General features: G+C 38.8%; 1 protein-coding gene and 1 long non-coding RNA gene across 7 annotated transcripts; one reads left to right on the forward strand and one right to left on the reverse strand.

Moving 5' to 3' along the window:
* Positions 1-46,170: 46,170 nt before the first annotated feature.
* Positions 46,171-191,489, reverse strand: PDGFD (platelet derived growth factor D). Of its 6 annotated transcripts, none has more exons than XM_068670257.1 (8): positions 190,846-191,489; positions 106,245-106,431; positions 101,979-102,159; positions 101,274-101,315; positions 77,615-77,674; positions 72,644-72,845; positions 60,815-61,029; positions 46,171-49,843 (listed from the first exon to the last, which is right to left on the reverse strand). In XM_068670257.1, exons 1-8 carry the CDS (start codon positions 190,973-190,975, stop codon positions 49,709-49,711), a joined length of 1,152 nt encoding a protein of 383 aa, XP_068526358.1. In that variant the 5' UTR covers positions 190,976-191,489; the 3' UTR covers positions 46,171-49,708. The 6 variants fall into 6 exon arrangements, with proteins under 6 accessions (XP_068526358.1, XP_068526348.1, XP_068526362.1 ...); XM_068670247.1 differs by having other exon boundaries at positions 106,245-106,449; positions 190,846-191,476; XM_068670261.1 differs by lacking the exon at positions 101,274-101,315 and having other exon boundaries at positions 190,846-191,485.
* Positions 191,490-204,031: 12,542 nt separating this feature from the next.
* On the forward strand, positions 204,032-205,395 carry LOC137850072 (uncharacterized). Its single transcript, XR_011092238.1, has 2 exons — positions 204,032-204,318; positions 204,774-205,395. It is a non-coding gene; the product is annotated as an uncharacterized lncRNA (long non-coding RNA).
* The last annotated feature ends 42,578 nt before the right edge of the window (positions 205,396-247,973 follow it).

Genomic DNA, 247,973 nt, shown 5'->3' on the forward strand with positions numbered 1-247,973 from the left:
TGCCCTTCCCTGCCCTTCCCTGCCCTTCCCTTCCCTGCCCTGCCCTGCCCTGCCCTGCCCTGCCCTGCCCTGCCCTGCCCTGCCCTGCCCTGCCCTGCCCTGCCCTTCCCTGCCCTGCCCTTCCCTGCCCTGCCCTGCCCTGCCCTGCCCTGCCCTGCCCTGCCCCTTTCCCCCTTCCCTCTTCTCCCTTCCCCCTTTTCCCTTCCCACTCCCCCTTCTGCATTCCCACTTCCACCTCTCCTCTTCCCCCTTCTCCTTTGATCTTACTGTAATGAAAATCAACATGACTACTACCATATTGTGCTTTCTCTGCAAAACCTTAATGTTATATTCTCTTGAGATCACCTCATAACATGTACTGCACTGCTCCTTTTTAAAAGTCATTAAACCATAGCATTGCAAGCTATGTTCTGAGTCTTTACTGCATGGGTGAGAAAGCAGGCATTATTATAAGCTTTTTATTAAATCTTCATGTATAAATTAATGTATAAGGGTTTAATGTATGATTAATAGATATTTCAATAAATAATGAATTCTTATAGACTTCATCAGGTCAATAAGTTGCCAATTATCATAGTTTATTACCTGCTCCTGATGTATTTATAACCATCTAGTACATGTACAGCTTAGATCTGTAGCAGCTAACATCTATTAATCATTTTAAATAATTTATTATTGTAATATTTAAATGACATGTCGTTTTAAGCATATGAAAAATAGAGATTTCAGGTTTCTTAAAAAGGAAGGTCCCTTTAGTTCTTGGTTTTGTGTTCAATATGCTCAGCATCTAATTTGATTTTTAGCTTCTCCTGGTTTATGATTTGATCTTTCTCTAGCAGCTTTCCTTTAACAGTGCCAATACTTGCAGCAGTTGCTTGTCCATGTGTGAATGTTATTTGATAAATCTCTATATTCAGATGTTGTCATCCTGCAGTGGTAAAATAAACCACCATCTTTTTCAGGCATGGATAGAATAAGATCAGATTTTTTTTCTTTTCACAGGGGAAAAATATAAAATATTGAAGTATACTATTGGTGTGGTTTATGAGCATAAACCACCATTGCTGGGGAAGTAATTAAAGACAGGAAAAAACAATCCCACTGAATCCCACTAAAATTACAGGCATAAGAAAAGCTTCCATATGTAGGAGCCTGATTTAAAATCCCTAAAAGGAGATAAGAAGAGAAGGGTAAAAAGATTTATTTTTTATTTTTGTGAGCAACACACAAAATCAATGAATTAGTCTGCACAGACATTAGCTCCTGAAGCCTGGAAACTGTGAATCACCTCTATTGTGTAGCAAATGTTTTGGGGGCTTAGATCTTAAAGTTCTACCAAATTCGTTCACAGAAGCTGAACAATAAAGGGGAACTCTATTGTGATTTCAAAATGCTAAATATTTCCTACGTACGTTTCCTTCAGGGAGTACAGGCCAATACTACACCCTTCCAGTCTGAAACAGAAGGCAACAAGGTGGGACTGTCACTGGTTTATAAAGAAAACCTTGTTCCCTACCCACCGGAATTAGAAAGATAGGGATTGCTACTTAATAAAGACTATATATAACTCTTCCATTCGACACTTTAGAGGACTTTTAGGCACATATACATGTTTTCTTATGAGCCAAAGGTAGGCAGCTGCCTCAAAAAGTCAGTTTTACCTGACCTGTTGCTAGGTTCAGATTTGCATCACCAGAGCTTACTGTAACTGAGAATGTCCCATGTCTTCTGCATGGGTTTGCACAGTCCTCCACAAATTCAGGGGTAATACAACACTGACTAACACATGGGGTGTGATTTAACTCAGAACACTGTGAGAGGAGGCAGGTAGCAATTAAAATGGTCTTTGGCATTTTTCAGTGTAGGTAAGCTACATGTAGGAGTCCACAAATGGAGTGTGTGGAGCCATGGCTCTGATCCCTTCTTCCTAACAGCTACCACAGGGAAATGCCTATTGCAAAGACACCATGAGGCTTGCTACTTCCAGTAGCTTTAGTACAACAGGAAAGGCAAAAAAAAATATTGGAGACTCCTCTCCCCTTCCCCTTTTCCATTCTAGCTGACTGTGAATTAAACAGTGATGAAAAAATATTTGTGTGCACAAGAGCTTAAATGACCCTGCAAAAAGCTTGTGCCAGTTTACTGTCTCCCACAATATTCCTGGATGTGTTCTAGTGGCTATTTCCAAGAGGCTGCCTGGACATAGGCACATGATTTTGGAAGATCTGAGAGGTTGCTCTGGGAACACATCCAGGTCTGTTGGTCTCAGGGTCATGAAAAGACCTTGGGCATGTTTAATTCATGTGTATACATGTGCACCTTCTGTTCTCACTTGGTACGTTAATAGGTCAGGTCCCTCCATAATATGACTTATTAACTTAATACAATATCACAAATAAATGCCTGCTTATAATCCCTGTCCAGCAAGTCATTTTTCTATATGTGTTTTAAAGTTTCAGTTCTGTCTATGTAATGTTTGGCAAATAAACCTCTAAGGATAATGCTGTGAAACTGAGTCTATTGAACACAGAATATTCTATGCACACTAAATAATGCTAATTAAAAACTGTGTTTTACAAGAATATCCAAACATGGTGTTCCACTGCATTTCAACAGCAGGCACCCTAGAATACTACTACAGCATAGCAATAAGGGATCTGTACATTAATAAACATAGACTTGTAATTCTTCAAATGTTATAAATCTCAAACGAATTTTTGGATTATTTACAAGGTAAGAGACCTTAAAGACCACCATGACTATAACCAGTTACTCATTTCTTCTTCCTCTTTTTTTTTTTTCTCTTTTTTTCTCTTTTCTTACTTTTCTTTTTTCTTTGTTCTCTTTTCCTTTTCCTCTTTAATCTAAGGCTTTAACTTGTCTAAGGCTTAACTTGTCTAAGTTAACCTAAACTTAACTTGTCTAAGTTAAACCTTTAGGCTCCTTCTGTAGGCAGCACAGAAAGAAAAAAATTACACTCGTCATGTTCTTAGATAGTTGTCTAATGCAATTTTTATATCGCTTAACCTGGAGACATTTTCCTGATGATGAGCCCAGGTGAGCACTGCAGCCAGCTTTCAGCTCCATGATAAATGAAGATCAGGCATGCACCAGTCCTCTTCATCTCTAATTACCTGGTTTCCAGGAAAGGAGTCTGTGCATTCAGACTCCCATAGTTCTGGGGATGTTCTGGAGACCCTGGAGTCATGGCATAACTCATTAATTGAATCAAGATCAAGCCTGATGATAGTTCATTTTGAGGATTAAGTTCTTGCTATCTCTTACAGGGGTTCTATGTGATTATATTATATTAGATTATAAATTTAGACGTGTACAAATAAGTGATATGACTCCACACATACAAAAAACAGAGGACCTCTTTCTAATGACAGGCACATAAAGTTATAAAATTTCTTGCTGGTTTTGTTGTAGGTAGGAGGAAAAACAGACAACAGTTGTTCCCTTCTATCCTGCAACACAGACAGGAGAAAGGGTGTTGTAAAAAAGTTAGTTTGTATAGTCTATGCAGAAATGACTGATTGTAGTCTGCCACCACTGCCAGAGGTGGTCACAAGAAGCCCATAAAGCCTATTCTAAAGTCTATTTTATTTTAATTGCTGTTACTGCCATAACTTCAAAGAATATGTGCCACACATTAACACCCAATAGTGCCAGGCTCTGTACTAACACAGGCCAAAGGGTCATCCCCTTTAATAGTAATAGTACTATTAATAGTACTATTCAAAAGCAGTACAAAGTATTCCTTGTGCTAAAATTTGCTGATCCATTCTGATCTGAAATGTAAAATGTGAGTGTACTCAAGACAGGCCAATCTCTTCAGCAATATGAGTATTAGCTGAATCTGAATTTTATCATTTATATTTTTCGACTGCTCTTCCAGCTTACATGGCTGTCAATTAACTGTAAAGGCTATTTCTGCATGCTGTGGCTGGATCTAGCCTTTTCTGACATCTAGACTTTCTTACATTTTGTTTGCTTGTGATTTTAATGTGCCCTTCTCCTCCCAGATAAGTTTAATTCTCTCTATTGAAACAGTTTCTCCAGCATCTGAAAATCATAGAATCAAAGAATGGTTTGGGTTGGAAGGGATCTTAAAGATAACCTGGTTCCAGCCCCTCTGCTATGGGCAGGGTCACCTTCCAATCAGGGTGCCCAAAGGCCTGTTGGCAAAAAGAGATCTTTTTAAAATATCATGTAGTTGCCTCTTACATTATAAAACATTGACATTTATCAAGACCTTTTTTCAAGATAATCAGTGCTGAGAAAATTTATGATACATGCAGTTACCTAGGTATGTTTTATGGAGCTAAGGCTGGGTGGCCAAAACAATTGCATTAGGAATAATTCTGCTTGCACTGCAAAATGGGCACATCTAGTGCTCAGAATTCTATATATTTAGGAAAAGAACAAATGTGTAGAATGGCTAGAAACATGAGTGTTGTAAAACATGAAGAAAGACATTTTGTGTTTGGTTAAGGGTTATCATGACAGTAAACAAAAACAAGTAAACAGAATAGTTTTGAGCACACAAATTACATTGCTTCAAATTAATAACATAGCACAGATCCAGCCGACGACAAGCACAGTGATATATTTGTCTTTGACATAACTGTGCAAATTAACTCAAAATCAAAGCAAATTGGGGACCTAGAAAGCTTGTGTCTAAGACATTGGCACAAGAGTGCCTGTGTAGAGCCAGAGTAACACAGTCAGAACCAGGAGCTGTGATTAAACTGTTTGTCCTGAGCTGCAGTTCTCAGATAAAAGAATTTATCATTTCTGTGTGTCTTTAGGTAAAGACAAAGAAATTCAGTGGAGCAGTGAGCAAAGAAGCTTTGATGGAGCAAAATTTTGGCTTGAAGCTACAGCATTAATTAGAAAAAGAGGTGGTAGATTCTCCTAAATATTGAAGGATAACAAAAGGAACACCATCTGTTTTCCATGATCATGCAATTGCTGGTAATATTCATACTTATTCAGCTTAGAAACTGTAGTTTATAAAGTGTCCAGACAGTAACATTTTCATGTTTGCAAGCCGCTCACTGCTCAAAGCCTTCATGCATCACTCCTCTTACAACACAATTTGCCAGGACTTCTGGGCTGGAGACATGCTGCAGAGTCCTTAGCACTGCACTCAGCGTGCCCTTCAGTGAACTGACCTGCTTTGATTCATAAAAGCTTTTAGAAGAGCTAAGCAAGAGTGTTCTCTAACTACTAAAAAGACACAGCCAAATGATTTTTTCACCACTGTTACCATCACAACCAACATCCAGGTATTGGCCTCAAGAAAAACTATGTATCAGTAGCAGAAGTTAAATTCAAGATGTATAATGCAGAGAAGGGAATACTGAAAGAGTTGCAGTCAATGTCCAAGTGGAGACCGATAACAAGTGGTGTTGCTCAAGGGTCAGTATTGGGACCAGCACTATTTACATCTTTTGGTGACATTGAGAGAGAGATTGATTGCACCCTCATCAAATTTGCCGATGACACTGAGCTATGTGGTACAAATGATACATAGGAGGGAAGGGATGACATCCAGAAGGACCTCAACAGGTTTGAGAAGTGGGCCCATGTGAACCTCATGAGGTTCAACAAGGCCAAGTGCAAGGCCCTGTACCTGGGCCAGGGCAATCTCAAACATGAATACAGATTAGGTGATGAGTGAACTGAGAGCCACCTTGCACAGAAGAAGCTGGGGATATTGGTGGACAAAAAACTGGCTATGAGCCAGTGACATGCTCTTGTAGCCCAGAAAGCCAATTGTATTCTCGTAATACATAAACCTTGGTTCAGAAGCTTCTTTTACTGTATAGACTTCCCTAGTACATCATTTCTTAGCATATACAGCTGGGGAGGGACTCTTTGTCAGGGAGTATAGTGACAGGACAAGGAGTAATGGTTTTAAACTACAAGAGGGGAGATTTAGATTAGATATAAGGCAGAAATTTACTCTGAGAGTAGTGAGGCACTGGTACAGGCTGCTCAGAGAAGCTTAAACATCCCCATCCCTGGGAATGTTTAAGTCCGTGGAGATTTGAGCAACCTGGTCTAGTGGAAGGTGTCCCTTTCCCTGGCAGAGGGATTGGAATGGGATGGTCTTTAAGGTCCCTTCCAACCCAAACTATTGTATGATTCCATGATTCTGTGTCATCTTTATGTATGAGCTGCCTGACTGATGCTATTACAGTTGTGCATTCCCCTGTGCTCACCAGAGGGTGAGCAGAACAGTGGTACCACACCAGTCTTAGAACTATGAGTAGTGCCCCCAAATTTTCTGTGTGAGCGTGGTGGTGGGACAAGCTAGTTCTCTATGATAACACGCAGTGAGACAGGCCTATTCATTCAGAAGCAGCTTTCTACAGACACCTGGAAGCTAATCAGCCTAGACTCTTACAGACTGATGATTATGTTGCTGAATAGATCCTGAATATAAATTCTGGTTCTGCATCAGCATCACTTTCCACAAGATCCCACAGAACAGCCATATGAACACCCCCCTTCCCCAGTTTCTCCATTTTAAATGTGAGCTTCTGATACCTAGCTTGTAAAATACTTTAAGCTCTATCGATGAAATACAATACATAAGATCCGAGTATGATCAACCTTACTGTTCTTATTGAATCCCACAAGGGATTTGCTGAAATGACTCTGTAGATTACTTCTGAATGTTTTTGAATTCATTTTTCTGTGTGCACATGTAAGTAGTCAGGTGCCAAATGTTGACAGCAATACTAGTATGATCAAAATGAGTAACCACTGAGCATTATTTGTTCAGTACCCCCTTGAACATATAAATCAAAAGTTGAGTATTGAGCACTGCCTGCCATGATCCCCGGTGTGGGAAGTGCAAGTATAGCAAAGACTTATTTAGGACTCCAACACCTAATTAAATGAGGGTCCAGAGGGAGGAATGACAAAACAGAAAAGGGAGTGAAAATAAAGTGTTTTACAAGTTTGCCCATACTCCAGGGAATTGCTCTAGTTCAAAGCATAAAAGGGATGCTTTGACTTACAAGCATATGGCATGCTTGTTTAACTTTGAGGTATTAAATCTGCGAAAAAGTAAGTAAATATTCTGGTAGCTTTATTAAGCATTCTGTTTTCACTAGAAAAGCATATCCTGGCATGGTCTCTGTTCAGAGACAAGTTCTCAGGCTTTACCAAAGGCATAAAATGCAGCAATTATATTACCCAACTGATGGAGCTGCCGTCGTTTCCCTTGGGAACCTTTTTTACAGTCTAGTAGACTTTGCTACAGGGAAAATCAGCCTAAAATGTCTGTATGAGGTTGTCTACTTTTTTTTTTTTTTTTTTTTTTTTTTTTCCTTCTCTCCTGCACCCCTGCCCCTCCCAAAATAATGTAAAATATTCTGAGTACACAGAAGCATAGGTTCCTGCACTTCTGACACATAGTTGCCCTTTTCCTGATTTTGAAACTTTTGGTTTAAATCATAATCATTTTTAGTGCATTTTCTTTGAATGAATCAGTCAGGACCTTTGCTGCTACAGTGACCAGCTATAAATGCCTCTGCCTTCAGTACAGCATGTGGAATGCAAGGAAACATAGAAATGTGAGGGTAGAATTTTTAGAGAAAATACGAAGTTAACTGTGATATGGCTAATAGAAGAGGATCCCTCACCAACCTCTGCCACCTAAAGGTAGTGCATAGGTAGCTGCAGTTGGCATTCCCAGTCAATACAACCTCTTCAGCTGCTGGAGTCAGCCCTTTACCATGAAGAATCTCAAAGGCTGTTGTCAGCATGGCACATATATGTGGTCTTTGCCCTCCCTCCATTCTCATCATCCCTGCTGGGGCATATTTGAATAATCCATGGCTTTTCCTCTGCTCATGCACTCATGTTTCCTTCCAGAGACAAGGAAAGCAGGATGTACAGCCCCACTAACCATTATCCCAAGCCACTGAGTTCTTAGGTTGAAAAAGATGTGCTTAGCCTGCTCCAAGACCTTTGTCTTGGCTGTGTTTTTCTAGGACAAGAAATGCATTGACAATGTTCAGTTCCAAATGGAGATGTGAGGGGAAGCACTGGGTGTGTGATTTGAACAGCTCAGCAGAACCACACTTCTGGAAGGTTTGAACAACTTCACAGGCATGAACCTGATGGATGTCCCTAATGGATGTTGCTGTCAGTTTAGAACCCTTAATCCTGTAAAGTTAGGCTGGGCAGATTGCTCAAGGACTGCACTGGTGCTTAGACAACCTAACTTCACTCCAAAGAGGCCTGAAATCTATATTTGGCCTTGGACAGGTGTCTGGTTTCCTAGGACTGATACAGGGAGAAAAATATGTCATTTGAGGGGGAAGGGGAATTTACAATGATTCAAGAAGCAGAGAAAATAATTTATTTTTTTAAAAACAAACAAACAAACAAACAAACAAACAAAAAACACTGAGACACAATAGGCAGGTAGATCTTGAAAAAACATATTTGGTGGTGTGCATGACTCCACATGTTACAGGTCCATTTTTGGACCTGAGGTAGATTTCACAGCAAAGCAGATCTGTCTGGGTTCTGCAGTGATATCTGGCTGCCATGAAACAAGAGAGAAAAAGCCAGATGACCCCAGAGGTTGAACAATCTTGACTGTGGGAGTTGGTGAGTGAGATCAGGTCTGCTGGCTGTTCTGTCTGTTTCTGAATATCTGCTGGTGCTAAGATACAGGTACTTTGGAAGAATGTGTTAAGCATAAAATAATCAATTCCTAAGGTAATATCTTGTAGCCAAGATATTAAGTAATTGCCTTTCGTCTTTAACCAGGGTTTTAGATTCTTTATATATGTTTATCTCATCTGAGATATTACATGGATTCTTCAGACATAGAATACCTACATCTGCAACTGTGATTTCACATTTCAGACTCCTTTTCTCTGGAATTCAAGTCACACTTCATGCCCTCTCTAAAGATGAATATAATTTTTCATGGTCCAGACTAGATTATTTTCATTTACCTTCTCAGTTAAACATCTTTTTCCTTCCAAAACCCAGTGACTCATCACTGAATTCCACAAGATGTCCGGAGTATTATGAAGTTTGCTTCTTTCTGCGTAGCATTTAGAAATGTGAATTGGAATGGGAAATACAATGGCTGTGGAGCCCCAAGTCAGCACCAATGCATGTCAACCTATGCCAAGTTTTGCACAGGTCCTACCGCCTCAATCTTTGCTACTGCCTGCCTCCAAGCGGAACTTGGTGCATGCCTGTGAAACACCACTGAGGGGCTGTCTCTGGCTGTGAGGGTGGGAGGATACAATGATGGACGCAGATGTTTTCCTCATTTCATGTGCATTTTTTTTTTTCCTTTCTTGTTTATGGTGCAGTGAATTGTTTCATAGCTGGTCTTTTGTTCTGGGCACAGCTTTGTTTGCTTGTTTGTTTCCGTTCCTGTTCCGTTTGCTTTTCCCACTGTGATTCCCCCATCCGCCTCCCAGGGTGACAAAACCCGTCTGCACCATTTCCCTCGTCTCCACAGCTTCCCCTCCTGGCCCCGCCAGAGACGTAGTGACTCCACACTACAACACTGTGTGCTGTGTCTTACATAGCAGGGTGGCAGGCAGTGTGTTAACAGCTGAAAGGTGACCTCCTCCTGGCATGCAAGCAACAGACTTTGATTTTTAATTGAGTAAATTAAAGATTTCTTAAATCTCACTTTTTTTTTTTTTTTCCTCTCACACTTCCATGAGCAAAGCAAGACGCCTGTGTGAGGAAGAGATCTTGTTAATTACGTTACCTGAAGTTGTTTCTGATGGATGAGTACCAGCCTGAGTGACACAAAGCGGCAGTTGTCATTTGATTGTTCATAGTCCTTTGAACCAGATAAGCACTTTCTGTCTTCCACTTTGTCTTATATTTTGTTAGTCTGGGCCTGACACATCTTATTAAACAATAACTCATTTCATCATCTCAGTCCTGTTAAGCCTCCTCACAGTCAAACTCAGGGCACAGATCTGTGCTAGAGAGCTCTGCGGCCTACAGTGCATCCACTGCCCCTACAGCTGGCCGAATCCCACAAGATACCCAGAAAGCCATAAATTTGCCTCTAGGCTTTGTTTCTCACCCATCAGTTTGTTCCATGTCTCAGAAATCACAGGCCTCCCATCAGTGCAGAAGTGGCATCATGTACTAATGGGTGCATACAAGAGGCCTCTGAGCTGACCAGCTTGAGCAAAAAAAGGGTTATTTCCCTTCTTTATAACTGCTTATATTTCATGTCTTTTGCAGGCTAAAGTGAAACTGAACTTGAACCAAATCCCACTGCATTCAGTGAACAGAGTCCTGCTGATTTCAGAAGATGCTGAGCTGTGGCTCTGAAGTCTCGTGGTCACCATACACAGCTTTGCACCTCAAGCTACAACACTGACTTCAGGTTGCTGAATCCAGACTGGATGCACAGAGAATATGCTTCAAAGCCACTGTGGCAACAGAGCAATGGAACAATGACACCTCAAAACACAGGCATACAACAGACAAAACAAGATCTTTGTCCTTTAACAAGAACAAATCAACAGAGATTTCTCAAAATAAATTTGTGACTGTATGTAAAGCTTCAAAAACTTTTACCACATACAGATTTTGCCAAAAGAGCACTGTTCAAGAATTTCCCTCACTTTTGCTCATTGCTTTAATATAAATTAAAATGTTGACAGCAGTGTTTTACACTCTGCACTGTTACTTGTACCGTCAAATGGGTGGACGCAGCAATGATGGAGTGAGCGTTCCCAGGGCCAGGGACATGGACTGGCACTCTGAGGACCTGGGTCACTTTGCATCTTCCTAGTGGTCATCCCAAGTAGCCTGTGTCAGTCCCTACACCTCATTTCCTCATTTATCAAATATGGATAGCCGTGCCTCTCAGTTTCAGACAATTCCTTTTAATGATTATGAGACACCACAAGTGTGATTTTGATTGAATTCACATACATGGATAAATGTAGCCTGGTGAGAGACTCAGGATTGGAAATGGTCCTGATAAAAATGAAAGGGCAATATCTGAGTACAGAGAGTGGTTTACTATTGAAGTACCCTGTAACAAATCTGGTATTGCACACATCACCCCAACACACAGATGCATGTGTTGTGTACATCCTTTATGGGAATCACTGAATATAGTCATTTTTAACATAAACAAGGGAAAGTAATTCAGGATATTCTGCCTGTGTGATCTCAGTCATTAGTCATTGGCAAAAAGTGACCAAGTGCAGTAATTCCCCAGCTTGTCAGCTTTCTGGGAAGGTGAAGCCAGGCCATGCTGCTGGCCAGTGCAGCTGTCTCAGCACTGGTGGCGGGCTGCTCCTGTCACTCTCCCGCTCTGGCTGCCCATGACCAGTCATGTTGTGCATGAAGGACGGTGTAGGAAAATAGAGGTAACATTACCATACTGGACATATGTGAGAGACAGAAAATGTACAGAGGAGCATGAAAAAGCAGGTGCATGCCTGAGTCTGACCTGACTGTATCTACGAGGAGCTCATTTATACTTTTGGGCATCACAGTCACAAAACAAGCTCTTCAACTATGTCAAGTGATGAGGAGCAGCTATTTAGTTAAATAAGATGGCGCAAACTCTTTGGCTGCATCTATGCTATTGAATGAAGTGGGTCAGTGACAGTTCTTTGTCCAGAGGGTGGGGCACATGGTGTGATTCACCTCCACATGGCTAAGTTCCAGAACAGGGTGGCATCATCCAGTCACCTTTCCACCCACCCATCCACCCACCCATCTATCCATTTATCCACCCATCTATCCATACATCCATCAGGAAGCTCTTCATGGTACTTGCTGTCCCAAACTGTGCCTGAACATGGTCAGGGAGAGGACTAGTGGGTCTAAACCAACACTGTTCCAGGGAACATGGCTGTGACCAAGCCCTGGCTGGTAATAAAACCAAGTTTAGGTCTGCACCTGTTTATTTTACTAGAATAGATACATCAGGTAGGTAATCAGTAGAGATGGCTGCTCTAATCTGGGTCTGCGGCTTCCCTTATATAAAAATGTTGTTGTCCATAACCAGGGTGACAAATCTTCAACTCAGAGAAAAATAACAATTAATACAAAAGATGGCAGGAGTTTGCCTCTTCCATGGTGTTGTTATCTCCTCAATCATATTCCTGCCTGAGATGCAAGATGGATGAAATTCAGTCCTAGAGTAACAATCTTTTACCAGTATATAAAAAGTTGTAATGTAAAGGTCCTATAGTTCCCATTTTTACTGAGTTCAAACCAGAAGCTTCATGAAATTGTAGGAATGATTCCCACTTTTCTATGAAATATACATGTTCTTCATTTCTAGACTAAGTATAAGGGCACAGAGAGATGACTTGCTGGAGAAATGAACGGTATTTCATATCATTTACGAAAAGTTTTATGGCTTCCTCTGAGTTCTGCTTCATTGAACTTGTGATGAGGACACATGACTTTAATACCAAAAGGACATGAAGGCAAGTCCCAGTCATTTTTAAATGACTTTAAACTTTTATAGGATAAATTTCTGCCACTTCCTTGGCATGTTGAGAATTCATGGTATGTACATCACAGCCATTTAACCTAACTTAGCCAGGAATAAATTTTCCACTGTACAGATGCTATACAGAACAATCCTTGCCCCAGACACTTTCCAGTTTAGGCAATTCTGTACAGCTTGGTGGCCATATATAATGGATTTTTGAGTTACTAATTTTATTCTCACGTAGGTCTGTTTAAATGGTCTAGTGTGGAGGGAGAGAAGTATAAATTCATTTTAAAATTCAAATGAAAAATCTGTGTGAAAACTTCTACTTCTGTTGCAAACAATGAAAGCACTGTGCTGTAGGACTTTATTATGATAGCCTGCAACTACAGAGACAAGGAAAAATAGTTCTTTTTGGCTTAAGATCAACTACAATTTTAAATTTAAATATAATTTTTAAAATATTAAAATTTAAGTAGACATAAAACCAATGTCTACTATCCTCCCTGCCCAAGCCCAGTATCTTGCTTGCATGAAGTATGGTTGCCAATTACAGATTGTACAATGCAGTGCAAGCTCCTAGCACTGGAACATTGCCTTGCCCAAGTGTTTTATTCAGAGTGTCAAGCAACATGTTAATAATTTACTTTGATGCTAATTCATCCAGTAGTTTTATGACATTATGATTAAGTTTATTCCTTAATTAAATTAAAAAAAAAAATGAGGTGGGAGAAGAAAAGGGAAAAGGGCAGAGAAGGTGAGATATGAATGTAAATGTAACTCCAGTGATGATTTGGGGCAGGACAGGAAGTGTACAGACAACATTCAAGCTTTTTTATTTAATTATTCATTTATTTTCAACTGCAGAAAGGTATTCTAAAAAGCATAACTTAAAAGAAAAGGCTATTCTAAGAAAGTTTTTCTGTATAAAAATAGTAATTTTATTGACATTTATCTGTATTACTTTAAATTGTTAGCATCAGTTGCTAATATTTGATAAGCAAATAAATGGGTCTACTAGCCTGTTAAAACATAAGCATTTCTAAAAACGAAATTCTTGACTTCACTTGTAAAGTGTTCTCTTTTTGCCCACAGCAACAGTTTGAATATAACAGAAGGTAAAATGCTGATCTTTCCATAAGCTGCATGAACTAATTTTATAAATGGTAAGCAAGCTGAAAGGAAAATATAATACTGTCAAGAAACAGTTCAGGAGGAGAAGGTGTGTTTAAAAACAGAGAGTCTTCTTCAAGCCTGTAGCAGTTCTCCACCTAAATATTATGATGATGCAAATTTGCTTAATTATATAAACTGCCAGAATCAAAAGATAAAAGTGCTTCTGGGGGGGGAGTGGAGAGAGAGGAAGTATGGGAAAGTAATATTATTTTTTTAGACCTGAACTATCAACTTTCCATTACCTAAACAGACTTCTAATACCAACCGTTTTTTAGTTCTATTGCTTATCAAGTTGTGATTTCTCATCTGTGACTTAGACATATCTTGGATCAGTAACTTTTCAGAATTATTTGCTACATTATGAATAATGTATTACAGTTCCTAAAAGTAGCCTAGCCATTTATCAAAGCAATTTAAGACCCTCAAACCTTAAGGAGCCTATCACTTTTTATATGACCGATTCACACACTGTAGCCATTCTTCTTTGCAAAGCTAAGATACATTTTATTTCTCTCTTGAGGGGCAGGATGCAGCCGTCAGTACTGTTTCTGTTCACTGAGTGCTGTGTGTCCTGTCTATGTAGATCTGTGTGCTGGCCATATCTATGCCTGTATATGTGGTGTACACATCTGCTCTGTGTGATTGTGCCTGCTGGGGACACATATTCAGCCTCGCTGCTGGCTGAACCTAGGAGTATGAAGATGTGGCCCACCTCCACTGGGCTTCAGTATTTGCCAAACCATACCATCAGGTCCTTCATCTTCCCATGAATGCCAGTAATAAAGCAGGATGCAGATTCATTCATAAAAGAAGACATAGATTAAAGAAGTTTTTAAACTATTTTTTACTGAGTGCAGAAACCTGATATTCAGAGGACTCTGATGTGTGATCTCAGGCAGGGAGTTCAGATGAATAAGGAGATTGCTTGGATTTCAGGAGCAGGAACACAGAGCTGTTATCAGTGAAATCTCTGGGATTTGAGGAGCTGCATCTGCAGGGGGCTGGGCTAGCACTGAATCATGAGAAAGCTATTGCTATTTAACTCCAGTCTTTTGTATACAAATTAAAACCCTAGATCATGGCAATTTCCTTATCTGTGTTCTGCTTTTGTTACATGAGTCAGTGCAAATAATTGTCAGTAATTATGGGAAACAAAGCTGTAATCCTAGATGGTGATTCCTGGGTCATGCCCTTTATGCAGCTTTGACATTTCTCAAAGATTTTTTTCTGTCCTGTACCCTAGCTGTACAGACACGACAACTTCCTCTTCACTGAACAATTGGAAAAGATTCTTGGGACTGAAAACACTAGATATACACAATGACTAATTTTCAGTTTCTTTTTTCCTCGAGAGAAGAGGGTCATTTTATATTTCAGATTTCTGCTTGTGTCTTGCTGCCCGAATGGCAATGCCATTAATAACATGCAAGATGGATAGCTGTGATGGATTACTTCAGCAGCAGAGTCTGTGCAAGGAGAATATGAACAAGCTGCACAGAGAGAGGAAACAGAGTAGGAACCAGTGGGCAGCTGGGATGCGTATCTGCAACAAACCTTTGTCAAGCACCAAACAGAAACTCATGAGAGTCGTTTTGTACACATATTTTGTTTGTTGTTTGGGGCTTATTCAAAAATTCAGCACGTTTCCTTTTTAGTGAGGACAGTTACCTGTGGGATTTGGCCTGTAGATTCTGGTTTAACAGTTGTTGTCTAATGAGCAATGGGCATTCAGTCATGTGAAAATAAATGTTAAAAATAAAGGTCAGGTGGTTTCCTGTTTCTCTGGGTCTCACAATGGCACGGGTATGTTAGCTTAACTTTGCATTCCTCAGGTTTCCCACAGAAAGAATGCAAATAGTAATGCTAATTTTGGTCCCCAAAACAAGAAACTCCTAACCTTAAGGCACCGCTTTGACATCCCAAATTCACCATTATTGTTCCCTATCTTTACCAGGCACTGTTTTTCAAGCTTGAAACAATACCTTTAGATTTGTTCTTTGATTATTCTGTCATGGTTTGCCCTATTTAATTAGAACCTGTAGAAATCCAGACCCATGTCTTGAAACTTTAGTTCTTCAGTCTAAACCTTGAACTAAAGGAAGCTGAAGGTGCAGATTGATAGATCCTCCTGAAGACAAACGTAGTGAGAGGGCAGTAAGTAATACATTCAGCTTACTGGTGAGTAGAACACGGCTTCTGGAGAGGCGCTCCAGCTTTAAGTGCAGCACAGAAAAAAAAATGACACTGTCTTTCCAGACTCAGGAAGGTGCTACTTGTGACTTGGATATGCAAAGGAATATAAAATTGTGGGGAATGCATCTTTTATGCACTTTGTGACCTTACCATATGGTTTTATAATACTGCAGTGCTCTGACCATTGCATGGATATGGGAGTGCTTAGGTGTCCAGCATCCACTTACAGCCATGACTATATAAAATGGACTCTAAAGTTTACAAGTTAGGGTAATTTTTTACCAGCCTGCAGGTTTTTGACACTACATCCTTCGGAAGGAGCATTCTGCTGCAGAACAGTGCTCTGCTGGCAGTACTTTCCCTGTTTTTTCCAGCATCTCCCCGTCCCATGGCTGTGGGTCACTGATGTTTCCTCTGCTCTGGCAGGACAGTGCCTGTCTTCCCTCCTGGCATCTGCTACTTGAGCCCAAGAGCAATATACAGATTACAGAACCTAAAGTAGTGGCCTGTCTTACTGTGTTACAGTACAAGGATTTGAGTCCAAAATGTCACTCTCAAAAATATGGTAGAATACTTCAGCCTCAGAGTCCTTGTGTGGTTTTGGTTGTTCTTGTTTGTTTGTTTGTTTTTCTCTTTCAAAGGGGAACACGAGCTGAAATTCAGTAATTTCTTTCTGCACATTTTCTGCTTTTGTCTGCTGGACGTTTGGGATTTTAGAATTGTAAAATGAGGCAGAAAAAGTGACACAAGGTTAATCTCCCCATCCTCACCCTGCAGCAGAATAATGGGAACTAACTCTGCTAAGCACTGCTGACTGCTGCAGCTTGCGTGTCCATGTGCATGCTTGCATCTCTATATGCATGCACATGAAGCTTGGGAACAGCATGGATATTTGTTAATTTGTCAGCTTTGTTCAATTGTAGTGTTTCCATTATGATCTAAGTATGTCAGATTGCATCGCAGCAACTGAGCTTGCACCAAACTCATGGCTGGTGAAGAACAAGGCAAGCAGAGCAAATGTAAATTGTAGCATTCTTGGGTTTTACTCATCTTTTGCAGAGAGTCAGGGGCTGCTTTGCAGTGGCTGCTGGCAGGGCCAAAGCTTATGTAGTCACAAAATCCTGGCTCATACTACTGACACTACTGTGATGGGCAAGATCAGATGCAGCATTAGATTATGGTATATGACCCTTACAGACAGAGAGACTATATAGTGACAGTGATTTAGTGTCTTGGTGCCCAGATGCACTGTGCTCATTGAAATCAATACCTGTTAGCGATCAGAGCACCTCTGATGATCTGGGCCAATGTACTCTAATGCCTCATCAGCTCACCAAGTGGAGATTTTCCCCTGAAAAACAAGGATGGAGGCTCCTGCTGAGTGTCTAATAATGCCTCATTATCCCTGCTGATTTTACATAAAAGGTTCTCAGACCATCTGCAGGTAGACAGCAGCATAACTCAGGAGCTGGCTAGAAAATGCAGGGATGGGTTTCAGTCCACAGGATGTTGCTGTTTTACATGGATGCTACTTTTGTTCCTCCTTATTACGGCAGTGATAAACTGTCAGGCTTATCAGCAAGTTCTCCTGGAAGGTGTGACTTGCATGTGCATTTAAAACCACTGTTTTCAATCCTGCCCTAAAGTTATCTATCAGCATAAATTTTAATCTTTGCTATCTCAAGAGAAAATGTTATACTCCAATTAATGGCATGAATAAATGTGCTCCTTATGCAATTTGGCTGACAGTCACAGCTTTTGTTAACTATATGAGTGCTGTTGTGGCTTTTAGTGGCTTATCGTATTAACACCGTTTCAAGGTAATCAACATTTACCCTGCAAATTCAGAAGCTGAGCAAGGCAGAGTTGTGCACACCAGAGTAACTCTGTGTAACGTACTGCATTGCAGCAAGACAGCTAATAACAGTGCAGCAAAGCACATTAGTTGTCAGGCAATACACTGTGCTGTGGAGAATAGACTGATACCGTGTCATATTTTGTAATCACGCATACATTGGGGGATTTTTTAAGAGCTAAAGCATATTTCTAACAGGGATGCCAATATATTAAGCAACCAAATGGATTTCTTTCACTCTGTTTATTTGCAAAATATCACTCTACTATTTGTAGCTGTTGGTGAGAATATTCTCTGTCTGGTGCACTGTTTGTCTAATGGCACATCCCATGGGGACAGGAAATAATGTGACAAGCCTGTTGCAGCATTAAAACAAAAACCAGCGGCAATACTTATATAGCAACAATACTTCAGGATGATAATACCTTTTCTGTGAGGATATTTTCAGTCACACAAATAGCAAGTGGACTTTTTTTTTTTCCCCAGCAAGTTTCAGTAAAAGTTTGGCACTTAAATGTCAGGCCTGTGCCTTTGAAATAAATGGTAATTTCACTGAATAATTGTCATTGTAATGGTTGTCACTGTTTTGCTTCATAAACGAATGTTCAAGCACTGTAGAAAACACCAGAGCTAGACCTACTGCTCTAGTAAGAAAACAAGAGACCACACCACACTTCCCTGTCTGTCTGCAGGCGATTTAGGATCTCCCTGTCAATTTGCCTTCACTTCTTGAGCTATCCTGGACTTTCCTACTAGAAAATCCACTGGTCAGTGGATAAGAGGAGGAAGAAAAGTCAGTTAAGCCTGATCGATGCTCAAGTGCCCATGTAGATCCATGCACACTAATCATGGTTTGCAACCCTCTCCAGGTAATGAGCTGAGCTGCTCCTGCAGCTTTTGCCTTGCGCCGTTTTTGTACCCAGCAAAATGTGCCAGCCCAAGAAGTGGAGGCCTTTCCTCTCTAGGTCATGACACTGCTGCCTGTTAGCACCTAAGAGTACAAAATGATTAGCCAATAAATTACTCTCAACCAAAAATACCCTTAGACTAACCTTAAAAATCTGTTCTGAACAACTGCCCACCTTCTATAAAGAAGCACTTGTGGACCATCCACATCATTCAGAACTGTACTGCTCAGTAAGATTAAATAAAGTCTGAATGCTGCTTGTCTATCCATACAGTAACACATGCTTGGTATAACGTGGGGGAGAAATCTAACAGATTTAAGTGGAGAAAAATGCTCAAAATGCCTTCAGAAATATTATTAGAGATGCCATTTATAAATGGGAAGTGAATGAGGTTTTAGATTTTTGTAGATTTTCTTTTTGTTATGGTAAATAAATAAAACAGCTCTAAAATTCTGAAAACTGCTATTAAACAGCTTGCATAAACTACACTCTGATCAGAGAGAATCAGCAATGCAGCCAAGGTTCAGCAAATTCACAAGGACATAGATATTGAAAGCACCCTCATTTACTTACATAAGAATAATAAGCCAAGAATATAAAGAAAGAGAAGCATTCTTCTGCATTATATATACCAAGAGGCTAGAGAACCTCTCCTATGAAGACAGGCTGAGGGAGTTGAGGCTGTTCAGACTAGAAAAGAGAAGGCTCCAGGGCGATCTCACTGTGGCTTCTCAGTACCTAAAGGGGGCCTACAGGAAAATTGGAGGACTCTAAGAGGAACTGTAGTAATAGGACAAGTAATAGTTTCAAAATAAAAGAGGGGAGATTTGGAGTAGGTATCAGGAGAAAATCTTCACTCATAAGGTGGTGAGGCCCTGGCACAGGTTGCCCAGAGAAGCTGTGGATGCCCCATCCCTGGAGGTGCTCAAGGCCAGGCTGGATGGGGCTTTGGGCAACCTGGTGTGGTGGGAGGTGTCCCTGCCCATGGCAGGGGGGTGGAACTAAATCATCTGTAAGGTCACTTCCAACCCAAATCATTCAATGATTCTATGATTCTATGATACCTGATTTCAGTAGAAATGTAGAAGAGAGAGGTTGTCATCACAGGGAGGAATTTAACTTGTCTATGGCTTTTAAACTTCATCATGAAGCATCATGCATAGAAAATGCAGTCTCTCTAACAGTTGTCTGTGTGAAAGGAAAATGTTAATATTTAACAACAACATCAAAACAACAGCAAACCACAAAGGTTTTATTTACTCTTTAGCCACCTTGAAGGGATTTATCCCAAATTCTCTTCTTGTAGATGAATACAGGAAACTGTAGGTTCCAAGGTATCTTTCACAGGAAAATGAGGAGTACATGATAATCACTTAGCTGGGCTAATAACAAAGCTTACTTTTTTTGTTTGTTTGTTTTTCAAGTGATGTTTTGTTTGGTAATTCAGATTTGACTTTGCATTTATAACTTCTATGAACATAACGCTGTTTTTATTAAGGTGTTTTCTAAATTTTTTATTTTTTTTTTCCAAGCAAATTTTAGGTTACAGTTTGTGGCAAGCTGTTCTCTTCACTGTGTCTTCAACTGTATGATATTTATAAGCCAATATTGTGCTTGTTTCCCCAGTGAAGAAGACAGAAGGTGAAATTCATTCTATACAAAGGAACAGTGAAAGTTACTTTTACCTGCCATAAATAAATTGGGCACAATTTTCCCAGCAGTGTATCTCAAAGTATCATCAGGTAGAAGTTTCAAATTGCTTTTCATTTTACAGTTATTATTGGCATTTATTTAGTTATTTATTTTAAATAGGCTTCCATAGCATCCATGAATTCCTTGTCTCAAACTTCTTAATTTCATTAGCATGTCACCACAGTAATTAAATTTTTGGTCCATATTCAGGAGGTTAATCTTCTGGATCTCAGCTGCTTACCAGGTCAAAAATCCGCTGCAAAGTGTACATGTGATGAAGTACTAAGGTAACTCAAAAAATACAGAGGCAAACTACCCTGTATTTAACTCTATTGATTTCCTGCAGTGTTAAGCTGTACAGATCTGTACTACTTCTTATTTTGACTGGATAGTAAGTATTTTTTTATTTTAACTAATCTTTAGGATTTTGCTTTGGAGAGAAAACACTGCAGTTTAGCTGGGAAACACCACTTTCCCACCAGCAGCCTTGATTTTTTTTTTTTTTAATAAGTAGGTTATGAAAGAATGAAAAATACTGAGATAAAATGAAAAATACTGAAACAATGTTAGCTTTCTTCAAAACCATTTGGACAAAGGAATGACATCAAAGAAATATTTTCTGCTGAGGAAATGGGTTTTTGGGCTGTCTAGTTGCTAGCAGAGGATTTTGTGCTGTTGGATTAGTTTTTGTTCAGGTTTGACCATCTGTTTTACTAGAGGTAGATATATGCTGATCTGAGAAGAGTTCATGGGATCTTATGAGATGTATCTGAGGATCCTGAATGACCAGGTGGATGAAGCTGGTAAGCCACTATCTATCATATTTGAAAAGTCACAGCAGTTTGGTGAAGTTTTGCCTGAATGGAAGAGGGGAAATATCACTCCCATTTTTAAAAAGTGAAGAAAGGAAGACCTGAGGAACTATGGGCCAGCCGGTCTCACCTCTATTCCTAGCAGGATCATGAAAGAAATCCTCTGGAATCTATGCTAAATCCTCTGGAATCTATGTCATTGGTGACAACCAGCATAGCTTCACAAAGGGCAAATCATACCTAACTTAGTGACCTTCCACGAAAGGGTTATAGAGTTTGTAGATAAAGGAAGAACTGGTGTCATCCGCCTCGACTTGTGCAATATATTTGATAATGTCCTACACTGCGTCCTTGTTTCTAAAATGAGGAGACGTGGATTTGTTGGATGGACCAGTCGGTGGATGGTGAATTGGCTGGATGGTTTTACTCAAAGAGTTGTGGTCAATGGATCGATGTCCAGGTAGAAATCTGATGTTTCTTAGGGGCTGGTATCAAGATTGATATTATTTAGTATATCTTTGTTGGTGACATGGACAGTGGGATTTAGTGCACCCTCAGCAAATTTGAGGTTGACATGTTGGAAAGAAGGGATGCCATCCAGAGGGACCTTGACAGGCTGGAGAAGGGAGTCCATGTGAATGATGAGTTCAACAAGGCCAAGTGCAAGATGTTGCATCTGGGCTGGAGCGATCCAAAATGTGAATACAGGTGGGGTGATGAGTGGATTGAGAGCAGTCCTGTGGATAAGGACTTGGGAGTAGTGGTGGACAAGAAGTTCAACTTGAGCCAGCAACATGTACTTGCAGTCCAGAAATCCAACTGCATCCTGGGCTGCATCAAAAGAAATGTGGCTAGTAAGTCGGGGGAGCTGATTCTCCCCCTCTATTTTCTGTTAGGATTGCTCCCCATGGAGTACTATGTTCAGCTCTGTGACCTCAGTACATGAGAGATATGGACCTATTAGAATGATTCCAGAGGAGGGCCACGAAGATGACCAGAGGGCTGGAGCACCTCTCCAATGAAGAAATGCTGAGGCAGCTGGTATTGTTTAGCCTGGAGAAAAGAAGGCTGCCATGACAGGGGAGTTAGAACTACATGATCCTTGAGATCCCATCCAACTCAAACCATTCCTTGACTATGATACTATGAAGTAACTGTAGACAGTAACAAGCTCTTCTGGTTTGTTTTATCCAGGCGGAACAGTCCCAGATCCCTCAGTCTCTTGTATGATGGATTCTCCAAGCTGTTAATAAAATTTATGGCCCTTAGGTGGACTCACCACAATATGTCCTTCCCTTCCCTTCCCTTCCCTTCCCTTCCCTTCCCTTCCCTTCCCTTCCCTTCCCTTCCCTTCCCTTCCCTTCCCTTCCCTTCCCTTCCCTTCCCTTCCCTTCCCTTCCCTTCCCTTCCCTTCCCTTCCCTTCCCTTCCCTTCCCTTCCCTTCCCTTCCCTTCCCTTCCCTTCCCTTCCCTTCCCTTCCCTTCCCTTCCCTTCCCTTCCCTTCCCTTCCCTTCCCTTCCCTTCCCTTCCCTTCCCTTCCCTCTGCTAAGGCCACTTGTCATCTGTGGGAATCAAAATCAGCACAGAACATTATTTTTTTTTGCATTTCCCCTCACAGTCAAGAGCTGCGCTATGCAGAGCTTAGCCAAAATTATCACAACAGATCACATCTAAACATTGGATGAAGAATTGAAGGATTTGCATGTTCAGCATTGATTGCTGTCATTGGCCCAAATAGTAAGATTTTCAACAAATCTAAAATAATTACTGTTAATAAATAAATTAATCTCACTGAACTATTTTGGAAAGGATATTTTGGTCATAGAAAAAGTAAGTGTGGTTTTGAGTCACTTGGCCATTCTTTTGAGTTACTAATTTCTTGCATTCTCATTTATACAATCTTGACATGCTTCACTTTCAGCCTGCTCTAGTATGAAACAGACTCTGAGCAGTCATCGTACAATGGAAAGAATGCATGTCCTCTGTCTTCTGCAAGTTGTGTTCTGGGCACAGGTATAGCAAAGCATCCACAGATTAATTTGTTCAGTGTTCAGTGAAAGAGTGTTAATCATGATGAACTAATGTGATTTTAATGGGAATGTCATAAGTAGCCCTATGCAAATTCTATTTTAATGTAGCAATTAATTGTACTGTGATTTCACCAAATGAGATAGCTTGCAGTGCAGCATTACAGCTTCTGCTCTGAAATGCTGTAACCTTTGATGCAGACCTGTGCTATTGACAGGATCCTCCTACATAAACATTGGAATAAATGTGGGGGCCAGGAGACTGGGAAGGAGGTATGTGCAGATCAAATATGATCTTTAACTCATGTTGCCTACATGGTAATTAATGCAGCTGAAGGAATCAAAACCAAATAAATAGAGTGGTGCTGGTCAATACATATAGTGAAGAAACCTAGTTTATAAAATGTTTTACAACAGAATTCCTTTCCCACAAGGACTTCTACCTCTGCTGACCAGCATGATTTATTCCTTTGCACTCATTTATCTCTACTTGCATCTTTTTTCTCACCCCTTGTAGTATTTCCAAAAAGCAGAGGCAGAAGTATATATCCCCTCATTTCACAAACAAACAAAAACAAAGCAAAACAAAAAAAAAAAAAAGGAGAAAGAGAGAGAGAGAGAGAGAGAGAGAGAGAGAGAGAGGAGAGAGAGAGAAGTAGAAATTCCCTAGGTAGTACTGAGAAAATAACTGGCTGGGCTGGCATCCCAGAAAGCCAGAACATTAACGATGTTCTCATCAACTGCAGAGAACTGCAAAAGTATTTTGAGTCTCACATGGTCTTCTGCACACTGTTACTCCCAAACTTCTACTGAAATGGTCTCGTATCTCCCCAACACATGAGTTGTCAGTCACAGCACTGCACTGGACTTCACAGAGAAGGGAAAGAGGGCAGAGGAGAAATAATTTTTCACAGCTACTGTTAACCACAGGCAGTTGTCCTGACTGTGCAGAAGTCTCCTCTAGCAATGGGGAAGAGAAAAGCTGGTGTTCAAGTCATTGAATACAAGCAGAAGGAGCAGTCAGATTCACCCCAACCCTCAGACATTTTCTGCTCTTACTGTAGGAATCTGACTTTCCTTTCTGTGGGATACCCCAAGGTCTACTAGTTCTGTGGCTATGGCCCAGACAATTTTGTGACCCTAAGGGCATGCTCCTGGAAAAATAAATAAATAAATAATTAATAAAGAGCCAATGCTTCAAATTTTCAAGGCTGAGAAGTGAGAAGTAGGAAAAAAAAGTTCTCTCTCTCTCTCTCTCTTTTTTTTTTTTTTTTTCTTTTTCTGGGCAAAAACCTCTAGTTTATCACTAGTCTGACGAAATATCTCTTCTCAGGGGATTTTGAATGGTCAGTGGTGCTGATGTGCTACCCAGGATAATTTACCCACTTGGACACAAGTCTTCTGGACAGGCAACTCTACAGCCAGCAGGCAAGAGTTGCAATTTGTCCCCTAGAGTACCACATCACTCATCATCCAGATTATCCTCTGAACCTTTGATATTTCTGCAGTATCTGTTCTGGGGATACTCGTCACTTTCCGAGTCATTCTTAACACTTACTTTTTGTCCACATTTTTAGTATGCAGATTTGTTCTTATTTGTATATATGCCACAAAAGGAATTATGCATCTAGCTTGTAAGAGAGAAGCGTCAATATATTAATTGATGAAAATAGTGATTTAACAGGGCTTAATTGTGAATGAGACAGCAATTTAACAAAGCTCTAATGGTAACTGTGACATTAACCAGATTCATGATGGCAAAGTCACTTGATTATTTACTGCATAGAAGACAGGGTCAGACTGAAAGCATCAGGGAGACCCTCATACTGAGTCATGAGGTTCAGAATGGAGTCCCTTTTGCTGTCCAAACTCTGAGGAGTCTAGATACAGCTGGACTTTATGTCAATCCTGGATTTATTGGTTTATGCCTGAAGGATTATATGCACAACCAATCCTTTATATCACTTAGTTAAGATTACAAATTTCAACACCCTTAGCAAATTACTTGCAAAGATTCAACAAGCTAGCTATTAGTCATTTATCAAGTGTCTGTCACAGGTAAGCAATTGACCTTTAGGAGTAACCTTGAGAGGTGTCCCTGCTCAAGGGGACGATCCTGGCATGCAGCCCACTGCAGTACATCAGAGCTCATCAGGCTCTGGGCTCTCCCCTGTTTATGGGGTGAGATGACTGATTACTATACTATATGTGCATACCAGCCCAGTTTGATTGGTGCATGAACAGTTAGCCCTTGAATCATTTTCCCCCAAATCCACCTGGAGCCCATTTTGGCTGTCATGACCAAATACATCCATCACAGTCACCACTGACGGCTATTGGCAAAGCAGGGTTATGGGTGAAGGGTCAAGCTGGAAGGAGGAAGGGGGGTGAGGGAGGCAGGAGGAGTACACTGCCACACTATCTTAGGAGAAAGTTAAAAGAATTTTAAGTTTCGTGAAAGATTTCGAAACAGTTCAGGCTCAGGCATGTCTGAGCTTTAACCTGGTTATATAGTCTCATAGTATCAGAAAAACACAGTTATTACAAATGTTTTATTCTGATTTTTGTCACAAGTCTTATACTTTTTGTTGTTGTTGTTGTTGATTCTTTATTTGTTTTCTTTATTTCAGCCCATGAAATGCCTTTGAAATAAGCAGAGACCTTGAATGTGATTTGAAATATAGTAGGAAGCCAGAATGAAGACGTCAGCAACAGACTGGTGCAGATGTGGTTATCAAATGTAGCTGGACACAGTACCTGCATCTTTACTAGCTATAATTTTCTGTGTGTGGAAAGTTCATGCTGAAACTTTTGCTATTGTCTAGCAAGGAAATAAAATGAGAATAATTAATAAAAATAAAATCACAGCTCATCTGGGTGGGTCAAAACCTGCTAATGTACTGAAGATGGATAACACTGTAAATGCAATGATGCAGGAATTAATGAGTAATGAGAAGTCTAAGAGCAGTTCTCAGCTTGAGCAATTGGAAGTTTCATCTCTTCTCCACTGGCACTGTGGGCTTTTTGGTGCAGATGTCTTCATTTATGAGTTAGTCTTTTCCAAGCACAGGGTTGACTGTATGTGGTGAAGGATGGGCAGGGCTGTGAGTAATCTGCACATTTCCAGCATCTAAGATGTTTGATCAGGCTAACATACTATCTCATCACTAAATCACTGAATGTTTACTTGTAGTAACAGAAAAGGACAAGCTCAGATGACTTTGGATATCCATAAGAACCAGGCTTACCTTAAATGCAGAGCATTTTCTCTCACTGTATCCTATTTCAGCCATGCTGAGTACTGTGGAGGGGTAGATGAAGAGAATAATGAACATCTCTTCCACTGATGGTTGGTAGAGTGACAGAAGTTTTTTTCATATTCCTTTTCTTCCTGAATATAGATTGTCATACCTAAAGTATTAGACTCAGTAAGAGAAAAAGACAGTTGGCTTGCTTATAAATTAGTTTGATAGCAGCTGAAAGCAACAGGTCCAGAAGAGACTCCTCTGCTGGGACTTTGAGACAGGATATTCACTAGCGTGTACAATTCATAGAAAAGTTTGCAGTTTGTGGTAAACTTTAATGCGATTAAATAATGGTTTAAAGGTAGGTTGCAAGAAAACACGACTGATGTTGGCCCATTTTAGATTCATAGTGTGATATCTCTCCAAGATAAGTAAGAATCATTTGAACTCTAAGACTTTGTTGGCAGGAAAAGAAATTGGTATAAATTAGCTATAAATAAAAATAGTCCAGAATTAATATATATATATATGTACATATATATATATATATATATATATTTTAAAGACATTTAATGATTGAAGCTTTGGTAGAACTTTCCAAAGCTCTTCCAACTGGGGAGAGAAACCTATCTGTTTGTGAAGTAGAGTTTGTTATAGATATGAGAAGAATCTTAGAAGTTGGTTGAGTGTAATATCAAGGGACTGGGATGAATGATTCAGAAAGGTGTTTCTTGGTTTATATTCTTATAGTCATTATTTCTGGTAGTGCCTTTGGGGCAAGATTTGGCAGCCTACATGGAAAGATTACAAGGAAATTGCTATTTTTCATCCAGTCTATCTTACCTCTTTCTTCAGCCATTTCATTTCCACTTCTCATCCAAAGTGATACCTATGATCAGGTTTTGTTGTCTGTGTTTTCAATCAGGATGAACACAGGCAATAAACACCTGAGATAATCCCACAGCTGTTAGCAATTGGATTTCATTTTTCTTCAGGAAAGCTCTTACAGCTTTTGAATTGGAATCAGAAATACATTTGGAAGTCAAACTGGTGCACGTTCCTGTTTTCTAGATGATACTCCCTTCCCCCAGAGCAATGAGAACTGCATGCAACTCATACAAAACTTGAGCCTTCACTTGTGGCTGTTTCCTGAATAATGTTTTCAGAGCAAAAACTCTGTAGCATTGATCTCAATTACACATTTATTCCAATTGTTAGATGCATTGTCAGGAGGATAATAAGGATAGTGGGGATGGGGAAGATTTATCTGGCTAGGAAAATCACATTGTGTTCAGACTCCCTGTAGAGCTTTTATTGACTCTGCTACCAGCAGAGATTAGTGCAATGCAAAACTGTTAAATACACAGCCCAGCACTTCCCACTATTTAAGTGGTTCGAATAATTAGCAGTTCTCAGCCTCTCCATTTACATCTTTTTCCAGCTGGCAGACTCATTTTTAAAATATATCTACATGGATTTGTGCGCCACTTTAACACTTCTGAATTCAAAGGCTTCTACTGGGCATTTGATCACTCTGGACAAATGTCCCACACTGTGCAATGTCTTCAGGAGATTATTATAGGTATTATAGTTAGAGTTATATAGTTATAGTTAGAGTGTATTCACAAAATTACAGAAGCCATGTTTCATATGTAAATTCATTTATTCATTTATATTCAGTCACATAATCACTGCATCTACAGTGGTTTTCATTCTATGGTGACACACATACAATACGTTACTTTTCAATTTTCTTTCAAAAGAATGTCTTTACACTGATGATAGAAAGAGCCTGAACGTATTTACTCCTATATTGACTTCAGCACCTAGAATTATTTATAAAGGTCTTGACATTTGTTATCAGCTGTGAGGCAATGCTCCTCTTCAGAGAGCTTGGTATGAAGCAAAGCGTGGAAAGCAGGTGGAAGAAAGATGGGGCTAAATTTCCAAGGTGTATTACAGTAATCATGTTCTCTGCTCTATATCAAATCCAAAGGGTTATGGTTCAAGACAGGAGTGTTTCTGGAGTAAACTGCTTCTGTGAGTTCTTGGGTGTTTCATTATATTGTGTATAACCAGCATTTCCTCTGCATTGGTTTGTACAGTGCAATGTAAGACTTCTCTTATCTTCTTCCTGTCTGTCTGAAATGACAGCTTAGTTTCACAGCAGAACAGGCTTAGAATTTGAAAATATGAGGGTAAAATGTTGGCAGAGAGGAGATACATAGTAAGTTTAAAGCTGTCTACCTATGAGCAATAATTGCTTCAGACAGTGTGGGACCTTTAGAAAGAAAGAGAGAGAGAGAGAAATGGTATCCTAAATTATTCTTAAGCAAGAAAATGCATCTGGGCTTCCTCCAGAAAGCCCATCCATCAGCAAATTCAGCTCTATCCCTCTTTTGCAAAAGTCCTCTTTCCTCAAAGAAGCATCAGTATTCAGAACAAAGAGAACAGCATATCCTTTGGCTGTACCCTGCAAAGACTTCAGATCCAACAGTAAATGCACTGGTAATTCATTACTAGCTTTGATTTATGTATTGCCTTCTGCCAGACTCCTTAGAGTCTGAGACTTCACTTTAGAGAATTGCCCCCATGAGCTTGAGGGGACCACTTTGCTTAATCTGTTTTTAAACTCCAGGTGACTTCAGGGCGTAAAATGGTTGCCATTAATTGGTAGCTGTAAACACTGCACAGTAGAAGTCTAACCCTGTAAAAGTTGTTGCCTTCAAATCCTCTGACCTTGGTATCATTGTATGCTCTCGGGCTAAAGGTCCTCACACTGCTAGCTGTGGAAAATCAATCTCAATTCCCAAAAGATAGGAGTGCTGTCGCTATTTGGGCACTGAAGTCACTGAAAGTTAGCAGCTGCTTTTCACTTCTGGGATTTTGAAGAAAAAGTTTTAAAAAGCAAACAGTGTTTTGATGATGGTACGCAGGTTCAAGTGCTTGTGTTGCTGTTTCAAGTGTAATGTTTTATTTCTGGTATCCCCATCTGAGGAGCTCTCTTCTCTCTGTACACTGTCTTGTTTATATCTCCCAAACTTTGTAAGGTCTTCGGGAGTCATCCACAGGGTTGTGCAATATGTGGATTCTCATTCCAAAGTCCAGGCAATGAAGCTGACTGAAGGACTGAAGCTTACATTACTTTGATCCAAAAAATGGTTCTCTGAAGACCTGGTTGAAACAAAGCCCTGAAGTCAGTGAGAATATCTTCTTTTGTTTAAATGAACCAAATCTGATCAGAGCAGCCTGGGAAATAAGCAAGGATAAATAAGCACAAATGATATCTAAGTAATGCATATGTGTATCTGTATCTGCATTTGTGCTTCCTTCTGGATATAATAAACAGAGATCAAATTAAATCTTTATGTCTTTGAGGGTCTCTGGATGTTTCAAATTTTAGAAAAACAAACAAACAAAACCAGAATGAGAATAAACAGTACAGGTGTTTAAACACAGAATTAATAATGAAAAAATTTCAGCAGTCCTCATGTCTTAGTTAAATTGCTACATTTCCTCAGTGCCTTGGGCAAATCTCAAATCCCCTTTCCCTCTGGAGTGTGGGCATAATAACAGCTATTTATCTAATTCATAGAGAATTTGAGTCTTTCTTAATAAATATTTTCCTTATGTCTTAACTGTTGCAACTCCAGGCTTTTCAGAACTGAAAACTGCTGAAATATACGGTCAACACAACATCTGGAAAACAAAATATATATTTATATTCTGTTTTTCTTCTGTGGCTGTTTTATTTCCCCCTCAAATTCAGTGGGTTGCACACCAGAAAATTCTAACCCTGCCCAGATAATATAACATATTTTGCTTCTCCCCAAATTTGTGGCACTGCCCAAATATTTATTTGAATGACTGTTATTTAAAATCACTGCTGTTAGTCTTGAATACTTAAATTACAGGGTTAAAGAAAAATTTTGGCTAAAATGTAGTAGTTCATGCCAGGACATTCAAAAATCCTTTCCAAACTGTTTTTTAAGATAACTACTTGAAGGAAGTGTCCTAAGACCCTGCAAATGGTTTTACCTGAGATATTATAGTTTTAAGTTTCAATTGGCAAAAGCAAATTATTGCTGGCATTATGTTTGTCACAGCTGAATATTTGAAGAAAAAAGCTTGTACAAAATGTTATTTTAGTGATGCTGGCACTGTGCTTTCTCACACTCGCAATAAATTATTTGACTAACAGTGTGATATACATTCTCATAAATATAGGCTTCAAGCTGACTCTGGAGAGGGACAGTTCTCCCCATTAGGGTGAAAGTTCCTTTAGGCATTATTTCACATCTATGAGGCTCAACTAAGTATCCAGCATACTGCCGAACATCTTAGAAATGTGGTTCAAAGACAAGTCTTCAGCCAAACAGTCTCTACCTGGTGATGTCTCATCAAAGATGATAGTTGATGTGTCATCTATTAATTGAGCTGTCCTAGGGAGAATAAAGGAAGAAAAAGGGGAAGAAGATACAAAACAGTTGCCATTTTTATAACTAAAATTTTGTAATTTAAATTTTTTATTAAAAGGTTTTGAAATGACTTAACTAAGAACTCCTCAGTCATTGCTGCATTTCCTATGCATCAGTACTAAGTGGAGGTCTTCGGGAGTCACTTAAATGGTGTGGAAGAGGTTCTGGAGGTTTCTTGTGTAATCTCTTGCTCAAATAAGGCTGTTGCTCACACTAGATCATGGCTGCATGGCTTTATTGAGTCAACTCTTGAAAGCTGCCAAGGATGGAAATTTCACAGCTTCTCTGTGAGGCCCATGCAAGTGCCTCATTGCTGTAGTAGTGGAACAGATTTTCCTCACGTCTTAAGAATGTCTTAAGATACAAACTGTAACCATTGTCTCTTCTGATTCTGTCAGACCCCTTCAAGTAGTTGCTGACAGCTATCAGATTATACATCAGTGTCTTCTTCACCAAACGAAATAAGCCTATCTTCCTCAGCCTTATATAGAATCATAGAATATCCTGAGTTGGAAGGGACCCACAAGTATCATTGAGTCCAACACCCAGCTCCATACAGGACCACCCAAAATCAGACCATATGTCTGACAGCATTGTCCAAATGCTTGGTGCTGTGACCACTTCCCTGGGGAGCCTGTCCCAGTGCCTGACCACCCTGTCAGTGCAGAATCTTCCCCTAACACCCAGCCTGACTCTCCCCTGTCCCAGCTCCATGTCATTTCCTCAGGTCCTGTCGCTGTCCCCAGAGAGCAGAGCTCCCTCGTGAGGGAGCTGCAGGCCGCTATGAGGCCTCCCCTCAGCCTGCTCTGCTCTGGGCTGAAAAAAAACAAGGGACCTCAGCTGCTCCTCATACATCTTCCTCTCCAGACCCTTCACCATCTTTGTAGTCCTCCTTTGGACATTCTCTGATAGCTTTATGTCCTTATACTAGGGCACCCAAACTGCACACAGTACTCGAGGTGAGGCCACACCAGCACCGAGCAGAGCAGGACAATCCTTTCCCTCACCAACTAGCAATGCTGTGCCCTATGAATCCTAGGATATAGTTGGCCCTCCTGGCTGCTGGAGCACACTGCTGGCTCATGTTCAGCTTGCTGTCAACCAAAATCTCCAGAAAACTTTCTGTGAGGCTGCTTTCCAGCCTCTTGTCCCTCAGTTTGTATGTATAACTGGGTTTACCCCTTCTGAGGGGTCCCTTTCCCCATGGGCAATACTCTTTAGGTTCCTCACAATCTTAACAGTCCTCTGTTGGATCATTTCTGGCTTTTTTTTTTTTTAATTATTATTTTTTTTAATTTTCCTTGAACTAGGAGGGGACAAAACCAAACACATGATTCCTGGTGTTGCTTCATCAGTGGTAAATGTGGTGTAAAACATTTCTCTTTTGCTGATGATGCTCACCCTAGGTTATCCTAGGATGCAGTTTGCTGTATTTCCACTGAGAACACATTGCTGACTAATGTTCAGCCTGGTGTTAACTGTAACTTACTGTCTTTTTAGGCATGGCTTCTACTTAGAGTCACTTCCCAACTTTGATTGGGATTATTCCATTGGTGACAGAACTTTACACTTCTCATCATTGAACTCCGTGTGCTTTCTAGTGGTCCAAGCCTCAAACCTCTCAGGATCCTTCTGAATTGAAACACTACTATGCCTCATACAGTCCCTTCCTTCCTTCAACCTCCAATTTAGTGTCATTCACAGATTTGCTAAGGAATAACTTTTCCTTTGCCTGCAAGTCAATGAAGACATTAAATAAGAATGCCTTAGTACTTACCTCTGGGTGAGGTACCATGTTTGCATTTCTGCAGAGAATACACCACTGTATCTAGTTTACATTATTTTCTTTTCAATAGCTTGTTGCTTGTTCACCTGTGTCAGATTACATCGGGGCTGTGTATTGTTTGTCTTAATCATAGAATCATAGAATCATTTAGGTTGGAAAAGACCTCTAAAAACACCAAGTTCAACAATTAATCTAGCACTGCCAGGTCTTAATTTTGAATCCACGATAAAGACAGTTTGGGCATAAGTTTTGGGAACATATGCTTTCCACAGAAAACAGAAGCAGCTTGGTGAACTCTATAACTTTGAAAGAACAGATGAAATTATAATTTAAATATGGACTTAAGAACTAAATTGTTGTGATAAAATGTTGTCACTATTTATGAAAGAAATGGTTTGCACTGTCTAAAGATAGATTCTAGACTAGTTTCTAGTCACTTAACATAGATACCTAAGGCAGAAGCCATATCTTATCACTGAAATCCATAAAAGAAGATAGGAACAGAGAAACATATCTACAGCCACACACACCTTTCTCCAGAGGGTATTCTATCCCACCTCTCAAGCACCTTTGACACAATGTAATTAATTTCACTTTTTTTTTTTTAGAGGTCTACAATGCAAATAGTAAGTTTCCTGATTAAATCAATGCAGGAAAATAAGATTTTTTGAGGGCATAATTCATTTGACTAAATGTAGAAATCCACTTCAGGCCACATGTTTCTATCCCACAGTTATTTATGGGAGGTTTCTGTCATCTGTTTAATAATGGATGTTTATGTTTCAGACATCTACAACTGGTCAACTGAGTCTCACCCTTATTGACTATAAATGGATCCTGTGGTTTATACAACTTCCAAACTTTTATGTCTAAATACAATATGAAAATATCTGTTCTTTCTTTGTGCTCTGCATTGAATGAAAACTATCTTCTACCAATTTTCTTGGCCCCAGTTCAAGTAAACTTCATCTGTTGTTGAAGAACTTCTAATGTTAACACTCTGCTGATGTTTAGATGATCCACCTGTGCAACAATCATCCTTGTTCTTCATTTTGGTGAAGAAGAGGGGGGAAAAGGCAGTGTGTATAGACATCACAACTAACCCTGCTCCTGTAGAGACATGATGAGAGGAAACCTCAGGAGATTACCAAAATGCAGACTAGAAGGACGTACAGTGATGTTATCCAAATTATAAAAAAAGAGAGAGGCAAAAATAATTGAAACTCTGATGAAACTGCAAATAATGGGGGGTGAGGGGATATGAACAATAATAAAACAACAACAACAAAACCAAACAACAACAAAAACACTGCAAACAGCAACAACTTTGATCAACAGAATCAGAAGTCTAGAAGTACCTATATACAGATGAAAGACCTCAATAAAAATATAGCATGCATTAAAAAATTTAGATGAATTTAGCTTCTATTCAACTGGACAAGGCTGACTTCATCACAGTACCAGTATTGAAAGTTGTAGAATTTACATAGATGTCATTTTAGTCTTAGAACAACTGCATAATATTTTTATTTCTCATAATTCTACCAAACTGAATTTTACGTAGGATTTATGTCGATATAAAATGGCAATGCATCAATGTACCATTTGAGAAGAATAATGGAGTTGCCAGCATATAAAAATAATAAAGCACAATACCACTAGCAGCATTACATAACTAATATATATATGTATATATATATTATTGTATATTATTGTGTGTATATATATATATATATTATTATTTTTTTCCCCCCTCAGGGAATATAGGAAAATGCCCTTCTCTTCAGCATAGAGTTGCCTTTACAATCCTCAGCATCATTCTGGGATGGAAGAGCCTTCAGACAGTCATGAGAACATTCACAGACCATTTTGGGCTATGGAACCATGACTTCAGACTTCGTAAAGGAAAGAGGATCTTTCATGAGACGATGTCAGACACTAACTAGAAATCATAATCTGAAATACTACTCTTCTCTGCTGTTACATACTATGTTTATTATAGAGAATCCCTAGTCTGGGAATTGGACCCTTGCCCAATTGATCTCAGTGGGAATTTATGCATTTTAAATAGAATAGTTTATGTATGATAAAGCTCCTTAATGAAATCATGTTTTTATTGACAATAAAAAACACCCCTCCTGCATGTAGTAAAGTTGTGTAGGTTCTACAGAGAGCTCTGGTGTGGGTTGCTCAGGTTGTATTTCTTCTCTGGTACATTTTGCAGAGCCCTGACTCAGAATCCAAAATGGTAATGTATACTTTTGGCAATTAGGAAGGTGGTTGAGGTTTCTACCTCTTTTAAAGACAGTGTAAAAATCACAGCATATTTCTCCTGACTGGAAAGCTTTAAGACTATTTTGCTGACTGCAGCACAACATTGTTCAAAGAAAATTTGTTGAGAAATTGGCACTCTTTACAGTTCAGACAGCAGGGGTGGCAGGTAATACTTAATGACATATTTAAATGCCTGCATGGTTTGCTATGAACACTCAAACAAGAAATAAGATCACATTTTATTAATAACGCTAATGCTTTGTCTGGCTTTTGTTCCTGATTGAGGTAGTATTGCCAGGAATGCAAAGCTGTTATGAAAAGGGTATTAAGGCCAGACTGATAATTTTCTGAACACTTCTTTTTTTAGCACTTCCTGGATTATTACACTTGTTCAAAATTGTCACACTTTGTGCCATTGCAGTTCCATGTAATCTTACAGTTTCATGCAGACGCATCTCTTTTCTTAGGCTTTGGAATTTTTTTTTTTTTTTTGTGATGCGTATGTTCCTCTCCTTGTAAGCAACCAACCTTCTTTTCTTCCTTCCTTCCTTCCTTCCTTCCTTCCTTCCTTCCTTCCTTCCTTCCTTCCTTCCTTCCTTCCTTCCTTCCTTCCTTCCTTCCTTCCTTCCTTCCTTCCTTCCTTCCTTCCTTCCTTCCTTCCTTCTTTCCTTCCTTCCTTCCTTCCTTCCTTCTTTCCTTCCTTCCTTCCTTCCTTCCTTCCTTCCTTCCTTCCTTCCTTCCTTCCTTCCTTCCTTCCTTCCTTCCTTCCTTCCTTCCTTCCTTCCTTCCTTCCTTCCTTCCTTCCTTCCTTCCTTTCTTCCTTCCTCCAGGAAAAAATAACCTTGACTTGTTAGCTAAAATATCAAATTGTTAAAATTAACAAATTTGTGGTAAAGAAGTTACTTCTGAATGTAAGTGTCATGCCTACATGATTTTCTTCTCAGCTTCCACTTTTTGCAGCCTTCTACCTCTACAGCACTTTGTTTCTTTCAATCTATACCTTAACTTAGATCCTTGAGGCTTTTTATACTCTGTATATAAATAGTATAATACTACTTATTACTCATTGTGGAACAGTTCTTGCAAGTGGTTGTTCTGGCTTATGTTGGTTTCTGTCTTAAAAATAATGTATATATAACATTTTTAAGCTCACTTAAGATACTTAACGTATATAATTAAAAAAAAAAAAAAAAGCTTTGAGAAATAAACTGTAGCATAAACTGTTTTTAGGCTCTAGAAACTATCTTTGTTTACTAGACAAAAACAAAATTAATCCAGAGTTTCTTTACAGTTTGAAAGCAGCACTAAATTAAATGCTATCTTCTCTATCATGCTGCCAGTGCTACTAAGAAATACAGCACTGGAAATAAGATGCCACAGTAACACTCTTGCAATTTAATTCTAGCATTTGTTTCTCTGTAATCTACGATTTCTTTAGCACAGTAAGAAGCAGATAGATTTTGGAGAGGGCAAAGGATAATTTATAGCATGCTACTTGACCCATTCCTCAACTAATAAGATCAGTTCTACCCTCTGTGATACCTAAATGTCATGGGGAGTTAATCATCACAGCTTCTGGTCTTTACAGAGTTCCATCAAGCTTACTGCACAACAGGTTCCCTCAAACTAAAATCTTTTCTCAAATTTATATCACCCATCCTCTCCCTGTAGTACCGCTCAATTATTTCCTTAGGCATTGAAAAGCGGCATCACACACTGCAGTGGGCCCAACATTGAGTAAATTAACATGGTAGGAGTCAACAAAAATGCAGATTTTCAAAGGTGATTTTGAATATCCATTTTGTCCCTGGGCCTCATTTATGTGACTGACAATTTGGAATCATCTAGACTAGACAGTTTACAAATAAATAAATATTCCACCTCAGTTTGTTTATGTATATATATATATATATATATATATATATATATATATATATAATATACATATTTCAGAACCCAGAATCAGACCACCTATGTCACTTAAAAAATAAATAAATTTAAAACTCCAAATCTTGCAAGTGCCTATTGTCAGTCATTCCATCTGCAATATCTGCAGTTTTGCTAAGTGCTACTCAGTTCACTCTTTTCCAGTAGTTTTTATTGGCACTTGTTGCACAAATGAGCACTGGCCAATGCCAATGAGGTATGACCAAGCAAGGTCATTACAGGGACAGTCAGTGTAATCAGGGCTTGAAAATTAACTGCTATCCACAGGTTGGGAACGACCTTGACTGAAATTCAGCTGCTTTTCTCAGACAAATGGGTTTGGGGTGAGATTTTATCTCCATCCTTTCAGGAAAACCTCTACAGAATATGAATATTTGAGGAAAGGGTATCACAGAATTTTCCAAGTTTCACTATTTTTTCCAACTAATACAACATATCAAGAAAATGTGGGAAAATGAAACCCTGGTTTGTATTTTTTTTTTTTGGATGCAGGGTCTTAGAATGTTTTTCTAGTTTATGGTGATATCACATTAATGCCTGGAAATTAATACTCTGCACAATCTGAAAACTTTGGCTTAGCTGAAGCATGGTTGTTCTGAATTGCACAGAGAGGTTTGCCCTGTCGTTTGGCCAGCGTATAAAATGTAAAACCCTTTTAGGACTTACCATCCAAGCTTGGGAGCTGGGGTTTTGCAATAGGATAACATCTAGAAACAATGTAACGATCCATTCCACAAATAACATGATATATGACACTTCATACTTGAAGAAAATTAGTACTCTACAAGTATGATAAATCATTTTACCACCCATCCCAAAGGAAGAATAAATCCTTACAGTTTCTTCTGCATTACTGCATCCATTTCTCCTAAGTCCAAACAAAGTTCAGTTTTCCAGTCACATTTACATTGACTTTTAATAATTTTTTTATTGATCTCGTCCTTCCTGTATTAGTTGGAATGTATATCATAACTGCCCGTTGCTTGGGCCTGTCTGAACACTTCAGAATTAATGTACGGGAAGCACATGTTTTCCATGGTTTTCACATTTTTTTTTTCCTTAAATTGCATCCTGCCATTCAGTGGTCACTGGGAAGAGAATAGAGATCATTGTTTGCCAAGAGACAGAGGGGAGGATTTTTCAGTGATCTATCATTTATTTTTAGTTTCTCCAAGTTCTAGCAGGAAATAATGGATGCTGTAATCATCACAGTCAGTATAGTTGGCAAATACTGCTTTGGAATAGCCAATGTGAATAAATAACACTGTGTTGCTCATTTTCTTCAATGAAAAAAAAATATTTATTTGTAATGGAATAGCATGCTTGTGCTGAAATGTACCTTCCAATCCAAAAAGCATGCCAATATCTCTGCATTATAGTCTTATACATGGTATAAAAACACCTTGTTTAACGTCTATAACCATACATGTATTCAACATAATATTTAAGTTCAAATCTATAATTTTAATTGTAACTTGTATTACGTTTACAGGGCAAGGTTTTGGTAGCAGGGGGCTGCAGGGTGGCCTCCTTGAGAAGAGTCCAGAAGGTGCCCAATGTTAGATAAGGGCCAGATTCATCTGGTTCCAAAGGGACCCACTGCTGGCCAGAGTTGAGGCAAAAAGTGATGTTGTTTGCACCTCTGGGAGAGTATATTTAAGAAAAGGAAAAACAAACAAACAAACAAACAAACAAAAAACAACAACAACAACAACAACAACAAAAAAACCCTGCTGCGCTGCAACAGCTGGGATGCAGCACAAGTTCCCCTGTGGCCCCTGGTGGAGCAGGCTGCCTCCCTTCAGCCCATGTGTCCCACAACATGGAGCAGATCTCCACGCTGCGGCCCGTGGTGGAGGAGCTCAGGGCGGAGCAGCATGTAAGCATACACTAGTGTTTTTATACATACAGAGATATATTAATCAGATGCATTTGATCAGAGCACTGCTCCATGTTGGATAAAATGGAAAAGGAGCAACTGTTTGGAACCAAATACAGATAAAGAATTTACTCAGATTTTCTTCCAAGACTGGATAAAAACACGTCTACAATGTAATATTCTGTGCTTTTGTATGACAAATTTCTCAGTTATTCAGTATCATGTCAGATGCTCTGTACTCACAAGGAAGTTCATAAGGTCCTTGGCACTTGACAAGTACCCTTAATATTTGATTTTCTTGGAGCAGGCAGCAAGTTTTATCCATGTTACTGGTCTTAACATTTTTTTATTTTTATTTTTTAATTTCCAACATGTATTTTTATAGCCATCTTTTTGCCTATTTTATTCTGTGTCCACATAGTCATTTTAGCTTTAGGTTTTATAGAGACCAAATCTCCATATTGAGTGTCAGCCTTCACTTTGATACAGGGTAGCATGCCAGGTAGGTTTTTTTGCGCAAGCTGATTGTAGAGTGCCTTTGTATATGCCCCTGTAGGCCACTGTCACATGGTATAAAACATTGTGTAGTTTAGAGGGTAATCCTTCAGTGGAAAAGGCAGGAGGTGTCAATGGGAATGGTAGTTCACTTAGCAGATGCATCACACAGTTTATAGGTAAGTTGTCACTTTGCTAACATGTAGCTATTTTTGACTACACGTTAGGGTCCTACATGAGTATACAAAATTGTATTTGAAAATCAAAGGCAATTTGCTGTCTTAAAATGCATGACAGAGTCGAGAAAATTCCTGTGTCATATATGCAAACTTTTTAAAACATGGTATTTTTTAATGCAGATAATTGCACTTCCAAGTGAGCTCTGCTGTATGCATGGAGTACTCTTCAGTCTCTGTTTTTCAATAGGCACAGCTGTGAAGGGAAACCTAGAAGTCTTAATATACTAATAGCTTGTCAAAATTATTGTCAGAAAAAAGTACTTATACACTCAGATAAAGTAAAAAGAACTTGATGTTGGCCACAGATGAGTGGTGATACTAAAATGCAAGGACTAGTTTTCATTTGTTCCATGAATTAGCTTGCTGTAGAAGGATGTTTTAAGGGATACTTCCATTTCAATTATTAAAATTGCTGACTTAGCATGCATTGTTCAATAGTGAAGATTTCAGGTATGCACTAGCTGGATTTCTCAGCAAAGCTAATTTGCTTATATTTTCTTGTCAGGATCTTAATTTGGACCCAAGTGTTTTCATTTTAATTGCAAAAAACAATTAGTCTTTCATGGAAGTCTATATGGCTTATATTCATTTAATAATCGGTTGTGTAATTGGTGTTCAGATATAGTTTAATGAGGAAAATTGCAGCATTTTGCCTGTGTGGGGTTATTTGAATACTGAAACTGCATTTTCCTTACCATATATATAACAATCGATTCCTTGAGGGCACACAAATCCTTGCTTGACCTTTTGAAATAAATTAGCAACAGAATCCAAGGGTTGGTATTTTGATGTAAAGGTTGTAATGAATGCCATCTGTCGGGGATCGGTGCAGTTTAATGAAGCCCTGCTTTACATCAGGTGCTCTCTGAGTTCGGGTAGGTACTCTGGGGGCTACGCTGCAGCCCAGCCTGCATATTCCACTGTAAAGGCAGACTTTTTTTTGCTTTCCCATGGCTTAAGCAGAAAATCTATCTAGAAGCTGTGAGATATTGCAATCTCCAATCCTTTCACAATTTATGAAAGCTTCCCCTGTGATGACTTGCTGCGGTCTGTTAACAGCTGCTGAATTGGCCATACAAAACAGATAGAAAAAAATGAATAGAAAATGGCACTCATACAGTCACAAACAGCATCGGTGGCCTCATCCTCTTGCCCCTTCTGTATCCTCCAGTACAACAGAGACATGGACATAGTATCACCAGCAGGTCAAGGGAGGTGATTCTTTCCTTCTGCTCAGCACTGGTGAGGCCACACCTTCAGTACTGTGTGCAGTTTTAAGCCTTCCAGTACAAGAGAGTCATGGACATACTAGAAAGAGTCCAAAGATGATCAAAGGGCACCTCTTCTGTGAGGAGAGTCTGAGGGAGTTGGGTTTGTTTAGTGAGAAGAGGAGGCTCAGGGGGGATCTCATCAGTGTCTATAAACACCCGAAGGGAGGGTGCAAAGAGGATTTAGCCAGGCTGTTTTCTGTGATAACCAATGCCAGGACAAGAGGCAATGTGCACAAACTGGAACACGAGAGTTCCTCTGGACATAAGGAAGCACTTTTCTTCTGTACAGGTGACTGAACTCGATTTACAGGGCAAGGTTTTGGTAGCAGGGGCTACAGCGTGGCCTTCCTTGAGAAGAGTCCAGAAGGTGCCCAATGTTAGATAAGGGCTATATTCAGCTGGTTACAAAGGGACCCACTGCTGGCCAGAGTTGAGCTCAAAAGTGATATTGTTTGCACCTCTGGGAGAATATATTTAAGAAAAGGGAAAAAACAAAACAAAACAAAACAAAACCAAACAACAACAACAAAAAACATCTGCCATGCTGTAGCACCTGGGAGAACAATGAGAGAGAAGCAGCCTTGCAGCCCCCAAAGTGAGTGCAGCAGGAGGGCAGGAGGGGCTCCAGGCACGCAGCACAAATTCCCCTGCGGCCCGTGGAGAGGCCCCTGGTGGAGCAGGCTGTCTCCCTGCAGCCCATGGGTCCCACATGGAGCAGATCTCCATGCTGCAGTCCATGGAGGAGCCCCTGGGGGAGCAGGTGGATGTGGCCTGGAGAAGGCTGCGGCCCATGGAGAGCACCCACAAGAGTAGGCCCTGGGCTGGAGCTGCAGCCCGTGGAGAGGAGCCCATGCAGGAGCAGGGGGTCTGGGGGGAGCTGCTGCCCCCCCTTGAGGGACCTGTGCTCCCCATGGCACAGAGCCGTGTGGGAGCAGTTCCTGAAGAGCTCAGTTCGGGAAGGATGGCATCCCATGGGAGAGACCCCATGTGGAGCAGGGGTAGAGAGGGACCATGAGGGAGCAGCGGAGATGAAGCACCAGGGACTGACTGCAGGCCCCAGTGCCCATTCCCTTGCGCTGCTCAGGGGGAGGAGGTGGAAAAAGGTGGATGGGGGAAGGCGTTTTTAGTTTTCTTTCAGTTTCTCACTGTTCAAGTGAACTGGTGACAGGCAATAATGATATTAATCTCCCTGTGCTGAATCTGTTTGCCTGTGACAATAATTGTTGAGTGCTCTCCCTGTCCTTATGTCAACCTTTGAGCCTTTTTCATTGTATTATCATAGAATCATAGAATCATAGAATATCCTGAGTTGGAAGGGACCCTTATGGATCATCAAGTCCAACTCTTGACACCGCACAGGTCTACCCAAAAGTTCAAACCATGTGACTAAGTGCACAGTCCAATCTCTTCTTAAATTCAGTCAGGCTCGGTGCAGTGACCACTTCCCTGGGGAGCCTGTTCCAGTGTGCAACCACTCTCTCTGTGAAGAACCCCCTCCTGATGTCAAGCCTAAACTTCCCCTGCCTCAGCTTAACCCCGTTCCCGCGGGTCCTGTCGCTGGTGTTAATGGAGAAAAGGTCTCCTGCCTCTCGACACCCCCTTACAAGGAAGTTGTAGACTGCGATGAGGTCTCCCCTCAGCCTCCTCTTCTCCAGGCTGAACAGGCCCAGTGCCCTCAGCCGTTCCTCGTACGTCTTCCCCTCCAGGCCTTTCACCATCTTCGTAGCCCTCCTCTGGACACTCTCCAACAGTTTCATGTCCTTTTTATACTGTGGTGCCCAGAACTGCACACAGTACTCGAGGTGAGGCCGCACCAGCGCAGAGTAGAGCGGGACAATCACCTCCCTCGACCTACTAGCGATGCCGTGCTTGATGCACCCCAGGACACGGTTGGCCCTCCTGGCTGCCAGGGCACACTGCCGGCTCATATTCAACTTGCTGTCTACCACGACCCCCAGATCCCTCTCTTCTAGGCTGCTCTCCAGCGTCTCATCGCCCAGTCTGTACGTGCAGCCAGGGTTTCCCCGTCCCAGGTGCAGGACCCGGCACTTGCTCTTATTGAACTTCATGCGGTTGGCGATCGCCCAGCTCTCCAACCTATCCAGATCCCTCTGCAAGGCCTTTCCACCCTCATTCGAGTCCACAACTCCTCCAAGTTTGGTGTCATCAGCAAACTTGCTCAAAATACCTTCTATTCCTACATCCAGATCGTTTATAAAAATATTGAAAAGTACCGGCCCTAAAATGGAGCCTTGAGGGACCCCACTGGTGACCGCCCGCCAGCCTGACGCAGCCCCATTCACCATAACCCTTTGGGCCCTGCCCGTTAGCCAATTGCTCACCCATCGTATGATGTTTTTATTTAGCTGTATGGTGGACATTTTGTCCAGTAGGATCTTATGGGAAACCTTGTCAAAAGCCTTGCTGAAGTCCAAAAAAATCACATCAGCTGGTTTCCCTTGGTCCACCATACGGGTGATCTTATCATAAAAGGAAATCAGGTTAGTTAGGCAGGACCTACCCTTCACAAACCCATGCTGGCTATTTTCTCCACTTTTTCTCTTTCTGAATGGGGAGTGAGAGAGTGGTTGTGATGGAAGTCATCTGCCCAGCTGTGTAAAACCACCACGGTGATGGAGAACTGGTACAGGTTGCCCAGATAGGTTTTGGTGTCTCCACTGGGGCTAGAAGCTTGAAATCCTGACATCCTTGGCAGCCAGAAAGACCTTGCTGCCATGGACTATGGAGTTCTTCCATGAGCCACAGCCCTCAGTGAAAGTCCAAGGCTTTGTCAGGATTTTCTCTCTTGGTTTTAGGACCCACTTCATGAAGCAAACTGCTCCCTCCTTCTTGCTCTACATACAGCCTAGTAATAAGAGTGGAGTCTTCATCCTTGGAAATGGTCAAAACCTGAGTGGATACAGTCCTGAGCAACATGCTCTAGGTGACTCTTCTTGAGCAGATGGTTGGACAAGTCCATCTCCAGATGGCCATTCCTCACCTCATTCAGTCTGTGATTCTTCGACACATAATGGTTCTTCATTTTGGGGGAGGAACTCTTCTTCATATATGAATTGTGAGTGGAAATAAAGAACTGAATTGATATGTATTTTCTTTGCTTGCTTTTTCTATTTTCCTGTGCTGAAGTGAAGAGGTAAAAAGCTGTGACTATGACTATTTGGCAGAAATGTAGTGATATGTAGAATGGTTCCCCAGACCACCTTCATCTCAGTGAGAGTAAACTGATTTCAGGCTGAGGCAGAGAGCTCATCTTAGTGCACCTGCTACTTAAGATGGTACTCTACAAACTCAAACACAGACCAGAAAGATTAAGCTGTCTGCTGCTATTACTTATCTAATAGAAACACAATGAATTAAAGTTAAGGGCTTTTTGTCATGTCACCACCCTTTACATCAAAATATTTGAAAGGTAGCCAGCTCTCTTTATCCTCTTCTCTTCATACCGATTTTGAAACTGAAATTCTTTCAACTGAAGCAGAAATCCTTTGTCAGCTTGAAATTGGAGCATCAAATACAGTCACTGTTATTTTGTAGCTACTTCCATTTTTATTAAAGCTTGTCTGTTCTACAGCAGATTTCTATAAGCAATACATAAATGAGGTTTTGAAAATGAATTTCAAAAATAAGGCTTTATAAATTCAGTTTTGAAACTATACCTATCTATAAATGAATTTCAGCCCAAGTCTGAAATCAAATCAGTTTTAGAATATAGTTTAAAACTTAGAATATTTCCTTCCTACCATACATGGCAGGGTATTTGCTGGTTTGGAAATTCCATTTACTGAAGAAGTTTTTGAAAAAAAACTGCAAGATCTACTTTGCTCTTTAAACACTTAAGGCAGATTTTCAAGGCCTGTCAATGAATGACCAAATAAATTATGAATATTATATATTTCAGCAGATTTGACCAAGACAGTCAATAAACAAAGTTATAGTTTCTAGAATGAGAGACCAGAATACTAATTTCTGCATTTTCATTAGCTTCTGCACTGAAGTCCCTGGGAGAATAAGAACAAATTGGACATCTGTTGAATTCACATTTCAGCAGAGTGACAGGGCAGTGCACTCCAGTAAAGAGCAAGGGAAATCATAAATGAATTTGCAGGAAAGTATTTCTACAGCAGTTGCAGATCTTAAAATTAACTGAAAGAAGGTTCTTCCAAAATGAGAACTATTTTTAAATATATATTATTTAAAAAACATAAGTTATAGCAAGTTTCTGATGACTTCAAGAATCATATGCTTTTTCAGCTGAAAAGATGGAGAGCTGCTTTTTTGTTGCAGATTTATAAAAGTTGTTACTCATGTGAGCACAAGGGCATTCTGATAATGTTAGCAAACCATTACTTATATAGCAATGCCAGATTGAAGGAGCTTTATGCCATTCTTGCACACTTTGCTATTGTTGAGCTACAGGATATTCAGAACATTTCTGTTGGGCAAAAATATTCTCCCCCACCCATTAAATATGTCCTTGCCCACTGAACACAAGAGAACTGCTTCTTTTGTTAGGAAAAGTCTCTTCTGTGTGTTCCGTGTGTCTTTTTTTTTTTTTTTTAAATTATTTTTAAAAAAAAAAGTCATCACTATACAGGTTGGTGGCATTGCCATACGGAACAAGGTGCACATGCATGAGGACAGGTTGCAAAACTGTGTCCCCAGACTGTATGCTATCTCCAATTTCCCGTTGTCAGACAGGAAGGATAGCTGGTGAAGAATAAGGATGGCAACAGTTTCATGTTCTTATTCTGTCCAAGATCCAGAGAAGGCTTAATGAACACTTTATCTTGTTATGAGAACCTTAAATTGAAAGCTGGTTATCAATGTTATGAAAGTTATGTTCAAGACAGAGAAACATAATATAATTTGCTTCTGCCAAAGTTGGGGAAAATGTCCAAATTCACCAGGGTTGGTTAAATTTCACCATCTGCTCCAGTCTTCCCATCTCCCCATCTCCCCAGTACTTCAGCTTCCTACAGCTGCCCTGCACACGGGAATTGGCTGCTCAACGCAGCCATGGTTTAGGTGGGATGCAGAACTCCAGCAGGAGCCTACTTTGCTATTAAGCAGCTGAGTTTCAGTAGGACAAGCAAGGATAGCTCTGCTATGGCCAAGCCCATGGGGGTTGAGAGTAGTGACAAGCCCAGGGGATCACCCTAATGTTTATCAGAAATGCTGTACCTCAGTCAAACTGCTGCTGCTTTGCAGTAAGTTTTAAATCTGATTATCCCAAAATCACACCTTGTTTTTTCCATTATGTTCTTCTTGGGAATGACTACTAAAAATCTCAGAGACAGCATGGATGATGTCCTGTTGTGGAAATGTCCTCCAGTAAATTTCATTTTTAATTCATCTGAATTCTGAATGATCACCCAAAAAGATCACTTTTCTTTCAAAAGCAGTATTTATTTTTCATCAAGATAAGACACATTACATACTGCATAAAGTAAAAAATACTGCTACAAAAGCTGCATTTAACTGAAATAACAAAAAAAATATATATAAATTGCACTTGGGAAAGTAGGCTTTATCCCAGAAGAATACACTAAATAAAAAGTTAGCAAGTGGCTTTGAAATTAAGAATCTATTTGAGTTTGCTTTGAAAATGTATATATTTTAGGGTGCCCAATTCCACCAATAAAAATGAATGAGATTTTTTTTTTTTTAATAGCATTGCTTTTTACATTAAAACAATATGTAAACAACATGGAATTTATTACATAAATGAAAGAAAAAAATAGGTGTGGAAAAACATCTCTGCAATTTCTGCTATAAATAAAAAAATTGCTGGTATTTGATTTTGCCAGATTCACTACAGGCTGGGGTCAGGGAGTTTGAAAGTTTTACTCGGTTGATGTTTTTTATCTCCCCCTCACTGCAACATAAAACCTATCCTTAACTCTTCTGCATTGGCCTGGAGCATGCTGTCTTTATGGCAGATGGCAGCATGAAGCAGTGAGTCCTGGTCAGTGGTTCTATTCATTGCTAAGTGTCACAGGAGAAACATTTTATGTTTTGTGACAAGTTTAGCCTCTTTTTAAGTAAGTAAATCCAACATTAAGCAAGAGGATAATCCTTGTTATACCAAACTCTTTTACAGCTGAATTTTCCTCCTGGATCCTGACATCCACTGCTGCCTGAATCTAAATCAGTTAGCAAAACTATTGGCTGTTTAGTCTTTAAAGTGAGTAATCATACCATCTGCCTTGGTGTATCTCCTTTAGATGCTCAAATCAGATTTTAAATCTCTCTACACAGTCAAAAGAGAGAGAAAATTCCCATACTGGGTGATCTCTGGGGTCTATGGCATACTTTGTAAGAACATCTCTCTCCTTGCTCCCTGGAGAAGTGACTCTGGCTCTCCGATGAGGGTGGATCTCCAAAATTAGATGGTGTAAACACCTCCCAAGACAGAGTTGGTGGGGATGGAGACCAGGTGAGCAAGCAGAGGAGCATGGGAGATGCCAGACACGGTGCACATCTTCCCGTGATGTGTGGGAATCAAAGGACCCCTCAAGGCACAAAATTATGTGAGACAGATGATTCCTACCACTGGTACTATTAGGCTAGAGTGCTTAAGCATAGTTCAAGCACAATTCAGTCAGGAATATGCATTAGAAAGAGTATCTCATAAACAATCAGTACTGTCAAGGTCTGACATGCAAATTTATTTCCAAATTAGCTGAAAATTATGGAAGGTCTGGGTCAATCTTATTATAAAGCTAGAGACAGAAAAAGAATGAAGTCTTCTTTAAACAGCCCTGAAAAGAAGTGAAGCCAGCAGTCTTTGGTTACATTGTTGTTCTTTTAAAATGAATTGCTGTGAAAAATGATGAATCACCTCCCAACACAGCATTTGGGAGCATTTTTAAATAGACATCTGGGAGCCAGAGAGGAAAAATTAATATAAATAATAATAATAAAAACCCCACACATTTTGAATCTTAAATGTTAACGTACAGGAGGAAAAGCAACACAACATTTCTAAGGGATGTTTCAGTAAAGTTTTGTTAAAATTATAAAAAAAAAAACACTTATAAAATACTTGAGCTGATAGGCTAAGTCTGAACAATACTGCACATTATGAAACATAAAATTGTGTATTGCTAAAACATACCTTAATGGCTTTCAATATTATACTATAGCATATAACAGTTTTCACTAATTATGACACACTATTGTCAAACTACTTTGCTCTTTCAGAGAGGCAGAAACACAAGAGGCAACATAAACAAGATGGACCAATGCAGTCTATGTCTGCTATTAAATATAAAACCTCAGCCATTAAATGTGCCACCCCATTCCCTCTGTTACATTCATGAAAGAACTCCAGTTCTTTCACAGACCTAAAGCTGTCTGTGTTTTACACTGAACAACTTTTGGAGCAGCGTTTTAAAGCCTTTAAAGCTATTTTGGAAAGATTTTATTTTATTTTATTTTGTTTTATTTTATTTTCATCTAGAGCACTTTCATAATATTTTAAAAGGCATAGGAAGCTATGCTGTAGCTTGTAAAGTGCTTATTTTATTACAAGGTGGTGTTTAATAATATTCTTGTGGAAGTTAATAAATGATGCACATTTTCCATGACAGACAGACATTGCTTAATGAGCTAATATGCCTCAGCAAAATGCAATCAAAAAGAAATTCACTGTCAACAGTTTAACCATGGCAATACACATAGCTGAAGTGAGACAACTAGCCTCAGATAACTAAGATTAATGGATATATGACAAAGTTATAATAATCCATATTTAAAACAAACAAACAAACAAACAAACCCCAAACCACATAACGATAATTAAATCTCAAACACAGTTTAGTTTCCCAGTAACACAACTGCAAAACAAATCATATTTTCAACAAACAAGTGCCCTATTTAATCACCTGCTTGAGGAGACACAACACGCCCCCAAATACAGTGAGGGGGGGACTTGGGGAAGCTCTATCTTGCTTTTCATATAGAGAGGGCCCTTCCTGGGCAACTTGCTCAGGGCAAGTGGCAGGAGTCCAGTTCAGGTGGGTAGAGATCAGAATCAGGCCTAGGCCATAGGGATTTACTTGGGGATGTGAAGGGAGCCCCATCTCAGTGTGCTTGCAGAAGCACATGGACGATGGCTCGTGTGGAGTCATCGTGGCAAAAGTACCCACCTCTGTACCCCCTACCACCACTAGTGTCCCAGATTACACAAAGCATTTAGTAATTTCAGCACAAGGTTTGCTCAAGTACAGACAGTGAGATTTGACTCTACTAGTGTTGTATTTCATGTAGTCATGGATTTTCCTCATTGCATCTCACTGTGCTGGGAAGGAACATTGGGAAGTTTGTTTTTTAGAGCTGAATTAACCATTTTCCAATCATACAGGCTCAAATTCTCTCTTCATTTATACCCACAAAACCCTACTGCCAGTCAGGAGAGTTCAGCAAGTAGAAATGGCAGCAGAATTTGAGTATAGGAAATACTGAATGAGAGATGTGCATAAACACAACAAATGCTCTTTCATTACCACAATATCAGTGGGCATTATTGTGTGCCTAAGGACTGTAAGTGAGCTTTTGAAATCCCAACCCTCAGAATCTAGCTATAGAAAACCATAACCCTATATTCTTGGATGTTGATATATAAATCTATGATATACCTGTTTAGCTGCCGTGGCACTAATCAACATGGCTATACTGAAACACAACAATCATTTAATCATTTTTGCTAATTGAAAAGGCAGGTTAATAGCAAAGTTCAAGTGATTAGTGAATAAAGGTCCTCAGAGCAATCCCGCTTAAAAGTAAATGTCTGGTAAGCTGCAATTAGTGGGTCTTGGGTTTTTTATTTCTCTCTTTCTTTCTCTCTTTCTCTGTTTCTGTTTCTCTCTTTTCTTTCTATCTTTTGTTGTTGTTGTTGTTGTTGTTTTGTTTTGTTTTTGTTTTATCGTGGTGGTCTTGAACTGCAGACACAATCACAACGCTCATGGTGATCCAACTGTATATCTACTAAAGCCATGTTGTTCCTGGTTCTACCTTTCCTTCGAGGATGCCCAGCCTCAGGGACAAATTTCAGCACCTGGCAGAATTAAGAGAAAAGCATCAATTAGAAAATGCTGCTAGAAATAAAAGGATGAGAGTGTTGGGGCCCTACGGATACCACCCTGACCAGCTTCATCTGCAGCTTGCACCAACACCCCTTCCCGTGGACACATACACCTGCATACGCACAAGATAATGTTCAGGTAGTCTGTCTTGGCAATATATTTGTACTTTGGTGTTTATTTGTTTCCCCCTTTTGGACTGGAATGGTTCTTGAATTCTACCTTGGAGCCTTGGAGCTCAGATTTTATTTTCTGTTAATTGGGACATATTTTTATTATAATTCCAGCTTTTTTTTTTTTTTTTTTTTTTTTTCTCCCCACTCTGTGACACCCTGCTGTATTGTTTGTCCTGGAGCTTTGACAGATTGGATTATTTTCTACATCAGTTATCTTTGTATTGTGCAGTTCCCTAACCATGTCCAGAGCTACCCCTTTGCATGCTGATTATCAAGCATGTTTCCTTTGGCTTGTCTTTACAGTCCCATACATATTTGAATTGTTCTGTCCCTTCTCTCACTTGTGTAATATTTCTGCTCTAAAGAACAAGGAACATTTTTAAAAACATTTTTAAAGTTCTGAAGTATACATCATTAGAATTGGTCCAAAAATGAAATGCCTGTTGGAGGCAAAAGGATATGAATGGAGCTTGTGCAAAATATTCACCCAGATATCACTGAGTTTCTCTAGAATCTGACCTTTCATAACATTTATAACTTTGAAATTCTCCCTGATTTGAATTGGAGATTGGACTAGATGACCCCCAGAAATGTCTTCCAACCCAAATTATTATATGAATATATGATTTCATAGAAAATGGTGCGAAGATGTGGAAAACAGCCATAATATTGAGTCCTATCTCACCTTCTGGGATAGCATATGTATGTGAAAAAGGGACTGGCAAAGGTTGAGGAGGATGGCATTTTGCTTGGGCATGCTTAGTGAGCCCACCATTGGAGGTTGAGTATCTGTCTAAAAGCTCATATCACCACTAGTTGTTGAAATGCTTATAGTAGTTTAACAGAAAAGGTAATAATTTCAAATTACTGCCCTAAAACTCAAGTATTAGTTTTGATCAAGTACAGAAGTTGAATAAAAAAACAAGAACATCTTAACTCTCCTATAGCATTTTTTCCCTAAATCTCAAAGCACACTCCACAGAAAGCTATGCATCATTATCAAACTTGGATGGAGAATATGAAACTATTTCTTCAAGGCTCTCTACAGATCAGTAGAAGACTACCAGTGGCATTTGAGTTGCCAAAGCAATTCAATCAAGCTATTCCAGAAAACAGAAACCATGCGCTGGTAAGATGCTAGAGCCAATCATCTCATCCCTATGGCTGTTGTGAGCCATATTGGCTTGGCCAAGGCACTTCGACACCATCTAGATTTGTCTTGCTTGTTCAAAAGGTGGAGAGAAATCCATCTTGTCTGTGAACTGCCAAAATCACTGATCAGCTGGGGAGTGGACCACTGAAGCCCCATTAGTGTCTAAACCACAGAAGCACCTACATCTTCAAGACTGAATAACAGACCCCCTAATTAACAGATCATGCTGTCACTCAAGGAATAACCTAATTTTTGTACCAAGTACTTTCTGTACATTGACCTCAAAACATCATACAAGAATTGAAATGATTTGGGGAAGGAGAAGGAAAAAGGGTTGGACAGCAGATTGACAAAATATTGGCAGCTTCAATAGAATTAGGAAGCCCCAGAAAGTAGTCTGAATGACTTGCCAAAGGTTAACCATGAATGTTTGGGAGAGCTGGTGGGGAAAGGAAGGGTGAGCAGCCTTCAAGATGAGACAGTTTGTTGTCCACTGGTAATGCCTGGAGGGTAGGAAGGCTGTGGGATGTAACAAAAGAGAGGAACACTGAACATCCTCCGTTTTGTGATATAATTCATGTTTAACCTATGTACTACTAAGAGGAAGGACTGTGCCTAAGCAAAGTACAGATATGGTGTTTTCACCTGTTGTGAAACCTTTAGAAATGTAGAGACATGCCATTAGAAACAAAGAAAAAAATATAATGGATTTGAATTTTGAACACTGACTGCCTCAATATAGGCCCTAAATCCTGATCCCAGACAACTCACTGTACCACATTGTCATCCAAAACAGAAAGGAAATGAATGTAATCTGGCTACTGAGATTATTACAGAGCTCAAAACAGACTGCATCTTCAAACATGCCTTTTTTTTTTCTTTCTTTCTTTCTTTTTTTTTTTTTTTTTTTAGGGAAAACAGACTTTTAAAACGAAGTACAGCTACTGAAGCCAAACCCATGATAGAATTCTTTAGTTAAGGAAGACTTTCATCAAAACCTGACAAATTCAGACGACTGGTTCTTTGCAAGATTGTAGGTAGGTAGATCTGCCTTTTTCAATTGAGAGCAAATGAAAGTATGCAATCGGATGAGAGCAAAGATGTGGGCTGTATTTAAGCTAACAGACCTCCTGACAGATTGGGGATTTTCCCTGTGTTTTATATTAAGAAACGAGCACAGTATATGGGCTTTGCTGATAAGAGTAGAAAAATGAATTGGCAGACATTTCCTCAGACAAGACAGGAAAGAAGTGTTTGAACACAGCTGAAATTGGACTGCTTTAATAGCTGATCACAGAACTGATGTTCAAAGCTTTCAGTCTAGCTTCCATCTAATAGTTTTAGTTTCAACTAAATACAGAGAATTGAAAAGAATCAGGAAATAAGGCCATTTCTGGTGACCACAGTAGTTGAAAGAAAACCCTTTATTTTGAAAATAGCTGCTGTTTATTCATTTCATGGTCAGCTCCTTAAAGGTGAACAACTACTGAATTAATGAAAATAGTTCAAAGAAATTTTGTTTAGGACCCTTTATTGCTCCCTTTTTGATGAGATCAGAAGCATTTCTGCCATAAAAATATGGATATAAGGAAGGACATGGAATGTTCAAAAGCTTTATTTTGTGTGGTAGAAAAAAATGTTTGCAGCTTTCAAATTAAAGGAGCAATGTCTGTCACTACTAATCAAAATGCAGTGCCTCAGCTGTTCAGATCATTGCCTCAAAAAGAATATGTAACTACAGCCATATCACCCTCATCAAACACTGAGTTAATTATGGTCATAAAGCTATTAAAACAGTGTGTGTATATATATAAAAGCAATACATGGGACTTAACATCTGAGCTAGACTCAGTGTTTATAGGTAATATGAGAAAGAGAATCAGTGCTTTGTTACATTTTACATGTGGATAACCACATGAACATGCCACTATGCCAGACAGCACTTTTTGTAGGTGTGACTGAACATCTGAGAAGTTTCAGGGTCAAATGACTGTGACAACTGCATAATTTTATGTGGTGGTGGTGGTGAAGGAAATAGAAAGAAAATGCTCTCTGCCAGGAGTCTTACTAACTGATTGTGCATTAAATTTGGATTCCAGATTGAGAAGGATTCTCTTAACTAAAGACTAAAGCCATCACCAAAAACAGCACCTGGAATCTGAAGCCAGATAAACTCAGTGTGGAATTAGTCAACAGCTGTTTAAGTCAGGGCAACTAAACACTTGGACAGCCCTCCAAGGAGCTAAGTGGTTTCTGATCTCAGTCCGAGGACATCAAGAAACAGCAGCCTTCCTAGGAAGTCTATCGTACAAGCTTGGGGCTTTCTTTGGGGCAGTAAGGTGCTCTCCAGTGGACTGTGGAGCATGGGAGGTCAAGGCCAATGGCCCCTTTAACCTCAGATCTATAAAAATACTTTGTAACCTTATGTCAGAATCAGCAGGGCCTGTTCGAGGGCTAAAGAGAGCAGAGAGATAATGTCGGCTGCGGAAAGGACCCATCTGGAGATGGTGTCTTCACCGTGACCCATGACCAGCACTTCTTCAGTAGAAGCAGCAACAGAGGTAATTTTGTAGAACAATTCACCTGAAACACCTGTCTCTGGAATTGTGTGGTGGGGCTAACTCCATTGACCAATAGAGGAGCCCAATGGCTGGACTCTTAGCTTTAAATGAGTAGAGCTAGATGGGGAAAACCACTCCTTCCTAACCAAGTATTATTTGCCTTTGAAGTCAAGCAACATTTAGCCATAGAAGTCCATTTTAGGTGATTTGTGTTCTAACAAAAAGCAAGGAGCAATAGGGAACCCAGCCAACACTTATAACAGCAGCAAGAAAAATGTATCTAATTGCTCATATCCATTTTTAATTTATTATCATTTACTTTATGTATTAGTATTTATTTATACTGACTTCACTAATGTTATTTGTTAAATTCTTGATCAGTAGTTTAAATAACAATGAAGATCTAAGGCCTCATTTAAAATAGTTTTTTTTTTTTTTTTTTTTTTTTTTCTGATTAGGCTAAAGAGACTACAAATAATCAACATGACTACAGTTTACCAAATATTGATTAGCTTCATATCTTCATATTCCAGTGACAGAGGATGGAGAGCAACTCTGGATGCTATTTTAGATAGTGAAATTTGTACTTTGCAGAATTTATTTTAACTTGCAGCTATGCAGCATTATCTAATCTCCTTTTGCTCATCTAAAAATACCATCATTCTAGCATGCAAACCAAATTACATTTGTCTGAGGCTCATGAAAGAGGACACATCAAAAGTCCAAAACATCAACAGAGATCCAAGTTCTGATACAGATGAAAAATCTTACTCAGCAATTTCTAAAAGTTATCTAATCCAAGGTCACACATAGTTTAGCTATACCCTTAGCATAAGAAAGCCAGCATCATGGGAATGTGGTTCATAATTTAGCATAAGAACCTTTATTCTAGTAGGAATGTAGCCTAAAATAACAACAGACCTAAAGCTGTATTCTTTCTTACTCAGGATAATTATAGGATATCAGGAACAAGAAAAAATAAAAAAGGGTTCTTTTGTTGATCGGTGGTAGCACTACAACTAAGGGATTATTAAATGTGGTCGGGATTATTGCTTCTATTTATTTTTTTTTTAATTATTATTTTTTGATCTGTATGAATCAGAAACAACTGTTTGTAGCACAGCAAACACGGGGAAAAAATACTTGGCTTAAAACTCAAGCATCTGAAAGAGTCACCAAAGCTACAATGTTTTTTATGTACTTGACATCAACAAGACCCTCACTTTTGATCATCTTGTCAAACATTATGGCTCCAGCTATTGCTTTTCACTGACAGATACAGGTGTTCCCTGCTCCCAAATTGCCTCAGTCTGCCCAGACCTGTATTGCAGCTGTCTAATTAGCTTAACTTCCAGATGTCATCCCAAGAACCTTCATTTTAATCTAGTCAAAAATCAACATTTATTCTCTCCCTGCACTACTTTGCTCTCACTGCTCCTCCTGCAATCTAGCAGTCATTTCTGACTCATTCTGTTTCCTTGCATTTGCATTCCAAATAAATCCCATTGCAGCTTCTTGTACAATATTTCTATGTATTAACTCTTGTTAGGTTAATTCTGTGCCTTTATTACCATAACAATCTTTTTGTCTCATTCGTACATGTACTATCACCTCCAGGACATACAACAATCACACCAATCAACAATCCTTGCACATTGGTTTGATGATGCTAGCTCTTTTTAATCCCTCAATCAATTTCCTTTGTTGCATTATCTTTGTCAAGTTATCTTATGTTTCCCTGTGTTAAGACAGCATGAGAATTATTGTCTGGTCTCTCAAGCGCCTCCTTAAGGTTTGCTTCTCACTTCCCTGTGGAAAAAGAGAAGAAAGAAAGTAGAAAAAAAAAGCCCAGACAACACCAAATTGCATTAGTTAAATGCAAATACATTGCAAGAATTCTTCTGTCTTACTGAAGTCTCGTATCATCTCTTTACTTTCTCCTGTGTTCATTCCTCCCCAGTAACATTCTGTACTGTCTCGTTTCCCCCTTTACTGTGCTGGGTCTGGCTAAAGCTGTTTCTGTGCCCCAGCAAGTTGTGTAAAGGCTCAGTGCTGTGCAGGTACTTCAAGGTGCCTGGTGCGTCTTCCAGGGCAGTGAGTGGTTAGGAGTTTGCAATACTAACACTAATATAAACCTTGTGGTTGAGAATTATTTGCATGTATGTCCTGTGAAAGCAAACTCCAGTCAGCATGAAACTCAAATATATTATAATGCTGCAAAAACAAACAAACAAAACAGAAGAACAAAGCAACATATACAGTGAAAAGTGCATCAATCTTTCCCATTGAGAAAGTAAGTAGGTAAGAGAGATGCAATCAGCTTCACCACTTTATTTTTCCTTACGTGTCTTTTAGCTGTGTTCCAGAGTACAGTGTTAGTGGAGGTTTATACACAGTGACAAATTCTGGTTGCTACCTTAAAAGTGTTTATTCCTCACGGAAACTCATTTAACATCTCATCAGTTACAGCAATAAGATGGGGATACTGATTTCATGTTTCTGTGAGGTACAAGCACTCCTGGAGATCTAGCTGCACCAAGTCCTGGCCTCTCTGGGCTGGGTCGTCTCCAGCTTCAGAGTCCCTCTCTCCTTAAAGGGCAGCTGCAGGCACTTCTGAAGAAATGCACTGCAATAGAAAACATCCTTTCATTTCAGTTTCCCTTTAGCAAGTCAGATGTGAGTATTTGATTAAGGAGTACTGCATTCATTTCCATGATTTGCTTTGTCTTTGCATGGAGCCCTGCACCGTAACTCAGGATCTCTTCTGGTAGGCTGTCAAGGGCATTTTGAGAAGTTGCCAGCCCTTGTCCTTTTTGGTTTGCAGGGTTTGTGACACTAACTATGTGGTAAATCATGAGTATTTGTCCATGAGCTCTCGTTTCAAGCAAGCCCAGAAGCTGTGGAAAACCAAAGAGCATCACAAGACTCTGTTAAAAAAAAGAAAAAAAAAAAAAAAAAAAACACCCATAAAACTAGCTGTTTACTCAAGTTACGAACCCTTTTATTTCTGGAAATTGCTGAGTAGTTTGGTAAAGTTATGGCAGACTTCCAAGTTATAAAAAAAAAAAAAAAAAAAAAAAAAGAAAAAAAAAAGCCCCAAGGTCTTATTATTAGCATTTCCCAGGGCAGTAAATAAAAATATACCCCTTACTGAGGCAGTCTCATTTTCTCTTTTTCCCCGCTGTTGCATTATTTCTTACAATTGGGCGTGATAGGAAAGAGCTATAGTCTGTTCAAGGAACTGTAGCAGCAGTAGCAGCTTGGGGAAATGTGATTGCTATTAGTCCTGAGATACTAGGAGGGAGTGCTCAGAGACCTTGGTGATGAGTACAGTGTAAGGCTTTGAGTAGGAACTAAGAAACATCATGAGCATAAGATGATAACCTTGAAATCTCTCTGGACTCTAAGCCTCTCAACACGCTTGCCGGGCGTTTGTGTCCCCAGAGCTGCCTGCATGCTGCAGCTCTGCTACTGTGAGACACTGGCTGCAAAGATGAAAAGCAGCCCATTGCTTCTGGAAAATTTGCCTGTTTGTCTTCCTCATGCAGAATGCAGGGTAGCTCAGAAATGACAGACAACTGTTATGTGTTTTCTAGTCATTTTTTTACTGTTCAGAACAAACATATCTATGTGTAGGGTGAGCTGCTTTGGTGGGTCCAGAAATTTGGTAGATGAAACTCTAGGACAGTGTTTAGGCGAATTTCATCTGGCAAGAAAAAAAAAAAAATGGTATCTGCGCAACTCAGTTTCAGCTGCTATAAACGATTCCTTTGCTCCACTATCTTGTACTTTTGGTGTCTTTTGCAATTGCATCAAAGTAATTGAGACTTGCATTTGAATCTGGTTGACCTTCTCCTGGAGCGGAAGGCAGATATTTCTAACAAAATTAACACCTCCGGGGAACTTCTTAAAGTGTGAAACTCTGTCCTTTGTCATGCAACTAAAGGCTTTTTGATTAAAGCTAGTGGGTTTCAAATTGGCTTCGAAAAGGGTAAAGCAGATACATGGTTCTAAAATCGGCATGTCGAGAAGCCCCTCCTCTGCACTTTTACTGCCAGACATTTAAATAAAATTAAAGAGTTGAAAATGAATAAAGAATAAAACTGATTACCTGCCCCTACCAATAATAATAATAATAATAATAAAGTGGAAAATATTGTGGACTAAAAGTAATGGATATACCTTAGTATGTCATATATGAATTTATCTGCATGACTTTCACTCATTTTAATGGCAGCCACTTGGCTAAATTTCTGTTCAGTGAGCTGTTAATTCATCCCTCAGGGATTAAGTTGAAATTTAAACTTACAAAAGCCATTCAATGCTAAAGCTGAAACACTGCTTTGAATTCACAGTTTTCAGAGAACAAAGGACCAGTGAAATAAATAAGCAGTGGTGTATTAATGTTAATATTGAATTTCTTGACTTTAGTGACTAATTTGGTATGCTGTGACATCTTGGTTCTGACCAGTACCCACTTGGTGTGATATTCCAGTGTTCCAGTACCAGATGCTCCCAAACAGCTGATAAAAAATAACTACTTGACAACATGTTTGCAACCAACATTTTTTCTAGCTGCTGTCAATAGTTGGCTTAAGCTCTGACACAGATGTGACACAAGATTCTTTAGCTTATATTTTGCTTCTAATTCTCTCAGAATCCTTCTGAATTTGAATTATGCCCAACTCTTATATTTAAGTTTTGAAATTTCATATAGATTTACTGTGCAAAAAAAAAAAAAAAAAAAAATCCTTTTTATCATTTCAAATTAGTTCTATTTCAATATCTTTGACTGCACTTGGTCTTTTTTAAAGGAGATTATTTGGGAAGACCTGAATTTCCTGTAGGTAGTATTCTTTTTTTTTTTTCTTTTTTTTTTTCTTTTTTTTTGTATCTTTTACTGTGTCCTTTATTATTGATATTTTTTTTTCTAAATGCAATTGTTCCAAACTTTTGAACCACTTTTCTTAAAATGCCTTTGATAAGTGTCTTCTGCTGTATCTCCACTGCTGTATATTTTCTGCTTCTATGTATCTCTTATGCTTCTGCCTGTATCCTTCTAAGCACCAACAGTCAAAATCCATACAAGTACCCCACCTATTTATCTGTGGCCGTAGTAAGATATAATTTTGTGTGCTAATATAGTTAATAAGAAATTTGTGTGCTAATATAATAGCACACAAATACTTGGTGTGCTATTCTCTATTCACCTCTGCTTCTGCAGAATACTGTCACTTGCTTTTTTTCCCACTACCTCTGTGCTAAACAAATGTTTTCCTGAAGCTCTTCACAGTGACTCACTACTCGACCTTTGGTCCAGTTTCCATCCCTCATTTCTCCCTCCTCCCCTCTCACGCACAGTGCTATATGAATAAATAGTTGAGATCGCTTGTCCCAATGCTTGCTGCTTTTCTAAACTGTATTTATATGTAGTTTCACAGGTCTTCTGAAAAACCCATGCAGCCTTCTATGCTGTTAGAGTACTTTATCTCTTGTGTTATCTGTCATTTTTGCCACTCACTGTTCACCTCCTTCTGGACTGATCATACATGAAATAACACTTAATCCCCACACCGGGGACACCCACTGATAGTCACTCCTATGTAGCAAATTGTTCATCTCTTCCACTGCTTTGCTATTTATCAAATCCATGACTGATCTTGTCTGGTAGACCATCAGCTCTCTGAAGGAGGTGCCAGGCCTTTTAGCATTCTTGTACAATGGTATGGTGCTGTATAAATATTTATTCATATGTAAGGCATTCTAGCTTCATTTTATCAGCTCACAGTCATCTAGGTGTTTTATACCTATTAATTTTTTTCCAATTAACTTTTCTACCACTGAGATAAGACTTTCCGCTCTGTAATTACCAGGGTCATCCCCTGCATCTTGCTTAAAATTAAATAAAATATTAACTATTCTCTAGTCCTAGATGATGTGGAGTATGCCATATGCTGCAGCTAATTGTGAGAAAACTCTCTTACCTTGGAAAAGGGTAACCTCACCATTCACAGTGAGGAAAACAGTCTGACCTTCAGCAGACTTCTGCTATTTCAGCCTTAGGCTCTCCCAAGTTAAAGCCATTATGAGCACACATTACCTCCAGATTAAAAGTCCACGAAGTTCACTTTCACTGAAGACTTAAGCCAAGTGGCAAATCAAAGCTCTTAAAAGAGATATGTGTCAGAAACTTAAGTCAACATGGCACACAGCTACATACCTTCAGACACTGAAAGGATCATACCAAGTTTCCTTTCAAGTTTTCCTATGTTCACTTGGTGAATATTGTTCCTGTCTGGTTTTGAAAATGCTGATTCAGAGGAGAGAATAAAAAAATTATCTCTAATTCTCTTTCCTTGTTCGCTCCAACAAGGGAAACTTGTTGTTCTGAATGGATTACAAATAAATATAATGGACTTCGTTCTCATGCAGAGTTTTGCATGAAAAAAAATGCTGAGTGGGAAAAAAACTAAGGCTGAAATATTCAGCTGCTTCCTATGGGTAATAAATCTGGAAGGGAAGAGAGTTTACAAGCTACTTAATTGTCATTTCCTAGCATGATCATAAGTTTAAAAGATACAGTGTAAACCAAGAGGAAGCACAGTTAAATGCCTCAAGGAACATATCTCTGTGTTACTAAAAAATAATATTGAAAAAAAAAATGAAAAAAAATATATAGTTGTTTGTAACCACTGCTCATTTGTGTACAGCTGCTTACTGCAGCATAAGGTGTGAAAGTTGCTCCACGAGGCACCAAGCTGGTATCTAGCATGGACAGCAATAGCAATGCCACTGACTAAGGGATGCTCCACCCTCAGGCTACCTGAGCCTGTCTGGAAGCCCAGGCAGAACCTTCACTTTAGGAATAACACTGATCACAGTGAGCATTCTCTTAAATATTCACTACGATTAGCAATTTTTGCTCATCTTCACACTGCAGATGCAACATGATAAATAACATGGCTGCACACATAGGTCTGAGAAAAGCTTTCAGAATTCACATAAGCAATAAATAAACAAAAGAGGTACCAAAGAAAAGAAAAAGAGTAAAAATACCTCATGATATTTTTTCACTGTTTTCCCTGACACACATGTGCAGGATTTCCAATTCGAAGTCCCACAACCACAATTTCCTCCACAGCGCTGGACGAGGAGGCAGCGAGGGAAGAATACTACATTTGTCAGCTTCAGTTCCTCCCTTAAATTGACAGAATAGTTTCTTGGAGTGCAGCTGTAACGTTTCACATCATCATTCAGCCTGTCCAGGTCAACTGCAATGCAAAAGAGAGTTCATTAGTAGGGACTGAATGAGACATTCCCCCCATCCAGTTCATACTATTCCCTGGGCAGCCAACAACACCAAATGATGTGGCACTGGTTGGAAAACACATGAAGTACAGCAGTGATTTCTGACTAGATAAACATAAACACACCAATTTTAAGTCATTACAGGTGGTCATCTCGTCTCTCATACTTCCTACACCAACTCCCGCGGCAGAGCTCACACAGACTCTAAAGGTGATGGCAAAGCTTGTAATAAAATATTGGCTTGAAAGCTCAAGACTGGTTATTTTATTTGCTCTGTTTCCTATCTGCTGAAACCTTGTGTGAGAGATTCCACCTCCACCACTCTCTTCCTTCCCTGATTATACTTATTGAGATGATGTAATTTTTTATTTTGGGCACAATTTTTTGCCCAACTGTAGGCATATAAAGGGCAAACACTTTAAACAAGGCTCTTCCTTTGGCCAGTAGAGAAATGCCTTTGTAGAGGGATTCATCCCTTCCTCAAAAGGGCCGTTAAGACAGGTGACACCCCTTGCTTTCCTGAATTGCCTGTCTGTATTGTTTGTGGATAGAGTCTACATACCTCACTTTTAGATGCCTAAATCAATCTGAACAATATTAATTTCAGCCTTTAAGTGCTGTTATAATAGACATACAAAGAGATACAATTAAAACTAATGAGCTTCATTGAATGCCAATAGTTGGTTGATGTTTAAAATGCCTGGTGTCTCTGTGAGATGTATCATGGAAACAAGTATTAAAGCCAACCATAAAAATGACTTATAGACGATCAACTGTAAGTTTAAGTGCTGTTTCTAGCTTTATCTTGCAAAGCTAAAATAAAACTCAAAAAAATTCTATAAATCCATTTCAGGATTTTAGGAAAAAATAGAAAAATGAAAATCAGAAACAGTTTCTCACTGACAGATCACTCTTTTTTTTTTTTTATCAGTGATAAATCACTACTTAAATTACAATCAGAAGATAAATTAATGTGAACAAATAAAAATAACAAAATGACTGGAGGTACAGAAAACAAAAAATAATCCCCTCCCACTCCAGATAGTAGTTGCTAACAGGTATATAAACAGCAAAACAGGAATGGTTTAAATGAGGACTGAGACAACAGTATAGTGTTTGTGAACATATCGGATTTTCACAGGCATCTTTAATAGCTCACCACCATCTCTGGAACTGAGCTCACCTATGCTTGTGCTGTGCTATAAACATGTGAAAATCTCCAGAAAAGTAAGGAGCACTATTGCATTTCATTTTTGTCCGTGACTCAGCGCTTGTCACAAAGTAAATTATGGAAAAAGCTGTGATTTGTAAATATCATCCACCTTTACATTCTGGCCTTGAGATACACATTGGTTCATGGCAGATATGCAAGAGGCAAGGGTACATAAATGTCATGAGTACTGTTACACAAAATCATAGCAACTTCAGTTTTCTGGCAAGGTGTTATCTCAGTCAAAGGGAATTTAACAGATAAATTGTGATTTTATAGCAGTTGTGATACATCTCACCATGAAATCTCAGTGGTTCTGTCCAGAGAGCTAGCATCTCTCCAGAAGAGGTATAGATCATCCTCCTGATATAAGCACAAAATCAATGGGGCTGTTGGTATACTCATGCACTGGGAGAAAAATACATCCCAAATGTCCACAGTCAGGACTTAGAAGACCAGGGAATATTGATTTTTTTGTTTTAACAGATGATATTTTGTTCTCCACTGTCATTCTTCAAAGCTACCCCTTCTCACTGCAGCCTCTCAGGCTAATTCTTCTCACAGGGAAGTGTTTCGCACTCCTCTGAACATTCTCACCAGGACCTCTGCCATCAAGGCAGATAAAGCAAAGCACTACCTGGCCAATATTAATTTCAAATGATTGGCATGAAGGGAAAAATAATCAAAGAAAAAAGAAAGCAGAAAATATTCTGCCTTGATGAGTGATTAGATTTCTTGAGGGGAATGCCCAGGCCATCCACACTCTGTCCTGCAGCAATCCAAGGGAATGGATATCGATACCAGTAGGTTCCTACCAGGACAGGCTGGCAGTGGACAGGGATGGCATTATGTTGATGGTGCATCTCTAGACTGAGTTAGAAGAAAATGCTCAAAGGTTTAATTCAGCCCTTGATTACAATGCCTCCCACTGAGGTAACACAGCAAACAAGGCTTCTGGCAACAGCCTGGTCATTAAAGAGGGCCCAGACCCAGGCGACGTGAACCAGTGTCTCTGTCCAGGCGAAGATGTCCAGGGGACAGAACAAAATGTGCTCTATCACAGACTAAATTTCCCCTGAGGCTCAACAGTTCTCATTCCTTCATTGAGCTGATACCTATTATCACTGCTGTGTTATCAGCACAGGAATGAGTCTCTGCAAAGGGACTGGCAGAGAGAGACAGCACCAACATTTCAAGGACCAGGGTGGGGTCCTTCCTGCAGAGACAGTGTCACACATATTAGTTCCAGTGCTTAAGCTGCTCGATTTAAATGGCAAGGGTGACCTGGCAGAGGGCTTTCTCTGGAGGAAAGGCTTTACTCACTGGCCCTCAAAAGCTTAGTTTTGATGACTTTCAGAAGTCTTTGCAGGATCTCTTAGACTGTAGCTGAGTCAGTACCGTGGAGAGCTGTTGACTTGCTCAAAGCATAGGAGGGAATAACCAGATAATTAGGATAACTTGCTTTATGCAATATGAAAAGCTCAGCTGTTTTTGACGAGGGCTCAAGGCTTTCAACAGATGCATTTTTCAGGAATTCTGAAATCAATCAGTGGAAAAAAACAAACACATTTTTAGTGTATTTTTCCGTGGTGAACTAATTTTGAAAAAGAAAGTATGGGAAATTTTCCAATACAACTGCATGAATTCTCCTTAGTTTCATATTCATAGAATTCTGATAATGACTTATCAATAGTTCTCAGGACCCCCAAATCCAGAGCTTTCATTTAAGATGTGAATTCTGCACTTTGCCATATCACACCTCAGGTATCAGGTAACAGGTTTAAGAGCTACACAAATCATCCTCTCAAAAAAAAAAAAAAATGTCTGGAGGTAAACACATTCTTTCTGACTCTGCTCTACTGAAATCCAATGCTCGGTGGGACAAGGTGAGTGTGCAACATCTCTAAAGTACGTGTACAGTACTCTAGTAGTATCCTGCTGACACTCAAGAACAGTTCCTATTGCCTAATTAGCTTTAGAGCATGGTTTGCAACCCCTATAACAAAAGAACACATTTTTCTCTGAATAACTCTGCTGAAAGCTTCAATATCCATTTTTTTTCCCTATCTTGGGATTGTTTTACTGTCTGGAGCCAGTCTATTTCCTCATCCATATAACAATGAGATTTTACAGTACAGTCAGTTTCATGCATCTCTTCACTGCTGTGACTAAAACGTAAGCGAGCCTTGGTGTGATTGGTGTGAAATCCTGCTGTTTTACTTATCAAGGACTGAAACCACTGGAGTCCTTAATTTAAAACTAGAACTAAAAGGTTCTGTAGACTGGATGCAAATAACTTCGAAGTATTATTATAGAATGTCTGCATCAGAGATTCAATTTAAAGGCAAGGCAGACATAAAAAGATGTACTGGAGCAGCAAGCTGGATACTTGGGGTACAATGTTTGCTCCTTCTTCCCTCTTAAATCCTACACTTAAATCCATCCTCATTTTTCAATAGCACTAAGGCATGTGCTTACCTTTAAACACTGATCTTAATCAGAGGTGAGCACTGAAATGAGGGACTGCAGCTGATACTATGTCTTGTTTAGAAGCACAGCTTTCAAGACTGGACAGGAGAGAAACCCCATGCTGATGGTCACTGATTTTGCTTAAAAAGACAGTCTGCTAGGATTTATTTTAATACTGTATGTGTTCCAAATTCATACATGTACATGGCTGTAACATTTTCATATCTGAACCTTTTACATGTGTTTTTTTTTTTTTTTTTTTTTTTTTTTTTTTTTTTTTTTCTTCATGCATCAGCTACAGATTGGAGCTGAGGTATAAGAGATGGTATCTACCTCACTCACAGTCCTATACACTATGTCAAGGCCATCTACAAGGCAAGGAGGATTTGAGCAATTGCAGACTAGTCAGGATAACTGTTGTAAAATAAACAAGTAAATCCTTTTGGAGACAATGTTCAGGCACATGAAAGACAAGAGGTTGACTGGAAATTGCCATCACAGATTTACCATGTGCAAATTGTGAGCGACCAATCTGAGAACCTGTAGTGATGAGATGACTTGCTGGAGGAGGGGGAAGCAGTGGATGCTGCCTACCCTGGCCTTATCATTATTTTTGACACAGGAGTCCAAAGCATCCTTGCAGCCGAACTGCTGAGATACAGTGGAATAGGTGGACTACAAATTGGGTAGATAATTGGAAAGATAAGGGAGCTTACACAAAGTGGCCAGCAATTCCAGGTACAAATGGTGGCTGGTTGCTAGCGGCGTTCCCAGGGGTTAATGACAAAACCAATACTGCTAAAGATTTTCACTAATGACCTGAGGAACAGAATGGTGTATTCACACCATTCTCAGCAAGTTTGTCAGTGAAATCAAATTGTGGAAAATTGTCTGTATGCAGCAAGGCTGCCTTTCAGAAAGTCCTTGGCAGGCTAGAGAAATGCACTAGCAAGAACCACATCAGGTTCAGTGATGACAAATGGAAATTCCTGGACCTGACTTGGAACAATCCCAAACATCAGTCCAGACTAGGGTCACACTGGATAAATAGCAGCACTGCAGAAGACGACTTGGCATCCTGGTAGGCAGCAGGCTGAACATGAATCAGCTGTTTACTCTTGCAGTGATAGAGGCTGCATGCTGAGCTGCATTAGGAGAAACATAGGCATAAGGTGAATGTCCCCCTTCATTCAGCTCTTGTGAGGCTCTATCTAGAGTACTGTGTCCAGTTTTGAGCCTCATTCAGCAAAAGGGAAGGATCAACAAACTAGGAGTATAGTGAAGGATGACCGGGATGGTTAAGGAGCTGGTCCACAGCAGCCACAGTGAGGCTGAGGAAACTGGATTTGTTTAGTCTGGAGAGTAGACTATGGGAGGTTCTAACAATTGTCTCCAGCTGTCTAAAAGGAGCTACAGAGAGGATGGAGGCAGACTCTTCTTGGACACGCACAGCAAAAATCACAGGTCGTAGCAAGGGACCTCTAAAGAAATACTAATCACCATAAGGGTGATTGAACACTGGGACAAATTATCCAAAATGTTGTGTGCTAGTTGTAAATATTCATAACTTAACTAGAGAAGGCCCTAAGTAACCTGTTCTAAATTTGAAGTTGGTCCTGCTCTGGGTAGAGTTTTGGATGAGCTTATCCAAAATTGTTCTATTAAATGCCAAGATGTCTACATGTTTGCTGTTTTTCCTGAAAAGGTATCGACATCATCAACTATATGAACAGATATGGTTTAAAAAGTCTGATTATGGTTTGCTCTGAAGGCAATATGGATGTGTGGAACTGGATTTTGGGATGACATTCATTACCAGACTATGTTGACAATAGACCAACATTAAACATCATCAGTATGCAGAGAGAGTATAAGGCTTAGAACTTCAAAGACGTTAAATGCCTAACTCTCATTGAGGGGATTTACCCACATTATATAGGAAACTGGTGCAGAGACTGCACGGCTCCCTGACTATTCTCCCCTTCAAAAATCTACATCACCTTGGGCTTCTTGCCAAAGGCAAGCAAGCCACTGCCAATCCTGCTGAAATTTCTAACACTTGTACTCTTTTTGGCAGCTAAAGAGATGTACACATGCAAGAGACGTGCACTCATTACTTGCCCCTGCTCATGTTTTTTGCACCAGCAAGTGATGGAACTGCAGCGTGGTACGAGCATTATGTGTCATACATGGGTCCAAAGCTCAGTTCTAGTTCGACTCTCATCCCCTTTCATGTGTGATTTACAGTTTGTAACAAAGGTTGTGCTGCTGTTTTTATTCTGCCTAGACATTTAAAAATTTCTCCTATACATCATGGACTTTCTCGGAGACCTATGAATGTATTGTTGCACCCCTTATCCCCAGCATTTGTACTCCTGTGTGTGTCAGAGCTGTGTCAGGTAGTGCAGAAATATTATACAAATGGTCAAAGAAATTCAGAGCAGTGCTGCAGCTGACTGCAGACATGGTGCGGTTGAGCTTGAGTTGGAAAATTCAGTCCCATACATGCAGTAAACAGTTAAATCTTCCACTGATTAAATTACCCAAATACATCAACGCCGATGAAATTATTCTCCATAGAAAATGTTGATCAAACCCTGTGGCTTTTAGTCTTCAGCACACATGGTTAAAGGTAATCAGTGCTCCCCTGCACATGCTTAATAATATCACAATAATCACTATGTTAAATATACCTGAAAACTTTGGGAGCTGCCCATTTTTTTCTTGCACGAACTAGGGAAAAGATGCTGTGATTTGGATTTACTACAGAACCACAATGCCAAGATGAATCTACTTGATATGGCAACTATTATTTTAGAAGAATGAGAGATCAGAATTTCAATGGGATTATAACTGTCTGCATGAAACAATGTTCACAATATATAGGCTTATTATAGACTAGCAAACCAATTATCAGCTGTGGTATGGGTCAAGTAGCAAAATCAGGCCAAACCATCAATGCCGTAAATGGACATAGCTTCATTGAAATCAATGGAACTGAACAGCTTATTCCAGTGATAAATAATATGATGCAAATTTCACTAGCTTTTTTTAAAAAAAGGGTTTAATAAGAAAAGCTTTCACTGCAGTGGCCAAAAATAATGCCATGTAAAGCATGAGGGAAGATCTCATTTATTACAGAGGAGGAAGAATATGGATGTAGATCTGGATTAAGACTATGAAATGAATGAGTGTGTGCTATTTGCATGCAACAGATAAAGCATTTCCTAACTGAGGAAGAGAGGAAGAAGTATACGAAGCATACTGTTTTTTTTTTTAAGCATAGGGAATACTTTATATTAGCAGCTACTTGAGAAGGCATTCCATCTAGTCAGAATATTCACATGTGCTATGAATGAGCATGCATTCAGCATTTGTGATGCCTGCACTCCCTGTCTGGTGCACTGAAACTTGCTGGCAGCCATCCCAGAAGCTTTCAAGGAAGAGTACATGGATGTCTGCAGTAATTTATTGGCCACTGTTTGCAAACCCCCGAGAAATGACATTCCTGGGTTCAAATTTTGTTTAACTTCTTCCTAGAGCATTGTAAACAGTAATAATTAAAAGGTATTGTTAAGGACATGGTGCTACTTGCTTGATATTGGGAAACTGTATGGCAGTGGATGGCAGCAACATTCTGTTAAGACTTGTGGTCTCACCTTGCTATTCCCCTTCTAGGGAGCAGTTTGGCTATGCTAGAAAGTGTTTATTTATTTAACTTGTAAAGCTGTCATTGCAGACAGATGTTATTACAAGAATGTCCCACCTGATTAATTTCTTCTGATAGCCAAAGCCTTCCTGCATACTGTTTCTCAAACAGAAAATGATCTCAGAGGCATGTGTAGTCTTGCTCATTACCAGAATGTATCCACAGATGTTCCTGTTTCCTAGGTCTATTTATGAAAAAAAAAAAAAAAATTCTAAAGATGACCCTTTTCTTTATGTAACATCCCCTAGACATTTGGATCTAATAAGACACCGAACTTTTTCTTTCTCTTTTCCTTCTTCCTAGATGTTTAAACACAGGTCATTTAACAGGCAGAGTTATCTTTCCTTCTTTGTTTCTTTTCCTTCTTTCCTTCCTTCCTTCCTTCCTTCCTTCCTTCCTTCCTTCCTTCCTTCCTTCCTTCCTTCCTTCCTTCCTTCCTTCCTTCCTTCCTTCCTTCCTTCCTTCCTTCCTTCCTTCCTTCCTTCCTTCCTTCCTTCCTCTTTTCCTCTCTTAAAAAAAAAAAAAAAAAAAAAAAACCTTCTAAAGAATTTTTAATGAGATATAAAACTTCAGAGTGAATAACAAAAGATAAATGCAAACAAGCATGTGGCAAAAGTTAAATGATGTTTAACTGATAGTTGGAACTGTTTACAGCAGTATGTCTGAGGAGCTCTTCTAGTATTAAGCAGATACACTGATGCTTTCAAAAACAAACAAACAAAATAAACAAAACAAAAAAAAACACAACTGTTGGATGAACAAATTCCCTTCAAACACTTCTAAATGTTCCTTATGATTCCCTAAAAGAACAGAGACCTATTTGTCTAGAAGTTCAACACAATTGCAGAATATGGCCATTTTCTTTTTTATATGTGTTGGTGTTCTTGCTAAGAACAGTATAAAATAACCCAATAGCTAGTGATAGCCTTTTAGAGAAGTTTTGTATTTGTAACAGCCAAATTACTATGACACTGAGGTCAGCTAAAACATATTACAGCAAAGCAAGAGGAATTACTTTAAAAGATATACTTTATTTGGTATGACCTGCTTTTTCCTGAGAGTCTAGGATGAGCCTAAGGCTGAATATTCACACTTTCAGAGTTTCTAAAATGCATCAGTGATGAGCAAACCTTTTTGAGTACAGTTAAAACTACTGCAAAGCTTTTTGAAACCTCTACTCTGTCATATTTTCTTGTAGAAGGTGTACACCATAGTTTATAGCTTATACAAGACCTCTCATGTAAGGATTTTAAAAATGCAAGTGTGTATCTTCCCCTTTCTTTTTCTATCTTTTTATTTTGTCTAGGTATCACTGTGATTCTATATTTACATTCTATACTAGTGTGTTAGTCACTCTGGTGACTAACAGAAAACCTCATTGAACATAAGTAGAATTAAATTTCAAACTTCATGTGGTTATTAACAAGGCACATCTGATAACAGTATCCCACCTGAGTGGTGTAATTAGAATGCAACACATTTAACTAAATAGAGTTGCATCAGTGTTGTAGAGGTATGAGATCAGTTATTGTAGATGGAATAGGGTTATCATATATATAACGATACATTTAATCAACAAAGCCTTCACCTTTAAGGATGTTGCAGGAGGAATCCAGGGAAGGACTGGTCTTATCAATGTCTATAAATGCATGAATGAAGTAAAGAAGATGGAGCCAGAGTCTTCTTTGAAAGGACAAGAGGTATTGGACAAATTGCAACATATGAAAATCTACTTAAATATTTTAAAACAAACAAACAAACAAACACTACTTTGTTGTTGTTGTTGTTCTGAGGGTGGTCAGACACTGCCACAGGTTGTGGAGTCTCTATCCTTGGAGATACTCAAAACTCTACTGGACATGATCCCCAGCAACTTGCTGCAGATGGTCCTACCTTGAGCAGGGAGGTTAGATTAGGCAATCTCTTGATGTACTTTCCCACTTCATCTAACCCATGACCCAGTAGATTTAAGCTTTGCTAAAACACTGTGCTTGTTTCCTTAACTATGATCCTTATCTTCGTGAATTATTGATTGCCAAATTAAGGAAAAAAATACCATTTAAATGTCATTTATTATATATCTCTGTTATCAGAACTGATATTCAGCAACACTGCCTCTTAAACGCAATTTTCTGGCACAATTTGTTATGGGCAGAGAATTGGATAGGAGTGAGATCATTACCAATTTATTTATATCATTTATATGACCTGTTCTGAAAATATTGTGAAAGGTAGGCAGAGATTACATCAAATTGTTCTAATCTACCTCACAGCTGTTCTAACAAAGGATAAAGAATAAAACCCAAGCTGGAAGTAGAAATAGATATCTGAAATAAATAATGATATAATCTACTGCTCTCTTTACTGCAAGTTTATCTGAGTGCCTATAAACATTCCTCAGAGATCCACAGTGTCTGTGTTTAAAAGCCACCAGGCATTTCTAATTTAAAGACTTGTTAAAGTTATTCGCTACTCCTGACATCATCCAAGAAACAGTCTTTAATCTTTGTCAGAAGTTTATGACTAAAGACAAATTATTAACTGATTTTTTTTAAAGATTTGAATGTGTTGAGGTACTTTTGTCCAGAGGGCTGCTAATATTTAGGGAATTTGACCTTTTTTTGAAGACAAAAGAAAAACTGTTGTGAAACTTTTTTATTTCTCTCCCCTCCTCCCCGTCCCAGTGTTAATTCCCCCTCCCTCCCCTGTGTTAATTCCTGTAGTTAAAACAAAAAATGAATAAATAAATAAGTAGAATGAAATCTTAACTAAATAAACCAAAAGCATTAAAACAATAATGAAGAAACCCTTATACATCTGAATTTTCTGAGCAGTAACAGAAAATCAAATTGATGCCTATAGCCTATGTCATCAGCCTACATAAGCATCAAATGCTATTTTCTATGTATGTGTTGTCATGTATACATATGGGGTACAAGGCCAAATATGCTCTGAGGATCAAATGACATTTGGAGAGCAGAAAGAGTACAAGATCCAGGTTTCTAATCACCTTTAGTAAAATCAAAACAGTAATTTTATTTCTTCGGTATGCATGTCTATCAGTGCTGAATCCAGCCTGGATAGGATACATACTTTTCATGTTTCACAGACCCCTAAAAGAGATCAAACTGATCTCTGATGCTGTTGCAGTCAGGTGATCTTTTCACAAAAGATGGAGTGTTGTGGTTGCCTGAAAATTTTGATGTGCTAAAATGGAGTGAAGTAAAGAGGGCCAACTTTCTTTAGATGGGTTCTCAGGGCTTTTTACAGATTTCTTTAAGTTCTGAACCAAAAGGCAGAGATAGTCAACACATTTTGGAAACTACAGCCTAAGCTGGCTGTGTAACTACTAATATACTGCATGTTCCTGCGGTCATTCTCCTGCACCAAGTTCAAAAGGCATGGGAGAGCCCACTCCTCTGCCACTAGCCTCTTACACACCAAGACAGGATGACCACATGCATACCGACCACTGCTAATGTCATTCTACATCTGCCAACTCATGCCCACCAATGACCTAGGAGAATGACTTTTTATATAGCGTTTCTTTATCGGTATGGTTTTCCTAGCTTACCATCTCTTTGTTCTACCATTTGGTGGATTATTTGAACTAACAGAAGAAAACAAGAAACATAGCCCAGAAATGCATACTTTGCTCAATTTCTAAGATGTTAAACCATAGTAATGCTTGCCGCCAACATAATGAAAAACTGTGAGATGCTCACATCCTAAAAAACCAGCTGCACATACAGGTGTCTGCAGCAGATGCTTCCCTAAACACAATGTGATAAAAGTGATTATTTCTCACTCAACAGAGAATAATCCCAAAGCAGGGTATTTAACAGAGGATGATAATGCAGGTAATTAGGAGCCCCATGCCTTAAACATAAAGTAATGTTTAAGAAGGTGAAGCTGAGAACCATCTGCACTTTACTCAAAGGCCTGTGGTTGTGTTTGTGGATTTATCATAATGATAGGCAGTTTTCATACTGATTTCTCAGGTGAGATCCTACTCAGTCAGAAAATGATTAAGGATTAAATGACTTATTCCTAGTTGTAACAGGTGATAGTTTGTCCTATGGCCCCAAAAAGAAAATAGGCATCAGAATCTCATACTTAAGACATTTCTGTGAGGAGTGAAGGAAAAGCCTATTTTTCCTGCAAAATTTATATATTATATCTTTCCTACCTTTGGACTTCCTGTCATGGTAACTTCTGCCTCGATAATGGTGGCCACTGTCTGTGTACAAATTCTCCAGATCTTCTTGCCAGGAGTCTGGATTAAAGTGTTTGAGCAGATCCTCCACCGTGTCAAATGCAGCAATGGTCTGATCCAGTGCTTCTGCTGTGAGCGTAGGGTCAGTCACTGATGGAGAGGGATAGGAGACCCCCTAAGAGTGACATACATCTCAGTGTACTTGGAATAAGTTGCAACACCACTCAAAACAATTGACAATATTATTGTCTTATTTCTGACTGAAACAGGTACTTTGGGCCATCTTTTGAAGTCCTTGGCTCGATCAGGCTGTGTTATGCCTGTGTTTTATTTTGCAAGAAGCAAACAAACTCCTGGTGAAATCCAGGAGGAGATCTGGGGAGAGGCAGTACCACTACTGCTAGATTGTCCACTTTTTCTGTCCTCCAAGGACATGATGGTTTGCACATGTGCAAAGATATTGTGGAAATGCCTTTTGAGACCACAGAATGGAGGTGCCTTGTAGTGCTGGAGTGGTGCCTTCTCATCTCTGCCAGGTCTGTAGGTAAATCTGAAAGAGGCTGATCAGAAACCACAGCAGAGAAAGACAAAGGCAGCAACTTCTCTAGATTTTCTTTCCCTCCTTGGTCAGTTTGGACTACAAATTTGGCTAGGTTAAAGACTTGAAAAGATGGCTCTTTATTCCCAAGAATGAAACCTGTTATGAAATATTGATGAATGTAAATTTTACCACCCTCTTACCAAAACCAAAAGTTACTTAAAAAAAATGAAAACATGGTATCTGGATCTCCACAATGCAGCAATGAATATTGGGATTACCAACAAAGTCATATCCTCACAACAATATCACAATACCACATGGAATATTATTTCTAAGCAGGAAGAGCCGAGTACCACTTTCTGAGCACACTTTGTTCCCTCTGAATTTGTCACACAACTTGAGTTTGAAGAAAGACTGCAGTGACTTCACTTTTACTGGAATTAACTTTAAACATTTTTCATAATCCTTGGTTAGAATCACAGTATTCAGGATCCTGATACCACATTTTTCCTTGTCCAAGCACAAAGCCTCATAATAACTGTGTAAAAGATGCACAAGAAAAACTATTAATGCAGATCTGTTACATTCTGAAGAACCACAATCAAAATAGTTGCTTTTGTCCAATAAAAAGCATAATGTAACACGAGAGTTTTGTTTGGATTATTATTATTATTTTATTTATTTATTTATTTATTTTAAGTTAAGACACTGGGGCAAAGCCCTGGAAAATGAAAGAGCCCTTTTCTATCCTGAAAATCTAGCTCTGAAGTAATGTAGCAGAAACATGCCATTTAAAATTAATGGCCCCGCCAAAATAGTTTTTTGCCTGATCTCCCAAGTAAATACATATGTTAAACCATTAATCTTTGTGGTTAACTTCACTCAGTTGAGTAGCAATGAAAGGCTCAACTCAACTAAGTGAAGTTACTTGCATCTTTGCAGGATTGTGTCCTTCAACGGTGGCTAAAATAGTTTAGAAGTAATAATCTTTTTGTCTTTTCCTCTTAGATATATCACAAAATTTACAATCCTTGATTTTTTACTGCATATATTTGCTGAAAGTATGCTCAATCTAAATCATTATACACAAGAAAGAGAAGAAGTTGAAAACATTACAGTGGCGTGGTCAAGAAAGCATAGCTGCACTTTACTGCTTATTGCCAACAGCACAAGAAGATTCTGAGGGCCACTTGTGCCTGTAATGCCTCTATAGTGCAGTTCTGAGACACAGTGCAGATGGCTCTAAAAATTCATGATCCACTAAAAGGGAAGGCATACCTCAAAGCATCTCTCCTGACTTCTAAGTGGCTCAGAGTACAGACTGACAAAGAGGTGGAAACCCCAGGAGATGAAAAGCTCACACCAGTAAAGTGCTGCAGGATAGACAGTGCTGTTGCTGGGCATCATGCAGTGTACTAATGCAGTCTTTGAGGTTACAAAAGAAAAATACTTTGAAATGCTACTTGTTTATTGAGGAGAGGTAAGGGGAGCTCATGGCTGGCCTGTGACTGCAGCCTGACTGGGAAACGCCAGCCCCTGGCTCCCTTTCTAAAGTGAGAGAGGGAGGGAAAAGGTGCAATGGTGCTGAAGAAATAGCAGCACAAAACAATGATCTCCTCCGACAACCCAGTGACAATCAGAAAGGAAATCTGAGTGTATATGAGCATGCTGCTGTCCAGGGATCACCCCACAACATGGATACATCCCCCTTCTCAGCAGTTTAACTGAAGTCTATGTTTCTGAAACAAGAAGGAGGGGTTAACAGACATAGGATGGCAGACAACACGAGTTTTTTTCAGGTGTTCAAATGTGCTTTTCATAACAGAACTGCAGGTCAGGCTGTGAATTTGTAGGGCATGTCAAACTAACACAGACAGCAGGGATTCCCCATTTTCTTTCAGTATAAAAGGCCCTACTTGAGAGATTTGCACAACCTAGTTCGCACACAGAAGAAAGCTTAACTTTTTTTCTCAGTGACAGCCAAATCAAGAGAAATTATTGCAACAGCTCAGAGAACCTACTGGCAGCGACATCATGTGACAAGCCCAAAAGTAACTTCAAAGCTGCCAACCCAACTGCCTCTCTTTTGTCCTGCCAAGAATGAAACACTAGCTGCAGAAGAGCTTGGCTCATTGCAATCTGGCTTCTGAGATCACATCCAAAGAGAGGGCAAGAAGCTGTGAATAGCGAAGATTTTCCATATAATGTACCTCTTCTACATTTCTTAAAAGCACTGAGCACATTTTTAATTTCATAAGATTTAAAGCTACCTTTCCTGTTAAGTACTCTTATCCATAATTTCTATTGCTTTTCCCCCATTTTTTTATATATTTTCTATCTGTATTGTGAAGCTGGCAGGCTTTTCAATGTGCATCACAGTTATTTGTTGGTCACAATATCACTTCACAAATAATAGAAGCTAACCCAATAAGCATTAATTAATTAATTAATTAATTAATTAATTTATTTATTTATTTTCTGGGTTGGCCATTCTGGGATTAGGACAGAACTATTTGTTTTAGATTTCTGAGAGAAAACAAGAAATATTGTTTTGTCTCTGATATGACCTCAAACAAGGAAGAAAGCCTTTGCTCACCTTAAATTTTCATTCTAAGCATTGCAAGTAATCCAGATCTTAAAATGGGTCTTAATGTTACCTGTGGGTTTCAGTAACAAAATATATCTGTCACGCTACGTTACTATCAGCAGAACAGTATGTCATCTTGCCAGCAACTGACAGGTCCAAGTTTGTCCTTCTGCCCCCCCAGAAGCATATCAGAATCGTTAAACCTTTCTCACTTGAAGAATTTGCATGCTCTCAGACTTTTTGCCTTGATATTTTTGAGAAAAATTACTCAACCTCTCCACCTTATTTTCCCTGAGGATAAAAAAGGGCTAGTGGGTGCAGTGCACACTAGCATTGTACAGGAGGATGGTATTTTTAATTGGGTTGCTGATGGCATGGCAATCAAAGAGACTGGAGTTCTGCTACTGATTTAGCTGTAGGCTTCTTCGTGACAGTGGCCATCAGCGTTCTGCCTGTAATATTGGTACTGAACTTCTCTGCCTCTAACACATTAAAAAAAAGCTTTTTAGAAATGAAATGTAGAAGATAAAACATTTTTTTTTTCAACATGAAAAAATACTGGCTTATTTTTTGACATATTGTGACATTATGATGTTAAGGATAATTATCATGGTGTTTACCATATACATGATCTCATTTTCATAGCTACCTGATGAGGGAGCCCTGAGCTTACATTTTCAAACATTAGCCTACCAAATTTTAAAACAAAATATTCTATCAGGCATATTTTTTTTCCCAATTCTATGTTAGAATGAAAAATTAATTTGTGTCTTTTAGCAAAATTGTCTCTAGTATCTTCTTCTTAGCATACCCAGTATATCTCAGTCCTGCTAATATTGCTACTGAGCACTTGCAGCACAATTAATTCAAGTCTATCATAGCATTTTATCATGAAGGACAAATGTCAGCTGCAAAATCAAGAGTAAATGCAGGTGAGATTGGAATAGACTCTTTTTTGTCACTACAGAATTTTCTCTCTACTCACTGTCTGGCTTGGATACTAATCAGTAGAATTTACCCATATTTTATTTACTGTTCCTCCACTGGCAACTCCTCATAACTACTGATAGGTGCCATCTGTAAACTCTCATCCAAAAATGCTCCAAACATTGTTCTCATTGGTCTCAAGTCTGCTTTGAGCACTTACGTGTTTAAGGAGGAGTTTGTAAGACCTGTGACGTGGTCTTCACCAGCCAGAATGGTGCACAGAAAAGGACTGCCCATAATATGAAGTCTGATGATACCTTTCTATTCCCCACAATGTGGACCCAGAATATATCAATGACACAAACTGAGTGTGATGAAAAGAAAAATATTTGTACACTGGACACTGGCTTCCTTCTTTTTTTTTTTTTTTTTTTTTTTTTCCCCTGAGTCACATTTCATTGATGAATATGGAGACTTTTAGATACAGTATTATATTACAAACACTTAAAAAATCTCATATTGACAATAAAATGCTAAATCCCTTTTTCTACCAGCCTGCTATAAGTAAAATCTTCTATTTAGGTCAAGACATTTTACCACTGAAAATCCTAAGGTGTTTATATCTTGTATTTTCATCTTGGCAAGACGAATTTGGAAGCAAGAAATGTTTCCAAATGGCTATCTCATGTGGTTACAACACCCGATGGCATATTTTGAATCTTTTCCCTTTAAAAACACAGTGGTTAAAAAGCGTAAGTTTGTTACTCACTTATTTTATCCTCTGCCAAAGGTGAATACATGGCTTCTCTGTGTAGGTACCATAACAGTGATTTGGATTCATGCCATTCTATCAATCTATTCATGGGCAAAATAGTAACAAGCTACTTACTGAGACAGAGCTTGTGACTGACTCCCAGTTGGTTTCTGAGGCTGCATTCTGGAAATCATCCTAAGGGGAAAAACCCACAGGAAAAATCACCGTTAAGGCAATGACCTGAATTAACTACCGAACCTAAAAATTCTCAGCATTCAATGTCTGTCACCTTTTTGAACCCTATTCCATGAAAGAGGAATTGCCATGTATCATTCCTAAACCTTTCCACAGGATAATGTTACTTGTATTCAGGTTCCTCCCTTCTTGTTCTTTATAAATTAGCTCCTTGTAAGCTTGCTGAGGCAAGGCTAGGTATTATTATTGTTTGTAATATGTAATACGTTTTTCTTTGTAACAGGACCTAACTTCTAACAAGTATTAACCACCTCTGCATGTATACAATCAGAGTGTAATGCTGTTTCCCAAAATGACCCATTCTGGAAAGAATGTGGACCTACCCTGGTATGTCATGGTGAAAAGCATGGTAACGTAATCCATTTGAAACATATTCCTAACATGACTGTACTGCTTTTGGTGCTTGTGCTGAGCAGGACTTGCTCATCTGTGCAGGGCACTGAATGGCACTATGCCCTTTATGTCAACAAACACAGACACAGTACATTCACATTAGAAGTGTCATATCACAAAAACCCTGAGCTTTTATGATTAATTTGAGCATGGCAATAGGATATATCTAATCTACATGTACCTTTGGACATCTACAAAGCAAACACCTAAGCTAGTCATTCTTTCAATTATAGTCAAGTAAGAGTAGCATTTTTAGGCTGTAAATCCCCTGATCTATTTTAGTTGCCTAATTTGGGATGACAACAATCAGATCCTGAAAATGCTTTTTTACTTTTCCATTTTCTATAAAGACAGCCCTGGGGTGATTAGCATAGATATAGATTTCAACATTGTAGATATTGACCTGTGGTCAGTTGAATACCAACTCACTTGTCTGACCAGTGACGGGCAATCATTACTTAAATAATGAATAAGCCATTTCTTTAATCTTTTGGCAGATTTACTTATTTCCAACTAGAATAATTAAACTAAGAAAAATGAAGGAAAAAGGCAGCATTAGAGAATGTTTATTTAACATACACATGCAGAGAAATGCTAATGATCAACATGAATGGGCACATAAAGAAAGCAGACTGAAGTGACAGCATTCCAAGATATTAGTTTCTAATAACAGAATTCATGATGAAAGTGTTCAAGGAAGAAGGATCAATGCCTGGTCTCACTTTACACTGACTCAGTCTCTGTATGCACTTTTTAAGTTAACAACTTAAAAGGGAAAATGGAAGACTAACTACTCAGCTGGTGCTCTCAACACCACATTCGACCATACACATATGTGCATGTTCATTATTTCTTATGAATGCAAAAGAAAAAATTGATCACATATTCTGATAGATTATCAATAAATTTCTCCATTTGTCAAGAAAGAACAGAGCTGCTTTCAGATATGAACTTCATATGCATGGTACTTTACTGTTTTTCATCTGCTATAGAAAAATATTAAAATATCCTAAAAGTCACAAGACTGTTTATTCACTATTGATACTGTTTCTTTTTTTTTTTTTCTTCCTTAAAATGTTCTTTTCTCTTAAGCTTGTGGCTCCAAAACTGTAGTAATTGCTTTAGTACTTAAGATTAATAGAAATTAAGTATCAACATCAAACTATACTGTTACTGTTCAGCCTGGAGAAGAGGAGGCTCAGGGGCAACCTTATTGTTCTCTACAGGTACCTTAAAGGAGGCTGTAGCAAGGTGGGGATTGGTCTATTCTCCCACGTGCCTCGTGACAGGTCGAGGGGGAATGAGTTAAAGTTGCACCAGGGGAGTTTTAGGTTGGATATTAGGAAAAAATTCTTTACCAAAAGGGTTGTTAGGCATTTGAATGGGCTGCCTGGGGAAGTGGTCGAGTCACCATTCCTGGAGGTATTTAAAAGACATTTAGATGTAGAGCTTAGTGATATGGTTTACTGGAGGACTGGTTAGTGTTAGGTCAGAGGTTGGACTCGATGATCTTGAGGTCTCTTCCAACCTAGAAATTCTGTGATTCTGTGACTAAGTGAACACTGAAACTGCAGGGTTATTAAAATGTTATTAATTACAGTGGTCTTTTTTTCTAGGAATACAGAAGCAAAAAATTATCTTTGAAATTTTTCCTGCAGGCATTTTATAAAGAGTAAACACATCTACAAATGCTGTGACCAGGTCATAAATAATTCAGGAGTAGTGGGCTACCTTAGCCACATTCTCTACAAATTTGATTGCTCAGTTATTGAGAAGCCATGCTTTGATGTACATGGACATGGATTTTAAAAGCTCATGGATCATCTGGTAGTAGTTGCCAGTTGCAAAATTTGGAAATCTTTTCCTCTCTGTCATTAGGTTCCATTTACCCCTTCCAGAAAAAAAGTGGCATTGAGTTCTGAAGCATTATTTTATAGCAGGAACAATCTGCCTCATTGAATGCCTGGAGGAGACCACAGACAAGGAATAATTTTCTGTTTGAAGTGACGGTCCCCTTGTGTTCTCTAATTGTAGGCATCAAAACAATTTCTTTAGTCTATGATTCTTTGAGAGGCTTGATGCCAGGGAAGCCCTCCAAAACCCTGAGATAGACATGTGTACCACCTGCTTCTTGGATCTCAAACCTGATGACTGCATATTTTGACTCTGTGATTATATTTCATCTGCATAAAGTATTCACAACTAGATGGCTTTGTTCCACCATTACTTAAGGCAGCTGCAGTCATTCTTGGCTTCTTGGAGCTATCAACCTCTACAGTTTGAAGATTATTATTATCTATGGCTTCTGCTTGCAGCTATTTCAAGTAATGATATCAAAGTGATTGTCATCATTGCAAAACCCTCTCCTCCTTCCTCACCTAACAGATCCTGAAGGACAAATCTATTTTCAGTGCTATCTATTCAGTTCAATTCAATTCATACTACCTTGTATATGGAATCAGCACATGATCACTTGGCTTTTCTTTTTCTTCTTTACTTAAAATGACATTAAAACTTTTAGTTAAAACATATAAAAGGCAACATCAACAACAGCAGCAACAACAAACACAACCACATCTTTTTAAACTGAATACTGGAAAAACAGGGTGGCAATAATTTGGCTACCCTGTCTACCCTGACAACAGTGCTTTCATTCGTACATGTGTCATGGTAATTTTACATCATTACACGAGACTTCAGCAAAGCAACGTATTTACTCTACAAGCACCAAAACTACAGGCATAGCCCCAGGGCTTCCAATCATCTTCTGACAGAAGCTACTTTTATTGGAGAAAAATGACTTCCATACCTCAACTTCCAAAATTACACCACAGCAAGCTAGTCTTCAGAGCTGAATATGTATGGACATTGACATATTGTTCGTGGCTCTGTTTCAGACAAAGATAAGCAACCCTCTCTCCTTCACAGACTGACTTTGTTTGCACCCTGTCTCTGACCATTATCTTCATGAAGTGAGAGGGAGTCACAGTCTTTGTTTAACCAGAAGCTTTCAGAAGTGATGCATAATGGCCACTGCTAAGGATACATGAGCCTGTGGAGACAACACTGGCTGCTGAGGGAGATGGTTTGCATGACCAGGGCTCTGTGACCTGCAGCAGCACAGGATCTGCAAGGCTCGAGCCATGGGGTTTGGCAGGGTCAATGGGAACAGGGAGACATGGGGAAGATGCCAGGGATGAGGCTGGGTCTGGGAAGCTTGCCAGTTTGCGAAGCATGGTGTCCATGACTCACTTTGCTGCACCACAAATCCAGCAACACCTGAGTCCCCACAGCCATGCTGAATTATACCTGGTCCTTGATTTATGGACAGACAATAAGCACTTTATAACATTTCTGTGATTCTTGTTTTTTTATACACTTTATCACTGTAGTCCAGCCTTTTGTTACCTTGGTGCTTGAGATCTTATGAGGCACAAGGCCTGGGATAGGCAATAACTGCCACAGGAAAGGCACAACACACTGGCAGCAATCCCTCCCATGAAAAGGAGCAACCCCAGATCTCTATAAGCTCCTCTCTGAAGTGCTTTTCATAATCTGCAGGCCCCAGGGGTAAATGGATTAAGCTTGCTAAAAGATTGTTTACTTAAGGAAATTAAGGAACTAAGGAAACTAAGGAAAAATGAGCATAACAAAGGAAAAGCGAGCATTAAAATGTTGAAAGTTGAGCTCTGCCTATGTGCAGTTCAACTGCGGTACTTAGATGGCAGATCTTTAAACTACACAACAGAAGTTGCTTCTAGAGGTTTACAGAGAAGTAGGGCTAAGAGATGTACTGAGGCACCAAGCAGGTTCTGCAAAACTAGATCAGAGGTGAAATGGGTCATGCTCAAAGAGTTCCAGTGCAGAAACAAAAGGAAACCTTGATCCAAAACTTAAAACTAAAGGGCTGGGACAGTGGAAGGTCTTTAAGAAAAACCTAGGGTAAATTACAAATTGAAGAAAAAGTGATGAAATTATCCTAACATTAAAATTAATAAAAGGAAAATCAATGGTGGCTGTTTTTGAACCATGGTCAACATGCATCTATTTCATTCAGAGCTGAGAACAGACAGTTAGCTGATAAGCAGATAAGCTTGCACTTGTAGTTTGTAGATCAAATTACCCTAAGAAATTATAATAAGGGCATGAGGCTTTTTTTTTTTTGTTGTTGTTGTTGTTTTTTTTCCCTGTAACAAGCATTAGTACCGTTTCCTCTGAACACTGAAATTACAGATACTACATTTCAAATATTACATTTTATATAGAAAGCAACAGATATCTCAAGCAAATAAAGACACAAGCTCAGAACACACTGTGTATCAGTGGCAAGAGGCAAAATAAAAGTCATGGTTGCATTAAAATAATGCTGTGACAAATACTCAAGTTTGTACACTTCCACTGATTCACTATAATTTCCTATGCAGTGTACAGTGTACGCTCCAATTTCTGTTCTTAAAGACAAATAAAACAATAGAGATGAACACTTTGAAATACCTGTTCCTTTTACCATAATTTCAATCCATCACATTGCTAAATTTCACTTTCCTACCAGAATGGTATTTATTACCACTTGTCCTAAGGATGTTGAAAGATAACTACAGCAGGCTACTCACTAGGAACTGAGAGGCTGCATTTTTCTTATCTGCCATGACGGCCAAACAACCACTCTGTACAGTTCTAGTGACCAGGCTTTAAAATAAAAGATGCTGAATTTGGAAAACATGCAATACTGATTATTTGTAATGTGGAAATCATGCTGTGCAATAGAACACTACATGGAGATTGGTGTCTTTCACGGTCAGAGCTAGCATAATGTGGTCTCTCCGGATAACAACCTGTAGTTAGCTCAAGAGGCTGTTACCGATGTTAACATGCTCTTTTCTCTACCAATGCAAGCATTTAACAAAACTGGGTATCTGTAATCCAAAGGCAGTAATAGTCAAACTGGAAGTATGATCATGTCATCACCGAGGAAGCTATTACTGGAACAAATAAGATATGAACAAATAACTTTAACCAGACTGACTTTTTTCTTTCTGTTTGTTGATGTAGTTGTATAAGGCAGACCATCCAAAGACCCACTGCTTTAAAGTCAGTAACAAAAGGTCAAACAGCCACCAAAATGTCTGATTCCAAATGTGACAGTATGATTCTTGCCCTTTCACAGAAGACATAAATTGAGTTTCTGCAGCCCAATTGCCACTACATATCTGTAACTACAACCTTATTAGTTATGACTAAGTTAACACTAGTGCAAAATGACAGATAAAATCACTCTTGATTTGTTCTGACACATTTACTAGTTACTGAACAGGAAGAACAAGATACTTAAAATTTCAAAAATGTAAGGCTGTAATAATGATTTAGGTTAACTGCAGTTTGATACATTTAAAGTCAAAGTAAAACTGAAGCAGGAAAATACATTTAATAAAAGTTGTGTTCGGTCAATACTTCATCCTTCACCTTGTTTTGGAATCAGGCATTGCTGGGTGCCTAGTGTGAGAGTGCCCAAGACACTGACATTTAAATAATCTCTCTAAAAGGTCACACAATACTTGTTGAAATGAGACAATAGCTGTGTCTTTGAAAAATCAGATGTCATTTAGCATCAAATTGCCCGTGAGCACCCCTTCTGATGCATACACCCACAAGGGCACAGGACTTCATCACCAAGCTGTGCAAAGTATGCATTAGCTTCAAATTTTTCCTTTTATCATGTAGGCCTGTCTTTAAATCTGGGATTATATATACTATATACATGGGATTCTGCCAGCTAATAGCTACTCTGATGCATACTGTAGCTAAGCAATTGCAAACAAGATATAAATCAACCACCATTCATTACAAATACTCCGTAGTCTCATTTTTACTAGAATAGCAAATTCTACCTGTAAATTTAAACACCAGGACACAGAGCTTGAAATAATCTGTCAAGTCATCACTTCCAAGTGTTAATTATTTCAGGCAATTCCATCATCATAAGCAGCTCACTGTCCATTTTGAACCTAGTTAGGTTTTCTTTCCTCCTTCAAGTTCTCAGATTGGATGGCAGTTTCCAAGCTAAATTTATCTTTATTGCACTTATGTAAGCACCAGCTTTGTCCTTTTCTTCCTCTCCTGAGTGTTCTTCCTGCAGTGCTTCTGAAGAGATGTTATATCTCCTCTCAGCATCCATTTTATTATGCTAAGCAAGCCAAGTTGTTTTGGCTCTCCATGAGAAATGTCCTCTCTACCCTCAGCTGTCCTGTAGCTGTTCCCTGAGCCCAGCTCAAGAAAGATGTGTTCATTCTGTACCATGAGGATGAAATTGTACAAAGTATCCCAGAAAAGTGTACATGGCAGTACTCAGAACTTTTCTGTACACAGAAAAGTTACACAGGAAGTGAAATTACTGCCTCCTTGGTATTTCTATGCCTATTACACACAGAAACTCTTATTTGCTCTGTGATAACCAGTGAGACATCATTTAGCAGCAAATGTTTTTAGTATTAATCTCTATCCGAGTGACCCCTGGTTTCTTTTATTTATTTATTTATTTATTTATGTATTTATTTATTTATTTATTTTTGTATGGCTGCATTTCACGGAGAACCAGTTCTCTGGTGTTCAAGGTCAACCAGTTTTCCTCCCTGATATTCTGACTTTCCTATTCTTGGGCAATGCACTTCAGCTCTGTGTGTGATGCAAAACTCTTTAAAATGCTACCATGACAGGCTAGGCTCTTGTCCTTAAGAAAAAAATAAATAAAACCAATCATAAGGCCAACCCTTCAGAATGTCCCTTTAGCAAGCTCTCCCTGGTGCATTCCCCCCTCTTGCATTACAGCACACTGCTTCCCCTTTGCCTTGTGGCACTTTTTTAATTGCCATCTCCTCCAGCTAAGTGACTGCTTCCTGTGTGGCACAGGTGAGGTGCTCCTCTGCAGTCTGGTTACATTTGCCATACAGAACTTCCGTTCTCCCACAGTATTCTTCAAGCCTCACATGAGCTCCTTTGATAAACAGATACAATTTTTTTTCTCCTATTTTCCTGTACCTTTACCTACCTGTTCTGGTGACAAGTGCCCTGTAAGCTTTCTAGGTCAGACTAACGAGCGTGCAGTGGCCCAGCCACTCTTTTCCTATTGATGTTATATACTTTTACTGCACTCACTATTTCCCTGTGAGGCCTGCTTCACCTTATTGCCTGTAGGGATAACACCCAGGTGCATGAAGCTAACAGTACCACTGCTCTCTGGTTCCTATATATTTATTTCTATGACATAGAAAGAGAGACTTGCTTCCAGCAGTGACTCTTTGTGCCTTGTGCAGGTGGTCTGTGATGCCCAGCTCTTGGCAGTGACAACTGAGGGTGCTGAAGGTGATCTGTCTACTTGCTCACCTCAGGTTGGTGTCTAAGGGCCCCAGAGCCACAACACTGGCACAGTTTTAAGAGCTTGCTGGTCCCTCTCCAATGCCCCGTGCAGCAAGATGGACAAGAACCTGGGAGCAGCGACCCCAGGAGACAGAAATGTCCAACTTGGGAGTTCAGTGTCCTTGACAGGACCTTGGGGAACTTCCATCATGCTGACTGGCAGGTTTCCTGGAAGCAGCCTTTCTGGTGAATCTTCCCCAAGCAAAACTGAGAAAGCTGACACTTCACTTGCCCTGCAGTGTCCTGGTGAGCAAAAAAGTCCTTCAGACTTAACAGAAGGCAGTGACAGCTGGTTATTACGGGCCCTCAATGTTGGCGTGACTCACAACAAAAGGTAGGTACTGAGAGGCCCTGGTACTAGGGTTAGAAGGAAAAATATTGACAGAAGACCTCCTAAGGGACAGCTATTCATTTTATGTCTTCTTCCCACTAGGGTTTGTACCTGTATTTATAGATACATTCTGGTACATAGTACATATATAGTACCTTCTATCATCAGTGGAAAATAATAATTGACAAAGGCAGCCTAATTTCTTTTAATATTCCAAATTTTCTGTTGTTCTATTAGGTGGATCTTCAAAGTGCCCTGACATGCACACTCACATTTTCAAATGAGGTTTGGGAGAAAAACAGAAGGAACAGTAATAATAATGAAAAACTCTAATGGAGCTAAGCAAATTTAATTCCAAAGCTGAGGATGCAATGTGAAAAGGTACCAGTAAGGGACATAAGCTGTCCTAGCAGCAATCCCAGACTATTGATTTTTTTTGTGAAGGATCCATTTGTTTTTGAGCTCTCTCCCAGAGGATGCCATTTAATTCTGCAGTAAGCATGCAGCAGGAACATGTGTTGTGCTTCACAGATAATGCAAAGCAAAACAATTTGTTCACCCTTCTGCTTTAACTGGAAGGCATTGCATTTTTTAGAACAACAAGAAAGGACTGCTATATAAAGTTTCTAAGATGATAACAATAATCAAGCAAGAAAAAATAATCTCTGAAGAATACAAGAACCAGTTTCTCTTAGCTTCTCCTTTTTTTTTTTTTCTTTTTTTTTTTTTTTTTGATGGGATCAAAAGCAGTTGATTTATTTCAAAGAGCAAGGGATACTGCTTATGTAGAATTTCTTTTAATTTAAGAAAAATAAAACTATGCAGACTGGGCTTCCAGTCCCAAATCTATTCCTACAAAATTGCATTGCTGTTCAAGCTAAATACAACTACTTTAGGAAGAATCATGTCCCTCATTTCTTTTATGTACTATTTTTCTGAACTTCAATTACAGGTAAGACTAAAAATGAAGACTACAAAGAAAGAAGACATTTTACATTTGCCTCATTGTAAATGATCTGACTGAACTGACTGGTGTTATCAGTTTTGGGATTGCTTTACCAAAATCCGGTCTGGGAAATGCTCACAAACACCGAACTGAGATAATGGTCTCCAGAGCAGGAAGGTGTGTACTAGCTCAGAATTAGTGCTTGACATATATTTATTTAAGTTCAGACTGAATATAAGCATAACCAAATAGACCAAAGATGGCTGTAGAATTAAAATAGGCTAAATATTTTTAAAGCACTAAAAATCAAGGGGAATGGTTTATTTCAGTTTAACACTAATGACCTATAAAATGTCACAGAAATTGAAGCGGAAAAAAACATTAGAATTTGGAAAAAAAATAAATTAGGAGTTTTAAACACCATTTAATACAAAGAAATATGCCGGGACTACAAGAGGTCAGAAGCAGAGGCAGGAAAGAAAAATAAGCTTTCATTTAGAAGAATGTAAATGGAAAAAAAGGTCCAAACCAGAAACTCTGTTTGATGGCACAGACAGGCTCAGAAAGGAACTAGTGCCAAGAGACTGTGCTTAGAAAAGGGGAAAAATATGAAACTAATCTGCAAACAATGTGGTGGCATGGCATGCAAGGCATCTTCTGCCTGTGCACATGCACAGGGATATTGCTGAGGGCATGGGGAGGAGGGTTTCCCAAAACCATAGGAGACACAAATCACAGCCTCCCAGGGGTCCTGGGGCAGAGGTAGATCCTTTCCTCACTGCTGGGGCTGTGTGTGAACACCTGCACCACTTCACCACCTTCCGTGGGGGAAGGCAGGGTTGTGCTCTGAAGAGCGTAAGGTCTGTGGGTGCAGGTGGCTTTGCTAGAAACTGAAGACACGTATTCTACACATAACAGGCAAAACCCATTTGTTTTAACCATACTGTGATATCACTATCAATGAAAATTGCAGGAGATAGCTTCTCTGAAGACACTACGGTGGCACCAAGCCCATGCCATCATGGTCTTGCAGTGTTGGTCTGAACAGGCCAGGGTTTTTGGCTCTCCACCTCCTTCAGCAACACAGGCTTGAAGGGAGAAAACACTGGAAAAGGGCTCTCGCACCCTCCAGCACTTTCTGACTTTGATCAGAAAGTATGAGTCTTTCTTGAACAACAAAACTATCATCTGTTGAGCTTTCACTGCTGGTTTTAGTACAGATCTCCCATCCATCCTTTCTATTCCTAAGGATGACAAACCCTCCTGAACAGCCACTGTTCCACCAGAAGATAAACATCTTTGCAAACCTCCAGATGTCACCTGCTGGCAACACAAGCTTTTTCTCTGCTTTTAATCTGTTTCTTAATGTACCCGGAAAACGTGCCCCAAGCAGCACTAAGCTATCAATGCCAGTGGACAAGGTTGCTGCTAAGGTGGCAAAGCAGGGTGTTTACTTTCACATATCTGTGAAGGAGATAAATTATATATAAAGGAAATGGAGTGTCCTATTTTCTGCTTACTTATATTATTTGTCCTGACTGCTCTTTGTTTTTATTTTTTTTATTTTTATTTTTTTTTCCCATCAGAACTTAATGATGCTACATCTTCTGCATAAAATAATGTCTATGCAGAAAAGGTGGTGGTGGTGGGAGGCCTGAATGTGACTAATATATCCACATTCTCTGCTAATCATGATCCTAAAAAAAGCACGGAAAACCTTGTTTTCATCATGTGTGCCTAATAGGCAGGACCTCAGACATATACTATGAGGCACATTTTGAAATAAGAATGTCATTTCCAGAGTGGTGAAAAAATTTACCTCATCTGTAAAAACAGCAATTGATATCTGCTTGGTGTAGATACCAATACCTGCAGAGCATTTCCAATTTCCATTTTTTTCCAATTTTCCAATTTCCAACACTTCTAGAGAAAGCAAAGCTTTCAGCAGTGCATTTCCATAATTAGCAGCCTCTTTAGCATGTAACTCAATCCTCTTGGAGCGGTCGGACTACCTCTCCTCACTGTAACTGGGTTCTTCAGAACACTTTTTAATCTCAAGATTCTCAGCCAGACCTCAGAGTGAGAAAAAATATTTGTGATCCAAAGCTTGTTGTTTTACCCTGCTTTGCAGCCTAATTCTGTTCAGGCCATGTTCCCACATTTAAGGGTTTGTTCTTTATATATGTTTGTTTGGTTTTTTTCAAAGATAAGATTACCTTTTAAAATTACCCATGGATCTTTAAACACTGGACCCCCATGGCTCACAGATACCATGAACTATCACTCACAGTGAAGGCAAAATGAAAGATAAGACCAATCTCCGTGTAAGAACCTTTAGACAACATCTACATTAGTACATGAAATGAAAAAGAGCTCAGTAAGGTGTGGTATGATTCATGTCCAAGGAAATAACGATGACCCTGCAAAACAGAGTGGCAACTGCAAACTGCATATTGGAAATGGCCCAGGGTCCATGCTAGCTCTCAAACTGAACATGCTGAAAATGGGAGACTGCATACAACCTTGTGTCTATGCTTTGGCTCACACCTAGCATTTTTAAATTACTAGTACATCACTTTGCTGACAATGTGGGATACATAGACTTCTTTATTAGAGTCTGATCCTGCATATAAAGAGTCGGACCCAGCAAGAGCTTGTATTTATGTTTCATTATATGACTGATGGGTACACTTCAATGGTGCACAGTATCAAGAACATGCAATGAGAAAATATGTGGCCTGATTTCTATAGTTGAAGGAAAATTACATTACAGAATGTTTTTGGTTTTTTTTACTATACATCACCTAAGAGATACATCAGGGTATAAATATTGGTTGAAAATAAGCATTTATATAGCTGCCGAGATTGGAAGTATGAAAAAAAAAAAAAAAAAAGGCTTTTGCAACTTAAGAACAGAAAGGGACCTGAAAAAGAAGTTTCGCCTTCCACAAAACATCAAACTGTGTAATTAAAAAAAAATCTCAAATAAAAACAATTAAAATGAAAACAAAACAAAACAAAACAAAACAAAACAAAATTGTTGTCAAGGTTCATATAAAAGCTGGATGTGATTTGATTCTACTGAAATGATCTGATAACAAGATACAAAAATTCCACAGATCTAAAAAATATTTTTTGTTTCTAGTGGTGCACACAAGTTGCAAAATCTAGCCCTGTGCAGTTACTGGTCAGATCTTTAATTAGGCACTGATTTGATTAGGCATTGATTTGATTAGGCATCAAACTAGTAAAACAGAAACAAAACAAAACAAGTAATCAATCCAAAACAGCATTTTTCATGGCATTACAAAAGACAAGAAATAAGATAGACCTTTGGCATGGCATGTATGTCCAAAGTCAGTTTAGCTTGGATAGAAATGCTTGGGTTGAAAGACAGACAGGGGCTTGTAGGCAAAGAACTATGATAACAACCTAGGCACTTGGTTTGAGGAGGTGTTTCATTTAGTAGCATAGAGCTCAGCACCAGGCAGGGATTTATTTTATGTGGCAGTGTCATTTAGCCCCAAATTTTCTTGTAAGATTTATCCTATCAAGTTTAAAGTGACAAGAACCCTGCAACCAATAAAAAAATGAATGTGAATATGCATGTGTAAGGGAAAAACAGAAATACTCTGTGACATATCTGTCATCTGTATTACTATGGATACATGCATGGACTTTATAAAGTCCTCAGAGCAAAACAGAAGGCTATACATTTAATAAAGATGTAAGCATAAAAAATCCAAATCAGATTTATACAGTGCCACGACTGTCTTTGGAAATACGATGCATAGCATGAAGGTCATTTAAGCTAGAAGCAATGTGCTGAGCAAAGAACAGTGCAGGTTTGCAAGCACACAGTCTTCTCCAGCATGGGGGAAGGACCTTTTCCAGTGACCTGTGCCTGGAATTGCAGAGTCAGATTAAGACCAAAAAAAAAAATAATGTTAAAAAGAAGTGTAGGCATCACAAGAGCTCTGGTTATGATGCATCCCAGGGAGGAGAGGGATGAGAATAACTACCAGACCATCTTTTTCCCAGATGCAAAAACAGCTGCAAGAAGTAAAAAGCTCAACGGCTTGTCATGCTCTGAAGCTGAGGCTTGGTCTTTCATCTTCCTGGTTTGGAAGCTGGAACCACTGTTCTCCATTTTGTAGTCATACAATTTCTTAAACTAGAGGGGATCTCAGGTAAGTCTGGCACACACACAAACATGAACACCCAGATAAAACAGTGTAGCTGACAAACCCCTTTGTTTAGCAATCTCCATTTGGCAATACAGCCCACCCAGCTGGTACAGAATCCCAGACTGCAAACAGGAACAACACAAGGTGCCTCAGTAGCATCTTGCAGAAGTTAATCTCATGGCATTTCACAACGGATCACTGTATCTGTGCTCCGGATGGGAAAACCTAAGGCTGTGAAAAGGCAGCCTAAAGCACTGGGGCAGGCAACTTCTGAGGAGCCTGGCCCAGAGCCACAGCTGTGAGGTTCATGCCCTCCCTGAAGGCAGGAGGCTGCATCCAAGCTTGCCAGTAAGGCAGAAATGGGCATGGCCATCTTTGTGAGGGCATGGAAAAGTCATAAATACTATCCCAACCCAGCAAGGGGAAAGTTCACCCTGGAAAAATGCACCCTAATGTCTTCCTAAACTACATGCTGAATGGAAGGAGGCACCTAGGGAACTTGCGAGCTCAGAGACAGATTGTGCTGATAGAGGAAAATGCATTAAAAGACACGTTCCCAGTGTTCGGGCAACTAAGCCACTGTCATATAGCCCTGCTTAAGCACGGTACCATGGCAGGTGACATTATCCTCCTACACAGATCTGGTAACACAGTCCTCCAAATTCAGTTCCCTTCACTACCACAGAGACATTATGAAAAGCTGAGAAACTGTGGGGGAGTTTTGAAAAGAACATCAAAAAACCTCTGTGGGAAATGCATAGCCTGAATTTTTGGGGAAAGATTAAAAGCTAAGTTTGGACTTTATTGCTTGACTAAGCAATAAACAAGGAAGTGTGAAAGAACTCTACAAAGATCTGAAGCAGATAGACACCCACGACAAAGAGAACAGACTTCTTTATCAAAAATTAGGAAGGAATGTAATTGCATTCAATGGTACTGAACTAAAAAAGGGGAAATTAAAACTGATTATGAAAGAAAAAATGTCTTTCTGACAGTGATTTATTAGTCTGTGGTTTAATCTCCCAAGAGGTATGCTCCTATGCTTGTTATATTTAAAAATGGTACCAGATGAACAACCAGTACACTTACAAAGCAAAAAATTCTTGTCCTTAGAGAAAAATAGGCTGAATGACTTCATATCTTTAAATTCTCAGACTGTATGTTTTGCTGCATTACACATACTGAATAATAATAATAAAAAAAGCCTCCAGCCCCTAGTAAATGTAGGCTCAGAAACCTTAAAACAAATGAATTATCATTTGATCCAGCGTTGTAAGTATTTTCCAGTGGTTACAGCTGTTGCAACAAACAAGGCAAAGATTTATTCTGTAAGCAATTAAACACGCATTATACACAATGCATTGTTTCCCCTGGCTTGCCAAGAATGACAAAAACATGTGAACTGTTCTAAGCTTGAAACAGACCCTTCAATGCAAACTTGGGCTAGAACAGTACAAGAGCAGGATTGGGATGCCAGGCTTTGTAAGATAACATTGACACATGGTTGAATAAACAAAACTGGTGTAATACAAAACATGAAGTTGAGCCTAGGAACCCACCTCTATGAGACTGTGAAGACACGCAGTTCTTGTTTTGATTTAAAAGACAACTGCAACCAACACTTGCTGTGAAGGGTTTTCACAGGTTCTTCAGTGTAGGTTGGAGGTCTAGCACATTTCAATTCACCAGTCACTTTCTCTGGAACTCAGTCAGAAGAAAAATGTAAAAGCAGGCTAACTTCCCATTCTTCAGCCCACACTGAAGTTAAACTGCACCTTTACCTTTTGTGCAAAAGCAGAGTAGAGACTACTCACTAGGAAACAAGGTCTGGAAGAAAAGGCCGTTTCCTCTTCCCTTGCACCCACAGTGGAAGGATGGACAAGCCTTGCCACACCAAGGCACCAGGAGTTACTTAATACCTATTTGCAGCATTACTACACAAGCTTAGTGCCTAATCAACCTCTTTACAGAATCAAACATGGCATCTCTGTTCTCCCTACAAATTTGTCATCTAGAATTAGATTTCTATAAAAACACCTTCATACAGTGACACCAAAGAAAATGAAAGGTAAGCTCTTAATATATTATTGTAATTCCACATGCTAACATTCTTCAGCTGTTGCTAAAGCAGAGTTAAAGGGCAGAATATGAATTTGCAGAGCCAGAATTATGTTCTCAAGTCCTCAACAAGTGCTATTTTTCAACCAAACAACTAATGTGACGGACAGCTTAATGAGTGCTATTAAAAAAATTTGACAGTGTAAACTCACCTCATGTTCATACACACTGAGATGTAGTTTGGAGTAAATGTGAGATAATGACTGGATTTAACCCTCCTCCTTAGCGTAGACACAGAGAGGTCCACTGAGAGGATATCCATGGCATGTCAATTTGCTAATATAGTTCCCATCTGTCCTTGTATGCCCTCCTAATGGTCAACTCTACAATGGACTATAGCTGCAATGTCTTTCCTAGAAGACTCAATGTCTTCCAGTTGCAGCTGCACTGAGACTGGAATGGATCTGTTCCTATTACAGTGTTGAAACATCAAGTCCAAGCTATTGATATTTTCTGTTTGGTTACACAGATACAGGAAACCAGGACAGGGAACAGGATGATTTTTATCTTCTCCCATGGCACAGTAAATTTACTCTTTCATTTTACGTATTACAGTTTTCAATGCTGGAGCATTTCTAGCTTTCTGCTAGCTATACATGCTTATTGTTGATTAGGAATATTTCTTTATGGATACCTATGGATTTCTTTATGGAAAATCCTTTCCAACATATGGTGTAGATAATGTGACTGATTTTAAGTCTGGCAAGCCAGGAACCATAAATCCCTTTGAAAACTAATTGATTTGCCCGGAACAGTTTTAGTACATAAATGTTTTGAATATCCTCCATATTATTTTAGCTGCCACTCATTCACAAGTATTCCAGATAGCTAGGAATCATTGATTTATTTCTCTCATTGTCAGTATTAATTTAGGATCTTTCCAATAAGTTTTGGGATGAGTTTCATTTCCTACTTGTCCAATAGCACAGTTTTGCCACTGACTAGTAAATCATGAAATCTCTCTCACTGGAAGTCAATTTGTATTTGTGTTCCTTCATAGATTTATTTAACAGGGATTGCTTGACCCCAACTGACATTTGAAAAGCAAGGAAAAGATTATCTTTCATATTGTTCGTTTTTGTTTTAACTTCCACAGCTATGTTGGGACTATAAACTGATTATGAACTGGGCTTCAGCATGGACGTGCAAGCTGAAGGGACAGAAAACCCATCATGAATCTTCAAGTGTTCCTGCACTTGGCAAAGGATGCTAGCAAGATCATGGCCCACAGCTATGTAACAGGTTCACTTCATTCATTTAATAAAAAAACAAAGCCACCATTCTGTTGGTGTCAGACAACTGTCAACAACTGCAACAAACCTGCTGCCCTTATTCTCTATTCTTACACTCTATGTCGTTGTTTAATCTCACTACTACCATGGCTGTGTGCTTCTTGAAATTTGCATCTTTCAATTTGTTTCTGCTATATTTTCCAAGAAATCAAGTTGATGCTGAATAAGGCTTTTGATAACTACCACAAAAATAAACTTTTTTTTTTTTTTTTTTTTTTCTTGCATAACATAGTAACATCTTATACTGCACATTAGCCTTTTCTGTCCTCATCTTTGTTCTCTAACTTACCTTAGAAAAGTAGGAACTTCCTCTTTGGGTCACTAACTTCCTCAGGAATTCTTAAAACAGTTCTGCTGGCAGGAAATGCAGTTCTTCAAAACCTAAAGCTGTTCTAAATAAGCAATGCCTTTAAAGTCTTGTTAAAGTCAATTATTTGGGACAGGATACTGGGTTTGAAAATAACATGCTTGCATTTGTGTAATCCTTTGAAGTTGTAAAGTGCTGCATTTTCTTGTCCTTGACCACGGCCACAAGTTTGGTGAATTTTCAAACAGTGTATAACACATTATTTGATTAAAGACGTAGTATTTTCAGCAGGAATTGGACATCAACAGGATTGCTGTTATGTTAAGACAGATCGATGACAACATCCTGCAAGGGAGCCACATTTTAACTGAGCTGTCAACAATTCAGAGACGGAGGAGAACAAATGGCCAGTTCTCCACCATGCAGTTCAAACAACAAAACTGCCAGGCATACATGCTTGCAGCTGGGAAAACATAGACACTAAGGTCTATTTTGTTTTCTGATTAAAACAATTGTCTTATCAGTTGAAGTCTAAAACATTCCACTAACTTCTGTGTACTTGCTGGGCCTCATTTCTCAGTTTGGTATCTTCCTTGCCAGAAGGTTTGTATTTCCCTGGATGTAATTGAATTTCTCACCCATGCTTCTGGCTGACTCTTTTCACCTTTGATACATCCCCAAATCCAAGCCTGCTGCTTCTAAACTTTACAGTCAGAGGTTTTGCTAAAAGAAACTGGAATTGCCCTACTTTTGCTTTGCTTTCTAGAACCAGTCTTTCCTATTTCATGCTATATTGGGTTTATGTTTTAAGTCTTCCTCTCCTAACCATGCCACAAATATTCTGGTTTCACAAATCCCCCTGATTCCCTTGTTGTGTTTCCTTAATTTCCATTCTCCCTTCTTCAGTCCAACTGAAACTGCTTTAATCTTGCTGTAATGAGCAAGTGACACTTGGATATCTTCTTGGTAAAGATGGAATTTTGCTTATCTTTCATGATGTAACTGCTTAGTTTGATATTGTCAGTCACACTCTGTCATTTGGATTTTTTATTTGTTCTTAAACTTTCAAGAATCTGCTTGTTTGGGTCCTCTGCCTCTCTGACTGCTGCTTTTTGACATTTCTGCTGCCTTCTCTCTGTCTGTGGACTTACCTCTTTGTCTGTATGTGTTTCCTAGATGCAAATGTTGGAATGAATCTTTTAATTAGGAACTTTGGTTGCCCCTGGAGCAGACAATGCTGCTGTGAAAGTGTCTGTCCAGTCGTGCCTTATCAATCCAGGTATGTCAGCACTGTTTCTGTTGAGCTACCTTTCGTTCTGCTCTGAGTACTAGGAGAACTGGAACACTCCTGCACACTGCTTCCTTTCTTCATCAAACCCTGCTGAAGGACAGGTTAGGTCTGTGAGATGAATTAAGCAACAGATTGAGGTTTGCTAGGTACTCAGGAATCTTCATTAAATAGAAAGTATTGCTTCTTCTCGTAAGAAATTATTTTGAGATGTTCATGTCTCAAGATGCACTGAGGCACAACCTCTCCTTATAACATTTCCCATTTTATGCTGGTTTTTAGAACACTGTAACACCTTCCAAATTAAAGAAGAAGTACATAGATCTTCTACTGATGTAAAATTGTGAAAGGAATGTTAAAGATTTGGGCCAAGTTTTATCTAATTAGAAAGGAATTAATTACTTCTGTCCTGAAATATGAAACTCTGTCTGTTAATTTTATGAGGATGATATGCCTTAAGCAAGGCATAGAAAACAGTTTTCGGAATGAACTTAAGAAAATAGAAGTTTTCTCATATAAACTATTACGAGTTATGCACATTGATGGAATTTATAAATTTTTGTTTTTGCTGTCTAGTTTGGACAGAAAATCAAAATTTAAATCAGAGAAAGAGTAGCAGAACAACAGATAAAGCTTCCACATGTGTAAATTCTGGCTTCTTCACTGTGAGATCTATTTCACTTTCAATCAATTTATTAACCAAGACATTCCCCCTCCATACCCATTCCTTTCCTTTGTACCCCCAGCAATTTACCAAGATTCCTTCTGTGGATTATCTAAAAGCAGGGAAGATGCTCATGCATCATTATCATGCCTGTTGTCACATTGGATATATTATATTGGTTTTCAGGCAGAATATTTTGTCTTGGAGACAGAAATGAAATATCTATTCTGTGAAAGAAGTGATGAGCTAAAACAGAATCACAGCAGCAAAGGCTCCTGCAGCTTCTGGGCTGGATTCAGTCCTGTGGACGGTGATAAAGGATTCATCTTTTATGGTTCTTATGAATCTGGTGACTGAATCTCTTCACTATTGTATTAACTCTTGCAAGGAAGTTTACTTCTTTACATTTTAAAAAAATCTGCCTGATGCTGCATTATTTATGCAAACAAATCTGCTAAATAGGAGGATCCAGTCACTTAATACAGAATGACTGTCTTTGCATGAACATCACAATCAGTTTTAATATTGTACATTTTAATTCTCTGATTGTGCTTTAAATTTTTGTCATGAAAATGCTTAACAGGCAAGTATCCAACAGTTTAAATGTAGTGTTTGCATCGGTCAACACTTTTTGCATGAGAAAACAATTACATTTTGTTAGTCTGCCTGTTGTGTCTTACCCCACTCTGTGACCAGTGCTCTTTGATCATAAATGATGAAGTATAGGCTGGATGTTTAGTGGAAAGACAGTTCTCTGTAAAATTCCACAATGGATCAAAACCCAAAGTCCTCTCTTTTCCATTCATTTCTTTAAGGCTTCTTCATTCAAGAAATGTTGTTACAAACAAGCAAAAATTACTTAGAATCTAAAACATTGATACACATTTTAATGTTAAATTTATCCCAGGACAACTGTGCTTCTGTTCTTCTGTTTAACAGCACATGTATATCAGTTTTGATTTATAATTCCCAAATAAGCAAAGATTGGTATTAATGCCATGTGATGTTTCCTACTAATGAATTACATTAAAAAGAAAGATAAAAACAGATATGCATGTTTACATATGTATGTATATATGTGCAAAAATATGTGTATGTAAATATATATTTTTTAATCTTACAACTTTATATATATGTATGTTTGTACACATGTATGTTACAAGTTTTCCTAGGGCCCTTGTTTCCAACAATGGTTTAAGTCAAAGTTCCCAAACATGGACTTCATTTAAGATTAATGAAAGGATTAGTAAGGCAACAGCAATTTACTGTTATAAATGTTGAACAAATATATGCCTCTTACAATAAACTTAAAATAATGGTTCTAATTAGCAAATGGAATCCAACATTTTCCAGTTGTCTAATTAAAATGAAATTAGATGCAGAGTTGGGAATTTTAATTCAAAACATTCACCTTTACTCTTCAAACGTGTTGCTGAATGAGTTCCTAGATTATTCTAGTAAATGTCCCTGCTAATGTACTTGTAAAATGCAGGGTCTGATCTTGTTAACATTCCCTTTCAGAAAGAGGACATCAGAAGAATTTCACTTCAGAAGGAAAAGGGAGATTGTATAAAATGATTTCAAACAAGCAAAGATTATTTCCATGTGTAATAACATAATTTATTTTACATTCCTACATCTCAAAATAATTGATGTTGTATTCTTAGTAATTACTGAATACCGACTTGCTAGAAGCAAGATTCCCCAGTTGAGGTAACTGCTCTGAAACCAATGGTGGAATGAAATTTTACATTTGTGAAGATATGAAAAATTCTCATCACCTCATTTAAGGTGTGCAACCCAGGGCCCTGTCTCCTGACATTGCCTACCCACCTGTTAGAAGCTGTGTAAGTAACCAAAGGTAACTTGTCTTCCTCTATTTCACAAAGAGTATCTGTTGTGAAATACTATACCCTTGGAGTAAGAAATTACATCAAGTTTGAGGGAAAAAAAAAAAAAAAAAAAAAAGATTGGAATACCACAGTGCCTTGTATGCTGTAAACTAATATTTCTAAGGCAACACAATGAAGAAAAATGAAAAAAATTTGTTTGAGAAAAAAGCACTTTAAGTGATAGTGTCAGGGAATAATTTCAAACAAATTTTCAACTAAGTGAGGTTCCTGCCTAATAGCCATCCTGGGCTTGGTCCAAACCTCTTTTGCTTTAGGTCTGTGAAGCCTGAAGGAAAAGAAAATTTTTAAAGATGTTCAAGGGAGACATTTCTCCATGTGAATACTCAGGTTATATCAACAAAGTGCACAGCTACAACTAGAGGCTTTGGTTGTGAAATATGCCAAGACACGAGCTGCCAGCTGTGCATACTTACCTTCTTCTGCACCATCACAGACCACCACAGAGTATGACTGTCTTCTTCTAGCCGTGACAGTACACTTCTGACTCAACTTGGGGTGGGTGGAGCTCACAAAATAAGCTCCTGGAGTCAGCTCCACCCTGGAGCTCCCACCTCCAGGGAGTTGTATGACTTGGGAAAAAGTGTATCAAGGACTAGCAACACCAACAGCACATGGATTGAATGTCCATGGATCGAGTGGCGACATGGATCTCACCACTTCTCTCCAAAACCACCCTTGCAGTTCCCCCTTCAGCCTTCCTAGTCCCTCAGACCCAGAGAGGAGACAGCAGAGTCAGAGATGGGCAGAGGATGTGGAGGGAGGTAGAGTAAGTGGAAAATGTGAAGGGATCCAGCCTTGACAAGCAAAAACTGCTAAATGCTGTGTTTAGATGCTCAGATTTTTTGTCGTTGTTTTTGTTTTGTTTTTCCATCACATTACTGCTCCCTTGCCCATTGTCCCTTATGTTATATTTAGGCAGTTAATTACTCTCATATATCCATATGGCTTTCAAAACTGTCCTGTTTAAGATCACCCTTGCATCTCTTCAGTCTTTTCTTCCAGAGCCACTTTGAATTCTAATCCCACCACCCTGAGCCTCTTCATCTTATGTAGGTTGCTTATGTTGCATGCCTAGTTTTACAAAGGCAAATGTGATTTTTATGGATACAAGTGTAATTTATGAATTATAAGAAAAAAATAATAAAAAATCCCTTTTTGTTTCTCTAAATTGCACTGAAATGTGAAGTTAATGCAAAAACACAAGTACACAAAGATAATGAAGTATGTCTCTGCTAAGCTCAGTGGTGCATCATTTGTGCCTCATGCGGAGTGCTGAACTAAGTAAAAACTTGATCTGCATCAAATGAAGTGAACTTAACTGACTTCCTTGAAGATTCATAATCAAGAAGACCAGAGAGCAATGCTGCAATGTTGTTTGGCTGCATGGATAGCAGGGAGAAATTCGTCCAGTCATTCTGGCATCAAGCTCCGAAGATGCAGCTGATCAATAAACTCAAGCGAACACTCCAAATTGCTTGCTTCATTTTTTTTTTTTAAATTAACAACCTCATTCAGGTGTACAAATAAATAACTGCCATGCAGATACCAACTCCACACATAAGAAAAAAACAAGGGATTTAAACGCTTGCACATATCTTGCATACAGTTTTCCAGGTAAGCCCCCAGAAGTAGCCTTATCATGCAGAAGGTTACAAGGGAAAGAAAAAAAACAGTGTAAAGGTCTTTCATTTTGTCTGATATAAAATACCATATGGTTTTGCATGCTTCGTTAATGCTCCCTGCTTTGCCACCTACAAAAGCACAATGAGTTCAACCTTCAGGGGTCAGCAGTGCTCAGCATATCTCTGTGAACCAAGCTCAGAAAGGCTGCGGGGACTGTTGGATAAGGGCTGAATATGCTGAATATTAATCACACAGTTTTAGGTTGGACCATTTGTAATCTGAAAACTATCTAGGTATGTATCATCCCCTATCTCACTGAGATGTAAGAATGCTGCTAATCACCAGCACAGCTTCTCTGAGAAAAAAAAAATAAAATTAAAAAGTATTTCGTTCAGAGGGTGTATTAGAGAGTATTCTTGTGAATCGATTTGCTAGAGTATAAAATTCACTGTTTACTTATAGTGTTGAAATTAGATAAATAGAGTAGCTTTTTTGAGCTTTCTAGTGCAGAGAGTCGTGTGTTTTGAGTGATAACATTCATTGTTGGAAAGTCTAATGCTATCAGTACGTGGTCTGGAATCAAGGTTGCTAAAGCATCAGTTTTTTGTAGCTGCACTGAAATACAAGCAGGCTAAAGAGAGGCTGCTTCAATGTCTTTTTTATGCCCAGTGGTCTTTTATACAATGTTCCGCCTACATTTTAGTCTTTGAAGATTATCTTCAAATTAGAGTAAATTAGAGCTCAGGATTTACTCACAGTGCAATGCTTTACTCCACTTGAAGCCTACCAATTTAAATGCAAAGAAGCACAATCTTTATGGTTTTATACTTGTCTTGACAATGCGCTGTTTATGGATTCTTTTTAGCATACATAGGCATACATGCATGCAAAGCCAAGAGGTTGAAGTGAAATGACTTAAAACAGTGAGTCCTGTTACAGCATTAACGTTACTGCTATTTCAAGCTTTCTCACTCTTGTTAAGTAACAGTGGACTAACAAAAGGGAATAAGAATTGCGATGGATATGAAAATATAATGATGACAGTATAATAAATTACTGCTTACCATTTCCTGAGTGTTTGCAAAATCTGCCTCTTTCGAGCTACACTGCACCAAAAGCATTATAATATTAATCAGGACAATAAAAGGAATACATATTTGTATCAAAACCTACTTAAATAATAAGCATTCCTGTTCTCTAAATACAAATTTATTTATTTTTAAATGTTTTCATCTCATTGAAACTGTACATGATACACTGGTAATGCTACTGCATATACAAACAGATGTGTTCATATGTTTATACATGGTTAAAAATACAGCCTGAGCATTAACACACTGTGTCTTGCATGTGGAATTTTATTGCATGTAGAATAAACTGATCTGCATCTAACTCAGAATCGCAGCAATAACCCCTGAAGGTATTTTTATTTGCCCTCAAATGAACATTAAAAAAGGAGCAGCCATTTCTTTGCTATTTCTGCAGCATCTGTCAAGGCACTGGCAGTGCAGCCTCAGTGCAGAAAGTGTTAGTGCTTCTGAAACATGTTATTAGTGTAAATCTTGGCCTGGACTTGACTTTATTTTATATTTAATGACAGAATGTCAAAACTACTTTGAGATGTATTAATGTAGTTGCTGGAATGAAAATACTTCTAGTCAATTAGTCTTTTGATCTAATACAGTTAGCTGCACTACCCGGTCTTCAAGTACTGATGCTCTTTTACACTACAATCTGTCTTCCATCCATTATATAGTGAGATGACTTACCACAAGGGAGTAACAAATCTTGAATCCAGGTTTAGCCACAAAGTAGTCATCGGATTTGAAGGTTATCTTTATCTGATTTGTTCTTGATGTTATTCTTGGAGGTACTTCCTTGTGCCCACACCACCGTCCTCGTATAACAGTGCTGGTCTCCGACAAATCTTCCACTTCCACAAAGTCATACCTAGGAACCAGTTTGAAGGATTAATTTTTGCTGGCTCTGGTTACAGAAAGTGGCTGTAAATAGACAGGAGCTGGAGCTGGAGAAGCACAGAAAACTGGTCCCCATTCTCTACTGCAAAACATTGGGCTAAATATTACAAATGGTGTACATGCCTGCATAACACGAAACATACTAAGCTGCAAGCTGCAAGCTACTGCCTGGCTGCTCAAATGGCTATTTCTGGTACTCCTGGAACATGGCAGACAGTATTCTATACAATGTCGAAATAGCAATGTCAGGCATTTAGACCTGCTTGGTACACAGTAAACACACGCATTGTGCTTCACATGGTGGATAAATAATTTAGAGATCTGATAAAATATTATTTAAGGCAGGCTGCCTGAGCTGAGCAGCTGCAAGCATTTGTGAGCTTGGTGGTGGTCCCTGAATTCCCTGCAGCAGCGGCCACTGGCTCCTGTCTGCTGTGCTGGGGCAGGAGCCAGGAGAAAAGGAAGATGCTGGGGGCACATGGGGCAGTACATGCTGCTGAAAGGTGATTTTTAGGACCTTCCTTGTAGGTGGAATATGCTCCTGCTACATTACACCCTGGCCATGTACAGCCCTGGTGCTCCTCAGTCCAAACATGGCTCTGCCAGGAGCAGGAAACACCAAACCCCAGGGATGGGAGGATAAGGTGATGGTGTTTGCTACCATGGCCTCCTTGTTCATGTGCTTGGGTCATTTATTGAGCTCATTTATTGAGCTGGAGAAAAAGAAGAAAGAGACCAGAGTCCTGATTTCACTGCATCTTTGAGGAAAACAGTCCCTCGGTATCCATGGAGCCAGAATTAGGCCCCACACATTGCAGTCAGCAAGGGAGAGGTGATGACAAGGTGGGCAGTCTGAGTGCAGGCAAGGGGAGACAGGGAAAGCTGCCATCCCCACAGCACAGCTAAGCCTGAAAACCTTGGAGGTCTTCACTCAGGAAAGGCTTTTATTGCCAAAGCACGTGATCCTTCCAAAGAGGGAGTTTAATATCGTTAAAAGACTTTTAGTAAAAATGTGGTATCAAAGAGCTCCCCATCCCCCGGGTCTGTGGACCAAGTGCCTGCCTCTCTCCCCACTTGTGGGAGTTGAATAGGTCTGTAAATAACAGACCTGCTTTCCTTTTTCTGCTGAGAGCCCGTGTAAAAAAAAAAATAAATAAATCCAAGCATGATGCAGCTTGAGAATATCAGCCCTGCTGCTTTTACATTCACAACCCCCAAATTACACAGGACAGAAAATAACAGATTCACCATAACTGAATCACTACATCTGCCCAAACCCCGCTGAAGCAAACATTTTTTTGTGACACTAGAAAGTTTAGTTCAGGACTGAGGTAAATTTGTCTTGGGCACTCTCCACCATCCTCCGGCAAGGCCTGTTTTCTGGTGGGGAGGGATGTGGTACCGCAGAACTCCCCCACTGCCCATGCAAATGTCCTCCACTGCCCCTGGGCAGTGCATCATCCCCTTTGCTGAGCTGGCAGGTACAGATGGAGCCATGCTTTGAAGTGGTGTCAGCTCAAGGACACTTAGGTTGCCCAAAGCCCGTGGTGTTAACTCCTGCCCCAGTGCCCTGCAGGCCCAGCCTCTTGCCCTGCCACCTTCCCTGAGGCCCTGTGCCAAACAGATTGGCTCCTCCAGCAGAATCCAGTAAATACATTTCCTAACACAAGATGTTGTGTCGTTTTCAATAGGAGATTGAACAAAACCTTGTAGGCTTTTGTGAAAATTGCCCTGACTGGCTTCCACTTCCTAAGACCAGGAGCCAGAGCAACTGCTAGCAAATATGGGGCAAAGCCCTTCTAAGTACGTTTCTCTGCTTTCAACACCAAAGATTTAGCTGCAAAAAACATGGAAGTAGATGCAATTTCTGTTCTATATGTGCATCCACAGAGCCTCAGAGGCTGCATAACTTAATTGCTTTTCAGAATCACCCTTTATCAATTACCTGTGGAAATGCTAACAACACTTCTAGAAAGATCTGCAAAACCTGAAATATTTCCCCCTCTGAAACAGCTCTGCTAAAATGTACCTTTTCATTCCGCAGCCTGAATGAATTTCAATCAGTTCAGCCTTAATAGTATGCAAATTACAATAATTAGCATTAATGAAAAATTGAAAGAAAACACTAGGAACTTTCTGGAAAAAATCATAAAGTCAAAAGCAAGTACAAAAGGAATCTAAGGTGCAGAGACCCTGAATAACTTGTTCAATACACACAGCATTCAAACACATGCTCTACTCACAGCATTCATTTCAATTAAAAACGTGCCTAGCTGTCTGTCTAAAGCAGCACTGGAGGGATTGTAAGGGACTAAAGTTGAAGAAAAAAACTAGTTTTGAAAAATATATCAGGCATTAACAAAAAATCTAGCTATGCATACAGAAATGAACAGGCTTAAAGCCATTACAAGCTGTCTCTCTGAGAAATTCCTCGCTCTGGAAGTATACTAGGCAAATAAAACTGCAGTAACTCCAGGGAAAGCTCTATTTCTGAAAAGAATGTGATATTTTTCCAGCTTCTATAGACATATGGATTATGGAAGGTCTTTGCTTCTCTCTGAATCCTAAATTAGCTTCTCTGGGAAAAGCAGGCCGCATGTCTTCCAAGATGGTCAAAGTCCAGAGTTCCAATAATGCCTTGAATTCCCCTCATCATGCCACCACCTTTAATGACTCTTAAAAGAAAATATTTCATCTTTTTCCTTGGCAAATTAGCTCCCTGTTTCAAAGTTGCAATGATTTAAGGTCAGCCACAGTTTATCCGCTATGTAAATATTAACAGGCCGCTTCTGTATGCATTAGGCTTTCAATCTGCAAAAGTGTTCGAGGTGCTAGGAGGTAACTTATTACTGTGCTGCTGATCTTAGACCAACAGCACCCGAGCAGAGCAGAAGCTGCCAAGACAATAAATACGCAGGGGAGGAAAGCCAGCTTCAGTCTGTATTCCTTTATTGCTAAATGGAAAACAAACCTGCAGAAATGGTTCTCTCTATTGGTAACGCAGAAAATTGACAAAGCAAAAACACAAAAAAGATCCACCCTGTAAAACCCTGCAGAGCTACCAAGTCCTATAAATGCAAATTAATTGACAAAGAAGATAAGATAAGCAGGGGCTGGGTGTGCAGAAATCCTTACAGCTGAGTTCTCTACATAGATAAGGCACAAGTAACGGCATAATCAGGCAAAGAGCTGGAAGCTGAGACTTGAGCTTTTGAAGTAGACAGCATCACAGCAATCTGGCTTTCCGAGCACACAGCAAACTTGAGCCTGCTATCCCTCACAGACCACATAGTTGAACAAAGGAAATATAAACAAACCAAAAAATTGTTATTTATAGCATTTTAGTGAATGCTGGAGAGATTCAGCTTTGTGCTCTGCTATTGCAAAGCAGTTTATCCACCTGGGTTAATCAGCCAGATCAACTGGGCTTATGGTCATTTTGGCTTAAAAGAAAGAAACAAAGGAACTGCAATACAGTAGAGTATACTCTATTAGATATATTACTGTGCAGAGTATACTGATGTTTGTGGGCCTACATGTAAAGGATTTAAAAGAAACTGTGCCAGTGAAGAATAGCATTAAAGATAAACAAATAATTTGAAGAACTTCATTATACATTTCAATGCATTTTTATCTGTCCCTCACATCCCAGTACATACGCATACCTACTCATGAATTCCTCCCAGTGCCTTACACCTACTGAAAAAGATGTGTTTGTCTGGCTGAAACATGACAGAGCTGATAGAGGACAAAATCCTATTAAAGTACTTTCTGAGCTGTTAGGTAGCTGGATTTGAGTGTACAAGTGCATTGTACCTGGAATGTTACAGAAGGACTAAAGCCTGCCAAAACTGCTTCAAGTCTAGGGCAGCTCAGTTTGTGATAAACTCAAAGACCAAGGCAGGTTGGAAGGAACTCCTGGAAGCTTGGGGCTTGAAGCAGGGCCAGGGTTACTCAGGTTTTGGTTTGTGGTGTCATGCCAATGTCCACACCATTATGCTATGTCATACTAAGGAACTCTTTGCAAACTTCCACACAGCATGGTTTGCCACTCACCTGCAGATTTCATTTTCAGGCTCTTCCAGTCCAAATTGATTATCGAAGGCGAGCTGGATCCTGGTGCTCTCTGGGGAGTGGAGCCGCCATGTCAGCAGGAGGTTCCTGGGGTAACTGCTCGGGAAGCGAGGACTGTGAATGCAGCCGTTCCCTGCCACGCTGATGGTCTCTTCTTTTCGGTACAAGTCTGTGAGGTGATTGCTCTCTGTTAGTAGTCACAACTTGTAGAAATTAGTATGTTGTTCCAGTTACAGGAAGGCAAAAAAATACAACAATTTATAAAACAGAACAAATTATTTGCATTTAAAGTCTGTGACTTCTTAAGACTTTTTGAAGTTGGAACTAGGAGCATTCATTATTAAATAGGAAGCACAATGTACATTCTCTTAATTCAACCCCCATTAAACAATAAGAACAACAATACTCAATTGTATACAGTCTTTATTTTATGATAAATATATCATTACTTTTACATCAATATTGATTATATAACTCCCTTCTCACCATTTCAGTTTTAAAACAGAATTTGAACTTTAATAAAAGTTGTAAACATGAGAACAATCAAGTAAGACAGAGCAAAGTGAAAAGGCAAACATCCTTGTTCCCCAAATTTGGTGTTCTGGGGAGAGATGCCCTCTAAGCAAAGCAGCAATAACAAGGAAAGAGTGACTGAAAGTTTGTTTATTGTGCTTAAGTATTTCCTCTCAGAAGCATGTGTTAGGTCACATCCTGACAGTCTTCTTATGGTGTGATTCTTCTGGTGTCAAAGGATCATTAACACAAGTAGGTACTCCACACTTACAATGACAAAACAGAAATCAGAAGCTGGCTCATCCACCACCATATTGAGTAACTTCAAGATAAACAACCACGCTCTTACTTAATTAAAATTTCACAACTTTGCCTGAGCAAATACTCAATTGTTCCTAAAGTTTGCTTATACTGAGGTAAAACTTCAGCTGCTGTAAATCCCTTACTCCAAGGATAACGGAAACCGTGTCAAGACCCAGATCTCTAAAAGTCAAAGGATCCTCTCAATTGCGCCATGTACTTGCATTGTCCAGCTGTTACCAATAGTGGGATTTGACTCCCAGCACCGACAAATGGCAAACAACTAGATTTTTGTGCATTTAAAATTTTAGTGTGGTGAAATTTCAAAGATCAGGTGGCTTCAGCGCAACATGCAGTTTCCAGTCAAGATATTTGAATCTGAGCCTCCACATGTGAAATGGCTATCTACACTCCCCATATGATGCATGGAGATCTTGAGTAACTGAGCCCAGCTCAATTACTTACAGATTTCTAACACCATTTACAATACCATATGATTTCCTTTGTGGTCTCCATGAGGATGGAGAGGTCCAGCAACACATCTATCAGCCTCAGACAGAGTCCTGTGGAAGCTGTGCTGTCTCACAGAGCCACCTGTGTGTCAGCAAGCTGAACTCCTCCTCAGCATAGCCAGAGGGACCTATACTCTGACAGGTCTTCACTCAGTTACCCAACTGCATTGAACAAATGTTAACTAATGGGAACATGGGCACTAGCTTTCATGTAAACATCTGAGCTTTGGAGTCCAGATCTTAAATTGAACATCAGCCCCAGTTCTCTGCTGAAAGTTTGGTCAACCTCCACTGCAGGCAGCCTAAATGTAAAACCAGTGCCTTCTCCTGGCTTTGGCTATTGAGGAATTCTCCCTCCCAAACCACTCTACTTAATTTCAGGACCAAGACTCAATAATACACTGAATATCCCTCCTTTCCCCCCAACAAAAAACAAACAAACAAACAAACAAAAAACTAAGCAAATAAATTTTGTTTGTTAGCTAAATACTTATGGAAAATAGAAACACAGAGAAATGTTGCAAACTTCATGGTAAGTGAATTTACCTTTCAGGTGGCTTTTCACTGGTTTCTGGCTGTAAATACCACCTTCCAAAAAGCTGTAAGCAGTGTGGATGTGTGTCAACGGTTCATTGTACCCTTCTGACAAGGTAATAATTCTTTCATCCAAACAACCTGAAACTTAAAAGTCTGTGTTTCTTGTAAAAATCTCCAAAGATCTATTTGTGACATCTTTTTAAGATGCTTTCATTCAAGATGAAATGTTTTCACACCCTGAGCCATCCTTTCTAAGCAAATACAGCCTTGACTAGATAGTTCACAAAGTTTTGTTTGTTTTGTTCTGTTTTGACCAAGTGATTTTGCACTGGGAAACTGACTGAAAATTCAGTGAAAATAAAGACCACCCACAAGTCAGTTTTGTTGTAATTTCCATCAGGAGCATCTATAAACAAGGCTGTTTTCTATATATATTTTTTTTCTGTAACAACAACAACACCAAAAAAAGAAACCAACCAACAAACAACAAACTTTTTTTTTTTTTTTCCTAATCTTTTCTTTTTTTTCTCCTCTAATCTGGAATGAAACAAAATGTCCAGCCAACCCTACTGAGTTCCTTCAGAAATGCTGAGCAACTTTGGACTCTGAGAACACCCGGTACACCCACCCAAGAGGACAGAGGATATTCACAGAGTCCAAAATGTCCAGAAAAATGGATAAAAATAAAACAGTTTTGATGAAAGCAAATCCTGCACTTTTGAATGAAGCAACCATTCCTTAAGTCAGAACAAAGGTTGCTGTATTAAAACATGGCAAATTCCTCCTATACCTGAGTAATTTATTTATTTATTTATTTATTTATTCCCTGGGCAGCAAATTCTTGCAATTTTCCCACTATAACCACATATTTAATTGAGGGATTCAATGTGGTTCATCTTTCTCACAGAAAAGTTCCCCTTCCCAGCCAGATATGAGCACAGATATGGGCTTGTATATGTACCCCCCCAAAAAAAATCTGTTCATGTTACTCAGCACACCAGTAATGAAAGCATGTTACCAATGTTCTTGTTCCTCAAGGAGACATGCTCTGTCAGGTTTTAATTTAACTAAAACTCTGAATCCAACAGATTGGGGTGCTCTGCCCCTGCTGACTAGATCAGAGCAATGTCTGGCACAGCTCTGCATTATCAAAGTTAAATAGGTAAATTGAGAAATAAACCAGCACATTGAAAAGCTTATAAAATCAAAGCACAGTGACTTATCTCTATCATAACAAATACAGTAATTATAGAGTAACTCATTATAAGGAAAGGCTAGAGGGAAGAATGGGAGGAGAATTCTCAATAAAAATATAACAGGATGAAGGTATGGCTTTTCCACACAGAAAGAAAAACTGTTTGACAATAATGGACACAAATGCTGTTTCTATAATCCTTCACAAGGGATGAAATGCAAAGCCTTCACTTGACACGGGAGTAGATTCTTCAAGAGCTTTCAAACAGTTTGATTCCCTCTTACCTCTGTCACCATGTGCTAATTTACTGTCTGAAGTAGTACAGCCAGGAATGAATCTACAGTTTTCTAATAGGATTTTCAGTGCAGTTTTGTAGAATTAACTGGTTTAAATAGACATGGGAACATGGTCAACCCAAATTTTGTCTCTGGAAGTTGGCCCCTCACAAATTGTCAAGAATCTGGGAAACAGCTTGAGGAGATGTAAACAACTCCTGTATTTCTTGTAGGACCTAAGACATGAGACTAAAATAACAAGACCATTCCAAGCAGACAAGCATCACAAACATTGTCTTCATCAGATACACTGGGGCAACTCATGGAAATCAGGTACTGGACATGGGGAATGTCAGGAAAAAGAAAAAAAAAATGGAAAAAGATATAGGCAAAGGAAAAGAGAGTACCTCTTTCTTTCAAGGCACAGAACTGTCCCAAGCTGTAACGCAATACAATGCAGTATTATAGTGTCCTGAATGCCATGTAGTAACTGTATTCCTTAATGCTTTATGTTACTAAATAAAAGATGACAGTGGTTAATACACTACCTGTCACATTTACTAAAAAGCATATAAAATAATTTCACAATGAATAAAGGAAAGTGTTAAGTCATAAGGCAAAAAACAGAGGCCGTTTAAGCAATACACACAAGGAGGATATTCTGGATGGCAGGAGCTAGAAAGACATCCTTACACATGGGGGAGGGAGCCTATTTCATAAGATGAGTGAAATGGAAGCTTGGAGACATTCTTTGCAGTAAAGCAATTCCCTGCAGAGGCTGAACTGACTGCAAAGCAACTTTGTCTGTATTTTAGTTTTCTGGATGAACCTATCTTTTATTCCCTTAATTCTTGCCCAGCTAATAATTTTAAACTTACCGGTCTATACTACAGCCTTCCAGGTTAGAGGAACTCCCATAGCTTATAGAAGATGCATTTTCAGATGTGTTTGCCTCCCTCCACCTGCATGGAGATAGCTGAGTGTGATACACAGGGGGAAGTCCAGCCCAATACTCTGAAAACAGGGCTTGTCTGAAAACTGTCCCCAGCACAAGTTCCCAGCACATCCAGTGATTATCCTTCCCAGCTAGGGCATGCTCTCCTAATGTCATGCTCTGTGGTTGCTCTGGATTTCTGCATTTCCTAGTAAGCTTTCACTATGTATCTACATGCTATTGTTGAACCTGCTCCCAGTCCTGACATACGTGATACAGAAAGAAGTCTGCTTTTATTATCATCGCTCAACAGACAATGAATTCCTTCACTTAAAATCAAAATAAAACCAAAATGCAATTACTGCTTGCTAATAGCTGATCTGCCATCTGTTCTTGGATATCCATTGAGCAAAGAGAGTCTGTAAGTGCCAATTGCTTCAGAAAGGAGAATTCAGACAATGACCTTGTCTAAAGGCCTAACCAATAATATGGAACATTTAGTCCCACTTTTCTAAGGTTTCTGAAGTTTTAGCCTCACTTGTAAAGGCGTTTTTCTGTGCATAAGTTTGCTTCTGTCTTTCTTCTCCTTGTACATGTACTTGTAGAAGTTGGCCAACATCAATAAACTTTGACACAGTGGTAGAAACTGAAAAGATACGACATTCTGACATGCTTTATGACAAGAAGTATACCCTCTTAAATCCCATGGAGCATAACCTGATGAGCTCATCCTCTGTTACAGTTCGGGAGAAAGTTGCTGGAAACCATGTGAAGTTCATTTCATCACTTGTGAAACTATTTGTTTTATTTCAGGAAATAACCTTGGGAGTTTGCATGTGGGAGTTTTCCAGATATAACTCTCCTCCCCCACTGCTGCCGTCTTTGAAACAAACACAGTGGTCAATGGTTTGCCACCAGTTTTTAAACAAAGGAGATAACCTTTGGGGAGAATAATAGCTCTTCAGTTCCTTCAGTTGAAAATTAGCCTGATCTAAATAGCTGAATCCTCTGAGTGAGAAGCAAAGAACAGTAAAACATTTTTGAATCCAGGCCACAAATCATTTAATCCTGGGGACAAGCATGCCAAACAAGCTGTATTTATGGCAGCCTTTTCAGATATTCATTGGCTTTTTTTTTTTTTTTTTTTTTTTTTAATTCCTTCACCCTCCTGCAATAAGGAGAAACTTTATTTGTTATCCATAATGTTCTGCATAAATCAGAGAAAAAGATGACAGACTTCATGGTTGAAATAGTGTATTTCATAACTGATCACAGCTTGTTGGGAAGATATAAAACTGTAAGGTCATTTACCTAGTTAAAAATATTATGCATATATTTTTAGTGAATATAAACAATAAAATGAACCTTGGATAGTCAACACAATATTATGTTTCTTCTCTCTAATGAAGAAAATAGTACTACACGGTAGTACCTGTCTTAGACATCTCTGTCATTTCAGGGGCAGAGCTTCAAACATCTAGCTCATTTCTGCTCCTATAGACAGTCATCGATAAAAGATCTGCAAAAACTCAGAATGGGCCTGCATGGGTGTCTGCAGAGCAAGGGGGGGGAATGGGTTGGGATTGCCATAAATGAGAGTGAAATAGCACTTTAAGCCTGTTCAGACTTAAAGTTGTAAATTTAGGCTCACTAAGTGGGACTAAACTGGGAAAGCAATCATTTTGGAATAAGAATGCATATGTAAGGGCATTATCAGGCCAGGGGATCCAGTCCAAAGCATTACCTTAGATTGTGTTCAGCTCAAAGATCAAAACCTAATAAGAAAGCGGGATTTTAAGAGAGCAGGATTTTAACACCATCTTGTATTCCTTGCCAGCCAGTTATCAAGCAATTAATAAGTGGGCCCCAAACCCACTGGGAATGATGAAAGACTCGGTCAGGTAGGCTGGCCTCTGAACTTCAAACAAGCAGCTCAAGATACTTGCTCCTTCTCTTATCAACAGGTACTTACTTTTGATGAGGAACATGTAAGATATTCCAGACATCAGAGTTCAAATCCAAAGCATGACCAATGCTGTCACTGAAGTAATATCAAAAGATGCTGTGTGCATGTTCAGCCAGATTCAGATCTGACATGCACTCACCCAGCTCCCTCCAAATTCCTGAGTCATGTGGCTAGAATAATATATTTTATCATGTATATAGGGTATATCAAAGCATGAAAAACTGAGCTGTATTTAAAAGAAGCAATATTATGCAGTGCAGAATACCAGCACCGAAGGTGGAGAATGGAAAAAAAAAAACAACAAAAAAAACCATAACAACGCTGTCTAAAATTCACACACAGAATTCACACACAGAATTCACACACAGAATTCAATTCAGAGCCATCATCCATTTTATAATAGAACAGTTAGTAGTCAGTGTGAGTCTCTGTGCAGAAAACCCCATGAGTCTTGGAATTACATATTCAATCTGCTGTTTAACAGGACCTCAGCAAAGACCACTCACGAGAATATTAAGTGGGCAATTGATAAGGAAGTCCAGGCACATAACTCACAGAGACAGTCTGTTACAGTGCTTCTCACTATAATAAGCATTTTTTAATTCTAATTTAATAATATTTGTACTGTTGAATGGTCACCACCATAACTGCTTTATGAATGCAATACTAGAGAAATAGTCTTGACATGAAGGACAGACCTGCCTGGATTTTGGTGAGATGAAGAAGGATTCTTCTGTGTCACCCTTGGTAAGCACCTTGCTCAGACTTGAACTGTGATCCACAGATGAACACTGACAAAACAAATCCTTACTTGTTTTTATGGAGATAACAAACTGTGACATTTGCTTTCTGTAGTGAATTTTATTACTTGCCTTTATTTGACCTCTTGATAGAGATTTCATTCCACACAAAAGGACATGCCGAATGCCATAATTAAAGCAAAAGTGTCTATAGAAAAACAACATATGCTACGCCAACATATAAAATATGTTGTTAACTGCCAGTTCTTTCATGGGTGGTTGTGTTGCAATGGATTGGACTTCCTGCTGGACTCTTACACCAACAGCTGAATGTATTTTTCTCTTGAGATTCCATAATTAAGTATGAAAAAGGAAAATGCATATAATCAAGAACATGTAGTTGTAATGATGTGGAATAGGACCAATGCAAATAACCACATGATCATGAGAACAAAAATACAGAAAACCTTGAGAAATTATTTCAGAAAAATAAAGGAAATTACTTCCCTGGTTCTGCAGAGAACACAAAGGAAACCCAATAACTGAAGTGGAAGTTTGCAATGAGTTCTGACACCTCCATGAACAGGCTGGTACATAGCAAACTTGTTCTAAGGCTGATCAGCAGATGTGTAGTGCCTCGAACAAGACCATGATAGACACAGCTTTTAAGCATGAATATCAACACTGGACTTTGGCACATATGGGTTTGCTAAGTGAAGAACTGGAGAATGTAAACTAGAGAATTTTTCTTGTTTAGGCAGTAGTTTCAGGTAAGCAGGCCTGTTCAGGAAGTTTCCTTTATGTTCTTCTGGTGTAATGAAAAGATACTAATTTTCATTTTCCTTTCATTGATCTTTAGATGTTTATGACCAAAGGCTATTTTTATCAGAAATCTGGTGTCATTTGTTGTAAAAAAAGGATTTAAGATATTGTTATAGAAACTAATTCAGTCAAACACTCCTAAGATTCAACAAGATGTGGAACTACCTTAAAGAAAGAAAAATATTGATAAAAGGAAAAGACAAAATCAGTCAAAAGGGGAAAGGTTTTTCATGCTAAATATATTGTAGCAGATTACTGAGTGGAAGGTCATATGTTAAAACATTAGGCAGTAAATGAAAAGACTGATTCAAAAGACAAATCAAAGCAATTTTCTCTTGCAATTTGAGTTTCTTTACCCTCTATGTCAGCACTGAAACTCTAGATCCAGAATCTCTGGAACGGATTGAAGTGTTTCTTCTTAAAATGCAAAGTCTGACAGACATCTTTTCTGTGGCATGATTTTATCAAAGGCATGTTTTTAGTCTGTTAGGGTCAGTATATGACTAATTGCACAAAGATAAAAATATTGAAGTCCCCCCAAGCTAGGCATCCCATGTTGGACCTGGTAGCTGAAATGAGACCCAGAGCACTAGGTCCAGTGCCAGACTACCTGTTACGCATCCAGGGAGAAAAAATGATCAGGATCAGTCTATGGAGTGTTAACTACCAGAAGTTGCACATTTGGCAGCAAGCCATCTTTTAGTAAAACCTCTATATACATGTGCTCTCTTAGGATTGATAGCCATGTATGCCCTCATTAAGACAGGTATCTAGACCTTTTCAAAGAAAAAAAAAAAAAGAACAATGAAGAACAATGTAGGCAGATCTCACTGTAGGTAGTCCTTTCCTTTTTCTATAGTAGCCTAGCAGCAAACCTTTGCAAGGAAATGGGAGCTTGTGTTGCTCTTCTTGTATTTGTTTGAGAGAATTCAGACCACATCTGTCTCCTCCCCAGGGATAGATGGGTTCTGGATGATGCTTCCAAGATGGGCTGTCCATTTGCCAAGAAACAGTTAGAGGTAAAATGCACAAGCAGTTCTTGGAGCAGAAGCCAGGACTCAAAACTTAGCCACAAAGGAAGGAGCCAGCAACTTTCTACTTTCTGGCTCCAAGGCATCCTGTCCTGGGTCTCTGACAGTTTAGACCAGAGTACACCATGGCTCCCTTTTAGCCCTCATGCCTGAGTTTTCTTATGAAGGAAACCACAGCACTGGGGCAAAGAGGACAGCGTACATTGAGGTCTTTTCCCAGCATGGAGGCAGAACACAAGTAAGACCCTGGGGAAGGTTTTCTATCATTTAGATAAAACCCATGTGCTGAGAAACATTTCCCCAGTCTGGAAAGCAATTTAAGTTGTACATACTGAAAGCACCGTATACTTTAAGTGCAGAGGATCTTTCCTGTAAGTGCTTAGGATTTTCTCCGAAGGTTTGGCATCAGAACACTGCAGAGCTGTCGGGTGGATAGATACTGCAATTTAACAAAGTTTTCAGGCACATTCATAAAATTCTTGGCTGTGGCTTTGCTTTACTGTTATGATCTTGCATCAGAAGATCATCTAGAGATTTCCTTAGTCCTGCACCAAAGAATTAAACTAGATGTGGCACAAATACCTGGTGGGAGAGCTCATTCTTTGCCAGTGTATAGGGATCAGTGGCTGCGAAAATGATGCTGGTGTGCATCAGCACAACCCACAAGCTCAGGTGCTGCTGTGCCACATGTGGCAACAATATCTTACACCAGCACTGCCACATTATGATCACAAAATTAGAAATGGAGTTGGCTCTCGAAGTTCCATGTCCATATCCCAGATTCCCAACTACTTTCTGAAAAAAAACAGCTGGTCACCAGAAGGAAGAGATTTGAAATGTTACTTCTAGGCTAGAAAGGGATAGTTTGAACAACAACAAGGAAAGAATTGCTGAGAAGTTGTGGAGCTAAGCCACCACTCAAGCTCAACTCATACTGCTGCCCCATGCAGTCCCTGCTACATCCATACCACCTGCATTCAGCTCCAGTGGTACTGGGCTTTTTATATGTCAAGCTGGTCAGTCCCAGCTCCAAAATGAGTTTAAGGATGGTAAGCAATGAGAATCACATCATTTTTATGTCCCACTGTGGAATTTACATTCACTTAGTGATACTGACTGCATGAATCAAGCCTTAGTTTTCTTACAACTTAGTTGTCTTGCTCTTTCCTTACTGTAGTGCACAACAATGGAGGGACAATGGAAGCAGTAAAAAGGCACACAAGAGTAAAGGTAGTTCTGAGGTCACCTGTTGGGAGTTCTGCAGTTCTCTGACAGTGGTTGTCTCATTGATTTTGCTCTCTGTCTATGTGAACCTGACAATTTCACTGTCAATTTTGTGGCAGCTGGTGATTCTAATCAATGTTTTGTATTTGTACACCACAGAAACAATGTGAGGGAGAACTTCTCCTCTGAAAATTTTACAATTTACAAGATAAAGTCTAGAAGAACTAAGAATTCTAAAGATAAATGATTAACATTCAGCAAAACAGCGATGGGACAAAGAATTGCATATGTCTTTCCAGATTTCTACTGCAAAACCCTAATTGGGCAATGCCCTTAGAAAACCAGGTTTTGTTCTTTACCCAGAAGCTCCTCAAACAGGATGGAAAAATACAATTTTTAATAATAATTAAAACAACAACAACAACAATAACAGAACAGTACTTTCCTCTTTTCCAGCAAATTAGAGCACAATAAAATGAACATATGCATGGAGGTTTTCTTCCTGAGAGAAAGATTTTCTGTCCTATTAAATAAATTTCACCTCATGCATTTTCATCTGAAAAAAAAAAAAAAAACAAAAAACAACAAAGATCAGAGCAGAACTTGAACTTCTGCTGCCATGTGTTCTCAAACCTACTGTAATACGTTTCCCTGTGCTTAGGTTTGCTGCCAAGAAGTTAAGAGCAACAAAAGATACTGCATGAGCAGATGAAAACACATTGAAACCTGTGTGGAGAAAACCATATTCAAGACTCCCCTAAGACTCTGTGGGAATAGACAATATATATCTTTATGTTCTGAACAGAGTTGAGTATAGTGTTGGCAAATCAAGAAGTAATTAAATAATCCTTCACTTTCATGGGCCTTCAATGAACTCTCTCTTTTAAACAGAAAAAAGGAGTCCACAGTGTAATCATGCTGGAGGTAATACCAAGCTTCAAAGTTGTCCTTTGACTGCAGGTTCAGTGAAACATTTGACAGAAAAAGAATTGAGCAGTTACAATGACAAATTCAACCATCTTTGTCTCCAGATCTCGCAAGCAGGAACCCAAAGCAGCACATTTCACTCCTCTGGCTTTCAGAACACACGAGAGACAACATAACTTTAACCAGCAGACACCCTTAGCATCCCCTCACTCTAAAGCTTCCAGACAAAAAGTGAACCAAACAGGCTTGATTTGCCCCTACCTAGCTGAAAGACTAGTTCAGTCAAGAAATGCCAGTTGATGTTTGGGCAGAGGATTTAAGAGAGAAATCTCAGGCTATCCCTTACTGCTGTTGACCTAAACTGCAGACTAAAAAAGCAGAGAAGTAAACAATGTTGGGATGTACACTTCTGGCCACTAGACAGGAGCCTGGTAGCTGGCTGTGGCATGACCAGGGCAGGTCCCCAGGAGCAGTGGAACCCTGCATGTGGAGAGTGATGCCAGACCACCAGGGCTTGCAGCCTGTGGGCTGTTTACTGGCAGCCCTATCGTGGGAAGTCAAGGGGTGCTATTTCACTGCTGTTTCACCCCAGCTCTGTGCAAATATTGATGCTGCACATCTAGATGAACTCAGGTTCCCAAGTCACTTGGGTTCTGCTCAGTAGAAAGGCACAACTGTGTGTTCACTATTTAACACAGCTTCGAGCAGCTGTTTGGCCAGAGAGCAGCATGATAAGAGGCTTATGTGACTGTGATAAAAAGGGTGAGAAAGTCCAATAAACACAATATTCTTATAACATTTCATTTTGTGAACATTCTGTATCAGAGCTATTGAATGGAGACAGGGCCATACCGCACCATTGCCTAGGCATTTTTTTCCACACTAATGCTTTAAACAATGAAGCTTACCTTTGCATCCTTTGGACTACACGAACAAGTGACTTTGTTTGCTTTGCATGTTTTGATGGCATCTAGGTTTACAGTCCAGTAAGACAAAAAAAAAATAAATAACATCAGTCCATCTCTCCTTGTAACTAGAAATGAATACATTGTGATGCCATTTTTTAAAATAGCCTCAGCAACCTTGAGCCAGACATCCCCAAATTACTGCACCAAGAAAGGAAAAATAAATTCACCATACTACTGCATAAGGTTTAGTCAGTTTCTAGAGAAAAAAAAAGGGGGGGGGGGAGGGGGGAGAATAGTAAAAGCTTTTTTATTGCATTTAAAGATAGGAAAATAAGAGTTACAAACCACTTTACTCTTGCCAGGTTGAACCTCTGCCCAAAGGAGGAAAAATGTTCGTATGTTTGACCCATGAAAGAGAAAAAATAATTAAAAAAAAATCAGCTTGGCAGAACAAATATGAAAACATGATTTACTAGAAATTTGGTGTCAAAAGTGTATTTGTCCAGTTTCTATTTGCTTGCAAAAATTCTAGACAACTTTTTGTTCTGTTTTGTTTTCTTTTATTTTGTATTCTTTTCATTTGTTTTGTTTTATTTGCACTTTCATTGTGCTGCAGTCATTCCTGCTGAGTTTATCAGTCTTTTCCATGGGAGAACTGTTCATCAAAAGACAAAATTTTAAACCTTTCTTGATTTAGACTTCAGAAGTCCAACTCTGCAGCAGACATTTAAGAGTATGTAATAAGATGAAATGGCAACAGCCATTTTTGGGTTCCCTAGGGAGAAATGTTCTGTTGTTTGTTGTTGTTGTTGTTGAAGCTTAGGCTGTAATTAAGGAATTACCACAGTGATGACTCTGAGAACCTTCTAGTACAAACTACAATTAAATAACTGACACCTTTGGTAAATAAAAGCTGTATTGTGTGTTACTAAAATCAGTTGTGAGCAGTGTAAATAGTGTTTTACTTAGCTCTGCACAACTGTCCTACAGCTGCTGGCCTGCATATCGGTTTGATTCATTTAAAGTGGTTGGTTGGCTGTTTTTTGTTGTGGTGGTTGTTTTGTTTGTTTGTTTTGTGTTGTTTTGTATTCTCACAGGATGCTCCTGATCTCACAACAGTTTCCAAAACCTCACCTGTGATTTTTTTACTAAAACATTCTTGAAACATTGCAAACCTCCCCAGCTTTTATGAAGACTGATTCCTTCCAGCCTTTTCTCTCCTAACTGCTTGCAGCTGAAGCTGCAAAGACTGGTGAGATGCTGAACTTGGCTACACCCATAGGGGACATTAGCTCAGGGAAACTGCAGCAGTACTGGGAGAATTTAAACAAGATGTTTCACCCCACTTGCTTTCCATACACTAGATTTTCCAACTCAGTTCTTGTTCTTTCAGTGTAGAAGACATTGGGCAACATTTTGGAGCCATCATCCCTTGCTTTTCTTCCTGAGAACCTCATGGGCTAGTGATGTGATGGAGCATGCTATTGCATGGGCTGTCAATATCCATGCTCCCTCAGAATTACAGGTCTTTAAGTGTTTCTCAAATCCACAGTGACATGAGCAAACATTATCAAGATTTGTGCAGCAAATATTTGACAAGGAGAAGGCAGCTCTCCCTCCTTCTCTCTCTCCCTCCCTTCTGGGTGCATCAGGGTCAGTGCTAGCACTCACTGGTAGAAGGCAATGGCATTCCCCAAAAGTAACCTGAAATTCCAGAGAGCCCACAGGTCACAGCCTGACAAGGGTGGCCAACACTGGGGTACAGTTTTTCTGATATATTGTTGCAAAGCAAAGGCAGCAAGTTGTCTTTCTGATTCATTCCCTTTAATTACGGGACTGATAATCCCCAACCTGCCAATTCAACTCTACCCATATGCACATTTACTTGGCTATTTCATACATAAAGCTTTAAATAAACTCCTTTTCTATTTTTTTGCTCACACTTTTTAATGGATGCAGAGAAATATTCTGTCAAGAAAGAAACAAATGCTCCACTAAACCCATCTCAATGGACAATTTGTTTCTTCAACACAGCATTTAAGTAATAAAGCAAGAATAAACATAAAATTCTCCTACAAAATAAAATGAAAACACGCTTAAAAATACTTGTCTGAGACATATTAGGATGTTAATAAACTTAGATCAGACATTTACAGATGAAGCTCATTCACCAAATCCATTTTCATAAAGCAGCAAGACAATCTGGAACCAGAACATTTGCTTGTGTAAATCAGCAGCATCCTTATAGCAGTCACAGCTACTTACACCAGCTGAGGATCTAACCACAGTAAGAGATGAAAGAGGAAAGAGAAAGCTGTAAGAGCAGGATGCAGAATCAGAGAAACAGCAGGAGCAATAAATGACTAGCACAGTGATACACTGAAGTTATGATAAATTGAACTAAATCGGCTATGCTGATATCAGAAAAATCTAAAACGTGCCTCTCTGGCCTAGAAATTAGAACTGAATTCAGCCAAATACATGTATTTCACTCAATACTTTTCATGTTTTAATGGGATTATAATTTTCAGAAAAGAAAACAAAACGGGCAGTAGGGCACTCTCAAAAGTCTCATATACCTGTGCTGGGGACACTTGTATGACTCAAATGAAATATCAGATCATCAACTGGTGTGAATCAGTATTGTTTGGATGACTAAATTGGAACTGGCCTTGTTTATAGGCCTGGGATTGAGCTCGTAGTGAGGTCAACTGTTCTTCTTCAGGCAGTAACAGGACCTTGAACTCCCTGCCTTACTGTAGAGCAGCATAAACACCTTTACCAGAATGATTAGTGCCCATGTCAACATGGGCGATGTAATCCCTGTCATATTTTTTTTCTTTTCTTGCTCACATCTTTTGACCAAAGTTTCCACTACTATATACCAAACTAGAACACAGATGTTGAACTAGGAGTTTCACATTAAAATGCATAGTCTATCCCACGGAACTACTGAGATGCTAGAACACTTGTGAATTTTTTGAACTGATGTTATTCCTTTAATATCACATATTAAAACAAGTCCAGAGGAGGGCCACAAGGATGATTAAGGATGCTCACAAGGATGATCAATGGGCTGGAGCACCTCTCCCATGAAGAAAGGCTGAGGCGCCCCATCCCTGGAAGTGTTCAAGACCAGGCTGGATGGGGCGTTGAGCAACCTGGTCTAGTGGGAGGTGTCCCTGTCCATGGCCAAGGGATTGGAACTAGTCTTTAAGGTCCCTTCCGTCCCAAACCATTCTATGATTCATTACTGACATCATCACAGAGATAGTTTCAGGCCCTTAATTCAAAATTCACCTAAAATATTATCAATAGCAGATTATCTTCACATTTTCTAAGTACAGGTTGTTGTTTGTGTCAAGATGCAGAATTATCAATCTTCATGTACTATAACAATTTGTCAAGAAATCCAAGGGCAAAAGAGTCAGCTCAAATAAACTGAGTTTGGATGAGCTGATTCTGAAAAAGCACAATGACAATAGCACATTGTTAAAAGATATATTAAAGAAGGACAAAAAGTAAAGTCCACTGCAGGCTTGAAACAAGATATAATGAAGAGAGAAATAAACAAAAATAAAAATTAAAAAAAGTGATTTTTTTCTTAGTAGAAAAACAGTGAGACTGTACAGCATGGATGTAGGGATTAATTGCTCTCTCCCCTCAAAAAAACAAGAACTCAAAAGCTGGACCAACCATTAGAGAGGAATAAAGTTTGTTAAGAATGACTTTCTAGAGAACATAATGCACAGCTGATTACCAAGAAGCCTGCAGATTGTTTTTTCTCTCTGATAATAAAGGAGCAAGAGGCAAAGGCTGTCAAAGCATTTGACATTACCATAAATATTTAAGGTTAGTGGAAAGACACTAAAGGTAGTATTACTCTCCAAATTCAACAGTGGCAGATAAGTGAAGGGAGATTTCTTGGGTTCTGGAAGAGACAAGAGACATGTCAGACCTATAAGTTGCTATCATCATCATAGTAGTAGTGGTAGTATTAATAAACACTTAAAGCAGAGTAAGACTAAGGCTCCATTATGCCAGCTGTTGACAAATATAATGGGAAACAAACTGTTGTCCTAAGAGACTATGTATTGAACAGATATTACAGAGGGAATTTTAAGTTATCTTGGGATTCAGACGAAATTTACAATTCAGAGAAATTGGACACTGGATCATTTTATCAAGAGAATCAATACACTTATTATTACTTGTACTCTTTGTCACACAAATTGTGGCTAGATCCAATAATGCCACTTGGGCATCTTATTCTTACTAACATTTTGCCTTGCTTCTTAGGTTCCGAAGAGCCTGGAAGCACCTCATTTTCTGCAGGGCTTTACCCTCAAAATTTGTCACAGTCCACATCCAAGAGTTACCAAACACTGACTGACTGAACACAAATTATACCTGATCCCATGTTTAGAAGAGGCAATAGGTATTTTCTAGCAGTTTATAACAGCTTTTCATGAAGCATAAAGTGGAGCAGCAGGTACAGTGATAGATGTCAAAATATTGATCTTTCTAATTTTCATGCATGCAGGTACTAAATATTCACAACTATTTTTGAGGATCTGGGTACACAGCTAATACATTTGAGCATGTATACTATATATATACTATATATATATATATATATATACTATGTATATGTATATATATATATACATATATATATATATATATATATATATATGTATACTATGTATATGTACTATATATATATACACCAGGAATATACATGTATATGAATAAGCAAGTCTATGATTAAATTATAATATTTTTGTACAGGCTTATGCATTTACACTGATTAATAGAAGACTATTTTTACTCCCATTACTTGAAAAAGCTCTCTTGCTGAAAGTAAATATTGATTAAAGTAACCATAAACAGTGCTTCTATCAGCAGTAAAGCCACTTCAGCTACTTCTTTCATAGAAACCTCAGAAAGAACTGAGACAGAACATTATTATTGCAAAGAATCTGCAGACATCACAAGTATTTTTTCAAGTGTTTGTGTTATCACAGGAAGTAATACAATTATCAGAATAGGCTGGATCTCAAAATGTTTTATTTCCCCCCTCACTGCCATTGCCAGCATGAATAAAAGAAACGAAGCAGACAGAAACTGAAAAAAAAACTCAAACCACCATCAAGTTGCAATTAGTAATTATGAAAAGCTCTCTTGTTATAATAACTTTTATTCTAGATCCTGCTTGTCATTAAAAAAGAAATTGATTATTACAGAAGACACACAGGGGCTTAAGCACATTCCGAATGAAAAACAGAAATCTGGATAGAAAAGCCCCCAGTGTTCTTGCCAAACAGAATTAGGGGAAGATGGTATTTGTGGATGTTCATGTCATCTCTCTCTTAGGACATGATCTTATCTTTGAAGTTGCGTTAGTTTCAGCAGTAACGTGATTGAGCTTCAGTTTTTCATTCATTCTGGATTTTGTTTCTGTGCTTCTCTTCTGCCCCATCTCATTTTCATGGTTGGGAAAGACATAAACCATATAAACAGATGGGAATTTGCTATATTCATTAATATGTTGATCAACCACATCATCTGATGTGTGAGTCTTCCTTCCTTTCCTTCCCCTCCTTCTACAAACAAAGAAAACTACTAAATTGTTTGAATCACTGGTCATGATGATAGACAACACATTTCTCATTTACACCTCTTTGAACATATCATGGTCCAGACAACATATCTGCACCTAACTTAACCATAGATACACAATACCTGCCCCTACCTCCCTCCTCCTTCCCATCCCCATCCCTCCCCTCCCCCCAAAAAAAAGAAAAAATAAAAAGGAAAAGGAAAAGGAAAAGGAAAAGGAAAAGGAAAAGGAAAAGGAAAAGGAAAAGGAAAAGGAAAAGGAAAAGGAAAAGGAAAAGGAAAAGGAAAAGGAAAAGGAAAAGGAAAAGGAAGAGAAAGAGAAAGAGAAAGAGAAAGAGAAAGAGAAAGAGAAAGAGAAAGAGAAAGAGAAAGAGAAAGAAAAAGAAAAAGAAAAAGAAAAAGAAAAAGAAAAAGAAAAAGAAAAAGAAAAAGAAAAAGAAAAAGAAAAAGAAAAAGAAAAAGAAAAAGAAAAAGAAAAAAAAAAAAGGTATCCTTTTCTGCAAGACCTAGGACATCCATGCCCATAGCTTCTTTGGTCTTCTACTGGGGTTGGTAAAGGAGCATGTCAAAATTGCCTGGGGACACCTCTGGTGAAAAGATATCTCTAACATTGACTACTACCCTTAAAATGTATGTTGGCAGGAAACTGCATTTCTCAAGATTCAAGGCGTTTTCTGAACTGGGCACCATATGATTATGTAGAGCCCTTCTGCAGAAGTTGCCATTATGACAAGAGGTAGGATAGGAAAAGAAGTGGAGAAGGAGCATGAAAAACAGTTCACTGACACTATAAGTAACAGGAATATATAAAAAGCAACAGTCACTGAACATTCATTACTAATTTTATCTAGTATTTGCCAGTAGAAAAATAATACAGCTCCAACAGTCTAAGGATAGCAGAGAACGTTTGCAAGGAAAGGTAAATTATTTTACTTAGAGTAGGTGAAATGGCTTAAAAACATCAAAATGCTTTTGTGCACAAAGTATTTTCATCAGGTCTCTCCTCTTCGTGTCTGAGTCATCTCAGTGATTTTCACAAATGGATTTTTAGTGGCCTCAATACTTCTTATGAGGGATCCATGAATGCAAGAAGGACAGATGAAAGACACTGGCAAGACTACTACAATTTAGACTACTGGTCTCCTGGAAGTGAACATCTTGGGGAAAATGGAAAAGGGCTAAAACACTCCTGACTTAACTGGCTTTCTGTCTGGGTGTAAATAAGATGTCAGGGCTGGACCCCACTTTTTTTTTTTAAGAAAACCCATAAACAACACTCATAAATACTTTATTCTGAGCATTTTGTAGCAGTAATTAACAAACACAGATTGCAAAGCTCTTCTTACAGCTGTGATACTGCTTTCTAAAAGATGCTTAGGAAAAACATGACACTGTTCCCCATCTTAACCTGTCTTCTAATAAAAGTAGACACTAATTCCAAGTAACATTCAGAGCACACAGGGGAACAAAATCAATATTTGGCCAAAGAAATCAAGGAAAACAACTCCTTAGCAAAATAACTGTGTTTTTCAGACTCCTACATTCCCAGTTCAAATGCTACTGAAGTCAACACAAAGACTCTCTTTGGATCTTTTTTGTAAGATCCAAAGATGATGACAAAAAATACAAAATAGAAAACCAAGTCCTTGACTACAAAGCATATTTAAGCTGCAAGCAACTTACACCTCATATTCTCTGCACTAAGTGTTTTAGTGTGACAATCAGGCAGATGTGCACAAGGTCCTTCAGCTGGCAAACACATTAGTGAGAAAAGTTTTCCAACCATTATGATTTGAACTGAGATATCATTTCTGTTTAATGTTGTCTGGAAGAGCTATAACATCTAATATTTAAACATCAAAGGAGTTGAACGCTTCTCACCAAAACTATTTATCTTTAAAGGCAGGAGAAAGCTGTTATTTTAAATACCCTGAGAGATTGAAGATTTCTCTGTATTACCTTACTATTGTTCAATAATCTGTGTCCATTCAGAGGTAGCAGCTTAACTGTTGAAAAAATGAATATTCCAGAAGTGGCGTCACTATGTATAGAATCAACTTTTGACTTTGATTCCTTTGAAAGAAATTGGTTGAAGAATGTGGCTGTACTTATGTCAAAATGAGCACAAAAGTAGCTGGAGAAAGAGAGGTGGAAAATGCTAAAGCTTTTCTTTTTTTTTTCCAAAGTGCTATCTTAACTTGACTATAAAGACTCAATTGTTATTTTTAAAGTCATATGTGGTTTTAATAGACCTTTTCAACAAACCCATAAAGGAACAATCCCCCCGCCCCCCCTCCAGCATTAATCATCAATCAATCATTTATACTTTACCTTATTTTTCATCATTCTGGAGGGTTTATTACTAGAAAGTGGTTGCTAAAAATACGTATTAATCTCTGAAATTGCTTTTCCTTAAAAAAAAGTCCAAAGCCTTAGCTGTTTTTTTTGTTTATTTTGTTTTGTTTTGTTTTTTTTCCTAAAATACAGACAAAAATAACAAAAAAAAATATTGATGTATTGTCAGCATTACATAGAATCAAAGAGGAAGCACTTACTACTCTTCAGGATGTTATGTTTTATGCAGAACTTGTATGCTTCTGCTCGGGAGAAACCATGGGCAATATTATTTTTGTCCAACTCCATGCACCAAAACATGAAAATATTTTAAGTTGATATGTATTTGTATCTGTGATTGCATTCAAATTACTTAAAGCATTTGTCTGACAACAAACATGTTCTACCGCAATATTATGAACAACCTTTCATATCTGGACATTGTAACTGTGTTATAAAAAGAGACTCATAATTGATTTGGGGACCAAGATCTCAAGATCAAAAAACTGAATGCACTTTTTCCTACAGGGTTTGCTTCTTCACAGCCTTTGCATACTACTACATTTCCGGAATGAAAAGGTAAAAAATGTGCTTGAAATTGATTTATTTTTTTTTTGTAACAATCAACCAGCTGTATGGAGTACTACAATAAATAATTTCCCAAAGATAAAGAATTTCTGTAGCAAACCATGTAGGTGCAAAAAGAAACTTAGGCCATAGCAGGCCTTATAACTTACAACTTGTAACTAAGTTGCTTACCCATGTTTTATATGCATCACTGATGCAATAGCTGGTGAATAACACTGTGAAAAGAGTTCTTTTGCTGAGAGGCTGATGACCATTGGGTTGACCAGTATGGAGAAGAGGAGTCTGCGAAGCAGCCTCACTGCTTCCTGCAGCTTCCTTAGGAGGGAAGAGCCAAGGAAGGTGCCATTCTCTTCTCCCTGGAACCAATGTTAGAACACAAGGGAACAGCATGGAACTGCTCCAGGGAAGACTGAGCGTGAGGAAAAATTTCTTTACCATGAGGTTGGTCAGACACTGGAACAGGGTTCATAGAGAGGTGTTTGATGCCCCATGTAGTCACTGTTCAAGAGGCATTTGGACAATGCCCTCATTATTATGCTTTAACTTTTGGTTATCCCTGAAGTGGTCAGCCAGTTGGACTTGATGATGTCCTTTGCAGGTTCCTTTCAACTGAACTGTTCTATTCTACTGTTCATGTCTCTTGTTTTTTCTTAAAGGTGTGAATGCACACTACAGTAATACTCAGAAGGGTCTTGGGAGGATGCAGGACTATCCTCATTTGAAAAGACTATGGCTGAAGAAGTATAAAATGGCTTGAAAAAAAGAAGTAAAAGTTGGGATCCCCTCTTTTCAAACCATTAGTGAAGAAATTTCAGAGCATTTTTGAGATAATGGACAGCATTTAACTACCTAATTGATAACCTAGTCAAAGCAAATCCAAATCCCTGTTTAAGTCCATGATCATCCACTCGTCATACTCACAATGTCATCAAAAAAAAAAAAAAGAAAAAAAAGAAAAAAAATGAAGAAAAGTAAGAGATCTTGATATGTATCCAAGAATCAACAAATATGTTATTGTTGGTCAAACAGTTCATAGATGGTCAAACCAGAAGGGAGCATCATGAACATCCACTACAATTTGCGGCAGGAAACCAGCTATATGCCGAAGCCAAAACATGTTAGGTTAGAAACAGCAGTTCTGTGAACAGCAGAAGGAATGAAGATTGTTTTCTAACTGTCTCTGTCTTGCTTGATCAACATCTTAGCTTCTATATACTGAGATATACTGTTATCTCTGCCTTTTTCCTTACAGCCTTTTTCTGCATAGGCTCGACCAATGAGCCAAGGCCAATTGTATGAGGTTCAGCAAGGGTAAGTACCAGGTCCTGCAACTGCTGGGGCACAACAACCCAATGCAGTGCTACAGGCTGGAGGAAGAGTAGCTGGAAAGCTTTCCAGAGGAAAGGGATCTGAGGGTATCAGTCAACAGCCAGGCCAAATGTGAGCCAACAACATGCTCAGGTGGCCAAGGGGGCCAAGAGCTTCCTGACTTGTATCAGAAATAGAGTGGTCAGCAGAACAAGGGAAGTGATTGTCCCTCTGTACTCAGCTCTGGTGAGGCTGCACCTTGAGTACTGTGTTCAGTTTTGGGCCCCTTGCTACAAGAAGAGCATTGAGGTGCTGGAGCACGTCCAAAGAAAGGTAACAAAGCTGATGAAGGGTCTGGAGAACAAATCTTATGAGGAGCAGCTGAGGGAGCTGGGGTTGTTTATCCTAGAGAAAAGGAGGCTCAGGGGAGACCTTATCACTCTATACAAGTACCTCAAAGGAGGTTGTAGCAAGGTTGGGTGTTGTTCTCTTCTCCAAGTCAACAAGCGACAGAACAAGAGAAAAGTTGTGCCAGGTGTGGTTTAGTTTGGATACTGGGAAAAATTTCTTCACTGAAAGGTTGTGCAGCATTGGAGGAGGCTGCCCAGGGAAGTGGTTGAGTCACCATCCCTAGAGGGATTCAAAAGATATGTAGATGTGGTGCTCAGGGACATAGTTTAGTGGTAGACTTGACAGTGCTAGGTTAACAGTTGGATTTTATGATCTTGGATGTCCTTCCAACCTAAATGATTACAGGATTCTAGAATTCTATAAACTGTACCCCACAGTATTTGGCAGTGGCACACAGACCAGCAAACAGAACCCAGAGTTTTAGTACTGCAGTGTCTAAGTGGCATTTTCAAGATCGTGCGATAACACAGTGTCAGAACAGAGAGAATAACCTAGTAAGAACAGCAAGCACCTGACTTTCTGCCAGGGCAAGAGCTCATGGCAACCATTTTCCAAGGTCAGCCCCACATTTGTTTTTAATGGTTTCAGGCTGAGTGTCTTAATAAGAGGGTTCAGGGAGACATGTGGGAAATAGATAATGCCCAAATCAGCTTTTTTAGACCTTAAACATTAAGATCGGAGATCAAGACATAACAGATAAAATGTGTATACACATGTATGTGTGTGTGTGTGAATGTATTTGTGTTAGTGGGTATCAATATATGAGAAAGAGATATGGCAGTTTGGTTTCTTATAGGGAAATAATAATAAGTAAACACAGGAATTTCTCCCAGCTTGACTTTAGCAGCAATATGGTGTATATGTTCATGAATCAGATTTCTTCTAGATGCCTTCAGGGATAATGAGCAAAACTAATTAAAATGCTATCAAAAAGTGATGGCATGATTTCTCCACTAGATTCAGGCATTAATTTAATTCTCCAAATGCTTTGTGCAGCACTTTGAGAAGGATTGGCAGGGGAGGCATTCAATAGTAGCTCTTGTTGGCCGAATAGGACGTAACCAGATCTCAGGGACCATACATGATATTTAAACTGGAAATCTCTTTATATCAACAAAATACTGAATGGAAAATGAGTGCAGAGAAATGAGTCCACAGCTGCATTAATTTCTAACCCAATCTTTTTCCCAGAAATTACTTAGCAAAACGGTCAACATCTTTCCTCCAAATTTATCCAGGGTGACAGCATACATGTTTGACGGATAACATAACCATTACCTGCCACCATTTATTATGGGTCCCAATCATGTTTCCTACACTCTACTTTGAAAGTACATGCATAACCAAAAAGCAGAAAAACAGATGAGCAATTATATCTGTTTATTCTACTCGGAATCCTAAGCAGTGGAAAACACACATTTGTCAGTGTTCATTCAATTGATGGAAAGGTTGATACGTGTAGAAGAAACAGTCACTACCATAATATTATCTAATCTTGCTTTCACCAATAGTTTTAATGTACCCTTCAAAGGGTATCTACACTTAGAGAAATTGAAGGCTCAACATAACATAACAAAGCAATTCCAATATTAGGTTAAGAAATTAAGATTAGAAATAATAGTCTAATTCCCAGTTTGGTGGCAGAATTGCAAAGGTTTGTGCAACCCAGAGAAAGTTTTAAAACAGTAGTTGTAGCAGCAGAGATGCAATAAAGATGTCTGTGACTATTATAGGAGAAAATTATTTTGTTCTGTTTTGTATTTTTTCTCAGAAAAATACATTTTAAATTGTTTTACAGGAACATACAGTTCAATTATAAGGGAGATAGTTTTCTCTAATCCTATAAAAGAAGATTTCCAAAACACATGCAGAATTTTTCATTTGCAGCAGTATCTTGACTTCATTATGTAAGACACAGAAAACTGCTCTGGGACACAGTACTTGGTCTTAAGATTCTGAAGACGTTCAGATCAAACTTAGTCAGGAATAAAGAATTAAGAAGACTTTTATTTTAAGTAGAAGTCTTTGTAAGTTCATAATCAATAAACAATATTTTTGATCTTGGGAGGCAGCTATTCATAGGATTTCATCTATCCTCAGATTGAGACTGAGGTGAAGAGACTTCCTGTCATTTCCAAAAGAGATTTGAAGGCTCTCAACTGCTCTTGGTGCCTCCACTGACATCTCTGAAGTTACTTATACACCTAAGTGCCTGAAAGAACACAAGTTTCACCACATTCTCTTTGTTTTCTAACAAGCTTGAATAATATATGCAAAATTTGCTCCTTTGCCTTCCAGAATTATCTGTCTTAGCAGAGATAAGGTTGTGCACATTCAGTTGTCAAAAAATAAAGTAATGGGCTGTATTGTAATTGCAGTACGTATCCTGTGTTAAGGAATGCTTGTAGATCTGCCTGTGATGGACAAAGGGATGATGGCACTATTTCAGTCACAAATTACTTGGTTTGCTCTGGGCCCTGAAATCCAGAGCCCAGGTCAGGATGCTAATCTGACAAAGCTGTCTTGATGAAAGTATGAGGTCCTGCACGTCTATGTCCACACAAACACAGAAAACAAACAAGACTCAATAGTGAAACTGAAGAGTGTGTTGGCTTCAAGTCCTGGAGATCTGCTATACTATAGTCAGCAAACAATAGCACCTTTAAAAAAATTATTCATAGGGGAAACACAAGGGTTTTGTTTGTTTGTTTGTTTGTTTGTTTTTTGTTTTTTTTTGTGTGTTTTTTTTTTGTTTTGTTTTGTTTTTGTTTTTGTTTTTGTTTGTTTGTTTTTTGTTGTTTTTTATCCCAAGGCAAGAAATTCCCCAAGGAAGGAGAATCCTTTTTCTGACTTTAAGGGGAGATATCACCCTTGCAGAAGCCTTGTTTTGTTCCAAAGGTAGAACTCTAATAAAAAGGTCTTTACATTTTATCACTCATGTAAGTCCTTTTGAGGTGCCTTAAAACCAAACATATGGCAATGATTTATTTTAAAAGGCCATGTTTGTGGCTTTCAGGGGCAAGGGTCTGAAATTCCCTGTTTGCATGCTTTCCCTTATTCAAGACTGAGTTGCAGATTTGACATAAACCCTGAATATGGGCACATTTGGCCTACTTAAGGATCTCACAGGGCTATCACAGTCAGGATTCCACCTTTCTCTAGAAGTGGATGGGAGAGGCAAACATCCCAGATCCATCTGGCTCCCTCGATATGCCTGTCACTTATGTCAGTGGTAACACCAGTAATTTGTGCAAGAGACCAAGCAAAAGTATTTCAGCATCTGTTACTACTCCAGCAAGCAGGTATTGTCCTGATAATTATGCACGTAAGCCTCTGTGCAAGCGTAGGAGAAGGAGCATTACCTTCAGCAGAGAACGTGAGGCACCCAGCCAAAACACACTAACACAAAGCACAACATGGGTCCAATCACAGTCTCTGCTGCAGCTCACTTTGACCTGCCAAACAAATGTGAGGCTCACTGCACTCACTGTGCAGCTTTAGACTGAAGAAAACAAAATACTGCCTTCTATATTTTCAGCTTGTTTATAATTTCTTATAGTGCTGCACATAACACCTATGAAACCTTTACAATGGCCAGGTCAGTCCATCTGCTCGTTACGCTAACTTGTTTGAGACTGCCATTGCTTGTGTTGTATTCCAGCTGCTTGGGGTAACTACATCTTCTTTTTCATACAACACTCAAGACAAAGATGATCCCTGACCATACTTGTGGTGGAGGACAAGACTGGGTCTTCTCTGGGGAATGTAACCTAAACAAATTCAGGTCTGGGATATGAACATGCTGAATGGGGTCATGTCTTTCATTTTAACTGTTTGAACGTAAGGCATCTTGCAAAAACCTGTTACATAGGCTCTATTTACATTAAGTGGATTCATGATTAATGAAGATGCTTGTCTCCTGGCTGGACCACCTGAATTGTCTCACTTTCGGATGCCCATTGTTTGGTACAGTAATGCAGTAATGTTTGAGCAGGAGGAAGCTGATGAGGGAACAGTGATGCTGGTTGCTCCAGCTCCTCTCATGGCACTCCAGACACCATCTGTTCTGTTCCACTGAAATCTTGGGAAGGCCCAAAGAGCTGAAGCACCTTCCTACCTGAAGTGCCCCTCACCACAACCAGTTACCTCAGTCAAGATATGGACAGCACCTGCTATCATTGAGAGGGCTCTAAGGATCTTGTGGATTGCTACCAAATGTTTTAACCAGCTTCTGTAATTTAGCTATAACAAGAGCAAGTCAGATTTAAGGAGAAATAGATCAGCTTCCTGTGGCCAACATGCTAACCACTCTGGAATAAGGACATAAGGACGGTTTCTCATACATGACTTGAAATGAATGGTTTGTATTAAGTTTTAGTGAGAGGCAGAGAGCTAAATTAGCCTGAGAATACTTTGGTCCCTCCTAATTGTGCAAGGGAAAAAAAAATGAAAAAAGAAAAAAATTCACTATTCTTTTTCTTCTGGACAAGACCACATTTTTTGCCCTAGGTTAACTCAGAATCAAAGACACAGTACTCCTGTGCCTCCAATACACTTGACACTAGCTGTTACAGACTGCAGGACCTGACAGAACTGACAACTTTAGCAGATTTGCTAGGAATGTGTTGTTTCTACCTCTTTTTCAAAAACCAGAAGGTTTGACTGCTTGTTCTGAGCTCTTAGCACAAGCTTGGATTTTGCAGGTATTTCTGTATCCTTTGTTCCTTACCCTAGCTGTCCTCAGCCAAGCACAGCTTAAGAGGAATAAAAAGGTTAAAAAGAATAAGACTTGATTTTCTTTTCCCCTGCCACCATTTGGTGCTGCTGTGGGACCACAACAAGCCTTGGCTCTTTGTACGCTTTTTAATAAGGATAAATGTGACTGCCAGTCCCTGCTCCATGTGACCACCCTTTATGTAAGAAGAAACGCCATCTGCATACATTTCAATTTCATGAGACAAAGTGCCTACTTCATCTAACATCTCTCCAGGGGTGTGTATCAGTTACCTTGTCCTCAAATGTCCATTTATGTTCTGGGCAGTGTAGGACATGTCAAGATATATCTTGGGAGGTGACTACCAGACCTGTGAGTGCAATGCTTTTACTCTGCTTGGAGCAGGTGCTGGTGGGTGGCAGCTATGGGGTGAGGCGGGGAAAGAAGGGCTCCCGTAAGCACCGGCACAATGTCGGCTCCAGGTGACATGAAGCACACACAGCCACGGCACCCCCATCCCCACGCAGATCACAGCACATCTCGCCTGATGCACAGAAACCCGTGGACATAAATAGGTATGTATATATCTACCTTACAGATACACACACACGCTCTCTGGAAAGAACAGCATGAACTGCTAAGTTGAGCACTGAAGACCTACAAAGCATCAGAGTGGAGATGCCCATCAAACCTCACTCCTGCTCCCTTTCTTTCCAAGTGCCAAAAATTATGTGGCCACATGCTGTATCTCCCCACACAGTTCAGCATGCAGAATGGACAGGGTCCAGGCACAAAGCAGCAATCCAGCATTTTGTTTCTGTAGTAGCAGTATTTTCTGCACTCAAAGCACAGCTAGCAGCTGCAGATAAAGTCAGCAAGCACTTACACAGATCAGAGGCAGACTCAAACTGGGCACAGGCAAAAAGAGGAAACCCGCCACGAGTGACCACCGCTGCTGGGTTTAATGGCAGGAGTTTGATTTCCAACTTCACACTGCCAGTTTGGGTATTCTGAGTTTTGAAGACCACATTTCTGCTCCAGTAGCACAGTTCAAGAGTCAGGAATCTGTGAGGAGTGAACCTTAGAGCCTACACACTGCAGTGGGCAGCAATGGCTGGGTGCATGTCCCAGCCCCTACATCTTGCTGGAGATGAGATACCCAGCATGTGGCTGCACATCACCTACTGCTTTGAGATAGAGAAGCAGAGGGCAAGGCCCTCTCTGGAGCAGCTCTGTCCTGCTGGTGCACACTGGTGGCCGTGATGCCTCCCTTATATTGATCAGTGATCCTCTACTCCACTGAGTCTGCAAGGGTGTCAAGGGAAGTACATGCTATCTGAGGCTCCCTGGTTTGGTCCAGGGAACATACCTGGTCTGGTGCAACCACAGAGAAAATGTTCTTCAACCTTAACTAGGACATGATCTACACTGCTACAAACACAGCTTTTCACTCAGACAAGTGTACAGCATCACATCCCCATGACCAACCATCCCCTGACAAATTACAGGTCTTCAGCAAAATACAGAGGAGTTATATCTAGTCAAGCAAAGTCATCACAGTTATCATGATTAAAAAACAAACAAACAAACAAACAAACAAAAAAAAAAACAACAAAAAAACATATTCTTCAACAGTTTTATTCTCAGAAATACACCAAATCTTCCTCACCATTTCTCCAAACAAAATAATTAAAACAATATAGCTTAAGGTAGATATCCAACTCTCAAAAATTGATCCCAAGCTGTCAAAGTGTAGTAGGGTCATAAATAAGAGAAAGAGAGAGAGAGACAGAGACAGACAGACAGACAGACAGAAGGAAATGAATGAAGTCTTCATAGGAAATGTTATGCTCAACAGGACTGAGTGGAGCTGAGCTGAGGCAACCCTTTCTCCCCAGAACTGTCCCAGCACAGGGCTCTTGTGCCGGCGGGCCCTGGAAGAGGGCAGAACACTTGCAGGGTCAGGCATGTACTGGGAGGTGGCTGCCTCCTGCTCCTCCCCAGGGGCACAGTGGTCAGCATGGGATTTCTCAGCCCATACACAGAATTACAAGGATAAGCTCCAGGACACGGTGAAGAATTGAGTCTAGCTTTAGAGACGTATGGATATGATTAATAATCCTACAAAAATATTTAAAAGCATTATAAATATTTCTGAGATAGCTTTGTTGAACCACCTCTACCAAGTACCCTCTCTGCGTTGGCGTGTTACGAGGTTTATCAGCACTCCTCTGGGAATGTGCATAACTGTGCCATACCACTGTGTCTCTCATAATACAGCCAGATCCTGAAAGACTAGCAATAAAACCCTTATCTCATCCAACACTCTGCTTACCCCTCAAATGTCCTTGGTCCCTCTCATCCTGCTCTCTACCCATAAACACATAAGACTTTCCAGGTATTCCTGAGTTAAATCTTGTGTAAAAATACACATTACACCTGAAAAAATAATATCTCAAAATATATTACTTGATGTGCTGTTTTTAAAAAGACCAGAATGAAATGCTTACCATATTATGACATTAAAATTTCTGATTAAAATGTTCATGCATTCACACACATGCACACGCAAAGAGAAGGTGGCCACACAATAGTTTCAAAGAAGATATCTTTAACTGAAAACTACCTGCACATTTTGCTTCTTGCAAGTATATAGATCTATATACCATAAGGGGAAAAATCTGCATTACTAACTAACCTACTTAAATTTCAACTTATTCTATATATTCAAAACTCTTCAGTCACTGATGCCTTTTCCTTAGAAGGTCAATCGTTTTAGAAGACAACATTTTGCCTTTTTAAAGCAATATATATCACCACAAGTGTTGAACAAAGAACTTCACTGCAAGCCCTTGATGAAGCATTCCTCTGGAAAAAAAAAAAATCAATAAAATCTTTGAAGTGTTGTTCTGAAGTATAACTGGTCTCATTTTCTGATGTGCCAGCATAAAACTGACTTCCAAGCAATTTTAACAGAAAGAAGTAAGTAAGAATTGTCTTATTTGAAATGGAAGCTATGATAAAATCGATAGAAAACTTATACCATCTTTTGGATTTGATAAATATTTTGAGAGGCTAACAAAAATAAATACAGCAAGCGTTTGAAAAAAAATAATGAAATAACCACTTGCTTGAATTTAATGAAATATGTGTTTAAACTGGAATTTTGGGTGGGGGAAACAGGAATTTGAGCTCTCAGTTGCAATGACTGAGCTAATTTTCTTGGGAAGAGGGTTACAGAGGTCTGCTGGTGGTCCCTGCAGCTTTCTCTGCAGTAAGCTCACAAGCACCTCAAAGGACCGGATGCATCCATGCCCACAACAGTCTGCTCCAGCAAACATGAAAGTCTGTCAGCAATTAACAATTTCAATTTTTAATAATGTGTCATAATCCTTCATTGTACCCAAAACAAGCAGGGCCCATGCCAACCTGCAATTTGTACAAAATGCAGAAAACTTTTGCTTCCACCATAGCAAATGCAGACCGTGTGCCTGCCACAGGCCCACTCTGCAATGACATCTTTATGTATTATTCTGCCCTTCGCCAGAGTGCTATGATATCTATGGAAGGGTACAATCCTAATGAATCCTAATTGATGACTAATAATCATAAAACCAAGACTACTAATTTGCAACCACCAAATGATAATACAAAAAAATAATAGGGTTACAAACAATTGTGTCATCCTTTCTTAAACAAAGATTGGTAAGAATGTTTATGACTCAGCATGATTTTTTTTAAATTATTTTTTATTTTTTTTATGCAGGTCACTGACTTCTGCCTTAAAATGGTTTCACACAGCTGGTTTTTTCTTTCTTTTTTATATCATTATTTTATGTCTTTAAGCATCTTTATGGGATCACCATTCAAAACTCATTTGTGGAAATGAAGGGTAGAAGTAGTTAGGAGAAGAGACTGTTTGTGCTAGGTTTTCTCTGCATCCATGAAGAGAAGTTCAAAACAAATATTCAGACCACTTCCATATGCTTCCAAGAAGTACAGAGCACTGCCCTGTCTCATGGCTTACGCTTCTGATGCTGAATTACTTCCATTCCCCTTTTTATGTTCCATATCTTAGTTTTGAAACATAATTCAGCATCATTTCCATAGCGCAATGCTCCATGGAAATAAATTCTTAGAAACACACAAATGTGCTGGCAGCATCAACATGCCTGCACCATAACAGGCATTCGACAAAACAGAAAGCATCTCTCAAACCAGAATTATTTCACTGTGACCTTCAGCCAAATACTAATGTCAGGAACTATTAACTTTGCTGAGTTCATTAGGTATTGAGTGTTTTTCTTGGAAATACTCTCATTTGTAACCTTATCGGGTATAATATTATACTCCAGATTATATGATTTTCATAATGGCCTGGAATCAGACTTTGAGCAACATTCTTAGAAAATGAAAACAGATGTATTTATGTTTTCTTAATTTTTTGACAAATAATTGCAAGTAGCAGAGAAGGAAAAGATGGGCAATCACAGCAAACAGAAGTAGATATGTTGTCTGCTTAAACTGCTGCTGGCTCTTGTCACCAGATCACCACTTGAGCAAGAAACAAGACAATGTCCTACTGTTCTATGAGCTACAGAATTTTATGTAACTGGACGCAATGACTGGAATTACACTAATATTAACATGGAGTGTCAATGTTTTACATTATAGGCACAGTATTTTCATGACTATTGAAACAATACAGGACTAACCTGTAAAACACTGAAGTGTCCACATTGACAGTCATGGGCCTCACAAGATCTCCAGGGTCACACAGATGACTTTAAATGCCTTCTAAATGATCTTTAAATGACTAATATTTTAATGATCTTTAAATGTCTTTGAAAAGCTTCTGCAATACTAGAGGGTCATTGCATGGTTAATAAGCAACAGCTATTCTGAAGTAATGTGAAGGACCTCGCAACATCTTTGTTATAGTTCATTCATAATAACAGGCTCCAGACTCCACTAACCGTTTTTTGCATCACAGCAATTCTTAAAATATTCAGAATAATCAGAGTGATTATTCTCCAGCTATGTATATCTGTGTATGATATATGAAATATCAGTGACTTTCACCCTTTTTCATATTCCTGTAAGGAAAAGAATGGCTTAGTTCCTTTGTTAATATTTTGCAGGCCACTAATACGTGCTATGAAATGCAGCCTCAAGTGTAAAGGGAATAAATGAACTTTCTGAGCCACTGGCAATAAGTTTTGAAAGGTCATGTAGAACTGGTGAGCTTCTGAAGGAACAGAAATAGGAAAACATGGATTCCATATTCCAAAAACTAAGGAGAGCAATTAAGAGAAAAGCAAAGCAACGTGCCACAAGCTCTTCCCTAGGCTGACCAATGTAAATACTTTGTCTTCCATCTTACCCTGGGTGCGAACATACTGCTTAGGTGTTGAGCTGAAGCAGTATCCAAAGAAAAGAACATGTTTGATGAGATTTACAAATTAGTATCTCAAGCTACAACTGAAATAGTGCCTAAGGCCCCTCCTTTTTGGAATTCCTTTTTTTCTTTTTCCCCCTAACTTGGTCATGTCATTGGTTCTCCTCGCAGCACTGTGCCACCGGTTGCATGGGAAAAACTGCAGGGTGATGAAAAGGAGCAGAAATGAACAGCAAGGGTGGGAAAATGAAAACTGGCTTTGCCACCACAGGTAGCCTGGTAATGGCACTCCACTCTGTATGTGTTCAGCCCCTCATCAGCATATTCTCTTAGCAATAGTCCCACTCAAAAAGAGTAACCAATTCTCTGAGATGGCCTAATTTCCCACATGATTTTTTTTTTTTTGAACTGACTTGCCTTTTTCACTTGAAAAAGGGTTAATGTGCCCCAAAGCTTCTTTTTTTTTTTTTTCCTTTTCTTTTCTTGGCGTTTTTATTTTTTTTATTTTTATTTTTATTTATTTTTTTATTTTTTTCTCAAGAACATTAGTTGCAATGATAAAAGTTATTGCTTCTCCTTAGAATCCTTGACTAAAAGTTGAGTCCAATATTTATAATCACCTGACTCAAGAAACATGCAATTTTATTGCAGGAAATTTTGTTTATTTTTAATGATAAGATACCCATGGGATAGTGACCAAACTCAGTTTTGCAGGGACACGAAAGAATAACAGCTTTCTATGTCACAACGGCTTTTGGGAAAACAACAAAGAATATGAAAGTTCACTTGCAATGATGAAAACCACATCCAAGCAGACAATACTTTCTCCATAAGCCAAGTGCTTCACTTGAAATGCTTGACTGTTTTTAACCCATCTAATCTTTGTAAGGAAAGGTCATTTGTAATATACCTAACCAGAACTTCACTTTATTGGTTGATGTAAAATGGCAAGTCTGCCACTACAAGCCACATGTTAGACATAGCTGGCAATTCCTCTGCTTATAAATCTGACTCTGGCTTTTATGAGCACTTGCTGAAGTCATGGTGATGAGGCTGTTACTTCATAACTGAATAATGCATTTTTATGGCTTGTAAATTCTCTGCTCAATGGTTTGATGTGAACTTGCAGAAAACGAGACAGAATGGTTGCAGAGGAAGATGCAGTAACCTACAATCCTCACTGCCCAGAGACAACTCCATGCTGCCCCTTATTAAAGGCTGAGTCTGCAGAATGACCTAGGGATTTGGAAAATATTTCACTATGCGTTACAAAAAAAAAAATAAAAATGGCGAAATGTGTTTTGCCTGTTTTCCGCATTGCTTTGTGAGCAAGAAGAGGGCATACAGAGTTTGTGCTGTGTTTTTATGTTCTAGCTCATCAAATTACATTTTTCTCCCCAAAGTTATTTCAGTAGACATGAAATTTTTCAGGTCAGATCTGAGCCTCTGAAATTTCTTTGGTTCGGGATAGCAGCCAAGGTTCCTGGAAAAAATACCAGCATAGGAACTAAAAAACCAACCAACCAACCAACCAACAAACAAACAACAACAACAAAAGCATAAAATGTAGGTGCTTTATTGCAAAAGATAACGGAGAGAGAGAGATATTGCAACACAGCACTGCAGTACAGCAATGCATGAATCTGAATGAAGTGTTACAGCAGAAGAGGAAGGAGAATTCAGAGAGAAACACAGCAAGGAAAAAAAAAAAGTATACAGCAAGTACACAGCAAGTATAAAAGTAAACTGTATTTATATGCTACATGCTAGCCCCCAGGGTATTTCAGGGCATATGTATTCCCAGATATTGTGACTAAACAAGAGTCCAGAGAAAGCTATTTCTGTCAATTAAAGGCAGATTTTTCTGTCACTAGTGTTGAAGTGGCCATTTTATTCCCTGCCAAGCTACAGATTGCTTTGAAAGAAAAAAGGTTTCTTTTTTATGACAATGACTCTAAACCAGTTACAGCTGTCTAACAAAGCAGATGTGGGACTGCAAAAGTGGAGGAAAGTTCACTGGATCAACTCTAAAAGAAGTAATTGCAAGACAATATGCTATTCTGGAATCTGAAGTCAGTGTTCAAATGCTAGCAGCTTTAATGTGGACTCTCCCCTTCCTTCCCAACTGCAAGATCTGCTAACAAATGTAAGCACTGTTGAATTGCGTTTGCTTGCTCCTGGAATGCATCAACCATGAGCACACTGCCGTGGTGCTCAGAATTTTAATGCTACGTTATCACAAGAAGAAACAAACACAGTGATCCTTATCATGATGATGTCCTGCCTCTCCCCTCCCATAATTTTCCTCACCTTTTTCATTTCCTGCAGTCAAACTGAATACCTACAAACAGAGAAAACCAGTCTTCCTTTTCTATTTTTCCATTATCTTGTTGGGTATATCCCATATATTATATAGAATACTTATTCACCGTGTAATCAGAGTACTTATTCACAGTCAACACTCCAGTTGCTAGAGCTCAAGGGAACATATTTGAGCTATCGTTAAATTAGCTATCTTGCTATTGATAGCAGGGTAGCTATCATAACACACTGCACAGCACAGTGTGCTGAATATCGCAGTTGCTTGAAAGGTACCACAGGTATTTCTAGGAGAGCTGCAATGTCAGCAGCATTTTCAATGAGGGCTTCTTTGCATATTTATTTTAACTATCACAAGTTCAGAAATGAAGAAGGGAGGATAATGTAATAGAGAAAGAGGGTTGAAAAACAGCATGAATCAACTGAACAAATGAAAAAACTACCTCACTTCCTTCAGCTCTTAGGTTATTAAGGTTATTGAGTAATGTTATTTAGCAATTATCATATAAAACAATATTTTTTGGCCGAGATATCCTCATGGTGATGTCAAGGCAAAACAAACAATAACAACAATAAATAAATAAATAAATAAAGTAAAATCAAGATGAATGGGAGGAGGCTTTCAGACGCAGAGAATTCCCAGAGATTAAAGTTGCATATAACTGTGAGGACAAACACTATGAACTTTGGGAAGTCACTACTTTGACTAAAGTTTAGGACACTGAAAGAAGCTAAATTTTCAGTTGTGTAACAGACTCTTACATGTTTGCTGAAATGTTCTTGTAACAAAGAAAAAAAAGCATACTTTTGGGTGAGAGGGGGGATACAGTCCTGGTCAGTAGGATGAATGGACAGTGGTCCTTAGGATGCATGAGCTGCATGTAGCCGTCCTCCTTTTTTCTTCAAGATAAGGACACAAGGTCATTTCAAAGTAATTAGTACTGGGAAATTGCCCACATTTGCAAAGTTACATCAGGCATGGCGTACACAACACAAGTAAGATCAACAAAAGGACAACACAACTTACAAAACCAACTTTGAACTCTCTTAGTGGTCAGCCTTGGTTGACTTTCACCAAGCAACCCAATCTTCTGGATCAGAGATCTTGATGCAAGGGGTTATATATAGATAGATGAGCAGTCAGTCAGTTCTTTTACCTCCTGTTTTGAGATTTATGATGTATATACAAAGCTTAAAGAAACATCCCCTCTGACATTTTGTCAATATTTCATGCACTTAATCTTCATTTTCACCCATATTTTTTGCTTAGTCAGGATAGATATATATGATCAATATAGTCTGAAGCCAAGAGTCACCAGAATACATTACAAAAGATCTGGAAGAACCAAACAATAATGACACTCAAAAAAGGGCTTTGAATTATATCCCAAACTCACATAAAGCCCTCAAACTTGTATAAACCTACAGTAAACAACCTTCTCTCATTCCAGCGGATTACTGCATGTCAGAGGTCTTATACTACCCGCAAAGAGATATGGAATAAAAATGAGACCAAAAGTCAAAGTCTATCAAAAAAGATTTAGTTTACAAAAGAAATAGTGCTATAAATACCCACAAAACGCATTCCTGGCAAGTCCTCACCAGAGGGAGTGTCAGAGATCTAGAAAAGAGATACTAAAAATGAATGCTGAAGCTTAATTTTCTAAGAGATATCAGATTTTTTAGTATTTGTAGCCTCTAGAGACAGAAAGTGAATTCGATCATGTAAAAAGATTGTCATCAAAAGCTTGGTAGTCATAAAAATGCTCTTGGGGAAAGTGATGATATTGAATAACACAAACATTTAGTGTTGTACATTAAAGCCCACACAGTTACTTATCAATAAAAAAATAAAATTAAAAAAAAAAACAAAAAAAAAAAACCTTAACTGCACATATCCTGGGGCAAATATTGTCCCCAGCTACCCCAAGGGCACTCAACTGATGTCCAAGGGTTGAAGCAGATACAGAAAAGGGCAGGATTATATCATTTAGTGTAACCCATCATTTATGAACCTTGCTAACAACTCTCACTTGTAATAAAAGAAATAGATGGAAAAATCTAAATAGGCTGTTACTGGTTAACTTTTAATAAAAAATATATTTCCCTTTTGGAGAAATTACTCTTTTTTTTTTTTTTTTTAAACTACTGCAGCATATTCATGGGTGACTATCTATGTCCCCAGAGAACAGTAACATTAGAAATAATTATGAACCATCTTAATTAATTAAAGCTGTTTTTCCACCCACTTAAGTTTTTAATCTATTGCTGTGCTAGCCAACTGAGAATTGACACACTGACAGTAAGGAACTGATTATATCACCACTGGCATTTTCTGTAACAGCTAAGAGCCAAACACTGACTTGTCCTTGGGAAAGAACACAGTTCTAGGAAAGAAAATGCAACTAAACCTGGTAAAAGCAACATCAGATGTGAAATTCCAGACATTTCTGTACTGATGTCTCTTCCCAAAGTGAGATTTCAGGAAGACATATGCCCATACTTGTACAGCTAACAGGTCAGAATGAGATCAATGTGGCAGATGCATGCAAATGTCAACTGACTCAGCCTAACCTCCCTGCAACATGAGGGAATTAAAATATAATTTTCATAACATCCTTAATTTTGGTATATCTTTAAAAACTCTTTTCAGAAAGAACGGTGCTTCCATGTAATACATTCAAAGTCCCAGTTTCCACACAATGTTGATAATTTTGGCAAGGAGTAACTATATTGTGCTATTGCAGGTGCCACAACATAGAATTATATGTATACAGTCAAATCATAGAATTATATGATAACACTTAGTGGATCAGAAGAGTGTTCATGCAGTGCCATCTACAACAGCAGAGCATGTCACTGTATAAATATCCTGGACCATAATTTGCAGGGAATGGTGATGTGAACTTTCATTCAAGACACAAAAAAGTGAATGCGATACATCAAATCTACCAATAGCTCAAGAAACTTCATGTTATGTAACAGGTAATCTTTAAAACTCCTGCTATTGAGAGTTTTTAAATTGTGTGCAGCTCTGCTGGACCTGATGTTCATAAACAAGGAAGAACTGATGTTGAAAATTATGCACTTCACCTGTAAGAGATAAGCAGCAATATATTTATGGATGAAGACAGCAATTTAACAGGGCTTAATCGTGAATGAGACAGTGATTTACCAAAGCTCTAATGGTAACTGTGATGTTAACCGGGTTTGTGATGGCAAAGCCACTTGATTATTTACTGCATAGAGAACAGGGTCAGACTAAAAGCATCAGGGAGACCCTCATGTTGAGTCATGAGGTTCAGAATGGAGTCCCTTTTGCTGTCCAAACTCTGAGGAATCCAGACTGGACCAGACTTTATCCCAATTCCAGATTTAACAGTTTATGCCAGAAGGATTATATTCACCACCAATACTTTTGCCCAATGGGCAAAAGCTGAAATACACAGGAATTCATTTAAATTATTATTTATTTATTACCCTTAAGGATGGTCAAAAACTGGGAAAAGTTTCCCCCAGAACTTGCGGGGTCTCCATTCTTAAGGATATTCAAAACCTGATTGTACATGTCCTTCAGTAACTGGCTGTAGGTGGCCATGATTTGAGGGGGGGGGGGTACGGGACAAAATGATCTACAGAGCTGTCTTCCTAGCTCAGCTGTACAGTGAGTCTGTGACTCCATGATTCTCTTTTTCCTAGTACCCTGATATTTTGCTTCCTACAGTGTGAAAGTATATGGTATTCCAGGAGCACAGCAAAAATACATACGTGCTTGCACATACACACAGTCAGTAGAGTAGTGGATGCCTTTACAGGCATGCCTTACTGTGTATTTCAAACTGCATAGAAGTTGTACCATAACCTCTGTTCTTTGGCCAATGCGGAGGATTGATGATGTCTACACAACAAACAAAAAAAGCATCTATCCCTTCTGCACCATTTTTTAATCAAAGAAAAAGAATAAAAGAGCAATGTGCATGCGGCATGTACAAGGAATGTTGGAAAGCAAAGTGCCAGTGAGCAAACCACATCTGTACTGCTGGTATATCATTTTACACTATTCATAGCTGGAATGTGCTAAACAGCATGGCCCAATTGGCAGCCAGCAAGTCAACTCCAGTGCCTCCATTCAGCCGGATGCTTTTTTCCTGGGCAGCACAAAGAATGGCTGTCTGAGCAGCCAAACGCCTCCTCCAGTGCCGGCTCGCAGGCCTGGGGGCCATGCTGGCTGGCTCTGAGAAGCCGATGGGAGGAGGCTGCTGCTTCTGGGGGAAGGAGGGAGGGAGAGAAGGAGGGGGTGAGCTGCAGTTGCTAGGGGGTGAGATGCCTACCTAACTAAGGAAAAGGTGGGAGCAAGCTGCTGCTGCCCTGGGGTGGTGGGGAAGGCAGTTGCTTATGTACGGAGGGTGAAGGTAGGCAGGTGCTGTTAGACGAGTGGGTGGTCTTTAAGGTGGAGAGATGGGGGGATCCCTCTCAGGAATACTGTAGAATGAATCGAGCTGCTAAGATCACTCTGCACAAGTGCATATCTGCAAACTCCTCCTGTTCCTAATGTTACCGTCCTACACTACCACATTCACCACCTTCCCCTTCTGGCTACGAGCACTCTGCCCCTCTGCCCAGGCACAATGCACAGATTCTCTGACACCTGCACAGCTGCAGCCACCCTGCAGTGCCATCATGCATTTAGTGAGACTTCACAGATAGAGCTACCAGTCTGGCAAACCTCCCCCAAACCTTCATGATCCTTCCTCTAGTACTTCAGCACATGATACCGTTTAAGCATCACGTTAAGTGAATCCTATAAACAGGAAGAATCCTATAAACTGGAAGAAGACTCATTAGCTTGTTGTCTACAATAGACTGTTAGTACTTTTATGGGCAGCCTCCTGTCCTCTCAAGTTAATTTTTACAGGTTAAATTTACTTTATTGTGTTGCTTCTCTATGCAAAATTGTGATGCATTTTTTCACAGATATATGCAAATATGTCTATGTGCATAAATATATGCAACATGAGACAGAAGAGACAGTGTCAGGATCTATATTAAAAAATGGTTTGTGACTCAGCTGACCCAAGACAGAACATGTTGGACACTCACAGTTAGAGGGAAATGTATCTGATGCACAGATTTGATGCACTCACTTACCATAACGGCACACATACAGAAACTACTGTGCTAGCTTCACTGGTCCTAGGCAGGAAAAATGCATAATATTCTTTCAAAACTAAGGGCAATCTTCAGACCCTAAATCCAGCTTATTTATAAGACAGGCTCACAAACCTAATTCCCCACTGAGTCTGAAGTGAGTTGCCCATCTGCTCTTCTCAATTGGAGATATATTTCCACAATGATAAAGAGCTGCTTGAAAAACTTTAAGGGACTGTAACTTAGAACAATATAAATGAAGACAAGCTATATCAGAAAAGTCACTTCAAAGAATGTGTATTTCTGATAACAAACCAAAAGGCCTGCCTAAGATGTGAATATCCTCTCCAGCTAGTGGCCCCATATTAGCATCACTAATCCCCTAGGATCCACAGCTGCAGTGAGTATATTCTACCCTGTAGGGAAATTACACATCTATAGCAGCTGCAAGATGCTGGACAGATGGTGAATTAATGCCACAGACTAAAGAAGTTGAGCACTTTGTGGCTATCTGTCTTGTTTCATGGGACAAATGGTATGACAGAAAGGGTGATGTGGCCTCAGCTGTCAGAAAGGGGAAAGTCCACTCAAGAGGTGCCTGAAAACAGCTGGGAAACCTCCCCACACTTTCTATCTTATGATAAGCCAGCAATAAAACAATACTTAATAAAACAATACTTAATAAACTAAGTACCCAGATTTAGTTTGGACCTTCCTTCCACTGACCCTGCAGTATTGTACAATGATGGGAAAGTGTCATGATATTGACTTTATATGTGGGGAACAGCATGTTCAATGGCAGTGATGGAAATGAAATCCAAAGCCTCAGACTTGGGTTTGTGGTAATCCATCTAGTTTTACCAGAAATGTCACTGCAGCCAAATTTCACTCAGGTTGTGACCACTTGGTTCTGACCACTGTACACCATCTCTTTGTATATTCCTTTCAGAACTTTTTTTTTTTTTTTTTGGTGCAGCAAGAGCTGTTTCTGAGGGTTCCTCTTGGCAACGCCGATATCTGTGTTGCAAACACAGTTATTTCATGCCAGCGAAACAAAGGGCAATTCTATGCTTTTGAACTCAAGAGTCCTACAGTGGATATAGAGAAAGCAGAACACCATGAGAAGAATAACAACCTGAAATTTAAAACAACAATCTGTGAAAATTGATTAACTGCTTGTGTTTGTATTTAAACTGGCAACATGCACAAGAAGCAGTGAAACTTTGCTCCATTATATCCTCCTAGCAGGCTATTTCCCAGATCCATTTGGATCAATTCTAGAAGCACAAGGATAATACAACGCCCATCATCATTCAAGTTGAAGCTTCTAAGGTGAGGCACGGGATAATTGAGCATGATGTAGCATCACTCCCATTGTTTTCAATCTTTTCAATCTTACAAAATATTTATTACCTTTTTCTATCTCAGCACTAACTTCTGCTGGAAGTCTTCTCTTATGACTGACTCTCTGACCTCGTCTCTGACCCTCTAAAAATCTGCTCACAGCTTTCCTTTCCCTGGCTCCACCACATTAACGATTCTGTCCTCATATTTCCATGCAGCTTAGTCACAGCCACAGCACAGCTCTAAGCCCTTTTGCTTTCTTGAGCTTTGTGAATCCCTGTGCCTGCCTACTGTCACTTTCATCCTTCCTGGAGTCATTACACTGTTTTAACACAATTTCACTCAGGCAAAATGTTCACAGAAAGGCCATGGAAGTATTGCTTGAATAAGAACTCTGCAAAGAGCTCCAGGTTTGGCTCAAAGAGGTTATACACCTCAGGAGGAGACAAGTTTATTGACTAAGGCAAGGTCCAAAGACACTAAGCTTAATTACACAGTAAGATATCTCTTGAATAACTTTCAAAGAGAGACAGTGCCTTCTCTAGTGACCATAAGTCACCAGCACCAGCTCTCTTCCTACTCCAAACATAAAACCAAACCCAACACAAACAAACCAAAAAATGCAACAGGTCAGAAATTGTTCTGAATGACACCAGTGCCCATGAAGGTATGTACAGTCCTGCCTTTGAGCAACCCAGAACCACATCATGTCAGCAAGAGCTAAGTCATTTCAGATCACCACAGCGGCTATAAGAAGGTGGCAGGGATCTGCCCTTACAGAGGGCAAATCTGCTCTGTATCTGGACAGAGCCTGGGGCAGGGCCTCCACTCATGCCTGCTGGGAAAAGCAGAAGCATTCAACACCAACTTTCATCATGGTTAGAGGAGAAGAGCAACTCATTTGGAAGATGGAAGGATGCCCATGTGACAATGGCTTCATCTGGTCAGCCAGCACTATACACCAGCACTGTACACCAACAAATACAGTGTGCATGCTACTGGCTGTTTAATAGCCACATTAAAGAGGCAACATGCACCTCAGTGATAGATGGCTCAAAACAAGTTCATGCATAAAATTAGAAGCAATCTGTAGAACTGTAATTTCCATTCTCTCAGGGAATTGAAAGGAGGGTGATTATTATAGCAGCAATTGCTATGGCTGCTATATCCAAAGGTCAACCTGCAATTGCACTACCTCCACCCCTCAGTACATACACACATAACAAAGACCAAATCATTCACATTTCAAGAGCTTGTAACTCTCTCAGATATGTCATGTAGTATACAAATCAGAGGCCAGAAGCAGCCACTTGCTGTAGTAAAACTAGCATGTCTTTTTTGTAGGTATATATGAAGTTGAGGAGGTCTAATAAAACCTGGGTATATTTTCATGTCAGCTTGTTTCACACACTTCAACAAAATAGCTTTCATTTTTTCTTATAGAGAAATTTTGAACCCTATTAACCTTATCTCTGTTGTATCAGAAACATGACCATAGCAGCATTATTTTCCTGAGCAGGAACCAGAGAATGGACCTGTGACTGGGGACTGATCCTTTCTTTGATTCTTTCAGTCTGATATATCTCAGTAGATTTGCAGAATAAAACCAAATACAAACCACATTGTTTTAGGATTTAAATGTGTACTGCAACCAACACTAAAGGAGAATCGTCTTAATGAAAAGTAGATTGGCATTGTCCCTTTAAGATTGCAAAAGCTTCTTCTGAAATAAAAGCAATAATATCTATTGGTTTCAAGACACTTTTAAAATTGCTAAATATTTTGTGATTGTGTTCAGAGAAAACTGAATTATCTTCTTTCATATAACAACTTCACCTTCCAAAAAATATCCTCAATGAGGAAATGATATACTAGTTCAATATGATGCTCAACTATGATGCCCCACAAGAATGTAAGTGAAATTCTGGGTGATAAACACTGTAATATTGAACTTTATATGAGACTGAAGAAGAAAATAAGGAAATCTTCAGTGCATTAAAAGCAATTACCAACTAAACAAAGATCAATGACATGACAAACTCCAACACTGGAATGCTTCTGCTTGCTTGAACTGTTTCATCTGCTCTCAATCTTCAGACAGAAACCTGACTTAGAGCTTCTGAATTTCATGACCTCCTACTACTATTTGCTTAGTCTACACCAAAGGCTTGTAGATAAATATATCTGTCAAGTTACTTTGATGGCATAAACCTAGTCTGGACCTGTTGCAATGGATTTCGTTAAAGAGGAACAATATACCACAGGTAATGTGGTGAGATTATTTCAACCTAAAATGTGTGTTTACTCTTGACCCCAAGCAGTATTTTTGTATTTTTTTTTTGTTCCTGGACAGGATAGTTTTAGTTAGGTCATTACATAAAACCACAGGAAAGTAAGTCTTAATTTTCTCACAGAATCACAGAATCACAGAATTTCTAGGTTGGAAGAGACCTCAAGATCATCGAGTCCAACCTCTGACCTAACACTAACCAGTCCTCCACTAAACCATATCACTAAGCGCTACATCTAAATGTCTTTTAAAGACCTCCAGGAACGGTGACTCAACCACTTCCCTGGGCAGCCCAATGCATAACAACCCTTTTGGTAAAGAAGTTCTTCCTAACATCCAACCTAAAACTCCCCTGGCACAACTTTAGCCCATTCCCCCTCCTCCTGTCACCAGGCACATGGCGACCACAGACCAACCCCCACCTCGCTACAGCCTCCTTTAAGGTACCTGTAGAGAGCGTTAAGGTCGCAAAATTCTCTTTAGAATTATCTTTAGAATATCTAGTATCAAGCAAACCATAGAGGCCTAATAAAAAAATGAATTTTGGTGGTATTAGCAGATATTTTGGCAGGAAAAAAGAAAAAAAAAAAAAAAAAAGCAAGAACAGGTCAGAAATTACTTCTGAAGCTTCCTACAAAATAAGCTGGTTGACATTTGGTACTAAGTCAAACCTACAAAATTTATTCATGATGAATTTTTCTAAATGGCTGGGTAATGGAGAGGAGACTGGCCTGAGAATGCTAGCTCAACCTGCCTTTGTCTCAGCAACACCCCATATTCTCCCCAGTGAAATCAAAGATCATCGAGATGATCTCTAAGGCTCCTTCCAACCCAGGCATTTCTATGATGCTTTGATCCTGCTGCAGAAGAAAGAAAACATGTTGGTGGATGGATCAGAGAGGCCTTTTTAATACTGACTATGGATATTCAGGAAAAAAAAAATCAGAGTAGGTTGATCTATGCAAAATCCTTCTAAATAAAGAGCAAGAAAAAACACAAGAATCATAACCCAGTGTTATTACCACCTCCAAGATATTTTCTGCATAACCCAGAAGGACTCAATTTCATCAAAGGATAAAATCCCACCATCTCCAAATCCACTGAAAAGTACAATACCAAATTATGTATTTAATGCATTTTATAATGTTATCTGTGCGGGAGGATATTCTATAAGAGAAAAACAACTGAATAAGAACATCCTGGCCTGAAATGTCAGTCACGGTAGGTCTGCTTAAAGACATATCCATGACATTCCTGTGCCCCAAACAACTATAGTACTGTAAAATCTTTAACACATTTATGGTCACAGAACTCCAGTAAGGCAAGGGAGTATTGCTGGAAGAAAAGATTCAGGTCTGTGCAGAAGAGGGATGTTAGTGATTCACATGGCATTGTTGCATAGTCTTGAAAGAAGAAAATCCTCCAACAGTCTAAAAATACTTTACATTATTAACATCATACAGAGGTGAACTGAAATGCAGAAAGAGTGTAAGACCAGTAAGAATTGCAATAGAAGTTGTAGGGAAAACAGGGTTTTAACATGTTCTTTTCCTGGAGGTGATCAGCCTTTTCTCTTACACTCCTCTTATTCATACTAGTTATTTACCACCTTCAAACCTACTCTGGGCTTCATTTGCCATCTATGTAAGACCTACAGCAAACTGTTATTACAGAACTAGTACAGGCCTGATAGCCCTGCAATTATAAGTTTAACATGAAAATTATATTAACATTCCTCATAACAGGAATGCAAGTCTCCTGACATTTTCAGTGAAGAAGGAGAAAGAACCCATAGGCAATTAATATGGAGCCATATTTTGATTTCCAGTGAATGTCTGGCATCTTTAGCTTTATCGTTACTGAATCTACACTACAAAAGAACAGTAAGTTCTCACATTATTTAGTTACAGACAACTGCACGAATGCTGACTAAGATGGGTACTTTGTCTCAACTGTAAAAAGCTATGGCAAAAGCTAGCTCATTTTTAAAAATTATCCACATATTTGAATAGCATGGTTATATGTTAAGGATAAAAGAAAAATGTACTGTGGTTGAAGTCTGGCATGTGTTTGAGAATGTAAAACAGAACACTCCTGCAGCGGAGACATTGGCAGAGTCTCAGTTATAATATGTGAGTTAGTTCCGCTATAATATAATGCAGATACTTCAAATATTTCAAACATTTAGAATTTTTGTACAATCATGATGCCTTTGAAAATCCCCCATATTAGCCAGATATCATCTAGTGCACACTTGTGGTTATACAATTTCAGACTCTAGTAACAGAGTCAATTTTTACTACCCTATATCTAATACAGGTTTGCCTTCAAAAGAAGATAAACATACAATTTCAGTCTGTTACTCTTCTCTTCCTCATGATAAAAGCAACTGAGTGCATTTGTCCCAATTAAATGGGAAATATTTATTTGAATAAAATGCCATGTAAATAAATGTGTAAATTCCACAAATTAGGTACTACTGTACACAGGGGTTTTATTTCAGAATAACAGTTTAGCACAGTAGGTGCAATTTCTTCTTGAGCATAGCTAACCATTAAAGAAACATTAACTTTTACTACAAAAATAGTAATGCACTTATATGTATTTCATATGTAAAAATGGGACAAAAAACCTTCAACTTGAAGCAACCCAAACTTAATGATAACATTTCTCCTTTTCCATATTAAGTGACTGTTTTACAAATAAAACCACTTGGAAATTACCAGGGTTAAAAACAGGAAATAATAATAATAAAAAAGAATATGTTTAACATGTTTGCTTAGCACTTGATGAAACCCAATGGAAATCAGGTTTTCTATGTCTGAAATAGGACAGCGCTTTGTTTTCTAACAGTGTAAAGAAGTATCTAAATCATTGCTCTAAAACACACATACAGCCAGAATCTCACACCCAGAGCTTTATCCTTTCCATTTTACAAAGAATCATGGCCCTGCCTTAGTCATAAAAAATCAAGCATCAAATTGAAGCTTCCTGCACTGTCACCTGAGAACCAGAAACACCCAATGGTCCACTTACCAGGGATACCTCGTGAAGGACTGGAAGAACTGTCTTGCAGAGATGCATAGCTCTTATCCATTGACAGTGGTCAAAGTTTGCAGAAGTTTTCCCTAGGCTAGATGCTTAAATAAAATCCCCAGAGCTGGATGTATCCCAGTCTGACCAGGAGATCTAGCACTTGTTACAAAGGAACCCTGAAGCACAACAGAGAGGTAGGGCTGGGTGGATGTCCCAGGGTGGTCACTGGGAATGACCACCATGGGAATGGACCAGCCATATGGGAACATCTGCATCTTGGACTTTTTAGAATCAGAGATGTCTCAGGAACATTTCCATAATTGTGTAAGGAAAGCCATGGAGCAGGGTGGGTACAACAGTCACCCAGTAAAAAGGGTGTGCATAGTCCTCAAAACCAACCCTTACCTCTTGAGCAGATTCCATCACTTCCTGCTTATTCAAAACAGCTTTACTGTGTTTCCTCTCTGCCATCTGTTTCTTCTCCCAGCTTTAAAAGTGAAAAAATGTGTGAAAAAAAAAAAACAAAATGTGAACAACAAACTGATTGACCCAATCCACTCAATCATTTTTGTGTTGTAGGTAATGGAACTAAATGATATTAATATAATTCTGCAGCTTCCTCTGTTCCTAAATAACCTTAATTCATATGATATCACTGTTGCTGCTCACTTACAATACAAGTTATTCATATTAATAAAGGTCACTTACTTGACCTCAAGTGCAAAAGAAGAGGCTTATTTAATAGGGACAACTATTCTAGCAAACTCAGGCTGTGAGAGCCCTGTGATCAGGTTATTAGAGGACTGGAAAATGCCTTGCACCCCTTTCTTATATCTGAGTATACACATATTAAGCTATATATATTTAAACAAGAAAAACCAAAGACACTCTATTTGTTCCAGCTACTAACTGAGATGTGAAGATTCTCTCACTTCATGAACATAATGAAAAATAAACAAGAGTCATAACATATATTTTTCTGAGAACAAACCATGGCTGTTCACAGAGCTTTCAAATGGTCTGGCAGTCCTTTCTGCCTACGGTCAGGCTGTAATTGCTGCCTCTCAGCTGGAGTGAACCTCCAGTCTGGTGCCTGACCTTGTGGTCACCCCTACTTTCATCTTGCATACAGGCTTAGCAGACAAGAGGGCTTTTTAAAATCTGTGCCTAACGTGTTTTGGCAAAGTACCACAATTTGATACTCTTTTCCTTTTGACAGGCTGCTCATAACTCTGGTCACTTCCGTAGCTTCAGTCGCTGCAGCGATCTAGTATCATCCAGGGACTGAAACATGCAAGGGGTATGCTCCTTTAAAAAATTCAAAATAAGCCTTCTGCAGGCCAAAGGAAATTCACCCCCTGCCCTTTAGCTGAGGTCTCCTTATTCCTGGTCTCACTGGGCTTCAGTCTGGATGCAGAACTTGGCTCCGTGTGTCAGAGGAGAAGCTGCCAGCCCCCAGTGAGGTTTGGGTCTGGCACAGGCTCCAGCACAGACCTCAGCAACAGGCATGATGTCTCAGACATTGACAGAGGTGGAAAGGCTAGAGCTTTCACAGCAAATGGGAGGAGGAAGACAGAAGTTTGCAGCTGAACAGATTTGAGACATATTTTGGCCACAGATTCCTCATAGGCTTGGAAACAGAAAGATGATCAATATGGTCTCTCAACAAGAAAAGCCACAAGGAAATCAACATAATGATAGAGAGGAGTGTAAATTCTTGCAAAGATCCAGGATTTTTAAGTAACAAAATCCAGCAAAAGAAGGTGAAGCTACCACTTTTGGTTGCTGAAGCTTTCTTGTCAGAAAGACTGCACTGGATAGTCTGTGTCATGTAACTACACTGACCCAAATTTTTATCTGAGGGGAATGGACCACTCCTGCCCTCTCCTCTCAGTTTGAGTTTAAGGTAAGTACCAGTTCAAAGCCACACAGAGAATTTTCTTTATCCTCCCCACCAAAGAAGCAGGAAATAAAAAATAAAGAATAAAAAGATGTTAGATTACCCTAGGTAGTGTTCATTCCAATGTTATGATCTAAACCAGAGTTATCATCTACACATGCCACCTCAAGTTTTTTTTCTGTAACAAGAAAAGACAGGTTCCCCTGGAAAGGAGTTCATGCTCTGTGCCTCTTAGAATGGATGCATTTATACATAGATGGACCAAGTTGGATGACATAAATTCCCTTGTAAGTGTGTCATTTTTCATGCAGCTTCTTCCCTAGACAACTTCAAAACAACTGCAAGGACCAAAACAGCTAGTGAAACAAAGCTAAACTAAAAATGGTCTGCATCAGTTTAGGGCAACCTGTGGCTTCAGCTGAGCTCATTAATTCCTCTGTCAGCCCAACAGTGAATGCAAGCTTGCACACTCAGTTTTATGGTGGGATCTGCTGTGGCAATATGACAAAGCTACTGAATTCTTGGCCCATGTCAGTTTTGTGCCTGCAAATTGCTCTCCTTGCCCCACTAGAGCTTGTTTATGGCACTTCTATACTGACAGAAGAGCATACGCAGCCTGTGTCAGGGATTAGAATCAGCTGCTGTAACTTGCTGTGCTCAAATACTGTAAGGCAGCTGGCTTCAGCTCTTTTGTATGAAGCAAAGTGATGAGATGAGAGCCAGAGGGGAAATGCAGTACTTTAGGAGCTCCTTATAGCCCCTCTCCTCTGCTCCCTCGATCCTCATTAAACACTTGCTCAATCCATCAAACTTACTCAACTATTGTTTTCCCAGCTCAGATGTTTTGCAGTGACTCTGACAACACATCCATTCCTGGTATGTGGGATCCTCAGCAACAAATTGCAGAAGAAGGAATGCAAGACAGTACAAAAGGAAGTAAAAGAGGAAGAAATGGCAGAAGACTTGGGAAAATCCATGCTGTAGAACACAAGACAGAAAATCCTTCTTCTGTGTCCATGAATGAAGGAGAAAGGATAGAAAACCACTTTGAAAGGGCACCTTGCTGCTGAGTGTTTTGCAGATTACACATAGGAGGACTCTGAGAAGTAGTTTTGATGTGCCACAGAAAAAAAGTGAACTGGGATTGCAACAGAATTCTTGAAACAGAACAGTTTAAAAGACTCTCAAAGGTTGGTTGAAGTTGTTTGTGGATATTGCAAATTAAGTGGGAGGCGGTATCATGGACATACATGGGGCAGAGAGCCCAGAACACCTCATTTCTATCTATTGCCCCCTCAGACTTTTTCTTGGAAAGATAAAATGAAGACAAGACCTAAATGAAAAAAGATTGACTGAGAAAAATATCATAGTTAACTCAATGGGTGCTTATGGATCTCATGTCTTTTCATAAGCTTCAGCTCTCTGTGGTTTAAGAACTATAATCTGATGGACCTCAACTCTCCAGGATGCCTCTTGGCCACCTGCAGGTAGGTGAGAACTGATGGAAAAAAAGACCAAATAGAAATCAAACATTATTTATTTAAATTAGGCTAGTGCAAAACAATGGTATCTATTAAAACATAAAATATTAATACCATTTTACTTATAATGAATAATTGAAACATAACATGCTTGTTACCATTTTAAAACAAGTCAAAAAACTAAAGTGGTTTATTAGTAACAAGCTAAATGGAAGACAGTGGTTAAGCACCTGCAATAAAGAGTGCAAAAACAGATTCTGACAGCACTAGTCTCTTCTGCAAATACAGAGATAATGTATCTTTCTTGACAGTTTATTTAAATATTTTTGGTTCACTGAATAATTCATTCCAGGCTGAAACCAACTACAAGTCGAGAAAAAAAAACAAAAAACAAAAAACAAAAACTTCAGACGGCTTGCTTTCTAATTTCGTTTTGTGAATAAAAACACAGGGTGAGAGGATGAGCACTGCAGCTCTAAAACCTTGAAGACAGTTATCAGAAATAAACAGATTAAGTCATTAATTACTGACAAAGTTCTTTTGTTTAATTAATCACTTTGTTTTAAATGATGAAGCTTGCAGAAAAAAATATCTAAAGGCAAAATATATTTCACATTTATAAGGGAGTTCTGACTCTAACAACATTTTAAGAATGTTGCTTTTGAACATTTTTCAATCTGATGCTTTGTCGCCATGCAAGCTGAGACTTGAACGAGTGGGAAGTAATTATTAACTAGGGAGAGTTGCATTATTCTAGCTTGTTTCTTTGTTTGTTTGTTTTATGAAAATGTATAGATCCAGAATCTGAGCAAACTTGGAGTTTCTGGGTCACCTAACTGTAAGCTGCCACTGGACAGCTTGTGGTAGGAGAGGTCTTTGCTCACAGATCAAAACTGCTGCTGGGGATGGTGCCCTGTAAGGAAGAGAGGGCAGCGGCAGTGCAACCCTGAAGCATCACTTCTCTGTCCTCGAGCAGGAAGATGTGCTGCAGAGACCACAGATTAAGCTGCATTTAACCTAAGGAGTTGGAAAGAGTCAGAGGACACAACACTGCACTGCACACACAAGAGGAGCACATTTAATAATTGTAAAGTGTGAGACAAAAGTCATCTGTTTAAATCTTGAGCTCAAGGCACGAATGTAGTAATTCTGATGTCAAAGCCCTGTTCTGCTGCTGACTTAAACTCTTAACAAAGTCACAGGCTTTGTACGACCTGCATTTTAGCCAAGAGACTTTTAACCTTGATTTTCCAGTCTAAAGTGATGGGAACAATGTTTTCCTACCTCCCTTGCAGCCATTCAGGAAAAGTGAATGAGTTCAGGTTTGGACAGCACTTTTGACTGCAGAAAATGTCATGTACTTAAATGAAATCGACTGAAAAGTTAGCATTAAAATCAACAGAAAAAAAGAAGCAGGAGGAGGCATTCAGGACTGCTTCAGTGCTCTCTTAGAAGCAGAATCAAATCTGTAAATGGTTGCTATGACTAAGAAAAAATAAACCCACCTAGGTAAAAAAGAAAATGAGCAAAGTCACTGTGAAGGATTCCTCTTCTAGAGATCAGGCTACTGTTATATTTGCTTTCTGTTAAAACTCTTCAAGCAGTAAATTTAAAATATCACAGGTCCTTTATTAGTCTGAGAAGACAAATTCATGCTGCTTAATTTGTATCCAGAAGAAAGGGAAAAAAAAATAAATAACTGAGTGTCAGGTGAATTTTTATGCAGTCATTTTTTAGCTCTGCTGTATTACTGCACAAGAGAGATAAAGTGCCATCACTGGGGAAGCTTTGAATGCTGCGATGTAGCTAGCAGCCTCCGGGGTGTGTATCCTCAAATAGGGTCACATTTCACTCTCTACACCAACATCTCTGCACATTGTGCTGGAAAGGAAGGACTGGCAGGCTTCCTCACTGGTGTACAGGGCCACTATCTGCAGCGACTCTGTCTGGAGACAATCAAAGCAATTTTCTTCAAAGATGCCACTTCATAAAAACTTCAAGACATAAATTAAGTTTGGTCATGTTGAAAACTCTTCAGTCACAAGAAAAAAAGAATACAGTTGTGACAGGCAGCAGGTATACCCTACTTGACTGGTCTCAAGAAAATTCCCTCCCCTTCAGTACTGCAGGGAAAGCAACAGCAGCAAGAGATACAGCCACCGGTGATGAGACAAAAATGCTCAAGTAAAGCTTGTTTGTTTTAAAATGGAAATTACTCAGGGCCTTATCTGCTTGAAAAACGTCTGTGCTTCACCATTTCATGCCAAAAAAGAGTAAAGCAAAAGTCTTTACTCCTCAGCATAAGACTACAGTGAGAGTCTGCTTGTTCCTGACTGATGGCAGAGTGGAGGAGGCAATGCATACCACTGCTCCCTGAGCACCCATCCACCACAGCTTCTAAGGTGGAGAGGCAACAGGTATCCGTCACACCCAGCCTCCATGACCACTTCTCCCTGTCTCCCTGCACAGACAGACAGTCACAACCCCGAAATCAGGCACCTCAGGGTGCCCAGTGTCCAGTGGTGCAGGGGCAAGGCATTGCTCACCACTCTCATGATCTCCTCACTGGGGAAACAGGAGCTGCTGAAGCATCTTGGCTTCCCCGAGCAAGGCAGGAATCAGCTGTCCCACTTATCTTGTCTGCTTCTTCCAGGGTGGCCCTGTGTATCTTAAGCACAAAGAGTTTTGCAGACACAAACAACATTCCAGGGCCTGTACCGCTGGTGTTTGTGGGTGTGGAGTCATCCCTGCTGAACGCCTCGGCGGCTCCTCCTGACTGGGAGCTTGACAAAATCACATCTCCTGAGGCCAAGCTCCATCCTGGGATAAGATCATGTATTATTTTCAGTAAGGATCATCATCTTGAGGCAGGATTTAATCTGTGGGGTGGGGAAAAAGTCACTGGGAGAGATGCAATGAGATACCACTGTGGAAAGTTAGTGAAACAGGATATAAACACTAGAAAGCAAGCCAGGCTGTAACAGCAGCTCTCTAACAGGTGTCCTATGTTCAAGATTTATAGAAAAGTTAGGAGTTCAAGAGGAATTACTCTAAAAAGCCATAGGATTTATTAGACAGTGCTAAACTTTCTATTAGCATTTTGACCTATCACATATAAAATACAACAGGTATGCAGCTTCTTAGTGTAGAATATGTTCCAAGTATGGCATGTTTGTTTTTTTTTTTTTTTTTCTTTTTTTTTTCTTATGTTCTAGTAAAAGTGGAATGACTTTTTTATGCCAGCTAGAATTTATTTGAGATTTTTGTCTGCTAGTGGTAGTCCAAAAAGATTTGAAAGGTCTCAAGATGACATTTTTCCCTCCACTGTTAGGTCCTTTCTAAAGGTGACACACAGAATGGCTGGCTAGCTGCCTGGCATGGTAAAGAGATGAAGCACCGGTCACCTCCCCTCTTATTTCTGTAAGAAAAAGGGAAAAGGGAACTCTTTTATTGAAAAACATCAGCTGAGCTGCACAGACCTTCTACTGTGTATGGCTACTGTGGGAATGTGTGGTGGAAGGCCCTCCAGCAAAAAATCAAGAGGGATCAAGAAAGGTATCACCCTCGAACAAAAGGGAAATCTGTCTAGAGAGTGAACAAGAAGTAAGGAAAAGACTTCAGAACAACTCAGAGCAATGCTGGGAGGATTAGGAAGAAGCTGTCCTGCATAGGCAATGCTGCTGCACTTGCAGGTTCCCTTCCCTGCTCCAAGGATCCATCACCACACAAGGACTGTTCTGTGGAGTGCGCCAAAGTCACAGCTGGGCTTAACCAAAGGACTCGGCCTCCTCCCCAAGCCTTTTTCTAACAGAGGCTAAAGGAAAGCAACCAGTCTAGCATTAAAACACAATAACAGATACACAGACAAAGTAATCTGGTATTAAAAAGAAACAATAGAAACCATTCAGATCTCAATGGATATTAATCCTCACCTTGTGTACTATTGCTAACTACCATAAAAAGTACAATTGGTTTTGTATTAAAGATTGTTTATATGTGACTTTAATTTTCTCTTTTTTAATTAGCAGGAGTAAGAAGGTTTAAGGCATTTAATTAAAACTAACCGAATTAACTGCCTCATGCTTTTAGGATTAAATGCTTTTCCATTCCTAGGCTGAAAAGGGTACAGTGTGTTTATAACACAGAGGTAGTGGGGAAGGTCAGACACTTCATTGAGTACAGTCTCTTTCCAGAAAGTCAAGAAAAGTGCCACTCAGAGCTTTTTCTGCCAAAGCAAAGCAGGCCAAGAAACGGTTGGGTTGACATTAAAATCAGAAGGATTGTATTACTTTACTTTCCTATAGCCAGGAAGTCTCCAGTATTGAGTCCAGTCACTCCAGTTGTGTGCTGCTTGGCTCACAAGACATAAGGATGGTAACCACATGCGTGAGCATAGCCAAACACCCAAGCCTTGCTCTCTGCCATCCTCTGCACAGGGACAAGAATAGAAGTCCTTTTCCAGTGCAGAAAATAAGATACTGTGCAATACAAGAGGCATGCTTAAAGAGGGCAAAATGAAATAAAATTTTTATACAGCATGTAATTACCTTGTAGAGCTCACTATTATAGGATATGGAATGGGCTAAAAGTTCAAATGACTTCAGAAAAATTGTAGATATTTGCAGAGAATGGATTCATCACAAGCTATAAAATATGTTTTGGATGCAAACTATGGCTCAGCAAGTCTCTGTAGTATTGATTACTAAAAGTTGGAAGAGTGTAGCAGAGAAAATGTCTCTAAATTTGCTCTGATTTTTATATCCTTTGGTCTGACCCTTGTGTTACTGCAATCTGTGCACAACTGAAAATAACCTGTGTGTATGCAGGAGACTGAACATGAAAGCCAGGAACTACTTGGATCAAGCACTGACTCCCTTTATGATCCTGGACAAGACATGTGGCCTCAGTTCTCTTTCTGCAGTCACCACTTTGCAAGCACCGTGAGATAACTAATTAGCTAATGTTATATATGTTGCTATGCATGTTTTAAACAAGGAATACACTGTATAACAAACTGGTCTCCCTTAACAAACCCAGAAGAAAATTGTTTCTTCCAAACACTATTTCTTTAGGAATCTGTACAAAGATGTAGCTGTTACAACCTCTATCATAGCAAGCTTTTTTTTTTGAATTTCTATTAATATAACATATTAAAGCAGTACAGCCTTGAGGGCGAAATGGAATAACAGATGATATAGCCAATTCTACTCAGCTTTTACGTTGTACAAGCTTCAAAGACATATTAAGTTTACATGGATAAAAGCCAGGTGTCACAAACTCTCAAAGATTAGATATTATATATGCAGTATCTACCAGATGGATCTCATCTCTGAGGCTGAAGGACATGAACATGATTATATTACAGTCTGCAGCAATGGCAGCTCATGGAAACCATTACATTTTTTTGAAAACTGCTACTCTGCTGTAATAGTACAGGTGCAGCAGCATAAAGCTTAGGAAGCACTAGCTACCAAAATTGCTTGGGCAAGCTTCCCTGCCTGTCCCGAGCTTTATGCTCATGCAAGTGGCATGATGATCAAGTTAGTCCAAAATTACATTAGGTATATGTGAATAAAGTCCTTGCATCAAGGAAAATTGGACTCTCTAGTTGGGTCACCTGAAGCTATGTATGTCTAAATTGGGGTTTCCTTTACAGTCACAAGGGCTGGAATGACCAAGCACTATTCCACACTGACCCAAAACTGATGCTGTGTCTGTAAGAATCAATGTACAGCTCAGGACACTGGATTTTCCATGCATCAGATGTGAACTACGTTTGCACCTCTATCCTTCATTCAGCTAGTCTGCTGTTTTAATTGAATCAAGTAATAAAACTATCACTAAGCTATGTAAAAAGCCCTAATGTGGCTGCCAACAGGGCAAATTAAGACACAAAAGGACCAGTAGTTTATCACATGCTTTATTGCTGAGAAAAACAGTGTGCTCGGGCTATTATCACTATTATGCTACAAGTTATAACAGGAAATCAATAAGGATAAGACAGAGAAATGTTCACATTCATCCCCGAGGCCCTGAAACTCTCCCCTCTTTTATGCAAAAGGAAAAAAAAAGAGAATTGAATGGCTGCAGTGTCACTGAATGATGTCAAAAGGCAGGTACATTACTCACAGAACAAGGGATGTTGCAGAAGCCATTTAGTGAACCTGAATCTTTTAAACCAAATCCACCTTCAGTGAATTTCCTAATACTAAAATATTGGACTTCAGGGAAGTGCAGTGTAAGGGCATATTCTCCATTTATCAGGAAACCTCTCAGCCATGATGCTGACTGTAGCTGGCATCTCAAGCTGCCAACAAATAGGTGTATCTTACACCTGCCATGCAACCACATGCAAAGGAGCTACACTATGCACACCCAGTACTGCCTTGCTATAGTGTGGAATGGGACCCAAGCTGTAGCAGGGGCTGTTTCTTCCTCCCCATCTCATTGCCTCCCAACCTCGGGGACCTTCTGCTGAATGTTGCCACTTGCTATTGTCATCACTATCTGGAAAGTGGTAGTAGTCCAGCGGCTAAAACAGACACCTCTAAATGGAAGGCCACATGGAACAAGGACAAAAACATAACATCATGATGTTATTATGTGAGAAAAGGTTCCAGCTGCTGAAGATGCAGAGCTGAAGTTATTCTTATTTCTCATCACAGGCTCTCAAGAAGCATTTCAGTTTATTTACTTAGTTATTACTACATTGTTTTCTGGTTTATCAATGAAAAGGGTCATGAATGTATTTACTATGAGTCATAATTTAGTCCAATCTATTTATACTACATAAGAATACAGAAAATAGAACTTGTTCTTTTTTTTTTTTTCCCAAGACATCCATAGAATTTATAAGATCTGCTTTTGTATAAATTTGTAACAAAAAAAAAAAAAAAAAAAAGAAAAAAAAAGAAAAGATGTAAAATCATAGAGTTATAGAATATGCTGAGTTGGAAGGAGCCCACAAGGCTGTTGAGTTCAACTCCTATCCCAACACAGGACCACACAAAAATCAGACTGTGTATCTGAGAGCATTTTCCAAATGCTTGTTGAACTCCAGCAGGCTCAGTGCCCTGACCATTTTGCTGGCGAGCCTGTCCCAGTACCCGACCACCTTCTCAGTGCAGAACCTTTCCCTAACACCCAGCCTGACTCTCTCTCCCCTGTCCCAGCTCCATGCCGTTCCCTCGGGTCCTGTCACTGTCCCCAGAGAACAGAGCTCAGCTCCTGCCCCTACGCTCCCCTCGTGAGGGAGCTGCAGGCCACCATGAGGCCTCCCCTCAGCCTGCTCTGCTCTGGGCTGAAAAAACCAAGGGACCTCAGCCACTCCTCATACATATTCCCTTCTAGACTCTTAATCATCTTTGTAGCCCTCCACTGGACACTCTCACAGTTTTACGTCCTTTTATTGTAGTGCCCAAAACTGCACACAGTACTTGAGGTGAGGCCCCACCAGCACAGAGCAGAGCAGGACAATCCCTTTCATTGTCCAGCTAGCAGTGCTGTGCCTGATGCTCTCCAGGTTGTCCCTTTTGGCTGCCAGGGCACACTGCTGACTCATGTTCAGTTTGCTGTGAACAAAGAAAACACACACACACACACACAAAAAAAAAAAAAAAAAAAAAAAAGATCCCTTAGATCCCTTTCTATGGGCTGCTTTCTAACCTTTCATCCCCCAGTTTGTACATATATCCAGGGTTACCCCTTCCCAGGTGCAGAATCTGGTTCTTGCTCTTGTTGATCTCATGTGGTTGGTGACCATACAGCCCTCCAATTAGTCAAGTTGATATTTGATTTGTCCATTGCTTCACTCCTATCTTGTATTTCAGTACCTACATGACAACATTAAAATGCAAGAGAATGAGCCAGAAAACATATATCAGCTGATGCATCTGATTAATGAAATGACATTAATGGATTATTGAAAAGTGGTTACGGCATTTTGTGTCCCCCCCCCCACCCCTCTCCCATTACTCATTCAGCTTACTGCTTTTGTTTTTATAAGTAGGAAGGCATAAAAATTACACCATACTGCTACAGACTCTCTCAAAATAGTTCTAAAATCTTTTCTGTATTATGTATGACATATACAGAATGCTTAATATTAGGGTATAACACAAAGAAGGAATAATAGTAGTTGTTTGAGACAGATTCATTTTTGCTTTAACTTAGAATCACACAATCACAGAACGGGCAGTGTTGGATGGGGACCTCTGAATTTCATCTAGCCCAACCCCCTGCCAACTCCCCTAGGGCACATTGTGCATAATGGCATCCAGGAGGGTTTTGAATATCTCCAGAGAAGGAGACTCCACAACCTCTCTGGGCACCCTGTCCAAGTGCTCTGTCCCCCTCACATAAAGTGTCCCCTCATATTGAGCCAGAACCTCCTGTGCTTCAGTTTGTGCCTGTTGCCTCTCTTCCTGTTGCTTGGAACAGCTGAAAAGACTGTCTCCATCCCCTCAGCACCCTCCCCTCAGATATTTATATACAGTGATAAGGTCTTCCCTCAGTCTTCTCTTTTCCAAGCTAAACACACCCAGCTCTTTAAGCCCATCCTCATATGACAGGTGTTCCAGTCCTCTAACCTTGGGTAAGAAGTGCAACAAATTTGTTGAGAAAAAAAAATAAATTTGCAATTCCCTTCTCATATTGTTGTCGACTGCCATGCAAAATTTGTCATCTATTTGAGGAAGTTGCCAGATTGTTCAACCATGAGGTAAAACTTTTAAAGGAAAAGAAAAAACAGTGAAGTCACTCATGATCACACCTACATGAGTCCCTTCACTTCCTTTCCAATCTGTGATACCACCACATTAACTCACTTTTACTTTTTACTTTTACACATTGTTTTCTCTAACCTGTGCTGTGCACTAGTAAGGCACTGGACTCACTTCTGCTAAATTACAAGGAAAGGCAAATTTGTTTTTTGGGAAGAGATGTGTTCTCAGTAAATGTTTCAGATTCCCATTTATTTTTCATTTCTCATGCATCCTCTACTCTGTCCTTTCACAGACTTTTCTGACATTTATTAGATATATAAACTTCTCTCTAGCAACAAGACACACACACACAAAAAAAGAAATTGGCATCTCAGCTTTGGCTTCCAATCACAAAATTGGCTTTCAGCTTTTCCATGATCTCCTCCATCTCAGTCATTTTTGCACACAGTTGTGCAACTTTTAACCACGTGCTACAAGCTCTTCAAAGGAATGTATGATCTAGCATACCAATTTACAAAGAGACAGAAACAAAGCAGAAAAAGTAATGTAAACAAACATCTCTTCCCCTGGGAGCAGGGGAAATAAAATATAGAAAAAAAGAAAGAAGACAGGCTTGAAGATTGAGGAAATCCCCTAACCAAAAATTACCCTGTTATGCCATACAGTCTGATTTTTAGGGTCAGATCTATTGTCAAATATGCTGCTTTCCCATACCATTCTACAGCGGACAGCCACTGAGTGACTAAATATTACAGGGGCGTGTGGTAGTAGGACACTCTTTGTTTACCATTTTGCTGTGATGCTAACTCTTTTTCTGAAGAAAATGTCACAGTGATGGTAAATCAGGACAAGTATTTATCATCAAGGTACACACAGAAAGGTTGGACCATCTGAAAACCGAGGAGATCAGAGGGGATTAATATCACCTTTCCTTAAGATCATTTTTAGGTGGAGAAAGCCATTTCAGGATGAGCCAGTCATTGCTCATTGCCTGTGGAGGGATGACCAGCTTTATAATCACAAAATGGGATGAATCTGAAGATGCCACCAACTCTGTTCCACCTCAGTGGGATGTTCTGCAATGAGGGCAAAGAAGTAGTTGTAAGGTGGTTTCAGGGAATATCTGAGCATGCGCCTTTGAACCCTCTGCAAGTCTGCATTCCTCTGAAACTCCCTGTAAACAAGATGATATCACTTTCTATTTTTCTTCCTTTCTGTCTCATGGTTTCATCAGCATTTTCCCTGTAATTACTAATTGACAACATATGTTAGCATTTTCCAGCATAATACTTAACATTGTACACAGAGACTTCTCTGCTGAAGTTTCCTTATGTCACAGACATGTTAGGCAATGCTGGAAATATTCTTCCAGCAGAAAGCTTGCCACCTCCACAACCTACTCCTTTTCTTTCTTTTTTTCTTTCTTTCTTTTTCTTTCTTTCTTTTTCTTTCTTTCTTTTTCTTTCTTTCTTTCTTTCTTTCTTTCTTTCTTTCTTTCTTTCTTTCTTTCTTTCTTTCTTTCTTTCTTTCTAATAATAAATAAATAAAATATTAGAATTCATTTTTTTTTCAAGAATCTACAGGAGTACTTAAGCTTTCTGTAGTAATGTTTTGATCTTTGATTTCTTTAAAACACCCAAGACATTAATACTCTAATACAATCTTCAGTTAGGTTCACAATGAGATTTTTCTTTTTCTTTTTCTTTTTTTTCTTTTTCTTTTTCTTTTTCTTTTTTTTCTTTTTCTTTTTCTTTTTCTTTTTCTTTTTCTTTTTCTTTTTCTTTTTCTTTTTCTTTTTCTTTTTCTTTTTCTTTTTTCTTTTCCTTTTCCTTTTTTTTTTTCTTTTTCTTTTTTCCTTTTCCTTTTCCTTTTCCTTTTCCTTTTCCTTTTCCTTTTCCTTTTCCTTTTCCTTTTCCTTTTCCTTTTCCTTTTCCTTTTCCTTTTCCTTTTCCTTTTCCTTTTCCTTTTCCTTTTCCTTCTTCTTCTTCTTCTTCTTCTTCTTCTTCTTCTTCTTCTTCTTCTTCTTCTTCTTCTTCTTCTTCTTCTCCTCCTCCTCTTCCTCCTTCTTCTTCTTCTATTTCTTTTTATTTTCCCAGAACAACATCCAATACTCTATTACAACCCCAAGCTTCTGCTAAGTAAGAGTTAACAGCTCACAAAGTGGTTCAACATGGAGCTGAACATGACTTGGGAAGCCACACCAAATCTGAAGGATGACCACACTGGAGAGAAAGATGTTGTATGCAGATACACCCCAAACCAAACTTGCAGAGCTCTCTGCATGCTAAGACAAATAAATAAATAAATATAAATAAATAATCAAACAACCAAAAAACAAAAACAGCCAACCAACCAACCAAAAAAACCCACCAGGCTTTCCACACAAAATCACATCTTCCAGAGCCCATGGCGTAAATATATCTGCTGCTGTCCTACAATTGTTTAGGGGTTTCTGGAGACTGACAGGCATGAGTTCCAAGGGTCCACACTTCTCAAGTTTTATGCAAGACTGTCTTCAGCAGTAAGACAGGCAGAGGGAAACAGAAGTTGGAGGGAACACAACAGACCTCACCAGGTGGAAGGTGGGAGAAATAGGTCCCTTTTTACTAGCTGGAGAAGAGCTAATTCAGTATTATCAGACCCAGCAGAGTGAGAGGGGAGAAACTTTGCATGTAACAACAACATTCACTGGAGGGTCCAAGATATAAAGCAAAGTATGCACTTCTGGCAAAGCAGCTGTGTTATGATCATGATTCTCACTCGTAGATCATAAACTGCTCTGAGCCTGGAAATCATCCCAGGATATACTGCACATTCTGCATTTGATTTCATGTTACTTCATGTTTTAAAGTTTACTAATTTAGTGCAAAGTTATCTTGAAAAACATGAGTTCTGGTCAGTCACATAGGTGACAAAACTGTATAATACCAACATAAAGAAGTTTGTCTTATTGCCTTAAAAAGCTGGGAGTTGTCTTTAACAAAAGAGCAAATTCACATATTTCTTAGCCAATACTCATCTTCTGTTCCCACTGCCATTACCACAAATATTTATATTTATGGCACAACAAGCTGTTACAGTTCAAAGGCAAGTCTAGACAAATTCAGACTGAAAATATTAAATCAAATTAAACTCTGAACCAGTGGACTAACTTAACACTGGATTCTAGCAATTTAAAGTCTTGAAATAGTGTTCTTAAGTAATGAAAAAAAAATAAACTTTGAAATATCTCGCTGCAATGAAGTACTCATTTGGTGAAATTCTATAGTCTGTTTAATGGAGGATGCTAAACTAGTAGTTTCTTCTGTTCTAAAACTTGCCTTTGTGTTCTGTAGGAACTCTTCTTGCAGAATAACTACCCTGGGATAAATAAACCTGTGTTTATAACAATACGGTAAGTCTGTCACAATATCATTATTTGAACTGCCAGTGTAAACATTACCAGCCTAATCCATCAGGCCAGTCCTTATAGCATCCTAGTTCTACTGAAATCACTCAAGTTACAGTGGCTCGAAGCAAGAGCAAGGTCCTGTAGACTCAAAAATGAACCCTTTGTTTAGAGTTAAGAGTGATGGTGAAGCAAGTCTTGCAACTCAACATGCACACAGTCACCAGCAGCCACAATGGAAATAATGATAATGATGTAGATGGAATGTAAATAGGCTTTAGTATAAAAGAAAGAATCCTTAAAGTCTTTCCAACATAAAAAAGTAGTCATGTTTTTTATTTTTAATTGCAGCCACACTCATTCTTAGATCATAATACACTTCTCAATAGAAAACAAGAACAAAGTTTATTAATAACAAACAGATTAAGTTATTCTGAAGAAATGCAAATATTGGTCACATTTCACTGTGCAGTGACATGAAAGTTTTGCTGAGAGCCTTCTGAACTGTAGTTGCTAGCACACAGCAGTACACTCTGTGATCTCGCAACTATGAAGATTTGACAATCTATCTTGGAAACGGGTTTACACCTACAGGAAACTGGTGCATATAACTTTTGGGATCGGCTCCTAATTTACAATGTACCTGCATGGACACAAAAAATAAAAATCCATGTATTACACTAAACTGAACGTAGCTCAATTCTTTTCTTAGGTAACAAATCAACAAGTCAAACCAAGCAGTTTATTTAACATTGCCATTTGTCATACTCATATTGTGTAAGTGTTTGCAAAAAGAAAACAAACAAACAAAAAAATCTCTTTCTAGGTCAGTAAGTAAACATGAGCTTAATATTATTGAAGCTGATGGGATGGAAGTATGTACCTAAGTGTTGCCTTGATTCAGGGCCTAAAGTAAGATTTAGTTCACACTGAACTTTCTATGTTCACACTGAAAGGTGCTGGAAGGAAGGACACAATCTGATGGAGAATTCTACTAGTGTAAATGTTCTTGCCCACTTTCTTCCACTTAAGCTAACATAAAATCCAAGATGTTCAAAGCAGTAGAGCTCATCTTTTCCAGCTCTGACATTTAACCACCCCAATGGGTTGTATATGCCTGATATTTAGGAATATTAACATCTCCACTTTCTGCAAAAGGCCACAAGGAACAGAGAGATCTATTCCTTTATGTAAGCATGAAACTGTCTTTTAAACTGTTTGTACATATTTCCTCATTTTTAGTAAAACTTTCTTAATGTTTCAAAGCAAATTAGACTTTTGCTTGGTGAACTATTACTTAATAATTACAATATGCTTGAAGGATCCACACTAACATTAAATATATAAAAGGATCTTATATTGATTGAGTCAGCACATTTACAGGCAAATGGAATTTTAAAGCTGGTTCCTGTGTGGATGTGCCAAGGCTACATGTTTGCTTGTCAATTCCTACTACTGGATTTTTAACCAATCTGAGACAGAAGGAGTTTTAAGATACTGTATTTCTACATGGTCAGAAAAAACAGGAAGGCATCTAGAAGTGACTCTGCTAATGACACCATTCAAAGAAAGGATGCAGAACTGGAGCACCCTCATCAGGCATCAGGGAATCCATATGAGCTTTCACCGTAAAGATTAAAGGCATTACGAAACCAAGCCTTGTTGGTCCACTGCTCACAAAACAACTTAGTGTCACTCAGAAAAGCATTTTAATAGCTTAGAAATCAAAAACCTAATTTATTTGTCCTATTAGCTTTCAACCACTAATGTTGCTGGCACAGCAGTATAATGCTAAACTGTAGACAAGAGTGCTAGTTCTGCATTGCAGAAGGGACTGGAAAACAAAGAAAATGACTAGGAACATCTTCCTATTAGAAAGGGTCAGTTTGTCAATATGTAAGATGATCATGTTCTATAAATATACCAAGAAGTCAATTCCACGGGGAGAAAATCACCCAGGCTAGAGGACAGAGTTTATCTGGGAACAAACAGACATAAACTTGGCACAGGCAGACCATGGTCGGAATTATAACAAGGTTGCTAAGCAGCTTTAGTACAGCCAGTAGGACCAGAAGCAGTACAGAATATATTATTTTTAAGATGCAGCTCACTTGACCTGTGTATGGGGACTTGGACGGAGGCAGCCCTTCCAAGTGCAATGTGCAAGCTAAGAAAAGAACAGAGGTGAGGTACCAGCACATATTCTACAGCAAATAAAATCTGTGAATTTTAGCAAAGGATTTTGTATTAAAAGTTAAGAACTGTGAATTATGCTAGGAATACTGCCTATCAGAAAGATGGCTACAGCTATGTTAACAGAGAAAGATTCTGGCCTCAGGAAAAATGTTGCTTTACGAGAACACAGCATACAACAAAAAGGTGTGATAAGTGAAAGACCAAATGTGGGTAGCATGAGGCACTACCTACCCCTACTGAAGTCTAGAAAGGAGCCACATGGGGAAATGAAAGTCAGAAATTGATGGGTTTATGAATAAGGACAACTATTTAGCTGAAGAATGAATGAGGAGAAGGAAAGACAATCAAGCTGACAAGACTCCAGTCAAGTAGGCAACAAAACCCTTGGAAGTGGATGACAGCTTAGAGAGAACATACAGTTGAGAAATGTTAAGAACACTGACTACAGTGATCTTCTCACAGCATTAAACACCCATTTACATTTGCTGCTGTTCCTAAGCCACAGTTCTCAGCACTTTTCAAGATCAAGTTAAGTAAGGAGAACAAGAAAGCCATCTAACATTTGTGAACTTAATGAAGACATCGAGAGAAAAGATACATAGATGCAAGAAGAGAAATGAAGACTTCAGCTTTTTTTTAATATATTTTATTTATTTTTAATTATTATTGTTATTATTACATGCTTTCAAGGTGCAGACTAAAATTAAGAAACAAAGTGCTATTATTATCTTCAGTTCCTTTATTCTGAAGAAGCCTTACCCACAGTGGAATGGTATTCAAACCAGAAGATTGAGGCTGAGACCTTTAGCTTAGATTATATTGAAGTGCTACTTTTCAGTGGATCAATAGATGATAATCAGAGCAGAGGACAAATGGTCACTACTTGTCCAAATCATTATCTCCAACATACTCTACACATCTGCCTTTGCTTTGCTGTTTAATATAAACTTAGTAAGGGCCAAGAAGAAATTCTTCTGCCTGTTGGTTTATATGTCCTGGTAAGAACTGCTGGAACAGACCAAATCAGTCATTCTGATCAGTCTACTATTCTTTTTCATGATAGTACTTGTGCCAAGGCACAGGGGATGGCTTAAAACAGCAAAATGTATGAGATTTTTCTAATACCAGATAACAAAATAAAAATTATTATTTTATTAATTCTACTTGGATTCATAGCCTTAGAAAAATGCAGCTGATTTAATGATAGTTTCTATTCAATTTCATTCAGGGACAAGTTCTGCACAACAGTAGCAAGGTCATTCATTATCTTCCAGGGCATATGGTCAAATCCAGGAGTGTGTGTCTTAGTATTGCTCAAAACTTATTAAACCATTTGTCTCACATTAGATGCAATCAAATATCCTTCAGAAATATTCTGCATCAGACCTTCTATCATTGGAATTTGCACAAGTGAATTTATTGTGCAAATAAATCCTTAAAAGACCTCCACAGAAACACTGTTTTTCAGATAAATTGTGTTCAATAATCTATTCCCAAAGAGGGCCAAAAAAAAAAAAAATCCATCTCAGCTTTTCTGTGCAATGTTGCAATGTTATTTATACATCATCTCACTTCTGCATATCTATTTGCTAGTTTTTTCATGGTTTTTTTTTTTTTTTTTTTTTGTACAGCTTGTATATTCAAATAAAAGATATCTCACAGGTGTAAGACAAAGCAACAAGACAAAGCTTCTATTGGACACGTCTGTATTTCCTTACATTTGGATTTTTGGTGTATCTGATCCTAAAGCTTTCCAAGCTAACTTTGATGAGACAACTGATTTATAATTTTACAATTTAAATTATGATGTATCTGTGTGGACAAAAGTACAACCTCATAAATATGTTATTAACCCCAACAGTTGGAAGGAAAAAACGTCAAGGGCTAAATAAGAATTGGTTGGCATCTTTCCTTGGAAAAGGATGAAATGGAGCATGACAACCCACAATGTTCTATTTTGTTGTAAATATGCTACACATGAACCAGACACAGCATCTGGATGTCCAGAAAAATAAAAACTTTCTGGTCGCAAGTGTTCTGGATTCAGAGCTGTTGCACAATACTGAACAAACCTTAGAGTCTCATGGTGTCCCTACAGAGATATAAATCTTAGTCTGATTTCCAAAATGTGATTTATCTCTCTCCTTCTCCCATGCTGCCTGTAGCCTATGATAGGTGTTAATGTGTATTCTACCTTAAGATGGGGATTGCACATTAACTGCCTTTACTGGCAAAGTTTAGATATACACACCATATCTCGATTCTTAGTGGCACGTAATCTCTCTGGACTCCTCCTCTCCTTAATTTCTCTTGACTACTACAATTTTCAAGAATACACTTCTTCTTATGACTCTTCCTTTCTTCCTTTGTGGGTTTAAATTCTGCTATCTGAAATACTTATAACTCTCTGAGAAATAAAAACATTACTGGATGGGGATTTCTGAAAGCTCTCAATTCTCTATTCCCATTGAAGCTGCTGATAGCTTTACCATGCACTCTAGTGGGATGAGTGCTGAGACCAGATTTCATGTTGTAGTGCTTCCATAAATGTATGTCTAGGTGTACACAAAATCTATTTTATTTAATACTTAAGCACTCAATAACATCACTGCTGTGAATTTGCTCTATGCCTATATTCCCATTTGTGAGGTTTCCTCATAACTACTGAACTTGTTGGCTAAACTGAGGATAAAAGCCTCAAAGGTATTACATTTCTGTTACTTTTCTGAGGACAGGCAGGAAAAAAGAGAAAAGAGACTCTATTAATGCCTCTCCAGGAAAAGGGAAGCTGCATGAGCTTTATTCTTACTGGTCAGTAGGCAAACCAGAGGGGGAAGGTTACTGTATGCTTTAAGACTGTGAAAAGTTTCAAATACAGCTCACATTTCACAGCACAGCCTACCAATGAGGTACAAAGCCCAAAGAGATCAGGTTGCATTACTTCTGCCGTTCAAAGAATTACATTTTATTTGAACTCAATATATTAAATAAAGTTTAAGCCTTAACACAATAAGATTTAGCCATTTTATATATGCACTTAGGTTTATTTTAAACAAGGAAATACATTTTAAAACAAATATTAAATATGTGTGGGATTACTCATTTTTTCCTTGCTTTTAGAGCTGTCAGTCAAGAAGGGGAAATGTCATCTTATAGCACGTGAGTGGTAAAAAGCTCTCAAATACCTCACATTCCACAGTTCAAGGTGCTGGAACACACATGGAAGTCAATGACCACACGTGGTCAGCTGCACATCCTCAGAAGTGTCTTTTGTCCTTTTGAACTTATATCATCCACCTCCTCCATGAGGGCTTTACCCGTGTTATGACTTCTTTCCATGTCTTTACCTAAGCTGCTATCTAACCTCTTGTTTTCTATGTCCCCTGGGAAACGATGAACAAAGACTATAATGAACAGGGTTTTTATCTTGGTGCTTAACAAGTCTCTCTTCTTTTTTGCATTAAGCCAAGAATAACTGCTGCCCAGAGATTGTGTTTTTGAAAGTTTTTTAGCATCTGAAAAAAACAAAACAATACAAAACAAAAAAACAACAAGAGGGCCTGGTTCTGCCCACCTCCTCCTCTGCATGCTTTTAGTACCTCATTCTGTGAAGAAACCTTGAGCTGTTACCAGCTGAGTTGTTGCAGGTCCAGGGAAGAAATCAGCAGGCACAGGTCTCTGCGTCAGTGTTTTGTTTCCACTGGGTTTGGTGGTTTGGTCAGGATGAGGGAAGGAGGCAAGAGAGGGAAATGAGGAAGAAGCTTCAGTCAAGCAGCATGAAACAAACACAACTGTAAAGATTTAGGAAGTAAAGGGCTCAGAAAAGTGTAGATTCATGTTTGCATTTGTGTGTTCATACAACTAGCCCATAGTAAGAGTTATGTTCATAGGGATTCTGCTAGAAGACTAATGAAGTTCTTGACATTTTGGGAGTCAGCATTCCCTTCCCCCCCTCCCCCCCCCCTCCCCACACACACATTTTTCCCCTAGTACTTACAACTCTGCAGCAATCTCTGGCTTGACTTTCACAGCTGTACCTTCAACCAAGCATCACTGAGAGATGTTTCCTTGCAAGCAGTGATTTCACCTCCTGCCAGAAACCTCTGACAAATTCATCCTCCATGAGTCAGAGCCTAATGCCATTACGAGGTCTAACCCAGCTGGCAGTGGCGATAAATACTAATCTCAGTTGGCCTCTGTACACATAAAAAATTGCTAACATGAGATCTTGTGCAAATATGTATTTTCTAAGTCTATTTAATAAATGCTTGTGATCTTGAAAAAAAGGAAGGAAAATCTAATCTTAAACCTGCCCTTATTCCAACAGCAGTGCCAGCCCTCAACATTTTATCACAAAAGCAGTGGTAGTGAAGGTACTCCTTGAAGCTCACACTCCCAGAGTGATGTATTGATATCAATTGCTCATCAGAAATAACCAGTACAATGCCATTGTTCATCACTCTGAAGAAATCTTTAATCTTATCGTAAAGATGCAACTTTTTGAAGAGATCAAGAATACCTCACATTTCTTAGAGTATGATAAAGACAGGCGTATTTTCGGGTACTTCTCTGAGCTTGCTGTGACCTAGTTGCCTAGACTTGCTCTGCACTGTGTGATAAAAGAATGTGCATGCAGAAGGTAATTCATCCAGCCTGAAGATGGACATCTAAACCAAACGGGATGAATGGCTCTCTGCAGGAGCTTTTCTCACCCCCTCAATTACAAGGGAAGCTTAACAAGACACCCAGTTTTTCAGACAACCTAAGTTTGGTAAGATTAACTTTCTTCTCTGTCAGTTATATTTCTGCTTCATTGAAGCACACAGTAAGGCAGCATGAATCTAAATGTAAATGTGTAAAAATCCCTTAAACACAAGGCCAACACACACATACACACACACATTTTTTTAAAGTCCTGCAGCCAGAACTTCAGATAAGCTGACTGACCGACTGCACTACATGTTTTCTGGTCTACTGTGGGGTTGGAAAAATGGACTGATTCACATCTCATGTTTCAGCTGGGATTTGAAGCTACTAGTAGGAGACCTAGCTTTGTATCTTTAATTTTAATCTGAGTTTTCCTTTTTACTTTTTAGGCTTGCTTGTTTTAAAAGAATGTTTAAAGATACAGACATTAAGGAAATATGTCTGCAATTAAATTTAACTTAGCACAAGATATGGTAATTATTTCAGCTCCCTAAAAAGATGAACTATGTCTCATCTAATAATATTTATAGCTACTTTGTCTCACCATATATTTGTTGTGCATTCTGAATTTCATGATTTTTAAGATGTCAGAGAACATACTTTTAATAATGAAAGTGATTGTTTTGACTGTAATTTGCATCAAACTGTATTTGGATAGAAATCAGGATTCAATTAAAATGTGTAAATCCCAGAATTTTAAATAGCTCTTAGTTATATAAAATTACCTTGATTGTGCTGAAAGCGTCAGAAAAAGTACTGTAACATGTTTTGCATTCAAGTCTGATTTAGTAAATAAAGGAACTACAGCCTATTAATGAACTCCCACTACTATTCACATAACAGTGGCCATATTTCCAAAATGATTTATGGGCTCCAATATAAAATGAATTGAAAATTAACATCTTTTTGAAAGCATCTGTACAGGTAATGTCCCTGTTTGTATTTTGAGTGTTTTTCTCTGCAATGCTGACTTTGTACACTTAAAAATCTTACAGTCAGTAATTCTTGGTCTTCATTTATGAACTGAATGAGAAAATGAGCTTTTCTGTTGCTGTTTGTTTTTTTTTTTTTTTAACCTCAAACTTACAAAGACAAAAAATAATAATAAAAATAAAATAATAATAATAATAATAATAATAATAATAATTCTATATCTTCCAGGGAAATTGAAACCAAGAATAACAAAAGCAAAATTTCTGTTTAGCAGCAATTTAAGCCTCAGATTTTTAAAAAATACTAACACCAGAATTCAATCCACTGTAAATATAGGAAATACAGGTAGTTAATGAAGTATATCCTACTGTGATATGGCTGCAAAACTTAAGCTAGCCCAAAAAGATAAACATAGTTTTTCAACCCCATACATAATTAAGGAAACAGCAGTATTTCAAGTAGTAGAATTTTTAGTAATCCAATACCACATATTATAACTTTCAGTGTATTACAGTTTGCTCACTTCTTCAAATAAGCTGTCATGATTTTAAATGTATTTCTTTCCCAAACTAGAAAGCATGCATTTTTGATTAACAATGTTTTTATCACATGATTGAACTCTACATTTAAGGAAAAACTCCCTCAAAAACTAATCATAAAGAGAAATTTGCAGATGTTATAAAATTTGTACAGAATAGTCTCCAGAGCATAGCAGGCCCACCAGCATTCATTTTTTCAGTGTAATAGATGTAAACAATACAAAAAGCAAATAGACCTTCACAATGCTATTAATTTTATCAAGATCATATGACATCAATTCTTCAAAACAATGCAGGTTTAAAAAGCTTTTCATTGAAACATAAAACATGATTATGGCTGAGAACAACACATTTATTACAGCAGTATAAAAGTTTTATATATAGACAGCTCCAAAACTCTAGAAGCAGAGAAGTGTGACCTGCCTTTCTCTGTCTATCAGAACTATAAAAAGTCTTGCACAGAGTTTGTACAGAAGGATGTAGGGCCTGTAAACAAACAAACAAAAAAGTAGCACTTGGGCACTGGAATTTGGAGTTAGGTATCCAGAGATGAGTATCTGCTTATTTCCCATGAATATTAGGAGTGGATAGTGGAACTAAATAAATATGTGATGCTTTACACTTTAAGAGAAATTCTAACTATAGTGACTTAGGAACATTTTCACTAGCTGAAGATGTCATTTAGTCCATAACAGCTTTATTTTTTCTTTTCAAAACAGAAGTCAATAGAAAAAAAAAAAAATATCTGAAGTTATTCTTCCAGGAAGAGCTCAAGGAATAAGAGACAAATCTTACAGCGTACAAGTTGTATATTATATTTAGAATGTTCTGTGGAAACAAAGTATTTGCACTAGAACCAAGTAATTCTGCAAGGTATTTTAGTGCCCTTCCGTAGATAAACTACTACACACACATACAGGCGAGGAAACACCATTCATTCTCTCAGAAAAATGGGATGGGGGAGTAGGTGACAAAATACAGTAAGATCCCAAAACTAAATCCTTGAAAGTCTGGGACGCCAGAAATCTCTTTGAAGAAGCCCTATGTCCTCCACTTAACACCCCTATCACAGGCAACATGGATGGTAGGCCAAACCATGCTTGTGGCAGAGAATTTCTCCAAGAGAGGACAACTGAGGCTGTCCGAGGTGTATTCATTATGTTTTAGTTTGGAGGCTGCCAGAATAATCCCAGGGAGAGGCAGTCACCACCAGAGGGTAATATATCTCATAGAAGAATAACTCATAATTTACATGCTTAAAATTAGATGGTATCAGCAGCTGCCTCAGTGGTGATTGAATGAGCCTGATGGATTTTTGAGCCACAATACTAGAAACTGTTTTCTCTCAAGATTCCTCAACCATATGTTTCTTTGCATACAGAAAGGTCTCCAGCTACCAGACATAGAGAAAGGCAAACATAAAGACACCGCTTCTCATGTTTTCTCTAATATTCCTTTCTCTTCTGCCAACCACAAGGGAAAAAAGCCATAATTGTTTTATACATGGTTTAACCAGTTCTGTTCCTTCTCTTCATTACTATATGTCAAATAGGAATCATTAGCAGATGAATTTAGAAATACCTGTTAATATTGGAAGCATGGACCTCCCTCAAACTACAATGCCATTAACAGTTTCATTACAGTTAGATTCCTCTCAGCAAAGATCTCTAAAAATTATCAGATTACAGCAATGATTCAGTGTAATGCTCAAATCAGATGCTAATTAAGCTATCTGAATACCTGAACTTTTGCAACAGAAAAGCTATAAAACAGATTAGCATTTTATTTACTAGTCATTAGTGGAAGATGAACAGCAGCTGAAATCATACTATGTTAATAAGGTCATAATTACAATAAAATACGTTTGTACAAATTGAGCACAATCACACAATATTTAGAATTGCATTATTCTAGGTCTTGGAAGTAAGGTGATGACAGGTGATGATCTACACCCAGTGTCAATCGTCCGTGGGAGGTGCAAATGATACACATGGACATGAAATGACACAAATGATGTGCCTCACATGAGGCTCATATGGGCTGACTCTCCCACACTACTAGTGAGGAATACAGAGACCAAACATACATCTGTTTCTTCTAACAAAAGTTGCAGTACTCCTTGGAGGAGCTGCAGAAAGTCAAATGTGTTGATGTATTAGACTGTTTGCTGACACATGGCTAAGCTGTGGCTCAGTTCTTCAGGCAGAGGGGAGGAAGAGGCAGGAGGAATGCCATCCAGCACAGGCTGGAACAAGTGGATGCCCTTCCATGTCTGTCAGCAAGACATGGATGAGGTAGTACAATAATGGGTAGAGAGTACCCTTAACATACTACCCCATTTCTTCTTTAACAAGGTTGCAATCAATCGTACTTCTCACCTAACGTGACTTTTAATTTCATTTTCAAAATGTTTGAGATTAACGGTACTTGTCATTCTAAGCACTGTTTTTAGTCTTGGCAAGAAATTAAATGAAAATGTCTCTGTTACTAAGGGTTTTGTTGTGTTTTGTTTTGTGGTTTTATTTTTTATTTTTTTTCCCCTTTTATTCTGGTTGCTTTCCTTTGCATTATTATAAGGGCAAATATTCAACCAAAGATTTGCGAGGGCTATGCTTTGTTTTCAATATGGTAAATCTGGTGATTGGACAGGTAATAGAAAACTTCAGCTTCCAGAATTGAGGAAATTCTCTTTTTCTGGGCTTCAGATGTCAGCTCTGAAAAATAAAAAATTACCAACTTCTTAACAGAAATGGTACATGTACAGGAAAAAAAATGGGCACTCCATGTGATATCATTGAGCAATCATTGCTGTTGAGAGCCCCTTACTAGTAACCATGAGAAGCAAGCCCAGCATACCTCAGCTGTGGCTTTATAAGAAAGCTCTGTAGCTTTCTTATAACAGATGAGTTCAGTCTCAAGTGAGAGCTCCTCAGTTTTCTTCTACACAGCTTTTTCAGCAGGCCCACTCACACCTTCTGGAAACCCATGCAAGATGCTGATTCATTGGTAAGATGTTCAGCCCAAGTCATTGTACAGAACAGCTGGGATTCGCATGCTCAGGTCTTCTATTTTACCTTGAAGTTTTAACAAGTTTTAAACTGGCAAGACCATCAAACTCAAAAGAAATCAAAAGAAAAGAGTGATAATACCATGGAGTTCATGCTGGTTCTTCTCTTAAGTACAAGGTTGCATTTTAGCCAAAATAAAAGTAAAATAAAAACTGTTCACCCTGGAAAAAAGAAGGTGCAGGGGCGATCTGTGGTGGTTTCTCCCTGATGGGCAGCTAAACTCCACCACAACTATTCTCTCACTCCCCATCATCAAATCAATAGTGGGAGAAAATATGATGAAAAAGATCTCAAGAGTCAAGATAAAGTCAGGGAGATGGCTCACAAATTTACTGTCACGGGAGAAACTGACTCATCACAAGAAGATTAACGTAATTTATTGCCTACTGCTAACAGACTAGAGAAGTGAGAACCAAAAGTGAATCAAAAACACCTTCCCCCCATCCATCCTTTTCTACCTCCTCCCCCCAAGTAGCACAGGAGAAAGGGGAATGGGGGCTGTGATCAGTACCTGGTGCTTCATCTCCACTGTTCCCTCACGGTCCCTCTCTGCCCCTGCTCCCCGTGGGGTCCCTCCCATGGATGCCGTCCTTCCCAAACTGAGCCTGTGGGGGCTGCCCACAGGCTGCAGCTCTTCAGGAACTGCTCCCACATGGCTCTGTCCCACGGGGTCCATCCCCCAGGAGCAAACTGCTCCAGCACGGGTCCCCCACGGGTGGGCGGCAGCTCCCCCCAGACCCCCTGCTCCTGTGTGGGCTCCTCTCCACGGGCTGCAGCTCCGGCCCGGGGCCTGCTCCTGTGGGGGCTCTCCATGGGCCGCAGCCTCCTCCAGGCCACATCCACCTGCTCCACCGGGGGCTCCTCCACCCATGGGGGGGCTGCAGCGTGGAGATCTGCTCCATGTGGGACCCATGAGCTGCAGGGGGACAGCCTGCTCCACCAGGGGCCTCTCCACAGGCCGCAGGGGAACTTGTGCTGCCTTGTGCCTGGAGCACCTCCTGCCCTCCTGCTGCACTCCCCTTGGGGTCTGCAGGGCTGCTGCTCTCTCAGCTCTCACCCCTCTCTCCCAGCTGCTGTAGCACAGCAGATTTCCCCTTCCTTCAATCTGCTCTCCCAGAGGCCCATCCAGCATCGCTCATGGCTTGGCTCTGGCCAGCAGCAGGTCCCTTTTGGAGCCTGCTGGAGCTGGCTTTGATCTGACATGGGGCAGCTGCTGGGCTGTGCTCACAGAGTTCACCCCTGCAACCCCTCACTATCAAAACTTTGCCATGGTAATCCAATAAAGAATATTATCAGGGGGGATTTGAATGCAGGGTACTAAGAGAATGGAGCCAGGTTCTGCTTGGTAGTGCCCAGAGCCAGGACAGGAGGCAGTGGGCATGAACAGGCACACAGGAGGCTCCCTCTGAGCACCAGGCACTTCTGTGGTGTGTGGTTGGGGGAGCCCTGGCACAGGCTGTCCAGAGAGGCTGTGGGGTCTTCTCCTTGGGGATCTTCAAAAACTTTTAGAGGTTGGACTCAATGATCTTGAGGTCTCTTCCAACCTAGAAATTCTGTGATTCTGTGATTCTGTGATTCTGTGATTCCCAGACATGGTCCTAGGCAGCCTGTTTTGGGTGTCCCTGCTTAAGCAGGGGTTGGACCAGATGGCCCCCAGAGGTCCCTTTAACCATTCTCTGATTCTGTTATTCTGGAAAGGATATTGATTTAGAACAAATTAGCACAGGAAATGGTTCTCTCCTGCCCATGTGAACAGAAGAGAAACAGAAGACCCATTAGGTTACCATGCTGGCTGTCATCTTTAGAGAGAAACAAGGCAGCTCTGGTATTTCTGTTCAGGTTTGGGCAATCATGTTGAAGGCCTCTTTGAAAATGAAGTGCCAGAAATACACTGTCAAAACTCCAGTGACATGTACTTAAATTTGTAATTACTTCATTGCAAAAGCATATATGGAAAAATATTCTGTCTCTCTTCTGATAAGAGAAATAGGAGACACTTTTTTACTCAGTCAATATTTTTACTAATGGCTTGCCTAAGGTAAGTTGAAAAGCAATCTACCTGACAAGACTTGACTTTAAGTCCTGCAAGAGTTGGTGATAGCACAGAAAATAACAGTAGCATCAGGAACAGCACTGCTGTAGGCTGTGGAGACAAATCCTTAGACAGGATCCTTGCACAAAAAATAAAAGGCAGCACCTGCAAGCCTTAAAAATACCCTGCATGTACTGATAAGAAAAGCTTTTAAAATCAATTTTCAAAATTAATTAATTAAATCAACATATCAAATCATTGTTATTTCTTTTTGATGGCCCTCCTCTGTTTCCTTATGTACTAGATAAAACCAAACCCAAGGAATGTGCAAAGAAACAAAAAAGCAGGATTGCAGCTTTCCCTGTTCTGTTTTGGGTTTTGTTTGGAGGGCAGAGTGCCATTTTTTATTTTTTTTTCCTGCTCCATGCCAGTTACTTTCAGGCATGCAAGTGAAACCAAGATATTTTGGTTTTATGCATGCCATAACATGGTTGTTTTGCATGGTTTACCATTCTCCAAAATGGCTACCCGTGGATTCTCACTCAGTACATCACTCAGCTCTGAGTCTGGTTGCAACTCTGAGGATAAAAGTGGACAGGAGACAGGATAGACACAAGACATGTGGACATCACTCGAGGGTTCTGCAAGGTGGGGTTGCCACAAGGCTTCCCTGCAGCACCCAGTTCTCAGAGGTGCCATGCAAGACATTTTGAATGCAATGAACAGAAAATGCCAAAGAATTGTTTTTGGAGGTTCATAGGTTTCCAAGTGCTACTTATGTAAAGGAGATCACACATACAATAGGAGCAAGCAGATAGCTACTACATGATGTGTGAATTTTACCTCTTGCTTAGGAGAAGGAAACTTTGGCTCCCACTTTCCAGGATCTAATGAATGATGGGAACTGGTGAGAAATGCATATCATGTCATAAAGCTCTACAGGGTGACAAGTGCTAATTACAAACAAAACCAAAAGCAACCCAATGCAGGCAAGAACTGTTCTCTGCCATTCCAAGGATGGAAGGAACACACCCTTCCATCAACCTAATTACCATACTGTGCACTACCAGATCAACTGTGACACATGCAGGCACAGGGATCTAGGGATCCCAGGTCACAGCTTACGGGCAGGAACAAGGCAAACCCACATCTCCTGTGCTGACCTCAGCATAAAGATGACTCAGTGTTCCTTATGAGCAACCCAAGACAGAAATGTGAACATGACTTAGAGCAGCAAGGGAACATGCATACAGTCTGATCTAGGAGAGAAACCAGAGTACAGTAACGCTGGGACTTTCTGTTGATTTCAAAGAAGCAAATTCTCCATAGGCTTCTGTGATGAGGTTTTAAACCCTTTTACTGACATCTTGATGTGTTAGTGAAATCATTCCTATCAGTGCTTATCCCCTGCTGAGGCATCATGATTAAGAAGCTGTGTTTGTCCATTTCCACAAAGAATATAATGGCATTATTACCATCTACTTGCCATTTTCATGCAACACTGCTGTCACTCATTTGCTGAAGCAAAGTATTTATCTTTCAAGCAAATTCCTGGTTGAAAAATTAAGGCCACAAGGGTACATGAACAGTTTCCAAATTCCACAGTACATCTGGTAATCAACATTCTGTGTACCTATTTTTATTCCTTCTCTCTAACTAGTCTGGCTTGCTGCTTCATTCTCAATCCACTTTTATTGTGAGTCACATCAGATTAGAAACATGTTCAACTATGAGAAAAATCTTCTGCAACTGATCCAAGAAAAAACAATAACAAAAACCCATGCATATTACACTTTGGACTTTTTTAAATTTAAAAAAAAAAAAAAAAAAAAAAAAAAAAAAACAATGCAAGAGACTGTGAAATACTGACAGGTTTCCTTAAAGTCTTATTTAGAAATGTACTGCAGATCAAGTCTCTTGTAGGATATCCTGTGCATGACACATAAGATTGTCAGTACAGGAGGAAAAACAGCAAACCACCAGGACACGTTTGCTACGCAATCTGTAATTACATCAGTTGCTTCTTCATCTCTATGAGTGAAAATTTCATTTAATTTTTTTCCAGTGTGTGGACTCTAATTAAATATCTTAACTGTCAGTACTGTAAAATTTACCTACACAACAATGAGAGGCTCTTTGTTGAATTCCTGAGCCTCTTCCTTTATCCTGCTTTAACTCATGTAAAGTGTGAGCCAGACCCTGCTGCAGTAAGAGCTGATGGAAGTTCTGTCATTGATTTCAGTGCAATGAAGGTCAAGTCTGCTATTTTTCAACTTCTTCATGGACCTGGTGTTTTAATAAATATTTTTATAGAGTTTAACAACACCAACTCCCAATGCACAGCAGGGCTAAAATACATTGGCAGGAAGTTTGCACAGAAGGTAAAAGTGTGTCCTCCTGCACCATCCCCAAATACACAGAGCTCTGACTGCCAAAGCAGAAATAAGGGATGTTGGCCTTCACAGCATGGGATACAGATCAAAAAGGAAGCATGAAACTGAAGATTACTCAAGTACAATAGGAAGCTTGAGATCATGTAGGATTTATTCACTACCAAAAATATTAGAGCCAAACCCATGTTCCCAAAAGAGAATCTATCCAGTTTGACACTGCAAACAGGACGCTTCCTTAGCTTTGTAAACAGGAGATTGATTTGAAATAAGCTGCCAAGTAACCTAACCCACTCCAGTCTTTTAGCCAAGAGATCCTCACCAGAAGCAATGATATAAGTGGACTCCTGTATCCAAAATGTGGTATAATGTAATCAACCTCTTAAATATAATATAATCAGCAGCTTTGGGGAGGCAATCCTTGGATACAACTTGAATCAACAAACTAGGAGTACTGCTAAATTTTCCTGCATTAGCAGACAAATTCTTACTGCAGAAAAAATCTTACTACAGAGAATGCCAACAGAGAATGTTCACAATATCTCTTAGGACCCATTTAGTTTATTTTAAGTGGCAAATCTCTGCAGGTCCACAAAGCCAGCACGGGCAGAAGCAAACTACTCAAGGGCTGAGAACATGCTATGAACATTGAAAGTTACCTCAAGGTTTCTTATCTGGGAAGGCAAAATCGGGTATTGCTATACAAGTAACAGAGGACAAGGGCAAGAGGAAGGGATGCAGCTGGGCCCAGAGCTGTGGAAGAAACAGATTTCATGCTCCTGCTGCTGCTGTGCATGGGAGAACAGGTGAGAGTGCAGAAAAGTGAGAGGGGGATGGAAGAGATGGGGAAAGCAGCTGCTGGTTCTGGGTGAGGATGTATTCCACCAATCCCCATTTCTCTGTCACCAGCAGCAGGTGCCATTACAGACCCACAGAACTGCTGAGGCTGTAGGGACCTGTTGAGGTCATTATTGCTCTGGAGGCAATAAGGACCTGTACATTTTGAGGCCTTTTGGACTCTGGTATCTCAGGCAGCTACTTTGCTTGTGTTCAAAGACAGTCCTGTAATATATTTTATTTGATGTTAAAGGGATCATCCTATAATTTGCTGCAGATATATTTTAATATAAGGAAGACTATCAGTATGAAAACATTGGAGCATAAAACATTCAGATTTGTACCACACCTTTTGTAAACGTACTATTATTAGAGTTATAAAATGAAAGCCATTCCATGTCCTTCCAATTTTGCATTCGTAAAGGGGCTTCTTGTTGTAAAAATAATACATATTTTGTAGATCTGTTCTTTTTATGTAATATTTATATCTTGTCTAAGGAAGGAGTGCCAGAAATGTAATGAAGTGAATATGTATATTATTTTGTTGAAAGAATTTCTGTCTTCAATCATCCCTTCCCCTATAAATTCCTTTTTACTTAATAAAAAGTTTAACAGCATGTAAAGAACTTCAGAACTTCTACTTGCAGCCTGGACAGCTGTCAAACACCTTTAAGTTTCAACTCATATTCCATGAATTATATGGCTAATGACAGCACATAAAGAGGATCTTAACTACAGGGAATGGTTTGGCTCAAATATCTGTCTAACAATTCATTGTTCAACAGAATTTTTAAAAGTTACATTAAAACTGGATTTTTTTTTTGTTGTGTTAGTATTCTAAAAAAAAAAAAATGTTTTCCGGGTATAATATCCTTAAGTTTCTAATGTTAATTTAGTAACATTTAATTTAATATTGCATGCTTATTCTGATTTCCCTGTTCCTGTGTCCTCTGACTTATGTATTATATACATGCATATATGCTATACTGTACAATATTCAAAAGACACAACATATATTATGTGTATGCATATGCATAACACACCTATAATACATAAGCATTATATTTATATATATTGTTATTTTAAAAGAATATTTGACAGATACCGCAAATACAAGAGTAAATGCTTGTACTCCTTCTTCATCATAAGACACAGTTAGTTAAACTGGACACAGTCACACTTTCATATAAACTATCCAAGCCTTGTTACCACAGAATCCCGCAGGATGTATGTAGCCCAGTGTCTTTAATGGAATTATATGGATCTTCTGTTTAAGCACATGACAAATGTTACTGCACTAATGATTCCCCATGAGTTTCCTACTTATGCCTATTCCTAGGTGCTTTATAAAACATATCTCTGTGGGATCACAGTTAAAAAAAACAACATTATTTTGCAATTTACAGCAATGTTCCCTTTCTAATAACCAAAGTACTACAATTACCAAGTTTTCTCTGCAAGTCCTTTAATAATTAGCTGTCCTAATTAAGTCCCATACAAATAAATGTATCAAAAAGAAACAAGAACTGCTGGGAGACTGGCTGGAGTGTTTATAAGTAAAGCAACTTCCACTGTGTGATAGATATACATCTGCTCAATAGAACGTGTTTCAAAGCACCTTTAGAGACCTCCTTAATGCTTGCCACTGAGTCAGGGTTGCAATTCTCATGTAATATCCTTTGTTACTTCAGTCCAAACAGTTAATTATGCACATAAGAAATATCATCAAAGTCAAACAATCACAGACTAAATCACATTACTAAAGGTAAATTACTAAATTATTTTTTTTATCTGATGAAGCCTAAAATTTATTTTAATTATTTTGCAGTTGACACAATTTTATGTTACCACAGTCATTTAAAAAAGAATCACAAAACAAAACAAAACAAACATATACAATATTTTATATATTCTATACTATAGAACTCCATAAATGCATTCCAAGGTTCCTATACCAGCAGTGATACAACAGCCATTCTTACGTGGTATGAAAAAAGATTCAGTCCTGTCTTCTCCCAAGAGCAGATGGATAATGCTCATCTCATGAGAAAACAGACCAAATTACCAAATACTTTTCTGTGTGCTTACGCATAGACCAACACAGGAAAGTGGAGGGTAGAATTAATGGCACACATCATCTTGGACAGCCAAAAGCTGTTGCTATTTCTTCAGAATGTTGAAGTACAATTCTTCTTTGTATTTCTTTGGTGCACAAGCAAGCTAAGGCTTGGGAGCTCCTAATTTTTTGGATTCAAAATGAGAAACACATGACCCCAGAAACATATCTCAAGTTGTCTGATGTCACATTCTCAAAGCCACCTCAGGAGACACCTCTTCTGGGTGTTACATACTGAAACAATCTGCCACTATGCTATGTTCTTTGCTATGTCTATGCATTTTATTTAAACTTTGGATTTTAAAGTTTAAAATATGCATAGTGATGCTTAGTCTGAGTACACAGATTAGGGATAGATTGAGCATTCATACAGATGTTTGTTCATAACAGATAACAACAAACAACTGATGTTTCAGTTAGACAGCATACAGTAAATATTATTTAGCACTTTTCATCTCCACTTTTCATCTACAAGAACACATAAACAACAAAAATGCCCAATTTCTTGTCATTAGGCAGCACTACCTGAATAATGCAAATAGGGAAACTGAGGCAAATGGAATCATCTCGAAGCCTTTTGTGTGGAATTCTGATGATTCTCAAAATGCTTAACAGATAATGGCATTAATAAAGACTTTAAATAAATACCATTACGTGTGCTATAAATGTTTCTGGCATCTGTAGGACACTTTAAATTATTGATTAGTGCTACACCGGACAGAGCTGAATCATCAACGCCTGTCCTTGCACGATGACAAGAGGATGTCTTGTAAGCAATTTATTTATACTCTTAATATCTTCAGCAGGAAGTACAGTCTGGTTAGGTTTTGCAATCATTAAATAGGAGTGATTTTATATGCATTGCCCTTCATCTATAGACTTCTTCCTAGAGCAATCTCAGTCTTAAGTGAGTGCAATTACAAATAGGCCAACCTTTTTCAGCCTAAAAGAAGAAAGACAATCTGGAATCTTGCACACTAAAAAAGATTTATTTTGGCCAGAAAGAAGACCAAGGATCCATATTAAAGCTCTGTGTATTCAGTTATCCCTAGTTTATCCTGCTTGGAGGTACCAGAAAACTGGAATCCAAAGGATTGTTTTCTTTTTTAATAAAATGTGCAGGTGGTCTTGGACTTGCCAAGATATAATATTTTTTTAAAGAGATGAACAGATCTGGCTTCCTCTTCAGTATCTCTCTTAATTCCACAACATAATAATCATGATCATCAACCCAGGACATAATATTAAATTAGTTTTTATCCCTGCTGTGCATTTTGAGACTGTTGGAACATATTACCCCCAGTGTATTGTGTGCTCTTAGATCCTATTCCATGTCAGATCTTCAAATATTTACAATGCAAAAAATATTGTCTGTCTCACTCAGCAATGCAACCCACATGTCTTTAACGCAATTCCATATCAGCACTTCAGATCAAAACAAGACTCTAAAAATTATAAAAGACAGAAATACTTTTAGTGGCATACAGCCAAGTACGGTCTAAACACTTTGCTTGTGAGCTCGTCACATGCATGCAATATTTGGAATACAGCTCATAACCTTTGGCTGCACAAATATAGAACTTCAGTCAACAAACTCAAGCAACAGTTTGATTCACTTGAGTAAAATCAGGCATATCGGCAACTGACCTGATTTAGATGTTGTAAGAAGATGCCCAGCTCCACTGGCCACATGCGAACATGCTGTTCTTTGCAGAGAAAAATCAAGATTCCCAAGTGCCAGGAGAGAGCAAGGCATTATTTCAGTGGGTTGGAGGTCTGCATGTGGTCTTCCTAAAATTGTGTTACCTTCTCATTACATGGATCACATCCACTAAAGGGCTACAGAAATGTCTGACCTCTGCATGGGTTCATTTTACTACATCCATACATGGCAGGCCTGACTATCATACAGCACACTGAAGGTCCATCAAAAATAATGTACAGTTTCATATAGGTATCTCCCATTTTCGAATGGCCCACTGCCAGCCCACCTGAAACTCAGCAAGTTGTCATTACAAGGTGTCAAAGTCTGATTTAAAGGTACAAAGTTTAATCACAAAGTTAAATATTACATCTAGGAAAAGAGCAATTCTCATGATAGCCCCAAGAAGTTACTTCACTACAAGAAGTTTTCCTCTTTGGAGTAGAACACCCATCACACTGCCAATAACCTGAAAACTTTATTCATATTGTAGGTTACAGATTTCTCCATTGACTCTACAGAGAAGATCAGAGTAAGCCACATTTTAAGTTTTAAGTAAATCACTGCAGTTTTCCATCAGAAAGCTTGTTTGGAGTTTGACTTAGAAGGAAGATTGCTTCATTTAGTTCAGAGACAGTTTCAGCTCTTCTGAGACATTTAAGATGGCAGGCTAACAAGTCATGAATCTTGATAAAATACACAACAGTTTTAAATGATGAAACAGAAATAACGGATGTAGGCTTTTATTGCAAACACATACATTTTGTATTAGACTAAATTTGATTTCCAAACCAAAGTAACTGCAATTTTGTCTTGTTTCCAGATTTGCTATCTCAATTCCAGAGAAAAAGTCTCTTCACCTTTCCTATGCCTCCATGCACTGACAAGGAAAGGTATACAAAAGATTACTAAGTTCAATATGACTCTAAAGCTGAATCAAAAACATCTCACTAGATCAACTGTATACCCATTACAGGAACTGTATACACACTGAAAAATAAACACTGGCAAATGCAGAGTACAATCTTGGAAATGTCTCAAGTGAGTGGGTTTTTAAAAAGGGTTTATAAAAGATATAAATTCTGGCAACTGTAAAACATTAACTTGAAGACCGAATGTAACTCTGTTACTCTTCAGGAGAACATCTTGCATTTCCCTCTGCAAGGTATGGGGCAACAGGCAAGATCAGGTCCTCTCACATGAAGCTGGTACACAAAAGGGTCACCAGACCAGAGGCTCACCCCCCGTCCCCAATCCAAAGCCTTGGTTTTCTTTAGCCTTCATCATGAGCAAGTATTTTCAAAAGGTAAACTCCAGTTGTGTTACTTCTGTGCAGCCTCTACAGTCATCCACCACGAGGCCACGGCTTGGCAGCACCTTCGCTGTCCAGGCTGAGGCCATCCTCCACCAGCAGCCTGCAGCAGGCAACGTGCCATTGTTTGAAGACTGAGACCACTGCTCCTACCACACAGGCAGTGTCTCCAAGTCCCCTTTCACCCTTCTTGGTGTTCACCACCAGTGGACATCCCACCTCTGCCAACTGCGTGGCTGGCACAACGAAGGGAACTCATCCTCACTGGGCACTGCCTGACAGACCCCAGAAAGCAGCCAGCCATGGTCCAAGACCCTGCAGCCTCAGCTGCCTTCGGCCAAGCTCAAAGCAGGCCACCAGCAGACAGCTCTTTGGCCGGGCCCCATGAGAGGAGCCCAAAGTAGTGGCCAAGCTCCTGCTGAGCTCCCCTCAGGCAATGGCAGTGTCCCACCCTGGGGCTCGTTGGGGCACATGGGGAACACAACGTTCCTCAGAGGGACACGGGGCTCCTCAGAGTGTGGGGAACACAGGAGACTCCCCCTCTGCCCTGACGAGCTGGGACCCTCGTAGACCCGTGCACCCTGCGCCGTGTGGAGGGGACGCGGTGGTCGCCGCCGGCTCCCTGCAAATCTCCTCGGAGTTGCCCGAGAAGTTTGTGAGAGCCCGGAGGAGCCGGTATTGGGCAGAGCCGCAGCCTCCCTCCCGCCCCATGGCCGCACGCTCCCGGGACGAGCCCCGCAAGAACCCCGGGGACGGGACACCCCGACCCACGACCGACCCCCGGGGGAAGGGAGCGGCAGCCCTCGGGACGCCGCCTGCGAACCGAGCCCTTCGGGGAATAAAGAAGGCAGAAGGACGCTTACCATCTCGCCTGATGTTGGAGGACCGCAAGGCTTTTATAGATCCGCTCTGGGCAGGGGCGGTGGTGCCCTGACGGCTGCAAAAGTTCGCACAGACGACGGCGTAGAGGAGGAGGAGGATGAGCAGTTGCATTGGGATCCGCTGGGCACGGGACCGCGGCTCTGCAAAGAAACCTGGCGCTTGCCTCTCGCAATTTATCTGTCCCCCACCCCCTGCACTTTTTGGTTGTGGCTGTCGCGGGTTGCTGGAGGTGCAAAAATAAAATAAAATAAAATAAAATGAAATAAAAAATTAAAACGGAGCCCGAAATCGCAGCCGGAGCTCCCGAGTTACTCTCCCAGCTGCTCCTAAAACTTCCTGCGCTCTCAACTTTTTTTTCTGCTGCTTTTCTGGGGCCGTCCCGAGGCAGCAAGGTGAGGTAGAGATCCCTCGGCGGGGACCCGCCGCCCCCTCCCGGGCCGCAGGCGGGGGCTGCCGCAGCCGCGCTCCCCTGCGGCCGGAGCCTCGCAGCGCCCCTGCTCGGCTCGGCTCCGCTCGGCTCGGCTCGGCCCGGCCCGGCTGCAGCCGCCGCTGGGGTCGGGGGCGGCCCGGGGGTGTGGGGAAGGCGGCCCGGGGGTTGGGAGGGAAGGGAGGCGGGCGGGAGCCGTGCCCGGGCCCTCCCCGCGCTCCCGGCCCGGGGAGAAGGGGTGAGGGGAGGGATGGTGAGAGGGGGCCGGCCCCCTCCGGGGCGCCCCCCGTTCCCCTCCTCGGGTTGGGCAAGGGTGGCTCAAAGTACCCCAGCTGCTGCAGGAAGCTCGGGGGCGCAGCCAGCGAGGACACGAAGAGAAACCGCACGTGGCCCTGGGAGAGAAATGCATGGGCTCTCCTCCCATGCCAAGCACCACCATCGTAAATGTCCAAAGCATTTCATAAATGGTTAATTCCTGCTAATTAATTCCCCTCGTTAAATTGGGTCTGCTATTAAAAGCTTGCATTAGCGCCTGGAAGAGTTAAGGTCTGAGCAAAAGGTATGTGAGCAGATTGTGATCAGATTGCTTTTTTAATACTCTTTTCCTTTCCATTAGCTACAATGAAAATAATCAAGCGAAGTGAAGGCAGAGAAAAAACAGTCAGGTTTTAACTGTTCTCTAATAAATCCTTACCTACTCACTTTGTTTCTTAAGGCATTACATACAGTCCCAGGCAGCTAGCAACTTGTAGCACGGTGCCAGACCTTAAAACATCAAACACCACCTTAGTAATAGGCAAAGTGTGTCGATAGAGTGCTGTGTCAGGACTATGGGATGAGTCCTGCTACACACAGAGGACTGCCTCTGGCTGTATGAAACATTTTCTCCAAAAGCATGCTAAAATGACAATGGAACTGAAACATCTTGTGTGTCTTAAGGAGCCAGTAGGGTGCAGTTCTGTTAATGCATAACTCAGGCTTCTTTATCCCTTTTGTGTTCCCCAAAGCTGACAGTGAACCTAATCCAGCTCCTGTGTGGAAGATAAAGGAAAGGCCCCAGTAGTTCTTCATCTATGAGCAGATGTGCCTATACTGTAGGTGCCCACTTCAAGGGGGAACCGGACAGGCAGAGAGGCAAGGTGGCGAATCCAATCATCCTAACAGAAGCATAAAGTTAAGTAAAGGAGATACAGAAAATGAAGATAGGGGGAGCTCTGAAGATGTCTTCTGTTCATCCAGCCCACGTCTGTCTCTTTCCAATTACAATATAAGGAACTAGCAGAAAACCTCAGAAAGATTTCAGCAACCAAACTATCTCCTGAGGGCGGGCACCCCAGAAGAAAACTGTGGTTGCCTTTTCAGATAAAAGGGAGTGACCAATGCCCTGGTCAAAACACCTCGGTGAAGTCTTTCTCAGTGCCCTGAGGCCCTCCTTCTTGCTTAGGTTGTTACAGCCTGTGGTTGCTTCCCCCTGGGGGCGTGCAGCGGCCCTTAAGAGATGGTGGAGGAGGAAGAGGAAGAAGGATAGATCACGTTGCACCCAGAAGGCAAAAAAGGTGTTCTGACAGTATCTGAGCAGTTATAAAGCTCAGTCAATAAAGGATGCTGTTTCCAAGGCTATTCCTCTTTCTGTACCCCTCTTTATCCAAATTTATAAAATTTGCATTTTATAAAACTCATATGTTTTCCCAAGAACTGTCTCTGGAGCTGGAGTCATCTGCTCTCTTTCTGGCCCCATGTCCTCCTGGCTGTGCAGGTCCAGCTTCAACACAAGAGTGAAACAAGCTTTCACCTAAAAAATACTCTGCAGCTGTTTGGCTGATGTGCTCCCTGGCTTGATGCAGACTATAAGTTTAAATTTCCTCCAGCTGACCAGGGCTCAGATCTGAAGCTTTCTACAGCTATGTCTATTTTTTATTTTAAGCTACGTCTATTATTTATTTATTTATTATATATTTTTTTTTAATATTAGATACTTCTGTGGTGCCTAAGATGAAATTCCTGTTTCTGCAGCAGAGGTACTGCTAAGTGTACTTGTTGCTTAGAGAACTCTCAAGCAAAACAGTGTGGGGCCTCATAAATTAGACAGCGATGAAAACAGGCAAGTGGATTCCAGCACCAGTGGCTTTGACATATCTCAAGAGGAACTGTGTATGACTCCTATCGTACATTCATGGTACACTTCTGTTCCTCCCGTTGCAAAGCATGGTATGCTTCTGTCTTTGCTCTAAATCTGAAAGTAATTTTGCAGAAGCATTGAGTTTTTTCTCAGGTCAGAAAACAGCCAAGGAATATTACAGTGGGCTTCCAAACAGAGGCATTTTTTTTTGTTTTTTCATTCAATATACAGGTGTAAAGCAAGATTGTGGGACAGAGTAGCAAGGCTGACATGCACTGGTAGACCTTTGTAAAAAAGCCTGTACTACAATGACTGTTTCTAGAGCTTCTCAATTCACCTTAAAGAGCACAAAAGCACTACAAAAAAAAAAAAAAAAGAAAACTTTATAAAGAAGCATCAGAGAACTCCATGTCAAAGGATGAGAAGTTTGGATTGTACTTGGACAGTTTTAAGAGCAGATCACTGGATCTTCACTTTCTGGGGAATATTCTAATGCATTAGCTAAACTCTAGGGGGTTGGGATAATTTAAAGCATTCTATAAAGATTTCTATATGAAGACCAGCAGTAACTAATGGTCACTGCAAAAAAGGACATATGGATGTGTAAGTGTGTTGACCTAGATAATTACAAATCTGTCATCCTAACTGAGATCCTGGCAAAATAGTGTAACAGTCAATATGAGGTTTAATTAATACAAATTAATAGGGAAATAAGATAATTAATGGTAATCAACTTATATCTTATCAAGCTAACTTGGAAATCTGGTTGACAAACAGAATAACATCAAATTACAGCCTTTATAAGGCATTTGACATAGTACCACACAATATAAATCAAATGAAATGAAAGTCATGCTTACTAAATGTTTTGAAAATTCATTAAATGACAGATTAAAAAATGTTAATAAAAAAGGAAACACTATTAAATGGATTATTTGCAAGAGGGTCCCACTTAGTATAATTTGTGGTTCTGAATTGATTTGTATTTTCAACAATGACCTGGGAAAAATGCAATCATTACTCATGACATTTGCAAATGACAAAATTCTTGAGGGAGAAAAAGTTTGATTTATACCAATGGTGTTATATGGAAATAGATGTGTAGATACAGGGTAGAACTGCAAAGCCGAGCAAGCACTGGCATAACTTATGTTTTAAAATAGCCAATAGTAGGGCTACCCAGTTCCCATGGCATCTATCTGACCTCATTTCAGTCTTCTACAAGTGCCTGGTGTAGGCCAGTCACATAAGATCCATAGGGAGAAGCAGGTGCCATCAGAGAGCAGTTTAGCCCATCAGTTTTAGGCAGCTGTGCTGTGCTGGGATGAATTGTTTTCTGGTAGTTACGGTTTCTCTCCACTGACTACAGAGACAGCATAGGGAATAAATACATTTATAGCTACTGGATAAAGTATTTAACCCTGGAAACCACTGATGCAGGAATGATTATGAGGATGGATTATCAAGGAAGTCAATGGGCTGAAGCCCTCACTGTTATTACTTGCTGGCTGGCAGATGCTCCTGTATCACACAGTTTGTTCATGGAGCACAGATGTGCTGTATGCACATTTTAAAGCATTGGCATTATGGTGAATAAATAGCAAAATCCAAGATCTTTGTGCAATAGCACTAGGATCTTTGGATATTTATTTAACTAGGAAATACCAGTTAGAGTAAGGGCATTATGCTTTCTTCCATTTCTATTAGACTGCTGCATCAAGTTCCTGTGAATACAGTCTGAAAAGGACCATGACAAACAGTAGGAAAAAAAAAAAAAAAAAAAAAGGGAAAAGAAAGTCACATGGTCAGTTAGCGGGTGAAAAACATACCATTCAGGGAAAAATCTAAAGATCATGAACCATTTAGCTGGTCAATGAGAAAATCAGAGGGCTCACAGCCTGAAGGTGCCTCCATGGAGGTAGGCTATTGATTCCAGGAGGCTATTGTGTCTAGTGAAAAATGACTTATCATGGCAAAAGTTGGAGCTAGACTTTTAAATTAAGATTAGAAATAAAAGGCATACTTTTCAGTGTGGCAAGCCATGGAAGTTTCAAAGTTGTTTTATATTCTTCTTCACTGAAAATTTGAAAATCAAGATTTAATGTTTTCCTAAACCTAGACATGCAGTTTCAAGATGTAGTTAGGAACTCACAGGGTCTATCGATCAATTCTAAAAAGTCTGTAAAAATAACAGGGAAAAGCATGTTAATATGTACCATATTGCAAACCAGGGATGATATTTGTAGTTGGTTCTGCAGTTATTGGAAAATGACAACTAAAACTATTTACCTCCAAGGATGAATTCAGGGCAGCGCTGTGACGTCTGTTAGAGGAGGGCAACAACTGATGGCAGTGATCCCATCCCCTTGTTTATAATTTGTGAATGACTTGAGAAAGAGCAGAGGTGTGTAGAGTAGGATGGAGAAAAACAAACAAAAAAACAACAACAAAAAAAAAACAACAAAAAAAAAAAAAAAAAAAAAAAAAAACACAATTGCCGAAAGCAAGTCTGAGCAAATGAACGTAAATATGCCGGCAGACCAAAAGTGTGCAAGAGAAAAGTGGACTAACCCACTATATGGGTAGAAATAGCAAATAGTTCAAAGTGATGTGTTGATAAGACAATCACAATAGCCCACCTGGTGGAGCAGGACACCCAGAGGAGGGCAGCACAGCGATGAGTGGCCCAGGTTTCCTATCTGAGCTATAGGCAGCAGTTCAGCAGCATACAGAGAAAACCTGCTATGAAACTGAACACCTTAGGTGTGGAGATTATCAAACGCCAGCCCAAGCAGAGCTGCCTAGTACCACCAGCTACACACTAGGAATTTAGCATTGATTAATGGCAGCTCATTAAAACACTCCGGACATTAGCGCTGGGCCACAGACCTGCAACTGGTGCTGCTGTTTGTCCTCCTCCAGCAGCCAGCTGTGGCTCACTTGTCTCTCTCATTTTTCATAACAGCTGCTTGCAGCTTTAATTTAAGCTTTATTTCACTTTTACCTCTTGTGCCTGCACTGCTGCAGGGTTCTGTACCCTCCTTTCTTTCTCTGTTAGCCTGCTTCCCTTCCCAACTCTTAAATGATTTTTGCTGCCAAATGCAACTTTTGGCTAGATCCCCATTGCAAGTGTTAGAGACAAAATTGCACCACTGGCAGATACACACAGGTAGGGAGGGAGGAGGAAGGGATGTCAGAAATTGAATGTGTTCATTCATTACATTTAAAGAAACTGCCATATCACTCAGACTCTCCCAGTGGTACACAGTGACAGGACATGCAACGTGCAACATTCATGGTCATACTTCCAAAAAAATGCATATGAATCACAATGAAAGATGAAATGTTGCCCTCCTGAGGTTAAATAGATTTTATTTTTTTTTTCCAATTGATAGCAGTGGAGCAACCATTTAAATTTAAATTCATGATTAAAAACAATGGGCTACACTTTAAGTATTTCTTAACAAGAAAATGATACTATCAAAAAGACTATATTTCTTCTGTATCCCAGTTCTCAGCTTCATAGATTTTAAGGATAGAAGAGACCCTTCTGTGATGATGTAGCCTGACTTCTTGCATAAGTGAAACAAAGCATTTTTTTCTAACCTGCAACAATTTCTCAAAAGCCAGTTTGATACCTTTTAGGAAAAAATAAAATAAAATCAAACCTTAATTTTAAAATAGAAAGAAACTCAGTTTACAGTACATTGAGACAGAGAGTTCCTCACCAGCATTAAGTAATTCAAGTGTTTAATAACTATTTTATTTCATTTTTTTTTTAATTTATTTTTGTTTTATTTTATTTTATTTTATTTTCCTCTGGATCCTGTATGGTGTATGAGCAATAAGGATCTATAAGTATCCTCATCTTGGCCTCTTAAAATATTTGGATACAAGTAATATGAGCCTACTGCTTTGGACTCAGTAAAACGGCTGTCCTCAAGCCACAATCAATTCTACCTAACCACCCTTGTTACTTCTGTGACCAATTTTTTTGCATCTGTCAAAATGAGGTCAAACAGATTTTGTTTGTCCTGGATATGATTTGAGTTAGAAAATTGTCACCTAGAATTTTATAGAAATTCTAGGAATGTTTTATTACTGGCAGACTAAGACCTCAGGGATCAGAGGTTTCAGACTAAAATTTCTTGTGTTGATTCATGTTTTCTGTCTGAACATTGTATCAATTAGTTACAAAATAAAGTGTCCAGTTATAGTGAAACAGATAAAAATATGCTGTAGGTACCTCAGACTGTTATTTTGCTCAGACTACATGTATTAACTCTGGTCTTTTCTGTGTTCTAACCTCTGGGACAGGAAAGAGACAAGTGAACTTGACTTGAGCATTTTCCTTCTCCACCACAGTTTCAGCATAGCTGGGAACTCTCAAATCCTGTAAATTGTTATTTTATGAATAATTAGGACTCACCAGCTGAACAATATTACAGAGACTAAAATGCACCTCAGTGCTAAACCCTCAGAGCAGTAATTTGTGTCTTTGCTACACAAAGATGGAACAAACTTCTTTGCAGTATGTGCTCAATTGTAAAGACATGTCAGAGATCAAATGTTTTCCTTTGTTGATTAAAGATTCCCTCTCAATTTCCTGAGAGTTGAAGTTCTGAGGAATCATCATAATATGTGAGTCCTATACAAGCCATCTAGATCATATGAATTTCAGAATTTTTTAAGGATTGAACCTTGTAGTTATGTAAAACTCTTCCTCATTCTCCTGAGTTATGTCCTCCTGAGTTGTTACAGATTGTCTTTCATTCTTTGTTTTCAGTTTTACTTACTCATCTTGTCGGCAGAGTTTCAAAACCACTGAGCTATGATTCTGCACTTTTTTTTTTTTTCTTTCCTTGATGGGTATTTTCATTCCTCTTTGAGGTTTGGTTGTCCATGTGCAATGGAGATACTTACTAAATCTGATTGTCCAAAAACCTGAACCTTAGTTTCTTCTGTTCTTTCCAACTCAAGAATTTTCCACATCATTTCACAAATAGGGAAATTTCTGGCTTGCACTAAGAAATGTATAATGCTTGATGGAGGATCACTTTTCCATTGCTGACCATCTTAGTCCTGTGTGTGGTTTTGTGCTTGGAAAGTAAACTTGTCATATTTCCTTTTGTGGTGCTCATATTTCAGATACAGCAAGATGAGGTCTTTTTAGTCATTTCACAATCAATAAGTAGACACTTCTAAATGGATAAAGCCAGACCTAAGGGTCAGAAATGCAAAACTGAAGTTCAGAACTTTGCCTCCCGGTGCTTACATCTTAAAATGTACTCTATGCTTACAGTTCATTTTTTTTTTCAGGGAAAATAATTTTGTATCACGCTGAAAATAGAACACATATACAACAAAGTACAATAGATAAGAAAACAGAGTTTCAAATGGACTTGATTTCTAAGTACTGGAAAAGGCACACTAAGCATATCATAATTTCTTGCTTTTAAATATGTGCAATTTATAAATCATCTTGTTAAGAAAAAAATACTTTCAATCAACTTTAGATAAAAGTGCACAAGAAAATGCATCTCATCATCTTAGGTGCATAAGTGAGAATTATTTACCTCTGGTTCCCGATTAGTGTAGGTACATTCAGGCTGGTCAAATCTTTCTTCAAAGCACATTGTCATAAGAAGGAGGTGAGTTCACAGCTTTATGCACACAACACATTAACATAAACTAGTTAACCACCTGGCATTGGTTAAGCAGAATTTATGCTGATACTGTGCTAATGACCTTGCACTATCATTAGACTAAATCAGTCTCCTGGGAGAAAGCCCAACAGAGCATACTAATTCAGTGTATTCCTAGGCAGTAGCAAGTACAGTAAAATATATTTTGTCATTTATCTAGCTCTATTTTCATTCCGAAGTACTTTCTAAGTTAAATACCGAGGCCTCTCCAGAGGCCTATAAGATGGAGCAACCAAATAAAAATATGCATTCAAGGGAGACAAACAAGAGAAAGATTTGTGCACACTTGCAGTCACTGTGGGCGTTTTAACGTACTGGTGTGGTATTTTAACAAGCGTAGAATCATCTCTAAACATAGACTTAGAAAAAGCTTAGAAGGATGAACAAAACATGGTAGGTTAAATCTGAGATAGTCTCCCTTGGTAGCCTGTGAGAGAAACAGGTGCCACCAGAGAGTGCTTCATCTAACGTAAGATTTTCATATTTATCTTCAGATGTGTTGAGTTCCTTTTGCCCCAGGCCACCTCAATGAATAACTTTCCCTTTTCCCCCCAATTGTAAGATGACTATGCATGATTAATGCAGACTTAAATGTCTAACTTAAGAAAACATAAGTTAGGGAAGACGAATTCCAGCCTGAACAATCAAAGCAATCAGGAAATTTCAGAAATAAAATGTTTTGTGAATCTTAATTCAGCCTCCTTTTGCATATGTGGGTTATATTCTTTATTTTTTGATGTGAAAACTACCTTTTTCAGAGGATTTAGTACACATAAGGGAGGGAGCTGAGTCATGATTTTACAGTTAAATGGAGATAATATGTAGAACATTTACTTCATCTATTGCAGAGTTGAAACTGATGAAGTGAGTGGTGTAGGAAGGGGATGAAAGAGAAAACTAAAGACAACTGAGTTCTCTGAAAGGGTTTCTACACCTGTCTGGTTGTATTGCTACACAGATGATGTAAACCAGATTTCTCACAGCTGGTCTCTATTGCTGTGTTTCTCATTTTCTGGATGCCCAGCTAGAGACAGTAGGGTCTGACTTGAAGAAGTGCAGAGCATGCATAGCTATACTTGAAGGTAACATAAGTTGTTTCTTGAATAGCACTATATAATGCTAAGGTTTATAAATCTTAGTATCTAAAACTAGTGGAAACTATTTACTCTTTCAACACCCCAATGCCACTTGAGAAATTTCACTGTACGTTATAGCACCCAAGTTAAATGCCTGGTGTTTATTCTGCAAAATAAAATTCTGTGTCTAACTACAGATATGTCTGTTACACAGACAAATTTAACAGTTTTGAATGGGATTCATGTGTCTGAGATGTCTATATAAGAATAAGCTGAGCTGATCCCTGTCAGAATCTGTTTTGTTTTTCAGTGACAGCAAGGGAAACCCAATGTGATGAGCTCACGTGCGGGCATCAGGGCTGCAGATGTCTGAAGGTAAGCCAGGTGAACCCTGCATTCATTGATGACTTACATTTGGGGCACTGAATGAAGCATATTCTATAAGAAAAAAATAGTCTCTGATCATGTTATTTATTAGATGAATTCATAATAGGTACACACAAGGGACAAAATTAAGGTTGCACAGAATGCCTTTTGAAAGCTTGGCATACCAATAGCAGTATAATAATTATTCTCTGGGAATGAAAAGACATCAGCCTGAGGCAGACACTTGGAATATTGCATTTCAGTTCAAATAGTTAAAGTTTGAAAAGAGAGTCCTATAGCAGGAAAGGAGAGCAAATTAATAATAGTTTTACCAGCTCTTCCTGAGAAACTTCCAGCCTCTCTAGGTTCAGTGGAAGGCGGCAGAGCTTGTAAGGCAGCCCTGTAAGCCTGTGCATGTCTCCACTCCAGTCCTTTGCTCAGCATTAACTCCTTCAGAGTTAATAAGCATATAACATTTTCAAAAGTTTTTACAAAAATGGCCCAATCATAGGAGCCTTTCTCTGGAAGCTTGTTAGATGTTTGTTAACATCCATGCTGTAGGGACAGGGAAAACTGTGGTTGAATTATTTGTCTAATATCAAATGACACAAAATTATCAGGTAACAAAAGACAGCCCAATTAAGTGTTTAACTCATTAGGCTAAAATGTCTGACAAAATTTTCTCTGATTCTTCCTGGTAAGACTGTACCATGCCCTGTCAATGACTTTATGTGCAGGTGTTACAGACTCATGGAAAAGGACCTTAGCTAAGCACTTAAAATTGCTTGTGCAATGTTGTCACTTAAAAAAAATCTCAGCCACAACAGAGGGACTGTGGGTTCTAGCAGGAGGTGGTTGTACCTCTTCATTAATGGTTCCTCAGACACAACTCAATTTAAGTTTACAAGACACCTTTCATATGCCCTTCTGGTGTAAATGTCTTGGGGGATATTGTGTGAGCAACAAGGAGTCTTACAGTTTCACCAAGCATTAGCTATTGTTACCTTTTCTTCCTAACTTACTTTCTTCTGCACTTCACTTGCTCTAAAGCTGCCCCAGATGGTGGAGGTCAGCAGGACCATGCATTAGAGGCTCACTCTGGCTGTATCACAGTGGAAACTTACATTAAGCAGGGGGGAATTGTGTGAGCTCCTTATGAGCCATTATGAACCCACTGAACGGTGTATGAGAATGTGGTGACCTTCCTAGGCAAGACATTAACATCTAACATATTGGAAATGGGCTTTGGAGACATGAATTCTAAGGCTGACTTGATTTAGTTTACTGCAGGATGCCAGAAAACTGATTAAGACCTTTATTTCAAAAAATGTCTACTTATTTTGGAAACACGATTTTCAGAAAAACACATTGCCTTCAGCCACAGTCCAGGCATTACAAATGCATATGTACTGTAATTGCAGCTTTACTTGGGAAGAGAGAGAAGCGGACCATGAACTTTTTAGTCTTTACATTAACACTGACCAATTCAGTGCATGATTAGACATATTTGCATCACTGCTGTTCCCCCCCACCCCACCCCTTTTAAATATGTGCTTTGGGATTGCTCAATGTGTTAGAAAGGTGTTTTGGAGAGAGCTCATATTTGTATGGCTTTGCTGTCAGCTGCCCTATATCAAATGTCAGTGGAGATGGAAAGTTAATTGTATTTAGCAACATCATCTGAATTTACCCAATGCAAATCTGCATGGCAGAAAATATTTCAAAGTCCTCCACAGAATGACTGCTACAAACAGACAGTTATGTTGTTAGTGCAAACCTTAGGCACCAAGCAAAAACTCCAATAAAGAAAGACACTTACAATTATTTACCTAAGAAAGAAATATCCTTGCCTAAAACTTCAACACAATGCAATCAGCTGCACTGGTCTTCAGTCAGTCATCAAAGTAAACCAATCTGTAACAAAATCAGCTGAGTCACTGAAATTTGAAAAGAACAATTTGTAGAGGGCAAAATAGTCAGGTTTCTTTCTTGGATAAAAAGAGATAGAAAAGTTTTACTGAAGATTTTATGAAAGCATTCAAACTGTTTTCTGATCAAACCTCACAGTTTCAACACAGAAGGAATTTAAATATCTGAAAACTGTGGTGTTTGTGCAAGATTTTGTACTGGAAATTATGCACTTATCTTGACTGCATTCTTACAGATGATACTTTTACCTATCTATACAGTACAGGTTATTTATTCTTTGTTAGAATAATTTATTGCATGCACTTGCATGCACACACTCTGCCTTCTAATGTATTTGCAGAAGAAAGAGACCCTATTTTACGTTCATCGTCAGATATATTCAGGAAAATCAGTTCAGGTAACCTAGCTCTGTGACAGTGAAGCAGGTAGCCAATCTATATTTTACTGTTGACCATTTTTGTATTATATTTTCTTAGTGCTTTCATATACAAAGTAGGGATAGTAACTCTCTACAGAAGGAGTAATAATGCATGCTTCTAAATTCTGTTGCAGAGAGCATAGAAGAAAAAGCAAATGAAGTGTAAGGGACAATCTATGTTTGACAATTCCCTTATAAGTATGCTACACCTAAAAAGTGTAAACAGAGATTCAGATGAAAAATGAGAAGCATTGCTGTTATGTTAGATATTTGAGAACCATGAAGAAAAAATAAAATACAAGGAAGATATTCCTCCTTAGCTTGGAATTCAGTCTATAATTGCAGTGGAAGGAGCTAAGGTTCAAAGAACTGAATCATAAATGTTATTTTTTTATTCATAAAAGTTAAACAGTAAATAGTTTTAATAGCTTTACTTTCTGTCAATTGATGCCTATTTTCAGATACAGTCCCAAAGTGATAGTCAGCCATCATGGGCAGCCCAAGTAAGTAATTATCAGCTGTAGCCCAAGTAACTGATTATTAATGTATGTTTAACTATCATACACAGCTTTTATGCATTATTTTAACTTCATCCTGTGTTTTAAAATGAAGGTTGATGATTAAGAAGATTAAGAAGATTGATTGATTAAGAAGAATGATGATTTTTTTCTCTTCCTGAAGGAGTGGTGGAAATGTCTTTATGCTTATTTACACCCAGAATTTATTTGTGAGCAGGAGTTTGTTTGTAGTTTTTGTTTACTCTCCATTGAACATTATTCACGTAAAAGTGGAAGTCCATATTGTTAGACATGTCTGGTTTGGTAAAAATATCTCACAGTTTAAGTAGATTAAGCTCTTGTGAAATTACACTAATTTGTAGCTTTTCATGAGTACTAACTTTGAAGTGACAGTCTCCCTGGTTTCAGGATAAGGTAACTCAGTGTGTTTCACAGCTGCTAAGTTACTCACAAGTACAGACTATAATCAGTGATTTGAGTGATTTGAGACCCTGGGTAGGTTACAGAGATGTGTCAAATGAAGAATGAAGTCAGTAAAATCACAATGCCTTTGCGCCTTTCTTTGGTTTATAATTCATGTTGCCTTTATTTTCATCCTACCTTCACAAATTCATATATATATTTTTTTTCCAGCTATTCTTAAACTTTGTTATTCACATCTTAGGTATTCTGAGGGCAAATATTTTGGCCTATGCAATAGTAATCTTCCTTAATTGATTTGGGATGTCTGCCAGTCTCTTCTATTATTCTGTGCCCATATCTATATATGACTGGCTTTTATCCAAGTGCTGTCATCTTTCTCATCCTCTTCGTTCCTTTGCTCTTTTTGTGCTGAGAGACAGTATTCTTAGCCTTTGAGTACTGGTCCTTCATGTGTCACGCTTGCCGTGGAAAAGGTACAAAGGACAAACTTTCCAAATACTGAGATCTGTGTTCTTGGCTTTTCTGGCATTTTCTCTTAACTATTTTTAGTTAAGTCAGTTGTTGCAGGTACTCATCTACTTAATGAAATTACATACAAAGTTTTGATACATTTACTAGTATTTAGTACTCTGGTGAACTTATTTTTAGTGCCTTTTTTTTTTGTTTGTTTATTTGTTATGTATTTTACTTAGTGTCTTTCACTCTATATTTGATTCATTGAAGAAAATAAAGTGATTCAGAATCAAAAACTACCATCATCATGTTCTCATAAATCTTTCTCATGAAGCTTTTTGATTTCTGTAAAACGTGAAAAAGAGATCATTTATAATGAGTTTTAATGTAATTGAAATTCAACTTGGTTTTATATTGGGGATTTTTTTGTTTTCATCTTCACTATAAAGCTCATAATGGATATCACTTCTTTTAGATTAAAGAACAAAAGCTGTCTCTAGACAAATGAAAATTCCTGTGTTGTGGATATATCTGATTGCCTTTCTACGGTCCAACTCTTTCTTCATGTGTCATTTGCTGCAAAATGTGTTTTGCTCTAAAAGACATAGAAGAAAAGTAGTTGTTCTTCAGTGTCTTACAATGAAATATCAACACTGATCTAGAGATGAAATATAAAATTCAGTTGCAATTAAGAATCACGACAAGTTCATAAATATAATTAATATTATATTTATTACCACTTCCTTAGCCAAATATATACAGCCAATTCAGTCAGTAGAATGAATGTGATTAGTAAAAGGACCCTGTGTAAGGTTAACATTGATAGATGAAACATTTCCTAAAGACGGCCTTGAAAACTTTGTTTTTGTGGATTTATTATCTGATCAGCCAGATGCCCATCACCTGCTTAATGAAGACATTGCAACTGTCCTCTCCTGTCTTCAGTTCATGAAATCATCTGTGATTCATCTTTTGTGACTCTAAGACATGATCTATTTGCATATTGAGAAACCCTCATGGATGAACCCAGCTGGACCCCAGCTGTCCAAATGAATGGAAAAAAAAGATGGTTTATTATGTTCCTTTTATAATCAAAATTATGATTTTGGTGACTATGTCTTCAGGGTTGTAAGTACTGGAGAGAATATAGATAGAAGTTGAAGATCTGACACTATCAACTATAAGCACTGTTACTTGAATTCTTTGGAGATGACACCATTCAGATGTAATTCAGAATTGTTATATTTTCTCTTGGATCATTATACAAATATGTTTAAAAATAACACATTGTAACTGTCTACTTTTATTTTTTCTATTAATACTAAATATAAGAATGTCTTTTATTGTGTTCTATGTAATATACTATGTGGAACTTACATAATTACTATCAGTAACATTCACTTATGGTCTCTATTTAAAATAATATCTGAGCAGCTCACTGTTTCAAAATATGTTAATCTCCATAACAACTCTGTTAGACCGTATTAATTATAACCTGCCGTCATTTTACAGAAGGAGATCTGGAAACCATAGGCTCTTTGTGTACTATTTTTTGAAAGCAGTGCTGATTTGAACATATATTTGCCACCTGACCATGTGATTCACCACAGGGAGTGATGCGAGGGACAGGTTTTGGGTAAGCCAGCTGCTTCACGCAGTAAGAAAATCTCTAATACCTTTTCCACTGTAAGGTGCACCCGAAGGCACCCTAATCTGCAGTGACAGCAGATCCACCCTAGCAGCATGTGCCTGGCCATTTTCATATTTCTTGCCCGCCTTTGCAGTGACTTCATGGGACTAGTATGGCATGTACAAGAAAGCTTACAATTCTTCCTAGAAAGGACTGATTTACCATCTGCAACTGAAGGTATGATTTTTAGTCAGTCTTCATTTTGGTTGCTTATAAGGACAAGGTTGATCTTGTAACCAGGTCACCAGAGTGTACGACCATGTCAGGACATTGCTGTGACCATGTAGCTCAGGTTTAGTAATAGGCATAATTGCTGAGACTAGGTAACTTGTTCCATATCACATGGGAATTATGTTGAAATGTAGAGAATCAAAATCTCTATGTCCATAGCCAAGAACAATATTATAGCTCTTGAGCCATCTATCCCATGGAAAAGTTTTACTTGTCACATAGCACTATTTATACTCAAAAAGTGTTATAAATGGTAACTATTTAGTGTTCACAAAGTTCTCAGAAGACAAAAAAAAAAAATATATTATTCTAACTACATATGTCTTAGTCCTGAACCCAAAGGCTGCAGTGTTTAACCAATGCAGATTATAGATTTGAATCTATATTGAATGTTAAACTTGGAATTCAGGACATAGCACCACAGAAGATCCAATCTTTGCAAGGTCTATTCAAATGACTCAGTAGGCTATTTTGCCATCTTGTCTTATAATTAACTACAGCAAGTGGTAATTAACAGGGGTGTTTTAAATCCTTGATTTAATGTTCTTCTAAAATAGATACAAGGTAAATGGAACCCTGGACAATCTATCTGGCTTTCTCCTCTCTAGCATTTCAAAGGCACCTAGAAACTTGGCTTCTAAGTACTACTAAACACATTTAGACCCAAAGGGCATGACATACATAAAAATTAGCCTGAGTGTAAGAAAAAAATACAGAAAGGGCATATTGGCAGCATTGCATCAGAGAAGACAGTCTGTTCAGCATAAAAGAGGAATAGAACCAGGTTGAGCCACCTCTTGAAACTCTTTAGACTTCAGATGACATTAATAAACTACTTGTCTCTCATGTATACAGCATTATTATGTATAGGAGAAGAATATAACGCTCTTGTGTATTATTTAATCTGTCCCCAGTCTGCAGATGCCTAATCTCATGCTCCACAGAGACTTTTCAGAGTTTGACTCCAAATTTTCTGTACTTTCAGAGATGGCAGAGCAAGCATAGCTACACACATGTAAATAATTAAAATGATACTGCAAAGAGTATATAGGAAAGTGGGTTGCCTGTGCCACTTACTGCCACAAAATCTAATGAAGCTAAATATTCAGGAGCAAACATAAAGCACTGGATGATTTATGAACAATGAGTATCCAGTGTTAAAACAGCCACAATTTAAATGAAATCCAAACTAAAAGAATTGGAAATACTCAATATTTTCCCATAGAGTGATGGGAACAAGAAAATATCCCTACGTTAAATTATTTCTTACTTATATTTACTTCTGGGAAATGGGTGAGGCAGTATGATGAGGAGATAGCATTCATTGTGTAAATGAGAGGTAAGGACTATTGTGGTGTAAAATAAATCTTTCATACTTACATAGCTGCACATACTACAGGTAAAGCCTTTTATCTGCTATGCCTGGAGCTCTAGAAAAATAACTAATCCTAATCATAGTGTGATTCTTTCCTGTGGGAATTTTTAGTATATGTATGTGCAAAATACTCTTAGTCAAAAACATTTTTAATCTCTTTTTACTGATTGGTACATATGAAGCAAGGTGAAATGAATTACCTAGTGAGAGCTGGTGCCTAATAGTCTAGTAATAAGACTGGAAGTTATGAGATCTGCAGTGTGTTCCAGTTTTAGTTACAGTGAATTGATACCTGGTTTCAGAGACTTTGGGATCACATTTACATCTGCTTTTACTAGTTTCTGAAGAGTGAAGGAGCTTGAATTGGAGCAAAGAATGTTAGATATATACATATGATATATAGATATATATCCATATTCAGAATAAAAGCCATTAATAAACGCCAAAGTGGGAACTTCTCCCATCATGACGATTTTGTCAAAATTTTGACTTATGGTGTTCTTCACTGATAAAAGTCACAGAGCAGCAATGTGATCTACCTTTAGTTTTCAGTTGAATGCATAGTGTCATCTCAACCTTTTCCCACTTGCACCAGCTATCATTGCAAGCTCTGTAAGACACAGCATAAATGTTGTTTCTTTCTCCCAGCATAGCTTCTACAATATTTTCCATGAAGAGATTTATGGTATGTTTCATTTTCTATTCAAGATTTAAAAGGCTGATGAATTTGTCTCTGTTTTGAGTCAAAGATGGTTGCGTCCGTTCACAAATCAATTCATCTGCAATTAACATGCAAAACTGAAGTGGCAATTCTTTGAAAATAGGATAGGTGTCAAAAATAGTGTAAAAGGACTGCAGAAGATCAGTTAGCCCAAGCTCCTGCACTGAAACAGAATCAAAAATTTAGTGGTTGGAACAAGTCATTTAGAAAATATTTCTGTTTAGAAGTAGCTCAGATTGAGTTTCAAAGGAGATGTATAATAAAAAGAACAATATAAGAACTGAAAATTAATTGCTGTTCCTGATTGCTGTTGAGTTTTTTTGTTTGTTTGTTTGTTTGGTTTTGGTTTTGTTTTATTCCTTCCTTCTATATAGTTTAGCATGACTGTAGTTCTTTGGAAATGAGTTTGCCATACTTAAAACAACCATCACTGTTCCAGTCTTGGGCAGTATATAAGCAAGTGCCTAAATTCAAATACACATATAGTACGAGGGACACATTTTTAGAGCTACTTGGGCACCCAATTCTCAGCCATGTGCTCTAGTACATTTCTTAATCAAGTTGCATACACCTTTCAAGCACTTGCAATAGGAAGCTACTTTACAAATGTTATTTATGAAGCTCAGAGTCTTGTGAATTAGACAGACTTCAGTTAGACATACTTCACTTTAAAGACCAGTACATACTGGCTCAAAGGTATTAAATGGATGATAAAACTCATCAGTAGAAGAGCTGGATTAAATACAAATCAGACATAGATCCTAGTCCTCTACCTTCAGAAGTTTCTTATACAGTTGCCTGTACATCATTTAAGGCAACCAAAATATGCAACTTAATGTTATTGTTTCTTGTGCTGTCCCTGAGATTCAGAATATGGGTGGTTTCCTAGAAGTCAAGACAAATGATGTATAGTGACAAACATAGTTCTGAAGTCATAAGTGTGATTTTCCAAAGCTCATCTTGCTACTAGAGTTTATTGCAACTTGTTAGTTGTCCATGGATATTTTTCAGTCTTTTGTGTGATTATTTGGTAATCTTTATTTTTCAAGAATATGGAGGTGTACTTTGCAGCTGCTAGCTCTGCTTAATGGATTACATCAGGAAGACACTGTAAAAGTTAGAGATGGGAAAATTCATTTCATTTGCATAAAAATAGAAATGAGAAAGATACTATTTTTTTTCTATTTGTATCTTTATAACAGATACGACAAATTACCTCAGTTGCAACGTGTCTTATCATTGAATGCTAAATTACATTTATAGTAGCATAAATTCTACAAGATGAATAAGAGAATTTTATACTGAAGATTTTAAAACTTTCTGTGTAGCCAAAGAAAAGCCAAATATAGTTTGTAAAAAGTATTCTTACATATTGCTGAGCTAGCATTAACTCCTGGTCTGTAGTAACTTGCCTCTCATTATCCAAGTCACCTTTGTTTTCTCATTACATATCTATTCAATACAGGCAGAAATTCTGTAATGCTGGAAAGCCATATAATTGTAGAAGTTTATATGTAAAGGCCCTTCATCATCTTCCCTACTTTTCCAGCTATACAGTTTGGATATAATAAAAAGAGTTACCATTGCTTACAGACTTTTCCATGCCTATATTCTTAGGCAATTATGATTACATTATTGATGAAAGCTCTTCTGTGGCACTTTGTTACAGAATACCTGGTCTATGGATGGTAAAACTAATGAGACATTGAATCTGAAAAATGTCTTGAGCTTTATTTTAAACCCTGAAATATCTATCTTCAATTGGAAACTGGAAAAAAAAAAAAAAAAAAAAGGTAGGGGAGAGGGCATTAAGGATACTAAGTAGGAAATTTAAGACCTGGATACATACCTTTACTTTAGGGATTGTTTCTTCCAGAAGCAGAAACTCAACACTCCTCCCTACTGTCTTTCATCTTTATTTATAATTCACAAACTGGGCTGCACATCTTGGCTAGTGAGCATACGAATAGTAAAGATTGCAGAAGAGTACAGAAAAGCAAGCACATGCAGAGTTCAGCATAATTGCAGCTAGGTTGTTTCTGGAGCCGAAACTGGGAAAATTGCCAAGACATCAGTAGATCACATCGCAAATTGCAGTGTAGATACAGCATGAGTCCCTAGGAGGCCCCGTTCAGTAAGGAGTTTCAGAGCATGCCTGAGAGATTTGGGCTCCTAACAGCTCAAGCTCACATCCCTGAACTACTGGGAGAGTGTCTTAATCTAGGTGGTTAGAGAAAGGCAATTAATTGTTGCTTGGTAAAACCCTGCTTTTGAACAAGAGACACATGGGCCAAGGGAATAAGTAAAACCATGATTAACTGTTGAAGTCACTGGGGCACTCAACAGAGTAGTAAAGACTGGACACTGGGGGTCATTTTTGAATTCTCTCCTGTGTCCATTAGGTGTAGGTACAGGAGACAAGGGACAGAGAGAGACCAGTAGTGATTTGAGGTCACAGGGTAAAAACCTCTTTCCCATTCCCTTCACCAATACCCCTTCTGCCTGTCCTGTCTTAAGCTATGTGATCAATGCTGAGCACAATGTGATATGGTATGGAGTAACCCTTTGGTCAGTCTCGGTCAGCTCCTGGCTGTGTCCCCTCCCAGCTCCCTGTACACCCCCAGGTACCTCGCTGTGGGGACAGTGTGAGGAACAGAGAAGGCTGTCGTATTCTGTAAGTACTGTTCAGCGGGAACTAAAACAGCACTGTGTTTTCAACACTGTTTTAATCATATGAAGAAAAGTTACTCCTTCCCAGCCCAAACCAGTATAGAGGTTTGTCTAATCCCTCCTAGAGGAATGAGAAACAGGACCTGATCAGAAAGCTCTGAGGAATAAGGTAGCCACTCCAGCTATGGCAGAGTTTGCAAGTGGCTGCTCCTAAGTGGTTCCTCCCCACATGATACTGTTAATCTGTCCCCCAGAAATATATTGAATGCGGGTCATGATGTAGGTCATAATTAATTTTATCCATTGGCTTAGCTGTATTTCAATAGCAATTTAAGAGCACAAGCTCCATAATCCATCAGAAACCCATTCCCTCTAAAATACAAAAATAAGACAGGACTTAGAAAATAAAGTCATCATTTTAGTAATTACTTTAATAACTGTGCATTATCCTGATTTATAAGCAAGAGGACAAAGATTTAATAAGAAAGGAAAAGTTTTCCAGTAAAGTGCAAAAGGGAGGCACAAAAAAGTTTTATAAATAATGGACAGTGTTTTATAGAAGAATTTCTCCATTGTCTCTCCCAGAGAAAGGGAAGACAGAGTACATACAGAATTTTAACTATCCTCTCTTCAAATCCTAGAGACTTTCAGTGAGGAGAAAAAAGCATCCTTTTCCAAGTTCATGAACAAATAATAAAGTGATGCACAGTACTTTGCAGATATGTAATCTTTATGCTTAGCCGATATCTCTTACAAAATAATAATAATAAAAAAAGATGTACACCAAAGACACCTAAATGTCTAAGTCCAATGATATGTTTTATGATATTTTAAAATTAAAATATTGCTAATGTGTTACTATCTGTTTAACTGCCTTATTTCTTCAGTATCATTACATTCATCTATCTAGTTTTCTCTCTTGCTAATTTCAATCACTAACTGTGGCGGCATTTTCCTCACTGCCCAATACATGTGATGGAGCATTCTGTACAATCGTTTAGTTCCCAAAACTGCAACATACCCCACTAACAGAGTAATCAATGAAGCATCTCTTCTGTGTGTCTGGAAGTAGATGGGGCTACTAAGGCTGGATAAATTTACAGCAGAGGTGTGAGGTTCTTTGCCCTTAACAGCTTGACAACACAGATGCTCTGGATGTCACACCAGCTTTGGAATTAGAACATGGTTCAGTTATCGCATGTATATAAGATTTGATATGCTCTAAAGAATCCACTGGTGCTGGTGTGTATTGCCCAGTATTTGCAGAAGATCTGTGCACATCTGCAGTAGCATCTGAAGACCTAGCAGTATAACAAAGGTGTTTCAAATGGTACCAGGTAAACTACCTGTAGAAAATTGAATCCATGGCCATTGCTTTCCTGAGACACCATTCCACAGCACAGGTTTTGCAAAACATTGCTATTAATTTCTTAACCAGTGTAAAAGATGAAAATTACTTTCTTTAATTGGGCTTACCATCATAATAAAAATTAAATACCCTGAAAATTCTTAGTTGCCATAATATCCATTTGAATTACTTCCTAACAAATCACATGCAATGTACATTCTTCTTTATAGATACATACTGAGCTTGAGAATTTTCTTTAAATACCAGTATTTTCCTATGGAAGGCCATTATGATATGTAGTATGGATCTCATTTTTATTGTTACTAGTTGGGAATAAAGTTCTCCATACATTAAAATACACTGTTTTAGGGTACTTTGGGTACACAGTCCTGAAACAAACAAACAAACAAACAAACAAACAAACAAATAAATAAATCCTCTTATATTGATTGAACAACTTGTTTCTTTTGATTAGTTTTATATACATTTCTTAGAAAACCTTCTCTTTCTCTTCCTTAAATCAAAAATCAAAACGACTAAAGAGGAGCAAGACATGCACTTAAAAATGTCTATTTAAACTGTTGGATTCACTGGAAAACAGAATAAAAATTGAGAAGTATCCACATCCAAAGAAGAAAGAAAAAAGTCTTTGTTTGACTGTAACATCACCCATGAACCATATCCTGGCTAGACTATAATACATAGAACAAGTAGAAAAAAAGAGTATTTGAAAGCTAAGCATTTGATCATTGGTTGACAGCCTTTCCCAAAGCATAATTAATGTGCAGAGGTCTTTGTACCATTGGCTTTGTGATCCATTGTTCAAAAGAAGCAGAGAAAAGATGTACAGGGTAGAACAAAAGGTATAAAGTTCACAGATGCCACTTTAGTGTTAGAAAATGAAAAAATTGGACACTAGAAAAATTCTTAAAATATGAGAAAAATCATGTAATGGTACTTTTTGTTCCAGGAAAGCAACATCCTCTTCAAATGTCATGTGGAATTTGGTTGAGTGGACTTCCTATTACAAATGGTAAAGGAAGTGCTCTAGGCACATGAATGAAACCTAGGAATAATATATAACTGCATGGTTAAAAAATGTTTTTCTGAACAGCTGGAGTCTACCAGTGTTCTTTTACATGTATTTTTTTTTACCCCTGTTGTTGATAAATGTTAGAGAATTGATTCCTAAATGGGACCTATTTTGCTATATGACCTCACTAAGCTTTAACTGTAAAAAAGTCATATTGGATAATAAAAATCATATATATATATATATATATACATATATATAATAATAATAATAATAATTTTTGCACTGAAAATGGGGAGCTACTCTGGTTTACCTCCGCTGAAGTTCTAGCTCTAGGAAGAGAGTATTTCAGATGGGAATAAAGACTGTGATGTGGCAACACTTAAGCCTGCCTCTAAATGAAATCATTGAAAAGTAATACTGTAATGCATGTAAAAGCCCTTGGATGCCCTGCAACATTAAGCACACAGTTTTAATCATGTGCTTGATTGCTTTGAGGAACCAAAAGGACAGCTTTGGTGATGACCTAGGACAGTAGATATTTTTAAAACACACAAGCAAAATTAAAATCTGAAGTGATGTTGCAGGTACTAATGAAAGATGTAGTCAGAGGTCTGTGTGGTAAATACCTTTGGTGTCATAATTATTTTTTAGTGCCACATTATTCATTATTCATGACCTGCATAAAATAGTCAAAGGGTAAAATAATCGTTTATGCTAGATGCATGACATTTAATGATGTCTCCTTGATTAAGATTAATCAATGCAATCCCAAATGGAACTTTTTCAGTGACATTCTGAAGATCAAAGAAAAAAATTCACACAATATTACAGTTATATTAAGATAAATATCTAAATCCCCCAGGATAAAAGTTTTCTCATACAACACAAGAGGTAATGGACTAATCAACATTATGAAATTGTACCAAATAGTTATAAATGCAAGATTTAAGTAGTTAGGTGAAACAAATCTTTCAAATTAGATTAGATGGAAGAGATATTAGAATCATAGACGTTGGAAAAGACCTCTAAGGTCAGGTCCAGTTGTTGGTTTCAAACTGCCAGCAAAAAGATTATTTTGTCTATGAAATATTAAAGAAAAAGAAAAAGAAAAAGAAAAAGAAAAAGAAAAAGAAAGAAAAAGAAAAAGAAAAAGAAAAAGAAAAAGAAAAAGAAAAAGAAAAAGAAAAAGAAAAAGAAAAAGAAAAAGAAAAAGAAAAAGAAAAAGAAAAAGAAAAAGAAAAAGAAAAAGAAAAAGAAAAAGAAAAAGAAAAAAAGAAAAAAAGAAAAAAAGAAAAGGAAAAAGAAAAAGAAAAGGAAAAGGAAAAAGAAAAAGAAAAAGAAAAAGAAAAAGAAAAAGAAAAAGAAAAAGAAAAAGAAAAAGAAAAAGAAAAAGAAAAAGAAAAAGAAAAAGAAAAAGAAAAAGAAAAAGAAAAAGAAAAAAAAAGAAAAAGAAAAAGAAAAAGAAAAAGAAAAAGAAAAAGAAAAAGAAAAAGAAAAAGAAAAAGAAAAAGAAAAAGAAAAAGAAAAAGAAAAAGAAAAAGAAAAAGAAAAAGAAAAGAAGGTGGAAGATGAATCTCTCATTTGCTGTTTGGATAAGTCAATTAAGACTAATTACAGTCCTTCAAATCTAGTTCTTCAGAAATGACTGTATCTCACCATCTGATCAGATGATGAAAATTATTGTTTCCCAGTTATGCCCAAGATATTTCTGAGTTGGAGTATGCCTGACAGTGAGCACTGCAGAGGAATCTTTTTTTCTGTTAACATTAATTTCTAGCAATACATTTTATGACTAATGGAATTGTTTCCCTTAGACATTTGCTTTGACACAGTTACTCCCATACCCATTTTATTTGCTACTGCCCTACTTACACAAAATTTACCTTTATGCAGTCTGCTGCTGCAGCACTGCTTTGGGATTACACATTTGGTTGTTTTATCACCTTCATGACTGATTTTTTTTCTTTCTTTCTTTTTTTTTTTTTTCCAGAAAAATTTCATCTCCATAATGAAAAGCAAGATGCCCTTTTTTAATAATTCCATCCAGTAATAACTCAATTTTAGTATGATACGTGCTCTTTGCCTTTTAATTTGTATTATTTGATTTCAAGTGATAGATAGCAGGATAAACAACCTCCAGCTAACCAACAATGAAAACAGTTCAAAAAATGGAGAAATTTCTTTTCAAGCACTTGGAACAAGGTGGCAATGCATATTACTTTGTCCTCTAGACTAGTGGCCAGTGTTTCCTCCTAACCATAACAAATTATGGGCTAAGAATTTAAAGAAATCTGTATGTAGACATAATATTGAGCAACCCTTTCCACATTATCTGAAAATTACTGCTTCCTTACCTTCTGTGAAGTGTCTGTGTTGGATGGAGAACCTTCCTCTTGCCTGGGTCTTTGTAGCCCACTGAACTTGTCTATATAGGGAACATCCAAATGCAAATCCACTTGTAAAGTCTTCCATCCACTAGCATTTGACTGACACTTCTACCACAAATGCCTCAGGATGCTTTCTTAACTCAAGTAACGAAGGGCTCACAGTGCCTTTCACTAACAGCTTTTCTCTAAATAGTGCACATCTGTTCTCTGGATAGCATATTCATAAATGAGCTGGAAAAGAGAGTGAGCTCTGAGGTGATAAAGTCTGCTGATGATATGAAGTTATTCAAACTAAAAAAAGACAGGAGCTGAGTATGAAGAACTACGTAGAGATATTACGTGATTGAGTGACTGGACAATAAAATGAAAGATGAAATTCAGGGTAGATAAAAGTCAAGTGATGTGTGTAAGGAGAAAGACTCTCAGCTTTCTGTATAGAATGACGGACTCTGAGGTAACCGTTAATGATAAAGGAGTGAGACATAAAGTTATGATAGATAGACCCATGAAAAAAATGTGCTTAATACTTCACAGTTGGCAAAACAAACAAACAAACAAACAAACAAAAGTTAACCAACAGATCAAATCCTGGGGCTTATTAGGAAATGATTCAAGAGAAAAACAGAAAACAATTTTATGTCAGTGTTAAAACTCAACATGTAAAGATATATGTAAGTCAATATATATAGAGATATATGTATGTCAATATGTAATATATATATAAGAATAGACAACCTTTCTGAGGATAAAGCCCTTCTCTAGAAGAAGCACAGTAAGTATCAAGCTAAACTCCAGGTGGAAACCATTGATATGGGTGTAATTTATATACTGGTGAGAAAAATAGACGGTATGAAAGAAAAGGTTGGTAACTATGAACCAATGTCTATTCAGTCATAACTACTGTTGCTCCAGTAGTTATGAATTTTAGTTCCCAGGTTCATATGTCCATGTATTTTTTTTGATCTCCATTGAAGATCAATAATCAAATATGATTAGTAGAAATGAAAGGGATCCACAAAAGCTCATGTCTAATCAGGAACTTGATCAGAATGTGGTAGTACCTGAAGAGGAACACGGAACACTCTTTAAACTATACTTTTCCCCACAGATTTAGGAAACCTTCTCCACATTGAAGAAAGGGGCTTAGAATCTTGAAACGTCTCCTCTTGAATGCCTCACTCAAATTCTCTCACAAAACATGTCTGAAGTGTGGACCTCAGCCATTGTTTTGCCATTGATTGTATGCCCTCAAAACCTCCCACATCTGCCAGGTCAACATTCGAGCTGAGATGAACAGAGAGACTCCTAGCTTAAGTAAGTTGAGAAAGCATAGGCTTCCTCTAGAAACTTTAGGACTGTCAAGACTAAATCCTTTCCAGACACGGCAGTGGTGACATTTATATCTTTTGAGAGGAAACTAGAATACATTACGTACAATTCTGTACTAAAATTTCTAAATGGGTCTCCAGATAGACAGGCAGAGTTAGCACTGACTCACCATACTTTGCATTGCACAACTGAATCCAGAAAAAATGCAGTTGAGCTTTAGATTTCATGTCCTGAAATAGTGGCAAGATTTGTAAAATATATGAGATACTTTCCTCTTGTATATATGACCAAAAACTATGTGACGGTTAGAACTGCTAATGAATGAAAGAGTGCTTGTAGTAAGTACAACGAAAACATAAAACCAATTAGTGCTGTGATGGGCACCAGATCCAACTGTGAGATGGCAGAGCGATATTACTGCTGAGTAAGGTTTGTGTATGGTGGTTGTTTTCATCAGCTGATTTGAGTCCCAGTGTCCTTGTTTTCACTGGGATAGTTATTTGTCTTCCTAGTAGTTGGTATGGTGCTGTGTTGTGGAGTTTTGATGAAAATAATATTGATTAAACACTAATATTTTAGTTGTTGCAGAGCAGCATTCACATAGAGCCAAGGACTGCTCAGCTCCTGGTGCTGCTCTGACAGTGAGGTACCTGGGGGTGCACAGGGGGCTGAGACAGGACACAGCCAGGAAAGCTGAACAAAGAGATATTTCCTACCATCAAATCATAGAAAGGTTTGGGTTGGGAAGACCTTAAAGATATCTGATTCCACCCTCTCACATTCCCCTTCTTCCCCCCTGCTCAGCAATAAAACCAGGAGGGGTTGGATGGGGTGGGCTACCATTCCTTGGAGACTTTCATTGGGCATTCACTGGCTGTCGGCCAGCAGTTGCATTGTGCATAACTTTTTTGTTGTTGTTGTTGTTTATTTGTGCAGTTTAGTTTAGTTTCTTTTTTTTTTCTTTTTCTTTCTTGTTGAAGTGTCTTTATCTCAACCCACATATTCTCAGACTTCTAACATTTTTAATTCTCTCCCCAGTCCCACTGGGGAGTGAGTGTGGTGCTTAGCAGCCTGCCAGGTTAAACCACAACACCCACTGTAAGCTTAGCTTTTTGTATTGCTAAGAAACCTGACTTCTGTTTTGCTTTGTTTTCTGGGAAGTTGCCTTTCAGAGCATCTGTACAGAGATGTTATTACTTAATTAGAAGGAATGTATCTCCCAAACTGAAATCACTTTGATTTTAGTAAATGATTTCTGGAGTGGCATGATTTTCTTAGCTTTGGTATTGTGTCAGGTGGAACTGTTTACATGAAAAATCAGTGATAATGTTTATCATGATGTATGACTAATGAAATAGTCAAATTCTAAACAACAAACTAACTAAATAAAACTAACATCCATTTCAAACTTTCTGGGGAGATTTTTCATAACATGGAAAAACTAAGAGATTGCTTTCATATGAAATATTACAGTAAAACAGAATAAGTATGGCTCTGTGGTCAGTTATGCATGCTCGGGCAATAATACAGATCAAAAGGCAAAACCATTTTATCTCCACAGCAAAACAGAACTGATTACTTTTTTTTTTTTTTTTTTTTTTTTTTTTAAAGTTTTCCATTGTAAGATATGATGCCAGAACTATTCAGTGGACTTCTTGGCTCTCTTTCCCACCTAATCCTCCTCACTTACATTCTTCACAGTGCTACTGAGCAAGGAGTTTGCTATAGATAACTGGAAATAAACATCACAGAAAAGTCTTCCTTCCTCTTCCAATCTTTGTAACCATTAAGCTGATTTCTACACAACATATGTATATGGAAATATAGTTGAAATTAGTAAACATGAAAAAGATTTAATGACAACTATAGAGACACTTATATAACCAAAAAAAAAAAAAAATGGACTGGAGAATTCTGATAGAACTTTACAATCACTTTACAGAAGCACAGCTATCCACAGTGTCAGGTAACACAGAAGAAGCAACAACATCAGGATTTATTCTCTGCTGGAAACTTGGACACTGGAATGTACCACTTGGTGTCAATCAGATATTTATTTTGGTATTTAGTATTTCCCTTTCTGGACACTAATTAGATTAAAGACAGGAGAAAAACTTGCAGGAGAAGTAATTCAGTAGCACAGATTAATTGCTAGACAAAAAGAAATGATATTTGGATGACACTTACTAATGCAATGAATTAGCATTGTGCTGTCTTGTTATTCCCCTTAATAAATCAGAAGCTGGCAGGAAAAAATAAGAAACTGAATGAAAGAAAATGTAAGTATCCCAGAAGAATTTAATGAATAGAAGGAGAATGCAGTCTTTTTGATTGCCTGTATACATCTGGCCTGCAGTGATGTGCCAACACACTAGAGAATAGTGTGGAATAGTGAATAATAGGTAGCAAGATAGTGGGGAAATACAAATTATTAATTATATCCATTGCTAGAAGCTTTTAATGGAATGTTTTATTGTCCTACAAAGAAGGAAATGCATCTAAAGGGAGCAAAGATATGAAAAAGGAATGGCCCTTATATCTCCTTTGGTTTACACATTAACTACATTCCTTTTTTTACTCACTTGATGCTCATCTATCTATTCCCTTTACCTCTGTTCTTTCTCAGCATTTTTGGTGCCTTGCCTGAGATGAATTGCAAGTAAGTGATCACAAGGTGTTTGTAGTGGTGGTGAAGAGAAGAGCTATTTTGTGCTCCTAATATTGTATATTAATTAAACTGTAAGATCTTAATTGGAAATGTTAGGAAATGGCTTACCCCAGATAGAAGGCTTTAGCACCACATGGGTTTCACACGTCTTTTCAACTTCCTACCACGTGGTGTTTTTCTTGAGGGGTTTGGTACTTGTTTCAGCCTGGTATCTGCAGAAAGTTTGGGGTGGGGTGGGTGTGGGAGGTGTGTGTGCTGTTAGAAAAGGGGAGAAAAGGATGGGGAAGTGCAAGAAATTTTTGTGACCGATGCCAAAATGCACCCAATTAGTCTGCCATAAAAAAGTGAACATCTATAAAGTGGGAGCGGTATTAATTGCCATACACCATCTTGTAATGTCTTTTGTATTTAGCTTAAAAGCTGTTTGGGATAAGACTATGTACTGTAGAGGCTACACACAACAACTATTAACCCAATGTTGCTGTGCAAAGAAACAGATGCCAGGCAGCAGGGAAGCAAGCTCTGCAGGAACCTCTCTGCCAACATACATGGGAAAGGTGGCAACAGATAAGACCTATACCATGCACAATGGCATGCTTTATGCCATGTAAAGGGAAGAAGGACTCATGAACTTAATTGGTGTCTGGGCAATAACATATTGTAAATACTGTAGGGGGCGTGGAGGGGAATGCTTGCTTGGTATATAAGAGAATCTAAGAAACTTGGATTCGGATAATCTAAATGGTGTTTGAAAATGGTTTGTATATGGTTAGAAAAGTCATCATAGTGAAATAGTTTGAAATTTTCTTCAACTGAAGACACTAGTTAGCAAACACTGACATGCATCTCAGATTTACTGTTAAATGTGTGTGTAGAATCTGGCTTCAAAAACCTGGAACAGGTTCCTGGAAAGTTCTCTTAAGGCAAGGGCTTGATAAGGGGAAAACAGTAGGTTTGGAAAGCCTGAAAAGCAATTTATTGCTTATTTTTGTTGACCTTTGCATTCACCTTGCTGCTGTGTGAAAGCACAGATTAAAGCAGAGAAAGCACAGAATTTCAGAATAAAGCATAGAGGAAATCTGTTAATATTAAAGTCCTGACATGTTCCCTTCCTGCTTAGATTTTATCCTAACAAAGGGTGTTACATCATGATACAAGAACCCAGGGGAACTATAAAGATGGTAATGATGTATTTTTACTGTTTAGGAGTCAGAGTCATGTTGGGGTAGAATACAAAATAATAAACTAAATAAAAATAAAAATAAAAAATGAGTCTACTGTTTGTATGCATTACCCAATAAATGTCTCATGCAGACTTCATAAATAGCCCTGGTGACACCCACAACTTCCTCCTCTTGTGCGACTGTGTAAAACATTAATGTGTAGGATTAAGTCTTTGGGAAGTGGAAAAGTTCATGCAGTGAGGGAACAGAACTTCATCAGCTTCCTGAGAATCTGCCCCAGCCAGCAGGCTGTGATGCTAAAGAGGTATCCCTTCTCTTTTGGCACAGATTACGTTACATTCTTTTTACAGGCAATGGAGAGAAACAGGAACATTGAATGGTGCTATACATCTTAACTGAAGAGGTTATCCACTGTAGAAGTACTGATCACTCTCCACTTACTTGTCTATGTATCTATAGAGACAAGCATCTCTATAAATGTATCAGTAATGTAATTGTCCATGACAAAAGAAAACAAATATCACCCTTAAGGATTTTGTTGATATACAATATTAAAAAAAAACAGTCAGTACAAATGATAAATACTGTATAATGCTAGATCTGCAAAATCAAAACTTCCGATTCTCAGGTGGGACACCACAAATTTGAAGACACTTCTAAATTTCTGTGACTAAAGATGCTGTAGAACCATAGAATTACAGAATGGTTTTGGCTGGTAGGGATCTTCAAGACCATGTAGTTCCAACTCCCCTGCCATGGGCAGGGACATCTCCTACCAGACCAGGTTGCTCAAAGCCTCATCCAGCCTGGGCTTGAACACTTCTGGGGATGGGGCATCCACAGCTTCTCTGGGCAACCTGTGCCAGGGCCTCACCACCCTCATAGTAAAGAATTTCATCCCTCCTCTAATCTAATTCTACCCTTTTTTAGTTTAAAGCCATTACTTCTTTTTCTATCACTATGCTCCCTGACAGAGTCCCTCCCCAGCTTTCCTGTAGGCCCTCTTTTGGTATTGGAAGATTGTTATATGGTCTCCCTGGGGCCTTCTCTAGGCTGAACAACCCCAACTCCTTCAGCCTTTCTTTATTGTACAGGTGCTCCGGCCCTTGATCATCCTTGTGGCCCTCCTCTGGATTCATTCTTGTACTTCTGTGTCCTTCTTGTGCTGGGTGCCCCAGAGCTGACTGCAGTACTCCAGGTGGGGTCTCATGAGACACCATTCTCCATCTGTCCCTGGGACTAAAAACAGTACTGTCTTCATTGGAAGGGTGTTAAAAAGTCTGTCTATGAAGTTCTATTATTTTGACAATCATCACAGGAATGCTAGAGAGGTAAATATGTACACTACTTTTGGATCAAGACAATAGTGCCATCCAAAAACCAACTGGTCAGGCTGCATACTGAACAACAAAATTTTGACATTTAACTGAATGGTATTCATTCTGTGCAGTGACTGCAAGTATGGCAGTCATTATGTTTTCAGGGTTTACTAAAAGAAAGGAATTCTGTTATGAGCTATTCAACATCCATTCATATAATTTTAACATGAGACCAAACAGTGTTTTGAGCAGTATAAAGGTTCATCTCTAGTATTGAAGTACAAAAGAAAACCAGCACATTTTTCAGAGTCTCATTTTAGTATTGTGAACTTTTTGGCACTTAAATTGGGATTAAAACGTGTTTAATACTCCTGCCACCTGCCCTGGTGATGTGGTGGCTGTGTCCCAGTGGCAGAATTTTGACTGTGACCCATGTCACAGATGACACAGTCACCCAGGAAGGAGGTGAGGAGCAGGTGATCAAGGGCTGAGGTGGGGAGTGGGGCAGGGATGGGGAGGGCTGAACCCAGGCAGGGACGCAGGAGTTGTCCCTGGTGGGACAGGTGGTGGCTGTTCCTTCTTCATCTTCTAGAGCTGGAGGCTCACACAGGCACATGACCAGACCACGTCATTGTGGGTGTGTGACATGGCCACCCCAGGATGGGTGTCTGACAGCCACCAGGGAGACGTGGGACTGACAGCCCTGGCCTGAGGTGAGGAGAGCCCCACACAGGGGCAGGGGCTGCCCGTGGTGACTGAGGGTGGCTGCTCCCTGTGCTTGTTGGCCACAGGCAGTGCATGTGAGTATTCACTGAGTGAGTATTTACTGAGCTATGATACATAACATACCAAAACCACTAACATCATATTTTGACTCAGCTCAATCATTTTTCAAGAACTGTGAAGTCAAGTCCTTTAATTACCTTGCTGACTGCCTAATTACTTAATTTCAATTCTGGTATGGTCTGTGAAGCTGATGTCTTATATTTCTGGGGTTTTGCAATCCTTTTACAAGTTATGAATGTGTTTTCCCTTATTGTTGATGAAAACTTTCGTATTTTACTATCCTACTTATACTAAGTGCCTCAATAGATGTGCAGGGCTTCATCACAGGCCACTGCTTGTTTGTGTGTTAAAAGAATATACGCTATCTTTGTGCAAAACTTTTTAGTGGACCCGGAGTACTACAAATGCTTATTTTTGTGGGTTATGCTAGCGATCCTGAATGTATTGAATAATGTATGCATTAAATGTATTGATAAACCAACACAGAACAGACCAAATAGTCATTAGAGATAAGACTGACCTCATCTCATTTAGATATGTATGATGCAAATTTCACACCATCTGAAACAGACTTTATTTTAAGTAAGTGGAGAGGAGCAGGAACTTTTAGGGATCATTCACTTGACCTGCTTCAGACATTCATTTAAGACAAAATAAATCATATCTTATAATGATTACTTTTAATAATTATTTATTTTTGTCACTGATGATATAATCTTTCAAGTAATGGATATAAACACAGAAGGGTGAAGTTCAGTTAAATTAATTCCATCCTTGCAGACTATGAGCTGTTCAGGGGGCTCTATGTCACACAGGCTTAAGCCATTTTTAGATTATCCATGTTTGTTTTTATTCAGATTGACACTTTGACTGCTTTATGTTGAACTACAGCTGATCTTAATGAATGCCATTGGCCAATGCAAAACACTGAACTCTATTAAAAGAAGTGGCTGCTCAGAATTTGCTATGATCTCCCTGCATATACAGTCTGAAACATGATGCAGAATACCTGCTCCAATGTGGGCTCTCCACAAGCTGCAGGGAAATCTCTGCTCCAGAGCCTGTAGTGCATCATCCTGTCCTCCTGCTTCTTCTCTGGTGTCTGCAGGGATGTCTCTCATGTCTTTTTTTTTTTTTTTTGTCTCTCATATTTTTCTCTTTCATAAATATATTTTCGTAGAGGTGCCACCAGCATCACTGCTGGGCTCATCTGTGTCTCTTGGAGCTAACTGAAACCAGCTGTGTCCAGCAAGGGCAGGTCCAGTCTCTCCTTGCAGAGCAGCCCTTCACTGCCAGTGCCTTGGCATGTAAACCCAATCTTCTTCTTATTTATTTTATTTTATTTTATTTTATTTTATTTTATTTTATTTTATTTTATTTTATTTTATTTTATTTTATTTTATTTTATTTTATTTTATTTTATTTTATTTTATTTTATTTTATTTTATATTTTATTTTATTTTCCACTTTGTTTCAGGATGTAGCCAGGGAAAGAGAGGAAATCAACTCTACACGGTATTGGCTGCTGATCTCTGAATCAGGAAAGGTCCCAAGTGTCAGAGGTTCTTCCCTTGGAGTGATTGAACATGATCAGAAGGTCTTGTTTGGCCAGTGTGATCTGGGGGAGCCCTGGTAAGGAGTTGTCATTCTTTCTGTGATGTAGTGGTGGCTAAGAGCTTGAAGAGGGGCCAGGTGTTAAGACGGCCAGACTTAAGAAGGGACAGAAGAAAAGACATTCTCTGTGGGTCTGGAAGATGAATGACTGTTTATTCTTGCAAATCTTAAGCTGCTGATCTAAGAAAAGCCTGGAGGAAAATTAGGGAGCTCTTTGGTATGTTTGAAGTATCTCTCCTGAACTAATTTAGCTTTTGAAGAGAAAGCAAAGAGTCAGCATCTCAATGGAAATTAGATATCAGTCACTCTGTGTGTCTGGAAGTATATGATTGATTTTACGATCTGCTGTGCTAGACAAGCACTGGTGTCAAATGTCCCTTACGTTAATGTGACACAACCAAAGTTCCTGCACTCTGAAGGATCCTCTCTGTGTAATGCTTGGTATGCAGTAAGTGGTCTGCAGCCAGGAGAGACCAGGTTTCCAGCTAGCTTTCTCCCAGGTTGAGAGAGCAAGACGGCTTCAGCCAAGGATGAGGTCATGGTTTCCTTCCTCTCCTCACTTGTGGCACAAAGGTGAAATTTCCCCCTCTACCCTAAACTAGATCTTGCTGAATAAATGAATGAGGCTTAATCAACTTTAGCAGGCATCTTCTCAAAAGCATGATCTACTGTCAAATGATTTTGCCTCTCTGGACGAAGAGTTTAAAATAACTCCTTCTCAGGGTTTAGTTTATCTTAATAAAGGAGCTATTTTGAAAGTCTGTTACTCCTATAAAACTGTTCAAATCTAGGCACAGTTAGTGTTTTGGTCCAGGGCATGGCACAAATGAGAGCACTTGGCGTCCACCCCAGGAAATCATTTCTTCCATTTGAAGTGAATAAATTTTCCTTAGTCACAGTGTGCTACAGCTCTTTAGGGAGCCTCTGTTTATTTCTAGCAAGAGAAAGGAGCTTGAGCAGTGCTGAGAAGGTGTGTTGTTTCCAGGAAACCCTGTCCTTTGACTACTTAACTTTAAAGGGTGGCTGAAGCACATGTTCAGTCTGCAGTTAGTGTAGACTGTCAGCAGCTTCTAGGAGGTCCCTTGGGCTTTAGTCTAAGGACCTTGTCTTTTGGTGGTAGATTAGGCAGAACCATGAGTCATTGAAACAGAGAACCAGTGAGTTTTCACTGCTGTCTTGCAGCCATTTGTCTTGCATAATCTTAAAAATATCTGCATGCTTACAAATACTGGTTCCTGAAATAGTGTATAGACCATGTGAGACTGGAGACAACGGCATCTAAAGGGAGTGGGAAAGATGTGACTTGTGGGACATCTTAAAGTGGCACATCTTTACTGTGTCAGTGGGACTCAGACCTGTTCCCTTGCAAAAGTGAGAGAATTCACTGGAAAGATAGTAGGTGAATTTAACAGCAGTGCCTCTTTTTGCCATGCTAAAAATAGTTTACAATTGAGGCATAACTTAAGAAGTAAGTTCAGGGATTTCCTTGCTCTACAGCTTTGGGTAGACTGATAATAGGTATGATTTTCCAAAAGATAATAGAAAGGTAGTTTGAATTCAAATTCTGTAAGATTTAAGTATCTCAGTTTCTTTAGGAAAATTTGTCTAGGCAACTTTTGGCCTCTTCAAAATCTTTGCTGACGTGGACTGCTTTTAATTCCCCTCTTTCCAGAAGAGACAGAAGGATGTCATTTCTGGGAGAGCTACTAGAATATTTTCTGCTCTAGATGTTTTTGCTACCAGGTGAAGCCTTTAGAAATTAAGCTAGAGACCTGCAATGCTTTTTGTTCTTGTTATGAATGCATACTGCTATTAATATTTCTCACCATGGCTACAGTGCCTCCATGTGTCTTATCTGTGTGCACACCTATTAAATGAGTGTGGCTTTAGTCTTTGTAGTACACCAGCATATAAAGAGTCACTATGAAGTTTAGATTACAAAGTCAAAACTGGAAAGCGTGGGTATGCTAGTGTTGATATAAATGAAACTTCATTACAGGTTTATTTTATTTATTTATTTCAGTTTGGAAATTAGGAGAAATTTCTTCTCAGAAAGAGTGTTTAGGCATTGGAATGTGTTGCCCAGGGAGGTGGTGGAGTCAGCGTTCCTGGGTGTGTTTAAGAAAAGGTTGAATGTGGTACTTAGGGACATGGTTTAGTGAGTGCTATTGGTGATAGGGGGATGGTTGGATCAGATGATCTTGGAGGCCTTTTCCAATTCTAATGATAAAGACATACGTATATTTATATATTGGAGAAGGTAGCTTCCCATTTGCTTGTATTATGTCCTTGAATGGTGCTCAAGGGCAGTCTGTCCTTGTTTTTTTAACTGTAGGGAATAATATATTATGGGTGTTTTCTTTACAAAGAAACACAAGTTCCGGCAATGGAGAAGGAGGTAGACAAGCATACATAAAGTGATCACAGCAGAAGCTGTACATATGACAAATAGGATTCACAGAGGGAAGTACTTCAGCAAAGACAGCAAAATACTTAAATGACTATACCAACGTGTCTTCTAACCCAGTACAACAAGACCTAAGAGGGCTTAGGAGTGCTGTATATAAGTGGACTAGGGGAGATGGAATCAAACAGCTTTTGTTCTAATGGTGTACCTCAAATATGAACAAGGCTTTATAATACTTGTAATAGGAAAGGATGTATCTGATGGCTTCTGAGTTTCTTTTCAGGCTTGAAACCTTATGACCTCGGTAAGTAACTCATCTGTTTTTGTTCTTAGACTTTGAAGCTGTCGTAGGGCAGGTAATTTTCTTTTATTTGAAGTGGAACATAGCTAAGAGCCCTGTATCAGTTAGTTATTCACTGAAATGAACAGCAACACCATATGCACTTCAACTGCCAAGAGTAGCTCTGACCACAGGTAAAGTAGGTAATAGCTTACAACACTTGCCATTCTGAGTAAGATAACAGCCATGGCACAGCTGTTTACTTAATTTGTGCCAGAGATTTGAAAATCAGGTTAATAACCATCCTTTTCCCACTGTTGGAAAGGCATTGAAGTTATAGTGTTCTCCTAGTGAAAGGAGAAGGTTTTTGCATTAATGAATCCATCTGCTCCTCAAGAGAAAATAAACCAGCTTCATCCCTTCCTTCTCATCCTTCTCTCGCTAGTCTGACCCTTGCTTAGCTCTAATCTTTTGTCTTTGGGGAGAATCAAACTGAATCTAGATGCTGTCAAGTAGCTTTGAGGTGATATTGGCAAAGAAGAAAACTTTTTAGTTTTCAGTATGGTGCATGTCTGAAGCCTTCTGACATTTGATTTCAGTAGACACACACAATCTCAAGTACTTGTCAGATGATGAGTCCCACAAAACATCCCTAATTCAGTCAACCAACTTGTATCATAGCAGTTGCCCAGTCTTAGGGGGCCACACAAACCTCCAGGCTTTCAAGATGAAGGGTATTGTAGGGCAGCAACATCCAGGCTGATTTTTCCTTCTTTAAATATGATTCTGTAATGAGAGAGCATTCTTTCCACTTGGGTTTGATAAAGTAGAGCGAAACAACTTTGAGTCGGGGAGTAAGCTCCAAAATTTGTGTTTACTTGACTTACAGATGATCTGTTCTTATCCATGTAGATTTAACACAGTTCATATGCAAGCATGGCACATACACATCTGCATGCACACGAATATAGCATTCATGTACATTCAGGCTAGGTTTATTTACCAGCTTTCTTCTTTCAGGTGGAATAGGACATTTAATAGACATTCAAAGATGCAACACCATAGAAAGACATATTTTAAATAAGATACAGTGCTGTTATACCTGGGGATTTTTGATAATGAAACTGAAAGCAATTTGAAGTAGGAATATAATGCAGTTTTCACTAAAAGAATTATAAACCTTCAAGATAATTGAGACACCATAACTCAGTGATTCTACTTGGTAGATCTTACTTGGTAGATCAGGTATGTCTACAACATAGTGGTCTGGATCCTCTAGGCTGCAGATAGTTAAGTTCAGGTTGTCTAATAGACATTTAAGGTGTTTATTAAGATCTCATTGCTTGAGCTTTATGCTACAACTGAACTGAATTATAGGATCAGATTTTCTCTATGACCTATTTCATGCTTTAGAACCCCCATATGTGTCTATATATATATATATATATATAACACCAATTTATTATAGCTTCATTCAATGCTTAGCTGTTTTAGTGACAAATTGGTTATGTGTCTTTGGTGATATTGCATCCCGGTCTGTCTCCTACTATGAAACAATGACTCATAATTCTTCTTCAGAAAAAATGAAGAATTCAAAATAGGACGTTTGATGCCATTAGCATCAATAAACTATGTTTTCATTTCTATAATGCTGGCAGCTTTTGTGATACAAGTCATGGGGACCGTTTTATGTTAGCATTAGAAGATCAAATGAATCTTTAAATATATATATACATATATTAATACCCATTCAAACATGTAAATGATTCTCTTAAAATATTTTTGGATCCTAGGTAAAATTGTTAAAAAGACATACATTAGCATGAATCACATGTTAATTGGACATTAAAAAAAAAAAAAAAAAAAAAAAAAAACAATAACCATAATAAAACCCCAAAACACCAAGAAATAACCATTAGTTTTACCCTTTTAGTCTAGAGAGGGAAAAAAAAAAGGAGATGTGATACTCTTAATGATGGAAAATATTGCAGCAAAAAGGTTGGAAATAAATGGTTCACAGTGGACTTGGATGGAAGAAAATAAATGGGCAGAAACAGCAATGTGAGAGGTTTAGTATAGGAAACAAAAAATGTTTCTAACGGTAAGGAAGGTTGAACACTGAAACAGATTGCTTGGGGAAGCTATGAAATCTCTGTCATTGAAGTTTTTAAAAATAGGATTGATAAACTTTTGTCAGGAATGATTTAGGCAGAATTGATTTTACCCAGGGACAGGAGGATGGACTACATGACTTCTGTTTGGGAGTTGTCCCATTATATGCCTCCTATTGAGGGCCTTGCAGGAGTCCTGGAATCAAATGTATGAGGAATGATGGTTCCCAGGACTCAGCTAGGTAAATTCCTAGCTCAAAGCCCCATAGTGAATGGGGCTACATCAGGCTGGTGGCCAGTGATTAGTGGGGTTCCATGGGGCTTCATTTTATGGCCAGTTCTCTTTAAGGTTTCCATAAATAACTTGGATGTAGGACATGAAGGTGTACTGAGTAAGTTTGCAGATGGTATTAAATCGGGAAGAGCTGTTGACTCTGTCAAGGGGTTTGCAGAGAGGCTTTGCCGAGAGATCTTGACAAAGTAGAGAGCTGGGCAATCACTAACAATATGAAGTTTAACAACAGCAAGTGCCAAATTCTGTACCTGGGAAGGGGTAATCCTGGATATATGTACAGTCTGGGGGATGAGAGGCTGGAGAGCAGCCCCACAGCGAGCGGTCTGGGAGTTCTGGTTGACAGCAAGTTGAATATGAGCCAGCAGTGAGCCCTGGCAGCCAGGAGGGCCAACCGTACCCTGGGTGCATCAGGCATGGCACTGCCAGCTGGGTGAAGGAAGGGATTGTCCTGCTCTGCTCTGTGCTAGTGTGGCCTCACCTTGTGGACTGTGTGCAGTTTTGGGTGCCACAGAATAAAGATATAAAACTACTAGAGAGTGTCCAAAGGATTTCTACAAGGATGGCAAAGGGTCTAGAGAGGAAGACATATGAGGAGTGGCTGAGGGTGTTTGGTTTGCTGAGTCCAGAGCAGAGCAGGCTGAGGGGAGGCCTCATGGCGGACTGCAGCTCCCTCAGGAGGGGAGTGGAGGGACAAGCACTGAGCTTTGCTCTCTGGGGACAGCTGCAGAACCTGAAGGAAGGGCATGGAGCTGCATCTGGGAAGGTTCCCATTGGATGTTAGGAAAAAAGTTCCTCACTGAGAGGGTGATCAGGCACTGGAACAGGTTCTCCAGGGAAGTGGTCATGTCACTGAGCTTGCTGGAGTAGAAGAAATATTTGGACAATAATGTCAGACACATGGTCTGATTTTTGGGTGGTCCTGTGCAGACTCAGGAGCTGGTCTCAATGATCAGTGATGGACTCACCATCCCTGGGGATGTTTCAGGAAAGGTTGGACTTGATATTTTTTAATATATATATATATATATATATATATGTGTATGTATGTATATAACATCTGTGATCATTCTCTGTCCAACACCATTTTCTTGGATTTTATTTAGAAAAGCTGTTATATTTCTGTTGATTCAGATCTGTTCATCATCACAACTGCAATAGGCTGATTATATTTATGCCTGTTAAGAGATAATGATACATCTTATGAAAAGACAATCTATGTTATCAAAATACTATTAACCACAGAAAAGCATTGAAAACCTATTAATATCTGTTACACTGAAACCATAAGATGTCAGGATGAGGAGTTTGCAAAGACCTAAGTAGTTTATTTATATATATAAATATATATTTTAAGATTTCTAAACAAATGAATATCGATTGCCTTCTTTCCCTACCTCCTTGGTATTGTGGGTCTTTCTCTTATTTCTCCCCTCTTTTTTTTTTTTTTTTTAAAGTATTATTTTTTTCCCCAGAAAATGCAGTCACTCACTGAATTTTAAAAACTAGAAACAACTGCTCTATCTGCATTACCAGAAAAAGTGTAAGAAGTAGGAATAATGTCAGGATGGAATCTAGACATAACACAACTGTTACCCAACAGTGTTTTGGCAAGGGTTTTGGAGAATTATAATTAAAGAAGTTATAAACACAATGATTGTTTCAGAATCTGTCTTTTATTTGTAATACTTGTCTGCAGTCCAGTACATTTTTTATTATCTCTTTAGGTTCCTTGTCAGTATATTTTCTACAAAAAGCAGTAAAAATTGACAAAATTACAAACTTCCAGTTAGCAGTCATGCCCAAATTCACATTTGTCTCATACATCCTGAGTGATAACAGCAACTGAGTGATACTTTTTTGAAACTTGAGTGCCGGTACTTCAACAAATTCCAGGGGTGCCTGCAGGATGGAAACCCGAGGGTGAAAACTGTTGGTTGCTGAGGGAACTGCTCATTGCACTGGTGATCACAACATGAGGGTTTTGGAGCTCCTTCACCTAAGGAGCTCCAGTAGTCCACATGGCCAGAGGTCTGTATATCCGCTTCTCTGTGGCCCGCTTTTGAGTAAAACTGAACATCTATGCTCACTGTTATAATCCAATTTCAAACATATTGCAGGAGTTAAGCAGTTAAATCAAGATGATAATCATGGTTTAAAAACAAACTATGACTAGGAGACACCTCCAGAGGAGGAACAGTGTCAGTGCTGCAGGGAGAAGACAAGAATCAGAGAATGTCAGTGAAAGCCAGCTTTGTTCAAAAGTTTTTGGTTTTGATCAGAAACGTGGTGAGTGGATGAGACAACATGCTGTGAGGAGTGGTGGGTTGCATGCTTTCTTGGTGGATGTGTTCTTTCAAGTAAATAAATGGGAGAAATACTATACCAAGCATTAGAGAAGAGGCTGGATTCGGTGATAGTATAGTTTGTTCTGGCTTTAACTTCTGTAGTTACTCCTTGTTTATCATACACTCCTCAACTCTGCTTGTCATATGCTTCTGACAAACATCTAATGATTTTTTATTTTTTATTTTTCATTTCATATTGTAAATTGGAGTATTTTCTGTATTGAGCCCATATATCAAAAAAAGATCCAGTCTCTACTCTAACTGTCCCAATAGGTGAAGTGAGTGAGTGGAATTGTCTGGGCTTTAAGCAGCCACAAGTCTCCTCTCTACTCTATTTGCTGGAATTACAAAATCGTGTTTTAGGTATTTAAAACTGTCTCAAATATAATATGAGGATTGGGATTGCCTAATTCATGGAGGGGGAAAGAAGATTTCTTTTTCTGCTTATATTTCAGTAAAAGCCACTCTTGCCATTATATTTTTAGTAGTTAATCTTAATTTTTTTAAATAGAAATAAGGCTGAGAGGCACCGTCATTGCTCCCTACAACCTCCTGAGCAGGGGGTGCATAGAAAGAGGCACCAATTTCTACTCCAAGAGAACCAATCGTAGGAGGGGTATTAATGGCACAGATCTGCATCAGGGGAGGTTCAGACTGAACATAAAGAAAAAGTTCTGTACCATGAGGGTGGTCAGACATTGCATCAGGCTTCATACTGAGGTGGCTGATGTCGTGTGCCTGTCAGTGTTCAAGACAATTTGGACAATGCCTTCAATAATATGCTTTAACTTCTGTTTAGCCCTGAAGTGGTCAGCCATTTGGACTTGACCTTTGAAGTTCCCTTCCAACTGAACTATTCCATGAAAGCAAATGACTCCATCTGTCTTTATGTCATCTGTTTATGGAGTTGCACTGTAAGCTGTTACTAGCTAGTTGCCTTTGCCTTTGTTCTATGTACATTACACCTAGGGTTTTTATGCTTTCACTCTCTATATCGCATTTTTGAAGTTTTTTTCAAGGGCTCTAGGTGGCCCTTCTTGAGCTGGGGAGTTTGACCAGGTGAACTCCAGAAGTCCCTTCCAACTTGAAACATTCAGTGAAAATTGTTGGTAATGTCTAGGCATGAGAATAATATTTGAACCCTTGCATAGTGAAGAGAAAACAGTCAAGTATTTTATTGTAGCTGCAGTCACGTAGAATGTAAAGTCTTTCAACAGTAATGCCTATTAGAGTGAAATACACTTAAGAATCCTTTGATACTTATCAGACCTATATTCAGTTTCTAAATACTGGGAATGCTGTACCTCTGTATCTAGTAGAAAGCGTGACAAAAAAAATGTCCAGCTGGTTTGGCAAAGTTAGCTATGGCATTAAGCTGCAGCCAGTTCTGTCTCCTCGTAAGCTTCTCCTTAGCTTTACAGTGTCTTAGATATTCAGCTGTAACTGATTTCTTAATACTTTCATTGAAATACACAATATGGTATAGGATGTTTTTAAAACAGATGTTTGAATGATTTAGTCAGCTCCATTACTGATAAGAAATGGCTGAAATTCCTTTGTGCTTTTTGGAGAACATTTCTGCAAAATCCAAGAAACAGAAGGTGGTTCTGCTTGTAAAATAGTCTTGTTTGCCTCTTATAAAAGAGGAAAAAAAAATGCTTTGGCAGTTGCTAAGTGTTGAGGGTTTATTTTTATATTTATTTTTATTTTTTAAAAATTAATTTCATTATTTTGAGCACCTGGCAAAGACTCACTTGAGCTGTTTAGCAGCAACATAATGTAGCCACAGCAACTGGGCAAATACTGCAGAGGACTGGTTCCCAATATTCACATATATTCACTTACTGTCTCTCTGTAAGGATATTTGCAGAATAACGACTTGTGGTTTGACTTGGATGAGGGGGCAAAGAACAGTGTACTGTTGCCATTTGCTGGACCTTGACTGAAAGGGGCCTCTGAAGCCCCAGTCTATTCTCTGAAATGTGCTGGCTGCATGGTGGGTAAGATGTGCTCTCCATAGATTTGATGACGCTATTCACCCTCTTTTATTTCACTTTGATTTTCTAGACTCTATGGCAACCCCAGCTTGTTTCTCTCTTTCTGAGAGAAGACTTCTCATCCTTTCCTTTCTTCTTTATGAGTTTCTGAAGCATTTGAACCATTAACTGTTGCTTTTTTTTTTTTTTTTTTTTTCTCATAGAAGCAGCCTGTAACTTACAAAGTTTAGATATTTATCAGCATTTGTACCTTTAAAAGATGATCGATTTCAGCTAATTTTTTTATCATTTTAGTAAAGTGAAAAATATAAAATCTGTTGCCAATGTTTCTTTTTGAATCTGCTGTTTTGCAGATGAATTAGGCTATTTCCTTTTCTGACACGAGAGCTTGCTCTTGATGCTTTTTTTTTTTTTTTTTTTTTTTTTACCAAAGAGACTAAGAATAGTCACATTTTTCTCCAGATAAAATGTTTTGCAGAAAACTAGCATGAAATCTAACAAAGAGATGAATTGTGCAAAGAGCAGGCATAGAGTGCCTGTGTTCAAAAGAGCTTGACAACTTTTCCCATGTCTCCTACATATACCACTTATTTGTATATGGCTTATCAGGAAACTCAGCTTTTTGAAGATGCTTCAACTGCTGAAGACCAACAACAGCTGACAGTAACCAAGCTGACACAGTCCTTGATTAGAGAGCAAAGAGGTAGCTTTCCAACTGAATTATGATTCCCTACTGAATGATGATTTCTTTTCATCTTTGTGTGTGTGTGGCACATATTTCCAAATAAGATGGCTGCAGATAAAGTTTTAAGCTGAACAATAAATGCCAGGGAGAAAGTATTTATTAATACAATGACCACCTTACAGTTTTTTTGGTTTGTTTGTTTGGTTTGTTTTGTTTATGTGCTGTGCCACTATGATTAGATGAATTCAGTGAAAATCAAGCCAGAAATTTAACACATCGTAACTGATCTTGTTATTCTCATGGTGAACTATTCATTGTTTTCGGCAGATTTGATGCCTGCATTTGTCACTCGATACAGTATGACCTTGGCTACCAGATAACAGGGGACCTTGTCTACTTAATATAGCTGACAAAAGGCACTGTAATATGTATAATATACATTAACTGTGACTAAACTACACATGACACAACTAGAAGAACAAACACTTGGTGATTGTAATCTTTCATTATGACTGAGGGGTTTTATTTCTTCTATGGGGTCAGGAAAGCTGGCATATAAAGCCTCTGTCTCTTTGAAGTGCATAAATCTAAATGAAGTTTCCCTGAAGCAGTGGGATTACAAGCCAGGGGAAAAAAAAAAAAAAAAAAAAAAAAAAAAAAAGCAGACAACTAACATAATGGAAAAGTAAAACTTAGGCCTACAAAGAAAATAGAGTGTAACTTGGCAGTATTTGAGAGAAAACATCTCCAAAGATTCTGCAGACTTGGGCTAGCAGAAGACAGTTGGCTGCACTACCACTGCTGGCACTGCAGAGACGCACTTCACTTCTCTGTTCCACTTAATAGGCACAAGCACACACAATACAATTCTTGTCACATATATATATATATGAGGAAATTATTCAACAGGAGAGGAAAAAATCCGCTTTGAAAAAGGAAGGGTTAAAGCATTTCTCTTTCCATTACTCTTCTCCATAATATTTGTCCTGTAGTGCTATTAGCTGAATAAGTGCACTTAGACATCCCATACACCACATTTATGAAGGGAAAATCAGTCTTCTGGATGTAGTTATCCCAGATACAGGGAAAAAGGGTATGACTAATTTCAGTCACTCTAGCGAGTGAGAGATCACATTCTTATCAGCCTAAACACTCCTTTTTGTAAAAAGGATATTCAAAAAATTCTAGCTCCAATTCCATAGAGGCTGAAGTATACATTAAAAATAAATAGTTGAACCAGCTAATTATTAATTGTAGGAGTAATGCCTAAGATGTAGCCTACACAAATTTTAACATAATGTTGATATGCAAGCTCTAGTTTGCACCCAACATAACATTGTGGGTCAGCATCTGTAAAATGCCTATTTCTAACAACCTAGACTTGGACAGAGCCCTCTTGTAGAGTGAGAGGGAATATTTTCCATGAAGATTAGATGTTTAACAAAACATTCTTAAAATTCCATTCATACACAAACCTCACCTTAAAGCACAGTTAGTTATGCACATGCAAACATGTAGGTGTTTCTTATCCTCTCACTTGCTGTTCAAGAATGGAATAGTTACAGGTTTAACTTCCACTCTCAGACTGACACAAATTGCTTTATCATTACTATTTTATTTTTACAGTCATTTCAACCTAAAATTTCCTCTCAGCAGTGTAGCTTTTTATTAGCCTTTTGAAAACATCAGGTCAGAAAATCCAAACTATAAAGCAGCCATTACTTAGTTATTGATGCTAACCCTTTGATAGGTCTGGGGAAGTGAGGTAAATTATGTCTGGGACTTTAAACATTTTTTCCTTTTCATTTCAGCAAGCAATAACATCAGAGACATCAACTTAATCCCTTCAGTTTCTAATCAGTATTGTGGACACATTTATTTCAGAGACCGAGCCTCTCTGCAGCTATTGAGAATTTCAAGTTGAAACGTTAATGATTATAAAAATGTCACTGAGATGACATAGTGCCCCTTTCTGCTGCCTACAGTTTTGCAGAAAAACAAAGTTACTGAAAGTAGCACTTGTTCATCCTGGTGAAGTGCAATATTACTGAAACCATTTTATATGCATAAATTGACATTTTACAAAAGACACTATACTGAAGTGCTACTAGTTTTAGTCAGCATAAATTAGTTTGTTCTGGGAAGTGTCCTCTTTCCTCATCCTCCAGAAAGTGGGATATGGACTATCTGGTGCTGGAGAGTCTCATTACCTGTTTCCTTCATGCGTGTCCTTCCCTGGTGTATGTGGGAATCTCAGACCTCAAGACCGAACTTTACTAAAGGGTTATTTTTGCTTCCTTTGAGTAGATATTTTTGCTGTCTACCAGTCAAATCTCACAGAGAAGGCTGAGAGAGTGGACAGAAGTTACTTATTTTCCAAATGAGTATGTTGAAAGTCAGATTTTATTCTTAAATAATAACTCTGGACTTTGATTTCCATTCCTCCTCTCTCATAAGAGAACATCAGGAAATAACAGTTACTAGAAGTTACTTCAGTTTGCTTTCTGAACTCCATGAAGCTGTTAGTGATTACACTCCAAGGAACAGTCCCCCAAAACCTCCCCCTGTAAAAGCTAGGATTTTCATATAAGTTCCTTACACCCAGAGATCAGGCTTCAAAGAGAGTAATAAAACTTGTGATGCAATAAATAAACAAATAAATCATAAGAAAATACTGCAATTTTTAAAACTGTTGTCCAGTAGAGGAGTACGCTGAAAAGCTTGAAAGCTTTCCTTCTTTTAGCAAAGAGGAAAACTTCTCTTCCACATACAAGACAACCTCGGTGAGGGGAAAGACAGCTACCATTGCTTGAGAAATTTAAATGAGGCAGAGCAATTCTTCAATGTCCCTTCTTGTAAAGGAAAAAAAAATCACTCCTAGAAAGGAAATGAAAATCATCATTGGCCAAGATTTAACCTTTAACCAACATGGTACTGTTTTCAAACCACAGTCAAATCTTTTTTTTTTTTTCTGTTGTCTTCTTTAATAGCTTCAGAGTACTTCAGCACCAATGGAATTTTTGATCATTTTGTCCAACATCTCTGAAATCATGTAGACAACACAAATGACTTCTGAAAGTTTTCACCTGTAATCTTTATAGCTAAAATATTTAAAATCTAATAATCAGTTTTGCGGTCAAAAACGACAGTAAATCTATTCTGTACCATACTTCAAAGACTTGAGGTGATTTATACCCATCTTGAGTGTTAATAAGCAAAAATAATATAATCTATTACACTTTTGTATAAAAATTGCCATGCAGCAGTGTAGAGTCTAAGGGAATGTTGAGCAAAAATTTGTAGCAATAGTGTGAATTATCTACATCATACCACTGCTCAATTAAATATACCAGGATTAGTTAAACTCTGAAGCATGAGCTTTTAAACTAATGTTTAGAAAAGTTTTACGTTTCTGAGAGCATTAACAGACATACCTCTTAAACAGAAAAGCCCTCCTTTTAACATTCAGTTTATGTTTTATGAACAAGTAGGTCTGAAAATCAAGGCTAAGTTGGATAGGACCTTGGCCAACCTGATCTGGTGGGTGATGTCCCTGCCTACGGCAAGGGGGTTGGAGTTAGATGATCTTTATCTTCCAACCTAAACCATTCTATGATTCTATGATTCTATGATCTGTATTTATGGAAGTGCAAATCAGATGCAAGTCCATTAAAATCAGCAGGTATCGGTGTTTCATTCCCTTCCACTCTACACTATATATAATCTACAAAATACAGAAGGAGCTATTTTCATTTTGATTCCTTTTCTCTTTCTAGATGAAGGGTGTGTTTATTTAACCACCAAATGTGGAATTTCGAATCATTTCTGTTGAAAAACTTTAGACTTCTCAATAGCATTTGCTTTTGTTTTCCTAGTCCTTGCAGTAACAGCAAAGGAAGATGGGTGCACAGACCTGAAAGTCATATTGATTCAACCTGGTGTTCATCATTGGCAATTACATGTTCTCTTTGTGTGAGCAGAGGCAGGTCTATTTTTCCAAACTTCCATTGCCAAGCACAACCCATGCACACTGAATCTTACTGGATTCATACCTAGGTCTTTCACTTCTCTGACTTACAGAAACACTTTGTTTGTTTTCCTGAGATAGTTACTGTTGGACAGTGTTTTAAGCCATCACCTAGCTCTAATGTTAGTGAAACAGTATATTTCAAGGACTTTAATTACGTAAATATCTGCACATGGTGACCAACCTTGTTACCTTGGCATTTTTGAGGATATTATTTACAACCTTCCATTGTTTCATTGTTTCAGTTTGTGTATTTAAGTCTTTAAAAGTATTGAAAGTATTGTCTTTTTTTTTTTTTTTTTTTTTTTTTTGGAGGGGGGAGGAGGACGGTGGAATATGGATTTCACTTTTAACATTTGGCTTATTCTTTTCTAAATACAGAAGAAAAAAAAAATCTGTCAACCACATCTATTGACTAAACTTTCCAAAATAATGTTTACTTTCTCATCTTTGCAGTGAAATTAAAAGTCAGTACTAACACAAGCGATAGTTTGCCAATAAATGCAAACTACTTTGGCCTTTCCTGTTCCTTCTAAGACAGCTGACTCCTAAAATAAATGACAGTAGCATTTTCAAAGCTGCTAAATAATTCTGATCCTACTGAAGCAGATACTGTCTGACATGAAGAATCCTAGAACTGGTGAATCTGAACAGACAGGAATAACTGAATGAGCAGAATTCACTGTTAAAACCTTGATAAAGAGCTTAAGATAAAAGGAGAGATTTATATTGAAATAGAAGCTTACAGTAGTAGATAGGTTTAATTTACTCTGCCATATAGTAAGCAAAAAGGCATGTAAAAGGTGGGTAGAAAGATTTGGCTTGTAGATCAATACTCTTGCTCTCTGCCCACAAAACAATTCATCTCTGCAATACAGAGCAAAAGTAAAGGGGAATTTAATGTCGAATCAGTTAACCACAAGCTGCAATTGAAAAAACACACAGTATCAATAGCACAAGTTCTTCCTAGCAAGTGACACCATCCAGTGCATTCATTGCAATATATTAATTACACATGACAGTCAGCTTGATCTCCCAGGTTAACAGCATACCAATCAATTGCAAGTGTCTCCAACATTCTGTTTAGAACTACATTTTTTTAGCTGAGTCTAAACTTCTTAGAGAAAAAAATAATTTCAGCTATTTACTATAAGCTCTATTTATCTACACAATTTGCTTTTTGAAGGGAACACAACTTTTTTTGTTTGGGAAATAAATGTAGTCACAACACTATCGTTATGAAACCACACTTGGAAATTCCATTTGGAAACAATCGCTGTTATGTCTCCCAACACCAATCAGTAGACTTTAAAACATATACATTCAAAAATAAATAAATAAATAAATAAATAGCAAGCGCAGCGAAGAAGGGGAGTACAGTAAAGGGGAGTATAGTAAAAAGGAGAGAAGGAAAGGAATCAGATTGTTAAGTTCTTCCAAGAACAGGATACTTTGCCGGAACATATATGGATGGAGGTGAGCTGTGCAGAGCATCCTTTTTTCTCCCAAGTTACTTTAAAACACCAAGGGAGGTGTTGAATGTATGAACACCTTCTCCAAAGTGCCAGAGCAAATGCTACTAGGCAGGTACTGGAGTCCATTACAGAATATATCAAAAAGACAAATGCATTAGACAAGGTAGGTTACTTAGCAAAGGGCAATGCCAAACAAACTGTTTTACACCAACTCTTGCTGGATAGTGGTGATTAGCTCATCAGTGCTTACAGGCGATGTAGTCTTCAAAGCAGCTACCTCCATAAGTCTGCCAAAGGGACTTTGGAGTCAGATATACTCAGGGAATGATCTGGCCACAGAGGAAACAGCCAGAGCTTAAATTAAATTAAAATTTACTCCCAGTGTTTCATTTGTAGACTAGATTTCATTGTTTTGGTTACTTGCCCATTTTCTTCTTTGGGGCCACAATGTGAGCTGGAGACATCAAAAATATGAATAGTTCAAGTGCTCAGTACAACTAAATAGTGGACAGCAGATTTCTCTTCTTCCCACTGTGTACCAAACTATTCAAACATTTGGGTTTAGATTCTTGGCTGCTGTAAACAAGAATTGCTGTAGTTAAGCCCACAGAAGTGGGCTTACACCTGTAAAACAATCTGACCTCCTCCAGCGATGAGTTTGCCTGCGTATCGCTCAGGTCAGATTCACTTGTCTGTATTTTCTTGGTTTCTGCTTTTTAATGGCTGCACTTTGCCCTTGTAGCCAGAGGGAGTTAGCAATAGAACTCAAAGCACTATATTATTTTTGAATATGAATCATGTTTATGTCCCATCAGTACAGCAATACTTCCTTTTACACTAATGAGCTACTAAAATCTGTGTTAGAGGATCACTAATCTTTCAAGAGGTTAATACGTATCTCATCCAATTCTAACACTTCCTTGACAGAAGAGGGAATTTGGGAACAGAGCACATTTTATTAAAAAGAAAAGTAAACATGCATACAAAGAGAAGTGCTTTGTCAAGGCTTGGGAGTGCCTGTGTTGTTATTTCAGCTATTTATACTGGAATAAAAGCTTTCACTCTGACCCCATTTTTTCCACTGTTTTGCTCTGAAATGACATCAGTCTTTTGACATGATTGCAGTCTAAAAAATGCACAACATCGTAAGGTCAAAGATGGGGCACAGAAGCAAATGTTAATGCCTGTGACCCAACACAACAGCACTCTGTTAGAGGTATCTGCTGTGTATCTGCCAGGCAATGGGCATAGACAGGGGATGACCCACGTAGGCAGAATCAGGAAAGACAGGGTCATCGAGTGATGCCTGGAAGACTTGGGCGGTTAAGCTGGTGCTCAGACTCTATGAAGTGAGTCTCAGCTACCAGGGAGAAAAATCTCAGTAGTGCAGAGCAACACACTGCTCAGAGAGGCTATGCAATTCGTGGGGGAACAAGCAGTATCAAGGGGAACACACACGTGTTCAGCAATTACAGCAGAGTACAGTGAGAAAATTGAATCCTCTTCAGAGATAAAGGTGTAATGTGCCCTTGTTTTCAGCAGAGGAAAAGGAGTTTTGGTCTCCTGCCCTCTCCTTGAATACCTGTTTGTGCCCTTGATGACCTCTGCAGGCATATTTATTAACAGCCTGTGACAAGCCAGCCTCCAGGTCCCACATCAAGTTATATGCACTGAAAGCTTTCTCATATGCAATCATTGCTGCTTAGTCTACATTTTGTCCTTCGATCTGGATGTAAATTTCAGGCCATTTGTGACAGTCACCGGAATTACTCACAGTATACAAAAGCCGTGTAGTAGCTTATTCAGGAAAACTGAAACCCAAATGAATTTACCAGCTACTCCCTGCTCTCTACAGTAATGTGTCAGCGCTGCTCCTCTGCAGTAAGCAAGAGCAACAGGAAAAACACTGAGAAATACTGTAGTAATCATCTGCTGCCTGTAGCTGACATACAATTTGGTGTGCTCTGGAAACCTACGCAGTACAGAAGCAGCTTATTTTGTTTCTGCTACTGCTGACCTAGTTTGGCTGTACCACTGCAGGAAAGTAACAAACCACACAATGAATAGGAAAATCGACCGTGGAAGTTATGGATATTAAGACATTATATACAATTTTGTCTGACAAACTTTCATCTAACACATTATCACTGAGCAGATCATATTTTTTGCAGTGGCCCATTCATTATTCAAAGTTCTGTGTTGAATCACACCTGGCAGTCCATTCTGAAGAGCAAATTAAGAGTATTCAAGACAGGAGCAGTTTTGACCAGATGGTGAGTACACCTTCTGCATCAGTTCCCCGACTGCCTGAGTGCAACTCATTCCAAGCAATCATCACAAGTAACTGGATGTTGAACAGCTTCTCAAAACTATCCATAACTTTATGGGTTAACCTGATTTATGCAGAGACAAAATGAACCTCTTTGTGTTACTGTGTAGGAGCAAATAGGCATCACTTCAAAAGCCCCTGCATGCATATGGTCTTGGACGAGAAATGTCCTGTTGTCGACGGAAGGAAGACCCAGACGCTCAATATGAGTGAACAGTGAACTTCAACTTTAATGGATAGCTCAGTCGCCTTTTATCTAGTTCGAACATAATCAACTCATATATATTGCAGAAACTAAGCTCAGGATTGGCTAACACTTCCCGGGCTTTTCAGTCAGTTCCTCCTTCTTTTAGCTACCTGTCCTGCCTTAGGGACTTTCCCGATCACCCAAAGGCATCGTGTCCTTGAGCCTGATTGGCTCTCAGCCAGCTGCGTACGTGCCCAGGCTCATGTGAGTTGAGTACGGTACTTCACTAGCCCATTGCCTCCTAACTGCTCAACATCCACATGCCCTACTTCACTTAACCATTCCTCCACAATGTCCCAGGCCATTTTATTTTTCATGCTGACTATTTTAGCTCTAGTGGGATATAGCAGAAGAGTTTCTGGGGCAACATAGTTCCAGTGAAAAGGAGCAGTAATGTAACATTAGTAGTTTTCTGTCTGTTTTGGTATATGAAGATGTATCAAGCTCCAACTCATTACTGAAGTTTGCTGCTCATTCACCATTGGCTTGTTCCCTCTATGCTCTATGGCATTTTCCATCCCTATTAGTCTCTCTCTCTCTCTCAAAAAAAAAAAAAAAAAAAAGGAATAAAGGAATGTCCCTGTCCATACCCTCTCCTTATTTTGGAAGCAGGAGATGTGAGGAAACTGCTTATTACCCAAAATGCCTCCCAGGATCTTAAGCATCTAATCAGAGCTAGTTCTGGACAAGAACTGCACAGACAGCACAGTCTGCATGGATGGAAGTTGTACTGACAGGACAGAATATTCTCTGTCCAAAAAAGCAAAGAAAGTGAGCCCAGCCACATCACTTGGGGAGAAAGGAAGAGATTTTGAAATCTGTAATGTCTCAGCCAGCCTTCTCTCAGAGCAGTCAGGAGTTAGAAACTCAGCCAGAAGGTTCTGGGAACGTATTTCAGGAAGTCCACAGAGGCAAGATCAGCAACATATTTCTGGTCAGAGAAAGGTGAAAACACTTTACACACTTAGTTGTAAGCCAAGTTTGACAACTTGTCTTTAAAGATGAGGAGAAGGAAGAGAGAAGCTGCTTCATAAGTCCTAAAGGTAATCTTGAAGTTAGGTTTGGAACTATTTTCCTTATTTATTTCTGTAAAGTTCACTTTTTTTTTTTTTTTAAATCCATGTTTCAGTTAAGAGTTCTCTTATTAATGAGTTATTTATCCATTGTTTCCTCCATCCACCATGCTTCATCTATGCACGGTGAGATTAGGCTTCTTTAAACCAACTTTTGGGTTGGTTTATGAACTAACTCAGGTTGAAGAAGGAAACAAATTCATTTTCTGTTATGGTATATGCTTTGTGTTCCACTTAATATATGCCAGGTTTCTCATGTAAAGCATTTCAGAATATTACAGTAATATGAATAGGCACAGACTGTATGAAGATGCCTTTACAAGATGCTCTACATGAAAGTATATGCAATTTTCTCTAGTGATGAGTAGAATAGTCCACAAGGCAGGAGACAAGTGAAGCTTGCTATTGCACCCATTGAATATAGTGACCAAACTTGTCTTGACTTAAGCCATCTGAAAATGTTTTTCTGCAGTTTACTATGTGGTAATTTAGGTTTCTTATTTCTAGCTCATAATAACATCTATGTCACCATATATTTAACATAGAATGGAAGTCACTGTGTAACTTAAATGCTGGTATGTATAAATGGAACAAAACAGGGCAGTAGGATGAATACATGCACATTTTCAGTGCAGGACTACTTAGACCTTATTTTTTGGTTTGCTAAGCATCTACAATTAGAGGCACTTACTTACAGCCAGCTGAGCTCACTGTCCCCTTAAAGTTAAGGCCTACATATGCAGTTAGTTATCTGTAATCATGAAAAATTAACGTTCAGAAATATTGCCCAAAATCACAGATTTGAGAGCAGAGTCAGAAGTACAACCCAGGTCTCCTAGATCTAACGTTATTTACTAAATGATGTGTAAGCCAAAATTCAGAATGATACATATAATTAAAAAAAGCCCCAGCAGTGTTATTATATGTTTAATTACAACATAGTTTGCAGTTTTAAATATAACATAGTTAACATAAGGTGTTTTGGGCAGAATTCTGTAAAGCACTGTACAAGCACTGAATATTTTACAACAAACGTCAAGCCACCCTGAGGGATGTATGCAATACTAAAGATATTAGGCACAGGCACAATATATACATTCAGAGCATCATATACTTTGTTGGTCAAGGAAATATCTGACTACTACAGAATCGTAGTACAATATTGGCATACCCATGGATTTCTATTCATAATTCTGTTTTCAAAGATAAAGTTAAAAGAACATCAGTATTAAAAAACATAATAATAAAAAATTAAGAAAACATTTACTTTAGATTCTTCACTTTGAAGAACACTGATTCTGAAAAGCCCCAGTGTTTATAAGATGATGAAAGGCCACATCTTCGTAGGACTTCCATGAAACCTGAACCATTTATTTTGTCAAACCTGTAGAACTACTTTGGTTTGTTTGATGCATGAAATATTTTTGCTAGTCCAGTCTAATCCTTGAGTTACTAGTGTCTATTTTGATAGAGTTTGCTGAGAACAGTGGTCTACAGAGAACTGGGCTGAACCCATCAACTCATTTTTGAAGCTTGTATCCAGGTTTCAAGTGGTCATAACTTACTGGTGTTCCTATCTTGCCTGAGTTTTAGCTAGTCATAGAAACACAAAAAACTATTAATCATCCAGCTATAAATTTGTAGGAAAGATCTGATGCCTCACATTCCTCTGCATGATAAATTGAGCCTAAAAAATTCCTACATTTAACTTCATACAAAGTCATACGGGGATTGAGAAAGACAGCTGAAGAACTGAAAGACTTAATAGTGAGAAACTGAAAGACTTAATAGTGAGAACTGGAATAGATTAACCAGGCAACAGCAGAACATGCACTGTTTATCATGTGTTGTTCTCACTTGCAGCAGTATTTCTAAACTTTGGTATTCAAGTAAGTTCAGATTTGTTTAGCACATTGTACATGCAATTTAGATTGTTTCCATGTAGCTGTTAGCACTTTGAATTTTTGAGTTATTGCTGTCATCTTTAAACTTGATCAAGAAAAGAATGAAAATGAAAAGCTGCTGGCACAGTGTCATGTGTGCTGGTACTGTATCCAGGCCTATTTGCAAACCTGGTGGTAAAAAGGTGTCTAAAACCAATCAGCAGTGAATCTTCTTTACACGGCTGTTCCATGCCATATCAAATTGACATTGTGCATAAAATTGTTAACAATGTCTGTTGTATTTTTAGAGCCTTATGCATTTTTAATGAGGGGTTCAATCCTTGAATAAATCTACACCTAAGTAATTGTGTGATTTTTACAAATATGATCATGAGTCACTCTGATTAATGGTGTGTCTGAAGTGGCAACTGGGCTGAAAGCAGTGTCAGGGAGGGAGTGAATGTAAATGGATATAATCAGGTTATTGGTGTCTCCTAAATATTTTATGTGTTGACTGATATATCAGATGATTTGGAAAGTTAAAAGATGAATTTTCCAGTGAGAACATTTATTGACAAAAAAAAAAAAAATCTGCTCCAACATGCACACTTTTGCCTAAGTAAGCCTCATGGAAATAAAAATATATTTTTTATTTCTTATTGACAGAAATTCCAGGACATCTTGGAATAGCACATGGTAACTTTAGGCAATAAATAGGTAAATAAAAATTGATTTTTGCTATGTAATCCTTGTGAAGCCAAGTTAATTGAGTTTCTGAGATTATTCCTGCTGTATATTAAATTCATTTTTCATACTGAAGTCTTTTTACTTTGTACTTACTCACAGGTGGTGTAGTCTAGAAGGATAGCATTGGAAAGCCTTAATATCAACTGTATATGAGCTTTGACTAAAGGAGAAGCATACAAAGAAAGGCCAGATTTAAAAGCAGTTATTTTCTATTTTTAAAACAAAATGATAGATGGAGATTCTTTGTGCATTGTTAGTAGTTGGGTGATAAAAACTGATATTCAGCAGTATGTGAAATAAGCCTGGATTGGAAAATGTGGGGATTGCAATCCTGAACCTGTATTATGAAGTGCTCAGAAAAGGGGCTGGGCTTCATCTCTTAAGTGCTGAAGTAAATCAGGCATAAGTCAGGCATAACTTTGCTCTAATCAACTGAGCAAAATCAGAGCTTTCCCAGAGGAAAATTGGAGCCATGGCATTAATTTTTCACACTGATTGAGAAGAACAGGTTATCTCACTGTTCTTCATATTCCTTTTAGTCCATAACAAATCTGCCAGGGATGTCAGACAGGGCTTGTACCAAGACAATAGGGAGAACATGGCCTTAGTGTAGTGATAAAACTTTATTTTTGTTATTATTATTTTTCATTATAACTGGATAGATTTCACCCCACATTTAAAAGCAGTGCGGTCTAAAGTTTTCTAGTCTTCTTCTGTAGCTGTTATAGACAGAGAAGAAGACCCAGTGGACATTTTTTTCAGTATCTGTCTTCTGCCCAAATGGGTGTGTTCCTGTGCCTGTGGCTACATACTCAGAGTCTCCCCAGTTTCTCTGGCCCAGTCCTTGCTCTGTCTGTGCACTGGCACCATATGAGGTGAGAATCATACTCAGGTCTTGCTCCCTGTCCCAGATCCATGAGGAAAGAGCCAATCACGCCACCTGGGCAGAATCTGTCATCTCAAGCCTTTGATCGAGTTTATCAGGATGCTGGGAGCAGGCAGTGGGCTACTGGACCGCTCAGTAATTCAGACTGGGTGCAGCCTACATCCATCTTGATTGCCAACAGCCTGTTGATCAGTACCTTTGTTGAGGTGCCTGACTTTTATACAGATAGATTACATTAATAATTTAATAGGTTACATTAATCAATTAATACATTAATTAGATGGTTCCCTATAACCATCTGAAAGTTACATGCTTCTGTGTAGGTGTACATGTGCATTAGGAAACTACGTTTAACATCAGAGCTCTGAAGTTTGATCTCTATTTAAGACAATATCCCTGTTTAAGAAGTGTTTAAGCTTATCTTTATCTACCAAACAATTAAGCATGTGCTTATTGAATTGAGGCTTCAGAAAACAGTGAGGAAGGACTACATGATTTGGCTTGTAAGTAACAGTTTGGTAATGTTTCAC

Source organism: Anas acuta, chromosome 1, assembly GCF_963932015.1.
Source record: "Anas acuta chromosome 1, bAnaAcu1.1, whole genome shotgun sequence".
In the NCBI taxonomy this organism is placed as follows: Eukaryota; Metazoa; Chordata; class Aves; order Anseriformes; family Anatidae; genus Anas; species Anas acuta.

Bases quoted from the DNA above. Each gene is read 5' to 3' on its own strand.
- PDGFD (XM_068670247.1), bottom strand. From the start codon at position 190,975: ATGCAACTGCTCATCCTCCTCCTCCTCTACGCCGTCGTCTGTGCGAAC. The intron at 101,316-101,978 runs GTAAGTCATCTC...CTTTTGGTGCAG, and splicing joins AGATTTGTTACTCCCTTGTG to TGTAGCTCGAAAGAGGCAGA. The intron at 61,030-72,643 runs GTAGGAAAGATA...TTTGCATTGCAG, and splicing joins CCATGACAGGAAGTCCAAAG to TTGACCTGGACAGGCTGAAT.